Below are 288,358 nucleotides of genomic sequence, written 5' to 3'. Positions count from 1 at the left end.
GCAGGCAGAGAGAGGAGGAAGCAGGCTCCCCACTGAGCAGAGAGCCCGATGCAGGGCTCAATCCCAGGACCCTGGGATCACGACCTGAACCGAAGGCAGAGTCTTTAACCCACTGAGCCACCCAGGTGCTCCTGTATTTTTTTTTTTTTAAATCCAATCTGCCAATCTCTGCCTTTTGATTGGAATGTATTGTTAATAACTCATGATTTATGTCAGCCATTTTATTATTTGTTTTCTATGTCTCATGTAGTTTTTATTTCTCCATTCCTCCATTATTGCCTTTTTTGTGTTAAATGTTTTCAGGTATGTAATTTAAATACTTTTCTCATTTATTTTATTGTATTTTTAATTTTCTTAATGGTTACCTTGGACATTATTGTTAAAATTTTAATTTATGACAATCTAGCTCAGATTAAAACTAATTTAATTTTAATAATATATAAAAAAAACTTGCTCCTATATAGCTCTTTTCCCTCTTCTGTCTTTTTTTCTTTTATTGTCATACAACTTCTATCTTTATTCATTATAAGCTTGTTGATGCAGTTTTGTAATTATTGCTTTATGCAGTTGTCTTTCAAGTCAGATAGGAGAAGAAAAGTGTTAAAGTTTAAAAACACATTTTCATACTGATGTAAATAATTAACCTTACTGGTTCTCTTTATTTTTCCATGTGGATTTGAGTTAGTGTCTAGTATTCTTTTACTTTAACCCAAAGCTCTCCCTTTAGTATTTCTTATAAGGCAGATCTGTTAGTGATACATTCTCTGAGATTTTGTTTATCTGGGAATGTCTTAATTTCTGTTTTTAAGAAAACTGGATATGGAATTCTTTTGACTGGTTTTCTTTTAGCACTTTGAAGATGTCATCTCACTGTTTTCTGTCCTCCATGGTTTCTGATAAGAAATCAGTTGTTAGTCTTATTGTGGCCTTCATGTACATAAGGAGTTGCTTGTCTTACAGATTTCAAGATTCTTTGTCTTTGGTTTCCACCAGTTTGATTATGCTGTGTTTTAGTGTGGAATTCTTTGTTTCTCCTACTTGTTTTTGTTGTTGTTGTTGTTGTTGTTGTTTAGTTTCTTAGATGAGTTCATCAATGTTTTTCACCAAATTTGGGAAATTTCAGCCATTATTTCTTCAAATATTCTTTCTGCCCTTTTGTCTATCTTCCTTGTCCTGGGACTCCAGTTATGCATATGTTATGTCTGATGATATCCCACAGGTTTCTGATACTCTGTTCATTTATTTCATGCTGTTTTCTTCCTGTTCTGTAAACTGGATGATATTAATTGACCTACCTTCAAGTTTATTGATTTATTTCTTCTGCTATATCAAATATGCTGTTGAGCCACAGTAGTACATTATCCATTTTAGTTATTGTACTTTTAAACTCTATAATCTTTATTTGTTTTTAAAAATTATAATTTCTATCACTTGATATTTCCTATTTGGTAAGACAGTATTCTTATATTTTCCTTTAGTTTTTTAGGCAAAATTTCCTTTAGATATTTGAACATATTTGTAATGGTTGGTACTCAGTCTTTGTTTAGAAAGTCCAATATCTGGGCTTCTTGTCTCTTTGTTTTTTCTTGTGCCTTTGCATGTATCTTACTTTTTTGTTGATAACTAGGTGTTTTAAATAATCTAATGGGCAACTCTGGCCACTAGATTTCCCCCGCCCTTTTAAGCTTTGATGTTTTTGCCCTTACTGCTATTGTTGTTATTTGTGAACTAATTCTGTAAATTCTGTGTTCTTTGTCATGTATCAATCACTGAAGTCTCTCCTTGGATATCTTAGTGATCAGCTAATGACTGCTCGATGATTTTCTTAAATGCTTTGAACCAATATGTCTCCTAGCCATTGCTGATAGGCTCTGTATGCATATTGGGGCACACCTTCAACTTTCTGGCAATTTGCAGTCCTGCCTTATCCTTCACTTCCTGCTCATGTAGAGTCTCAATGTGAGCCAGAGTCAAGAGATTAGGGCCTTCTCACATGTTTCATGGGCATGTATACAGAGTTACACATGTATGTAGCTGTTTAGATTTCTAGGAATATGTTGGAACTTTTTCACAGTACCTTATAGGTATTTCATTCTCCAGCTATTTTTTTAAGTTTTTTTTTTTTTTCCCTTTGGTCCCAACAGTTATCTCCCTTTCAAACAGTTGTGACATTAAGCAATTATCACTAATTATTTTTGACAAATGTTTCTGGGGAATGGCTGTATACACCAAATTAGTTTAAGATAGATCAAATAAAAGACTGTGAGTTGAAATTCCCAGGGAGCTGTGGAACAAGTCAAACAATGATAACTTTGATTTGGGGTGTCTAAAGCCAATTCTGTCTCCTACCAATGGCTGTTAGGCTGCTGATTTTAACAGCTAACATATTTGCAAGGTTGTTAATTTTCAAGACTATTGAGAAACAGAAAAAGGAGATAGGAATAAGGCAAGTTAGAACACCACTAAACTCACTATTCTTAACAAGATTTGACCATTTTTCTTGAATAGATGCCTCTCAGATTGTTGCAAGTCTTTAGTTAATTTCCAAAGTTCTAAAAAACTTGATTTTGACTATTTTTTTTTTTGCTAGTGTTCTCTTTGATTTTATGGAGGAATGGATTTTTGTTCCACCATTCCAGAAGTGCTTCTCATGAATATATTAAATTTATTATTTATTTGCAAAATTAACAATATATAATCTGAAACCAGATTTCTAAGTTCTTTGAGAATATTGCTTCAGTTTCCTCTTCTATTAAGTGAGTCTATTAACCTATCTCATAGGGTTGTTGAAAGTATTATATGAGTAAAGCATGTAGAACAGTGGTCAGCAAACAATTGTAAGCAGAATTGGCTTGTAGGCCAATTCAGCTTACAATTTTTTTCAGAGCACATAAGTGAAGAATGATTTTTACATTTTTTTAAAAGATTTTATTTATTTATTTTTCAGAGAAAGAGAGAGAGCACAGGCAGGCAGAGTGGCAGCAGAGGCAGAGGGAGAAGCGGGCTCCCTGCCGAGCAAGAAGCCCAACACGGGACTCAATCCCAGGATGCTGGGATCATGACCTGAGCTGAAGGTGGCCGCTTAACCAACCGAGCCACCCAGGTGTCCCGATTTTTACATTTAAAAACATTTTTTTAATAGATTTTATTTATCCATTTGATAGAGAGAGAGTGAGAGAGAGCATGAGAGGGGAGAAGGGCAGAGTGAGAAGCAGACTTCCTGTGGAGCTGGGAGCCCAATGCGGAACTTGATCCTGGGACTCTGGGTTCATGACCTGAGCGAAAGGCAGTCACTTAACCAACTGAACCACCCACGTGCCCTGATTTTTACATTTTTAAATACTTTTAAAATCAAAAGGATATTTCCTGACACATAAAAATTGTATGAAAATCAAATTTCAGTGTCAATAAATAACTTTTATTGATACATAGTTATGCTAATTCATTTACATATTATCTATGGCTGCTTTTGCACTAAAACAGCAGAGTTGAGCAGTGTGGTCAAGTCTTTATGGCCTGGAAAGTTTCAAATACTTACTATCTAGTTATTTTTAGGAAGTTTGTGGATTTCTAATATAATACATTGTCAGGGATGAAAGAACTCAATAATCATTAGCTGTAATTTTTACGAGGTAGCTCAAAGTTACTGTTAAGTGTCTGCTGTTTTTTAAAAGTACATTTCACATAGTTCTTGGTGTAGGAAATGGTTGGGGTTTGAGCTGATGGCCAAGAAAGAATTCCTGAGATGTCTTCAGTATAAACAGGTGGTTTTATTAAAGCACAGGAATAGAACCTGTGGGTTGAAAGACCTGCACTGGGGTCATGAGGAGTGGCCCACTTTCAAGATGGAAGGGTGTTAGGGATAGCATAAGTCTCTAAGAAATTTTGGAAACAAGGTTTCCAACCTGCAGGGGGCTAGATATTAGGAAAAGGTCATTTACTATTGTCTAATAAAACCTTAGTCACGAGACCCTTTCAGACGTATAATGATGGATATGTATATGCTTGGGGGATAATTGCCAACATACATCTTGGAAGTAGAGATAAAGGAAGTTTTCAAAGGAATTTTTACATATTAAAGTAGACTTACAGGACCATGGGGGATAGGGATAATGTTAAGATAAGATTGCCTTTTGCTCTTAGCAAAGTATTAATATCCAGGTAGCTGAGTTCTTAGACGAGTCACTCTGCCTATCTCAAAGACTTGTCAATAGTTTATAGGCAGTAAGAAAATTCAATTTTTTTTTCTTTTGCTTTTGTTTCCCATATCAGTCCACACTGGTCTCAACTCTGTCTCATCAGGTCACATTGACTCATCATAGCCTCCCAACCTCAGCATAATCTGAGCCCGATCTTCTGCTCTGAGCTCTTCTTTCCCTATTGCTCACTCTGATCTGGTTGCCTTGGTTGTTCGTCTGTCCTGGAAATGTGCTAAGCAATTTTCTTCCTCAGGGTCTTTGTATTTGCTTTTCTCTGTTTGGAACACTTTCCCTGACTCTTCACAAATCTGGATCTGTATTATTTTTCAGCTCTTAGTTCAGATAACACACCCAGCAAGGCCTTCTCAAACCACCTTATCTAGGGACCTACTCTAGATCTCACTCCCTTGTTATTCCTTTTTCAAATATCCTATTTACTTTCTTTGTGGCAAAATAATCTGTAATTGTCTAATTTTTTAAACTGCTTTTTTTCTGCTTCTCCACTAGACTATTAGGTCCTTCAGAACAAGGACTTTATGTTTCTTATTCTTTATTATAACATAGTATTTAGTGCCCTTATTAAATATATGTTGAAAGAATGAATGTTATTTTAGCTTCAACTTGCATGATTAAGTATATCATACTATTTTTTTTCTTATATTTCCATGCAAGGAAACTATTTTTCATGACTTATCTTTTTGCTCAAAGGCATGTCACAGGTTTTTGGCTATTTTTTGGCCCAGTTTGATCAGATAGATATCCTTCCCTGGTGTAATTAATCATGGCCAGGAGTTGGGAGTGAAATGGAGTCACAAGGGGCAAAACATGACTCTCTAGGGCCTGTCCTTTCAGTAGGAGCTGTGGACATATAGAAAAAATTTGGGTGAAATCAGAAAACAACTTTGTACTTTTCCTTCACTGCCTACCCTCTGTGCAGTTATACCTTCCTCTGTTCTCAAATGAAATCTTAGGCAGATCTTATAGTTTTTACACTCACAATTAGATAATAAAGTCTTGTTTCCTCTGGTTATTTGAATTTTTAAAACCATCTTCATTTAGTAGTTAGTATGTCTAGGCCACTGTAACAGTAAAAATTCTAAACTTCATTCAGTTACAACTTCTTTCCCCTAACTTGGATCTGCTTCAACTGGAAGCTTGCTATGAAGGTGGGTGTGGATTGTTTCCTTTTCTTCTGCCCCACTCACTAGGCTTGCTCTGGTTCCTTTACTACTGAAGTGTGGGGAAGCAGGAGACATGTGGAACAGCAAAAGTCTTACTAGCACCACTAGAGTGGTCTTAATTTCTTACAGCTGGGGCAGAGATGCAAGCACACTCTTTACTAGTGTTTTGTTGCCTCTTCAGAGATCCCTCCTAGTAGATAGTGAGCTGTAGCCAATTCTCCTGGCTGCTGACAATCTCTCCCTGCACCTTCCCAGAATTTCTATACCCACTGATATTTCTGAACTTCCTTCTGCTGAAAGTTGTCTTGTCCCTCATAGAAAACCCTTCTGGGCACTATTCTAAGCAGTTACAGGCTACCACAATTCTACAACTAACTCTAGAAGAAATCCTTTTCTCAGTCTCCCAGAAACTGTCTCAGCATCTTCAAACTTATTTTTCTGGGCAGAAAATGGGTGATCAACTAATGGTTACAAAACAGCAAGTCCCACTTATGGGATCTAGCACTTCACTTTGGAATATAGAAGTAGTTGGCATTTATTACCCTAGTGGCTTTAGCCAAAGGCAGACAGAGTCTCAGTTTAAAATCTCATTACACATGTCTGGAACCCTCTGAAACATTACATGTCTCATGCATGAAATACTCACTTAACTTGTGTGTGTGTGACAGTTTTTATTCTAAAGATTGCATCATACACTTTTCAATCTGTTCTGCAGAGGTTGCAAAGGCCCATGGCCAAAAAGTTTTATCCTCATTTGTGAACTAACTTAGACTATTGGGCCCATAAAAAATATTATGAACAAAAATTAAATATTTTTAGAATAGTTTCAGGTGTGCTAGGTGGGGTGGTGCAGTTCTATCACATGGCAGATTCTACTTGTATCCCTTGAGGCATCATTTTTGTAACACAGCTTATAAAGGCAGCAGAAGGTAGTTCTGCGTTTATTACTTATGTGTTGGTGGAGTGAGAAAGAACAATTTCTAATTTCTGCCAGTAAAATTCTTTTCTGTTCCTGTCTGTTGAGCTGGTTCTGGCAATAATCATATTCTCCCTCACTTTATCCCTCCAGCCTTAACAGAGATACATTTGTGCTCATTCTGGATTGATTTAAGAAAAGTAGAAAAACTTCTTTTTCGGGAAACATTAATTTATTCTTGAATTCAGAAATTAGGATTGAGTAGCCTACTCATCTAATTGTCTTCTATGCTATAAAGTGGAGAGAGTTTATGAAGATTGGTGAAGAGTCAAATGCTTTGTGGCATTTTATTAACAGCCCATATCTCTTTAGCCCTCACTTTTCATTTTTCGACCACTCCCCTATCTGTTCGTTGACTTACTCTTTTTTAGAACCTCCTTTTTTGAATATAAGTGACATTGTGCGTGGATCAGAGTCAACAAATCGGTGATTTTCTAGGAATATCTGCCATGCGTGCTATGGTATTCAAGAGGCCTCACATTAGAGCTGCTTGATTAGAGAGCTGTCCAGGTGTACAGAGCAGAAGTCAAGTGACCGTGAAGTTTGAGAGATACTACAAAGTGGAAGTCCCTGTTTCAGGTGATGCTAAGTGCCCATGGATTCAACCCAAACAAAAATAGTTTGGTCTATACTTAACTGATTGGGAGAAGAGTAGTGGGAGACTCTTAGAAACTCTTGCTTAAAAAACAAACAAACAAACAAAAAACAAAAAAAGAATAGATCTGAAGGTCATATTTTATATCACTTCAGGCTAATGCCTGAATGATCAAGTAATATACTTCTCCAGAATTCAACCCACTAACAAAACTATTAATATTCAATTCTCTTTTATAGTTGGTAAAGAGTTTTGTGGAAGATGATCCTTGGGAGCCTTGGAGTACACTTGCAGTGAGCCCTGGCTCCCTTACCATGAAGACTACTTTCAATCATAAATCCAGACTAGTATGGTTCACCATGCAAGCTTCCCTCCTTTAAAAGTGCCTTGCTTGCCCTATCTTTCAAATCTGTGGGTTCTGAAGTATAGTAAAACCTGCCATTTATTGATCTCTTACTATACGCCATCAACTGTGCTAAGTATTTTACATATTTTTTCACATTTAATTCTCTAAGTTTCCATTCTAAATCCTGAGTTATGCTTCTCTTCTCTATTTACCAGGGGAGCTCATCTGTTTCAATGGCTTCAACTTTTGCCATCACACTTAATTTGGATATGTCCACAGCACCAGGTTCACATTCCAAAAGCTCAATCAATATTTCCTCATGGATGACTTGTCATCACCACTTTCTAATTCAATATCTTGGAAACCCTTTCTTTTCTCCTCTCCCATCTTCTTTCTCTGTGCATTACATCATTGTCTTTGCCACCACCCCGATTTAAAACTTGCAGTCATCTTTGACTCATCCATCTCTTCCTTTCATATATAAATATGAAGAAGATTCACCAAGTCCTACTGATTTTCTTCCCTTTATTGCCTCCACCATAATGCTATTTCAGATCTCCTCATCTCACATACAAATTAATGCACCTCACTTCTGGGGAGGCATCCCAATTCCAAGCATTTTTCTCTCTGATACATTCTGCTACCACCCTTGGCCAATCTTTTACACACCCTTTTCTCATGTTATTCTGACTGCCAATGGCCCACTGAATTAAGTCCACATCTTTATTTGGGCTCTACTTATCTAACTTTATCCATACTACTCACCTTTTCCTATATGTTGTCTTTGCCCTAGTCAAGCCCAGGATCTTCTGTCACTTTACCCCTACATCTCTGTTCATAAGGTTCTCTTCATCTAGAATTTTCTCCACCCCCTTATTTTTTTTTTTTTTAATGAAAAAGCCAAGGCTCAGAGAAGTTTGATGATTTTCCTGAGGTACTGCAAGTGATCGAGTGGATTTAAACCTATTCTTCTGATCCTCAGGATAGTCTTTTCTTTCCTTAACCTCAACTCCTGGCTTCAGAATCAGATTAATACAGGATAAAATCCATAGATGGAAATCCAAAATACATTTGTAGTATCTGCCTGATAATAAAACACTACCAGCTCAGGACATTAGCCTCTGAAGACTGTCTCCCTTATACTGGACCCTAGCCATGGCAAATGAAGACATTTTGACATACCCAGCCAAATTATTCTGAAAAATTAATTTTAATAGCTTTTCATCCCTTAAAGAAAACTTAAAACTTAACATTAAAAAAATTGATTGTGGGTTGCTTACGATGTTTTTCAAAGTTACTGAAATTCTCCAAATTTATATTAAATCATTAGGGGCATTGCTCCTAGTTGTCCTAGGTTTGTACTTTAAGCTGCACCCAAAGTTCCAGCACTATTTTTTTTTATGAGTCTAAAAAAGGATCAGATAGCATATGTTCAAGCTGAGCAAGCTACTAGGATGCCAATAGTATGTTTCTGTAAACTTTCAATTGTAGATTTCCTATGCAAATAGGATTTCTCAGAGTTCTGGTTAGTGTTGCTTTTAGATCGAGACATGACCTCTTAGTTTAAACAGATATCAAAGATTACTAGACTCTTATCCGAGGTCTTTCTTAGGTGTCCCTAAAATGCAGAGATCTGTATTTGTGATCTGACTGCAAGCTGCAAGCTTGCTGAATAACCAACATATGTCTTCCTCCATCTTCATTTCCTTTTCTAATGAAGGAAACTAACACTTGTCTCTTTCCATTCTCCCAGGGGTATCAAAGGACTAGGGATATTGTGGACATCATTAAAAGAGAGGTTACGTTTTATTACATAAAAATCTTATGAATATAATCACATTATGGCAATAGATGAATTTTATTACATTGTGTATACAATGAGCAGTTTTTGTTACTCATTTAGTCAGCTGCATTTTGTCATCACCACGTTGATATCAGTTTGAAAAGTCAGATGCTCAGAAATGTAAATATCAAGTTGATTCAATTTCTCAGAAACATATATATCAAAGTTGGTTCAAACTAGCAATACTGATGGCCCTGACAGAACTTTGAGGAGAATTAGAAACTAGGCAGTTGTGAAAATCTACCTCTAGAATATTCTTCTCTTTTCTTGGATTTTAGTGTTTGAGTATCAGAGGCTAGTTGCTAATAGTAGCAGAAGATGTTAACCTCCTCTTCAAGCCATGATCAAAAGCTAATAATCTTGTGAATACAGTAACTCCTTTCCACTGTCTTCCCAGTAAAAGAAAAACCACACATTATATCGCAAGCCATATATCAGATCATTCTTTTATTAATTTAACACCTACAGAGTATAAAACTTTTTTTGTAATTATGGGGGTGGGAAAGAAAGTTCAAAACTGAATAAGACAGTCTCTGTTATCTAGGAACTCATAATCCAACAAAAACTTCTTACACTATCGATACCATAGTTTGTATTTCATATCTAATAACCGATTTTTTTTTTTTGCTTTGCTTTTTTTTTCTAAACCTCAAGGTTTAGACAAGTGGTTCAAAAACTTGGGTCTTGGGACTGGCTCTGCCACTGATCAGTCTCTTGGACCTTGACAAGTAGTTTATTTCTCTAGGCTCCAGTGTTCTCATTTGTAACATTCCAAGCATTAGAGTTCTACTCATTCCTCCAACACTCATCAGCTATTCTTGAAAGACCTACTATATGTGAGGCACTGTTCCAGTTACTTAGGTTACCTTAGTGACATCAACAGACACATGTTTCTGCCTTCTTTTTCTCTGACATTCTATATGGGAGAAAGACAGACAATGAACATGATAAATGAATAATATAGTATATTAGGAGGTTGTAATGCTTTGGTATAATCAGGAATGTAGGATGGGGAGAAGTTGTAATTCTACACAGAATGATCAGGTGGGACTGAGAAAATGCCATTTAAGCAAAGACTTGACAATGCCCTGTCCAATGCTCTCTCAAAGTATTCTTTCCTATGGGGTAAGAAGGGAAAGAATTAGAGAAGTGCTAGCAAACACCACAGAGATGGTTCAACCTTTCTTTCCTTTGTTTCTTTTCCTGCCTTCCTAGCCGAAGTTAGATATATGACTTAGAACTTCGCTGTCCAGTATATAGGAGTAGCCAGTAGTTCCATGTGGCTGTTGAACTCTTGCAATGCAGTTAGCCCAAATTGAGATATTCTGTCAGTACAAAATACAAAACAGATTTTGAGGAGTGTAAAATAGCTCATTAATGTTTTGCATTGATTGCAAGTTGAAATAATAATATTGTGTATGTTGGGTTAAATAAAATATATTTTAAAATTACATTTTGCTTTTTTTAGTGTAGCTATCAGCAATTTAAAAAATAATACATATTGTTCACATTATATTTATATTGGGAAACTCATATCTGGAACATGGGGATTTTGCTGTTAGAGTAAATGTCAATCTTGCTTTGCTAGGTAAGTCATCTCTCATTTTGCTGAATGTCTTTCCTTTGGCATTCCTCAAAAGTTTTCCCTTTGTGGCTTCTGGGTCAAGGAATGCAATTAGAGGGTTCACATTTCTAGAATTCAGAATACTTCAGGACCATAATCAAGATTCAATGTGGTAGAAGCAGGAGAGAAAAAGGATTTAGATTCTGGGATAGAACATTGGTATACAAAGGCAAGTCTGAGCAACTATAAGACAGGCTATTTTGATTTGGTTGTTATACTAATTAGAAAGAATTATTTCTATCTTTAATCTTCATTCTGAGCTTAATGATAGAAAAAGATGGCTGTCATGAGTGTTGAATGAGAGGAGTGCTGGTATAAAATAGAAACCATTTCTTCAAATCACAACTAGCCTCAGAGGTCAATAAGCCACTGAGAATCAAACTTGAAATTAGAAGAAAGGCCTATATAAAATACAGGTACCTCTTGTTTTGTGTTCTTTTGTTTTTTATTTTGTTTGTTTGTTTAGAAAGCAAGTTTATAGATGGGAGTCAAATCAATATACAGCTCTGAACGATTTATTTCTAAAGTGCTGAGCTTCCCTTAATCATGTTTTTGGAAGTATTCTAGACCCAGGGAGAATGCTGAAATTTTGTTTAGTTATCTTTAAGGAGGCAAAGAACTAAATTCTCCAACATAGGAAATCTTCTGTTCTCTTTAGGACGATTCCCTAGTGATAGCAATAGTTATTGCATGACTAGAGAATCCCCAGTCTCCCTTAGGAACCCATCTTAGTATTTAATCTGATAGAGCTTTGCTGGTATATAACCAAATATAATATTCTTTAATCTGAGCCCTTTCTTTCTTTCTTTTTTTCTTTTTCTTCCTTCCTTCCTTCCTTCTTTCCTTCCTTCCTTCCTTCCTCCCTCCCTCCCTTCCTCCCTCTTTCTTTCTCTCTCTCTCTTTCTTTCTTTCTCTCTCTTTCTTTCTTTATTTCCTTCCTTCCTCTCTCTCTCTCTTTCTTCCTTTCTTTCTTTCTTCTGTCAGTGGAGAACAACTAGTCTCTTAAAATTTTTCAAGTATATAAATAGTTTGAATGCAATTAATTCCTCTTTTCTTCTTCCCTTCAGAATCATTATATTAGTTGCAAAGTTCTACACAGTTGCAAAATATTTATTGTTCCCTACCTTACATTTATATTTTTGTGGCTCTGTCTTATAAACCAACTTGAATTTTTAAAATTGGATTTCATCCTGTTGTTCTATTTTCTCATTTATCAAGTTCACTATGAATTTTTTTTCTTCACCTCATCTTACCGAATAGATGTATACCTGAATCTACAGTATGAGAAGGTCATAAACCCTGGCACTACTAAAATATATGTTCCAAAAGGGAACCAAGAGAAACTAAGTTCTACTGAAAAACATAGATGAGAAAGAACAAAGAAGGTGATATGAGAATTTCAGTAATTGAAAAACATATAGGAGCCACTTAACACAGAGCACCAGGGAAGAGGAAAAGATGAATTTACTGAAAATAAAATGATTCTTCAGTAGCCAGCGTTAAATTATATAATCTGGATTATCTCAATTAATAGGCTATTTAGAAATCCCCTGCTCATCCAATTTAAAACAATTCAGTTTAAGTGATTTTATTTAGAGCACTGTTCTTTGAGATCAATGGAGAATAAACCTTGTTCAGGTTCTAAATTCTAGTAATTCTTTGTAGACCAATATCACTACTAGTGAGTTACTCATTCTAACTGCTGTTGTTTTGCTGGGCACCAAATAAAACTCTAACTTAGGGGCATCTGGGTGGCTCAATCAGTTAAAGATCTGACTCTTAGTTTTGGCTCAGGTCATGATGTCAGGGTCGTTGAGATTGAGCTCCACCTCAAGTTCTGCCCTGAGCATGGAGCCTGCCTAAGATTCTCTCTCCCTCTCTAAACATAAATAAAATAAAATAAAATAAAATAAAATAAAAGTTCTAACTGAGAGAAATATAACCTTTTTCCATTAATCTAAAGAATCATTGCCTCAATAAAAATGTAAAATGCTCCTGAGTTAATTGCTTACTGATGGATCAGTTATCCTGGGAGTAGAGGGTAGATAATACTGTCTTTTTTGACTGTGTGGGTGGGAAAGGGGAGAATTGCTACAAAGGTGGATGACAATTTCAGGTGTTTGATAAAATTGCAATTATCTAGTTTTTTCACTGTCTTCATCACAAGTGTATAAACTCCTTGATGGTAGTGATAATGTCTTTTTCATTTTGGGATCTCTTGGTCTAACTTCAGGGCTCAGAACAAAAGGTATTCAATAAGTAACTGTTGAGTGAATGAATAATCCACAGATGAATGAATAAAGCCATCTATTTATTCACAAAGAAAAGTAAGTAGCAATACCAATATTTCAAAGCAAAATTATTCACTTAGTTCTTCCAAATATGTGAATAATAACATAGTTTATGTATTATTCCAGTCTATACTGATGAAACATTAAAGTAGTAAAGTCCCCTAATTTTATGTAAGTTAGTTTGAAAGATAAATAATATTAATATGTAAAAAGAAATATATATAATATATTTTATATATATATTCATTTAGATATAGAGGTATGTATATATATATATATGTATATAGGTGATCATACATGAAAATGAAAATCACAGTTATCATTAGTGTGACTTAGGTTTAACTGTAGCAAGTAAATCTTGAATCTGATTTTAACTGAATGATGGCTGTGAATTGATGGAGAGATATTGAGAGCCACCCAGGCAAAGGGAAAATTATTAAAAAGTGAACAAAAATAAGAATTAACTAGAGTGGGAAGGAAAATGGTTAGACTATCAATTTGACTTACACCAAGCAGAGAATACTAAGAAATGATGAAATATTAACACATACCCTATCTACATATCCGTTTATATTTGAGTCAATAGGCAATTAGAAGAAATTGGTTCTTGAGCAAGAGAATTACAAGATGAAAAGGTTTTTTTTGTTTGTTTGTTTTTTTAAACATTGTGCCAGGAAGAATTGAGGACCAGAGGAGAAAGTCCAGCTGGGAGGATACTGTAATGATATAAAGGTGCAGTGATTAGGGCCTGTACAGGGATGACTATAGGCTCAAATAGGAAAAGAAAAATGAAAGATATTTAGTAAAACAAACCACAGAACTTTGTACCAGGATGTATATATGGAACAAAGCAAGGAAAAAAAAATAGTAAATTTGAGCTGAGTAAGGGGAGATTGAGAATACATGTGTCATTAATGATAAAGGAGAACTTAGGAAAGTATAATATTTTGAAGTGACCTGTTAAGTTTTAGTGTCATTAAAATAAATACAACTAGAAGTAGCTGACTGCTGAGGCTTCCTTCCTCTCAGCTTGATTGCTTCCCTACTCTCGGAATGATTTTCTGTTTATTTGTTTGTTTGTTTTATGTTTTGGCTTTGGACTAAATTGTAGACTGACCTCTACCTTTATAGGAAACCTGTATGAGCCTCTGAGCCAAGGCTATTCTTTCATTTATTCATTTATCCAAATGATATGAACTGTGTACCTTCTCTGTGTTAGAAATAATGCTGAGTGCTATTAACACAAAGACAAAAAGATGGCCTCTTAGTAGTTATCCAAACAAATAGTTATAAAAAATATAATTACCAGTGAAACCTAATGAAACCTTACTTTTATCCTTGTTTGAGGGTAAAATTCAGGGTACAAAATTCATCATGAAACCGTCTCTAACTCTGTCTTCTATCTACTTAGCAGAAAACCCAGCCTTTTCAAAATCCTCCAAAATTGTTTAGGATCCCTTAGAAGGGCCACATGTTTTCTCTCAGCTATCACATGGCATCGCTTTTACATACTAGGGTATGTGGAAAATTCTGGATCTAAATCTACTTCAGTATTGCTAGAATATAAAGTATGGAGTGAAGCCTAGTAGGATATAAAGCTGAACAAACAAGAAGTCAAATATTCATAGTGGATCTCTCTGGCCTCTGTAAGATTTCTTCATAATTTGCTTTTATGAAATGGGACCTAGTCTTCATAGGAATATTCCACAGAACTTTGTTCAGAGGAACAATGAAAAGCAAACAGATCTCTTTGTTCTGCATACTTGGAAATCTTTTGGTTTGAACTGGCGGTTTTTTTCTTTTTTGTGAAATGCTGCCATTTGCCCATTTGCCTTTTTTGGATTCTCCATCTTTCTGTTTCTCATCTTTTTTGTCTGGTAACAGAGTCTGTCACCAGTTTTTCTCACGTTCTTCATAGCCATGTAATTTCCTAGTCCTCTACCTTTAGGCTTGATCACTGCTTTGGAACTTTCTCCTAAGAGGATCCTTAGAGCTGCCTGATCTTTAACTTTTGCCTGCTTTTCTGGCAGAGGAAAGGAATCTGTTCTCTCCCCAAGAGGTGCCATCCTGCCCCCTGCAGTAGTGTTGGCTCTCTATTTTCAGGTTTTCCCAAGTCTATCTTTGTTTCAAACTGCAACTCATTATCTGCCTCCAGTTCCTTAGATTAGCCCCTTTCAAATCTTGTTTTCTTTTTATGTAGTTGATAATGCTCTTTTCAATTCTACAGAGATATCCTAGATCAGTGCTTTTTGTACTTTAAATTACATAGGAATCATCTGGGGGTCATGTTAAAACACAGATTTTAATTTAGTAGGTCTGGGGGCTGAGATTCTGAATTGCTAACAGTATCCTAGGTGAAGCCACTGGTCCATGGATCACACTCTAAATAGCAGGGTTCTGAAGACTTACTTCTTGGGGTCTACCCTAGCTCTGGTCTAAATAAGCTACCTCATTTGAAAATGAAATGGTGGTCACCACTGCATCTGCCTGCCCTAGTTATAGTTCCTTTCACTGCATTCCTGGATCCCTGATCTTCCAGCTACACCTCTTGAGGGACTTAACATGAGTTCAAGTGCAGTTAACCTCATGTCTGGTCACCAAATGTCAGGGAACTTCACATAAGTGCTTCTACCACTCACCTCCAAGGTTTCCAAAGCAGCTCTCTGAGTCTTCCTGTTTTTCTTTCTATAGCTATTGCCATCTTTGGATATCTGTTTCACTCCTAGCTTGGCTACAGATTGGGACACAGACTTCTTAGCTCCTTAGTCTCACAGTCTCTTAAGGTCCACAGGCACTATTGGTTTTAGAATGTTCTTTCTGTTTTGGCAAAACAGTTTTTTTTTTCTACTATGTTTGTAGAAAGAAATTATAAACATAAGGAAGTTACAGAGATTTAAACTCTTAAAATCCTGGTCCCTGTTTTGGAACTGTAGCTCTCTTCCTCTGAGATGGTAAAATGAGTGCCTAAAATCTCTTCCCTCTGTTATCAATGTCTTACTTTATTCTGGATACTTCCTACCAATCACCTCTCCCTGTTTGGTTTTGTGATCTCCCTCCTTGTTTGCTCTCCAATATCTGACCCACCTTCTCATGACACTGGTCCTTTTCCTGCTCCAAAGTATCCAACTCACCATTTTGCTTCCAAGGAGGGAAAGAACTAGGAAAACCCTGTTGGTTTGACAGCAATCTTCTAGGTGTTTTAGAATGCTGACTTTGCCAGTCTTACTTGACTTTGTTCCCCTGGACTGCAGATCTGGCTCCTGACAAGTACTTTGGACCTCAGTTTTGTTAGCACTATGACTGTCAACTGCCTGGGCATGCCATTGAACTGATTATTTTCTGCCATTGAATTTGGAGTCCTTGTTTCTATCCTCATATTCTGGTTCTAGTTCACAGACCTGTTGCCAAACAACAAGTATTTAGCATAGAGTAGTTAGGGCCAACTCTCACATTTGTACATGACTGACTATTAACAAACTATCTTTGTTACCTTTCAAGAATGTTGGAAAATCCAAATTTCATATTATAGATTCAAAGTAAATTGAGAGGGAATATGCATTTCTTCAAAAGTTGACCCACTAATCCTCAACTGGCCCCTTTGCATATGCTGTTCTCTTTTAACACTCTCCCCCACCCCAGCTCTTTATATGGCTCATTCCTTCTTCTCATTTATGTCTTAGCTTAAACATAAACTTTTAGGGACCCTGAAGTCCTATCTAAGAAGTTTACAACTTCTTGCTTCATCTTTTATTCTTCTTATCTTTTTCATTGCCTAATCACAAGTTGAACTTGTATATTTACTCATCTCGTTAATTTTTTTTAAATCTATTTGGTAGGCTATAAATTCTACGGGACACAGGAACTGAGTCTTGTTAGCCAAAATTACCAGCAGACTGATTTAAATAAATATATAAACCAGCATGTTATATTGTAGGTATTCAATAAATACTTGATAAATAGATACTTAAATTGGATCTAACCTTGGTATAAGACAAATATGCCTGAATTAACTCAACCAAAAGAGTGCTTTAAGAGCCTCTCAGTGATGATGGAGGCCCAAAACTCTGAGTTGAAACAGGTTGAATGGGAAGGCTGTAGAGTCAGGTGGAGTTCTATAATTCTAGAAATTCCAGACAGATTTCAAGACTAAGCAATCAAGTACATCTGGTCTCTTGACCTAGTTTTTACTGAAATCCCCCCGAGACCATCAAACATGATCAATTACTGGATTAACAGACAAAGGATTAATGGTGCCTCCTTGTTCAAATGGTTTGAAAGCTGATATAAGACATTTATATTTTTAGTCTGTCCCTTGAAAGAGTCTTTCTTTTTCTCTGCCCTTAAGTTATTTGTTATAGCTCCTGTATATGACTGAAAAGGTTATCCCCTATTGATTTTTAGAGTTGGTTTTTTTTTTTTTTCAGTACATTTAAAGAAACAGATTTGAAGTCTCTAGGTGAATCAAGAAGTGAATGGAGAGAAGTACAACATGGTATGATTAAGGAATGGAACTCCGCATAATTTTAGAAAAGTTAAGTATATGGTTAGAGTTCCCTGAAAATAGCACTGAAAAAAATTAAACCACTTTTCAGTCATGGTTGTGAAAAAGGAAAACAGGAACATAGTGAAGGCTTATAGGTAGCATTCTCAATCTCTGTTCTCAGAAGACAGCTCCATTAGGATTAGACTGTTCAACTTTATTAAACCCAGGAAAGGCAAATAAGCTCCATGTAAAAGAATGACACATATATGAATGTGGGTAAATGTGACTATAAGAGGGGAAGAAGAAGAATGTCATTTTTTCTATCATAGAAAAAAAAGTTCTTTTCCTGAACTGTGAAACCATTACAACTTCAAAAGAGATTCTTGAACTAAAGCCAAGTATATACATGCCATATGACTCAGCGATTCCATTTATAGAATATACCCAATAGAAAGGCATATGTATATCCACCAAAAAACATGTATTGAAATGTATATAGAAGCACTACTTATAGTAGTCTCAAACTGGAAACTACCCAAATATCTTAACAAAAAAATAGAATGGAAAAATAAACAAATACTATCCTGTGCTGGAGAATTAAGATCTAAAACTGTACACGACAATATAAGACTTCACAAATGTAATAATGAGCAAAAGAAAACAGACTCCAAGAGTAGATATGATATGATTCAATGATATAAAATATGAATACAGGCAAATCTATGCTGTTAGAAATCAGGATAGCAGTCATGCTTGAAGAGAAAAGTAAGGACTGGAAAGGAGCACTGGGGTTTAGGGTTTCTAGAATGCTGCTAATACTCTGTTTCTTGATCTGGTTATTGTTTAAATGGTGTATTCAATTTGTGAAAAGTATATGTACTTTTCTATATATTATATATAAGTTTGTAAAAGGTAGTTCTCTTTGCAGACTAAGGGTGCTCTATTTTCCCAACTACCAAATTATTACCCTCTTTTCCTTCTGCTTTCAACCATTTTGGTTATCTTGAAAATTTAAAAGAGGAAAGAGGAACAAGAAACAGTGATTTAAATGGCCAAATGCAAATGAAAAGGGTGAGAATCAAAGAAAGTTTTTTGTGTGTGTGCTGTGTGTGTGTGCGTGTGTGTGTGTGTGTTTTGTTTTTTGTTTTGTTTTGTTTTGTTTTGTTTTTTTAAGGAAAGAAAGGAAGAAAGATAAAGAGAAGGAAAGAAAAGAGAAAAGAAATCCCATCACCTAGTGTCATCTCTTAACACTCCCTTCTGGTGCCTGAGTTACTAGACCTTTTTGCTTAGACAGCCTACCTTTTTCCCTTAGCTTATCCAACACAGTACCACAGAGGAGCCAAATTCTGGGAACTTTGTCAGGAAGCCATGGCTGAATGGATAAAAGAAAAAGAAAAGAAGGGTAGGAAAGAGTAAAAAAGAAGAAAAGGAAATCACCATCTTCAGTGAGGCTCATTACCTGCATACTGCTTTGAAAATTTTACCTATTTTCTCATCATTTAACTGTTCAATAGCCACTTTGGGGAATACACTCAATAAAAAGCATTAATTATAGTTTTTAACTCAAATACATTTAAACTAGATACAAGTTCTCCATTTATTCCTTAACATAAGCAATAACACTAAAGTTACTTATTCTTCCAATGCCACTACCAGATTTTATCTTATCTCTCTTTCACACAGTATTTATGTAAGTGAATTGCTTTCATTCTCAAAAATTTCATTGGCCTACAGGAGATAAAACTAAAAATGACTCTCTGATAAGACTTCTGAGTGCCTGAAAAAACTGACTTGAGTTGGGTTGGTGAGTTAAGCCACAGATAAAAAACAGAGTTCAATAGTTTGAGCCCAGATATCACTGATGTATAGGATGAGATGTATAGGTTGATTTGTAATGGCTCTTATCTATTTCTGGGATGTCAGCCTATAACTTCTAAATGAAAATCCCAACTGGCTCTTTTGTCTACAGAATACCAAACTTTCAGAAACATCTGGATGATTTTCCACCTAGAAATGAAGCATTAACATAAATGCTGTTACTATTTTCCAATTAGCTGATAAACTCTGAGAAGTCAAAAGAAACACTGGCGGTAGTCCTAGGTAGAAAAACTCCAACAATCACTGAGGGCCAATTCCTCATTATATAGATGAGGAGACAGAGGTGAAATAACTCACTCAAGTTTATGCAGTGAGTTGGTAACTAGAGCCCTGGATAGTCCAGCTGGGCATCCATGGGCAATATGTGATGCATATTGTCATACGTTATTTTTAAGTCTCTAGTTTCAGCTCAGTTCAGGGCACAGAATAGAATAGAATAGAAAACTATTTTCAGTTTTACAATTCAAGGTATAATTATCATAGAACTGTGAGTATACATTGCAGAATAAATGGTCCCCAAAAGGTGCTTCTTTAAAAAAATGTGTTCTTACAAGGATATTTTCTTTGTCTTTCATCTTCTCTCCTATAATATTTTCCCTGCTATTTCCCAATTTCACTTAGTTTTTCATTACCTATTTTTCTTCCCTCAATCTTTTCATTTCTATGTTCAGCTGAAAGATGATTTTAAAATAATTACATTGGTGAAAATGTTTACCTATAGACCTTTCACTAATTTAAAGGGCCTAGTTATAAGAATATTGAAGTAAGGGGGAGCCTGGGTGGCTCAGGCAGTTAGGCATCTGCCTTCAGCTCAGGTCATAATCCTGCGGTCCCGGGATTGAACCCCACGATGGGCTCTCTGCTCAGTAGGAAACCTTTTTTCCCTTTCCTTCTGCCTGCTGCTCCCCCCTGCTGTGCTCTCTCTCTCTGCCAAATACATAAACAAGACCTTAAAAAATTTAAAAAAAGAATATTGAAATAGGAATAAAACTCTGTCTTATACAAAATTTTATCCAGTTCTATTTCCTTTTGAAAATTATTCAGAGCATCATCCTAAATTCTTAAAAATAAATTATTTTTCTCTTTAATCTTGAACAATTGTGGAAATGTAAAGACTATTTGGTAGTAAATAAATGTTTTGTTACATAAGTAAATTTTTTACCAAGTTTTTAAAATAAGAAAGCATTAATATTTTTCCTTTGGGAAAAAAAGATGTTTAAAAGAGTTGTCTTAGATACTAGGATATCATAACATGAGGATATCATCTTTTGCAGTTTACAAAGTATTTTAACACAAGTTAAACTTGCTTAATCTTTATGAAGTATGAGAATTAAATGAAGAAACTTTATTATTCCTGTTTCACAGATGAGAAAACTGAGACTAAAAAAAGTTTTGCATATTCATAGCAATTTGGTGGCAAGAAATGACTTAAAACTAGAATTTTCTTCCCTTAAATTCTGGTGTTTTTTTTTTAAGTGCTATGAAATGGTTGCTACACTTCTCCCTTGCTGCCTACCCTTCCTTACACTCAGGGCCCTCCTCATTCCACACCATACTTCTAAGGTAGACTCTTCAGAGAATATACTCAGGAAGACATATTGAATTAAGAATTCTGGCTGTACAAGCCTCCACCCTCCTACCCAAGTAAAAATTCTGGCAAGGCCATCTGTTTAGTCAAGCATGTGCCTGATGGCTGTGGGAGGATCGACAACTGTACCACCATGGATTCAGGCCCTAGAGAGTAAATATTGAAACATGTGTTTGTTTCTGTACATGTGCCTCAGGGCTCAGTGATGGGCACATTTTAAAAATCTAAATAATAATAGTGATGGTGTTTCTGCCAGCACTATTCCTATTGCAGTACCTGAGCTTCACTTGAAGGAGAGACATGGTCATTTTGCTGATTACACATTCCCTTTCCCATTCATGCAGTATCTCTAACCAAACCCCTGCTGTCCCCGTACCTGCCTTGGTTCTTTCCTTCCTACTCTCCCAGACATATTTTCTATTTTAAAGTGCCCACTGTATATTCTCCACGGATGTTTGACAATCTATTTCTTCTAAGAAGATGTCTAAGTTCCCTTTCCACTCCTCTATATGATGGGTTACCTCACTCCACATATCTAAGAAGCAAGAAACACAGTCATGAAGTATTTCTTGAGTAGAGTATGTATCAGGTGTCATGGGACTATACAAAACAAATAGAAATCTGTACCAACTCTCAAATACCATCACAACTAATTTGGGAAGCAAAGGATGTGATCATCTAAGAAAGGCAATCTTCAAATAGGCATCAAATATTATACATGATGGTACATATAGGATGATCAAGGAATTTCGGAGTAAAGGAATCAGGTGGGGTTGCATGGGATAGCTTTTAGAAAGAAGAGAAACATTGTCAAATGATGATTTAGGTGGGTTAGACCAAATAAACCCCATTAGCATTCCTTCCCCAAAACCCCAAACATACCATCCAAGTTTTTTTTTTTTTTTAATTAGTTTTCCAGGAGGACAAAGACGGCAGAGGAGTAGGAGATCTAAGTTTCATCTGGTCCCAGGAATTCAGTTAGATAGTTGTCAAACCACTCTGAACACCTACAAACTCAATAGGAGATTGAAGAAAAGAATAGCGGCAATTCTATGAACAGAAAAGCAACCACTTTCTGGAAGTTCTCTTCTGATTTATTTAATGTATATTTTCCTGGGGTCATTGTTGCCCTTTTAACATTTTGTTCTCTCATTCATCTATTCTTCTCTGGACAAAATGACAAAGCATAAAATCTCACCGTGGGGAAAAAAAAAAGAAGAAGAAAGAAAGAAAAAGAAAAGAAAAAGAAAAGGATGTACTACCGACTTCTAGGAACCTAATCAATATGGACATTAGTAAGATGTCAGAAGTAGAGTTCAGAATCATAATTATAAAGATACTAGCTAAGCTTGAAAAAAGCATAGAAGATACTAGAGAATCCCTTTCTGGAGAAATAAAAGAACTAAAATCTAACCTAGTTGAAATTAAGAAAAAGCTATTAATGAGGTGCAATAAAAAATGGAGGCTCTTACTGCTAGGATAAATGATATAGAAGAGAGAATTAGTGATATAGAAGATCAAGTGATGGAGAATACATAGGCTGAGAAAAAGAGAGATAAACAACTACTGGATCATGAGGGGATAATTTGAGAGATAAGTGATACCATAAGATGAAACAATATTAAAAAAATTGGGATCCCTTAAAAAGCAGAAATAGAAAGAGGGCAGAAGGTATATAGGAGCAAGCTATAGCAGAGAACTTCCCTAATTTGGAGAAGGAAACAGGCATCAAAATTCAGGAGGCACAGAGAACCCTCCCCAAAATCAATAAAAATAGGTCCACACTCCATCATCTAATGGTAAAACTTATAAGTCTCAGAGACAAAGAGAAAATCCTGAAAGCAGCTCAGGACAAGAGGTCTGTAACCTACAATGGTAGAAATATTAGATTGGCAACAGACCTACCCACAGATACCTGGCAGGCCAGAAAGGATTGGCATGATACATTCTGAACACTAAATGAGAAAAATATGCAGCCAAGAATACTATATCCTGTCACTGAAAATAGAAGGGATAAAAAGCTCCCAGGAAAAACAAAAACTAAAAGAATTTGCAACCACCAAACCAGCCCTACAGGAAATACTGAAAGGGGTCCTCTAAGCAAAGAGAGAGCCTAAAAGTAAGAGACCAGAAAGGAACAGAGACAATGTACTGTAACAGTCACCTCATATGCAATACAATGGCATTAAATTCATATCTTTCAATAGTTATCCTGTACGTAAAAAGAATAAATGTCCCAATCAAAAGACACAGGGTACGAGAATGGATTAAAAACAAAAACAAAAACAAAACAAGACCACTGATACAAACTGTTGAGACCTGATTTGTGACCCAGAATGCTCTTTAGCCTCCATGTATTTGAGTTCTTTCCAACTTTCCTTTTGTGATTGAGTTCTAGTTTCAGAGAACTGTGGTCTGAAAATATGTAGGGAATGATCCCAATCTTTTGGTACCAGTTGAGACCTCTTTCCACAGTTTGGCAATTGTGACCATTGCTGCTATGAACATTGGGGTACAGATGGCCCTTCTTCTCACTACATCTGTATCTTTGGGGTAAATACTCAGTCGTGCAATTGCAGGGTCATAGAGTATCCCTAATTTTAATTTTTCGAGGAATCTCCACACTGTTTTCCAAAGTGGTTGCACCAACTTGCATTCCCACCAACAGTGTAAGAGGGTTCGCCTTTCTCCACAACCTCTCTAACACTTGTTGTTTCTTGTCCTGTTAATTTTGGCCATTCTAACTGATGTAAGATGGTATCTCAATGTGGTTTTGATTTGAATCTCCCTGATGACTAGTGATGATGAACATTTTTGTCATGTGTCTGTTAATCATTTGTATGTCTTCACTGGAGAAGTGTCTGTTCATGTCTTCTGCCCATTTTTTGACGTGATTATCTGGTTTTTGGGTGTTGAGTTTGAGGAGTTCTTTATAGATCTTGGATATCAACCTTTTGTCTGTGGTGTCATTTGCAAATATCTTCTCCCATTCTGTGGGATGCCTCTCTGTTTTGTTGACTGTTTCCTTTGCTGCGCAGAAGCTTTTGATCTTGATGAAGTCCCACAAGTTCATGTTCGCTTTTGCTTCCTTTGCCTTTGGAGACATGTCTTGAAAGAATTTGCTGTGAACGATGTCAAAGAGGTTACTGCCTATGTTGTCTTTCAGGATTTTGATAGATTCCTGCCTCACGTTGAGGTCTTTCATCCATTTCAAGTTTATCTTTGTGTATGATGTAAGAGAATGGTAGAGTTTCATTCTTCTACATATAGCTGTCCAGTTTTCCAGTGGGGTTCAATATCATGACACATGAGATCATGACCTGAGCCAAAATTGAGTCAGATGCTTAACTGACTGAGCCACCCAGGTGCCCCTATTTTTAACTTTTTGAGGAACATCCATACTGTTTACCAGTGTGGCTGCTCCAGTTTTCATTCTCACCAACAGTGTAAGAGGGTTCCCCTTTCTCCACATCCTTGCCAACATCTGTTGTTTCTTGTGTTCTTAATTTTAGCCATTCTGACAGGTGTGATGTGGTATCTCATCATGGTTTTTTTTTTTTTTTTAGATTTTTTTATTTATTTATTTGACACACAGAGAAAGAAATCACAAGTAGTCAGAGAGGCAGGCAGAGAGAGAGGGGGAAGCAGGCTCTCCGCAGAGCAGAGAGCCCGATGCGGGACTCGATCTCAGGACCCTGAGTTCATGACCTGAGTTGAAGGCAGAGGCTTAACCCACTGAGCCACCCAGGCGCCCTCATCATGGTTTTGATTTGCATTTCCCTAATGATGTGTGGTGTTAAGCATTTTTTCATGTGTCTGATAGCCATCTATATGTCTTTGAGAAAATGTCTATTTATGTCTTCTGCACAGTTTTTAACTGGGTTATTTTTTTGGGGGGGTATTGAGTTTGAAAAGTTCTTTGCAGGTTTTGGATACTAAATGCCCTTTAACAGATATCTCATTTGCAAATATCTTCTCCCATTCCATAGGCTGACTTTTAGTTTTGTTGATTATTTCCTTTGCTATGCAGAAGCTTTTTATCTTGATGAAGTCCCATAGTTCATTCTTGCTTTTGTTTCCCTTGCCTCTGGAGACATGTCTAATAAGAAGTTGCTATAGCCAAGCTCAAAGAGGTTGCTGCTTGTGTTCTCCCCTAGGATTTTGATGGCTTCCTGTCTCACATTTATGTCTTTCATCCCTTTTAAATTTATTTTTGTGTATGGTGTAAAGAATGGTCCAGTTTCATTCTTCTGCATGTTTTTGTCCAGTTTTCCCAACACCATTTGTTGAAGAGACTGTATTTTTCCACCAAGTATTCTTTCCTGCTTTGTCAAAGATTAGTTGATCACATAGTTGTGGGTTAATTTTTAGGTTTTCTATTCTGTTCAATTGATAAAGGTGCAGAAATTAAATAGCATGCTCATAAATACCTTGTAAATCAAAGGAGAAATCCCAAAGTATATTATTGGTACTTTGAGATAAACAAAATTAAAACAAATATACTAAAATTTATGGGATGCAGCTAAAGTAGTATTTAAAGCAAAATTTATAGCTGTATATGTTAAAAAAGATAGGGGTGACATCACCCAGATGGTAACATAGGAGGTTCTTGAATTTTCTTCCTCCCATGGATGCACCAAATAGACAGTTATATAAGGATCAATCCTAAGAAAAATTGAGAAGCTAGATGAACAACTCCTACACATTTGATGACTGAGAAAATACACACATCAAAATAGGTAGGAAATGCTGAGACATAATTTTGTCATAAATTGGTATAATACCTTATAACCATAAGGGAATGTCTAACTCTCAGTATCTCCCTGAGGAGTGAAGGGGTTGGACCACACATATTATTCCCTAACTTTTAAGTCACCCTCCCCAAGGGATGGGGCCCAAATCACCTATCTCTGGGACCCAATGACGTTTGCATTCATAAGTCTAACAAGACAATAGCAAACAAAGAAGGAGTTATCAAAAAGGTGCATGAACTATCCTCTCAGGCTCAGCACAGAAGGAGCAGACAAAAACACCCATTTCCCAGTTTTCCCCTGGAAGAGATTTGACTGCATAATTTACTGCTGCTACCTGAGAGTCTAGCCTCTACTAAGCCCACATCGGGATGCTGACTGGAATCTTCTCCAGAGCCTGAAAGAGCCAGTTGGCATTCCCTCACCTTCTCTCTCTGGCTCATCCCAACAGCAAAAACCAGCATCAGCTGGAAAGGAGCTAGTCCACACATCTAGCATCCCAACTTTTATGGCTGCCAAGTGAAGGACAGACCTCCCCCCAACAAATTACCTTGCTCTGATAACCAATAGGGTTTACATTTAGAGTCCCACAGGATAGATAATAGCAAATAAAGAAGAAGCTTTTAAAAAGGCATATGATCTCTGCCTGTGGCTTAATACTCAGGCTCAGCATAGAGAGAACAGGCAAAAATGCCATCTCTGTTTCTCCTTAGAAAAGGTTTACTGCATACTTAACTAGCTGTTGCCTGAGAGTCTGGCTTCCAATCAGCTTTGCATAAGTGATGACTTGGATTGTCCTGGGAGCCCAAAAGAGCTGGTAATTATCCTACATTCTACCTCTGGCTCACTCCAACAATGGAACAAGTCTCCAGCTTCTCCCTGGAAGAAGTTTGTCCACATACTTAGCATTCCAACTTTTGAATATGCCCACCGTCCTCCAAAGGGATGGGCCGTCAAACCACCTAGCTCTTTCTGATAGCCAATGGAGTGTAGTATTCACAAGACCCATGGGACCAAATTAAACAAACAAACAAACAAAAGTAGTTTTCAAATGGATGTACAGGCACTATACCTTCACACACCCCCAGCCTCAGCCCAGAGAGAACAGGCAAAAATGCCTATCTCCCAGTTTATCCCTGGAAGGCTTCTGACTTCATATTTTACCAGATGCTGTCTGAAATTCTGACTTCTAATCAGCCTGCATGTGGAAACTAATTGGAATCCTTCCAGAAGCCTAAGTAGACATGTTTCCCATTGCCTCCCCTGTCTCACTCCAACTAACTGCCACCCAAAGGACTGACTTCCAAATTACCTAGCTGTAGGAGCTAACAGGGTTTAGTATTCATGAGTCCCCCATAATCACACAAAACAAAGATGTGGTTCTACTTGGGCTCATAGACACTCCCAGCAACTATTCCTTCTGATTCAGTACAGAATAAATATCAAAAACAAAAACATGCTCCTGATTTCTCCCTGATAGGGGCTAGATTACATATCAAATATCCTGGTTTTCCAAGCCTCTGCATGAATGAAGGTCAAGCTTCCAATTAGCCTGCATCATGTAGCTGGGTTGGGGGTGGAGGGGAGAAAGGAATAAGTAGTCTTCCGGGAATCAGAACAGGCATGCATATGGGCATTTCCCATGCCATCAGACCACCAACAGGCCTCAGTGCAACCTCACCAACTGGGAACAAAATAGCAATGGACAAAGCCTTGACAGGCAATCAGGAATTTGGGCTGGGCTGATTGACGAGGTTCATCTCTTACATTAGAGCAATCTATCAAGGCTAAGAAAGGTGGCTTTTTTATTTAATGGGCAAAAACCAACACAGAGTTTCAAATAAAATGAAGAAATAGAGGTAAATGTCCAAATAAAAGAATAAGATAAATCTCTAAAAACCAACCTTAATGAAATGGAGATAAGTGATTTACATGATCAAGAGCTAAAAATATTGATGAAGATGTTTACTGAGGTCAGGAAAAGAAATGAGAATTTCAGCAAACAGAATATATTTAAAAGTACCAAACAGAAATCATAGAACTGAAGAATATAATAATTGAACTGAAAACTTAAGTAGAGGGGTTCAACAAAAGACCAGATCAAGTAGAAGAAAGAATTAGTGAATTTGAAGACAGGACAGCGGAGTTTATTCAATCAGAAGACCAAAAGAAAAAAGAATGAAGAAGAGTGAAGATAGCTTAAGGGACTTATGGGACATCAAGGAGACCAATATATACATTTTAGGTGTCCCAGAGGGCATAATACTATAGAGAGAAAACCCTAAAGACTCCACCAAAAAACTACTAGAACTGATAAATGAATTCAGTAAATGAATACAAAATTAAAACATACAGAAGTCAATTATCTTTCTATACAGTAATAATGAAGTAACAACAAGAGAAATTAAAAACACAATCCCATTTACAATTGCAGCAAAAATAATGAAATACCTAGGAATAAATTTAACCAAAGAGGTGAAAGACTTGTACTCCAAAAACTATAAAACACTGATGAAATTGAAAATTATATAAACAAATGGAAAGATATTCTGTGTTCATGGATTGGAAGAATAAATATTGTTAAATATCCATTCTACACAAAGTGATCTCCAGATTTAATACAATCTTACCAAAATAGCAATGATGTTTTTCACAGTACTAGTACAAATAATGCTAAAATTTGTATGGAACCATAGAAGACCCCCAAATAGGGAAAGCAATCTTGAAAAAGAACAGCAAAACTAGAGATATCACAATCCACAATTTTAAGATATACTACAAAGAGGTAGTAATCAAAATAGTATAGTACTGGCACAAAAATAGACACAAAGATCAATGGAACAGAATAAAGAGAGTCCAGAAATAAACCCATGATTATATGGTCATGTAATCTATGACAAAGGAGGCAAGATCCCACAATGGGAAAAAGATTAGTCTCTTCAACAAGTGGTGTTGGGAAAACTGGACAGCTACATGCAAAAGAATGAAACCACTTTCTTTCACAATACACAAAAGTAAACTCAAAATGGATTAAAGACTTAAATGTGAGAGCTGAAACCAGAAAATCCCTAGAAGAAAACAAAGACAGTAATTTCTTTGACATCATATAGAAACATTTTTTTTCTGACAAGGAAAACAAAATCAAATTAAACCATTAGTAGACTATCCCCAAATAAAAATCTTTTGCATAGTAAAGAAAGCCATCAAAAAGATGTAAAGGCAACCTACTGAATGGGACAAGATATTTGCAAATGATATATCCAACAAAGGGTTAATATCCAAAATATGTAAAGAATGTATACAATTCAGCACCAAAAAAAAACAACCAAATAATCCAATTAAAAAATGAGCAGAAGACCTGAATCATATTTTTCCAAAAAAGACATACAGATGGCCAACAGACACATGAAAAGGATGTTCAACATCACTAATCATCAGGGAAATGCAAATAAAAACCACAATGAGGTATCACTTTACACTTAACCAGAATGGCTCAAATTAAAACACACACACACATACACACACACACACACACACACACACACACACACGAAACTAGTGTTGGCAAGGATGCAGAGAAGAGTGAACCCTTATGTGCTGGGTTGGTGGGAATGCAAACTGGTGAAGCCATTCTAGGAAACAGTATGGAGTTTCCTAAAAAACTAAAAATAGAATTACCATACAATCCAGTAATTCCAATACTGGGTATTTACTCAAAGAAAATGAAAACACTAATTCAAAAAAATACATACACCCCTATGTTTATGGCAGTGTTATTAACAAAAACCAAGTTATGGAAGCAAACCAAGAGTCCATCAATAGGTGAATAGATAAAAAAAAGGTATGGTATATATACACAATGGAATATTACACAGCTATAAAAAATAAAATATTATCATTTGCGACAACATGAATGGACCTAGAGGGTATAACGTTAAGTGAAATAAGTCAGTCACAGAAAGAAAAATACCAAATGATTTCATTAATATGTGAAACTCAAGAAATAAAACAAAAAAGTAAAAAGACACAAGCAAAAAAACAGACTCTTAAATACAGATAACAAATTGGTTGTTGCTAGAAGGGAGGTGGTGGAGGGGTGGGGAGAGTAAAATAGGTGAGGGGAATTAAGAGTATATTTATTGGGATAAGCACTGAAGAATGCATAGAATTGTTAAATCGTTATATTGTATTCCTGAAACTAATATAACATTGTATGTTAATTATACTTGAATCTGAATTAAAAAAAAAAATAAAAAGACCAAATAAACAAATAAATAAACTGATGGATGTATTAATTAACTTGATTATAGGAATTTTTCACAATGTGTACATATATCCGACCATCATGTTGTGTACATTAAATATAATATAATTCTACTTCCCAATTATATATCAATAAACCTGGGGGGGAAAGTTTTAAAAATCATAAGTCAGTAGTCTAATCTTCTACCTGATGAAATGAGAAAAAGTCTACTTAAATCAAACAGAAAGAAGAATATAATAAATATAATAGAAGAAATAAATGAAATAGAAAATAGAAAAATATCAAGAAAATAAAAATTGATTCTTAAAAAAATTCACCAATTAATATATCTGTTAGACTGACCAAGAAAAGAAAAAGAGAGAATATCCAAATTACTAAAGTCAAGAATAAAAGAGGGCATTATTAATGACCTCACAGAAATAAAAAGGTTACACAGAAATACTATGAACAAGTGTATGCAAGGAAAATTCATAATGTAGATGAAAATGGACAAATTCCTAGAAGGACACAAACTACCAAAATGACTTGAGAAGAAATATAAGATCTGACTACACCTATAACAAGAGTTGAATTATTTATTGACACACTTTCTCCCCAAAAAGCCCAGCTTTTCAATATTTCACAAATTCTTCCAAAAAGGAAAAGGGGAGAAACAATTCCTAACTGATTCTATGAGGCTATTAGTATCCTAAGACAAAAATGAAACAAACAAATTCCAAGGGCGGGGGGGACTACAGACTAATATCACTTCTCGGTACAGACACAAAATTCCACAGCAGAACACCAGAAAATAGGATTATACAACCCAACCAACTGGGATTCATGCCAGGAATGCATTGGTAGTATGACATACAAAAATAAATGAATGTGATACATCATATTAATAAACTAAAGGACAAGACCACATGAGGTAGTAGAGCATAATGTTAGTCACATGAGCTGGGACCAACTATCCAGTTTTCTCTAGTAACCCTAGCCATTTGCTATGTGACCCTGGGCAAGTCAAAAACATAATTATGCCTTTTTCTTTGATTATTTTGAGGATTAATTTAATAGAATGTAAATGACTTAGAAGAGTGCTTAGGAGCTAGGAGCTAACAGGGTTTAGTATTCATGAGTCTTCTGCTCACTATTAGTACATAGTGCTAGTAAGTTCTGGTCAAATATTTTCTGTTGTAATTATATGGCTACTTTAAATTTTTCTTTTCTTTTTTTTTTTTTACTAAACTTGCTAAGGATCATAAAATTTTTTACTTATTTAACTCCAAATTGTATTTGTGGCTGTGCCACAAGTCTCGATTGACATGTTCAATTTACTATCGTTAAAGGCTATAGAAATAGTTCTCAAGGAACTAGAAAAAGATGAGCAAAGCTCAGAGGTAGTAGAAGTAAGGAAATAACAAAGATTAGAGCAGAAATAAATGAAATAGGTGCACCTAGGTGGCACAGTCAGCTAAGCTTTGAATACTGGTTTTGGTTGGTTTTGTAATCTCAGAGGGAGTCTGCTTGGGATTCTCTCTCTGTCCTTCTGCCCCTCCTGCTTGTGCTCCCTCACTCTCTAAAATAAATAATTAGATCTTGAAAAAGAAATAAACAAAATAAAGACTAAAGACAAAGAAAAGATCAATGAAGCCAAGAGCTGACTCTTTAAAAAAAAAAAAGAAAAACTGACAAAGCTTTAGCTGGGCTCATCAAAAGGAAAAAAGGGAAAGGACCTAAATAAATAAAGTCAGAAATGTTACAACAGATAACAAAGGATCATAAGAAACTATATAAATAATTTTATGCCAATAATTTGGACAACTTAGAAGAAGTTGATAAATTCCTAGAAACATACAGCCTACCAAGACTTTCATCTTTCTCATGATGAAAGAGAAAATATGAACAGACTGATTACTAGTAAAGGGATCAAATCAGTGATAATAATAATAAAAATTAACAAACAAAATTCTAGGACCAGATGACTTCACTGGTGAATTATACTGAACATTCAAAGAAGAATTAATACCAATCCTTCTCAAACTCTTCCCAAAAAGAAGAGGAGGGAAAGTTTACAAACTCATTTTACAACACCAGCATTAACCCTGATTGATACCAAAAACAGACAAGGATTTCACAAGAAAAGAAAATTACAGGCCAATAGCCCTGAAGAACATAGATCTAAAAATCCTCAACAGAATAGTAGCAAATCAAATTTAACAATATATTAAAAAGATCACACACCATTATAAAGTGGGACTTAGTCCAGTGATGCAAGGATGGTTCAATGTCCACAAAATCAGTTAATGTGATATATCATATTAACAAAATGAAAGAAAAAAGTCATATGATCATCTTAATAGATATACAAAAGCATTTAACAAAACTCAACATACATTCATGATAAAAACTCTTAATAGAGTGGGTGTAGAGGGAGTATACCTCAACATAATAAAGGCTAGTATATAACAAGCCCACAGCTAACATTATACTTAGTGGTGAAAAGCTGAAAGCCTTTACTCTAAGATCAGGAATAAGATAAGGATGCCACACTTGCCAATTTTATTCAAAATAATATTTGAAATCTACCCAGAGCAATTAGGCAAGATAAATAATACATACATACATGCATACATACTATTCAGAAGGGAGAAGTAAAATCATTACTATTTGCAATAACTTGATATTATATATAGAAAACTATGAAGGTGGAATCAGAAGAAAACTGTTAGAACTAATAAAGGAATTCAGTAAAGTTGTAGGATACAAATTCATACATAAAAAACTGTTGTATTTATATATCCTAATAAAGGACTATCAGAAAGAGAAACTAAGAAAACAATCTCACTTACAATTACATCAAAAAGAGTAAAAAACACCTAGGAATAAATTTAACCAAAGAGATGAAAGACCTGTATATTCAAAACTACAGTACATTAGTGAAAGAAGTTGAAGAAGACACAAATAAATGGAAAACTATTCTACACTCATGAATTAAAAGAAGTAATAATTTTAAAATATCTATATTACCAAAAGCAATATACAGATTCAGTGCAATCTCCATAAAAATTCTAATGGTAGGGGCACCTGGGTGACCCATTTAGCTTAGCAACCAACTCTTGGTTTCAGCTTAGGTCATGATCTCAGGGTTGTGAGATGGAGCCCTGCCCTGAGCTCCACACCCAGTGTGGAGTCTTCTCAAAATTCTTTCTTCCCCCTTCCCCCTCCCCTTTGCTCCTCCCCCTGCTTGCACTCTCTCTCACTCTCTCTCTCAAATAAATAAATAAAATCTCTTGAAAAATAAAAGATTTCTAATTTTAAAAAATTCTAATGATATTTTCCAAAAAACTAGAACAAATGATTCTATAATTTGTATGGACCATAAGAGACTCCAATTGCCAAAGTAATCCTGAGAAAAAAGAACAAAGTTGGAGGCATCATGCTTTCTGATTTCAAACTATAATTTAAAGCTACAGTACTTAAGCAGTGTGGTATTGGCATAAAAACAGACATATAAATCAATGGAACAGAATAGAGAGCCCAGAAATAAAACCACACATATATGGCCAGTTAATCTTCAACAAAAATGACAAGAACATATAATGGAGAAACATTAATAAATGTTGCTGAGAAAATTAGCTATATGCAAAAGAATGAAGCTGGGCAACTATCTTACACCATACACAAAAATTAACTCAAAATGGATTAAAGACTTGAACAAAAGACCTTGTCACGGCTGGCGCAACAAATTGACCAGGAACGTGAGGGTAAGAGGATGAAGAAAAGAACTCGAGAAGCAGAGAGATGGGGGCAGGAGGAGCACTGAGGAGGATGTCCAACAGTGCTAAGTTTATTCAAAGCATTAAGGCCATATATATAGTGATATTACAATAGGAGAAACAATACATCTGTGTCTAGTTAAACAACCATGAGTTCCCATAATAAGTTTCACAAGTAACTATAAGCAGACCTCGTGACACCAAATGGCTGATGCCAGTACAATTGTTCTGTATTGATACAGCAAGCCTGAAAGTAATTTATGGGCTGTACTAGGGCAGCAAGGACCAGCTACAAACTTATGACCCCAACCGAATTGTTCTCATTTATTTAGCAAGCGTGTGGAAAGTCATGTAGGTGAGCGCACAACACATAGCACAGACCCTTTCTCAGTGCTACTCAACTTTTCCCGTCCTAAACCTTTTGTTAGGTTATTCGGACTTTAAAGGAGACACAAGTCAGGGCCTGGTTTGGTCCTCGTCTCAAGCCTTATTGCGGCCTCCCACAAGACCTGAAAGCATAAAACTCCTAGAAGAAAACAGAGGCAGTAAGCACTTTGACAAGCATCTTAGCAATGATTTTTTTAATCTGACATCAAAAGTAAAAGCAACAAAAGCAAAAGAAACAAGTGGGGCTACCTCAAACTAAAAAGCATCTCCACAGCAAAGGAAACCATTAACAGAATAAAAAGAATAGGAGAAAATATTTGGAAATGATATACATAATAAGAGGCTAATATCCAAAATATATAAAGGATTCCTACAACTCAATAGCAAAACAGCAACAACAAAATCCAATTAAAAATGGAAAGAATGTCTGAATAGACATTTTTCCAAAGAAGACATACAGATGGCCAACAGGTACATAAAAAGATGCTCTACATCATAAATCATCAGAGAAATGCAAATCAAAACCACAACGAGATACCATCTCATACCTGTTAGAATGGCTATTATCAAAAAGACTAGAAAAAACAAGTATTAGTGAGGATGTGGAAAAAAGAGAACACTTGTGTGCTGTTGGTGAGAATGCAGAGTGGTACAGCCATTATGGAAAACAGAATGGAAGTTCCTCAAAAGTTAAAAAATGGAACTATCATATGTTCCAGAAATTCCACTTCTGGGTATTTATTCAAAGAAAACAAAACCACTAGTTTGAAAATATGTATGGGTCCCCATGTTTGTTGCAGCATTACAATAGCCAAGAGTTGGAAACAACTTATGTCCATCAATGGATGAATGGATAAAGAAATTGTGGCTATCCACTTACACACATACACAAAGGAATATTATTCAGCCATCAGAAAGAATGAACTCTTGTTATTTGTGACAAAATGGCAGGTCCTTAATGGCATTATACTAAGAGAATACATCACAGAGAGAAAGACATACACCAAAAGACCTTTCTTATAAGTGGGATCCGGATAAAGGTGTGTCTTTCCAAGCTCATAGATACAGAGAACTGATTGGTGGTTGTCAGAGGCAGAGGGTAGAGGTAGGATAAATGGGTGAATTGTTTTTTTTTTTTAGTTTAAATTATTTTTTAAAAAAGGAATGTTATCGAGAATTAACAAATGCTTCCAGAAATTAAAATAAACTTATCAATATAAAAAAATTACTATAATCAAAACCTTGATATCCCCCTGCTTAAACCTACTCTTCCTCAAATATTTTCCTTCTTAGAAAATGACACCATAGAGTTTCTGAGGCCAAAAAGAATTTTAAGTTCTCTTTGGTTTCTTTTTATTCTCCCTCATATTCAATATTCAATGCACAAACTTTTCAAAAATCATCGCAATCCATCCACTTTCTGCCTCCTCAGCAGTAACATGCTAGTCCAAGCTGTTCTCATCTTTGTTATTACCGTACTAGCCTCCTGACTGGTTTCTCTGCTTTCACTCCAGCTCCCATACATGCTAGACTCTACATGACAGCCAGAATCACACTTTTAAGCTGTAAACCAGATCACGACTGTTTTTACTATGCCTTACCTCCATAATCTGGTCCCTGGATACTTTCCTGACTTCTAATATTAACTTTTCCTACTTTCAAAGCCAAAGCTGTGTTGATCTTTTAACATGATCTTTGTGTTGATCTTTTAACATGACATCATATTCTTGTTCTAGGGTCTTCGCATTTGCTGTTTCCTCTGCAGGAACACCTTTCCCTCATGGCTCCCTCTCTCAATTCACTCAGATCTGTACTCAAATGTTACTACCTCAGAGAGGATTTCTCTGGCCAGTCTATCTAAAATAGAACACTTCTTCTCAATCTTTTTACCCTGTTTATATTTCTTCTTAACATTTACTGCTACTTGACTTCACACATTTATCACTTGTTTATTGTCTGTTTCTTCCCATTCAAGTTTAAGCTCCATGATTTTGTTGTTTTGTTCATTGCTGCATTCTTGGTGCTGAGAGAATTAACCAGCACGTGGTAAGTTATCAACAAATGCTTGGCAAATTAAAGAAGAAACAGCCAATCAGGAGATCAAAAAGAAAGTAGCAAAGACAATATTATTTAGAGAAGCCATATGTTTCTCAGAGAATTTGAGAAAGCAGCCAGTCTCCAGGACAGCTTTGGCTCCTGCCAGATTTCCAGACTCAATTATAGTCCAAGTATATCCTCAGGACAGCCACCCCTCTTCCTCATTTGTCTCTGTTCCTTACAATCAAAAGAACTTAACCTGAAATTGTTGCTAGGATTGGGGTGTCAAATATTAGGCATGAAGAAGTGTTACTCTGGATTACTGGCTCTGGACTACTACCAGGGTGAGGAACAGGGGCATCTCCCCACCTTAGTATGAGAAAGTAGAAGTATGAAATTTGGGGAGGTAAGGCTGGAAAGATAAGCCATGGGCTGGGATATCTTGGGCCCCTGAAAGACAAATTTTTCAGGAACTTTGTGGACACTTCCTTAGAGCATTTCTGGGGAACGAAAGTAAAGAATAGTAGTTTATTACTTTTCACTTTCTTGAGTAAAGTACAGCAGGAAAGGAGTAATCTTTGTTTCCAGGTTGCCCAGCTAGTTGCATATGGAGAAAAACAGGAGCAGTGTATAATCTTTTTGCCTCTGTCCTATGTCTTACAAATCAACATGGTAAGGATCATCCACACCAATGCAAAGAAGAGAAAAATTATTTTGCCCCATATGGGAGTATCAGGCAGAACAGGTCTACACTGCAGGATGTTCCCTTACAGGTAACTCCTGCAATAGTGTGAGAATTCAGGCAGTATGACTGGTGTCCAAAAGACAAACTCCTCTCCAGATAATCGAGAATATAAGCTGATACTTATGGGGACCCCCTGGTCCTTGTCACGTATTCTGTCATCTGTATAAAGATGGCCTTAGAGGGCAAGCTTGTGAGGAGGGAGCAGGCATTGCTGTAGATTGACAGTCTGGAGTGCAAGTAGGCAATGGATGAACTGTATATATACCCACAGGGTTTTTCCTAGAGGTACTGCTCTCTTCAAGCACCCTGATGTTGTAAATTTAACCTGGTTATAAAGCATAACATTTGCCCTGTTGCTTTAACAATTGTTGCTGAGCAAACCAGGCAGGCTTCAGATCCCAGGATTGTTTAATTTGTTAGTAAATGTTTCCCAGTTGCCTCTCTTTGTTATCTCAATTCATAAGAAGAAATGAAAGTTTACAAGCTATAGTATAAACTTCAATAAATTCAAATAGACACCTGCGTTCTCTTCTGCCACATTTAACAACTGTGAATATTCAGCTATTTAAATATTAAAATGATCATTTTTAAAATAGTCATTTTAAAAATTACAATGAAACTCATCTTAGTCTTTGTTTCAGAAACTTTTTTCTTATTCAAAATTTGAAACTCTGGATCTATTCATTAGGATTAGGTATGCCAGTTGGTAACAGTGACTTAAACAAGGTAGGACTTTATTTCTCTATCTGGTAAAAGTAAGGTGACCCAGGCTACTATAAAAATTGACAATCCTCAGGTATTAATTTTCTTTCCAGCTCACTGTTTTGACATTCTTCTGACAAAGTCTTTGTCTTCAAGGTCCAAGAGACTAGCTAGAGTTCAGTCGTCACTTTATTTTTTTCAGATGGAATGATGGAGAAAGGGATGAAGATAAATGGGAGAAAACACTGACCAGATGCCTTTTAAGATGGTTTCCTAGAGGATACTGCACAATATTTCTTTTTATTTCACATTAGCTAGGATTTAATCATTTGGCCATCTCAGCTGCAAGGAGACCTGGAAATATCTATACTCTGACTGGCTATATACATTGATAAATATTGGGAGTTATATTATTAACAAGAGAAAAGAATAAATATTGAGGTTAATAACCCACAGTTTATGCCACTCTTCAGGCTAGAGCTCTGGAAATTCTGTTTTCAGAACACGTTAGCCACAGTTGTTGCTAAGGATGAGAAGATTAATCCATGTAATTATGAAGATATGCCTAGCTAGAGGTAGAATATAAGTGGAGGTGAACAAATAGGTTAGAAAGCAGGGATAGAATGTTTTGAGTTTAAAATATAAAAAGGAAATTACTAATAAAAAGTACAAATGGGGTTTGAAAAGGAGGGCTATGCTCTTAATGACTATTTCAACTGCTCTTTATGCTATAGAAGGGGGAGGGTAGCAGGGTTGAGAGAGGATCATGTTAAAATGATGACTAAAAGCAGGGGTTGACAAATTGTCCATGGACCAATTCCAGCTGACTGTTTTTGTAAATAAAGTTATTAGAACATAGCTACACTTGTCACTTACATCTTTTTTATTATTTTTGTATTTTTTTATTTAAGTATAATTAACACACAGTGTTATATTAGTTTCAGGTATACAGTATAATGATTCAACAATTCTACACATTATTAAGTTCATCACTTAATCACTTAATCATCCTTACCTATTTTACCCATCCCTCCATCAACCTCCCTCTGGCAACCACCAGTTTGTTATCTGTATTTAGGAGTCTGGTTTTCTGTCTCTTTTTTCTGTTGTTCATTTGTTTTGTTTCTTAAATTCCACATGAGTGAAATCATATAGTATTCATCTTTTTCTGACATATTTCACTTAGTATTATATCCTCTAGATCCATCCATATTGTTGTAAATGGTAAGATTTCGCTTTTTTACAGCTTAATATTCCTGTGTGTATGTGTGTGTGTATTACATCTTTATCCATTCATCTATAGGTGGACACTTGGGTTGCTTCTATAGGTTGGTTATTGTAAATAATGCTTCAATAAACATAGGTGTGCATATATCTTTCTGAATTAATGTTTTTATTTTCTTTGCATAAATAAGCAGTAGAGGAATTACTAGATAATATGGTAATTCTATTTTTAATTTTTTGAGGAAACCCCATACTGTTATCCATAGTGACTGTACCAATTTATGTTCTATCAATGGTGCATGCAGGTTCCTTTTTCTCCACATCCTTGCCAACACTTGTTATTTCTTGTCTTTTTTATTCTAGCCATTCTGACAAGTGTAAGGTGATATCTCATTGTGGTTTTGACTTGCATTTCCCTGATGAGTAATGAGCATTTGAGTAATGAGTAGTTGAGCACCTTTTATGTGTCTGTTGCTCATTTGTATGTCTATTACAAAATTTTGGATATATATCTTTTTTGATATTTTGGATATATATCTTCTCAGATGTCATTTGCAAACATCTTCTGCCATTTAGTAGGTTGCCTTTTTGTTTTCTTGATGGTTTCCTTGACTATACAAAAGCTTTTTTATTTTGGTGTCTAGGCCAAATAGTTTATTCTTGTTTTTGTTTCCTTTGTCTGAGAATATATATCTAGAAAAAGGTTCTATGGTTGATGTCAAAGAAATTATTACCTATGTTTTCTGCCAGGAGTGTTAAGGTTTCAGGTCTCACACTGAGGTCTTTTAAGTCATTGTAAGGGGATTGTTTTTAAATTTCTCTTTCTGCTACTTCATTATTAGTGTATAGAAAGGTAACTGATTTCTGTATATTAATTTTATATCTACCAATTCTGGTAGCTTTTTTGGTAGTCTTTGGGGTTTTCTGTGTACACTATCATGTCATCCATAACTACAGAAAATTTTATTTCTTTCTTACCAATTTAGATGCCTTTTATTTCTTTTTCTTTTTATTTCTTTTTCTTGTATGGTTGCTACAGTTAGTAATTCCAGTACTATGTTGAATAAAAGTGGTGAGAAAGTACATCTTTGTCTCATTCCTGATCTTAGGGGAAAAGCTCTCAATTTTTCACAATTGAGTATGATGTTGGTTGTGTGTTTTTCATATATAGCCTTCATTATGTTAAGGTGAGTTTCCTCTAAGCCCACTTTGTTGAGAGTTTTTATCATGAATTAATGGACCAATATAATGGTCAAATGTTTTTTCTGTATTTATTGAGATGATCATATGATTTTTATCCTTTCTCTTGTTAATGTGATATATCACTTGATTGATTTGCAAAGATTAACCACACTTTTATTCCTAGAGTAAATCCCACTTGTTTCTGGTAAATAACTTTTTAATGTATCATTTGATTTGCTTTGCTAATATTTTGCTAAGGATTTTTGCTTCTGTGTTCATCAGAGATATTGGCCTGTAGTTTCTTAGTTTGGAGAGATTGGGGGTTGTTTCTGATAGTGTCTTTATTTGGTTTTGGTATCAGGGTAATGCTGGCCTCAAAGACTGAATTTGGAAGCTTTTCTTCCTCTTTTATTTTCTGGAATAGTTTGAGAAAAATAGGTTTTAACTCTAAAAATGTTTGGTAGAATTCACCTGTGAGGCCATCTGGTCCTGGACTTTTGTTTGTTGGGAGGTTTGGTTTTTTTGGTTTTTATTTTTTATTGTTACTGATTGAATTTCATTGCTAGTAATCAGTCTTTTCAAATTTTCTATTTCTTTCTGATTGAATTTTGGAAGATTTTATGTTCCTAGAAGTTTATCTATTTCTTCTTATATAATTTTTCATAATATTCTCTTATATTGCCTCATATTTCTGTCATGCTGGTTGTTATTTCTCCTTGCCTATGGCTGCTATATAAAGGCTGAGTTGGGTAGCTGCAGCAGAAACCATGTGGTCTGCAAAGCTGAAATGAAAGTATTTGTTATCAGGACTCTTACAGAAAAAGTTTGTTCACCACTGGTTGAAATACCTGAATGAGGCAGCTCAATCTCGGACCTTAATACTTGGTGTGTTTTTAAAGCAGTTTCAGTGGATTAGAAATAAGATCTGAGCTATGATCATAAGGAGGCAATAGTTGTATATTATTGAAGAATGAGCAATATTTCTTTTCTTAAATAATATGTTGTCATTTGCTCTGGAGAAGTTCCTATTTTGTGTTATAGCTTGTGTTCTCTCTGGACTGCACATTTTCTCATTTCCATTAAATTCTTTGAATGACTATTGGAACAACTGAATATGGACCAAGGCTCTTATATAATAATATCTCTATATATTATATAGATATATAATAATAATATCCCCAAGGAGTCATCACACATATTGTTGCTGCTGTTGCTTTAATATAAAATGGAGATATTTAATTTTCTGAAGTTAATAAATTTAGCTAATAAGCAAAATATTAAATAAATAAATTTACCCAAATAAGCAAAAAATCAATGTGCAAAACAAAATTAAAGAAAAGGAAATTATCTTTCAAATTCCAGATTAAATGTCACCTCCTCCATGAGGGTTTCATGATCTACTAGATGGAACTAATCTTAGCCTCCTCCATCTTCACTAGTATGCAGCTTGTACTTCTATTGAATCTGTCACATTATGCTTTGTTTTGATATTGTCAATCTATCTCCTTCTCTAGATGTGAGAAGTTTAACTTTCATCTTGTTAGCTTGAATGCCCAATGCCTGGTACAATGCCTGGCACCTAATAAGTGCTCAATAAATGTTGGTTGAGTTAAAATGTGAAAAGAGCCAATGATTAGCCTCTACCACATCTCTTCTCTTTCTTCCATATTGTAGAGCCTCTACCACATCTCTTCTCTTTCTTCCATATTGTAGAAGTTGTCAGATTTGCCTCCAGCCCATATTGTTTGGTCCATTATATTCTTTTTCCCTTCTCATTTTATTGGCTCATTAATGGATCTACATAAACTATATATTGTGCAAAAATGTGGTTTTCACACAGAAATTTTGAAAATATGGCTTTTCTTCTATCCCTAGAACTTTTCACTCTTTGATACTTTTCTTTTCTGGACAATATTTTACCTCCCCTCTTTCCATGTCCTGAAATTATATTTACCTTCGTGCACTCTGCCAAGCAGTGAAAACAGAAGAAAGAGAAGGGGCTTTATTTTCCTATATTCCCCACCTCCATTCCTCTTTCTCTATCAATCCAAAATATTTGGACCTGTCTTGGCAAAAACTGACTGGTAAGAAGTACAGCATCTTCCCTGCCCTGAATTTTAAGCTTCATAATAGAGAAAGCTTCTCTTCTTACCTCCACTTCATCAAAACACTGCTTTTGTTACAAAGGCATATTATTCCTAAGTTTTAAAAACAAACTTATGAAAAACTAATCATGATGAAAATGGGAATCTACAAGAATAGCTACTGCCTTGATGCCTTCTGCAGGCCATGGAATGGCTCTGTCTTTATTAGCAAAGAGCCCATGACAAAGGCCAAAGAATGGGTTCCTTTCTGGCTCTAGTCTACTGTCTGTGGGCCCTTTTGCCTTTTACTGGTGCTGCTGCCAGGGCTGTCTCTTAGTGTTACAGCTTCCTAGGCACCCACCAGATGAGCTGCCAGGCTGAAAGGAAAGAAGAATTGATTTCTGTTTCCAACTTGAGGATGTCCTCACTGCTCTGACCTTGAACAGACTATTTCACTTTCTTGCCAGTCCTCGGTACATAGCCAGAATTTTGCCCTCAGCACTGTTTTGATGCATTTCCCCAGGACTTTTTTCTTTGCTTCTTCTTTGTGGCCTCTCATCTTGGCTGGCCCTGTGCCCTGACCCTCTCCAAACCCAGCAGGTCCTCCTCGCCAACCAGGATAATAATGGGCACTAAGAGAGCTGCAGTACTGGCTCTTGGCAGGCTGACAGGCACCAGGGAGGACCAGTGGCTGGGAGAGAACCAGAGTTACCTGGTCCATCTCTCCTAGTCTGAGAATCTCCTTGACCTTTGTAAACAAAGAGAAACTGGTCCTAATATCAAGGTGTTGTGACCTTTGATAGGACCTATTTTTGCCTCCTTTCTTCATTTATGTATAAGATTAAAATAAGACCAGAAAAGCACAAATATTCACATAGATACAATCAATGTCAGAGTAGTAGCAAGATCTCCTTGGAAAAAAAGCAGGGATTGTTTGGGGCTAGAACTATTAAAGATTTGAGGATGTAGTGCAGAAGCACTCAAATCCTATCAGACTTTCCTGTAGTAAGGTCCAAACTGGATTAGGTAACTTTGTAGTCAAGTAATTATGCTTTTCTTTCCAGTGAGGGTATCTTATTTTCAGAAGTCAGGCTTATCTAGGAAATACTGATTCTTTCATAGTACTGCTATTCTAGAACCTTTTATGCATACCCACAGTCCATTCCTCTGCCCCCAGACCACATTCCATCAAAAGGTGGCAGGGTGACTCTCTGAAGCAAACTTTAGCCTTACTGCTAGGAAACAAAATGGAGATTCTTAGTTTCCTCTCCAAGCTGGAAGTCAGAAATAAAGAGACACACGATCTGGTACCAGTTCTATCTCAGCTACTTGGGCAAGATGCTTTACTCTCTCAGTCTCAGTTTCTTTTCCCTACAAAGTAAAAAGACTAAATCTTTCTCTAAGTTGCCTTTTGGACTCTGCTGCAATAATTCATTCTTAACTGCATCAAGTGTATCACAGCTCTGAGGGCAAGAGGAAAATGACTCTCAGATGCACTGATTTCTCTTCACAACCCAAACAGAACCTTTACAGAGGATATTCCCAGGTAACCTTAGACATGGGGGGAAGAGAGATATGATTAAAGAAAGATATACTCCAGAGTCATTGGACATAGATTCCTCTTGAGAATCTGTAGCATTAACTCACTTTCTTCTACTGGTGTCTACAGAGGCAGCAAGAATCATCATCATCATCATCATCTTCTTTTTTTTTTTTTTTAAAGAATCATCTTCCTTAAACATCATCCCTGCCCTCCACTGTCCCTCCAGTTTAGTACACATGGAATGAGCACTTTATGTGCTGGGCACTATGAGAAATGCAAAAATTAATTAGGTAAGATGGCTTTTCAAATCAAGCTCATGATATACAGTAGGAACAAGGACCCAGCAAGGCATAAACCCAAGGGTCCTGGTTGAAGAGTCATTCTGATCCTCTTTTTCACATTCTCAGGAAGGGAATTAAGTAGAGGTACAAAAGGTCTTTGACATCACACACACCTGGATTCAAATTTGAACAAATTAATCTCTGTCATTCAGTTTTCTCAATCTTCAAAATGACATAATAATAAAACCTCTCTCAAAGGATTAGTGAGATAATCCATGTAAAAGTTCTTACTGTCTCACCACAAATGATTTTTGAAGGCTTTTATGTACTTTGGAAGATAACTAAGGATATAATTTTGAGTGGACAAGTGGTTTCCTCCCTCATGAATTTTGTGTGTGGGGTAAACACTAATTAGATATTATACAAATATATATGTTTAAATAGTGATAAGTGGTATGTATCATTTGAGTCCTCCAGGGAGCAGATGAGAAGACAGAATTAGAAGCATAAGAGATTTATTGGGGTTAATGCCTGAGAACCATTGAGAGCAGAAGAAGCAGAACTGGGCAGGAAGAGCTTCAGACTGCAATGCAGATCTGTCAAAGGCTTGGCTAGTTTGAGAGGGACTTAGAAGCACAATTGCCTATTTGAGGAATCCTACATTGGACAGAAATGACCAGGACCACCCACTAGGACCACCCACTGTGTCCAGTGGTTAGATTCGGGCTGCCCAGGAAGAATGTGGCCTTGGCTAGAAACCTGAGGCATGGCCAGAAGGCACTAAAAGAAGGCACTCAGTCAACTGCACACTTTGCAGCTGAATAGCAAATTCTTGAAGGGAGATCCACTTGGTATACCTCCATGGATGCCCATGCTATGAAGGAAAGCTATAAGAAAGGTTAATGTAGAACCTAACCTAGGCTTCCTTGACAGTGTTATCCAAATGGAGATGTTTAGGACAGGCCGTATTAGCCAGACCAAGAAAGGCAGGCAGCAGTCGTCCAGGGTAAGAAAGAACCCCTGTGAACCACGAAGCCAGGAGAAGAGACCAAAATAAGGGCACCTGGGCGGCCCAGTTGGTTAAGCAGCCAACACTTGATTTTGGCTCAGACAAGGATCTTGGTCCTGGAATTGAGCCCCGTATTGAGCACCCCATTGAGTCCCACATTGAGCTCCTCATTCATCAGGGAGTCTGTTTGAGGCTTCTCTCCCTCCCCCTCCCCCAACTCATGTGTGTGCACATGTTCTCTCTCTCAAATAAATAAATCTTTTTTTTTTTTTTTTTTTTTTTTTTTTTAAAGAGTGACCAAAGAGAATAAGACTTGAAGCTTAAGAGGTTTGAGCAAGATCTGGCAGGACCTAGAAGGTCAAGTTAAGGATTTGGTCTTTATCATAAGAGCAAAGAAAAGCTGGTGAATGGGTGCCTGGGTGGCTCAGTGGGTTAAAGCCTCTGCCTTTGGCTCAGGTCATGGTCCCAGGGTCCTGGGATCGAGCCCCACATTGGGCTCTCTGCTCAGCAGGGAGCCTGCTTCCTCCTCTCTCTCTGCCTGCCTCTCTGCCTACTTGTGATCTTTGTCTATTAAATAAATAAATACAACCTTTAAAAAAAAAAAAAAGAAAAGCTGGTGAAGGATTTTAAGAAGGGTAAGGGAGGAGCCAATAACATGATCAGATTTGCATTTTAAAAAACTACTGTGCCTGCTATGTTGAGGGAAGAATTGGCAGAACAAGAGGAAATAGAGGGAGACCATTTAAGAGGTTCTTGCACAAACCTTGTATATAGTAAGCCCTCAAAAAATAAGACTGATCATCATTGTTAATAATTATAAGTCTCAACGGCATAATATTACTTTTGCTCCCTGCATTAAATCTAGACATTTTTGCATTTCCTTTAAGCTCTCTACCAATTACCTTTGGCCTAGTCTTCATTCATCACAAATCATACGATTTAATAACCTCACGTTTTATTGCTTCGTTTTAAACATTCTGCTTCATTATAATGACCTTACTCTTGCCTTAAACAACTTATACATTTTTACTCCAAATCAGAGTTCATGCCCATCTGAATGCCCTTCCCCATTCTCTGCCAAAAATTATTATTTTTTTCTCTTCCCAATTCTGATAAAGTCTTCCCAGTGCACTCTGCCTAGCTTGATATTCATCCCATTGCACCATCCTTCTGGCACTAACAGAGCTCTCTGTGAGGCTATGGTACATGTATTACAATGCATTCTTTTCATACTATTTTCACTTCTTTTGAACTCCTAGGAACCAAAGACTTTAGGAGATTTTATGTACTTAGAATAAGAAAAGGTAGAATATCTTATCTTTCCAGAAGTTTATCATTTAAAAATTTTTTTAAAAAGGAAAGAATAGTTATAAATTGTTGATATAGATTGTTTGTGATAGAGAATAGGAGCAAATGGGAAATTAAAAACTGCCAGAAAAGGAAAAATAAATGTGACATGCCAGGAAAAAGTAGCTAATAATAATAGAAACAAATTGTATTTAGCACTTACCTTGTACCAGTCACTATTCTAAGAACTTATATATATCATCTCATTTAATTTCTCACAAAAACTATATGAAGCATGACTCTTGTTCCTATTTATAAGGTCAAATGATGAAGATCACCCAGTATCCTGAGCTCTGAAGAGAAAGAACATTTTCTTCAGCAAATTGTTATTGAGCTTTAGTTGTACTATGTGGTATGGAGGGGAGAGGGTCACTGGAAAAGCTGATGGAATCCAAATTACTTCAGAGATGAAGTTGAAGAGGGAAATAAGGATTGTAGGAAGCACAAGGAGAAGATGCAGATAAGAAGGAAGTAGGATTTGGAAAGGAGAAGAGTTCACAAGATATTTTAAAGATGCTTTGCCTATCTCTTCTTCAACTTCTTAGGAAACTTTAGGAAGATCTACATTGCCCTTTAGAATTTTCTGCCTCAGGTTTTCTTAAGTCTCTATGAATGTGCTGAGTCTGGCCTTGTTGAGAGCCTGATAGCCCAGCTCCTTCAGATATTGGGAGGTAAGGTCTCAAAGAATTTTGAGAAGGTGTGAATCAAAGAAATTAACTTTAGAGAGAGAAGCATCTCTTTCCCTGGATCTGTAGGGTTAGATGAGGAACTAAGGATGGGGAGCATTTTCTCTATGTCAGTAAAGGAAGATTTTGAAAGAGCAGTTCCATGGAATGACTTCAATGCCATGTGCTAAAAATGAAAGTGGAATCTTGGAGCAGAAATGTTAGAATCTCCAAGTTTATCAAAGCAGTCTGAAGGCTTAGGGAGACCAAAGAATAGAGGCGACATTGAGGCCACAGTGAAGATGAAGAGCCTAAACTACCACTGAATGTGGGCTAAGTCTGCACTGTTCTGCTTCCTCTTGCTTAACATTCTGCTCATTGACTTTCCCCCCAACCCAGGAAACAGACTTCACCTCTTATCTTCAAGTTGCTGGCAGGAAGAATGAGCAAAGCTTTGCTCAAAGAAGAGCTACCGTAACTAAATAATCATAATTAATGTGATAGTGCAGGGAGAGAAACTCCATCTCTTTTGTAGAATTCAGGACCTTATTTGCATTTGAAAAAAATCTCATTAGAGCAATATATTAGATTATATTTTCCAGGAAGATATTTTGGAACAGCCACAGTAGTCTCTTGCATGTATGCGTGTGCGCGCTTGCACGCACAACCACACACACATACACGCAGAGGCACACTCTTCATTTTCCAATTAAAAGTACATACATACTTTCTCAGTTAAAAAGCATTCAGAAAGTAAGATAAACTGATCACTAGATGTTCCTAAATTTAAAGAGAGAAAGACTTGTGAGGGTTTAAAGAGAAATAGACTGGGAGTTTAGAGGAAAAGACATTAGGGAAAGCTATATGGCAAGGTTAAGAAACTTATAGAAATTAATGCTATTTAAAAATCATCCTGTTAAACATATTTCTAAGGGAATTAATTAGTCCATCTCATTGAGTAGGTGGTTGTAAAAGTAATTTCTTGTTTCAGACATTTTAATTGGGTGACCATTATTCATGGGGATCCTCTCCTGATGCTAGAGTTGAAATCAGCATGTTCAATTCTTCGACAGGGTATGGTAAATCCCCCAATCCAAAGGGGTTTCATATAGCTACCATGCACCAAAAATTACCCCCAAAGAGTTTTTACTCTAGGCTAAACCTCTTTCTATGTTAGGCTATTTACTTTGTTTTCATTCTCCCTTACCCTTACCTTGAAATATACTTCATAGTTTTCTCTTTGTTCAAAATCACAGAAAATCAAATTAGGATTGCCAAGAACAGTAATGGTCATCTTGTCCTATTCTCTCATTTTATAGGTAAGAAAATGAGAACGAAATAGGTTAATTTCCCTGGGATCATGCAGCTGGTTGAAGGGAGGGGTGGTGAAAGCCCTAGAACCAGGGTCCCCTCCCACAGGCCTCCTGCTATGCTAGCTGCTCTTCAGTAGCTTTCCTGGGGGCAGTTCTCTCATCTTCTAATTTTGCCTCCTGGGGGCCTTTGCCAGCTCATTACGGTTCCCCTATGACACGGAACTCACCATGACTCATACACACAATATGTTTATGCAAGGGCAATCTCAAATGCCCTGATTTGTTTCCTAAACACATTTTGTGGCCTTTCGGCCTACTTTGCACATCAGGCATATGTCTCATTTTAAGTAGGCTGGGCCAAATGGCTTCCTTCTACAGGGAGTCTTAAAATAGGAAAAAGGAACTTAACAGAAAATCCTCTGTCTTTTGAAAGAAAATTTAAAATAAAACAAATTTTTTATTTGTGTAAGTTTTTATACAGAATAGTAGAACACTAGAAAACAGAACAGAACACTAGAAAAGTCATGATACTATTATTTTACTGTCCACTGTAAAGATCACTATGATGTACTTCCTCCAGGCTGTCCTCCTAGGCATCACAGTTTAATATCCTTATACCTGATCTTCAACTTGATTTAGCTCACACAAGTATTGAGAAAAACAGAATATAAACTATCTTTCTCTTCCTCAGGTTAGTGAAAGGACATCCAGAGAACACCCATACATCTTGAGCCTCACACAACACATAATTGGGAGTTAAAATAATTTTTTTCTCTCATTTTATGGTTGGGGGGTTGTGGCAGAGAATGCTACTTCTTACTTAATATCCATATTTACCTGTTACCTTACACCAATTTTGTTTAAGGCAACTGTCAAGCTTAAAAACTATATTTCTACAGACTATCTTTCAATTAGGATAGGTCATATGAAACAGATTTGATGAAAAGATGTCAGCAGAAATAACAGGGTATAATACTGCAGAGAATCCTCTTTAAAGGGGACATTGATAAATGCGTGTGCTCTCCCTTCTTCATCCTACCTGCATTGTAGATACAATGGCTGGAGCTGCAGAAATCGGCTGTGAACATGAGGCAATCTTGAAGATGCAAGCTACAGGCTAAGGATGTTGGCATCTGAAAGAATCAGACTGGGACATCCATGGCATTGTGGTGTTACTATACCAGCTCTGGACTACCAACTTCCCAACTTTATGTTATTTAAGAGAAAGTATATGTCCATCTGGCTTAAGTCACACTTTCATCAGATTTCTTTTTTCTTTCTTACCTTCTTTCTTTTTTTAACTTAAAGCTAAACATTACTAGCTGATACAGTGGGCGGGTGGAGGGAGGCGGTCAGCAGACAACCCCGGAATGTTTCCGGGGAGAGTTTCCCCTTAAATGCCTTTTTTGGATGCCCTTAATGGTTCTTCAAAGTCTGGATCTTTTGGTTACTTGGGATCCCCCAGTCCTCCCTTTGCATCCTTACCACCCACACTGGTGCCTTGGCAAGGCCATACCCTCACACCTTGGACTCTTTGGACTTGACTCTCTGGACTCGCATGGCTGGATTCTTTCCCTCTTAACTTCACTATTTTAAGTTGCATTCCCGGAAAGGGTCTGGCTTTACCTGGGAAGCTGCTGTTCCCTCTAAACCCCACCTCCCCCTCACTCCTACCTTTTTCTCAATTTAGTTTGTGCACCTGCTTACTGGTCATTCTGACCAGCTTTCCACTAAATGCTTAACAGAAGATTTACATGTAGCATTTCTTTGTAGGACATCCTATAAGGTCTTCTTAAATTTTATCTAGAATTTCCAGATTTTTCTTTTCCCTTCCTTACAGTCTCTATCAAACCAACTAGTACCCAAATAATTCCAACAAGGGGTAGTCATGGCTGATTAGACCCATCTGAAAATCTATCCATAGGTGGTTAATGAGGAAGCTTCTGGCTCTATGAAATTTCCCTCCGAAGGTTAGCCATAGAAATAAGGAGGTCCTTATTTCATTATTTTACCCCTTAATCTTTTTCATTGAGTTATGGTTCTGATACCCCAGGATCTCTTGGGGTCCAGGTTTACTTAATGGATAGTGAGAACTTTCTTTAAAACCTGTGGCTATAAATAAACAATGTAAAGCAATAAAGTAAACAGTAACATAGTTGCCTAGATTTTAGTGGTAAGTAAAATTCTTCCCTGGGCTATCACTCAGTAACATTAGCTTGTGATTATAAATTAGTCTGGTCAAGTATTTTCTCCTTGGATTTTCCACCCATAACCCAAGCCCGCAGGGAAGTGATCTTTCTGGTCCAAGTTTTCTACTAATAAAGCACTCACAGGAGTTAACTGTTAAATCACATTAACTAATGTGATTTAAATTGGCTCATGTGTGTTCCCATTTCTACAAGAGCATGACTTGAGATAAGGAAATAAAGAGACCTTGTTGGCTGCCCCTGGGGGGAATGAGTCAGAGAAGACTGAGTTGGAGGAGATGGAGGGCTAGAGCAGTGGCTCTCAGCACAGCTGTTTCAGGCTTGGCTCTCAAAAACTTATCATTGCATCATTGATCTCAATGAATTGAGAACTGGTGTAAAAGACATCAAAAAGGTAGCACAAGGGCAGTTGTAAAACTTAGGGCCCTCCATGGTTTCCTTCTCTGTCTATAACAGGGACTGCTCAGAAGATCTAATCCAGAAATTAAATAATTTCTTCCCTAGGGAATGTCATTTACCTCCCTGTATTATGCAGAGCAATTCTACACACACACACACACACACACACACAACTTTTAAACCTGCTACCCATCATGACTTGACAAGCAGAGAGCATTCTAGCTACCAGGACACTTTCTCAGAATTATAAATAGTGGAACATTATTTTCTCTTACACACAGATTAAAAACATGATGAAAATGGCTCCAAATCAATTCAGGTGGTGGAATTATCAGTAGTTTCTTTTTTCTTTCATCTTTCTACTTTCAGTTCTCCCATACTTTCTTTGATTATATTACATATTAATGAGCCCTAACATCTCCTGAGTACTGAGTACTGAGTACTCTCCAGAGCCAGGCACTCTGCTAAGCACATTATATATTTTACTTTATTTATTCTTCTTTACAAATCTATGGGTTTAACATGTAAAGAAACTAAAGAAATTAAGTAACTTATCAATGGGGAGCCTACACCTGAATTTGGATTTATCTGATATTAAAGTCAAGTCTCTTAGCTCCTACACTATTACTTTTATAATGGAAAAAGTACACATTTTTAAAAAATAAGATTTTATTTATTTATTCATTTGAGAGAGAGGAAGAGTAAGAGAACACAAGCAGGGAGAGCTGCAGAGGGAGAAGGAGAAGCAGGTTCCTGGATGAGCAGGCAGCCCAATGCGGGGCTCCATCCCAGGACACTGGGTTCATGACCTGAGCCAAAAGCAGATGCTTAACCAATTGAGACACCCAGGCACCCCAAAAGTACACATTTTTAGAATAATTACAAGATGTTGAAACTAGAAACTTAAGTCATGGATTTATCTTCAGGTTTGATAGTATGTGTAGTACGGTGGTTAAGAGCATGAATTCTGGAGCCAGAACTTGTGAACTCCCGGCTTCCCATCTTGCTAGCTCTGTGACCCTGAGCAAGTGACATAACTTCTCCATGCCGTATTTTCTCCATCTATTAAATGGGGATAAAATAACACCTACCACAGTGTTATTGTGAAAGTTAAATGAATCATATTTGTAAAATGCTTAAATAGTTCCTGGCACATAGTAAGTGTTATGGAAATCATTTGTTATTGTTGTTATTCTTGTTGTTGTTTATTATTATTGGTATTTTATTCCAAAAGATTTTGAAGCCAGGCTTGTATTCTTTTGAAAAGAAATTTGGGCTATAATTCTCCTAAGCTCCTAGATCAAGGCTTTTAAGAATGAGACTGCCTGCCTTTCCCTATGGGATAACTATAAGGTAAGGAATAATGGAGGATGGTGATCAATCTCTTTTGGGGCTGAACAGAAGCACTTTGCAGGAAGAAGACTCCTGGTGTCATTTTAACCGATATAATTTAACTGAAACTTCCTGTTCATCTTTTTTTTTTTCCTTTGTGTAATACATTTAACTAGTATTAGAATGATCATATTACCAAAGGTTTATTCATCATTTTTAAAAGCAGGAAAGAAAGTTTCTAGGATTTACCAAATAAAACTCAAAGAAATTAAGACCCAATTTGTGGAATAGTAAAAATATTTCTGCAACAAGAACGATAATTGCCTAATATAGGCTCAAAAATTAAAGTGAGTCTTTCAATTTTAAAGTAAATGTATGAGTACAAAAGCTTGAGTGTCACTATGGGGAGAATGGCTAAGGGGCTCATGCTTTCCAAGGGGGAGGTCCTTACTCAGAAAGTCACAGGCCTTGAATCCTCAGGCCTGGTCCTCCAGCCGATGTCAGGAGCTTCTGTATTGATGCCCAAGAAAAAATAGGAACTATCAGGTGAAATCAGGGAAATGAATCCAACTGGGGAAAAGACAGAAACAATGGTGGTTCCTTTGGTATAGGGAATATAAATTAAACAAATAATGCTTCCTCACCACTCACCTGGCCTCCATGCAGTAAAAGTAAGGTCTCCTCCCAGGTACCCTTAGCCAGAGTACTTCTAGAATCTGGGAGGTCCCTCTCTTTGGGACAATATCGCAACTGTTGAAAAGCCCCTATGCTAACCTGACACTGTCTCTTTAAGTTTTACTCCTTGGTCTAGCTCTTCATCTTGACAGAGGAGAACAAATTTATTTTGCCTGTCACAGAAAAACCTTTGAAATATTTGCAGACAATGATACGGTGTTTTGTAAGTTTTGGGTTTTTTTTTTTAATTTGTTTTTTGTTGTCTTTTTGGTTAACTTTTTTTTTCTGTCCACACTAACAGTGACCATTTCTATGAACTATCTCTGATTTCCTGACTCTCCTTATCCTATCTGCCTTACTCTGGATGGTCAATATCCCCCAAGAGTTGTGGTCCCTACCACAGAACCCAGTACTTGAGTGTGGTCTGACCACAGCCCACTGCAATAGGACCAGGGCTACCTGTTATCTCTACTTCAATTCCATTCATGCAATCAAATACTGGGTTGTTTTTTTTTCCCAAGAGACACATCATGGTTTTGGCAAATATTCAACTTGTGGTTAAAATTCCCAGTTCTTTCATATAAATACTGTCCAGGTAATCTCCTCCATCCTAATCCTAAATAGCTGGTTTTCTTTCTTTCATTTTTTTTTTACTCTAAATATAAAATTCTGCAGTATTTCTGATACACTTCATCTTATTGAGATAGACAAAACACTCCAGACCGTCTAGACAATTTTGAATTCTGATTTAGTTCTGTTATTCTGCTCTCTAGCTTTGTCTCACTTGTAGGCTTAGTAAAAATGCTATAACCTATTGATGCATTGCAAAAGTAAAGCAAACTTTTCTGACATTATTGAAAGTGTAGGCTTGGATACACTGTGCAGAAAGACTTCTAAATTAGCTTGAGCAATTTATAGACAGTCTTTTTCAATTCTCTCCAGCCCACCTGCATGACATATAATACAAGGCATACAAAGAAGAAAAAGAGGTCTTTTTAGTGTGGGTAGTGAGCAAGGAGAATAGGAAAGTAGTAGTAACACTACCTGTACTTTCCTCCCTATTCTCCTATTTTTGGTCTCAGGATTGGACACCCTTGTGGTCTGATCCAGGAGTACTCCCCTGGAGGTAGATGGGGCCAACGATGAGTTCGTAATTCCTCCTAGACCGTGGCTCATCCTAGCCACCCTATTTCCCTGTACAGGAAGATCAGAGGCAAAAGGTTGGTATCAAGGCATCATTTGAAGAGAATGGACGTAAATGTCCTAGCCCCAGTCTGTACAAGATTCAGCCCTCTCATTGGTCTCATCTTCCTGACAGCAATCATCACTTCCTCCCTCTTCCCTTTACTTCCACAAGATTGGTACCAGACAGAAAAGGAATTTTTCCCTCATTGATTTATTTCTTCTTAACTAGACCCACTCAGAGGAACTGGAGCCTCGCTTTTATTAGCTTAGTGCTAGGAAAACAAAGTGTACTAATAAAGTTAATGAACAGAGCAATTTTATGGCCAGAGACTGCTGACCAGTATGTTTTCTTTGATACTGTTGAAATGAGAACATACTCTGAACCTAAACATACTCAGTCTGACATTTACTCCCCTCCCAAAGAGAAATAATCATAACAATCATTTCTAGGAAGTTTCCTTACCTGAGCTGCTATGGGCTCCTTTTTCCTCATATTCCAAAGTCAGATAATCCAAATGTCCTCCACATCAGAGTGGGAGCCATAAAACAATAGTGTACAGGGAACAGGATAATATTAGGGAGCTGGCCCCAGAATCAGGTCTGGATTTCAGTACCAGCTTCTCTATCGACTAGCTATGGGATACTGGGTAGATAAAAATACAGTTGATATGTTAAGACTTATTTGAAAGTTTGTAAATTAGTACAGTCCTGGAATCTATGAAGTGCTTAATAAATATTAGTTATTTTCTTTTTTTTTAAGATTTTATTTTATTTATTTGACAGACAGAGATCACAAGTAGGCAGAGAGGCAAGCAGGGAGGGGGGTAAGCAGGCTCCCTGCTGAGCAGAGAGCCTGATGCAGGGCTCGATCCCAGGACCCTGGGATCATGATCTGAGCTGAAGGCAGAGGCTTTAACCCACTGAGCCACAGAGGCACCCCAATATTAGTTATTTTCAAATAGTTTTCTAATATATATGTTCATTTCTTCTTTTTTTTAAAGATTTATTTATTTGAGAGAGAGAGAGAGAGAGCAAGACCATGAGCAAGAGGGGCAGAGGGAGAGGGAGAGAGAATCTTAAGTAGACTCTGTGCTGAGCATGAAGCCCATTGTGGGGCTCGATCTCACAACACCAGGATTATGACCTGAGCTGAAACCAAGAGTCAGAGGCTTAACTGACTGTGCTACCCAGGCCCCCCCAGCTTGCTCTTTTCTAGTATTCAGTTGCTATGCTTTCATCTAAAATAGTTAAGAAACACTGTAATAGTTGTCACCAGGTCCTTAGAATCCTAGCATATTATTAGAGACCTAGTATGACCCTCCTTTTGCAGATGAAGAAATTGAGGCCCAGGTAGGAAAAAGGACTTTTTCAAAGCACACAGTCAATGAATGGTAGAGCCAGGCCTCTAAAGCAAGTATTCTTGTCCCTAACCCCCAGTCCTATCCCCAGTTATATACTCCTTTTTTTTTTTTTTCTTTTCAGGAAGGAGTAAGAATTAGCTGTTTAACCAAATGCAGATTTAGATACTAGTATATATGATATATAATTATATATATAATTCTGTATAGAGAAATTTAAAGTATTATCTACAATGCTTTAGCAAATGCATAGCACAGTGAAGTTTATGCTGAAAACTCTCACTTCAAAACCCTGTTCACTAAGCAATATGGAATCATGGAAAGAACATAGAACTTGGAACTGAGTAGGCTTAGATTCAAATCCCAATTCTACTACTTACTGCCTGCATGACCTTTAGTGATTTGTTCAACACCTTTGAATTTAATTTCTTCATCTAGAAAATGGGGATATTAACCCCTATCAATGTTTTTTTGTGAATGTCAAGTACAGGGGCACAATCCCCACCATACATTGGCACCCCTCTTGATTCCCCTGATTTTGGTGCTCTGCAGGAAGCAAGACACTCTCAGAAGCCTGTGAGATGGGAACTATGTTTGAAAGGAAAGACAGTGATCTGTTTTCTTTGCCACTAGTGGAGCGGGAACATGGTACTTGGAGTTTCCCCTCAAGTTTGCTTGTGAGCATAAAGTTGTTTTGTAGAAGACATCAGCTCAGGAAGTATGACAAGACCTGGGATTACTTACCATAGGTATATTGTATCTAGATTGTTCAATGCTGGGCCTTGGTTTTATTGGCTGGACATAGAGCCACCTATGAACCAGGATTATATATATCCTAATCCTCACAACCTTCCCTTGGTAAACCTTCTTATGCATTAGGTATTTGTAAATATTTATGGCAGGAAAAAGGAGGAAGGGAAGAAGGAGGGAGGGAAGGAAAAGAAGAGATGAAGGAAAGAAGAAAGGAAGGTTGTTTCAAGGATGCAAGTGACTGGCTCTTGAGAAGTAGGAAATAATATTTTGTTTTGAAGTTAATCTATACAATCAATCCATAATGGATCAGATCAGTATATGCAAAGTCATCTTAAAGAAATAGTATAGATTCTTAGACAAATAAAACTTTTATAAAATCAGTTATTCCCCAACCTGGCTAATGATACCTGTGAACATTCAGATTCCTAAACCCTTCCACAGACCCAATAAATTAGAATTTCTAGTAGATCCAAAAAGGTCTTTATTTCGTTATAAGTCTACAAGATGCTTTTGGGGCAATCAGCCCCACCCTGGCCAGCAGACTGGCTTTGGGAACTATAGTCCCACTGTAAGAAGTATGAAAATGAGAGGCACCTGGGTGGCTCAGTGGGTTAAGCCTCTGCCTTCGGCTCAGGTCACGATCTCAGGGTCCTGGGATTGAGCCCCGCATTTGGCTCTCTGCTCAGCAAGGAGCCTGCTTCCCCCCTTCTCTCTCTCTCTGCCTGCCTCTCTGCCTACTTTTGCAATCTGTCAAATAAATAAAAATCTTAAAAAAAAAAGAAGTACCAAAATGATTAACACATATAAAGAGCAATGTGTAGGTAAGAAAAGGGTTGTTCAGCAAAGGAAATGAGGGGAAAGGGCACACTTGGCACACTCTAAGGCAAGCAAGATCCTGGAATTTGATCCCCTGCCAGAAACATCTAGAATATCTGGAGGGTAGATTCCTGTTAAGAAGATGCAGAGATGAGCAGAGCCTGACATTATTGAACATGTGAATCATCTAAATCCTCTTGTCAAAGTTCCTTGCTCACTGAGCAACCTTCTGATGATCTCTCTTCCCTTGCAACTGGCCTATAGGGAGAAAAGGAGATCAGGTCAAATGTTTTTCCAACTGTAAATTAATAAACTTGTATTCTGGTTATATATCAGTCTCTTGTGAGTTGGTATGAGTCAGCATCCCTGAGTCTGATCAACTCAGGAGCTCTGCCAAGATTGAGTTTCTGATGCTGCAAAGCTGAGAGCCTAAACTGGGACCCCAGTGGATTCACGAGTAAAAGTATCCCATTCAGGCTCCACGAAGCCAGCTGGTTAGCCTCTCCTGGGGAGAGGAGGTGAAAAGGAGCCCACTTCCCAGGGAAACACAAGATGAAGGACTTTCTTGATACTGCGTGTGCTTTACTGGGTACATGAATTTGAAAGAAAGGGTTAGGTTCTTATAATAAGAACCCGTTTCTCGGAGATGAGGAATCTGAACACAGTCACTTACCTCAGACCAAAAGTAAATGACACAGCTAGGACCAGAATCTGGATCTTTTGACTCATATTTTCCTCACTTCCTCTCTCATTTAATAAAGAGAATACCCTAAACAGAGCCCTAAAGGCGCACTAGAAACACCTGAGTAAGAGCAGGGCTGCACTTACATGCGTGTTTGGGGGCTGGGTTAAAGACACAGATATGCAGGGGCAAGTTGAGAGAAGAGTAGTAGAGAAATCAGATCAGTGGTGATAAGAAAGTGCATCAGAACTTTTTCTTATCCAAGAGGACTGAGAAATGATTTAATTTAATTGAACATATTATTTGTTGAGCACCTATTGTGTACAGGCCTTTTGTGTTAGGTGCTACCAAGAGGAGCAGAACTCCGGAAAGAACACTTTTTAACATGTATTTTGGTGTGATGAAGATTGAAACCCAAATCTTTTTTTCCTTCTTTATGATAGCATCAAAGAGTGCAATCCACCCTGAGGGTGTTTAAAGGGAGGTGGGAGAGGGGAGATTGTGGTAGTTGAGAGGCTGACTGTAATTGGGACTCTGGCAGCCAAGATCATTTGGAAACCCGGGCTTGATAACATCTCATCAGGGTTGGATGCTTGTGTAAAATCCTTGGGCCAGAGCGGGTGGGGAAGATGCAGCTTCCTCAACACTTTCTCATCATTGTATTTTATCTTAGGTCTTTAAGTCCTTGGTAACTTCACCAGTGACAGTTCCCAAAATAAGTCCCGTTTTTTGTTTTTGTTTTTTTTAAATGCTTTTTGTAATCACATGAAAACAAAATCTAGATTTTGGAGACCCAGGAATTATGCAAGGGGCAAGTCTCTGGGCTCCTCTTTCTCCTGTAGTGACACATGGTTCCGCATGACCCACGGTTGGGATAAGGGGCTGCAGCCAGACCTCTTTTAATGAGCCCACAAACACTGCCCTGTGGCTTGCCTCAGTTCTCATATTTTGCAAACTGGTTGATCCATTTTTCTCTGTATAAGTCTGTACATTCTGGTGTGAGCAAACATTCTGGGGTGGCAAAGGGAGAGAAAGCTGCCTGTTCCCCACCTGATCGGTTCCTGTCTGGCTGGATCAGCCTCCCACCTCTCTGGCTGATTCATCAGGCTCAGTCTATTCAAACAGATGGGACTTCTATTTAGGTATTTTAATAGCATGTATTTAAGATACCCTACTGAGAATTTGATCTTACAGAGGTTTGATGAAGTGTCGATGTGTTAGGCTTACTAGGCAAACAACTTCTCAAACCAGATAATTTAAATCAATTCAATCGAGTATGTAACAAAGGGCCTACTGTGTGTCAGTGTGTGCGCAGCGTTGAGTTAATAGAGCCAGAAAAGAAATAGAATGCTTAGCAGACAGGCCCTTGGGAGCTTCTTTCTCTGGGGAGAAATAGTGCATGCATGGATGTCTTGGTAATTTTATGAACATTTTTGACTGCCTACAATGTGCAAGAGGTTTACACAAGTAAGCAGCTAAATAGGGTAGTGCCCACACCTCTTTTACATCAAGGTTACATCAAACATTTCAAGGGGGAAATGGCTCTTTTGTGTCATGACGAGAAAAGCACCTAAATTGAATGTTCTTCAGTGCATCATGTTCCTTCTTGACACCATGCTGTTGCTTTTACTGCGCTAACTTTAAGTGATATCCACTCTTTCACTCTGTTGTGCTTATCCAAATGTCATCTTTTTTTTTCTTTAGATCAGATCTGACCTTTTCCAAAAACTTCTTACTCCTAAATTTCAGGCAATAATGGTATCTGTTCTTCACAACCTTTATTGCTAGTAACATGTGTTTTAGGACTTCAATTTAGTACCTAATAGCTTATACTGTCTTATATTTGTCTCTAATCTTTCGGGTTTGTGAGACTTGGATAATCAATACTATAAGCTCTTTGAGGGTAAAACTCAATTTGTACTTATTTAATCAATATTTGTTGAGCAACTACTTTGCCCCAAACACCATTGTAGGAGAAACAAATATAAATAAGAAAAGATTCTTGCTTTCAAGGAGCTCATATATGTTGGCTACTGTGAAATGGAATCCGAATCTCCTTCTGTAAAGAACTTAGCCCTGTGTCAGATACATAGTAAGTCTACTAAAAATGGACACCATTGTTAATTATTATTTCACTGAGACTGGATGGGAGACTGGAAAGTAGAGATAAGAATGGAGATAGGAAGCTACAACTGTTAGGTTTGGAGGTATGTAACAGAAAACCCAAATCAAATGGCTTAGGCAGCAAAGGGAATTTATTGGCTTTTCTAACTGAGAAAGACCAGAGTTACAGTAATGATTGCTTATGATTCAGTCAGGGCTTTGGCTTCATTTCTTTATGACTCCTTTGGTACTATCCATGTGTTGGCTTTATCCTCAGTCTGGTTGTAAGATGACTGTAGTAATTCCAGGCTTCATATTTACACATAACATCCAGAGGAAGGGAGTATTCATCTCTTCTGGTGGCTCTCTTAAAAGTGAGGAAACTTCTTTCCTCAAGACCCCAGCAAATCTCCTTTCTTATCTCAGTGTACCAAGTGAGTCACAAGCCCCAACCAATTCCTTGACCAAGGAGTGTCATGGACTGCTTGGCTTAGGTTAGTTAGGTTCCTTGTGCAGACAGGGTGAGATTACTGTGAGTTAGAATGGCCTGCTTATACTGCAGTTAACAGCCAACTCCCAAATCTCAGTGGCTTAATACAGCAAAAATTTATTTCTTGCTCTCTACAGGCCAATGTAGGTCGGCAGGGGGAGCTCTACCATTATGGTCACTCTGGGACCCAGGCTGATGGAGGCTTCATCTTGACAAATGATTTAGCATCACTGTAGCAGGGGGAAAGTGACCTGGTGAATCCTACACTGGCTCTTAAAAATCTTCCACCTGGAAATTATGTAGATCACTTCTATTCACATTTTATTGGCCAAAGCAAGTCACATGGCCACATTCCTAACTAGGAAATGCAATCTTACTATGTGTCTAGGAGAACTAGAATATTTACAAATAGCCTGAATCATGACTACAAATACTCCTGGCTCAATCAGGACCAACTGTATGTATGACTGTAGAGTTAGCTTCTCCTTAAGTACATGTACTTCTTTGGAAAGGAGATCCCTTAGCAAAAATCAGGTACTACTAGGAAGGGAGCAATGGATGTTGAATAGGCAACCAGTAATGTTTATCATAGAGGTTATATGCAGGCAAACTGATCTCAGACATCAAAGAAATGGAGAAAACAAGATAACATATAGTTTGGCAAAGGTCAAGAAGGAGAGAAGCAACCACTGTAGGAATGTAGCCATCTAGAGATCTGCACAGCTGGAAGGGCCCAGATGAAAATAAGCAGCATAGCCAGTAGGACATGAGTTAGCTCTTTGCTGCGGCACTCCCCAGCCCAGGTATAGGAGCATAAAAATCAGATCAGGAAGATATGCAGGGATGATGGATGATTTGAAGGGCTTTGTGGGAGATCTTCAGTTGTTAAAGAAGTGGAAGAACTGAGGAAGTCAATGGGTTCTCAAATGGCCAATGGGGCCAAAGTTATAATATAACCCAGAGGCAGTCACATTCTGAAACTAGTTTGTCTTTGAGAAGTAACCTCTAACAGTAACAAAGATTTATGGTACAGACAGATGAAATGGAATCCAAATCATAGAAAATGGAGAACAACTGAGAGAGATACTGAAATAAAGATGAGGACTTCTGTCCCACTGGGCCTACCCATAAAAAGAGGGTCTCCATGGGAGAGGAGAGTGTGATTTTACATTAGACCCATGTTTCTACCCAGGGGAGGCAACAACAGAATATAAGAGAGAATTCTTCTAGATCCACAGTCAGGAACCTTGAGTTTGAGGTCCAACGGTGAATATAAATACAATGTGGTCAAATCATTATAAATTTTTTCAACTTGTTTCCTTAACTGAAGAAAGAAGGTAATAATCTCTCTTCTACCTTCCTGAGAGCTTTATGTGAAGATCAAATGAGATAGGAAAGTGACTTGGTAGGCTATAAAGCCCTGGATGGATTGTGTGTATGGGACTATAACACTGATGCGGATCAGTGGGAATAGTTAAGGAGGTTTAGGATTTAGGTGAAATGCTATCCAAGTGAATAAGACCTAAAGGGAAGTACAGAGTGAAGGTAGAGATTATCAGTGGGCTGCCAGGCATTGTCTCAGACTTTTTTCTCTTTCAAGATCTTATTTAAATGCAAGATAGTTCACATATAGTGTAGTATTAGTTTTGGGGATAGAATTTAGTGATTCAGCATTTGCATATAACACCCAGTGCTCATTACATTAAGTGTCCTCCTTAATGCCCATAACCCAGATACCCCATCCCCCCACACAACTCCCCTCCAGCAACCCTGTTTTTTCCCTATATTTGAGTCTCTTATGATTTGCTTCCTTCTGTCTTTATCTTATTTTCCCTTCCCTTCCCCATGTTCATTTTGTTTCTTAAATACCACATGAGCGAAATCATATGGTTTTTGTCTTTCTCTGACTTATTTCACCTAGCATTATACACTTTAGTTCCATCCACATCATTCAAATGGCAAGATCTCATTCTTTCTGAAATTATATATATTTATATGAAATCTTTTTTTAAAAGATTTTATTTGTTTATTTGACAGAGAGAGCACAAGCAGGGAGAGCAGGAGAGGGAGAAGTGTGGGGCTCAATCCCAGGACCCTGTGATCACACCTGAGACGAAGGCAGCCACTTAACCAACTGAGCCAACCAGGCTCCCCTCATATCTTTTTCCATTGATCAGTTGATGGACATTTGGGCTCTCCATGTTTTGGTTATTGTGGATAGTGATGCTATAAACATTTGTGGTGCCTGTGCCCCTTCGAATCAGTATTTTTGTATCCTTTGGATAAATACCTAGCAGTGTAATTGCAGGGTAGTTCTATTTTTAACTTTTTGAGGAACCTCCATACTCTTTTCTAGAGTGGCTGCACCAGTTTGCATTCTTACCATATCCTTTCTCTGCATTCCTGCCAACATCTGTTATTTCCTGACTTATTAATTTTAGCCATTCTGACTGGTGTGAGGTGGCATCTCATTGGGGTTTTGATTTGTATTTCCCTGATGATGTGACTGAGCCAACAAATTAGGAAATCTGGAAGAAATGGATAAATTCCTAGAAACATATAAACTACCAAAACTGAAGCAGGAAGAAATAGAAAATCTAAACAGACCCATAGCCAACAAAGAAACTGAATCAGTAATCAAAAAAATCTAAGGCCAGCTAACTTTCCAGGGGAATTCTACCAAACATTTAAAGAGTTAATACCTATTCTTCTCAAACTGTTCCAAAAGACAGAAATGGAAGGTAAACTTCCAAACTCATTCTATGAGGCCAGCATTACCTTGATTCTAAAATCACAAACAAATACCCCTGATGAACGTGGATGCAAAAATTCTCAACAAGATATTAGCTAATCAGAGCCAACAGTATATTAAAAAAGATTATTCACCACAACCAAGTAGAATTTATTCCTGGGCTGCAGGGATGGTTCAATATCTGCAAATCAATCAACATGATATACCACATTAATAAAAGAAAGGATAAGAACCATATGATCCTCTCAATTGATGCAGAAAAAGCATTTGATAAAATACAGCATCCACTCTTGAAAAAAAACCTCAAGGAAGTAGGAACAGAGGAAACATACACATCAATGTCATAAAGGCCATATACAAAAGGCCCACAACTAATATCATTCTCAATGGGGAAAAACTGAGAGCTTTCCCCCTAAGGTCAGGAACAAGACAAGATGGCCACTCTCACCACTGTTGTTCAACATAGTACTAAAAGTCCTAGCCGCAGCAGTCATACAACAAAAAGAAATAAAATGCATCCAAATAGGCAAGGAAGAAGTCCAACTTTCACTCTTCATAGGCATGATACTTTATGTAGAAAACTCAAAAAGACCCCACTCAAAAATTGCCAAAACTGATAGACAAATTCAGCAGTCACAGGATTTCTATACGCCAATAATGAAGCAGCAGAAAGAAATCAAGGAATCGATCCCATTTAAAATTGCACCAAAAACCATAAGATGCTAGGAATAAGCCTAATTAAAGAGGCAAAAGGTCTGCACTCTGAAAAGTACAGAACACTTCTGAAAGAAACTAAGGAAAACACAAAGAAATGGAAAAACATTCCATGCTCCTGGATTCGAAGAATGAATATTGTTAACATGTCCATACTTCCCAAAGCAATCTACACATTCAATGAAATCCCTATCAAAATAACATTAGTTTTTTCAGAGTTGAAGCAAACAATTCTAAAATTTGTATGGAACTAGAAAACACCCCGAATAGCCAAAGTAATGTTGAATAAGCCAAGACTTTTAATTGCAAGGGATAGAACGCCAACTAAAATTGACCTGAGTATAAAATGTATCAACCCACATAACAATTACAAGAGTAAAATGGCTTTGAGCGTGGCAGGACTCAAGTGTTATGGTTAGAAGTCTTTCTCCATTTCTAGTGTCTGCCTTCATTTTCAGACAGGTTGTCCTCAATTGGTGACAAAGATTGTTGCCATCAACTACCAGTTAAGTAACTCTAGTAGAAAAAGAGAGTGCCTTTTTCTCATTTCAACAAAAATCCTGAGGTAACTCTGTCTGGCCTGATCATATGCTCCTCTCTGAATCAATCACTATGACTGGCATCAATCCCAGCTGAATCACATGGAAGGAGCATGGGGGAGTAAATGAAAACCACCCACTCCTATCATAGGAAATAGGCTAAAAGGCTTGTTCCAGAAGGGATGATTATGGAGACATAGGACAGAGGAAGGAAGAAAAACAAGGGAGAATTCAAGGCAAAGGGGAAAAGGCAAGTTTAATAACAGACTCACCAAGGGCACTTGGGGATGGGTACATGGTTTAATAAGATAGCTGCTGAAAAAGAGATCTGTCCACCAAAAGGACATATTTAAGAATTCCCAAAGTGGCCCATTGCACTCTTTGAAAAAAAGTACGTGAGGAGACAAAAGTAGGCACTGTTATAGACTTACAGTCAGTTCTTTGCTTAGTAGGTGCTTTTGTCCCTGTTAGGGGTGAGGGAGGCAGGGAGGGAAAAGATAGTGTCTGTCTTATAGGAGGTAAACTAATGCATGAGGCATGGCCATAGATGCCCATAACACTGCCATAACTTTGTAGCTCAGTAGGAGAAACAGCAAAGAAATTATCACTAAATTTACTAGAAGTTACAGCCTGTCAAAGAGATGTGAAATATGACTGACACACAAAGCACAGTAGGTCCTCTCCACCCACCCACAAAACATAAAGGCCCACCCTGTTGTGCCTTTTTTCCACCCTCCTACATACACATTACACCTGCGCACAGTCACGTAACAGCAGGGAAGTATTCTCTTGAAACACTATCAGAATCACTCTTTAGATCTCCCAGGTAGATCACTACCCTGAAATGAAAAGCTGCCAGCCTCCCATTTTTGAAGCCAGTGGAAGAGGGCTGATTAAAGCTGACTTCATACTGAGTAAATATTTGTGAAAGGCAATTTAGTTCTGGATCCCTCATCTGGATCTTAACAGTTGTCCTCACCACCACCCTGACTGGTACACTTCCAAGCATGTTCAACAGAAGGACCTCACTTCATATTTAACCAAATGAAGACATTAACCCACTTCTGACCCTGGACTTAAGGCTTAACTATGTGACAGAGAATAGGAGCAAAGAGATCACAGTTCCAAGTGAGGGTACTGGGAGGCCAGGATAAGTGTCTCTTATGACTTAGAGTCTGAATACCAGAAATGGAGGAACTCAGAAGCTAATTTCTCCAGGAAAGAAAATCCACAACTCTTGAATTCTTACCTCATATGTAGCCCTTCTATTACTCTGTCCTCTGTAGCTGCTGCCAGGAAAGGCTGTCTGGTTAGAAACCCTAGAATTCTGGTATTCTCTGCTGACCCTCACATCCAAAACAGACATCTGGGTTATAAGCCTTTCTATAATCCCCAATGAATGACATTAATTATCACACACAGTTCTGACAAATGTATCACTTTAAAAACAAATGGCACAGAAACACAGAACTATTATATGACCCAGCAATTTCACCCTAGGTATATAACCCCCAAATTGAAAACAGGTACTCAAATGCTTGTACACAAATATTCACAGCAGCATTATTCACCACAGACAAAATGTGGAAACAATCTAAATGTCCATCAACAGCTGAATGGATAAACAAATTGTGATATATATATACAATGGAATATATTCAGCCATAGAAAGGAGTGAAGTACTGATACAGGCATGCCACACGGATAAACCCTGAAAACACAATGCCCTAGAAGTGAAAGAAGACAGACATAAAGATCACAAACTATACAATTCCATTTATACAAAGTATCCAGAATAGGTAAATCCACAGACAGAAGATTGGCGATTGCCAAGGACTGCGAGGAGGGGAGAATGTTGACCAACTGCTTAATGGGTACTGAGTTTTCTTCTGGGATGATGAGAATGTTTGGAAACTAGGTTGATGAGAATGTTTGGAAACTAGGTTGATATATTGTGAAGGAACTAAATGCCAATGAGTTGTACACTTTAAAATGGTTTATTTTATGTCATGTGTATTTTACCACAATAAAGACATCCCATAATAAGCAGTGAGGGATACTGATCAGTTGGCATATACCTTTATCCCCTTACTCCTTCCCTTCTTTCTACCTGAAGGTGTAGGTGGATCAGCCATTAGGTGCCCATGAAGCAACAAACATTTGCCAAGAATGGGTCTTTGATATCACGAAGAAAACCACAGTAACATCAATTTTGTTATGAGACAAATAAAGCTCCCCATTGAAGAAATAGCATGTTCTTTGTTCTTACAAACTTCCTCTTCAAAAAATGACCTTAACACAGACTAAGTGAACAAATTCACACGTAAGCCTTAGGTTAGATTTAATTGTTATATGTACTTTTGGTTGGATGGTTTCACCAGTTGCTGGGAAAATGCCCTTTGCTAACGCAGATCAGCACTCACCATCTGTAAGCATTCCAAAAGGGAGACAATAAATACAAAACAGCATCACAAACATTAGGTATACAAGTAACAACAGAAACTGAAAATAACTATCTTTTATATAAAGGCCACAGTTTACTCCTGGCCTGAACAAACATAATTGTGTAGTCATTCAGTATGTATTGATGACTACTTACTATGTGCCAGGCACCGAGTCAGAGATGGGAGCCAGAACACTACCATGAGCAAGAAAGATAAATTCTCTGCCCTCACGGAGCTTACATTCTAGCGAGAAGGCGATGCAAACGATAAACACATAAGCAATTTCGCATACAACATATATTAATACAATGCATAGGAAGAAACATGGTGGGCTTCCAAACCTGATTGAGGACCAGCTCTTAGCTCCTCCATCTCTGGCACAGCTCTGCAGGGTCCTCAGTCCCCTCAGTCCCCTAGGAGTCAACAGCACTTTCAACACCGCAGCCTTAGTCTCAAGTAGTCAAAAACATCTCAGTTCCCCACTACCATTGCTGACATTATCCCCACATTTTATCTAACTTCAGGAAAAAAAATAAATAAAAAACCATGCTTCACCCCAACCAACCCCAAACCTAAAAGGTGAAAAATTAAACCCAAAGCAAAATCCATTCTTGTTCCCAAGGACAAAGAGCCTACAAACAAAACAAAGCCTATCTTTCTGGTAGAGAGCCAGGGAGGAAAAGAGGGTGGATACAGCATTCAGGTTAAAAACTTGTATATGAGGAAAAATGCAAATAATAACTAAGTACGAAAGATGTAACTCTAGCACCTGAAGAAAATGCCCTTGACCAGTGCTGTCCAATAGAAATATAATGCAAGGTACAAATGAGAGTCATTTTTGCAATTTTAAATCTTCTAACAGCAACACAAAAGTAAAGAGAGGTAAATTAATTTCAATAGTATATTTCCTCTAACCCAAATACCTACAGTATTATATTTTCAACATATTATATTTTCAACAATATAAACATTATTAATACGGTATTTTACATTCTGTATTCATTCCCATACTGAGCCTTCAAAATTTGGTATGTATTTTATATTTTATAAAATTTATATATAATACATCTCAATCTGGACTAGATACATTTCAAGTACTCAGTAGCCACATGTGGCTAGGGGCCACCTTATTGAACAGTGTAGCCCTAGAAAAAAAATTACCTTTTCATGAACATTAAAGCTAACGGTTCCCCAGAATTGAAGCTTTTAGCTGTCTTTTTGGCTGTTCCTAAGAAACTATATACTGGCACCCTCCATTCTTAGGCCTGGGGACATAGCCTTGGTACTGTGAATCACAAGTTAACATAATTAACTGATTAAGAGACTATACATATATTTACAATTCAAGTGGGGAACAAATTGATCAGCCTTGGTGGGAAAAAAGATGTGTTCACCTTGCCCATTCATCTGTCGATCCATCCATTCAACATTTATTGGGCCTACAATATGCCAGAATTAATTCTATATGCTAGTATCCTGCCTGCAGGGAGTTTAGCCTTTTAGAGGAAAAGTTGAGAGACATAAATAATTAAATAATAAACAAGTTCATTTCAAATAGTAATTTTTCTAGGAGAAAATAAAACTGGAAAATACCATCATGAATGGAAGAGGAGATTACTTTAACTAATAGGGCAGAGGCTTCTCTGAGAAGGTGGCATTTAACCTGAAAATAAATTAACAGGGACATGAGTGGAGAAGAGTATTTTACACAAAGAAAATCAGGCAAAGACTTAAGGCAGAAAGAAGCTTGGTATATTTGCAAAACAGAGAGAACGTCAATGTGGTTATAGAGTAGTTAACAAGGAGAAATAGCAGAAGGTCATAAAAGTAGCCAAAATCCAGATCACTTAAGGCCTAAAGAAAAGGGTATGGGCTTTAGACATTATTCTAAGAAAAAAATCAATGAGGGGTTCTGGGTGGGTGAGGGGGGGAATCATCTGACTTACATTTAAAACAAGACTGTGTGGGGGGAATAACCAAATCCCTGCATGTTTGGGGGATGGTTTAAGAGTGAAAGTGGGGAGACCAGTTGGCAGGCTGCTGCAGGAGCCAAGGAGAGGTGACGTGGCATGGAGTAGGCTGGTAGTGGTAGAAGTTGTGAGAAGTCAGATTTAGAATATCCTTCCAATTTACCAGCAGTTCCTGTCAGCTCTACCTTCAAAATTAGATTTTATAGATTGTATTTTGAATCTACAGGACATGCTAATGAATTACATGGTGAGATGAAAAAAGGAAAGGCTGGCTAACTATTAGAATTTTGCCTGGAGTATATAGTTGGAATGATGATGCCACTTATGGAGATGGGGAGCTGAAACAGGAGCAAAACATGCCCCTCCTTCTGAATTTCCAATCTTAGTAAATGGAACCACCATCCAGACACCTGAGCTTCATCCAAGGTACTGCCCTATCCAGTCATCATTATCCACTAATTCTGTCTTCCCAGTTTCTCAAATCTGTCCCCTCCTTCCCATCCCTGACTTGGTTCATTAGACCAAATTACCTACCAACACTACTGAAACTGCCTTAATAATCCACAGTTTTAAACTCCCAACTTAATTTCAATGCTACAAATTATTCCCCTGCTATCAATTCTCCAACAATCTTTATGAAGAGTAATTTGGCATTACCTATCAAAGTTTGAAACGGACAAGCCCTCTGATTGGCTCTCCTTTATGATTCCATCCTATAGAAATACTCAAAGAACAAAAATATGAGGGCACTTTAATAGTGGAAAACTAGATACTACCTAAAGGCCATTCAATAAGGAAACTGTTACAGAAACATCACACAACTATATTATAAAATTCTATTTAGTCCTTTATTTATGTATTTATTTAAGTAGACTCCACACTGGGTGGAGCTTGCACTCACCACCAACCCTGAGATCAAGACCTGAGCTAAGATCAAGAGTCTCATGCCCAACTGACTGAACCATCCAGGCGCCCCTAGTCCTTATTTTTTAAAATGAAGCAGATCTAAATATATTGATATGAGAAGATATCCAAGATACTTGAAAAGCAAACGGCAATGTATATGTGGTTGCATTTATTGAAAAAGCACCACAGTGTATCTAGAAGTTCGGTGTGTATGTTGTTTCTAAAGGCCTAGAGAAGGTCTGGGATGACACACATCAAATTATCAATAATGGTTTACCTCGGGGTAATGAGATGGGGATGGGTTGAGGTGGGGGTTCTTTTTTTAAAACTATATATATTTATCATTGGATGGATTTTTAAATAAAGTATTTCTATAACAGCAACAAAACTGTACAACCATCCTGTATGCCCTAACGTGATTCAAGGCACTTTAGGACCTCGCACTAGCCTTCTCTTCAGACTAGTTTCTCAGACTTATTTACATTAGGTAGGTGAGAGTATGCTTTTGTGTGATGGGAAATGTGGGTTGATTGTTGAAACTGGGTCGTGTACTAGGTCTATCTGCTTTGCAACTGGAAGAAGAAAGGCATCCTCTAGTACTCAGGATGGAAAGCTCTTTCTAAAGAGAAGTTAAGGGGCGCCTGGGTGGCTCAGTGGGTTAAAGCCTCTGCCTTCAGCTCAGGTCATGATCCCAGGGTCTTGGGATGAAGCCCCACATCGGGCTCTCTGCTCAGCGGGGAGCCTACTCTCCCCCTCCATCACCCCCCCCCACCTGCCTCTCTGCATACTTGTGATCTCTGTCAAATAAATGAATAAAATCTTTTAAAAAAATAAAATAAAATAAATAGAAGTTAAGGTACTCATTTCTCTCCTTGAGGGCACAGCATAATCAGTTTATTCATTTAGTTCTTCAAAGGAAGAAATAAAACTTCATGACTCTTTTCTCAACCCATTTGCCTTTACATGGTTTAAGAGTACCTGTACTTATCTTGTTCAGTTTGCTTCTTTCATAATATAAAAGGCCAACAGAATAGACAGTAAATTGACCATAACACCAGTTCCTTTCTGAAAATATTCATTTCCCCAAGAGATTTTTAGGTAATTAAAGAAAAACAAACTGATAGCATTCCAGCTAGTGATCTGCTAGAGATAACACATGTGAAATAGCTTTGGTGGAAACAAAAAATGCTAAACAAATAGAAGGTAGAATTAGACCTATTTCTAAATTCTAAAGAGTTTCATATTTGTTTTTTGATTTCCACTTCTTACTTTTTTAGACTTAGGAATAAAGAGAACAGGAAAATATATATTTAAGTCTTTCTATTGTTGTCCTGGCTGGGAATCTAGCCATAGAACCAACTGGTAGAAAGAAAAGGAACTGCTCTTCCCAATCTTGTTCCCATTCAGTGTCCAATTCTCTCAAAAGAGGAGCAAAAAGAGTTATGAAATATTCAATTATTTCGTCCTCAGTCATTCAGATAGAAATGAAGCACCTTGGCGAGATAGGAAAAGAGAAACCTAATTAGCAATTGTTTAGGATGAAGTTTGCTGCCTTATAATCCTAAACCTAAACCTATAAATAATCCTAAACCTAAACCTATAAACGTAATCCACCTACAGCAGTCCCTCAAATGAAATATCCTTCACCTGGATATTGCACAGCAGAAAACTTGTTGGCTGTGTTGTTATTATTAGGCTGCATTTACCTCCATAAGACATCAGAGCAGAAAGGAATCACTGTGATTCTAGCATAATCCTCTCCTTATTGACAGCTGAGAAACTGGCCCAGAAAGACTGCATCAGGTGTCATCCTGCAAGTGTCTATTTAACCTGGAACTGGGACCAGAACCTAGTCTTCTGAGCTGGAGGCATGCCAAACTGGATAATTTCTTTTTTTAATCATCTAAACTTAACACTCCTTAAGTAGTAGAAATACTAAGTATTATTTTGGAGAAAAGGGGCAACTAAATGAGAAAAAGGCTTCCACTTCAAGGACAGATAGAATGAAAGCAGTTCTTCACCAAATATAAGGTTATGTGGATCACCTAAAGGCCTAGACTATTTATCCATCACCTTACTTTTGGCGAAGGATAATGAATAATATTATTTAGTGGCATGGGAAGAGAAAAAATTTCCTTTTAAAGTCAGTTAACCTCTCATGCTGATCCTTTAGAGTGGGAAAATGGCTCTTTGGGTAGGGAAACATCTCGGATAGGCCACTTTGGACATAAGAGCTTTCAAGGTACTACTTGAAATAGAAATAAAATAAAGAAATGTTCTTTCCTCTAGTACATTTATAACTTTCCAAGGTCTTTGGGGAAAAAAAGGGTGATGAAGAGAAGGAAACAGGAAGCTGAAGCTGAAATTTTAGCAAGATTTGAAAGCAGGACTCTATTTGAGATGAAACGTGAGGATGGTAGAATAGAAACTCTTTTAAGAACAAGGATCTATATGATCTACTCTTGTATTTCTTGACTCTGTGATGCCTAAGTAAGATGGCCCATCGCTGCCCACCTCCTCCCCACTACTATAAAAACTTCAGTGAATATCTGCTACATAGGCCATGGGAGTTGGAATAGGTGGTGTGGAAGAGGAAGAGAAGCCAGGGAAGCAAATAGGCAGAGTAGGAGGAGCCTTTTCCACAACTCGCCCCACCAAAGGAAAGAGAAATGAAACTGAAGAAGTATCCCATGATATGAAAAGTGTTCTATTTAAATCTTACAGGGGAATGAAAGGTTGGGACACCTGGGCAGCTGATACTTGAATAATAATAATACAGCCAAATTCGGAGATGAGTTCCAGGCCATCCCTTATTACAGGCTGAAAGTAGTAACAATTCCAGCCACCCTGAGATCCACAGACACTGTGATTACATCTACTGACCAACCTCCTGTGTGAACTTGCCCTTACTAGAGCTTCAGAGGCTGACAATTGGCAGGGTTCCCATTTTTAGTCACTTTTGTCACTGACTGGCTTTTCTCACCAGATTATAGTGCCATTCAGTAGACATAAATCTGTCTGATGAAGTAATTTCAAACTCTATTGAGTCCTTAGGTATGTTGTTGAAGTCCAAAATTTTACATACTGAATTATATTTTTCTATTAATTTTGAAAATCAGAGACCTTTCTCTAAGGAAATGATGAACCCAGGATTTTTAAAAAGTACCTAAGTCACATCTACAAGCCCTAGTATTAATATAAAAAGTTGGCTTTTATTACCCTATTTCTTTAATGCTACTGCACATTTTCTACATGCACTTCTTTAAATATCTATTGGATCCTTTTTCTAAAATGGGAGTATATTTTCCATTATAACACATTAAGACTGTAATTGTCATCTCTAATTATATATATCTTTAAATACAAATACTACCTCACAGGTTTGCTTATACAGGATTAAATGAGTCAATATATGTAAAGACACATAGTAAGTACTATTAGAAACTTTCTTCTTTACACACACACATGGAAAAACAATCCTTCTATACTTAACACATAATGGATATCTTTTCCCATCAATATATTCTTTTTAATAGCTACAGGACTACATGGGAACATAGTTTAATTCCTGATCAATACATATTTAGAACATCCATGTATCTATATCCCATTTCAAACAGTGTTGCAATAAATACTTATCCATACTTGTATCTTCACTCACGACATTCTTCTGTAGCACAAATTCCATACACATACACACACACACACAGAGAACAAACCATGCCTTGAGGTATGCTCATACGTACAGCAGAGGAAGAAATAAAGCCTGAAGACTGAGAAGGAATAGCCAATGAAGTAAGGAGAACCAAGACAGCATAACGGCTAGGATACCAAATGAAAACGTTTCAAGGAGAAAGCATGGATTGATAGCATCAAAAACTGAAAAACAGCCAAAAAGACTGAGGAGTAAAGCTTTGTTACATAGGACACTTATGACTGGAGAAAGCCATTTCAGTGTAGTAATCGGGCAAGACACAAACCGCAGAGAGGAAAGAAATATGTAACTAGTTTATATGATTCTCTGAGAAGCCGGTAGATAACAGAAAAAGAAAAACTAGAACAGTTGCTCTAGGAAGTAGAACATGCAAGTTGTCAGACTCCAGAAAAAATATCCAGAAACATTTATTGACTAAAATAAAGAGCTTGGAGTTCTCTTACAACTACATTTTTTTTTCTTTTTTAGGATTACTTATTTGAGAGAGTGAGCAAGCAAGCGGGGGGAGGGGCAGAGGGAGAGAGGGAATCCTGAGCAGACTCCCCACTGAGTGCAGAGCCCAATGTAGGGCTCAATCCCATGACCCTGAGATCATGACCCAAGGTGAAATCAAGAGTCAGAAGCTTAACTGACCTAGCCATCCAGGTGCCCCTGAAACTATGTTTTTAAACACCTGATTCATGTTTTATTTAAATGAAGTTCTTTCTAGAACTATGAAAGTTTAAAAACAATGTTTAAAAGTTGAATAGGCCCATACAAACAAGATACATACATAAAGTCTTAAGGCAGCTTATTGCCAGAGAAAATTTACACCATGTAACAACTGCATCTGTTATTTGAAACATGACTATTAGGAGAAAGAAGTCTGAAACATTGCTTTAATGGGAAGAGTATTCATTTTAATTATGCTCCAAGATGTTACAGACCTAGAAATTAACAAATTTCAGTCAGTATAAAATAGATTTATTGTCAATATTCAGTCATGAATACAGCCTAGGTAAATGAAACAATCACTTCATACAAGGCTCAGATACTCTAAAATCTATCTTCACACATGTACTATAAAATGATAAATACTTAAAAATGACAATGCAAGGAAAAAATATTACAAAAAATACAATTGCTATAGCCCCTTGCATGAAAGTTCTTTATTTTTAAAGTTCTGCTTTAGGGGATAATACCATGCTACAGATCAGAACCAAAAATAAACTATGTTCCTTGAGGTTACAATGTTCAACAACGTACTGGATGCACTCTAAAACACCATGTCTGACAATAATCAAAAAGAGAGACAAAGAAGGACTTCAATGATGTTGAGAGAAAAGAGAGAAGTCATCAATTGTTATACGCTGATTTCTGCTGGAATGGCCTCATTAGACAATTTATAGCACTGTAGAAGACAGGAGAAGGAAAGGGACCAGTCTTAGCTTTCCATAAAGGATTTACGAATCAGCACAAACTCAGGCAATTCTAAAAGGCACTGTTCCCAATGCTCTCCACTCTTCAACCCTGTAGGAACTCCTTGTTCCTATATCCATGTTTTTTTCCTAATTTTTTCATAAGGTTTACCAAGTATACTTTGTTTTCTACCACCCAACATCCAAACCAAAGGGCATTAAGCAAAACAACAGATTGTCTGTCAAGTCAGTTCGAAAGACATAAATTTTGGTTTAGATATTAATCAAGAGATTTAGGCACACCTATCCCTCTTCCTCCCCTCACATATTGACTCCAATCCTCAACCATGTGGCAATATGCAGTTTTAAGATTTTTTTTGTCTCTCATCAATAATTTGTCTGTTGCCAAGCTGCTTGGCAGCAATACTGGGACTTGTTTAGAATGCTTGGTCAGAACAAATTTTTAAAAGGATGTGATCAGTGAATTAGTGATCATAGTGGGCTTCTACAGGCAGATGGGAAGAATTTACCTCACAGATCTCCTGCACTCATTTCAGAAGGGAGAAAAATGGGTCTCAAAAAGTTAAAAGATTAGGGTAAACATGAAATACAGTAAGATCTTAATACTGTAATAACAGCAGGGAAGGAAATGCTTATATAGCCAACCTACCTGTGGAGAAGCTTCTGGCATAAAAAAATCAAACCTTCTCTCCCATTACTGTTTAGCTGCTTTACTTTGAGAAGGACAGAATGCCACTTAAACACTTTCCTTCAACGGTAATGAATTTCTTTTTGAAATGAGCATTAGAGAAAGGAAGAAAAGGTAGGGAAAGCTCACTCAAAAAGGTCCTCAAACATGCGTTGTCCCATTGCTATGTATGCTTCCTTCTCCTCTGGTGTCATCTGGGCCACCAGCTCTGGCCGCTGGCTCACTTCACTGTAGGAGAACGGACGGCCAGCCACCATAACAATGGGATCATCTGCTACTTCCTCAAACTCATCGTCCTCCTCCTCATCCTCGTCCCGATGATGCGCTGCCACAGCTGCTGGTCGAGGTGGAGAGTCATCATCTGACTCACTGGTCTCACTTTCTGAGTCACTGCCATTGGCAGTGGTCACGGGAGCAGCTGCCCCCACTGAGCCTGCTGTGGCTGAGGGGGTCTTCTTCTCATGAATGAGTAGTGCTCGCATGACCTCTTCATTATCATCTGGCCCTGCACGGCCCTCCTCACGCTCCTGAAATGCATCTATATCTATACCACCTGGAAAGAAAAAACCAGAATGTCAATTTCCTTATGTAGAAAAGGCATTTTTTATAACTAATAAGACTTCACTAGTTCCAGTTTTTAAGGAACTGTCCATAACATATCAAAAATATTTCTCACAAACTGGAACTTAAGTAGCATGGTTTAAATACATGTGTTTTAAGAATAAAAAAGCCTGAATTTGAATCCGGGTCCTTTCAGATGTAAGCTGTACTGCTTTGGGCAAGTTTTTAGTCTGTGAATTTCAGTACCTTTTCCTGTAAAAAGGAGTGATAAGAACATCTACCTTACAGAGCTCTGGATAAGAACATACGTAATTATGTCTAAGAAGGACCAAGTACTGTAGCTGGTAAAACGGGAAATCAAAACGTGGCTCCTCATCTTGCTTCAAGTAAAAGCCAAAAGCTTTACAATGGCTTAGAGAGTCCTATAATATTTGGGACCCCTCCTGCTCACATGCTCTTACCTACCTCTGCTCTTTCCCTTTGCTTATTCTTCTCTAGTGACAGTAGCCCCATGGTATTCCCTATATATATAACATTCACTCCGACCTTAAGGCCTTTGTACTCCCTGTTTCCTCTACCTGGGATATTTTTCCTCTATGTTGCATAGCTAACTCCCTCACATCCTTTATGTTTTTATTCAAATGTCACCTTCTTATAATTCACCCCACCCTATACTCCCAATGCTCTATTTTTTTTCCCCATAGCACTTACTTTCTAACATAATAATTCTTGTCTATAGTCTCTGTTACCTCCTTTCCCAAGAGGTACATTCTCCACAAGCAGATATTTCTCTTTTTTATTCAATGATATATCCCAAGTACCCAAAATAGTGCCTGCCACTTATTAGGCACCAAATGAATACATGAGTGAATAAATGCAATTTTATTTTCCTGAAACAAACTACGCATACTTTGAACTCTTTATAAAAAGGAATCTAGTATCAGGAATGAAGGTTCTCTCACCACACACCTCCTATCATTTTGCGTATATATCACACCTGAAAAATTACAGATGAAAATTTAAGAAAAACACTTATATTCTGTATTCTGAGTACCAAGTATACTGCTACTTAAAACATATAAAAGGATTAAAAATGTTGTTTGGAACCTAACTCCTTGATTCAAATCCTGATTCTTTTCACCTATTAACTATGATTTTGGCTAGGTTACTTCATTTTTCTACTTCAATTTTCTCAAGTACAAAAAGGGGGAAAAATGAGTACATACGTCACTGGATAATTGTGGGATTAAGTGAATATCTGTGAAGTGTTTAGAATGAGCCTGGCACTTAGCTTAGTGTTATCTATCATCAACATCGTCACCAAGAAAAGGCTCAGAAATTACCAATTCCAGCCATGAATGAAGTGAGAGCATCTTCTCATTCACATATTAGAATGGATTAGTGTAACCCTGCACAATTTAGAAAGTGTAGAACTCCTGAGATATGAGATTGGGCAGTTTAAGAGACAGAAAGGAAATAGGAATTAAGAAGTTAAAAGTTCTAGTCAGGGAATATAGGCTTTTGATAACACAGATATAAAAATGAGAATTAAAATCAAACTTTACTACTTTAAAACACTGCTAAAGGCTGAGGCTCCTTCCAAGAGTCCTTACTGCCAATGCAGTATTGCAACAGGGAGAAAAAAAAAGGAATTGTCTCTAAGGCAATCATCACTCCTATAAGAATTTTCCAATAAGCTTAATATTATCAACATAGTAGTTTGATTAATGTTTAAAGTAAACATAAAATTAGGGGAAACGCAATTTAGTTCTGTAAACTAAATCATCATATCTAAAAGATTTATGACAAAGGTCTTGAGAGGTTTGGGGAAAAAAGGAACTGCTCTGTTACAGATGAAGACAGACAACAAAAAATGAGGATAAATGAGCAAATATCTGGATGGTAAAGTAGAAACACTAGCTCTAGGAACAGTCTTATTTAAGTTATAAGTTACAAAAAAGACATACATAATGGGAAACTGTCAAGTTCACTGGTGATGCTAAGCAATTCTGGATGCTTAAATAAGGCCAAGCTGATGGCAAAAAAAAAAAAAAAAAACAACCCACACAGGAAGAGCTGAGAGTGGGCAGAAAACTGGCGGATTTATTTCTATACTGGCAAGGGTAAGAAAATCTGCCTATAGAAAAACAATCTAAAACATATTGAAAGACCTGGTCCAAGTTATCTGATACAGGGCAAGGAAGGATCTTTAAAAATCCCCGTACATGGTTCCAAAGTTGTTGGTCTTAAAATATTGCTTCTTGACCCAAAGTAACAAAGTATCAGATAAAAAACCAGAAGGACATTTTAAGTAAAACTCAAATCATTTATGATGGATCCATGCATAAACATATATTGTTCTGGTTACTAGATCTAAAGTAAAGTATATTATGGTTGGAGAAGGTCCAGACAAAGACAATTGAAATAAAACCAAAAAAATGTAGATGTAGGTGACTTCAGGAAAGAGGACTATTTGTAAGAAAAGTAGAAGGAAAGAGAATTAGAATAGATCACTATGCTTTCAGTATAGTAATGAGCACATACATGATTAAGGTCTGTAAAATTCTAAAAATATTAAAATAACTTGAAGTCTGAGGAAAATTAAGTGTAGGACAAACAAGACTCTCTTCACACATTCACTAGAGCCAATTCTATCATAAAACTTGATTAATACAAATTTAGACATGAGAGTATACTATCCTATTTTATACAGAAAGAAAATATTCACAAATCAGAATTGGGTAGACTTGATAACTTTTTAAGGGCCCTTATGATTCAAATTCTATCATCTAGGAATTGTAAACATTGAATGTTAAGCTTATAAGCATAACTACATATGACATGGGCTAACAATGGTTTCATTTAATTCAATTCTGTTTCTAAGTTCAAAGAAAAGGTTTGGTAGCTTTAAGAATAGGCAAGAAGCCAAGTTGGGGAAAACAAGCCTACTAAATAGTTGACACTATCACTCCTATATAAAGTAAAACAATTTGAATCAAATATAACTAAACATCATAGCCAAGCTTCTCAGTGCTAAGGAGGGTGGGTAAAGTATGACTGCCAAAGAAAATTTTTTTTCTGATTGTAATTGAAATCAAAACACCAAAATGAATCCTACTAGAGGTATTACCTGATTTTATTATCACTACCCAACTCCATACTACTACTTAATTCTTAGGATACATAGTTAAAGAAATGCTAACATAAAGGGGGAAGAGGTTAGGAGAAATACCAAAAAACAGGTAGCTTTCAGTTTCAGGGATTAAAGAACCATACTCAGGTGATGTCTTAGAAATGATACCTAACCTGGGTGTAGGGCCATGTAGATTCTACCGCCAACGAAACCTAACCAGAAGTACTAACTCCCTTTCATCTCTGCCTCCCAGTTTCCAAGCAATCTCTGTCCAGTCTGAGCCTCACATTTTCTACTTTTTTAGTCCCATACATCACCACCCAAAAGTCTTTGAATCCAGTAACTTTACAGGTTTAAAAAGTAAATTGCTGCAGTGCTCAAACTGCTGGTTATTATGTAATTCTTAAGTCTTTGGGGATCACTGAGAGTTCTAAAATCTTCTAATATGGAGTTCTGTCAATCTTCTTAGATGATAAGAATACTTCATCCTTTAACCAGGTGGCTCCTTTTTATATATTTCAGGTAGCACAAACACAACTGGTATTTATGAGGAGACAATATAAACAAGTTTGGACTGTATATAGTTTTGGTTCCCAATTCAGAGAAATAAAAAGGAATATAGTTACCCATTTAGGGTAACAGAAGAACAAAAATGAGGTGAATTTGGCCACTTTGAACATAATAGGACTTTTCCACGAAATTAAGACAAAGAAATGGTAATTTCTTAATTCTAAAAATGGAGATTTAAAATTTACTTATTATTTCAACGAAGTTGAAAGATAATACAAGTATATATTGGTTAGTTTTAATGCTTATTAATTTCTTACTTCCTGGCATAACACAACTGTTTTGTAAAACAGATATAATGAATTACCAATAAAACTAAGAATTGCCCACTAAGTCCATTTTCCACTGAACCCAAAATATATTCATTTTAATGACTTCTACTCTTACCTTCCTTCATCTCTTCTGAACTATATGCTCCTTGGACAGTGCTCTCTCTCAACCAAATGGGTCTCTCTTTGGCAGATTTCCCCTCCAGTGAGGCTCGATGATCTTCTTGGTCATCCATGTTAATGACAACATTCTGAGTGTATAGGTCCTCATAGGAGGGACCTTTGGTGGCCCATGCTTCCCGGTGGTGCCCACCTGGCAGGCCAGCAGCTCCTGCAGTAGTTGCTGCCCGGTCCTTGCTATAAAAAAGATGAGAAGAGGGCAAGAAAAAGAAAAAGTAAAGTCTTGGTGTTGGAAAAGAAGCACAACTGGGGAGGTGGTTACTGAAGAAATAAATGCTATCTAGCAATCATATACACACGCTTTAGCAATTCTGAGAAATCGCTTATAACACAGGGTATCATATTTGTATTTAAGTTCCTCAAACACTGGGTCCACTGGCACGTATATAAATGAATGAGGTTTCATAATTTAAGATGTCTCAATAAATCTACTTAAGAGGGGAGAATAATAAAGGTGACATAATTCACTTAAAGACAATAGCTGGCAAAAATCTCTCAGTCACACCTTTCATGAGTATTCTGTTTAAAAACAAAAAAAACCCCAAACAAACAAAACACGTTACCTTTTTAAAAACCTCTCTCATCTCAACCAAAGGATTCAGAGTGGTTCTGTGTGGTTTTTTCTCTTTGTGTGCTGAGAAACTAAAAAAGTATTCTACAAAACCAGGCCTCAACTTAGAATTAATGTTTCCCTCCTGCTATTCACCAAATAAGGTACATCGTTATGCATAATTAATCTCTTTTTTACTGACTTGTATCGTCCCATTTCTGTACCTACACTGACCCTGGTATCTATCCCCAACCATTATTTCCACCCTGCAGTAACCATGATCTATTTTTCAGTCTATTTTGCTTTGCTTTTTATCTCTACCACCCATGATCTACTTGCCTGTTCCAGGCCTGATCACTCCTTATCTTTCCCTAGTTTCTTATGTTTCCTCATCTCTGTTAGTTAAGTCAGGTTTTCAGTCTTCTGGCATTTCTGTGTCTTATCTGCTTGTTTCACTTTCAATCTGTTCTTCATTCTTTTCTTTTTTTTTAAGATTTTATTATTTATTTAAGAGAGAAGACAGTGCACTAGAAAGAGAGAGAGAGAGAGAGCAAGCACAAGTGGGGGAAGGGGGCAGGAAGCAGTCTCTGGCTGAGCAGGAAGCCCACCATGCAGCTCCATCCCAGGACTGGAATCATACCCTGAGCTGAAGGCCTTGTCTTTCTGTGCCTGTTTCTGATGTGTTCTCTACATGAACTTCTACGTATAACTCTCCCTTGATCTCTATGTTTTATCCCATAAACTATCTCCATGTTTCATGAACTATCTGCTTACTTAGTGTCCGCTCTGTGTCTTTCTTGATACCTTTTGTTATATTCCTTTAAGTGTCTACTAACTCTCTTGGCCCACTTCTCCTTTACTTCTCTTCCATTTTTCTCTGAATCTCTTCCATGGATCCTAGACTATCTTCTGCGTGGAGACCTGTCTCATTGTGCCTAATGAATAAATACTCATTTGGCTTTATGCCCTGTCCAACTCCACTCTCTCAGAAACCATTCACTATTTTCCCTTTTCTTTGGTCCTACTTCATCTCTGCTTACTCCATTGCTCTTCATTTCTTCCTGGGCCCACTGTATCTACTTGAGTTTTTGGTCTCATGCTTGGTTGAGGTTTCTCTGAGGTACATCTCTGCCCATGTATCTGACGGGCCCATTACATCTCTTCCTGAGAATACTGTGTCTGGTCATCCTCTGGCAGTAATCATGGGCTTATCCTATCTCTCCTGTTCTTCCTCTGGATATTTACAAGCCCACTCCCACTTCTATTATTGGGGAAAAAAAAAAAAAAAGTGCTCTTTCCAGTCATCCAAACCACAATGATCCATGCCTCTAGTGGTACCTAGATCTGCTCTGTAAACCATTCTTTCCCATAGCTTTTGTATCATGTCAACTCCTGCCTCTAGCGGTACCCAGGGCTGCTTTGTAAACCATTCTGTCACATAGCTTTTGTACCAGTTATTTATTCTCCCATTCTGAGTCTAGGCCTACTAAGCATCTCTCCATATCCCATCTATTTGCACATTATATTTTAAAAGTCTTATGTTACAGATGCAAATAACTGGCTTATCTCTACCTCTTCTTTCTTTCTACAATCATCTGTTACTTTTTGCCCTATTACTGTGTCTGTCTCAATTTAATCCCTATCTGTTCCTAGTCACTTTCTATGTCTATCCTGTTCCATGTTATCTTCTAAAAGGCTGTGTCACTGCCTTCACTAGAATCTTACTGTTTGCTTTGGTATAAGTTAGCTTTTTGAATTCAGATCTCCCCTGAGCATTCACTTTTCTTTCTCTTCCTTTCTCTCTCAACCTGATCTGTGTGTGTTTCTGTGCTCACTCAACATTCTGATCCTCTCCTTTCTTACCCAGTTTCCCTGACTCCTTTTCATGTCTCTTCCATCCTCAGTCAGCATCCTTATCTTGCTGCATTGAGCCTGTCTGTCCCAAATGTGTCTCCCTGAGCTAGCCTTATGCCTTTTCTGTCTCTCTACACCCACTCAATGTTTCTCTAGCTCTAACCTGGCCAACTACATCTGTCCTTATCTTTCTCTCCTTCAACCAGACTCTTAAATGATTTCCTCACTCTTTCTGAAGCTACTGTTTTTCTCTCTATATAACTTAGAACACACAGTTTTCACCTATGCTCTATCTTTAGCATTAAATCTGAAAACTATCTTCTGAAGGTCAACAAGTATTCAGTACTTGAGTAGAGAACAAGAAGAGTAAAGAAAAAGAACAGGACATTTAAAATAAATGTTAACATGGGATTACTTTGAAAAGTCTTTGTTTTCAGTACTCCATTATGGAAACCCAAGATCAGTTTTACTCCAGTTTGAAGCAGGAGGGATTTCACTCCAAGTCAAACAAAAAAAAGTTTTTTTAAGATTTGTTTACTTATTTTAGATGGGGGAGGGGAGAAGGAGAAGGAAACAGAGAATCCCAAGCAGACTCCCCGCTGAGCACAGAGGTGGACACAAGGGCTCGATCCCATTACCCCGAGATCACCACCTGAGCTGAAATCAAGAGTTAGATGCTCAACTGACTGACCCACCCAGATGCCCCCCCAAAATCTTTAAATTTGGAAGAACATTTTTAAAAGATAATCTAGATATCAACCCTCAACTCTATGGTCAAATAATCTTTGACAAAGCAGGAAAAAATATCCAGTGGGGGAAAAAAAAACCAGTCTCTTCAATAAATGGTATTGGGAAAATTGGATAGCTATGTATAGAAGAATGAAATTCAACCATTCCCTTACAACATACACAAAGATAAACTCGAAATGGATGAAAACTCAACGTGAGCCAGGAATCTATCAAAATCCTAGAAGAGAACATAGGCAGTAACTTCTTCGATATCGGCCCCAGCAACCTTCTTTCAAGACAGGTCTCCAAAGGAAAAGGAAACAAAAGCAAAAATGAACTTGTGGGACTTCATCAAGATCAAAAGCTTCTGCACAGCAAAGGAAACAGTCAACAAAACAAAGAGGCAACCCACAGGATGGGAGAAGATATTCGCAAATGACACTACAGACAAACAGCTAATATCCAAGATCCATAAAGAACTCCTCAAACTCAACACCCAAAAAACATATAATCATGTCAAAAAATGGGCAGAAGACACAAACAGACATTTCACCAAAGAAGATATACAAATGGCTAACAACACATGAAAAGATGTTCATCGTCATTAGCTACCAGGGAAAGTCAAATCAAAACCACACTGAGATACCACCTTACACAATGGCAAAAATTAACAGGAGAGGAAACAACAAGTGTTGGAGAGGTTGTGGAGAAAGGGAAACCCTCTTACACTGTTGGTGGGAATGCAAGTTGGTGTAGCCCCTTTGGAAAACACTGTGGAGATTCCTCAAAAAATGAAAAATAGAGCTACCCTATGTCCCTGCAATTGCACTACCGGGTATTTACCCCAACGATACAGATGTAGTGAAAAGAAGGGCCATCTGTACCCCAATGTTCATAGCAGCAATGGCCACAATCACCAAACTGTGGAAAGAGCCAAGGTGCCCTTCAACAGACGAATAAAGAAGATATGGTCCATATATACAATGGACTATTACACAGCCATCAGAAAGGATGAATACCCAACTTTGTATCAACATGGACGGGACTGGAGGAGATTATGCTGAGTGAAATAAGTTAAGCAGAGAAAGTCAATTATCATATGGTTTCACTTACTTGTGGAGCATAAGGAATAACATGGAGGACATTAGGAGAAGGAAAGGAAAAGTGAACCGGGGGAAATTAGAGGGGGAGACAAAGCATGAGAGACTGTGGACTCTCAGAAATAAACTGAGGGTTTGGGAGGGAAGTGGGGTGGGAGATGGGTGAGCCTGGTTGTGGCTATGAAGGAGGGCACGTTTTGCATGGAGCACTGGGTGTGGTGCATAAACAATGAATCTTGGAACTGAAAAAATAAAAAAATAAAATTAAAAATAAATAAGTAAAAATAAATAAAAGGTACTTTTAACTATGGACAGTTGAGTATACAGATTTTATTTCTACCTTTACAACAGTTACAGACAAATCTAATAGCAAATGTGACACTAAAGATAATCAAGATGAGAGACAGGTAGGTTCACTCCTTCTGCATATTTAAATTTCTTCTATGGAAAGAATGTACACATTCTACTTAAAGATGACAAAAGTGACAATTCAGTTTTGAACTTTTTTACATTATTTAAGAAATTTTAGAAATTTTAAGACCTATAACTCACTCAGGGGTGAGGGAGGAATATTTCAAAACTAAAATTTTAAAGATCTTTAAGGTGAGTGTTAGGTAAGAGATGACAAAAAAGGAGAGATTGATGACAAAAAAAACTCTATTTAAGAGAGAGAGAGTTTTTAAATATCACCAATGGGTTGACTTGCTGAAAAGCTGGAACTGTCCATCAGCTCTTGAGTTAAGACTACAGAGTTCTGCAGAGGCAGCCTCTGGTTTCTAATCTAGGGATAAACTAGAATTTAATTGGTTACAGATCAGTAACCCAAGTAACAATGAAGCCGCTTGTTTCTTTTTTTAATCAATTAATTACTATCATCTCTGAGCTCTGAGCTCATGCCATCCTATTTGATGTTTCTCTTCTTATACCGGGAGTAAGACAGCTATTATACAACTGTTATGCTCCAAAGCAGATCCTACAGTGTAGAAAGGCTAAATCAATACCATTTCCAGGATGTCATATCCAAGCAGTGGAGCTTGTCAAATGCTTGCTTGGTGAGGCCATCTCAGCCAAGGTAACACCTTCTAACCCAGTTCCAATAGTCCTTCTCCTGACCACGTGAAAGCAACTGGGCTTACTTCTGGCTGGCAGCTCCAGCTACTCCATTCTAGCTCTCTTGCCTGCCTCCATTTCTGCCTTTCTTCCCTAGTGACCAACCTGTCAACCTTTCCTGATCAGTCTGTTTCCTGTTTCCTGATTCTTCTTAATCCCTGGAGTAACCATCATTCCTAATGAGAAACCAGGTGACTAGATACAGAGCTACAATCATGCCTCCAGCATTGCTGTACCACCAAGACTTGTCTCTGGCATGGAGTGAGGGATATTTTTATAAATACAGATCCTTGAATGGGAGATGAACTATGTAAGGAGGAGAATATTAGAGATGGGATGTCAGTGGTGTGCTGAATGAATGCTACTGTAATGGGAAAGCATCTTTATAAACAGAAAAATCACTATATTTAGAGGAAGAAACACAAGAATAATTCACAGATACTATTACATTGTGTAGAAAACAATCAGAGAATGTTGAAGCATATTTCAACATGAAATAACCCACAGGCTTGGAAAATTATATGTTTTTGTAAAATCAATTTCCTCATAGGCTTCTATGTCAGGGTTATGGTATTACTTAAGCCAACAGAAAGAGATATAAAAAATACTTCTTGATAAGAAACCAAATGACCAGTACAAAAATTAGAAGTTATCTGTGATGTGGATGATATTAGTTGCCTACCAATTGAGGTTTCTTTCTTTCTTTGCTTATTGATCTTATTCAAATACCAATGGCTATTTGCTCCAAAGGACTCAGGGATCTCCTCCAGCCGTAAGAGGTAAACCCTCACTAGTCTAAGCAGCAGAGGTAAACCCTCACTAGTCTAAGCAGCGACCATGTGATCTCACTTCCTTTGACAGATGCTGGTTTAGAAATAAACATATGCAGCAATTCTGGCTGGTGAGACAAGAGGGGATAGAGTAGGATGAAGGTTGTCCTCTGGGAAAGCCTTCTTCAATCTTAAAAGAGGACAACAGGAAGAAGCAGTTCCCTTTTCTACATTTGGACATTTTCTTCTACTTGCAGAAAAAAAGACATAGCCATCAGAGGCTAGCCCCTCTTGTGGTCCCAAGAGGAAAACCAATAGCTGAGTTCATCAGAACATAAACATGGAACAAATTTAGATCCTTGAGTATGTAACTGAGCTGTGAAATTACTTCTGAACTATACTACCTCAGCATTTCTGGTGATAGCAGGCAGGTTTTTCTTACTGTTTAAACCACCTCTGGTTTGGTTTTCTGTTATCAGAGATAAAGGCATCCTAACTAGTCCATGACACTAGGCTAGAAAATTCTTAACAACTTATATAGACATAAAACTTTCTATATAATTGGATGGGTTTTAACCATCCAAAAGAAACTCAAGTTGCTCAGGACTGACCAGAATTGGCTTTTCTATAACATCAGTACCACAGCATATACAGTACTGAGAGTGCTCCTGAAAACCATACAGTTACAACAATGGGTTCTATGGAAAGGTATAAACTATAAGCCTCCATGTGGCACCAGAAAAGGGGCAGAGTAGAACACTCCCTGACCCAGTTCACATTTATGTTTTCCAAAAAAGAATATAAACAACTTTCTATGGCACACCAAAAGCAAGGTTACCTTTGTAATTCAAACTTTAAGGCACACTAATAAAAACAGGGAGCCACAGTAAAAAGTATTAACCCATATGTAATACCTACTATACTTTACTTTCAAAGAAGTTGCACTGAAAACTAAGACAAGAAATGTACAGTTAAAGCTTCAAAGTAAAGACAAAAAAGAGAGAGAGAGAGAGAGAGCACACAAATGCTTTATTCCTCAAAGAACTTCGTCCTTCAGGACTTGGCTAGGAAAATTCAAATATCCCCAAGAGGCACTTCCAGTTTAGGATTAGCTAACAATTGGCTGACTTGCAGTAGGTCCAAGCAGACTGAGTTCTTAAAGTCAAACTTGACTATTTAAAGATTTTTGCCCAAGGCCCATACCATTCTGCTTTCAGTACAAACAAATTTCATCACAGGCATAAGTTAATAAGACAAATGTGGTAAAACTGAGAAACTCTCTAACATCCTCTTTTAATGTCGTGGGTATCTTATTTACTCACTATTGCTCTCAAAAGTACTGGGAGTTAAAACAAGGGCCAGCTTAAAAGTGTTCTTGGTGAGAGCACAGGTCAACACTAACCTTTGTTTCAAAGCTGGTATTTCTGTGGGTTCTGGCTCAAGTATCTCATAGGCCAAGTTCACATCCTCTGTTTCCCGAAGCAAAGCATAAATGGGCTCAATTTGTTCATTAAATCTTGCCAAAAGTGTGCGTGCATCTTTTTTGGGCATTGCTGATTCATCTTCTTCTACCTCTGTATGGCAAAAAGTACAGCGGAAAGTTCCTACAGAGGAAACAAAAGTCTCAGGTCAGGCAAGAGAAATTCTCAAGACTAGTTTTTAACCTAAGAGTTGTATCTCTATCCTCCTCTAACATGTTATTATTGAAACTTTCAAATGCAGAAAAGTTCAAAGAATTTTACAGTGAACATCAATGTGCCCGCCAATGAGATTCTACAATCAATATTTATCACATACCTGTCCACCTATCATTTTTAATGCATTTCAAGGTAATTTCACTTCTACCTGCAGCACAGCAAAGTTTTTCATCATATTTCTAACATATTTATACTTAAATATACTTAAAACCAAACTTTTTAAAACTTGCCACTGAAACCTGTACCCTTCTCCAACTGCCTTGCTTTTTGCACATTACAAATTGGGGCCTGCATTATAAGGAAAGCCAAACAATACCTAAAGCCAAGTCCCTAGGCATCCTGTACATTGTCACAAGGCTGTTTTTTCAAACTTATTAACCATTTATACCTAAACATACTTAACCAATCCATTTCCAAAGTTAAAGTTCAAGAAGTCTTTATTGTTCTTACCTTTTATATCCCTCACACTCAACTCGTAACTAAATTGTAGTAATTCCTTAGAAACATCTGAGATTTTTCACATCTACTGTTCTTTCACTAATCCAGGTCACCATTACTTAGCCTGAAACAGCTGCCTAAATCTGATCTTTGAACCCCTAGGTTCTCCCTCTCCAATTCCAGTTTCCTATGCCACCACTTTTGTCCTCTCATCCCCCCACTCCTAAGTCTGTCTGGTAGCTGAATTTATTTTTTTCTTTAAGATTTTATTTATTCATTTGACAGAGAGAGAGAGCAAGAGAGCACACACATCAGGGAGAGTAGCAGGCAGAGGGAGAAGTAAGCTTCCTGCTGAACAGGGAGCTCAACATGGGGCTCGATCCCAGGACCCTGTGATCACGACCTGAGCCAAAGGCAGATGCTTAACCAACTGAGCCACCCAGGCACCTCTGGGGGCTGAATTTCTTAAGTCAACAACATTAAATCTAAATTTCTCATCCTAATTCTCTATAATTTGGCCCAAAAACATCATAACCCAAACACAGTCCTTTACCTGTCAAGTAAATTCAAATACTTGAAAGATAATATCCTAGATATTATATTTATTTTATTTGTATAGTGCTTTCTGTTTATAAAATACTTCCATGTATACTTTTTGATCCTTATACCAAACCTATAAAGCGACATCAGAACTGAGGCTCTAAGGAGTTTTGTGACTGGTCCAAAGTCACAGAGCAATAAAAGCAGTTATAGCAGCTATTGTGTATCTTGTACTTACTAAGTTATCACCAACCCTCAGAGGTTGGTATAAATACAGAGGTCCTAAGGGGATAAGTAAATTGCTTAAGATCATATAACTACTAATTGTTGGTAGGGAGGAGTCAAACCCAAACTCACACTCTTAAACATTACTTAATAGTCCATACCAGTAGCCCCACTTGGATTTCCAGTCTGGTTCCTAATGCCAGAGATATGCACCTTTCATTTCTAACCCAATCTACCTGAAGGATTAAAAAAAAAATAATCTACGTACTTAGTGCCTGGCCCACATTAAGCATGCAAACATTTAGCTTTAAAAAGCTCTATATGTGATTGATACATATGGATTGAGACATGCTCTAAACCCCTCTTTTCCTGGTAAGGAGCAAACAGACTAGGCATCTCTAACTCAAAGTAACACTAGATCCTATTGATACATTTCAAATAGAGTAAGTTTCACTGCCACTTCTCACATAAATAGCCAATATCGTGCAAATTCTTTGCTCATATACCCTGTCTAAAATACTCTTCATTCATCTTCCTGCTGCCAAAATGGTACCTGACCTTTTATATCTATTCCAAATAAGTGAGAAAGAGAGAAAAGCAGCCCCTTACAGCAAGGAGGTGGCCCAGCACTCATAGCTAGGCTGTAGTGTTTTCCTGTCAGACAGAATCTCACATGTTACCAACATCAGCTGAAGTCTTCTGTGTCCATGATGGAAGTGAGGCAAAACCAAGCCTGTAAGAGTCTGAGTCTGACAGAGTACAAGCAAAAGCAAGGTCTCTGTGTAATCACACAAAATAATCCCACTGCCAGAGTGACTGTCGCTTCTTTACCAATTATAGTCCTAGTCTCACCCTATCCTCATCCCCTAGATAAGATTTATTAAGACACCCAAATCCTAGAATTATCCCCATTCCTGACAGTACCCAATACAAAGCAAACCACCACCATTTCCCTGAATTCTCTCCAAATTACCTATCAAAGCCCAAATTCTCTAAGTCTGTAAAGCATGGTCTTCCCAAGAAACTCCATGGTACTCCATGTGGCTTCCATTGCTGCAGAAAGCATCAATAAACCCAACTTTGTTTACCTGTGGGTACAAAGTACCTAATGGTCTTTAACTACTGGACATCAACATAAAGACTCTAGCTTAGCCAACTAGACAAGGATATTATTTACCAAAATAGAGAAAGAACAAGTTCTTTTTGCTTTGCAGAGAAAAGATGAAAAGTTGCTTTAGATATCTGAATCCATATTGCCCACTGGCCATCAAAATGGCTATGTTAGAAGCCAATTCTTATAACCACTTAGAGTTCAAGAATGGGATTTAGACAGAAATTCTGATGGAGAATCAACAACATAGAGGTAACTAAAGCTAAAAAGTAAGTCAGAGTATCTAAAAAGGTAGGAAGAGTGAACAGCATAAGCAATCAAGATATAAACCCAAAAAAGAGGAAGCCTTGAGATAAAAGGTACAACCAGAAGGATAGGATGTCTCAAGGAGGAAATGGGATGGTGTTAATTTTTAAGGTCAACAAGAACTGAAAACCAGCTTTTACATTTAGTAACAAAGGATAATTAGAAAACTTGGCTAGAGAGGTTTTAGTTGGTATGCTCTCTTATTCTCTAACTATTCCAGGCTGCCTCAGCCTCTTCTCTTCAACAAAAACATAAAGAATATAATCCAGACAAAAGTGAAAAAATAAATCATATGAAGTCTAAATCAGAGTTCAAATACCTGCTGAATTAAAAAAAAAAAAAAAAACACTGATGTGGGATTAGGTTCACTATTGAAAGATGGATGGGCACTTTCAGAGACCATCAATGAAAACTAGAGAATAATGCAGAAAAGTTATCTAATTCAGTAGTTTTCAAAATTATTTTTAAAGGAAAAAAAATCCCCTTCCTCAAATGAAATACCTAACAGATAAACATAAAAAGCAAATGTGCTCTTGAGGCACACAGAAAGACAGCTAAGACAAACGGTAACACTATAATCCTCTGAACATAGCGTCTTCAAAGCATTACAGCCCAGCCTCCTCAATGTCTTACACCACAGAGACTTTGCTGCAGAGCCTTTGTACTTACTATTCACTCTGCTCAGAATGTTTTTCCCTTCAGACAGTCAAATGGCTAGTCTCCTAACTTACTTCAGTTCCTCACTCAAACGTCACCTCAGTTAGGCTTCCTTAGCCAACAATATCTAAAATTTCAGCATTGTTGTCTTCCCTTTATCCCCCTTAACATTTGTCACCATCCAACATATTTCATTTATCTAATTTATCAGGTTACCTATCATTAAAATTGTCATGTTACAACCAAATAAAAAAAAATCTTCTCAAATATCCCATTTCTCTTTTGAAGACCGCATACATTCCAAACTTCAGCTAAGTAAACAAATCAACATGCTTGTCAGTGTAGTTTCTCCATATAAAATAGCAATGCTTTTATTTTGGAAAAAGAGAGAGAAAAAAGGAGATTACAGTTAACATCATCATTTGACAGAAGGAAATCTCAGAATAACAGTCCTTTAACTTGACTCAATCTGATTTTGCGGAAAATAAAAGAAGGGGAAAAGAGAAGATAGTATGTAGTCATAAGGAATTCTAGCCTAATCCCAGTAAGCTTCCAGAGACCTAGGCTTACTTTAGATTTAAGATTTAACAAGTTATTTACAGCAAGGCCTATTTTGCCGTTCTGAGAAGAGTAGCTTTTATATTACTGTCAAGAACTGTGCAAGATCTGAGATTTTTATCCTACTTGTAAGTTAACAAATTATCCTTGCAGTTTCATGGATGCTAGAGAAAGACATAAGACTCCTAGGTCAAAAATAAAGAACTTTATTACTCATGGCAATAGCAGTAGCCAGTGTCAGCTTTTGTGCCAGTTCTCTGAGCCCCAGTTCCCACTGAGTGATGCAAAGAGGGATGGGTGACAACTGTACATGCAGTGAGTTACGTTACAGGGGACCCTGAAGTTAAGGAACCCAACTTTCTTATAAAGAGCACAAACATGCCTATCTTTGCTCTAGAAGGTAATGTTGTCTTTGTGATACTAGACACTAAGAAAACGTGCTCTGGAGGGAAACTCTATTTTTATTATACTGAACAATAAGCAAACTTGCCCTTTGCTCTAGAGAGAATATATCTTCTGAGGCTCCTCACTAAATAAACATCCATGAAAAAGAATAGTCCAGAAAAAAGGCAGTCACTACCTCTGCTTGCAAGACATTCATAACATGTGACAAATCATGAAGTACTGTCTCCCAACAATCATCACGTCTGGGTAACATTATAAAAGGAAAAGACAGCCTGACATCTTAAGTTCTATGTTTATCACAAAAACACAAATTATAAATAAGAACCATCCTGTCAAAAGACAGGTCTGATATCCAAGAAGAAAAAGAAGAAATTCTACATTTTACAGAAAAAGACTTAAGATGACCTTAATAAACCAGAGCATTTTTTTTTAAGTTTCAGTGAACATTAAAAAATGAAAATCAGTTTGGGGTGCCTGGGTGGCTCAGTTAGGCATCTGACTCTTGATTTTGGCTCAGGTTATGATCTCAGGGTTGTGAGATCAAGTCCAGTATTGGGCTCTGTGCTGGGTGTGGCGCCTGCTTAGGATTTTCCCTTCCTCTCTGGGAAAAAAAAAAAAAAAAGTTTAAAAAATGCAAATAACCTTTCTCAAAATAAGAGGTGGCACTGGAGGGGATGGGTGGGGGGGCTTGGCACACACTATGTACTAAGTTCCCTTCTACTGAGTAGGTGGTGGTAGAACACACAAAGACACAAAATCTATCAGCAAGAAGCTTAAAGCTTAGTAGAGATGAAAGGTATCTAGAGACTAATGTGAGATGAGTCCAAAAATAAAGTACATTAAGTGTTCGGGAGTTCAAAGAAGGAATACGACTTCTAGCTGAAAGCAATTGTTGTAGAGCTCAAGGAAAGGGAGAGGAGAATAGGCCATTCTAGACCATCATAAGAAAAGTAGTTGAAAATAATGCTTAACTGCAGTTTTGGTGTAGTAGGAACAGAGTTATCAAAAAGAATCATAGTTAACAGGATAAATTAGGGTGGTCACGGTGAGTCTTCAATGCCAAGCCTCATTTTGATTTTGATTTTTGAGTAAAAGAAAAGTGATTGAAGGATTCTGGGAAAGAACATGAGGCCATCAAAACTACCATTTGTAAATATTGATCTACCTCAGTGGATTGAGATAGTCTTCCAACAAGCCAGTTCTTCACTGACTGTAAACATAAAAATTACTAGTGGAATTTTTAAATAATACGCAGGCTCCCCTCCAGAGATGCTAATTCAATAGGTCTAGAGTGGGGCTCAGGAATGTAAATTTTGAAAATTCCGCAAGGAATTTTAACAAATACTTCTGGTGGAGAGCTGCTGTTAAATAATCGATATGATAAATATCCCAACTTTTCTTGTAACTGGACCACTCTGTACTATGTAGTGTGCATTGATTATACTACTTAAGTATGACAGAAGAAACAAGTTGAAACTCAGAGGTCTATGACATCTTTCATTTCAAGATTAAGAAGGCAAAAACCGGAAACTGAACAGTGACCGAGCCACTGAGAGGGGAACATGCAAATTAGATGTAAGAATGTGGCAGCAGGGAGAAAATGAGTCTACAAAGACAGACAAAGCAGGACAAATGATGGGATTAGGAGAAAAAAAGAGTCCAAAGATAACACATTTGTTTGATCATCTACACTCAGAAACCACAAAAGAACTAAGAAAGCTATTCACAAATATTCCCATGTGTTCTTCACAGCCAAGTCTGTACCAACTGTATTATCCAAATCTAACATACGAGGGAATAAAACTCAGAGTTTTAGGTTTACCAGGTCATAACTTAAAAACAAAAATCAATAAGCTTGGATGCAAATATGAATCTGACTCAAAAACTAAATGCACTTCACTACCCTGAGTTACACATTCTTTCCCCAACCTACATCCCTGCCAGCTACAATTTAGCAAACTTACCCCATATATATACATAGGTTCTAATGTCTTAAAATATAAAACAGGAGAGAGGATTTGTAACAAGCATTAAGTGCCTATTACATGCCCAGCATTTATTCAGCTGAGTCTTAATGCATCAGGTTCACCAGAAGATCAAAATACATCCAGTTGTAGATAACTAATAGGTATTGAAAGTAGGGAGAAAAAAGATCTTTTACAAAGAGATATTTCAAACTATATTTTAGGGTTGTCCTTTCAATAGTATATGAATGCCCCAACTCTACGACTTGGTTATCACTCCAAATGTTATCACTCCAAAAGTTATCACTCCAAAATGAGAAAAGAAATGGAGACCTAATTGTTGGCATGAGAGTGGGGAGGAGGAAAGAAGAGGGGAAAGAAGTGGTTTATACAATTTTAACTTTCTCCCAAAATTAAAAAAAAATGTAAAAACAAAAATGAAACTGAGGGCAGGGGGATGGAGTGGGGAGGGGAGAGAAGGGCTAGGAACAAAAGAATAAAAAAATAAGAAAAGTTCAACAAAATTCAAACGTTTTTCTTTTGCTTAACACAGAAGGAGAAAATTTATTATGCTGGCCAAAGTATTCCACTTCACTCTTTCTAACATGCTATTCATTTTAGCAAACATCACACTTATTTTAATTATCTGCATATTCAGTCAAGGAACAATAAATATAAATAAAACTAAAGTGAAAAAATGTTTATCTTCCTTACTTTGAAAAAAGGAAAATGTTTTGGAAGTTTATCATAATTGAGGAAAAGGACGGAAGATATGAGTCAACTCCCTAAACAATTAGACATTATTTAAAATTATATTTTTTCGCTTTCCACTACAGTACATGCAATGAATAGGTCATCAGCTAATGGCCAGAATTCACTGTCAAAGATTTGCAAAGAGTATTAATTGCAACTGATTACTCAGCCATTTTCCTACCCCCCCCCCCCAAAAAATCAAAACGGGCCCAATTGCGTTGATATGGCACAGGTGCTATAGTACTGAAGCTAGAGCCATGCTGCAGCCCAAATCCTCAAGGCTAGCCCAGGAAACAGCGAAAGGCAAATGTCTGCTACCACACAGCCCTCACCCTAGTGTAAGGGCCTATTTAGCCAGAGTGATTTCACCTCGGTTGAACAGCCATTTTGTTGTTTATGCAGTAAAACTTAAACTGACCCTGCCCCCCCCCCCCGAGAAACTTCCTTAGAAACAAGTCTGGGAAACCAGTAAAATATGGCCCACCAGCCCCTGATGAAAGAGCCCATATACCAGGACATGTCAGGTCAGGGAGAGATAACAGAGCCCAGATGCAAGGACAAGTCAGGCCAGGTGAAGACATCCAATCAGTAAAGCGCACATACTATCTCCCTGACTAACAAAGAATGCGGGCTGCCTTTTGGGCACCAATTCTGACCAAGGTGATAGGCTAGTTCAAATAGCTACTATGGGGTGAATTGTAATTCAATTGGCCACCCGTGTGTGACCTAGCCTGACTGTGCAGCTTTCTCTGTATGTTGCAATCTCACTGGCCACCTGTGTGTGGCCAGGCCCAACCACATGGCCTTTGCTCTATAAAAGTTAGTCTGCGAGGCTGGGAAGGGTCGCCCTCTCTGTAAGAGGTGGCACCGGCTGGTTGGTTTGGTTCTCGATGCTTGGCGCGAAATAAAGCTCTACTTTGTATCAGTCTCGTCCTTTTGTCCATGGACCCTTCGCTAGGTGCGATTGATGTCCTAAAATTTCCCACCTTCTATGTCTAACCCATCATCTTCTGAGCTGTTTTTGTAGAGCTCACATTCTAGTGGCAATTAGTCAAGACAAAAAAATAACACCAGGTGTTGATAAGTATAATAAAGAAAAAGAGGATAAAGGAAAAGAAGCACAGTGGAAAGGGGTATGCTCTATGGCGCAAGAAAGTTGGGGAAGGCCCCTCTGATAAAGCGAGAAGAGACTTAAAAGCTATAATGGAGTCAGATATTTGGCAAGAACACAAGGCATGTAAATAAGCAAGTAAGTGAAGATATGCTTGGTGCAGGCAAGGGAAAAATAAATAGCCAGTACAATGCTTGTGGAGAGAACACGAGAGAGAGAGAGAGAGAGAGAGAAAGAGAGAAAGAGAGAGTCTCCAAAATTGGGGGGGGGGGGGGGCAGATAAAAGACCTTATAGGTTCTGTTAAAGACTTTGACTTTTTTGAATGATGGAAGAGGCCTCTGGAGGGTTTTGAACAGAAGAGTGAAAGAGTCTAATGTGCTTTTTAAGAAGGGTCACTGGCTACTGTGACAAACAGTCCATATGGACAGCAAGAGTGAAAGCATGGAGGCTAGTTAAGAAAACAGTGCAAAATCTAAGCAAGAGATAATGGCTAAAATAACTTATCTAGACAATCCTGTGAAAAAACTGAACAAACTCTCCTCACTCAAAAACTTCCAGGAAAAACAAAATAAAACAAAAGGCAATTGATAGTTCCATGTTAAAACCAAGTAACTAGGACTAGAACTCTGAGGATTTTAATGAGATAAAGAGGAAACTATAAAACTTTAAGACATATCACTAACATATGGGATTAATTTAACATACTGTATAAATCCAACCACCATATATACCTTAGGAAGCATATTTGGACATTGTTTCCCTTCTCAATGAATATTTCATGCGTTACATATACATGGGGAAAGGGAGTGAACTGGAATCTTGGGAAAATAAAACTGACAAAAAATTGTAAATATTATTCTCCATTATGCCACAAAGTGTTTCTGAAGATGGCCTAATTAAATAGAGCATACTTCCTACATAAATACTACTACAACCAAGAGTTTCAATTCCTAACCAAGGCTTTCAAATTAACCCCAAATGACTAACATCATCTTCTAAAAGCAGTGATAAAACCCTAGCCTAAAATATCTACTATTTCCCAAAACAAAGGGTGCTCTGAAATTAGAGTTGAGAGAAACCATATATGGTATAGAACAGACTGAACTTATCATTTTACACATGCTAAAAAAAGACCTAGAATGATTACAGGATTCACCGAACGTGATAATTACTAACATAACCCAAGACTAAAAGTTAAGGCTCTGGAATCCTAATACACCGTCACTTTACTGTCATAGCTACTGCTTAAAGAAACAAAACAAAACAAAACTTCTGAAAATGACATGTCCACTGAATACAATGATTATGCAAAAGGACTCAATTTTAGTTAAGTACCCTAAAAAATCCCTGACAATACTACCAGAATTAATCAAAATTTAATATTTAAAGCTGATATAGCAACAACATATTTAATGACAAATCACTTTGCTTTCTTAGACTTCAAAAAGGGCTTGGGGGCAGTGAGGTGGGGTTGGAGAGGTAAGATAGAAGAACTGGAAGAATAACCACAAAACAATAGTTGTTAATACAATGAAAGGCGGTGAGAACGGGAACTAGGTTGAGTGGGAGAGCACAGAGCGGAAAAACTAGGTTTGCCATTTGAGTCCTTAATACATCTACCTTAATATATTAGTTATGTATTTTTAACAGAAAGAAAACAAATGTTAATTTGAATCCTCCAAAATCACTCAACTCTCTCTTAACTAATATTCAGAAGTCACACAGTCATTCTTAGGCTATTCTTTGAAAGCATCATCATGTTCTTTGTTATAACTTTTATAACTCAAAATATTCAGGGGCTTATATATTAAAATGCTAGTCTCAAAAGTCACTTTTTATTCTAATTTCCAAACTATTTCATAAAGCAAATTTCTTCAGTTTAATTGGGCAAGGGGAAACGTATGGGAAAAGGAATTGTTATTATAAAATATCAACAGACACGACAAGAACATAGTAATATATTTCCTATAATTATTTCACTATAATAAAAAGTTATTTGAAAAACTATCTTATAACAATTCACTATAGAACACGTAAGACTGTAAAATATTCATCTGTTTGCATGGAAAAAAAAAGCAGCTTTTACGAATTTTTCAACTCAGAAGAGCTCAAATGTATTTGTGAATGACACACTCTAAAACTCAACTTAAATGAAATTGGCTTCTGTCTTCCCTTAACTGGATACATCTGTATTTGGTATAATTATACAACATTCCCAGATTCTGGAACTCACTATAAAGAGGAAGAAATGTACTATGACTGGGAAGCAAAACAACAAACTGAAGTACAGTACTAATGTAAAAATTAAAGCCTGTAATAAGTTCTCTAAATTAGGCCTAAATCGAATCCATTTCAACATGCACTGAGCAGGCAAAAAAAAGAAAAAACAAAAAAACCTGTGGCTTTGATATGACTATTTGAAAGACAATAATCAAAAGAATACTGTATGCCAGCATCAAACTAAAAAGCAACCTTTCACAAATTAGCTTCTATGTAATCAGCATCAAAATACAAAAAGGATTAAACACACACAAAAAAATTTATTTAAAAAAAAGTCCTCAAATCCTCAAGATTAAATCAACAATATTTTTTAAAACATCAGGCCTAAAGATTTTAGACAGGTAAAAGAGGGAAGGCACTTGTCCCTTACAATCTTTCCCTAACTTCTTTTTATTTTTATATTCTAATTTATTCTAATAAGCACCTTCCCCCACCCCCAAAAAAAACATATCCACACCTCTGAGCTTTCTAGTATGATGTTCTCATGAATCCATCCTGGGCAAGATTCCAAATCAGCAAAATGAGCAAAATAATCCTAGAAAGATGTTTGTGTGTGTGGTTGTGTTGTTAGCATTTCAGGAATTGAAAATACTGCTTATGAGACATCTCCTAAGTAGAAAGAGATGAAGACATGAAAAAGGAGCGTGATATATGAATGTAAATATTATTAACAAGTCTTTAAGAGTATCACAAACACAGGACTCTAACAGTTTAAAAATATTAGGTTAAGGAAATTGAGGAATTTTCATGATATGGGGATCAAGAAACTGACCTTATAAACCAAAAAGCTTCACCTGCAGTCATAAGGCAAGAAAGGACTCCTACGATTTAACCCCAAATTTATATATGATATCCCAAGGAGATATGGAGTTCACATGAAATTTCCAAGTGACTCAGAACTAAGCAGTGGAAGAGTTAGAACATTGTGGCTCTTTTTAAGAGTTATTTATGGGGGCACCTGGGTGGCTCAGTTGATTTGGCATCTGCCTTCAGCTTGGGTCATGATGCCAGGGTTCTGGGATCAAGCCCCACATCAGGTTGCCTGCTCAGCGGGGAGCCTGCTTCTCCCTCTCCCCCCGCTCATGCTCACACTCGCTCTCTCTCTCAAATAAATAAATAATTATATCTTAAAAAAAGAGAAGAGTTATTTATGAGACACTTATTTTCTTTTGCAGTAAGTTATTAAAGACTTCTTTTATACTAATCCTAAAATCTGTCTCTAAGTCTTTTCCATGGAGCCAAATAAAACAAGCTGAATATTCTTTCTTAATATGCAATCCTAAACATCCTAGAAATCTATATAGCCCTAGCTTCATTACTTTGTAGGATCCTCCAAACCCTAGAGCAAAACACAGGTATGTTTAAGTGTACCCACCCAGACATCAGTTGATGAGTTAAACTAGATAAAATAATCTCTAAATTCCTAAGATCTTATTAAATACTTAGTTAAAAGACTTTTTTTTTAATTTAACTTTGGTATATTAAGGAATAATTTAAGTTTGGTAATTAAGGAACCAAGAGATCACAAACTATCTTTGGCTATGATTGTAATTACAAGTAATATGTAAAAGGACAATGGTTCTGTGGGTAATTTTTTTCTCTCTTCCAAATTTTCTCTGGCATTATGGCTGCATAATTTTTAAATGAAAAATGAAAAATATAAAGCTATTTCTATATCATCTAACCTTGACATCTAAAAAAGAATATGAACTTCCCTTCCTTTTGGGGAAGCATGTTGCTGAATTTAACTTGCCATTAACTAAATCACCCACAGTTAAGACTACCAAAGTAGAAGAAATACTAAGTCTACCTACATGGTCACAAAGCTTGCTAAATCTAAAACATGGATTTATGAACCACAAGATGCTATTTTGCTGATCTGAGACATTTCATGTCATGTGGCCTTTGTTTTGTTTACATAAAACTCCCATATTTCATTAAAACAGGTTTTGCTGACCACCAAATGTATGGCGATTTTACCTCCCTCAATTCCCTGTGACACCAGCTGGGTGTCCTAACATCCGACTTAGTTATGACTACTTGGAGATAGTATCAGACTCCACAAGTTGAGGGCTTGGTTCCACAAGACTGCCCCACACCGCCCCTGCAACCAGTCACAAGCCCAGGTTATCATGGGTGCTTCTGACCAACAAGCTGTAGATGGGAGGTTCCAAAGACCTTCTCCTTGGATTCAGCTGATTTGCTAAAGCAGCTTACAGAACTCAGGGATATACTCACTTATGTTTACCAGTTTAATAAAGGATATGATAAAGGATACAGATGAATATCCAAATGGAAGAGATGTGTAGGGCCAACTATTTAGGAAGGGGTGCAGAGCTTCCATGTCCTCTCCAAGTGTACGGCTTCCCCTGAACCTCCACATGTTCACCAACCTGGAAGCTCCCTGAATCCCACACTATTGGGATTTTTATGGAAGCTTTCTCAAATAGGCATGATCACTCAACTCCACTTTCAGCCCTTCTCCCTTCTCAAGAGAATAGGAGGTGGGCTGAAAATTCTAAGCTTGGTCTTGGCGTAGTCTTTCGGGTGACGAGCCTTCATCTAGGAGCCATCCAGGAACCCACCCAGAGTGACCTCATTAAAACAGAAGACACTCTTCTCACAAGGGTTTCAGAAGCCAGGGTCAAAGACCAAATATTAGAATAAAAGAGGTTATGAGTGCTCTTATCACTTAGGAAACTATAAGAGTTTTAGGGGCTCTGTGCAAGGAACTGGGGGCAGAGACCAATATGTTTTTCTATTATCTCACACATACCAACCATCAAACATTTGGAGAGAGTTCAAACCAAGAACAGCAATGGCAAAATCTAAATGGGAAGTATGGAAAGAATCCACAATCTTTAGGAAAAAAAAGAGATGGGGTAGGGAAAAGCTATAAACTGAAGTAGAAAAATCACTGGCTTCTGTCAATTAAATGCTGATAAAACAATTCTTGCTGAACTCAGAATTTCCTGACCCTAGAATTTCTGGACACTCATCTAAGACTCAATACCGTTTGTCCAGTGGCAGAAAGCTGCCCATATGCTTGAGTTAAAAACTTTTATCAGGCCTGGGTGACTCAGTGGTTGGGCGGCTGCCTTCAGCTCAGGTCATGATCCCAGGGTCTGGGATTGAGCCCCACATCGGGCTCCTTGCTCAGCTGGGACCCTGCTTCTCTCTTTGCCTGCCACTCCCCCTGCTTGTGATTTCTCTCTCTCTCTCTCTCTCTCTCTCTGACAAAGAAACAAAATCTTAAAAAAAAAAAAAAACCTTTTTATCAGGTTAAAAGTAAAGTCTAGAAAGCTTTAAATCTAATTCCTGAATGCCCACTAATTACTAAGATAAACCACAGTTCAACCCAGTAATTGCTGGAAATGGAAATGGAGATAGATGCCCATCAAATGCCCCCATCATGTCGTCAGAAATATCATCAATCTCCAATAACAACCAGGAAGGAGAATAGCTTTGTACAAGACTGGGCTTAGAATGAAAACTATAATTCTATCGATTTAAAGACAGCATAAAGATTATAGCAGAAAAAGTTCCCTCCTTCTCCTCTGATACACATACCAAATGCGTTTTTCCCATCTTCTTTAAAATAGCAGGGGAGGGCACAGTAAGGGAACAGAGAGAAAAAGACCAAGATTTCTAAAGGGAATGTAAAACCGAGGAATGGTGTCAAGGCATTAATAATGAAAACACAAAAACACCAGAAAGGACACATAGACTGGGACCGAATATCACTGAATCAGCACATTCTCTCCTTAAAGGCAAAGTCCAAATGAAAAGCCAAATTATAATCAAAAGGCAGGTATATTCTCAGAACAAAGTTTCCCAATGACTAAGAATATTCAATCATGATACCATAGGCTTCACTGTATGGATAGAAATTACAATTAAGTTGACTATTAGTATTGGCTGATCAGTGATTCAAAAACCTTGATTCAAATAATCTCGACTATATTTCAGCATTAGGCCACTTCCTACACAGGCCAACTGTTGATGTCAACTAGTTTCATTCAGACAATAACCCTATGTAAAACACAAAGAGCTTTATGGATCCATCTCCTAAATACTGATATATTAGTGGAAATATCTCCCTTTAGAAAGTCTCATGAAATTAAGTAAGAATCAAATGAATAAATGTAGTAGAAGCACATTACTATAGGTTACGCTCTCTGAAGGACTGAATTACACCTTCCACTGTAGTCAAGAGTGATGAAGACGACCACTGTAATCTAACATCTGCAGAGCATCAGAAAACCAAAACCCAGAGCTCCTTTAAGAAATCTGTTAGAGTGAATGACAAAATGACGATACATTTCTAGTCTCTTCTCCAGATATATTCTACAACATTCCACTATATCAAACTCAAGCAATTCTTCTACTCAGGATGGTTAAAATTTTCTTACAACCAAGATCTCTTCCTAGTTAATCTTTAACTTTTTTTGCAATAAAACATTTCCTGTGTGAAAAGTTTAAATTACATTTTTCAGATAGTTTTTTAAAAGGCAGATCTATGAACTACAAAGTTCACTCAAATTCTGCCATAACAAGGGGCCAATCTAACTTTATAATATTGGCTCTCTCTAAAGATTTTTGCCTCTAGAAAATATTACAAAATTGATACACTGAGTCATTAGCAAAATTATAGTCTCTTTTACAGTTTACAAATAACAAAACAACTAAACAGCCTAGCACTTTAAAAAGTTTGTTAATACTAGACATACTGTACTTTTAGAAAATGCATGTTTTACAAGCCTGTGTTGATAAGAAAAAAAATCCTTAATACTGAAGCATTGAATTAAATGAAGCAATTATAGATGATATTGACAATTATCTTCCACTAATGAATGGCTAAGAGACTAAATATCTACTTGTTAACTTGGAAAAGTTGTCCATCTTATTTCATGTGGCTAACTCCTATCTTTTAGCTCTGTCTTACTTAACTTCTTCCAGAGGCTTTCTCCAAAGGCAGATTAGATGCCCTAGTTACACATTACCAGTAACACTTTGTACTTCCACTAACAAAGCGTTTAAATACACTGTATTGTACCTTTCTGGCAGTGACTGGCACAAACAGGCACTCAAATAACTGTTGAATGAAGTTAAAAGTAAACATGTCAGAATGACTTCAAAGTGGTAGAGAAGTCAACCCTTCAGATCAGGCTGTAGCTGCAAATAAGGGGTGGAAATGGGAGCAGAGGTAGGAGGGTCATGGGTGGAAGGGTACACTCCTTTGTGAATGAGAAAGGCTGTGAAAAAGCTTCTAAAAGTAATATGGTGGTCAAACATTACAGTAAGACTAAGAATGACCATAGGTGGACTTATACTAATCCATTCACTTTTATAATTATTAACACGATTGGTTTAAAAATTAGATGAATCAATTTAAGAAAAACAATACATATTTTATTTTTAAGTTACTTGAAAGACTCATAAATTGGAAAAAAATCTCACCTGTCATGGGATCAAAGAGCTGATTAGCTTCTAAGTCTGTAAAAGTACTACTACAGACAGGACATTTGAAGGAAGCCCGGTTGGTGGAATCTCTCTCATCAGTTTCAATCCTCCGTCTCATGTGGTCCAATTTATATTTTACCACATTAACAAGAGTGCGATAATTAATAAAGTAGTAGTTATGGCGAGTGGTTTTCCCATCTGCAGCAGTCTCTACCCTCATTCTGCATTTGATGAACTTGTCTCCCTTTAAATTATTCAAAACTGATCGAAGTTGCTTCCGATCAAACTTGAGCAGCTCCAGCATATCCTCCTCTTTGACACAGGGATTCCGGATCAAGATGTCCAAGGCCAAAGCATGCTCAATGCCATAAAACCCCCGGATCACATACTTGGCTAACCTCTTCAGTGCTGCAGGAACCTCGGTGAGGACATCAGGATCTGCCATCTTTAGCAGCGAACTTCAACTTTAAATAAACAAAATTCAGAAAAAAAGAGATTAGTTAGGCATAAGGACATAGTAATCATTTTAAATCTAGAATAATCAACCCATTAGGTAGCTGGCAGCTACCACCCTTGAAATGCCACAAAGGTAATCAAAACATTGTTTTAAAAGACTCACAATGTCTAAGCGTTACAACAGAGAATAAGACTTTTCTCTAGAGTACAAGGATTACACTTAAAAAGCTTGACATATTTCTTAAATGTTAATTTTTATGATCTACAGTGCTTGATTCTAAAAAGTAACTTACTACTTATAGCAATGATATATTGTATCAAGCCCACTTTATTTCAGAAAGAGGGAAAAAAAAGATAAATGAGGTCTCACTACCGTTAATGCTATAGATCTTAGGGAATGAGGTAAACCCCTGAGAAACTTAGCAGACAGCATATCCTTAAAGTGTTTTTATTTCTTGAGTAAAATTTTTCTAACAAAATCTATTCAGGGTCTTTTACATAATCACGCTCTCACAATAAAATCACAAAAAGCCAATAAACACATAAGTAATCCCTGGATGAGTGTTTGGCAAAATTACTGTTATAAATCTGAAAGAAATTAACACTTAGATCCAGATAGCTTTACCAACCTTGCAAAGTTGGTAAACCTAATGACCAATTAAGTAAACAGTCCTTAAATTAAAAAAAAAAAAAAAAAAAAAAGCCCAAGATACCCTTAAGTACTGGATCCCTTCGTGCAGGACAAAGCAGAGGCTAACGGTACCCAATCCTCATGTCATGACCCAGAAGACTGTCTTCTACAAGTCCAAACTGGCATGGGCTAGACTCACGTGGCTGTTTAAAAAAAAGCCTATGCTTTGGAATTCAATTAGCCTGCATTTTAGCAGCTATATGATCCTGAACAAATCCCTTAAACAACTTTACATTTTACTCTGAGATATAAGGATAATATCAATTACCTAAATGAGGCTACTGTGGTGAATAAATGAGAATATTAACCAATATGCTTATTAGAAATACTTGTTGATAAGGATAGCTTCCATATTGATTTAGTATGTCTCATACTAGAAATGACTAGGCTACCTACACACGCTACATCTAGTGAAATTTCCCTACACTATAGAGAAATTCTTAACAGAGACATCCCACTGAACTGTTTCAGTGGAGAATTATATTCTGTTATTACCACTAGGTTCTATCAAAACTTTTATTTATAATCAGTGGTTATCAATGAAATCAGACTTAAAAGCTTTTTTAGAATATTTTTAGATCCACCGTACTATACTATCAAGATATTCCTAAACAACCAATCTATTTTGGGGGAGAAATACAATGTCCTATGTGTAATAAAGAAAAAGGAAAGTCAATTATAATATTTCAGATTGTAAATAATCAAGCGTGGCTATATACAGGAGATAAAGCAGCACCTAGATCCTGAGGTCCTAGAACCTTCCTGTCATCCCAACACTTAAGGATGCTGAGCAACTACCTGGGTTCAGCACCGGAATAGCATCATAGCAACTGGGTACATTTTGTTCTTCTTTCCAATTTGACCTATACATTGTACTTGATCCCAGTTTTTTGTTTGCTTGTTTTACATGTCAACAATTGGCAGAACACAACACATAACCTCTGAAATATCCAAAAGACAAAATATGGCACACAAATGTCAAAATAAATTACTTTTTCAGTATTATTTCCTACAGTTATATTGGCCTCCCTGGCCTCCCACCCCATACATTCCATTTTCTAGACCAGTGATTTTCAACCCCGGCTGTAAAGCAGAATCATCTGGGGAGCATTTTAAAATACCCATCCTGGGCCCCACTCCCAGAGATTCTGTTTCAGCTGGTCTGGGAGAGCCAGACTAGGCATCATGTTATTATTTTTTTTAAGATTTTATTTATTTATTTGACAGACAAGATCACAAGTAGGAGAGAGGCAGGCAGAGAGAGAGGAAGGGAAGCAGGCTCCCCACCAAGCAGAACGCCCAAGGCGGGGCTCGATCCCAGGGCCCTGGGATCATGACCTGAGCCAAAGGCTGAGGCTTTAACTCACCGAGCCACCCAGGTGCCCCGGCATCATGTTATTTTAAAAGCTCTTTAGGTGACTCCAGTACACAGAAAAGTCTGACTACTGTTTCAGACAAATTTGGTGGGTCGCTATTACGTGTCCTGCCAATGCACATTATCATTTCGCCTGTTTCCTTTGCCTGAAACACCTGAGGAGCCCTAAAGATTTGAGCAAGGGAGTGTTATGAGGCACCCTGCAGGACAATAGTTCTGGGTTTTGAATCCCAGTTCCACCATTTCCTAGACTGTGACCCTGGAAAATTCTGTTTCCTCATATATAAAAGTGACTGACAGCACCTTCCTCATAGATTTGAAGTATGGATTAAATGAGATAATTCAGGTAAAGTGTTCTGCTTTCAGGGCTGGAATCATAAGAGTACCATTAAATACTGGCATTTTATAATAAGACCCTCTATTAGGAAAGTGACTCTTAGAACAATAAGAGAAATGAACTGAAGTATTGAAGATGGAGGCACTGAAAGAAATATTAGGAGCCAAAGTAACCAAACCTAAACTAAGGAAGATAGGGCAGGATGAATGAAATTTATTATAGAAACAAAATTAAAAGAATCTGATAATATGTTGAAAATGGAGTAACAGAGTAGGAAAATTTTAAGTAGTAATTCGGGTTTTTTCTTTTTTTACAATATTTTTTATTGGTAAAATACAAATAATGTATAATTTATCAATTAACCATTTTTAAGTACACAGTTCAGTAGTATTAAATATAATCATAATGCTGTACAATCACCACCACCCATCTCCATAACTCTTTTCATCCTATAAAAGTGAAACACTACACCCATTAAACAATGACATACTTAATATTATTAAATAATAACATATAGCTATTTGCTTTGAGCCAGTGTAGCTAGGAAGAGAATACTGCTACTGTGAAAAATGGGCTAACACCCGAAAAAGGAAGAGGTTCGTAAGAAATGAGGCATTCACTTTTAGATGCTTGTGTCTCTGAGGAAATAGAAGGGAATAGTCCATAAGGATGTCCAGCAGGTAGCTGAACAAAAGAAAGTGAAGCTCAAAGAAGGCAGCTGTTCAGCTTATCTCTAAATTCTAAAATCATCCTTCCTGACCATTTTGTTCTCTCCTCTGCAGACCTCTACTTCCCCACTTACGATGAATCTCCTACTCAGTCTTTGGATTTGTTATGTTACTTAAATCAGAGGTCTCAAACTGACAGCCTCTGTCACATTGATTGACCCAAAGAAGATTTTGAAAATTTTCTGAATTAGTTGTCAACACTGAAAAATTGTTAAATTTCATATAAATTTCCATTTTAAGCTTGAAAACTGGAAATATCTAAGAAAAAAAGTGAGACCGTGTTCCCACACGAAACAATAACCTGAAGCTGAAGAGAGCAGTTGACAGTTTTAAACATGGAAGGAGACTGGATGGTGTCTGCAGACTTTTGGAAGTATGACCTTATAGCACCAACTTCTGCTTCTTCTTTTTAGACTCAGAGTCCATCAGTCAACTCTTAGCCTCACCCACCTCCCTACCCATCCAGACCCCCAAAGGCAAGTTGGTTTTGTTTTTGAACCATGTTTTCTCATCATACAAAAATTTAGACAGGCACAGGCACAGGCATAGAGTTGGAGAAACAAAGTTGAAATGAATGCTTTCTCTGCACTGTTTATCCTTGTCAGCCTCATCTCCAGGCACACTGTTCTTCTCTCAATTCCATGAGCCACACATGGTTTCTCCATCACCAGGCCTGGAAGAAACAGCACATGCTGTTCTTTATGCCCACAAAGCTAAGCTCAAACTCCTTCACATATAAAATGACATTTCTCAGAGAGACCTTCCCAGATTCCCCTTAGTAGCTTAAAATGTTCCCCTTTCACACAGAGCTCTTCCCCTTTCTTCCTTGAAGTGAGCAGATTTGTACTTTCTTCATGTCTCTCTCTTGGTCACCACTTTGCAACATCCAGCCAAGCTAATCAAGCACTTTCATAAAACTTTCCCTAAGTCTCCTAAACACGTGTTCATCCAATATGCCCACCCCGCCAGCTTCCGCCCTCCCCCCATACCCAGTTCACTTCCTCCCCTGCTGCTTCCAGAGTAGAAAAAGACAGGCTACTGAAAACCCTCACCTTAAACTTCAAATGGCTTTAAGCAGGAGGGGACAGGCTCAAATTCGCTATTTTAAAAAGATTATGCTGACTACAGGATGTAAAATAAAGGAAAAAGGAGTAGATGGGGGAGTCCAGTTAGATTATTTCAGTATACCACTATTCCAGTTCTAGAAGAACTTGGATCCTATACGACTAACTGTGATTTTTTTTCAGTTACCATGTTTCATGGTATTTTCCACACCTTCACACACAAAGCGGCATATCACCGCAAAACCTGTGGACCAGGTGCCCTCCAAGAACTCGGTTCAGTAATGTTCTCTCCTTCCCACTGACAGACCCCGAGCCCGTAAATTCCCCCGGAATGTGCCAGGTGAGTCCTGGGGCCACACTCGGCACATCCAAGCCCGTCCTACCCGAGGTCGCACACTGGCCGCTCCTGGGTGAATGGTTCTTTGGAGGACCAAATCAAGAGAGTAGTTAAGGGGAGGCGGGTAGCTAAGGGGAAAGAGAGGAAAATCCTGAAATGCGACGCGGACTAGGGAATCGAGAACAAGGAACAGGTAACAAGGTTTACCAAAACGAATCCTCGAACACTCCCACTAGAGCTTCCCTCAGCGCCTCAACTACCGGCTTAAAGGAGCCACGCCACTTGTGCGACAAAGAAAACGCCTGATTCCTGCGACCGGCTTTGGAACCCACCCACCACTTTTTTAACCAGGCCAGCCAATCAGCACAGTGAGGCCTTCAATCAAGACAGGCACGCCCTGACTAGCCAATGAAATTGAAGGTTTTCCCTTCCATACCCAGCTCTGGTTGGCCTACCATCCCGGAACAGGCGTTAACTCCAGGCTATAGCAAGATGGCGTCCCTGGATCGGGTGAAAGTACTGGTATTGGGAGACTCAGGTGAGCGATTTAATCCACCTTTAGGGCTCCCGATACTTTTTGAGTTATCCGATAACCCTCTTCCTTCACTATTTTTTCCGCTCCCGCAACAATCTGGCTCCGGCCGCGGCTGAAAGCCCTCTCAAGGTCTAAAAACTACACTTCCCAGAGGACTTCTCTGTACTTGAGGAAGGTGGCGTTGCGCGGGTGGGGCGGGATGCGGGGGCGCAGAGGCCCGGCCTTTCCCCGCCTTCGCAGCTTTCCAAGTCGGTCTCCCTGGCGACCACAGCCTAGCTTGTATTGTCAGTTCCTTTGTTTTAAAAGATATGCGGACATTGAGTATTGTATCAGGCGCTGTGAAGTCGGGGCCCTGCCTTCAAGAGATTTTGATCACTAAGGAATTCAAACATGCACTAAGAAGAATGATACTGTTCCAAATGCTTTACATATATCAATTCTTTTAACCTGATAGCAGCCCTATTAACCCCATTTTACAGATGAAAAAAGTGAAGAGGAGAGAGGTAAATGACAGAACCTCCCACGCACTTAAAACACTAAGCCATATTATGAAATGAAATATTGGGTGGTAGTCCTATTTTACTCTCAACTGGGTTTCTTGATTTCTTTGTTCTCTGTAATCCTAATTGAAAACCTATTATGTGCTAGGTTGTAAGAGCAATTAAGATAAAGCCATATTATGAAACAGGTGGGATTTAATGCTGAGCTCAGTTTAATCCTAGTGTTAAAATTCTTCTTTTGACGCCTTGGACTTTTGAGAACTAAAATTGAAGTCTGCATTTCCTCCTCCTGCCTGTCTACCCCCCCCCCTTTTTTTTTTAACCATAACTTTCACTTCTGTGCTCTTTAAGAACTTGGAATAAATGCTAACCTTGCATTTCATAGATGTGATTTTCTGGAGTTGACCTGTGAATATGTTCTGTGAGCAGAGACATTGTACCAGATGCTTGAAGGTGGAGAGAATATACCCCAAACAGCTTGAAAACTAGCCTTACAGACTGTGTACAGTTGTGGAGAGGAGGAGGTTAAGAACATTTCCACATTGCCTGAAGATTATTTGCATTGCAAAATATTTTATAGATAGCATTATTTAATATTCCGTTAAGAAAGTTGCATTATGAAATTCTATGAATATAATCCATTTTGTCAACTCCAGTTCTTTAGCTTGAAGTGGTACTGAAATTGTTTTAATGAAGTCACTCAGTTTTATATAAATGAATAAAGTAATGATGATCTAAAGGGACTTGGCACCAAGTAAAATTGGAGACTGGAATCCAGAGCTAACATGGTTCATGATACCTGAAGTGGTGTTCTTTTTCACTTTTAATTCGCTTTTCTATTGCATCTAACAAGCCCTTGATGTTACAGATTGTTGGAACTAGTCGACTTTTTCTTTTTCACAAAAATACTTAAGTACCTGCTACACAGCAGGCACTATAGTAAGTGCTGAGGCTGTGGAATCAATGCATTACATAACAGGGTTGAATTGGCTGCTGCATTAAATGTGGAAAAGTGATCAGGCAGTTAGTAAGCTTTTCTTTTTCCTTATAGTTTAGCTGTAAAATAGAACACATAGTCATGCCCACTTGATTGATCTTATCACACATTCATGGATGTTAGGTATGTGTGCTGTCAGTTATTACCTTTTTATCAGTTCCCTTTTAACATTAATTTACTGACAGGTAAGGATATACTTTTTACACTTCATCTGCCTTGGTATTTAAACTTCAAAGTTGACTTTTGAGTAAAGGCTTATTTCCCCTGTGAAATTTTGAGGAGTTATAAATATATAAAAGAATGACTTGAGGGGCGCCTGGGTGGCTCAGTGGGTTAAGCCTCTGCCTTCAGCTCAGGTCACGGTCTCAGGGTCCTGGGATTGAGCCCTGCATCCGCCTCTCTGCTCAGCAGGGAGTCTGCTTCCCCCTCTCGGTCTGCCCCTATGCCTACTTGTGATCTCTCTCTCTGTGTCATAAATAAATAAAATATTTAAAAAAAAAAAAAAAAGAATGACTTGAAATTTAGAGACGTGTTTTGTAGCCCCTAGAAATATTTGATAATTTAGTAAGGAATCCTCAAAGTCTAACTAATACACACATATTTTTTTCCTCTTTGTTCTTTCAGAGATAAAGGATGAGCTTAGCACATTACCAACAATTATATTTGAAGCTGGTATTTATTTAATTATTTTGGACCTTTTCCCCCCATGCAAATCAAGTGCATTCTTTTGATCTGATTTGGTTGTTTGGTGAAGACAGAATTAGTACCTCCCAAAATTCTTAAAGAAATGAATAGTTAGCCAATTTTCCTGGCACTTCCATTGTTCTTACTCTTGACACTCTATCCAGTGTCAGTCAATTCTTAACCATTCAGAGCAGTTAATTCGTGGAGAACCATACAGTATTACTGCATAGATCCATTTACTGACACGGTTATGCTTAACTGGAAGTTCAAGGCTTTCATCAGACTGATAACTAAGTTCTTAGATAAATGCCTCCATCATAAACAACCTATATACAAACACGGAAATCAACAGTATGTCCTAAGGTCACAGATATTAGATGCAGTGCAGTAGATACAAAGAGCCAAATTTGAATACTCAAAAATCTTAAATGTCGGTATTGAAAAATATAAAAAGAATTAAAGGGAAACCTGGGAAAATATTGGATTCAATTACATGAGACAGCTAATATAGAAAGAAGTTATGTAAATTGATAACACCAAAAGCCATTAGGTAAATGGGCAGAGAACATCAACAGATAATTCGTAAGAGAAGAAATATAACTGATTAACAAAAGTAGGTGTAACGTAGATCTTTACCAGAAGGTAAAGAAATGCAGACTAAAGCAAGATGTCACTTTTTTCTTTTGTCAAATTAACACAGTTGAAAAAGCAACTACATACATACTGTTGAGGTGCAACAGGACCTGCAGGCTTTTATGTATGGCTGGTAACAGAGTAACCAGATGAAAGTTGTCAACATATATCAAGAAATTGAAGTGTTCATTGCCTTTTACATACTAATTTTGCTTCTGGGAAGGTATACTAAGGAAATAATTTGAATTTGAAACGAAAATTGAAACAGTCCTCTCAGCATAACAAAAAATGTAAAACACCCTAAATATCTAATAATGAGAGGGAATGGTTATATAAATTGTTGTCTAGTCTCTGAACTACTGTGGAGACATTAAAAATGTTTGTGAAGATTCTGTAATAACATGGAAAATTTTAGCTACTAAATAAATACTAATTAAGGCCCTGTTCTGAATACTGGAAATAAAAACGATGAGTAAAACCCAGTCCCAACCCTCAAAGAACTTAAAGAGAGTGGATAAAACCTTAAACAAAGAAGTGTAATAATGTGTTTTCTGTGCTTTGTAGAAAAATGTACAGGGTACAGTGGAGACCCAGAGGATGGTGGATGGTGTCCTTAGTTCTATCTCTGTGGAATTCAAAAGGACTTTATAACTAGAAAGATGCTGAGTCTTGAAAGATTAATTCACCAGGCCAATGAGGAAGGGGAAGTGAAGGGGAAGGATGGGAGGATATTCCAGATAGATCCGGCTGTTCAAGCAAAGGCGTAAATTGTATTGTTTTTAAGTACACCATGTGTATATTCATAGTAACAATGTGCTTTTGGCGAAACCCTGCTTGTGGTATTAAATAAACTTACATGTTCCTCATGGCGCTCTTCAGGCAATTTTTTCTTTTTTAAAAAAAGTTCTTTCCAGATTGTCTCTGAATACAACTTTTTATAATAAACAGAACTTGTAGGTTCATACACGGTAATGCATACAAAGAGATGGTCTAAATTTTTGATACAACTAGTATTGCTTAAAGAATCACCAACTATGCTTGTTATCATGGCACCCCAAGATGCTGTTAATTGATTGAGTGACTCTACATACAGGTATACAGAAGAACTCATTCTCTTCCCTATTCACACAGATGTCCTAGTGCTATATCTGGCATTAATAACTATACTACCATGAGCCCAAGGGATCTACAAGAAAATAGGGTGCTGCCTTAGAGGAGGGACTGGAGTGTCTCTCTTTTTCCAAACGGTTAAGTCTGAGCCAAGTTGTTGGCTGCCTTTTAAAAATCAGTATATGAGAAAACTAGAGTGTCTATAGAATTGTGAAATGGTGAATACCTGTCACTGACTGTATTCAAGCACAATTTGGGAGAACCACTGTCTTTAATCATCTTCCTTTTATCATTAAAGCTTATTAAATGGTTGGTACAGTGTAACCATCCTTTAAACAACCATACTTTATATATCATTATTACTGACATATGTTCAGACTTACTTTTGTCATAATAAATATTTCAGCGTATCTCTTTATGACTAGAGTTCTTTTATCTTTTACAGGTGTTGGGAAATCTTCACTGGTTCATCTTCTGTGTCAAAATCAAGTACTGGGAAATCCGTCATGGACTGTGGGCTGCTCAGTAGATGTCAGAGTATGTGTTTCTGATATTTTAGTTTTTCTGTAGTCGTATTAAAGATACGTCCTTCAAACTACATGATTGAATTATAGTACTTTAGTCAAAATTAATAATAATAGCTGGGCTTTATTAACTACTTTCTCTGTTCTAGATACTATGCCAAATGCCTTACATGTCTTTTCTAACTTAATCTTTTTAAACTGTTAGGTATAGCTGCAGAAACTAAGGCATAGAGAAATAAAGTATCTCAATCAAGTTGACTCAGTGCAAAAAAAGCAAAATCAAGATTTGATCTTAAGTAGTCTTAATCCAGTCTACAGCCGGTATGGACCCAGGTATACACCCTGAATGGACCCGATCTTGTCTAAATAGTGTTAATCCAAAGAGTTCAGTTTTCGCTGCTGTGCTATATATCTAGAGTTCACATAACACACTCCCTAAATAATTCTATCTAATTCTTTGGCACTAAGACAGACAACTTTTGGCTAGAAATATATGTAAAGGCAAAAGCTTCTGGAGCCTTAGGTCTAGGTCTTCTGTTCCACTTCACATTTGGGAAACTCAGTTGCAGTGTCCACCAAATTAACCATCTTTGCAGATACTGTTGGTCTTTGCTAATCCCAGCTAGTCCTTTTCGAATGTCTCTTCTGCTAGCATACATCTCTCCATTGAGTTAAGAAATAAATAGGGAAGGAGTGGTAATTAGCTCGATTGACAATTAGTTTCTTTTAGTTCTTTGAAGCTTTTCCACAGATTGTGACTTACATTGCTGCTGATTGGAAATCTTTTGTCAGCCTAGTTACTCCTTTTGAAGGTAATTTCTTCTATTTGCTTTTAAAAGATTTTTTTTTTTTGGAGGTTCTGTGGTTTTACTAATATATGTCTAGATATGGGTTTGTTTTTAGTCATCCTATCAGAAGGTTGTGCCTCTCAACAACTGTCTTCATTTTTCAGAATTTTTAGCCATTATCTATTGTCTTCCCTCATTCCCTCTAGCCCCTCCTTTTGCACTTCTATTAGATTTTTGTCCTGTATGTCTTAATTGTACTTCCATGTTTTCTGGTCTTTATTTATCCTTTGTGTATTCTGGATCATGTGCTCATATCTGCCTTCCAGTTAATTAAGAATCTCTTCAACTATGTCTAATCTTTTTAATATATGCACTAAGTTTTTCATCTTTTTAACTGTAATTTTTTATCTCTAGATACTCCTTTTGGTTCTTTTTCAAATGTCAAGATTTTTCACAATATCCTGATGTTTCATTATGGCTTTACTTTTTATTTTAATCACTTTCAACATACTATTATATGGTTTCTTTTGGATTTTTTTTTTTTTTCTGAGTGAGTCTAGATATTCTAACGTGCTGTGTATGCCAACCATGTTTCTTGAAAAATGTGTCTCTTTGTATGGTTTATAATTCTTTGAAGATGATCCCTTCTTCAGCAGAATTTTTTTTTCCCTCTTCTCTCCCTAAATAATTAGGGAGTAGAAGTTCTGTGTGCTGTGTTGTGGAAGTATGGTACTTTTTCATTTCTGTTGGTTCCAGAGCCCTAGGGATCTCAGTGGTACTTGAAATTTCTAAGCCAAGAGTTTCCATTCCATCTAGATAATGTATATTCTCCAAATATTTGATTAGAGTACAGGCCTGTGGTTTCCATTTTTTTGTGGACCTTTTATTCTGTACCAACCCTACCTAGGGTCCCTGACAGAAAGTTTTTCCTGCTTTCCTGAGCCAGTGAATGGTTTTTCCTACTCTCTTTTACTGCCTGGGCCAGATTTCTTGATGGTTACTATCATCTGGTCTTTCTCACTCACCTATGTATATTCTTGCCTTAAAAGCCAGAAAACAGATCTCTATTCCTGGATGGGCACTAAAACTCCAGGGACTGGCCCCTGAAGCTATCTCTGAATCTAGGTCAGTTCCTACTTCTCAACTCTGTTTTTAAGTTCTTTTCTAGCATCTGAGTATTTTCCTTTCTTTTTCTTGAGCTTGTCCTCTTTATTTTTAAAAAACATTTTTATGGCATTTCTATGAATTTGAAGTCAGAATGTCTGTGAATGTCTATGTCATTTCAGCCTGCCATATCCCCAAATTCTTAGCTGTAGAAGAAAACAAATACTAGATAATAAATTCAGTTGGCAACTTGTCAATAGCAAGTTCTGGACAAAATTTCCTTATGGACTTTTCCTAAATCCCTTTCTGTGAGAGAGCACAACATTGAAAAGAAGAGAGACATGAAAAGACATTTCTCCAAAGATATATACAAATGGCCAACAGACATTTGAAAAATGCTCAACATCACTCAGCCTCAGAGAAATTGAAATCAGCACCACTATGAGATACCACCTCACACCAGTCAGAATGGCTAAAATTAACAACTCGGGAAACAACAGATGTTGGTGAGACCTTGCATAAAGGGGAACCTTTGTACAGTGTTGGTAGGAATGCAAACTGGTGCAACCACTCTGGAAATCAGTATGGAGGCTCCTCAAAGAGTTAAAAATAGGGGTACCTAATGCAACATGGGGGGTTAAGGGAGTAGGAGAAGAATAAATGAAACAAGATGGGATTGGGAGGGAGACAAACCATAAGTGACCCTTAATCTCACAAAACAAACTGAGGGTTGCTGGGGGGAGGGGGGTTGAGAGAAGAGGGGTGGGGTTATGGATATTGGGGAGGGTACGTGCTATGGTGAGTGCTGTGAAGTGTGTAAACCTGGCGATTCACAGACCTGTACCCCTGGAGATAAAAATATATTATATGTTTATAAAAAATTTTAAAAATTAAAAATTAAAAAATAGGGGCACCTGGGTGGCTCACTGGGTTAAGCCTCTGCCTTCAGCTCAGGTGATGGTCTCAGGGTCCTGGGATCGAGTTCCTCATCGGGCTCTCTGCTCAGCGGGGTGTCTGCTTCCCCCTCTCTCTCTGCCTTTCTCTCTGCCTACTTGTGATCGATCTCTCTCTCTCTCTCTCTCTCTCTGTTAAATAGATAAATAAAATATTAAAAAAAAAAAAATAGAGCAACCCTACAACCCAGCAATTGCACTACTAGGTATTTATCCAAAGGATACTAACATAGTGATTTGAAGGGGCACATGCACTCCAATGTTTATAGCAACGATGTCCACAATACCCAAAATATGGAAAGAGCCCAGATGTCCATCAACACATGAACAGATAAAGAAGATGTGTTTTATATATATATACATGTGTGTGTATATGTGTGTGTATTTATGTGTATATGTATATATGTGTGTGTATATATATATGTGTATGTGTGTGTGTGTGTATACACGTGCACACCACACACACAATGGAATATACTCAGTCATCCATTTGCAATGACATAAAAGGAACTAGAGAGTATCTGTCATGTTAAGTGAAAAAAGTTGAAGAAAGACATATGATTTCACTCATACATGGAATTTAAGAAACAAAATAGATAAACATAGGGGAAAGGAAGGAAAAATAAAATAACATGAAGAGAGAGGGAGGCAATCCATAAGAGACTCTTAACTTTAGAAACAAACTGATGGTTGCTGGAAGGGAGGTGAGTGAAAAGAAGGGGTAATTGGGTTATAGGCATTAGGGAGGGCACTTGATATTATGAACACTGGGTGTTATATGCAATTGATGAGTCACTAAATTCTACTCTGGTAACTGATAAAACAATGTATGTTAACTAAATTGAATGTAAGTAAAGAATTTTAAAAAAAGAAATTCAGAGTTAAACTCCCACTTCCTGGGGCAGTTCCCATATGCCTTTTGCTTCCTCAAGAGTGACCTTAGACTAATCAGTTTACTTCTCTGAGCCTCAGTATATCTTCTGCAAAATAGGGGTAAATTATATCTGCTTTAGCTAGCCTACAGGTTTGTAGGTGATGTTATACTGTGACTGATTTTACCAGAATGAGTATGGCACTCACTGACTCCTGTAAAGCCAGCTGGCCTGAATTGCGTTATTGTCAAAGAATGGGGCATATGGAGGTGAAAGTTACCTTGCTTTTGTTAACTTTTCACTATATCTTGGGCTTGTTGGTCTCTGTCCTCCATCTTTGAGAAGAATGCATTTCTTGAATGACGACATGAATAAAAGGCATTTTTAAATGATAATCTTAAGGAAAGTTGCCATAGACATGTGAATTGTTTTAACTATTGCTATAATAAAGTGAACAGTTCTTTCCTCTAGCAAGAATGATTAAATCTGATAAAACCATTACGTAAATAGCTTGGAAGAACACTTTCTTCTGTAGCAGCTTTAAATTGCAGTTACAGCTTCTGTGTTATTGAAACCTGAGGGAGGTTATCCCCAGAATCCTTGTAGATCCATGAATACACTCTCTTCAAAACTCTTAGGAACAATTGCCCCATTTAGCTCATTTCACATCTAAGAGCCAACTAAAAATAGAGCTGATAAAGGTGATAATGTAATTGTTTAATTTGAAGTACTGGGTGAACTAATGAGCTTAATGTATATACTCAGTAATTACTAACATTTTGGATTTAGTATGTAGTGGAGAGGTATTCATACTGAATTGAAGGGAAAAGAGAAAAGTTTTATTTTGCAGTATTCCTTATTCATTACTCTTCTAATTTTGTTGCCCCAAGTCTAATGGGACTAATATAAATGCATGGCTACTCTTAATTATAAAAATAAGACTTACATAAACTAATCTTTTCACAAATTATAAATAAGGAAATTGACTTGTCATTTCTAGTTCACTTTAATGGGATTTTAACTTTCTAATTTACACATTGCATACAATCAATATTTATTGACTTTCTCTTTGGGCAGCATAATAATGTGCAAGCACTGAGGAGAAATTAAAAAAGAAAAGATAATCTCTATCCTCGCTAAGAATGTGAAGTAATGTCTAGTAGGTGGGATAAGGTTTATATATATGAATGATTTTAGAAATAATAATACAAATGATATCTAATATTTCTTAGTGCTTACTTTGGCTAGGCACCCATTTTACATACTAGTTCATGTAATTCCCACAACAACCCTTCATGGGAGGTACTGATATTGCCCCTATTTGATACATGAAGCAGTGGTGGTACAGACAGAGTTGTTAAATGTCTTGCTCAAGGTCACATCGCTAGTAAGTGATAGGGTTGGGATTCAAACTCAGTCAGTCTGGTTAAAGAGCCTGTGCTCTTGGGCACTGCTCTGTACTGCCTCTTGTTCCAGAATGGTATTAAGAAAAAAGTATTCCACTGCTATTACATACAATAACCACTAGAGTAATGTGGCAATTTAAATTTAAATTAACTGAAATGAAAAATTTAGCTCCTCAGTTGAACTAACCACATTTGAACTGCCCAACAGACACATGTTGCCAGTGGTTACTATACTGGACATTTCTATCATTACAGAAGGTCCTGAGATACCACTGAGAGAGAATATAAGTGTTACAGCAGCTCAAGAGAAAAAGTGATATGCTTATAAAGAATGGAAAATTATAGGGACACCGAGATGGCTCAGTGGGTTAAGCTTCTGCCTTTGGCTCAGGTCATGGTATCGGGGTCCTGGTATCGAGCCCCACATCGGGCTGTTTGCTCAGCGGGGAGCCTGCTTCCTTCTCTCACTCTGTCTGCTTGCTTGTGATTTCTCTCTCTCTGTCAAATAAATATATAAAATCTTTTTAAAAAAAAAAAGAATGGAAAACTATATTGGGTGTTAATGACTGAATGGACTATTCCTCAAGAAGAGGGATTATATATATATATATATATATATATATATATATTAGGTAAAGAAGAAGGAAATGATAATAAATTTAGTTCTGGACATGATGAAGGGAAAGATCTATGAGCTATCCAACTGAAACTGTCCAGAAGGCATTCAGAGATGAGGTAGGGAAGCTCAAGAGAGAATTATGAGTTGGAATCATCTGCATGGTAATAATCCCAGACCTTGAGAGTTGATGTGTTTTTCCAGAAAGCAAATTTAGAAGGAGAAGAGCTGAAGGAAAACCTTGGGGTATATTGGAGAGTTGTAGATGGGAAGAGGGGTCAGAGAAAGATTGGTCAAAGAGGTAAGAGGTGATGAAATACCAGAAGAGCAAAGGGAGATGAGAATTTTATGAAGGAAGGATTGAGTTTTGTTAATGAAATGCTATAGACATATGAGGAGTTAGAGAGAAAAAAGAATTGGTAGTAATGAAGTCATTGCTGACCTTTGAAAATGTGATGGAATATAAGTAGCAGAAACCAAATGATGTGAATAGGCAGTGAGGAAATAGGTTTAAATCAATTTTGCACAAAGTAGAGGTTAAATAAAGGAGGGAATGGGTACAGAATACAAGAGAAAAGTAACTTTTAAAAAAAATAGGGGATATGAGTTTGGCTAAAAGCAAAATAAACTTACTGGAAAGGAAGAGGCAATCAGCAGTAACCGTTATATTATTCATTCATTCGTTCGTTCGTTTAGTATGTATATTGCCTACCTGCTAGGTATCAGACACAGCAAGGAATTGGAGGTATAGCAGCAAATTAGACAAGTTCAATTCCTACTCCTCTAGTACACTCTCCTAGTTGCTCTTTTTTATTCTTGTTTCTTTTCTACCAACTCTCTCCTAAGACCTCCTGCTTTCCTGCAGGCATACATACTAAAATCATACTATTAGAGAGCATCTACAGCATCCAGTGTTCTTTCTGGATGTGTATCATTTTCTTTACTAAATTTCTTTCTGCTTTTTATTTACTTATTTTGGGAAGGGGTACAATATACTTTATTGATGTTACATGACCCTTCTTTAAGGGGTCTGGGATGGAAACTGTAAAGAGGTCAGGAGATTCTCCATGTGTTGGGGGGTGAGGTAGGGCAAGAACTCCTCATCAGCTGAGGGCCTCTCTCTTCCTGTTGCTGTCACTGGGTCTGGTGGTCCAGGGAGCTCTTATTCCTTAGAGGCCATATGGACCATAAGGTCCACCACCCCACTGCTATAGCCAAATTCATTGTCATACCAGGAAATGAGCTTGCCAAAGTGGTCATAGAGGGCAATGCCAGCTCCAACTGTGATACATAGTATGAAAGGTGTTAAGGATCACTCCTAAGGTGTTGGCCCTTTAAGTAATTAGAAGGATGAAATTGCCTTTTACTAGGAGAAAAACAGGCTTAAGGGGAAGATCGGGAAATTATTTCCAGGTATGTTAACTTTGAGATGCCTATTAGACATCCAAATTCTTGTCTGGTGGATATGGTAGCCTGAAGTTCAAGGGACTAGTCCCGTCAGGATATAAATTTGGAATTCATCAACGTAATGATCACATTTAAAATCATAAGATTAGATGACATTGTCAAGAGAGTCAGTAATAAAAGAGAAGAAAAGAGATCCAAGAACTCAACCTTGGATTACAATTAGAGGTCAGAGAGATAAAGACAACCCAATGGAGACTGAAAAGGATTTAGCCTGTGAAATGGGAAGAAAACCAGGAGAGTGTGATAACGTGGAAGCTAAGTGAAAAAAGTACTGCAAGGCATAGGAGTGGTTAGTTGTATCAGATGGGAGAGTAAGATGAAAACTGCTCATTGATCACTGGATTTAATAACATGCAAGCCATTGGTGACCTCGATAAGGAATGTTTCAGTGGATAATTGGGGCACAAGTGTGGTAAGAATGAGTTCAAAAAATGTAAGGGAAAGAATTTGAGACTGTTGAGAATAGACAACTCTCTAGAGGGCTTTTGCTATAAAAAGAAATAGAGAAGTGCTATAATAGCTGGAAGAGGACATGAGGTCAAGAGAAGGTTATTTTAAGATGGGAAAAAATATGTTCGTATATTGGTGGAAGTCCTTCAACAGAGTGGGAAACTTTGATGATAAAAAGGAGAATTGATAGAACTATACCTTTGATAAGAAAAAGGTGATGGGATCTCATGCATAAGAAGAGGGTTTGCCCATGGGGACATAGTTTATCTGTAATGGCTGAAGGAAAAGCAGATTATATGGGCACAGATGCAGGGAGGTGGATAGATATATGAAGAGCAGGTTGTAGAAATTCTCTTCTGATTGCTTCTGTCTCAGAAAGCAAGGTTCTTAGTCATTCTTAAGGTTGAGGAACAGATATGGGAAATTTGAAAAAAAAAAAGAAAATATGAAATCATTATGTAGGAGAGGAAAAGAGGAAATGGACTATGAAACTGATTAAAGGGCAGTTCCAAAGGGAGACTTGAATTTAAAATGAATCTAGTTAGCTTAAATACATATTTTTCTGAGTTTCTCATCCAGCTAGCTGTTTACAGACCTGGAATTGGGGAAAAGGTAGATACAGTCAAGGTTGGAATTTTGTCAGTTGAATACAGCGTGACAGAAGGGCAAAGGAGTGACTAAAATGATGAATCATAGCATTTATACTTAGGAAGGAAGTGAGGATTTGGAAGTGGAAGGGGAGCTGTAAATAGTGGTAGGATTAGTATAGAGAGTTGGAGTATTAGAGGGAGGAAGCTTGAAAGACAGGAGACGATCAGAGTCAGAGATAGTATGGAAATGATATGAAAGAGTCACGCAGATATGGCATGTCCAGTGCTCTAAACTAGAATGAGGATGCTACCAGTGTTCTTAGAGGCCAAAATAATTATTTTGATGGATTGATTTGTTAGGTTCATGACTACAAAGAAGGAACCCCAGAAGAGAAGACCTACTATATAGAATTATGGGATGTTGGTGGCTCTGTGGGCAGTGCCAGCAGTGTGAAAAGCACCAGAGCAGTGTTCTACAACTCTGTAAATGGTAAAGCATTTTTTATTTCTACAATATATTAATGGCCTAGGAGTATAGATAACCTTATATAGAATGCTGTGGGACACTAGCCACATCTTATTTTAAGAAGGCTCTAATATATACACAACTCTTAATTTAAATCTGCATATCACGTTTGAATTTGTGTTTCTAGATTCTAACCATGTTATTCAGAACATTAAATATTTTCTTTATCTAGGTGTTTGTATTGATATTATTGTCATAAACTAAATAAAATTTTGTTTTGGGTACTTGACATAAAACCTGGAACTTTCAAAACACTGTCTGCCGGGAGTGCCATTTCTCCAGTCAGTGGAGTACATCCAGTAGAAGGAACCATTAGGAGTCCCATCGTCTAAGCCAGATGTCACAGAGATAGAGGGATTTCTTTCATCTGCCCCTTACAAAGAATCCTATGTAATTATAAAGAGCTGCCTAAGAGTGTTATTAGGGGTGCAGATAATCAGATACCTGGAGCAGACTTCCAGATGGAGGTGTGTAATAGAGGACATAATTGGGATTCATAGAGTTCCAGGGACTACACCACTGATACCTGTAATTTGCCTATAAAGGGTTTTTTGTCTTCTGCCCCTTTTTGAGTTCATTTTTTAAATGCCTTTTTTTTTTAACTGTATAATGTAATTTCAACTTGTCTCTGATTGATATCCAAGATTTGGCACCTCACCCTTTTCCTTCTGGTAGATGCTTAGCTCTTAATTGCACCTCATTTACACTATGTTTAGATCACACTCAGTGTCAGATAAACATTGCGGTTACTCAGTGCCTTCTTCATTCCTTGTATTCCTCTTTCAGTATCCTATCTTCCCATATCATAAGGTGTTGTGGATACTACAAAATGAAGCAGAGAAGGTACTTGGCATTGGATACATACTATAAAATACAGTATGAGTTATAGTAGTTCAGACCTGTGCCCCATTTAGCTCAGAATTCTACCTGAATGTGTCACAATCTGCTTGAAGAAATAAAACATTCGTAAGTGAAACAAAACACAGTTATAAGACGGTGACACTAATATATGACATTGTCATGCAAGAAAGTACATGATAAATGGCATATATTAATAGAATGTATATAAATGAGAAAAACAGTAAGACTGGTATAGTGTTAGGTGACTTCTTAGAGAATAGGAAAGAAAGAAATGAAGCCTGGTTTAGATCTAGAATCAAGTGATAAACTTGGATTATATCAGTCAAATAACTTGTCAAAGCTGTTATCAATCCAATCTGACAGAGAAGTTTGTACGTATAACACTTTTGCTATTTAGATCTTTTTGAGAAAGAGTTCAGATAAAAATTATAAATAAATAATAAACTTAGCACTGAAGGTTCTTTACTCCATCTACCATCTTTAGTTTCCTAAGAAATGGAGCATAAGGCTCACACCATTCAAATGTGCAGACTTTATTCTTAGCAGTAACTTTCTTCTCTTAATACCCTACCTTCCTTCCTCCCACTGTGATGAGAAAGGCTGGCAATCCCTAAAGGAAACCTGTGAAGTGTCTCTACCTCTTTCTAAGGTCAGAACATACTCTGATCAACCGTCACACTGACTTCTTTCCTTGGGGCCCCACTATGGCTCTTCTAGCCCATAGTCTACAAAGCAAAAATTCTCAGCCCAAATAGTGGGAAAATAAGGGAAAAGGGTGCTCAGATGCCCTTAAAAGCGCAAAAGCCTTAAATAGAGATCCTCAAAAAATAAACTCCTCCCTATCCAGCCACTAGCTCATCTAGGCCTTTGTAATCCTTTAATCTCCCACCCAAAATTCTCACCCATAGTTTTTTTATATTTATGTCTGGGAAGTAAAGGAGAGGAGAAAATATCTACCACTCTTTGGCCTTAAAGTGACTTATTCTGCTTTCCCCCAATCTTTTACTGTCAGATTACATGAATTCAAATTCTGGCTACCTCACTTACCATGTGACTTCAGGCAGGTGACTCAATCTCATTGAGCCTTTGTTTCCACATACGTAAAAATGAAGATGCTAATTCTTTCTCATAAAACTGTTCTGAAAAGCAAATTAGATAACACATGTAAGGCATAATGTATAGCACCTAAGTGCTGAATAGATGTTAGCTGTATTCTTGAATGGTAACTCTTTATTCCTTTTCTAAATCTGTCCTGTATCTTGTATCCTTATTGCTTAATAGAAGCCCTTACTATGGAAGGTAAAGGGAGTACAGTTGACTGTGGGGCAAGTAGCAGATCTCTATTTCTCTGTCCCAGATGCCAGGGGGGATACAGATTTATCTGAGCTAGCTAGACAAAACAGCTGTAACTTGCACAAGCACCTTATTTGCACAGATGTCTCTAAAAACCAGAGGAGCCAAGTAATTTTAACTCTTACGCCCTTCTTTTTCGAATTGACATATCTCACATCTCTTTTTTTTTTTAAGATTTTATTTATTTATTTGACAGAAAGAGACACAGTGAGAGAGGGAACACAAGCAGGGGGAGTGGGAGAGGGAGATGTGGGCTTCCCGCTGAGCAGGGCGCCCCATGCAGGCCTGATCGCAGGACTCTGGGATCATGACCTAAGCCAAAGGCAGATACTTAACAACTGAGCTACCCAGGCCTCCCACATATCTTACAACTTGAAGGTAGAAGAATCCTCAGTTTCACATCCTCTCATCATAGTAGAATCTAGATAATATAGGGAAAGGTTGGGGGTTTGAAAATCTGTAGTCTTTTGACCACAAGCTAATAGTCTAAATTCTACTAGGCATTAAAGCTTTTCCTCTTTTGTCTATAATATAATAGTTATATGCTTTGTTTGTCTGCTATCTTATTTGATTCTATTAATTGTATTTCTGAGCCTCATTATATTTTGTTATTTTTCTCAATCTCTCAAAAGTCCATATATTTTCTACCATTCGTACTTTTTGACTATCTTTTCCTACCCTCTTCTAGTGACATATTTCTTTTGCTTTATTGACTAAGGTGTTGAGCTTTTTATAGCTAGCCATTAATTCAAAGAACTAAAAAATTTAGATTTTTGAGTTGATTAGGCTCAGGTGATTTGTCAGCTGAACAGTAAGCAATTATATCAAATTAAATCAGTATCTTTTTAATAAATTTTTATGATTTAGTATTTTATTGTGTATAAGTAATAATGTATGTGTGATATCTATGACAGTACTATGCACAGTGGAGAAACAATTAACTTTGGTAGGAATATAATTTCTTATATACTTGATTCCTTTTGTTGATGAGGTAGTTCAGTTAGGACAAGGCAGAGCAGGCACTCATTAAGTGTTGAATGAAGGAAAAAAAGACAGTCTAAAATGACATTTTGTCAGCCCTTGTAGAATTAAAAAGAGTTATATAACTGACAAAGAAAATTCTGTTACTAATTGTTTGTAGAAATTTGTAGAGGAAATTTTAAATTCATTGTGTGAGTTTGTTACTAGTACTTAAATGCTAGGTTTATTCAGCATCCTAACACTTGTATTCATTAAGCTTCCCTTTGCCAGTGTGAAGTGAAGAGGAATTGTTCCAGTACTGACATTATTTTCTTTGATTGTTTTAGGTATTATTTTAGTACATGACTTAACAAATAAGAAGTCATCCCAAAACTTGTATCGTTGGTCATTGGAAGCTCTCAACAGGGACTTGGTGCCTACTGGAGTATTGGTAACAAATGGGTAAGCCCAGATTTCTTCACTTGCAGTGTGAAATGGTACCGCAGTCTTGGGAATGTACCCTCCAGAATAACACTTTGTAACACTTTGTAAGAATAACACTTTGTTTGATTTACAGATTTTTTCTCCCAGTCTGTAGATCATCTTTTCATTCTCTTAACCGTCATCTCACAAGCATTAGTTTTTCATTGTGATGCAGTGTTATTGTGCTTTTGGTATCAACTCTGCTTAATCTCAGATCATGTAGGTTTTCTCCTGTGTTTCTTTTAGACAGTTTATTGTTGAAGGTTTACTTTTAGATCTGTGATCTGTTTTGAGTTAATTATAATGTGTGAGGTTTTGATTGAGGTTGACTTTCGTGTATGAATGTCCAGTTGTTCTAATACCATTTTTTAAAAAGATGATCCTTTCTCCATTGAATTGCTTTTACTCCTTTGCCAAAAATCAGTTGACCATATTTATATGTTTCTGTTTTGAGTCTATAATTCTGTACAGTTGATCTGTGTGTCTATACCTTGACCAATATAACACTGTCTTTATTATTGCAGCATTATTGTTAAGTCTTGAAATGAGGCATTGTGCTTCCTTCCTTTTCAAAATTGTTTAGCAATTCTAGTTCATTTGCTTTTCCATATAAATTTGAAATCAACTTGTCTATATTGACAAAAAGTCAGCTTGGATTTTGATTGAATTGCATTAAGTCTGTAGATCAAATTAGGGAGAATTTTTGTTGCATCTTCCAATCCATGAACACAGTTTGCCTCTCCATTTATTTTTTAAAGCAAATCCTAGATAATTTTATCATTTCATCTATATTTCTGTGTATTTTTATTAAAGGTAATTGTATCTTTGTACCTGTGTAATATTTGTTACACATATTTTATCTGTAATTTAATTAAAGATAACTGTATCATTTCATTTATATGTATTTCTGTGCTTAACTTTATATGATAAGGACTTTTTAATACAACCAAAATATAATTGTCACACTTAAAATTTGCGAATAATTCTTCAGTATCAAATATTATTTTAATTTCCCAAATGTCTTATAAATGTTGGTTTGCTCAAAATAGTATATAGATGTGGTCTACTCATTGTATTTAGTTTATTAAGTTTCTTTTTAATCTTTACTTTCCCCTCCCTTTTTTTGTTTTTTTTCTTTTACTCTCTGGCAGTTTGTGAAAGATGACTTGCTTGTCCTACTAGTTTCTTATATTCTGGATTTTGCTGACTGTATCCTTGTAATGAGTGCTTAACTTGTTTCTCTGAATCCTAAGTTTTCCCTAAAATGGTAGTTAAATATAAAAAGAAGGTCTAAAAAATGCAGGGTTTTGGGTTTTGTTCTTGCCAAGGCAGTATTGTACTTATAATTACAATACCTGGTTGTCTGTCTCTTTGTGATGTTATCATGTCAACCAGCCTTGTTATCCGTGATAAAATTCACCATCAGTTTTTCACCTGTTGGTTTTAAAAAAAAAAAAAAAAAGGATTTTGAGATCAGAATTCAAATTGGATATAAGATTAATGAAAAAGTGAATAAAAAGGAAAGCTAAAAAGATAAGTGAACAAATTAAATATATATGGCAACATAGATATTACATGTGTAATACATATATATGTTGATGTGCAACATATATATTATGTGCCATGTCTGTACATATATTATATATACAGTATATCAGTATGTATATTTATTAACATATGAGAAATTATACAGGACTACAAGTGACAGAGATAAATGTCTATCAAAGATGATGGTTGATAAAATATATACAAAAACTTCCATGTGTGCCAGAGTTAGTGAGTATATAGGAAAAGGAAATATTCCCGAAGGGGGACACTCTCAAAACTTTATTCTCTAATAAGGCAAATTTTAATTTTAGACAATGTCTCCTAAATTATTGTTGATATTGATAAACAGAATCAAAGGCCTTGAACTCATGCTGTCATTGACTTTAATGCAATAAATAGAATGATAATATTTTTAAGAAATGGGGGTTAAAAAAAAAGAAATGGGGGTTACAGAGTTCAAAACACCTGTGTTCCAAGGCTGAACAATAACTGAGGCTCTGTAAGATAATTGTGAAGGGCAAAAAGATTTGATAATTTTGCACACACCCACTTACATACCCCAAGTTTAGATTATTCAAAGAGAAAGAAAAATAATGTCAAAGGAAGAAGAAAAGCTAGCTCAACTGGGTTTTATTGACTGTATTGTGCAATATTGATTTCCTGTCATAAGGTGTTTGCAGCCGGATTTTGCTGACTATTGTAAATTGAGCTTGTAACATGCCAGAAATCCAAATGTGTTTTATTTCTCATATGTGAATAGAATTTAAATTAATTGATCAATATTGGGCTCTATATTTCTTTCAGTAATAGAAGGAACACCACTGTGTCCTTTAGTTAAAAATAGGGAGAGAAAAAAAAAAAAGATTGTAATAGCCAGTGACCCAAGGCCCCTAACTGTAAGTGATTCTTATCGCCTGTCCTCTGTCTCCCATGGCTCTTATGTCAGGACAAACAATTATTTGGCACTTAATTCTTTCCTTTTACTATTCATTTTGCATTTCAGCCACTTATTTTCCTTTCCATTTATTGAATCCACCTTTCCCTAGGTTATAGCATCATCTATGGTTGATTTTTCTGGCCTTCAGCCCTCTTGTTTCTTAATTTCTTAAAATGATCTATTTTTCTTTATTATTCATAGGCAGAAATGTAGGTATAGAACTTATGCATACCCCAGAAACTTTCCATTTTTCCCTCTGGCAAAAGGTGTGAGTGCCATGCCAGGTTCTTATGTTTTTGCTCTACCGAGGTTTGAATCCAGTCTCTCTATCTACCTAAAAAAAATTCCTGAGCTGTTAGCCTCTGAAGACAGAGCTTTAGGAGAAGTCGAGTCAACCTACTTTCAGATACCTATTGGGCATTCATTTATTCAAGTAGTCTATAGACTCAGGAAAATAAAATTTGAGTAGTTAGATGAGTAGTTGGAACTCCGTAGATGGCGAGGATGGGTTGATATATGAAAGTAAATGGAAGAAATTGGGACAAAAGTAAGTTTATAGGTGGTGGATGAGCAAGAGTCAGTAAAGTATCAGTAAAATAGTACAAGCTACCTGCATTTAAACATTATGCATCTATATCAAAGTAAATTCTATTCAGCTGTTTTGTTTTTAAAGAATTTATTTATTTATTTGTCAAGAGAGAAAGAGAGAGAGAGCACAAGCAGGGGGAGCAGCAGGCAGAAGGAGAAGCAGGCTCCCCACTGAGCAAGGAGCCCAATGTGGGACTCGATCCCAAGATCCTGCTATCATGACGCTTAACCAACTGAGCCACCAGGCGTCCCTTATTCACCTCTTCATTATTATTTATCACAGGGATTATGACCGGGAACAGTTTGCTGATAACCAGATCCCACTGTTGGTAATAGGGACTAAACTGGATCAGATTCATGAAACCAAGCGCCACGAAGTTTTAACTAGAACTGCTTTCCTGGCTGAGGATTTCAATGCAGAAGAAATTAATTTGGTATGTGTTCTCACTAATGTATACTTGTGTTATCACTAGATAAAGGCAAAACCAAAGACTTAACGAGTCACAAATTCTTTTTTTTTTTTTTAAGATTTTTTTTTTAATTTATTTATCTGACAGAGATCACAAGTAGGCAGAGAGACAGGCAGAGATGGGGGTGGAGGGGGAAGCAGGCTTCCTACTGAGCAGAGAACCTGATGCGGGGCTCCATCCCAGGACCCCAGGATCATGACCTGAGCCAAAGGCAGAGGCTTTAACCCACTGAGCCACCCAGGTGCTTTATACTAAAATCAGGCATTTGGGTTCTGGTCCAAAATGTAATGAAGATTAGAATCAACATAGACTGTCAGATGGGGACAGTCGGTTCAACTTCCTTGAATGCTGATCTGTTGGAATGTTCAAACTTTGTCCTATGAATAATATAAATCTTGGGCTTTTTCTTAAAAAGATTTTTTAAGATCACACCAAAATAATTAGGGTAACAAAGAAAGGTCACTGACACCTTAATTATTCTTGCTTTAGAAAAGCCTCTTAGTTCCTTAAGCTACTGAATTTAACTTAAAGGGCAAACAAATAGATAAATGAGAAAACTACAAATTGTAAACTAGGAGTGCTTCAAAAGCATAGAGTTTCTTCCTGAGATATGTAGCTCAGTTTGAACCGAACACTAAAAAGGCTAAGAAAAGTTCTCACATAAGCCAGATAGTGTGGCTCAGAGAAGGATCTTGGCCAACAGCCTCGGTCACCGTTTAAATGTCATTGTTCACAAGTTGGATTTCTGCGACATATTCAGTGCCCTGGCAATTCCAGACATACGGTGGTAGTGGCTGTTTCATGATACTAGTGACTGTCATACACTGAACACTTAATTTGTGCCACACACTGTTCTAGTGCTTTATGTACATTATCTCATACTTGTCTTCACATCAACACTATAAGGTAGGTGCTGTATTTCCATTTTAAAGATGAAGATTAGAACCAGAAAGAGGTAAGTAGGCCATGGTTATACGGCTCAAACCAGGCACTCTGACTCCCAAGCCAGTGCTCTACAATTAAGCCTATTTTCCACTTAATTATTGTCCAGCTAACATTTAAAATCTCAGAGTTGAAAGAACTCTTAGAAATCATCTAGATCACTAATTACCCAAACCTGACTGCATACTCATATTATCAATGTAGCTGTGAAAAAATTTGAATAAGTGCCCCACAGCTGGAGCTTTTCATTCATAAGGTCTGACAAGAGGACCAGGACTGTAATTTAACTAATGACTCAGGTAATTTTGATGCCCTTAACCCTGTACATCAACATTTGTGAACACTGCTTGCTTCAGACCAACCTCTCCCCAATAACAGCATCAACTTCTGCCTGCCATTCCATTGTTTTTTACATTCTGCATTGCCATGGGGGGTACCTTATTTTTCTCACCTGCCACCATGGAATATTCAGTGTAAATGCCCTAGCTGGTTGCACTGGACCATAGTATTCCAGAGGACTCCTGTTAACGTAGAGTATATCATATCTTTGTTGAAGCAGTGCTGAAGTTACTTTGTTTGAACATTATTTGCAGTGGGAAATTACCATTGAATACACTTAATTTGTTCCAGAAATTACTTTCAGTGTATTTTGGAATATATCTATTTGTAGTACTCCTGGGTTTTTGTGACCATCACCTGGGTATGTATTTTTCCTATTTTCCTTGCAAAGGGAGGGCCATCTTTTAATTGTTAACAAGATATAAAGGTACTCAGGTAGTGGTACTTTGGCACACATGGTTTCCACAGAGTTCACATACAACATACTTTTGGCCTGTTATCAGTGTACAGATTCAAGAACACAGCAGAAACAACAGGAGGGTTTTGAGGATGCAGGGGAAGAAAAAATGAGGAGGAAAATTTGATACGAGTTTCAAAAAGAAATAGCAGTCAGAAAGACTCAGCAAGTAAGTATAAAGCCTCCAGTAAAAATGTAACGTGACAATATTTGTGCTAGCATCTTTGGTTACTATATGAATTTACTTAAAACTATTTAAAAAAAAACATAAGAATCAACATAAATGTCTATATCAAAGATGGAATCAATGTTACCATCTTATGCCTAAAAAACAAGTTGGTTTAAATTATAAATAGGGAGATGATTATTTGTTTTTTAAAATCCTGTTAGGCTTATTGTGTCTAGGACAGATTTTTCTCTGTTTACTTCAAAGTGATTATATTGAAGCATCTTCCCTAGTTAATATTCCTTTCACAAGCTTAGATAAGCTATTTAAAGCTATTAATCTTCAGTCTTTGCCCTCAGCCATGATCAGTGGCAGATGGCTCTTTAAACTCTAAAATTCTCATCCTAAGATCATAGGGTTTCTCTGGCCTGGTCAACCTGTAACTGGAAGCCCTAGAATTAAGTTTTGGGAGGTTCTGCTTGTTTGCTGTTTGATTTGGTTTTTATATTTAGCACTGTAGCTCTATTTGGAGTCATCTCTCAAGTGTTGACATTGTGATGACTAATGAATATCCATTTTGTAAAACATGTCTAACACAAATCTACCTCAGGTTTGTCTCTTATGTGCCCCAATTGCCATGTAAATGTGTTCAGACGTTATTTCTACAACAGTTTACACGATGATGTTTCAGTCTATTTGATCCATTCATGGAATTAACTTTTATTATATTAGGTGCTTTTGTGCCTGAAAATTCAATCTGATAGCATTTTCTTAGCATGAAAAGAGAAGGGAACTAATATTTCAGTATCTGCTATGTATGTGCCAGACATGCATTATCTTACTTAATTTTCACAAAAATCCTGTGGGATAAGTATTACATTATCCTCATAACACAAATGAGTAAGCCCAAATCTAAAGGCATAGTAATCTAACCAGTGTCACATAATGTAGAGATACTATGACAGATACTCAGATTCAAAACTTGCTGGCTTCAAAGACCTAATTTTTCTAGTACTCTAATGATTTTTGTAAAGTTTGTTGTAGTCTCTTTTTTTTGTGTGGTTTTGGAAAATGTATTCCAGCTTCCAGCCAAAATTAAAAATGTGAGCCTCAAAATATTATATGTGGATATAATAGGTGATTATTAGAAAATTTACCGGAAAGGAATCGTGTGGGCTTAAGAGATTACAAAACAGAATAAATGCAATAGCAGTGATTTCAGGAATTGCCCAAGGGACACAGACCATCTGCAACTGAAAGACAAATACAATCTTTGTAAAGGAGCCTACACGGTATCTTTAGAGTTTGGTCTTAGGTGGCATTTGAAGTAAAATCCAAAGTGCTCTATCTCTTAAGGTGGCGAGTTAATTATTACAAGCAAAAGCAACTTAACATTGAAATTCCAGGAAAGGATAATAAACCCTTTGAGATCTTTACTGATCATTGTAATTTACTAGTTATCTCATTTTAATGTTCCAGATTGTTTGGTCTCTTCTGGGCACCATTTTTTCCTTATTTTTCAAAATTCTATTTAATAGTAATATATCTATCATTCATTATTATTTAATTATCATTAAAAATAATACTTAATGATATTTAATAATAAACTTACTCTTTATTGTTTATTACTATCAAAAAATATATCATTCATTATTATCTTTATGGCCTACCGAATGGTGTAGTACTTTGCATTCAATGAGTGAGAAATCCCTGGCAACTGTTCTGTATGTTCTTTGCTCCTCTAACTCCTTATTTTCATGACTCCTGCTATTCATATGAACTGCATAGTACTTAATTAGATGATGCTAGTGGGTAACTAGTACTAAAACATTAAGTGTTAACAGTTTTTAATGGCTCTGTTTCTGCTCTTAGGATAAATGTAGGTGAGTCACATGATTAGTGTCTTGGTTTTGTTATTAGATTAGCAATCCTGTCTTCCTTTATGAATTATTTGATGATGAATACATTGGTTCAGTGTCTTTTAAAATTCAATAAATAGCAAAAAGTGGCCTTTACCTTCCTTTAGCACTTTGCTTTGTGCGTCATAACTTGAAAATTACTTGAATATTTTATGAGAGTATTATGCCTAACATTTTATTATAGAAATACGCAACAGGAACAGTAATGACTAACAAAGAGCTTATGTTTCTTAACTTTTAATGGTGCATCTTGTTTTTATCTTCTAGGATTGCACGAATCCACGGTACTTAGCTGCAGGTTCTTCCAATGCTGTCAAGCTCAGTAGGTTTTTTGATAAGGTAATAGCTTCAATTAAGTTATTTTTAAACTTAATTTATATATTATGAGAGTTTAAATTCTTTGTAGAATGCTTTGTCCTTTTATTCCTTCATCCTGAACTTCATAGCCTGAATACTTGTTTTGCTCTCTCTTATCTCTTGGTATAATTGCTCAAGTCCTGCTGACGTATTTATTTTATCACCAGTGTTCTCTAAGCAAAGGATGAAAGCTACTAGATTTAAATGAGTTATTTTAAAAGTTACCTGATTTCCCTCCTTAAAACAGATTATATTTTCCTATTTTCCAGCTCTTTTTGTACTTACTCACATCCCCTCAACCCGCATGAACCCAGGAGATTCTGCTTAGTTAAAGCCCAGAGTTCTTTTTCCTCTCTCAGCTAATATTCTCCACATAAATGTTACCTTTATTTTTAAGGTTATGTCATCTCCTAGATTCCCTAATTTTTCTTATCAGAAAGCTTGTGTTCCAAATATTGACTCTTGCTAGCATCATCTTATGGCCTGAACTGGAATGAAAATGTTGAATGACTCAGCATACCGGAGATTTTGAGCACTGTTTGTCTTTCCTTCACAAGGCCATGTAGCTGCATCACACATAGTATTGACGAAGTTTAAGGTGTTTGCCTAATGTTGACATGACAAAGTAAAGTGAAAGAGAACATATTTCTGTATGTAGTATTGAAAAAGATTAATTTCTGTATTACATTTCCTTTTAAGGATACAAGAAAAACACAGCCCTTCTCATAACTCTTCTTTATGAATCATTTTTCTTTTACCATTTAGGGATCTCCTATTTCGCCCTTTTGTCCATTATGTCATGATAAGATAAGCCTCACACCCCTTAGACCACTGGGAAATTTTGCTTCATTGCACAACTTCCCAACTGGAGTGTGGCAGAGACGGTACAGGTGTGCCAACATAGTCCCTCAGTTCAAGCAGCCAGAGTCCGTTGGGCTGAGTGATCGGCAACCCCCTTCATTTAACCCAGTGTGCGGTACAAATATTAGTATTTTCTAAACGTGCCGTGACATGAAAAATGTTGGGAAGCACTGCAAGGGACCAGATTTTCTTTCCACGTTTTTTTCAAACTTCAAACATAAGAACTTCTGTTTCATTTAGACCCGTGTCCCCATCTGATACAATCTTCTGTGCCCTGAGAACAACAGCTTACAGATCTTTGTCTGACTCAGAAAGATTCCACAACATATTGGTTAAATTTGTTAATAATTTGTTAATTTGGAAGTTGGTGAAGGGAATAAAAAGGAAAAAACTTTCAGTTATAAAATGTATAAGTCACAGGAATGAAAAGTACAGCATAGAGAATATACTCAATAATATAGTAACTTTGGTGACAGATGGTAACTGCATTTACTGCATTTTGTAATGTATATAATTGTCAAATTACTATGGTGTAATAACTGGAAACTAATATAATATTGTATGCCAACTATACTTCAATAAAAAACAAATTCTTTAAAATATGTAGTGGTGGAGCGCCTGGGTGGCTCAGTCAGTTAAGCAACTGCCTTCAGCTCAGATCATGATCCTGGAGTCCTGGGATTGAGTCCCGCATTGGGCTGCCTGCTTAGCGGGGAGTTTGCTTCTCCCTCTGACTCTCCCCCACTCTCATTGTCTCTCAAATAAATAAATAAAATCTTTTTTAAAAAAATACATAGTAAGTTAGATCCTAGAAAAACAATGTGTTATAGACTCGGGTTGTGACCCGAGTTGTTCGGCAAGACTTGATTTAAAAAAAATCAGAGGGAGCTTGGTTAGTTTTAAGTTTTAAGAAGAGAGCAAGATTTGGTAAGAGAAAGACACTGCAAGTTGAAAGTAGGAAATTATGAGCAGCAACAAAAAGGTACCTTCTCTCTTCATCACCTAAATCTCAGTGAAAGGTATGTGGATTCGGAAGTTGGCCAGACCTCCAGACTAAGGTGGTTGCCTGAAACCACAGGACCCAGCAACTAAATTTTGTCCAGTTTTCTATTTTAGTATAAAGATTTATTTTCCAAGAGGGAACCTAGGTCCTCCTCCAGATTCCTGTTAGGAGTGATTCCTCCCTCCTTTAGAATGTTAGGATTTTCCTGGCATATTTGGAGGGAAAGAAAATCAGCCTCTTCTTGGTTTTTGTGGGATCGAGCATTTTGAGATCTAGGCATCATAAACCAGCTTTTCTACCTTTGGGACCAGCAAATGCAACCTTACCCTCGGTCTCCTGGGGCTAAAAGTAACCCAGCCATAGTTTCAAAGAAAGAAAGAATCCAGATGATTTGGCCATCAAGCCAGTGAAAGCAAGGTAGCACAGCCCTGGAAGAAGATGCCATGCTCTTATTTAGGGGAATTCTTAGTTTCATAATTCTGGATTCCAGTGTCTTAGATTTAATCTGCAGCTAATGGCTTTTCTTAGCCACAACAATTCTGTGTAAAGAAAATCATACTGCGTCTGCAAACATGACAGTTTGTCCAGTGTTAGAACAGAATTCGTCATTTTTTAAAAAGATTTATTTATTTGAGGGAGAGAGCAGGCATGCGAAGCAAGGGGGATGGGTAGAGGAAGAGGGAAAGAAGCAGACCCCCCATTGAGCAGGCTCCTATCACCACCCTAAGATCGTGACCTGAGCCAAGACCAAGACTTAGATGCTTAACTGACTGAGCCACCCAAGTACCCCTCATTATTTTTTTAAAATTATTTTCTGTCATCTGAATTTTAATCTCTAAACACATTTTAAACTCATTATATTAGGGCATATATTCTGAGAGCATTTTTTCAGTAGTAGTGATGGATTTGTGCAGATACATCCACTGCTTTACCTCATTTCTCTTGCTGACCAAATACAGACGGTTCTGAAACTACTGAATCAAGGGTGTGGATTCGGACCATGGAAAGGAGCTCACTGAATGCTTCTGATCTCCATTGAGGACCTACTGAATTTATCAGTGTTCACCCTGGGGATATGGCAGTTCACATAGTTTACAAACTCCTCTGTAAGGAATAGCTGGACTATTGTAGTAGTAAAAGTGCTCTGCTTTTATCTTGTGGATTCTGTTTTGTATATCTGGGCTGACTGCTGGAAATTTGAGCCAGATTTGCTTCCATGCACTGAGAACTGCATGAGTTATTATTATGTCATTCACTGATTATTTAGTCATTTTTGTGTGTTCATTTATTTTTCGATCTATTATTAATGCTTTGGGGAAAGAGGCAAGCTTTTATGGAAATACGCCTACATCTTATTAGCTCTAGATGTAACTCGTTGTACTAAATGTCCATAACTATTGAAAAGACTCTTAATTTAGATATATGCCTTTGAGTCCCATTAGTGGCAACTGCAGTGAACCACTTCTCCAGGGACAGTTGTTAAGCCCTAAAGTCTTTATTTGTTTCTCACAGGTCATAGAGAAGAGATACTTTCTGAGAGAAGGTAATCAGGTCTGTATCTGTTCTTAATAAAGTGGGTTATTAAACTGAGGGAGAGGTGATTTCCAAATTTAGTTTCAGAAGTGGTTGAAAAAGGAGGGGGGAATCTTTTGTAGGCACAAGCGTTTTCTTCTGTCCTCAGCACAAAAGAAAAAAAAAATCAGATCAAGGGAAAATAAGGTTCCAAGAAACAAAAAGAACGCTGGGATAAGGTTATATTATAATATAATAGAAGGAAATCATTTGCTTAAGACTCCAGAAGTATATACGCAGAACCCATCACAATGCAGGCAATTCCGATAAAAGTGCAACTGGTGGGTGTTATGAGATTGACCTTCATCTCCCCTGATTTAGATGACACTACCACCAATTTGTTGGCAAATGTTTTCCATTTCGGTAGAATTTATTTTACTATTTGATCAGAGTAAAACCTCAGAGAGACAGTTCTTTAAGGAACAACAACAGACCAACATACAGACACAGAAAATAAGGGAGAAAATGGTAAAAGCTATTAGCATTTGAACTCCGCATGCTGACTTAACGTGATTCTCTTTCTTGCCGACAGATTCCCGGCTTTCCTGATCGGAAAAGGTTTGGGGGAGGAACATTAAAGAGCCTTCATTACGACTGAATCGCACTCATCATCTCGAAGAGTGAGCAAGCCGTGGCAGTCATGCACAGCCTCCTTCTTGCCGTGTTGATGATTAATGTTGCAGCCTTTTCACAGAATCATCTTAAAAGGCCACCCTTCAGCCGCACCTTTCAATGGAAAGCTGAAAGGAAGTGACCGTGTGGGAGGTCCAAACTTTGTCCCCGTCCTCTCTGTTCCTCACCTTTCTGTCCCTGTTTCTAGATTATGTAAAAGCCCTGTGGAAATAGGAGATGTTGTCAAAGTGATGCAGTAAATGAGCAGTGACAGAGTGCTGCAGAGAAAATTTACTCTTCCCAGAACTGGAAGGTTTTTATAGGTCTGTAATTTTCCCCACACTCCCTGCTGGAGGCTTAATTAAGTACTTCAGAAATGTATCTCTGTTGTTTGACCCTCTTGAGGGGAAAGGTTATGTTAACCAGCCCTGGGTCATGCAACCCAAACAGTCTCTGTCATTTTCAAAGAAGCAAAATGGTGTTATTTAATTGTGGCCCCTCTCATTGCACACAGGGATGCCTAAGAATAGCAGCCCTCGTCTCCCACTCCTATGCTTTGCAAGTGGTTTGGTGGCTAGAAGAGGCAGGCTCAGAACTGGAGTTAAATATAAATAGATTAATAATACATAGAGAATGGCAGTACCAGAAAAGAATTCTCCAAGAGATGGACAGCTCACTCACTAAATCCTTCACTCTAGGTTCCAGATGTCTGCACTGTCTTATTGTGTTCTATTTGGAAATAGGTGGGGTGAGATCTCAGACCTGTATGACGGCACCAAGAGAGAATTACGGCCTCTTTGTTTCTGGGTTTGTTTTTTTTTTTAAGGAAAGTCAGCTCCTGAAATGCCTCTTAACTGTAGTCAGTAAACTAAGAATTTTATTCTGTCAACAATGTATTTATGGAGAGAAGTAAAAATAAGTTCCACAGCAACACATTTACATGAATTATGGACTAGGATTCTTAGATTTCATAATCCAACGTTTTTTGAGGGTGGTGGTGTATATGTGCGTATGCATAATTGTTCATCGTTACTTTTTTTACCTATCTTTTCTGCTTGTTTAATTCTCTCTGCCCTGGTTCTTTAATATATAGACCTCGTTTCCAAAAACTGCAATTTGCTGCCTTATTCAACACCCATTTTCCTGCTTTGGCTCTGCAGCAGGTCAAAAATCACTCCTGATTTTGTTCCATATTAACAATAATAAGCATACAATTTCAGCTTTGCATTTTAAAACTAGGCAAAAAACACTAAATTCACTTTCTCTTGCATTTTGATTAAATTTCAGAAGTCCTTTGGAAACCCAGGTATGCTAAAAAGAGGCACTTAGAATAAGAACATTAGGCAGTGCTTTTAGAAAAGCAGTTGTAGCAATTTGGAAAAGGATTTTTAAAGCACTTTTCGTCAGCTAGAATATTCTCCAGTCTTTCTTCGCATCCTCGGCCACAAGACTTAGCCCTGATTTTTTTTCCCACAAAAGGGAGCTATGCAAATCAGGCTCTGTATGTGGAGTTTGGCACAAGCCTGTTGTGACAGACTTGCAGGTAGGAAGCAGGAAGTCAATGCATAGACAAAGACCTGAGCCAACTAAAGCTCTTTGTATTCCTCTTTTAAGAAATAAATTTTTAAAATTAGGATATAAAAAAATAAAATACAACAACACAAAAACAAAAATTACCATATAACCTTTTCCTCCTCTCCCTCTTCCTCTTTCTTCCCCTTCATTAAAAAAAAAAAAAAATCTCAGTCTCTTTATTTTCTCCCTTATTAAAAAATAAAAGTCACCCATCACTGATGGCTTCAGGGTCAGCCTTGAAAACAGATCAGTACTCCTCAACTCTATTTCTTCTTGCTGTCAGGCTTGACTCCCTAGATTGTAGTTTTCTGGGAAAAAAATGATTTTTAATCTATAGTAAATTTGCTGCAAATATTAGTAACAGCAAAACAAGGCTGTTTGCCAAAATAAATGTTGTTATGTTATTAGCCAAAGTTCTTCAAAAAGAAACATAATTTTTCCTAAGATTTCCTGAGACCTGTTCATCAGAATTGCTTTTGGATAATCAACCAATGTAAATACTGAAATACTTCCTGAAAAGTGCTAATTAAATCTTTAATTTTCTTGATGAAACAAGTGACTGGCAATAGAGAAAGGTTCTTTTGGGTTTTTTTTTCCTGTTGTGATTTAGATGTCTAACAAATATTACTTATGGTGGAGGCAATCAGAAGTGAAGGCATATGGTCACTCCTCTGTCCCTGAGGTGGCAGGGCCCTCTGTTGGAGTCCAACTAAAGATTGGATTGGCCTCTCCACATCCAAGCTCTGAAAAGAATTGCTGCTCCCAAAGGGGTCAGTCCATAGCAGCTATATCTCCGGTTCTCAGAACTCCCTAGAAACTGAGGCATCCATGGTGGATTCCGAGTGCCTTGACACTGCTGTTTATCTGTCCATTCTGAAAACGGACTGCGTGGGACTGACGTGCTGGGCCTTCAGACTGAGATGAAGAGCTCTAATTGCTGCCATGACCAGAGCTTTTGCACGTCCATTTCAACGGTGTACGCCGGAGCACCCAGCCTAGAGAGGACCTTCTATGGGTTTTTAATAAATGTTGGTTTAATTGAAATTTTTAAAGCATGAGTAGCATCTATTTTAAGTTTGAAGATCTAAAAGGATGTCTGCATTGACTTAATATCTGTTAAAATTCCAAGGAGGATACTGTTTGGGGGAAAGAGGAGAAGGAAATAAAAAATTCATTCCTCTGTAGTCCCCAGACTGAGTTAAATCACTGTGGTAGGAGAGGAAAGTTTCTGGGAGATCTAGTCCTGAGAGAACCCCGAGCCCTTCAAATATTCTCTGGTATGTTTTCCTGAGGCAAAATTTGAGCTTGAGCCTTAGAGTACTAGAAAGGGGTCCGACTTTCAGTAACTATTAGCATCTCCATTAAAGGGCTCAGAGCAATGGCTTTTTTAAACTCAAATGTGCATTGAATTCCTCTGAAGTTTTTAAAATGCAAATCTTGGGATTTCATCTCTCCCACTCGCCAAATTCTGTGTACATAGGACAGAGCCAAGGTTTTATATTTTTCACAGACAAACCAGGTGATTCTGATGCAGATAGTCCAGGAGCCACACTTTGGGAAAGATGATAAACTCCTATCACAAAGCAGAGAATACATCAATGTAGGCTCTCTCTTAATGGCACCTTTACAGTTCGTCAGAATTCACCTTGGGCTTCCTTTCCGTGATCTCACCTTAATGAACTGAGCTGCTTGTCCCTCAGGGTTATACATGCCACAGCAATCATGAAATGACAGTCACATCCTCTATTGGCAAAACAGGAAATGATTGTTTCTGATGTACTGCTACCATTTTTATTATTACCATGTTCTATGTTCTAGGTGTATCTATTTCTAATAAGATGCCCTGCCATCTTATCTGCAGTCCCTTTCTTGTACCACATTTGTTTTCTCAGCGAGCTAATCACTAAACTTTACCAAGGTCACTGGTCAAAGACGAAACCCCTGAACTCCCAACAAATATGTAAAATCTTGCTCAGTTACACCTACCAGTGCCGTCTGTTTCTTGGAGATCCTCTAACTATAACTCCTCTAAGTCCATCCTGGAGTGATTACTCTGCAGGCTTGTCACACTCCTTCACATTGCCCTATAATAATCCCCAGCTCCCAGGATGTAATGTTTTCTATTTTCTTGGTGTGGATCAGTGGTCATCCAACTGGGATGGGTATAAATATCCCCCCCCAAGACTTTCAGTATCCCCAAGAGGTACTTGGGCCTAGATAAGTTTAGGGTAATCATTTTCCAAGCCATCTATCTGCACGTGTATGCTAAAGTTGATCAGCTTGTGAACACAGCTCAATGCCAGTTACTTCCCACTTGTGCGTGCTTTCACAATTGTCCTTTTCCCACAACAAATAGATACCTCTTACATTGGAATATGATATATTGCCCCAGGGAGTATATGTCTTAGGATGCCAACAAAAGGACAATTCTAAATATTTTATTTAAGGACTTTATTCCACTCACACAATTACTATTAAAGAAAAGTACAGACCTCTCAAGGAAGTGTTCCTGAGAGCAAAGTAAAGAATTTTGGTAAGAAACATCCAAGGCTGGGGCGCCTGGGTGGCTCAGTGGGTTAAGCCTCTGCCTTCGGCTCAGGTCATGATCTCAGGGTCCTGGGATCAAGCCCCAAATCGGGCTCTCTGCTCAGCAGGGAGCCTGCTTCCCCCTCTCTCTCTGCCTGTCTGTCTGCCTACTTATGATCTCTCTCTATCTCTCTGTGTCAAATAAATAAAATCCTAAAAAAAAAAAATCCAAGGCTACGGCACATTCTTTCATGGCAAGGCTTCTTGCTTGATCTATCAAAATATCAAAATAACATTTTTGTGAAAAATAATTATACAGCCAAAGGAGTATAAAATTAATGTATTTTCCCTACTCTGTCTGAGTAAATGAGTTAGAAGAGGCCCATCCAAGTGAAAGGGTAACATTTAAAGTCAGTGATTCCAATAGGTGAGTAACCAAGCCTCTTCCAAGCAGGTTTCCAATTATGTCCTTGCAACAAAATTAAAGGAGAACCTAACTCAGTTGTTGTAGGTCATTAAAAATTATGTTTAATGATAGATCACTATTTGATTTTTGATATTTAATTCAGAAGGAGCAGTGATATTGTAATAAAATTCCTTATTTCTGACGAATTTTTTTAACTCATCTGTAAAACCAAAAAATAAGATTAAATGATGCTGAATCCTGTCTTATTCCAGAAATAAGAATTACAAGTGAGAATTATTAATTCCATGGATATATGAACTAATGGGGGAGGCATCCACCTTATTAAGAGAAATATTTCCAGAAAAAATTTACCTTTTATTTTTATCATTTATCAAAATATATAATATGTCTGGATTACTGTCCTAGAGAAGAATCTTCCAGTTTCCTGACTGGAGGTTAAAATACTTCCTGATAGCATTCTCTTAAAGTACAATGAAAGAAGGGGTCTGGAGTTTTAGTCAATCACTTCTTATACTTGGTGTGGGACCTACTCTCCACTCCCTGTTACTTGTGAGCCTGGAAGTCCTCTGACTTTTCTTCTGGAGCTTTTGTAGAGCATAAACAATTTGTACTAGAATCTGGGAGAAGCAGATATCTGGTTTCTCCGATTCCTGGTCCTTTTCAAATTCTCCACCTCACACGTTCCCTGTATCAGTTCACTGACTCTATCCTCCTCGCCTGGTTTTAGCATCTTTGTTCTTGTTTCTCACAACTTTGATACTCTGACTCTGTCTGGTTCAGGATTTGTTTGCCTTGTCCTACACAACGTGCTCTCTCCACTGCGTGTCTTTTGAATGCTAAAAACTACACCCTGCCCAGAAGGCAGGCCTCTTCCCCAGCTCCAGTTGTCTCCCAAAACTCTCCCCTTCCAGATCTTTCCCTCACTAGACACCTCCATTCTGCCCTAAACACGGTTCTTTAAAGACACTGCTCTTCCTTTTCTCCATGTTTGCACACACTCTTTCCTCTGCTCGTGCCTTATCCAATTCATTCTATGCGACTTGGCTCAGATATCGTCTACTTTGGGAAGCCTTCCCTGCCCTCCTATTGAGGACTATGTGCCCCTCAATCCCTCTAATTGCACCCGGGCTCTTCCCTGTTACAGCTAGTCTGGTTCTGTTATAAAAGCCTGTTTATTTTAGTCTTCTTCAGCATGTGCTCTAGTGAGAACAGGACTACGTTAGTCATCCTTGTATCCTCTACCTCTCAAAGGATCTAGCACATAGCAGGTCCTCAAAAATTGTAAAATAAAGCAATGAGTGTGTGATTGCATTAATTAAGATGGAAAATCATCAGACATAAAATCAGATAATTCCTGAGTTTTATTTATTCTCATATCCCCTGTGTATATAGCACAGTGCGTGGCACATAGTAGTTACATAAAGACATGATTTATTGTGTCACAATCATAAAAACAGAAAAAGGAAACACAGTTAAGGCAGTTGGGAGAAATCCATAAAGTTCAGGGATAGGTTATTCAATTTTCAAATATCTTCAAGCCTCTCAAAGTAATTTTCTTCCGGTCAGGGATCTGTGACCACTTTTCTTATGCTTTTGGAAATCTGCACCTTGGGAAAGAACTTAGACACTTCTTAAATCTGCTTTCACAACTGATTCAGTGGAAAGAACATAAGAATTTATGGAAAAATAAAGCAGTAATGCTTTTCCCTTGTCTTTTATTGACTCTCATTTTTTTTTCCCTAACCATCAAAGACGAACTTCCAGGATCAATAGATTTAAGATCCAAAGTACTCATAAACTCAGGTGTAAGAAATATGTTTTCTTGAATTCATTTTTGATTTTGAGTTTGCATACTGCAGTCGTAACAAAAACAGACTCAGTAAAACTGGGGCCTCCCTCAACACACACCACTTCCTCCCAGGTGTGTATATAAATTCCGGGGAAGCTTGCATAATAACAGAGAGTCATCTGTCTATGCTGACATATGCTGAGATGTCCTATAACTGCCTGGAACTTAGGCTTCAAGCCACACAGTGTGCTACCAACCTGTCATTTATTGCTTTAGTCTGGCCCCTCCCTGCTATTACCTCATACACAGGCAAATCATTCTGCTGCAACCGCAGTATGCTGGAGCCTGGGGACCTCAGGAGGGAACTTAGACCAATTTATGTGGGGCAGAGGGTCTAAACTGGCAGCCCATAGTTTCAAACCTACATGCATGTTCTTTACATCATTGTATCTGTTATCTCCCACTGCTTAACAAACCACCCCAAAACTTAATAGCATAAAACACACCATTCTGTTTGCTTACAATTCTATGAGTCAGCAGTTTGGACAAGGCTTTGCTGGTGGTCCTGCTGTTCTCACCTGGGATCATTCCTACGTCTGTCATTATCTGGCAGACCGATTGCCTCATTCACCTGTCCGTCAGTTAGTGCTGATTAACCTGCCCGAACCTTTCTCTTTGTGTGGTTTCTCATTCTCAAGGAGACTAACACAGCTTCTTGGCATGGTAATCTCAAGAAGTGGACAAATCCCGAGGCACAAGTACTTTTCAAGCCCGTGTGTGTGTTGTGTTTGCTCTTAACCAAAATTTAAGATTTAAGGAGTTAAGAAAAAGATTACTCTCACTGGGGAGAGCAGCAAAGTCAACATTACAAAAGAGCATGCATACCAGGATGGAAGAAAATTGTGGACATTTTTGCAATCTATCACAATGGTTTTATTCATTCATTCATTCATTCATTCATTCGTTTCTGGTTGCCAGTGTTTAAAAATGGGAGCTTCATAAAGAAGTCTTAACTTGACAAACCACCTAGCCTACATTTCCTGCCTGGTCTGTTGCATTAAAGTTTGTGATAATAAAACTTAGTTTAGGGGTGCCTGGGTGGCTCAGTGGGTTAAGCCTCTGCCTTCGGCTCAGGTCATGACCCCAGGGTCCTGGGATCGAGCCCCGCATCGGGCTCTCTGCTCAGCAGGGAGCCTGCTTCCCTCTCTCTCTCTGCCTGCCTCTCTGTCTACCTGTGATCTCTGTCTGTCAAATACATAAATAAAATCTTAAAAAAAAAAAAAAGAAAAAAGTTTAAAAAAAAACTTAGTTTACAAAATTGTTTTTGTGAAATTAAATGAGATAATGTCTGTGGAAAAATCTGGCACAAACAGGTACTTGATATATGGTTTCTTTCTTCCTGAATACAATTAGCCAAGAAGTGAATGTCTGACCATGGCTAAGGAGAACAGCCAAGATGAAGGCTAAAGCAGTCATAGAAAAGGTAGCTGGAAAGTAATCTCTCAATCTGTTTTTAGAAGGATAAACATATTAGGAAACAAGAGTCTTAATGAATTTATAAAAAACACTTCATGTATTTAAGAAATGAAGAGGAAGGGTAGTAAACATCTCGGTTTGCTTTAAGTGAAGCACTTCAGGCTCTGGAAAGTTCACCCAGCTCATCCCTTGGAGGCACATGCAGACACTGTCTAGTCCCCATCCCTGTTTCAAGCTGTTGTGTGTAAACACCTGTGTCCAAGCACAGTTCATTCTGTCACACTCTGCAGAGAGTGAACACCCTGCCCTTTCCCTTCCGGGCCTGAGTCCGGACTGAGTGGGGAAGCCTCTGCCACACACAGCAGGTACTAACTACCAGGGCTCCCTTCCTGGAGAGCTTTACATTCTCTGACTTTAGTAAGAAGCCCTCTTCTTTTCACTGGATACGTAATTGGCTAATCTTTACCTCAGATGCAGAGAAGATAGGCCTCTGCAAACTCTTCCAGAAACAGCTGGGGGTTAACAAAAACCAAAGGCAATTGTGTAAGCAGTTTGAAAATAAGCATGCTGGACTTTCTCCCTAGTTATCAGTTAGCCAATTCTTGTCTCTAGTTTGAGCTGCCTGCTAACCAGGGAGCACAGTGAAGTGGTAGGAGTAACATCCAGAGAGTGGGTTGAAGGAGGAACAGAAGCATTTTGGCTTCATACCCTCTCTGGGCCTGCATTTCCTGAAGTCATCCCTCCTGCAGCAGAAGGAAAATGGCCGAGTTGAAGGTAAGAGACTCTCTGCCAAGTTTGCTGCAGCTTCTTCAGCCAGAACCTGTGGAAGCGTCCGAGAATTCCAGAGTGCCAGGGTCAGAAAGGACTTAACAAGGTCCCGTTCCAAAACCCTGTGTTCAGAGGCTTCGCCATTGTGCTTGCAGGCATGGCTGGGGCTGAGGCTGGGGGGTTGAGGGAGAGGTGATAAAGAGAAGAGATGAAGCCTTCGTTGTCTATCTCATGCCTTTGTTCATTTGAAATGTTGTCCTGGAAACCTGTAGACACCATAAGTGCTCCCCTTCACCATGGGCAGACACATTTCTCACTGTCTGCTTCCCAGCCCCAAAGCCCCGACATCTTCCCACTGCTGCAGCTTCCTGGACTGCCTCCAGCCGGCCCATTAGATTTGCTTTATTCAGTCAATTATTTTGAGGATCCACAATCGGCCCTTGGCCAGTAGAGGCCCTAGCACTTCCTCTAGGAAACAAGTACTTTTTATTATTTAATGTGCAATTGAAAAGTACATGTGGGTTATGTGCTATTAATGAATTAACTTATATTGTAATCCTGAAAATAAATCCAAGATATAGGCCCTCTTGTTTCTATTTAACCTATAAGGGAAGGAAAGTTAGGAGAGATTAAGTGACTTGCCCAAGGTCACTGCTTCCAAGTGATGGAGACTGGATCAGAACCTGGTTTGTCTGAATCCAGATCCCAGGCTCCGAAAGGAGTTTTAGTGGCATCTAATGAACTGAATGCCTTCAGTCCAGGTAAAGGGATTTTTTCCCCCAGTGTCTAAAACCATACCTAATACAGGGCCCGACACATGCATGTGGAACTGAATAGAACTGCCCAGAACTTTTACTCAAGCCAAGGGGCCACACTGCAGGCTTCTTTCAGGATACAGTTTGAGCACTTCTCTAATGTCCTTCAGCTGATACTGAGATTGAAGAATCAAACATCTCCCTAGTTGATAGGGTTCCTGAAATCACTCCACACTGAGGAAAATGAGTTATTCATGCCTAACCAAGAGTTAGAAAGGCTGCAAAAGAACACTCATTCTTTCATTCAGCAAATATTATGTGTTAGTACTGGTGCCACAGATTAAAATCAGAAAGGAACTGAGTCTGGACTAGGTAAGGTCAAGAGAAACTTCTTGAAGGAGGCTGTTTCTGAGCTGAGTCTCAAGGGAGAAGTAGAAATTGGCTAAATGAAAAGAGGTGGAGACTAGAGGAAACGCTGAGTACAAAGGCATGGCACCTGCAGACAGCCCAAAATGTTCTGGGAGCCAAGAGAGTTGCAGCTGAAGGGACAGCCAAGTTGAGATACCCAGGGTGTGGTAGGATGTATGGATCTGGATCTCAGGGAGTGGGTAGGGCGGGGAGAATAGATATGACAGGTCATCATATCAATGGTGGTAGCTGAAGTCTCAGAAGAAAGAGAGTGCCTAAAAAACTGTTCCCTGATGAAAATCCTATGGGGGAGTTCAGCAGGGGTTGGAAACATCCTTACCATTTATAAATAAATTATATCTAAAGTCCTATCCTGCTGAAATTTTTAGCAACTTATTATGCACAGCACCAGCAGACCAATGTAAATTGCATGCTGGTCTTTGTTCTCAATTTCAAAGGCTTTCTTCCCTGCCTGCTGTCTAATCTCCACAAGCAAAGGTTACCTCTAGAGATCAGGAATCCAAATACGGAGAGCCAGCTTGCATCATTTTAATCAATAAACATTATATAAGTAAAAAAAAAAAAAAAATGCTTCTCCACTTTTATTTCTTCATTTTAATAGATATATCAACACAAAGCCTCAAATGAAATCACATTTACATAAAAGCAGCTTAACTGGGGAAGAAAATTCAAAAGATAAAATAATAAAATTAAATTTCAAAAAGATCACCCCATGTTCTTACATTGCTTCACTTCGACAAATCTTGATTTCCTCATTTCTAAAATGAAGAGCTGTTTAATATCCAAGCTTTGCCCTCCACCTCCCACCCCACCAAATATTTTGATTCATTAGGTCTGGGTCTGTGTTTAACCAATTTCTGGGGGTGATTCTATTCTCCCCCAGAGGTGGGAACCCCTAATACTGTCATTTTATTTGTTTCCTATTTCTGCTATAACAAATGACCATAAATTTAGTGGCTTAAAACAACACATGTTATTCTCTTAAAATTCTCGGGATCAAAACTGTAAATCATTTTCCGGGGGCCAAAATCCAGCTTCCCCAGACTGCCCTCATTCTGTGTCGGAGGCCCCTTCTCCATCTTGGATATGCACCACCCCAGCCTCTGCTCCCCTCATGGCACTGCATTTTCCTCTCCTGTAATCAGATTTCTCTCTCCCTCCCTCTATGGAGGACACGTGATTATAATTATGGTGCACCCAGATAATCCAGGTAACTCATCTCAAGATTCTTACTTCACCCACATCTGCAAAGTCTCTTTGAGTATATGAAGTAACACTCACAGGTCCCAGGGATTCCGACAGAGATAACTTTGAGAGTCATGACTCAGCCTACCACAATCACCTACAAGTCCCCAGCAACCTCTGTTCTCTGTTCCCAGCACAGTTCATCAGAAATACTGGACCCTTTCCACAGGAACAAGGTAGCTCAAATTGCTTCTCCACCCTGACTTCTCTCTCTTTCCTCTATGTTCAGTGGAAGGCAGTGAGGTGCACCATCTGCCCATCCCGCAGGGGTGTTACCCAGAATCAGAGTCCAGAGAGAGCACCTCATAAACTTACTCTGACACATAGAGCACATCTTGGGGACCAGATAAGGATTAAAAAGCGGTATACTAGGCAGCTGCCAGACCACCAGCAGCACTGAAGTCACATGGAGCCCCGTGATCTGCCCTTTCATTTAGAAAAGATTCAGATCATTCTCTCAGAAAAAAAGTGAAATCATATTTTTATGTTGGGTCCAGTTATTCAGGAACCTGGACTGAAGGAAACATACAAACTCACTTGCTTAATGTTAGATTTTCTTTTCTTCTTGCATAAGGTGTATTTGTATACAGTCACTGAACCAGCTGCGGTTGAACGCTTGGATTTTCACAGCTGATATAAGCAGAGTCCAGATTCTGCCCTTGATCTCGGCGCCTTGGGAAAGCAGCTGCAGAATACTGCTTCCTCAAGTCAGCTGCCTTTGGCTGTAAGGGACATGGCATTTGAAAGCTCTAATAAACTCATCTGTAATTCTTCTCTCCGAGGATTAGGAAAGCCGACTGACTGGAGAGTGAGTCAGCATTTTCCGCCTCCTCTTCTGCCAATGCACCACAGCTTAGATGCAGAAACCGGCTCAGAACTCACACCTCTCTCGGAGCTGGGTGGCTCCCTTCCAAACTACCAGCTGTTCTTTCTCCTTTCTTTTCTATTTTTTAAAGCAGTCAGAAGCAAATGCTTCAGCACTACATATACTAAGTGTCTTTTCCCTTGTTCCAAAAATATGTATAACTCTGGACTCTTTTCTGAGACCAGCAGTTGGGAAGAATGGGGAAGGTATTAATAAGTAAACCCACCCATGCCTGGAGAAGGTTCTGCCGTATTCCTCAGCACTCAAACCTCCCTGCCTCTCTTGCAGAGAGAAACAATACGGCAGTTGAGCAAAGTGAAGGCGCTGTAATGCTCAGGGACTTCAGTCACAGACTGGTCTAAAATTCCATTCTACGAAATTGAAGATAATTTGGGATCATAACCATTTCTCAGTAGCTCAAACTCAATCCCACTGACGGTGAGCATGAGGTCCATTCTGAAAGAAGAAAATTGTATTCAGTGGAGAGCCGGAATGCTGGATGCTCGGCCATTTCCCAAAGAAATAAGCCCAAACTGCATGCTGCTGCTGTTAACCTATCTGTGTATAACTCGGTGTTTTTAGTGCTGACAGATTTTCACATATACAAAAAAAAAAAAAAAGTGTCTGGAGGCAAAAAGAATAATTTCGCTTCCATTGCTTTCTGGGTCATAACTTTTCATATTTGATATTCCTCCCCAATATAGCAGTTATCGGCCTGATCATTGCTTACACGTCTGGGCATATTGCATTTAGCTCATCCTTCTCCATGCTGCTGAGAACTCTGGAGGGCTTACCCTCCACCCACTTACATCCTTCTTATATCTCTTAAAGACATGTGCTCAGATGGTGGCATTTCACTCACTGAGCAAGGCTGCACTTTCATTATCCTAGGCTAAAATTAAGTACATTTATTAGGAACAACTCTGGGAAGAAAATGGCCATTTTTTTTTAAATATTTAAGTTAGAAGAGAGTGGGTTCTAACCCCACTTGAAGCATAACACATACACTCAGAATAGACTCTAAGGGAAAGGCTAAATCAGACAATAGATATCTGTTGAGTACCTTCTGGTAAACCAGGCACAGAGCACATACAGGTAAACAGGACTGTTCTAGTCACAGATTCCATGGGTCTTATCAACTGACAGAGAAGCCAGACAGTGAACAAGAGCTCACAGGTGTGTTAAGTGTTGTAAGAGTAATTGCAGGGGCTCCCATACTTTGCTTTGTTAAGAAAGTCCCTAACTTTTTTCCCCTCTGGGTACAGAGTAAAAAGCTGGCACTCAAGTAGATGCCATGGTACCATGGTGGACATGCTTGGTCTGACACTCCTCCTGAAAGCCTCTCATACCTTCAAATGTGTTTTCATGTATCACAAAAATAGAAATATATACACAAGTGTTCCATAGGTGAACCAGATAATAAGGGTTTGCTGTAGATTGGATCCATATTGCCTCTTCATGGCTGCTTATTTCAGAGTTTGGAGGGGAATGGGGCTCTCCACTCAGGGAGGTTGCCATTCAGGCCCAGCAAGATCCCAAGAATCTGGAGATGAGGGGTTCCTGAATTATCTCCCTTCTCCAGAACTCCCTGCTGGAAAAAAGAATTAAAGAAGCTGTTCTTGGAGTGGGATGGTTAAGAACAAGCCCATAAATCAACTAAGTACAGCTAAGGGTGGAGAGTCTATGCAATATACTTCAGTCTTCTCCCAATAGATTGGTGGTCTTTAAAATTCACATAGAGCTTATTTCCTTTCCTGAATGGCCCACATGCTGAGAAAAAGAAAACATATTCTATTTGAACATCATACACAAACACATGTCCATATGGAAATTTTTACTTTCGTTTATACTATCAATGTTGTGACATGCTCTTTTAATCCTGTTAATGATAGCCTTTGTGTCTTTGTCATATGTAGTACATTCCTGGATTTGGGAACGAGTGTGCCTCGGAAGACCCTCGCTGCCCAGGTGCCCTGCCAGAAGGACAGGTATGAATGAATAGAATATTAGCTCAGAGAGAATTGTAGGAATGAATAAATAGCCCTCAGGCCAAAGCACCTCCACCCACCATTGTTCCTGAGATTGTCTAGGAGTTCACAAATCTTTAAGACAGGATACAGAACAATGACAATACAAAGATTAAAGCAGGGTGGTGACTATCTATGGGAAAGCACCCAATCTGAAATAGTAAGCCTAACTCTAGGACTTTCAGGAGGATCTCCTAGGCTCAAGGTTAAGAGGACTTCTTACAGTCCCTTTGAACAGCCGGAGATATGACAGTGATAAGAAAATAACCAGTCCTAAAAATGTATTCACAAAGATGTTTATCCTAGTGTTGGTTACAAGAGCAAAAATATGGCAAACAAAAATTTTTTTTTCAAAAATTTTGAAGAATATTTTACAGCATGAAAAAATGCTCATGATATAAATATTTGCTCTAAAAAAAAAAGCTGTGATCATTATAGGACTACACGCATCATTCATCACGGGATCCCCATCTTGGAGGATAAGAATGGAAGGAAATATACCAGTGTGTTAACATTGGGTTATTTCTGGATGGTGAGATAACAGGTTATATTTTATAAATGTTCTACATTATGCAGGTTTCACTTTTCTAATCAAGGAGAAAGTCACCTAAACATTTGCTACAAAAAGTATGTATGGGTTAGGGATGGTCATGTGCAGTGCTCCAGAGCGTCCCCATCCAGGACAGAATGCCCCCACTGAATTGCTTGGTGGAAGGTTGGGATGGTTTTCTGATTGAAGTGATGTTGTTTACTGCCTCCTTTGTTTTAGAACAATCCTCAAGTCTGCCCTTACAATCTGTATGCTGAGCAGCTCTCAGGATCTGCTTTCACTTGTCCACGGAGCACAAATAAAAGAAGGTACAGTATTAGGATAATTCTGACCTGCAGACTGTGGGATTTATGACTAGTACTTAGTGCTGGCTCCTACGCTGGGCCATAGCCTTCCACGGCTGCCCAAAATTCTGCTCTTCACAGGCTGTGCTCTGTGTGAGATCAGGGGATGGGCCCCATATCCAGCTAGTATCAAGTGACTGGTGGAAGAAAGTGAGAGACTGGTTGCATGGAGTGTGGAAAACACACACGTCCAGCTCCATTTATAAATTCTCACTTATATTTAGAAGAAAATGTCCCTAATAAACTGGCCTTCCCCTAAGAAAATGTCCTCAATAAACTGTCCGGTTGAGTTTCCAATTTTGGTTTACTTGATTTTTTTTTTTTTAAATAATGGTTAACTCAGAATTATAGATGATTCAGTATACCTTCTCTAGAAGATGAAGTATTATGAAGTATTATGTTCTTTGCATAAAAATATTGGATAACTAAGCTTGGGCAGTTGAAAGGTCAAGTATTATGGCCCCTTGTGGTTTGAATTAATAAGGTTTTACTCTTTGGAATTTGCCTTTATTGGAAACCAAGCACATTCATTAGCACAATGTGTCATTTTCCATGTTTGCTCTAATCCCACAAGCCAGGTCAATGAACTCATTCCCTTGATTGACTCCCATGGGGCAGGTTGAATGCAATAGATGTGTGGTTTAGGGAGGTAGTAAGTGCTATGGCTTAATCGAGTAGTGTCAAATTATAGGAATATCAGGCTAGGGCCTCTGTGAAGAGGGCTGCTCCTGATATTGGAGATCTGGGATGAGGGCAGTTGGTCTGGTACTGCTTAGTGGGAAGGACTGGGTATACCTCCATGGACTCCTCCTGAGAAGCAAAAGAGATAACCAGTACAACAGCACAATGGACTACACAAATAAAAAAGGTGGTTCTCTTCGGTGGTTGATTATGCCCACTCTGGGGTAAGGTTCCCTGAGTTTAAATCCTTCCTCCTTCTTTTTTCAGCTGTGACCTTGGGCAAGTCATCTACCCTCCCAGAGCCTCTAGTTCCTCATTTGTAAAAGAGATAATGATAGTAACTATTTCATAGTTGTGGTGAGGATTAAAGGAAAGAATGCCTATAAAATACTTAGCACATTGCCTGGCACACAGTGAGTGCTCAATGAACATTAATTTTTCTGATCATCATTACTGTTGCCATGGCCAAGTTTTTCACGCAGTACAGGGTATCTCTAGGTTGTGTCAGAGAACTCAGTGTGAACTATGGCAAGTGCTATGCTATCATGTCCATATCAATATTGCTTCTCTCTTGATAGCTATGGGCATGGAGAGAAGAAGAGAGAGTTTCTCATACTTCCCAAAATTGGGGGTTAATTCTATTGCCATTTAATCATCTCTCTCTTTCTCTACAATCCCAAACAGTCAAGGTAAGGTAAGCACACTAACAATTTCTGTCCATTCTAATTTATGACAACCTAGCCTCCATGACTATGTTCTTGATTTTATGGCCCATTCGCTAATGGGACACCTGGACTCCAGATTCTGCTGCCTACCCCCATTATTCAGCGATATCTTCAGCCAGCAGGAGCTTAGCTCTGTTCCAGGAGGCTGAAAAGGAGCTGTTGGCATTTCATTAAGAAGCTGGCACCATTCCTTGAATCAGAATTAAATCTCTGTCCAGGGCAATGTAGTGCTGCCTGGGGAGTTTTGTAAACAGCTAAAAAATAAGGGACACTAGGCCTGGCTCACCCATCTGTTTAGAACTGTGAAAAGGTATCCACAATAATTTTGTGAAAATGCTCAAAATCCCAAGTGGAAAGAAAGAACCAGCTCCCTCCATAGGTGAGCAAGCCTGGGATTCTTAGAGTGAGTCACTACTACTTTAAACCACAGAGTGGTGGGTTCTCACAAAACTATCAGAGATTATAACTGCCAAGGGTTAATTTTTGTCTGATTAGTTAGCTGAGCCCTTAGGTATTGAGAGGGGAGAGTCAAGACAGAGAATGTGGAAAATCTGGACTATGATAAAAACCCGGATGATTAGGGATAGGCAGACAATTCAACTTATATCGAGTAAGTGAGCACCTACTGTGTGTGAGTCATTCTAGATACATAAGCTGAATCCTTGCAATCCTAGGAGATAAGGATAAGAAACAGGGAATTTTTGTAACTTGCCCAGGATCACACAGTTGCTTTTAAGATATACATACGTTCCCTTAACTCTAGACAGTACTGGAAGCTGCAGAAACTCAGTTTATTCATAGCCTGAAGTCCAAGGTCTAAGGTCATATCATTTAAAAGTGGAGCAATCAAATGGACATTAGACAAATCTATCCCTTTTATCTCCCAAACGGTTCACTGTGGGGGCTAGGCAGACTCCAGCCCTTGAAGTAGATTGACATAGGGCTTAAGCGGCCACAGCCTGTTCAAGCAGGTCTGGTCTTCCATTGTCAGAGGTAGTGCTCCTTATCATTCTGTACACTGCCAGCGTTATGGCCTCTGAAAAGACATGGGTCCCACTTAGCGAGTTTCAGAGTCCCTCTCGACTTCTGGACAGTTCTCCTGGTTTCCTTCAGGACTTCTGCATCAGAGTCCTCTTCTCTTCCTGAAGCCTGAGGTCTGGGTCCTGGCAGGGGGATCTTTGTCTCAGGCCTTGATGTATACAGATAAGAAAACTTGAAAAGGAAGGAAGGGAGGGAGGGAGGAAGAGAGGAAAGAAAAAAGAAAACAAAATTACAAATATACTTACTATAAGAATATATGCACGGATCTTACGATGTTGGAGTACAGAGTGTTAATTTCCTAAACTTCTTACAAATTAATATAAAAAAATAAAAAACCCAATAAAAAATGGTAAAGGACACAAGTAACTCATAGTAAAATTACAAAGGACCAATAAGCATACAGATTCTCGACCTTACTCATAATAAAGGAAATACAAAATAAAAATGAGATACTATTTGTTACCTATAAGGCCAAAATTATTTTTAATAATACCCAGGGGCGCCTGGGTGGCTCAGTGGGTTAAAGCCTCTGCCTTCCGCTCTGGTCATGATCCCAGGGTCCTGGGACTGAGCCCCGCATCGGGCTCTCTGCTCAGCAGGGAGCCTGCTTCTCCCCCTCTCTCCGCCTGCCTCTCTGCCTACTTGTCTGTCAAATAAATAAATAAAATCTTTAAAAAAAAATAATACCCCATATTTCTGAAGACTTGAGTCATCAGTCACTCTCATTATCGTTGTGAGAATAAAGTGGTACAATGATTTGGCAATTTTGTTTATATATGCACTGGTGATATCTGAGAATACACAGGAACATTGGTAAGCTCTGATGCTGCTGGTAATTGGACCTGAAGAAATTGAAAGAGAAATTGAAGGACACAGTTACCTTAGGGAATTTGAATTACTTTAAATTATCTCTACCAATAGCATGTATTATTTTTTATCTCTACCAAGAGCATGTTATAATTTTTTTTAATTTAAAAAAAAATTTTTTTTAAATTTCTCAAAAATAGCAAAGAAACTACCCAGATTCTCTCAATCTTTGTAGGATTCATTGTCCTCACTTTCCAGAGTAAGAATTAGTATCCAATGACATATACACACTGATGTTTTTCTATGGATTTTCCTGTACACTTATCCCTCAAGGTACTTTTCCCCTTCCTTTATAATTGTCATTGGGAAAGACAATTCTTCATTTTTTGTTAGTATAGGAACCACAAGAGCCAGGAGCCTCAGTTTGAAGAGTGATGGGTAGAGTGGAAAGGTGGGAAAAGGCCAGGGCTATGAGCAGCAGTGGCTGTTAAGAAGTGATGCTGTGTCATTGTTTCTCACATTAAAGCCCACAGATCGTTGTTGACTTGAGCACCTTCCGGATGGTACTTCCTGAGCCAGTCTGCCTATCCCTCATAACACCACCCTAAGGCTTGTGTGTCCTTGTTTTCCCCCAGTTGGCTGTATAGGATTCTACCTTCAGTGTCTCACAAGCCCTTTGAATCCATCGACCAAGGCCATATCACTCACAACTGGGATGAAGTTGACCCCGACCCTAACCAGGTAAACTGGTCCTGTGCTTTGGCGCATGCCATGTATCCAAAACCTTGATTATAAATATTTAAGTCAAACCTGGATCTTTGAGAAATTAGACATTGAAAAAATATAAATGCTAAAGTGTATCTGTTCTTTTGCTCATACTTGGGTGGGAATTTTGGAATTGACTATTCACGTGCATGAGTGTGTGTGTGTGTGTGTGTGTGTGTGTGTTTATTTACTCTGCTTTTGGTAATGAGAGAGATACAATACTATAGTGGACTGAGATCTGTTTTTGTTTTTTTACCTTTGAGAACTCCAGTATACCCCCTTTGTCTCTTAGCTTAGGGACACGCCACGGATAACAGGTATATAATGCAGGAAGCAAAACAGACCTGGGTTTGCATCCCCGCTCCCCCACTTACCTGCTGGGTCTTTGAACAACCGTGTTTCACCTCTACACCGAGGTGATTACATCTGCCATGCAGTGCTGTTGGGATGAAAGAACAGGTGTGAACGTACTTCACACTGTGCCTGGCACATGGGAGGCAAGACCCAGGGCTCTGACACAGCCATGTTGATATAATTACTTAAAGGAAGCAATATAATATCGAGTATAAAACCTTGAATTTTATATTCAGGTCAATGTGTTTATTCATTTTATAATATTTTTTTATTCTGAAGTCCCTCTCTGCCAAATTGACAGAAAACAACTTCATGTCAGTCTTCCCTAGGAATCACTGGTTTTAAACAATACCAAAGTAGGAGTAGGGGTTGGGCCTTGCTGGTTGGTCCTCCCCCCCTGGGGAATGTTGAGATGCCCACTATTCTGCTACCATCAGGCAGAGGCTTGGGCATGGAGTCATCTGCCAGTCCAATTCTGGTTCTGTTGTCCCAGGTAAGACACACAACTCTTCCCTCCTACTTGGAGCTTCTGGGTACAGGTTCAAGACTCTTCTTGGTATTCAAATTCCACACAGACCCATCAGCCCCCATTCATTTCACACACACTCTCTCTCTCTCTCATTCTCTCCTTCCCACAGCCCACGGAAATCTGATGCCTCCCCTTTGTTTACCAAGATGTTATGTCTATACCTACAAATCCTTTTCCCCTAAATGCTTAACAAAAGCCAGCATAATCATAGTCACTTTTGATTTCATGCTCTGCTCCACCTCTCCTAATTATGGAAATCTCAGAGAACTGTGTACCTGAGTGCTACCTACTTCTCTCCAACAGGGACAGAAGGAAGGCCTTCAGAGTGAAAGCCAAATGTGAGTTAACAACTTAAAATGTTAGCCGTCTCATAGCCATTTTGAAAATAAGATATGTTGTCTAAATGACTGCCCCTTAAACTTGTATGAAGTTTAATGCATGAAGCCAACATCCTCCCTGTTCACCACTGGCCTATTTTTGCCTCTCAGCATATGAGAAAAGGTCCATCCCTGCTCCAGCCCCCAACCCTGCAGGCACCATGCCCTACCAAGTCCCCAAATCCGGCTTTCAGCTCCTGTCCCTTTCTGCTTCCTCCAGTCAGGGCTCTTGTGCAGATCACAGTTTGCACACTAAAGTGGGGACCCTGTCTTCACCTCGTCCTTGAGTCTCACCTGGCCTCCTATTCCAGGCCAATTTGACCACTTTCCCTCCCACTCTCAGGTTAAGAATGCCCCTGGCAGACCATCTTCATTTAACCATCTAGTTCCCCACTCACCTTGTAAAGGGCCATAAATCATTCTATCCAAAGTCACTGCTCATTCTCTGGAAATCTCCCGGATTCCTCAATGGCTTACATCTCAGATTTGCTAATTCCTCTTTTAAAGTTACAATGGTCATGCTTGTTTGTTTTTGACCAATAGATAGACCTGATTGCTTAATAATGGAACTCTATCTTCTATTAGAAAATATAAAGGAGGGATACCTGTACTTTGATAGGATTCCTGGTTAAACTAAATAAATTAAGCATTTAATATATACTAATTTTGGATGGTTGAGAGGGTGTATGAGTCACAAGGATTTTCTCTATTCTTTTCTTCAGGCAGCATAAGGGAATACCCAATTAAATTTCTGCTAGCCCTCTCCAGTGGAGCCAAATCTCATACTATACAAAGGAATAGGGTGGTTGTAGAATCAGCAAGTAAGACAAAAATTAAGCACAAACAACATTATCTCTGAAAAATCCCTTGAATTGCCCACAAATTATAGGATACGTGGTTTTGCGTATGCCATTCTGTATGGTAATTCTTATGTACACTGAATTTGAGAACTAACTACACAAGTTGAACTAGACTATAAGAAGGATTTCAGGGAAAGGTCATAGGCAAATATTCAGGAATTCAAATTGTGGAGACTTTATTTTTTTTAAGAATTTATTTATTCATTTGACAGAGAGAGAGAGCACAAGCAGTGGGAAAGACTGCCGGAAGGAAAGGGAGAAGAAGGCTCCCCACTGAGCAAGGACCCAGATACAGGGCTCAATGAGGGGCTCAGTGAGAGGCTCGATCCCAGGACCCTGGGATCATGACCTGAGCCAAAGGCAGATGCTTAAGCAACTGAGCCACCCAGACATCCCCCATTGGGCTCTTATGATAACTCCCAAATAATTAGTGGTAAATAAGGCAGAGTGGGAAATTTCAGTGCCCCTGACTACTCATATCATCCACACCAGTCATCAAAGCCTCTCTAACCTTAATACAACTTCATAGATTTTTTTATGGTGTGTAGCCAACAGTGGAGCCAAACTTGTGTTCATATAATTTATTTGGGGTAGGAGTCAGGTTTTAAGCCGGACCTTTAAGGAAAATGTGAGTGTGATGTGTTTCCTGTGAGTGTGAGAAGTAACATGCTCATGTTTTTAACATATTATTATTTCTATGACTATTATTGATACATTTTATTTAACATGAATACACCCCTTTACAGTAATTATTTTGTAGTACGGGTGGGTGATCCATGGAAGCTAACCTCACCCTGATAGAATTTTTCTGGTTTTGTCTTGTTATAAAAGCAATGCATACTTAATAAAAACTCAAATTATGTAGATTAACAAAGGAGAAAATGGAAGTCTCTCATAGGCAAGAGTCAAGTATGCCAATTTTGCATGTTATTTTATTGTTTCATAACTAGTTAACACACACTTTGAGAGGGAAGTTTGAGATAACTGTGTTTCAACTGCGTTGAAAAAGCCTGAGTTACTGTAGAGGAATCAAAAGAGCTGCACCAACAGTTTCTGCTTGCTTTCTAGTAGATACTCAATATACACTTGTTTCCTCTCCTTCCCTGTTTCCCATTCCAGCCTCCCTTTGCACTTCTCCTCCAACTTGTTACCTTTCTCCAGTTTTGAATTTCTTCGAACACACTCTCTATGATGGCCACCAAATGAATTTCTTCTCCATTATTTCCCTTTTTTCCATTTATGACCTTGTGCTCACACGCTTTGGGACAGCTATGCCCCAGAACTCAACACTGTCTCTGTGAGCAACCACTCTGCCAAGGTAGGGGTTTATTATCCTCTTGTTCTTTGACTTACCTCCCCTGCTGTCCAGCTTCCTTTGCCCTGATGCACACATCCTGGCTGTTCATGCTCTGTCGATCCTTTTGTCTTTTCATTTACACCTTCTTGACAAGTTAATATCTCTTTCCAATTTTATGCTTCATTAATAACCACAACAATCTGCATTCATCACTTCACCCCTCTCATAACCTCTTCCAAATATGGACGCTAGACTCTCATCGAGAAAGTCTCAGAAAATTATATTTGGGTACTCATCTGACAGTCCTTCTCTGATGAAGCCTGTATCATAGGTATGTCTTCACCTGTCACAGACCAAATAAATAATTCACCAGTTTCACCAACTCCCCCCATTAGTCATCTCTGGGAATTTGAAGACTTGAAAATCACCTAATATTTCCTCCAGGAGAGCATCATGGGGTATGCTATCATCAATGTCACCTTTGATACATTGCCAGGAAGACTGAGGATGATGTTCCCAAAACCTTTATTTTCTCTTAGCATATATTTAATCAATTGTCTAAGAATTAATGAAAACTCTTTTTGAAAAAAACAAACAAGCAAACATCTTTCTGAGTGTATTTAGATTCAGCCTATGGACATAACAAGTTCAATCCATTAATATCTCACATAAGAAATATACCTAATTTTGTTCATCACGTACTTTCCTCTAACTTCTGGAATCTCAGAATCTAACAAACAAATCTACATCGAGTTTAATTGTGATTTTGCAGATTTCAATTAGCATTTCTGAATCAGCATTCCTCTTTAAAGATCAGAGTCCTTTAAAGTTTATCTTTCTTATTACTAAATCCCTAACTTTTTGACTTTCAAAAAGTCAGACTGAAGCCAGTTAAGACTCAGCTAAAGGAATTATCTCTTAGTTCTCAACCAGTATAATTTGGACCAAGTGATAAACACCTCATAGCTAATTAAAGACCAAGCCATAAAATTCCCTTTTCCTCTAGGACATACAAATTACCAAAAATGCTTCCCAAAAATACACCCTTCCAGGGTATTTGCTGTTTAATTTGTCAAACTATTCAGCTCCACTACCCCTAAAAGCCCCCTCTCTCCAAAAATGTCCTGGATTTCCCACTTCTTTAAAGCTTTTGACCAAGTCTCTCCTATTCACACCAGATTTCTGAGAAAGAAATCTAAATCCATTTTATCACCCCCACTCTTCTCTCAACCCTTCATAGTTCAGCCTGCCCAGACTACCCTATTGAAACTGTATCTTCTTTAAACAACAATAATGCACTCCCCACAATTAATACGTTTCTATTCAAAACTTACATAAGAATGTCAATGCCTGGGGGCGCCTGGGTGGCTCAGTGGGATAAGCCTCTGCCTTCAGCTCAAGTCATGGTCTCAGGATCCTGGGATCGAGGATGTTCACATTGGGCTCCCTGCTCAGCGGGAAGCCTGCTTCCCCCTTTCTCTCTGCCTGCCTCTCTGCCTACTTGTGATTTCTCTCTGTCAAATAAATAAATAAAATCTTAAAAAAAAAAGAGTGTCAATACCTAATAATCCCATCAATGCAGAACCGCAGAACTAACCACTTGAAATGTTTCCATTTCCTTCTTTCCAGTCTTTTTTTTTTTTTTTTACACTGTAAATAAGATCTAGGGTCCCATGCAGCCAGAAACCAAAAGTAATTGAGAATAATTCCAATCTTCATTTGTTTCTCCTGAGAACACTAAAGAATACCCAATACATGACCTCTTGTCATGTACCAATACATGACAAGAACACTTGGTAAACTCCCCTTTCCCCAGTTCCCCCAGACTCCAGCCATCTCACACCCAAGTCCTCTCTCATTTCACCGCGCATCTTCCCAAGCTCCTCAGCCCCTCATCTGATTCACAGCCTGCTCCTCCTCCTCCTCCTCCTCCTCCTCCTCCTCCTCCTCCTCTTCCTCTTTTCTGCCCCTGGAGAATGAACTTACGGTGTAGGTTCCAATCCCGTTTCCTAGGAGATTCACACGTGAAACATGGATCTGCATGGTGAGGCTGGAGTTCACAAGATTGAGAGGAAGTCGTGAGGATGGGCAAATTAGAGTTTTCCAAAGAAGCAGGGAAGGGCAGAGGAAGGGCTGTGAATAATCGTATATTAATGTTGTTTTAGAAATCATTTATACAAACAAATCAAAAGTAGAAACAGACCCATAAATACAGAGAACAAACCGATGGTTGCCAGAGGGGAGGGGGTGGGGTGCGGAGATGAGCAAAATGGGAAAGGGAGGGGGAGAGACAGTCTCCCAGTTATGGACTGAATAGGTCATGGGGATAAAAGTCTCACCATGGGGAATACAGTCAATAATATTATAATAGCACTGTATGGTGACAGACGGTAGCTACACTTGTGGTGGGCATAGCATCATGTATAGACTTGTCAAATCACTAAGTTGTACACCTGAAACTAATGTCACATTGTGTGTCAACTATACTTCAATTTTAAAAAATCAGTTATGTATATATTTACTCTAATGAAAGTCATGCTGTAATACAGTTTTACCTTGTGGGTTTTTGTTTTTTTTTAATTTAAACATCATATTTTGTGCCTTTTCCCATGTCTTTTTTAAACTCCTTGAGTACAGGCAATTTTTAACTTGGCTTTATAATCCAATATATGTTTATAAGACAATTATTCTATTGTCAGATACTTAGAGTGTTTCCATTTTTACTATCATAAATCATCTATGGCTACAAACAATCCTTTCTCCTCAACATCCCAAAGCCTACAACAGTTGACTTCTCTCTCTTCTTCCTGTGCAGGTGCCCAAGATAAGCAATCAAGAGCACTAATTTACCATCATATCTTTCAAACCCTCCACTCTCTTCCATGTGCCCTACCCACCAGCCATACTGGAACTTTTGCCATTTCAGGGCAATACCCTAAGTTTTCCTGCCTCGGTACATTGTGCTCTTTCACCTATCTGGCATTTTCTCTTTTTTCCTCATAAATATTCACCCATCCAAATCCCACCCATAATTTATGACTCATCTTAAATACCACTTTCTTCCTTGAGCCCTATATATATATTTCTCAGGGTATTTGAGAATATGTCTCATCATCTTCATATGACCTGCTGTGTTCAGCACATGTCTTCTTCCAAATAGTAGAACCACAAATATTTGTTGAATTAACTCCCTGAGAGCTCAAATCCCATCATCCTATAAACAGACTAGATTGCATTTTCCCAAAGGCATTCACTGGTGTTTGCCAAAAGTATTAGAGAACAGGTTGCTCTCTGTTCAGCCCTTTTGGATAGCTTGCTGGCTCTTTTAACAGTAAATCTCCATCAACTTGCGTTTCACTCCTTGGAAAGATGTTGGTACTTTCTGAAAACTAGATTATTTCATTGTGTGTATCTCCTATTTTCCATGTATAAGAATGTTAATAGGCTGTATGCCAAGACTTATTCCTGAGGGAACATTTCTCTTCCAAAGTCATTTCACCTGTTTTTCTATCAGAAAGTGCCCACACTTCCACCTTCCAAGGTCTTCTGTAACAGTTTCGCTGAGGGCAGAGGCTGTCAGTGTTTACTGCCAGCGTGGGACATTAAACCTTGCACACAGAGAGGTCCCCAATAAATCATTTGAATGAATTAATACAAGGAGATTGAATAAGAATGTTGACACTGAAGAACCTTAGCAAGGTTCTGGTCCCAGGAATCAGACTGGGCGAGGGCAACTTAGCACTGGAGGAGTAGTAAATAAGGGTGAGATTGGAAGACCAATATAAGACCGTTTAAGGGAGGCAAAGCCTCCATTTAGAAGCTATGCAGATCATGAATAGTTTGGGAAGCAGAACAAGATAGGCAGGGATATAAAGGGCTCAGGGTGTAGGTTACTAAGAGAAACTGGGAGAATCTTGGTATCTGTACTTAGTAGAGAAAACTTCTCTAAACCATCAGTCCTTTCACTTCTAAAATTGAGATGATAATCCTAGGTATCTCAGAAGGTTGTCGTGAGAATTAAATGTCATCCAACAAATATTTACTGATTGACTACTATGTTACATGCTCTATGCTAGGAGCTTGAGTAATGGATGTAATGCTCTTAGTTTTATATTCGAATGGGAATCCAGGTTTCTATTTGTGAAAAAAGGTCATTCAAATCCCATGAAGAGTTACCTTTTTTGTAGCTTCACGAAAGACTTTTTTAATTTAAATTTTAGTTTGTTAACACACAGTGCGGTACTGGTTTCTGGAATAGAGTTCTGTGATTCCCCATTTACGTACTACACCCAGTGCTCATCACAACGCAAACCCTCTTGAATACCCGGCACCCTTCTAGCCCATCCCCAACCACCTCCCTCCATCTACCCTCAGTCTGTTCTCTATTGTTAAGAGTCACTTATGGTTTGTTTCCATCTCTCCTTTTCTTCCCCCTTCCCATATGTTCATCTGTTTTCTTTTCATGAAAGACTTTTGAAAATCTGAATAAAGTATAGTGACTTGCATCCTCCTTAACTGTGCTCTTGCCTATTACTTTGAAGAATTCCAATGGGTCACTCAAAGCCTGATTTCTCTCCACACAAATCATGCTGGCTTTCCTCTTAAATTACTAGATTTGCTGAAGAATGCAGTGAGCCACTGTTTTTATTTTATTCATCCCACACACATACACACAGCTTTTTGAGTCTGTACTTAAACTCACCGTAGTGGGATTACCCTGGGCCTCTCCTAACCATAGTTACTGCTAATAATTGCTTACACATTGTGGTCCCTCCAAATTCTTAGTTACTTCCAAATTCTTAGGTGATATCGGCTTCTAATGATATGTCTACTTTAGTCAGCCATTATTGTTCAGAGTATCTAACTCATCTAATCTAGTTGAGTCCAAGGCCATTTGGGAGGGAATTTCAGTAAATCACAGAATCTTAGTGTTGAAAGTGATACTCAGATCATCCAGTGCAACTCCCGATCTTCTGACTCTGTGAATACTGAGACCAATTCTCTAATTTCTTTTTCATTCCTGAGCATGCATTTTAAATCCTGATCATTAAATGTTGCCACTGATTCTGTTTTTCTCCTTCAGTAACCTTAAAAAAAATTTTTTAAGATTTTATTTATTTGACAGATAGAGATCACAAGTAGGCAGAGAGGCAGGCAGAGAGAGAGAGAGAGAGGAGGAAGCAGGCTCCCCACAGAGCAGACAGCCCAATGTGGGGCTCGATACCAGGACCCTGAGAACATGACTTGAGCCGAAGGCAGAGGCTTTAACCCACTGAGCCGCCGAGGTGCCCCACCTTAAAATTTTTTTAATTCTAACTTGGTATTCCCTTGAAGATGCTTTCCAAATTATTTCTAACCCCCTCATTTCTGGTAAGTAAAAGTTTATTTTCCAATGGAATTTGTAGGATACAGCCACAAAATGTGTGAAGCAATGATAGAACTGAAAGAAATAGATAAATCCATAATTATAGTTAGAAACTTCAACATCTGTCTCTCAACAGTTGATAGAAAAACTACACAGAAAATCAGGATATGGAAGAAGTGAGGGTTTTTCACATACATAAGACTTACATTCTAGAGTTACATTCTAGAAAAATTCTTTGGACTTTTAGAAACATTTCCCAATTTACTATTGCCTAAACATCACTTGACCACAAATAATCCCACAAATTTGTTTTAGTCTTATTCTTTGAGATGTTAGCAAGTTTCTTGGTGCCTTATATTTATTCATTCATTCAATCATTCAACAGAAATTTATAAATATCCTCTATTGCCAAGATATTACATTGAGTACTACAATTGATTTCATTATTTTTGAAAAGTTTAATAATTAAATTCCTTGTGAAGGGTTATTTAGCAATAATATATAGTATGAATTTAAAAAATTATTGAAAAACGTATAGGACTAAATCAACTAACAAGCATCCTTTATCACTTTTAGAAGCTCTTCTCTGAAGAGAATTCTGGAATTATAGTTTCCTCCAATACCCCATTGTTACCATGTAAGAAAAAATACAATCAAGAGAGAGAAAATGACTTGACTTGTCTGAGGTCACAGAATAAATGGAAACAGAGGCAGTAGCAGGACCCAGATCTCGTTCCTGGCTCAGCCCAATGCACAGCCCCACTTGGGCTGGCTGTGGATCAGAGGGTTACTGCTCCACAGCATGCAATTAAACTGAACATCTGGCTTTAGCAGGAGATGTTTCTCTTCTCCGCTTCATGGGTTCTTTCTGTTTGTCATCTCCCCAAATCTCCCTCCTCACATTCCACAACATATCACACCAAAGTTCCTGACAAAAATCTCTTGCCCAAAGATCAAAAGCTGGCTTCTTGTGAGTAAAGGATTTATCAGAACCAGCTTGGGTTTTTATTACTCTTCATAATGTACTGAATATAGAACTCGTACAATCTGCTGCTGTCAGACCCAGCTGATAAATTACTTCTTTCTCTATACCATCTCCATCATTTGAAGGGTATCATTTTTGCATTAGAGAAGCTTCTTCAGGACCACTGCCTCATCTAGTGTGTGGGTCCTGTTGAAGGCATGCTCTCTACATCATCATGTAGGGCCTGTCCACCCGACAACCCTGGCTCTTTCCTCATGACTTGAGGGTTGATATGCTATAGAAAACTAAAAAACTAACCAGCAAAAATTAGCCAAACCAACCTCTCAGCCTCTCTGGCTTAGTTTTTCCCACTCACAGAAGACAAATCTCTTCTTTGGGATTTAGGACTTTTTTCTACCCTCAACAGATATTTCAGTGTCAGGAAGATATACAAAGGCATTGTCTCAGTACAACAAATCAGGCAGTGCTTCTCCTATTACTGGAATTTCTTTTCTTTCTTTCTTTCTTTCTTTCTTTCTTTCTTTCTTTCTTTCTCTATTTTCTTTCTTTCTCTCTCTTTTATAAAAGATTTATTTGAGAGAGAGTGAGTGTGTGTGTGCATGATAGCGGGAAGGGCAGAGGAAAAGGGAGAGGGGAAGTAGACACCCTGCTGAGCATGGAGCCCTACAGAGGGCTGGACTCTAAGATCATGACCTGAGGGAAACCCGAAGTTGGACACTTAACTAAGCCACCCAGGCTCCCCTTCTCTTTTCTTGTCCTCCTTTTTTCCTTAGGTTTGTAAATCTTTATGCTGGTGCTATTTAAACAAATCCTTGCTACTTAGTAGCTAGCATGTCGCTGCCATATCTGGCCAAAGATACCACAATTTAGTTGACTGATTAATTTGTTGATTGGTTGACTGGGTGGACTTTTCTGTATATGATGCTTATTTTAGCAATAAAAGAATCACAGAATCTCTGGCTGGGCCTGCTGATTCTTAAAATGTAGCTGTCCCATTAGTAGACCGTTTACAAAATAAAGCTTTATAAAATACAGAACAGATTCTGATTTAATTTAGTCTTGGGTCTCAAAGTCCTTCTGGGTAATTCTCATGAGTAACCAGCTTCAGAACCTCTGGAAAGGTCTGAGATGTTGCCCAGGCAACCATTGATCTGATGCTTAAATCCCTTCCATTGGAAAACTAGACCAATGACTCTTCTTGGACCAAGACTCTAGGTAGTCTAGTCTTCCAGACAATCTTCCTGGCTGTACAAACTGCACACTGCTAACATAGAGGGAAGCAGCATGTGGTGATTAGTACTAGACTAGAACTTCCTCTCAAAAAAGATAGTAGTGCTTAGCTGTGGCCCTTCCTGATGTCAGCGGACCACCCTCCTAAGTCAGTGGTTTTCAACCAGGGAAAAATTGTCCCTCAGATGACATGTGACAATGTCTGGAGACATTTTTGGTTCTTACAGCTTGGGGGAGTGCTAGTGGCATCTAGTGCGTAGTGGTCAGGGCATGCTGCTAGATATCCTACAACACAGGACAGCCCTACAACAAGGAGTTATGCAGTGCAAGTGTCAAAAGTGCCGAGGCTGAGAAACCCTTTCCCAGATTCTTGTTCTCAGGGTCGCCCCCCTCCCAGGAAATATCACCTTTAATGGAATTAGCCCTAAACCTTTTCCTTTTTTTTTTTCCTCTTGGGGCTTGAACTCATGACCCTGAGATCAAGACCTGAGCTGAGATCAAGACTCAGATGCTTAACCAACTGAGCCATCCAGATGCCTCTAAACCTTTTCCTTCTTTCTGAGGCACAATTTCAACAACGTTTTTCAAACCGACATTTTATGTCCTTTTTAAGTAGTCCCAGGATGAGATCATCCTGCTTGGCTTTTAAAAAATAAAGACCGCCACCTGACTATGTATGTCAGAGAGGCAGAATAATCCCAGTGCCACTTTTCCCACTTGCCACTTCCTCTCCCACTCAGCTGCCTTTCCGGGATACAAAATGAGCCAAGCCCCATGACCTAGGGAAGGCCTGACTTGCCTGCACTGACTGGGCGCCACAGCCAGTGGAGTCGGCCATGGGGGCGCAGGCCAGGGCATGAGATGTCCTGAGGTTTATCTGTTGCCAGGCTTGCTGGGGCATGCCAGCTTCCAGGTTGATTAATAAGTCCTGGGCTGACACGCTTCTGGTAGGTCCTAGACTGCTGATTTTTCTCCCTACTTCCTTAGATCATTTCATTATTAAATTAAAGATTGTTGTGATTTAAACTGAACTGCCAGGCAGCCTGGGGACAAATGTGGGGTTTGGTGAAGAAATGGAACCCGGTACAGCATTTACTAAATCCAACCTCAGTTGGGTGCTTTTTCTTTCTCTTAAAGAAATAATTCAAAACTCCCAAGGCTGGAAGTAGATGTAGAACCTTCCCCTGCAGTGTCAGGAGCCCACACAGAGAGGCTGGCATGCCAGGAAAGGGAGCCGATTATAAATAGCATAAAAAGCAGCATCAGTCAAAACTCACTGATGTGCCTGAGCAAAATGTTAAAGAAAACAAACAGCTTCTGAAATAAGAAGCAATGATCTTTTTTTTATTTTTTAATTTAAAGTGCTAAAGAATGAAAAATACACACACACACACACACACACACGGATTAAACACACACACATACACACACCCAGAGACCCATTAGGAAATAATAATTATTAATTTCAGAACAACAAAATTACAAGCAGTCGGAGTCACACAGGAGGAATTGCCATCCTTTCTCTGTGTAATTGATGTTATTTATTTAGAAAGCCTATGGCTTCCCCTTCTAAAATAATTTTCTTGTTACATGTATTTTTTTCCCCAGCTTCGATGGAAACCATTTGAGATTCCAAGAGCATCCCAGAAGAAGGTGGATTTCGTGAGTGTAAGTCAATACCATCCACGCCTTCCCTCTGCTCTCCTTTCTTCCCCGGTGAGTGATCCAGCCATTTGCAGGCTGAATGCCAAGTGGCAGCCAACTCAGAGGCAGGCAGCAGAGACAGCACCACCTGCCCCTGCTTCCAGGGCCGGCCAGGGAGGTCTTATTTACAGGCACCAAATGGCTGCTGACACCAAAGGCACTGGTGAGCGATTTACAACCTCTGAATGACCAATGGAAATTGAGCATTTACTTGTCTCTGGTCTCTTTGTTTTGGGCTAGAACAGGGATTCTGAGCCTTTTTCCCACCATGGACTCCCTTTTTTTTTTTTTTTTTAATTTTGTTAGTTACCATACAATGCACTATTGGTTTCTGGAGTAGAGTTCAATGATTCATTCCTTGCATACAGCACCCAGTGCTCATCACAACAAATGCCCTCCTTAATCCCCATCACGCATCCAGTCCATCCTCTACCTACCTCCCTCCATCAACCCTCAGTTTGTTCTCTATAGTGAGGAGTCACTTAGGGCTTGTTTCCCTTTCCATGAACTCCTTTAGTAGCCTGGTAAAGCTTGTATTTTTAAATGAATAAAATAAATTACATAAAATTACAAAGAAGTTGATCATATTGAAATACAGTGATAAAAATATAAAAAAAACAAATTTGGTTTTATAGTAAGTAACATATATGCTTCCCTATCAATGCACTGAATCACAAAATCTATGGAAAGATCTAAAAGCTTTGGTTGTTAGAAGTGTGAACATAAACAATATTCTGGAATATCTTGTAACAACTATAATGTGATCTAAAAATATCTGTGATTTCTATCAGTGACCAGGTTACAGGTACTTCTAACATTTCTGTGGTTTGTTGCTTACATTCATATTAATTGAAGGAAATGATACATTTCAGAGATTAGTGAAAATAAATATATAATTTTGTCCCCATCCAAGTTCATGAACTTTCTGAAATGGACCTAGAATTGCAACAACTCAGGATGACAACTCTAGTTAATGCAATGCTGATCAGAAGTTCTACTTGGTAGTTAAACAGGTGTTGGGAGTATTAGAACACTTATGCTCAGATCAAACCATATGTAGGGGAAAGGGAAGGGAGCTACAAGGCAGAGGGGCTCAAGGAAGCCAGTAGAAGCTTTTGCAGACCAACCTTATCCCATGGCTCACTTAGGGAGAGTCCAGGTGCCCAGCCATGGGTCAAATTGTTTGGCTCATGCAGAATTCCTTATGTATATTAAGTGCTCCAAACTCTATGTAGATTGATCTAAATAGACCCCAAACGGGCAAACTGAATTAAAATATGAAAAGAAGTCCCCCCACTCTGGGTGAACTATGGATAACTGCAGGAGCAGAGCTCCCACCTTTCCATCTGCAGGTTTGGGACTGAGAGTTTTGAGAAGACCGATGTCTTAAGGTTTCTTGGACTATAGATGATGAGCAGGGAGGATACAGTTGGTCAGAATGCTTCCACTTCCCTATTATGGAAAAATTAGGGCTGATCCTATGTATAAGCACCGGATTGCCTAGCTGGTGCAGTGTATTTGAGGGGCATTAATTGGTTCCTAATGTGGCAAGCTTCCTCCCTAAGCATCCTAGGTGCTTGGTTTTACCTCTGAAAGAAACTCTCCTCCAGGCTGATCTTAAGCACCAAACAGATAAAATGCCAGGTAACGTCATCTTAACCACTGAGACAATTCAGATCTAGGGCCATGGCTGGCAACTAGGGTGAGCCACCACCTTCCAAACATAAAACTCATAAATCTTGAGCTCCTCAGAGGCAGGTTAGACCCCAAATGGCCCCCTTGTCACACAGAGCAGACCCTAGTAGAACCTTGTCTCCAGGCTCTCAGGCACCAGGAGGAGGGATAGCCTCTTGGACAAGACTTGCATACACCCTTCCTTCTCCTGTGGTTCCTTCTAGGGCCTGCATACCTTGTGTGGAGCTGGAGACATAAAGTCTAACAACGGACTTGCCATCCATATTTTCCTCTGTAACACCTCCATGGAGAACAGGTAAGTGGCTCAATGCTTGGGCAGAATATTCCTATTCCCCAGAGCTGTTGGCCAGAGAGTGAAAGCCAGGTTGTTGTTTTATTGTTATCGATTCCCCCCCTCCCAGAGCAACATTGATATACATTTATTAATAAGTGAGCATTTCAGTTTTGACTGATTCTTGCAACATGAACAAGAATTTCACATAACAATGCAAATAGAAAACAGACAGTGGGCATTGGGAAGCTAGACGGCATTTTGACTTTAACCAGGTTTGGGTCAGAATATCTCTAATTTCTTAAAGTTCCCTGGGGCTGTTCCTGAGTCCAAAGTCATACTGCATGAGCAGCCATTAAGGGCCACCCGTTGGTGGCTGGTCAAGATGACAGACTTTGGCTTCAGTTATTAAATGTGTAAGTTTAACATTCCTCAGTAGAGGAGCTTACATATTGGATTTTTTTTTGAATCAGAAAAAAATATGTAAATGACATTCTGCCTCTTCTTGGAAAAGCAGAATCTTATAGCAGCTTTGCACACACCTCTGGAACCAGACTGTTACATCCAAAGCCCCATTCCACTCCTCCTGGCTGAATAATCTTAAATAAATCATTTAACTTCTCTGAGCCATGACAAGGCACTGAAGATGTCTCTTTGGATCCAAAATCATATCATACCACCTCCTCTCTTTTCACCTGAGCCACACTAACCTTCACTCAGTTCTTTCAACCTGCCTCAGGGCATTTGCATGTGCTATTCTTTCTGCCAGAAATGTTCTCCCTACTCCCCAAACTCTTGCCTAGATAATTCCTTCAGATCTCAGGTCAAATGTCCCTTCTTCAGGGAAGCCTTTGCTAACCCCTCACATTAAATCGGGTTCATTATTCCTTCATTCCCTTGAACTTGACTTTCATAGTGTTGTTACAGTCTACGATGATACAGTTCTGTAATTATTTGATTTCTATCTGACTTCCTACTAGACTCTAAGTTGCATGATAGCAGAGACTGGGTCATTTTGCTCACCAGTTTATATCCAGCACTGAGCCTGGCACATGGTGGGTGGTAAACAATAATATGTGGAGTGAATTAATTTGTCTGGACAGTGTTAAAACCGAAATCACAGGAATTATTCCTTATGTTTCAGATGTTTTTACAATTCAGATGGGGACTTCTTGATTGGTAAGTTCTGAAGATTTCACTGCGAAGTAATCCCTAGTCACAAGCTACTTTTCAATTTATACATATTATTTTCCTTTATTCTTCAGTTTGTCTTATGTAGTGCAATCTACAGATTGAGGTCTAGAGGCCATTGGTGGTCTGGAAAAGATTTCTGCTGTACCTCAAAGCCCCTGGTTTATTTCCTGGTCTCTCTGTCTTTGTCCATCTCTGCAGGGTCTTTCTAATATGGGAGATCTGGGAAGCTGAAAGAAATAAAGAGTAATACCAATATTTGATTAAATTATTAAGATAACTCTACTTGTCTTCAAACCCGCCCAAGAAAAGACCATCTGTCACTGATCTCTGCCATTTAGATAAAAATTTTCATGATGCCATCTAAAACAGAATGTCTACTAGAGATTTCTCTAGCCTACCCATTCTTTTTGATGGTTTCAGTATTGATATTTTGCAGTGAACACTTTGGTGTAGACATTAGATATGCAAATGCCAGACTCACTGGAACTATTAGAAATGAATGGTTTTCCATCCAATTTCTGCTGCCCTTTTTGGTCAATCCACAGAACTAGGCATACACAAGCTCCTTACCTGACAGCCAAAAGTAAGCAGAGACGATTTTTTCATTCACTTTCTTCCAGTTAGTAAAATTGCTAACCTAGGTTGTCAGAATATACATTTCCCCCCATGAACTCAATAAAGCTTTTCTTTTGGAGTGAAAAATCAGATGCAGCCCTTGAGCCTTTTACTCTTCATGAAGTGGTAAGAATTGTTCACTGCTGCCCTGTCTTTTTTGTTAGTTCCCCAGAAAGGGAAACTTCACATTTACACGGAGTTTGGCAAGATGCTTGTACAGCCCAATGAGATCTGCGTCATTCAGGTTGGTGATGTGTCCCCTTCTCCCCTGCCTCTCCCTAATTTGGGAACAATCAGATGTTGCAGCTGCTGTCATTTCCAACTCTAAAATTTCTTGGTGGATCGTGTCTGAGCAAAGGGAGGGAGTTTTAGTCATGCGGGAGGCTCCTTATGCAGAAGGGGAAGCAGGCTTGGATGCCTGGTTTGTTTTAAAATAGGACACAATCACAAAGCAAAGAACATTGTCAATTGTCATGTGTGTGTCAATACTCATACACACTTTGGATAAGGCTCTGTTCCCATGGACTGGTGTGGAGGGTGGGGTGGGGTGCAGTGAAGATTAATTTCTTAAAAATTTGGCTGTATCAGAGCACTGGTTTCTCTGAACCCAATGGGAGATTAAAGTAAAATTGGTTTGGGTCACAGATGTGATTAGGAGTTAAATATTTCATTTTAACTCATCTTTGAGCTGGTCACCTCTCAAATATAACTCAGCAGACTATAGCTTTATTTTTGCGTCTGGGGCTAGATGTGGCTCTGGGTCAGCTTCTTAATAGTTATACGTATGATTTGGGAGTGCACACAACTGTCTGCTTCCCATTCCAGAGAGGAATGCGGTTCAGCATTGATGTCTTCGAAGAGACCAGGGGCTATATCCTGGAGGTCTACGGTGTCCACTTTGAGTTGCCTGACCTGGGACCAATTGGTAAATCTTCATTACAAGCTTTTAAGTTCCCTTGAGATACAGGACAGATAATCACATGGGAGTTAAACATCCTTCTCCCCTCAGTATCCTTCTCCCCTCATGATTTCACTCAAATTTCAACTTTCTTCTCTAGACAACTTCTCTAGATCAAGTGTAGTTTGGAATTTCAGAAACCTATTAGAACTCTCTAAGCAACCCTAGACATTTTTTTTTTCAGACCTCTAAGTTTAGGGGTTCTGTGCAATGGTTGACCTAGTTGATGAAATGAAATCATTAATTAGCTTGTTAGTAGATCAATCCATCAGCTAGTCTTGGCCCGATGTTGTGCTGAGAGTAATGATGGGAATCTCATCAAGGGTAACACAAGCCTCTTCCCATAAAATATGTACATAAAAGTAAACAACCAAAGCCAACCTATTATAAATCTCTCTCTAGAGTAATATATAGACCATTGGAGAGCAAACAGTATGTAATAGATTTCTGGTTATACAGCGTACACCCTAAAGGATTTAGCAGTTTGGGTTACTGGGGGCCAAGTCACCAGGAATAGCATTATAGAAGAGATGAGATTTGACTAATTCTTGATGAAAAGGGGAGGACAAATAAAAAGGAAAGGGAACAGCTTAAGCAAAACCATACATGTAGGAATGACCTTTGTGAATAAGAGGGAGATCATTTTCTTAAGTCAATAAGTTGTGTGTAGACAATAAAGTGGGCGAAAGCCATAAAAACAGCAAGGGCTGTACTCCTCTGGAAAGGGGACATGGGCTGAGAGATGCATAGTTTACAAACTTCACATTCCAAATTAGCACATTCCACAAAATCCACACAGGTAACTCAGGGCCATGAAGGAACTAGAATCCTCTTCCACGAGGCAGCCTCCATGAGGCAAGATGAAAACTTTCAAAAGTGAATCAAGGTCCCCCCACCCCCGATTCTTCTGGCAAACTGGAGGCAGGAGAAGCAGGAGAGAAGTGAAGGTGGTAGGAGGAATTGCTCTCAAAACATCTCTTGGAGTGAAAGAAGTGGCTGGGAAAATTGGCCCTTGGTTTCATCTTTGACATGCTTGCTAAAGGTGGTGGCCACACCTCCCAGTTCTTCCTTTCTTTGTCAACAGCCTTTTTAGAGCAAAACAGGACAGGCCATCATGTGCCTTCTGGTCACTCCCCTGGGGAGATCCAAATAGTCAGAGGAAGGTGGGAGGCAGGAGAAAGGCAGCTGGAGCCATGGTGGGCCGTCTGTCATCCTGTTCGCCACCCGCTCTTCCCACTTCAGTCTGGCTTCCTGCTGCTCTACAGTCAGCATAGCCTCCAGGTTCTGTGGAACACGTACCCTCTGGAAAATATATATAATTTACTAACCAGCTGGGGGCTTATATTTTTTAACCCCAGGAGCTGGAAATGATAAAACACTCCCCAGGTCTCTTCTCTCAGAGTTAAATTATGTTTTTGCACTTATACTTTTTATTTTTGGTCTTTTGATTTATTTTCTTTCTCTGGAGGGAACACTCGCTCCTAAACAAAGGTAAGGAGGTAAGTCCTGAGTACTCTTTTCCTGAGGGGCAGACAGATTTGTCAGGCTGGAGAGCAGTTTTGCAGACTTGGATGGATTCTGACTTCTGTCTGAGGAGCAGAGGCATGCCTGGGGCAACAGTATGTAACCCTTCCTTTCTGAGATCGAGGACTGTAGATGAGTTCTAGAATCATCATGGTTTTCTTGAGGAAAAGTTCTAGGATTCTACCAGACCTTCCCTGAGCCTCTTTTCTAGTCTCATCCTCTCCCCTCACCTGCAGTGAGGCAATGATGCACATAACATGGTCGATAAACCACATTTACTCTACAACTTTAGAAGGTGATACTGGTGAGGATGATGATGATTTTCATGATTCTTTTTCCTAATCAAATTCCTTGAGTCTTCCTAAAAGGGTACCAGATTGGGATTCCAATGAGCCTTTGGACAATGAAAACAAATTGTGCAATGGCTCCTGACATGGCCCTTTCTCTTTGTGCAACTGTGGTTTCAGAATGTGATTTCCAATGTGATTTCAGAAGTGTCTAAAAGACTTTTGGGTCGCTGTGTTCTAGGAGCCAATGGCTTGGCCAATCCTCGTGATTTTTTGATACCCGTTGCCTGGTATGAAGATCGCCAAGTGCCAGGTGGCTATACTGTGATTAATAAATACCAGGGCAAGCTATTTGCTGCCAAACAGGTAAAGTAAGAGGGTCGGTGGACAAGAAAGGAATAAATAATTATTAAGCACCTACTGATTGCTAAGGCCAGTGTTAAGTACTTTACATATATTATATCCTTTCATCTTTACTATACCACTGAGATATTACAAATAAGGTACTATTTGCCTCATTTGTAGTCACAAAAATATAGTGACAAATAACTTACCAAATGTCATAGTAAGTGGCAGAACTAGCATCAGAACCTATACCTGTTTGACTCCAAAGGTCGTGCTTCTTCCCACTCACTAAGCAGTAAAAATCCTGGCAATATGTAGGTCTCAAAAATGGTGTATAAAATATACTATACAGGCAGGGTAATATGTTACGAAAAGGGAAATGAATAAACAAGCAGATCATCCAAGATTTATATTACCAATGGCCACCATATTTCAAATACAAGCTATGACTTATACAGAAGAAGTAGAAATCAGTTAATTAGCTTGGCTTAGTTTATACCACCAGCCTTGTAAACTCGGGAGATAAGCAAAGGCATAGATATTAATGTGATAATAAATAATAACATAATATGTAATCTATACTATATTAGCATACATTATATTATTATTCAATGTACTGAATATATGTTAGCAGAAAGTAATTATATAACCAAAATAATCCAAAGATTTCTTCTGTTTGCCATTATTTATTACCATTATTTTTGCCCATTTGACATACATCTTATATTTTTCAAGGCATTTTATTTTCCTTGGACAGCATCCAAAGTAGATGGTATGCTAACCAGCAGAGGCCAACTAGTTTGGCACTTAAAATTAACCCCTGAGAGATAATTGTCAGCCTCATTGACACATTGTCACTTTCATATTGTCTGGGTCAGGATTTCTCAAAATGTGCTTTAGAGGCCATAAGCATCAGAAATCCCAAGGGAGGCTTGTTTGAAATAAATGCAAATCCTTCAATGTTACTCCAGCCCAGCAAAAATAATAACTTCTGGGCATGGAGTGTGGAAACCTACATTCATTTTAAGCACACTTCCCATATTATTTTTGACATACAGTTGCTAGAGAACCACCATTCTAAAGGTAACCAGCAGCTCCATGGGTTTCCACTTTCTAAGTGGACTCTGTGCTGGTTATTCCCCGTGTGACCTCCCACACTGATCCATTATCCCTTCTTGGCCATGATCTGTGCCCTGGCAGCTTAACCTATCTGGGCTCCCCAGCCAGCCGGTTTGGGGTTGGATTCAACTAGTGGGAGGTACTCACAGGAAGTTGCAGGGCAGGAGGAAAGGCAAGTTGGGGGTTTTCTTCTCCTGTTTCTCCCCTATTTGGGACTGTGTCCCTACATGGTCTCAGTTCCTATTGGGTGGCCCCAGTGGCATGCTGGAGCCAGGCATGAGAGAGCTGACAGACTCTTTCTTCCCAGCTTTCTGTTCAGCAGCATTTTATTAGTAGCCCAAAGGTGATTGGGGTGGAATATTTATACCCCCCCAAATTAGCAAATGCTATAAAACAAAGCATTTTCCCCCCCAGAGAGCTAGCTGCTAGTTGTTAAATATTTACCAGCACACCATTGAGCGGCCCCTTCTTCATGGTTCTAGCTCTTGTTGGAATCCTATAACAACATTTTCCTCCCATATCCTACAGGCCAAGGGATAGCAATGTCTTCCCACTGTTGTAGGCTCAGAAACCTCAGCATCTCTAGTCAGTTCACCTAACCCTAATCACAACTCTGTGAGCAGTCCCTTCAGTAAAGTCTCTAGAATATTTTGAGTTAGATGCTGTTTCTAGAACAGATGCATAGCTGCCGTGAGGACTACCTTCCTGTCTCAGAGCACCGATCCCCTCCTAACCCAGAGCAGGCCCAAGGAGCATCACCTCAGTATGGCTCTGAAAACTCAAGTCCTTGGGACTGGAATTTTAGATACTGTCTCACCGTCCTGCACTCAGCAGCCCAGGCACTGTGTGTACCAGAAGCTCCTCTGGGCAGTAATTACCTGGAAAGCAGTCAGAGCAAGTGCCTGCCCTCTGCACCAGGAAACCCAGACAGTGGCTCAGATTGGCTAAGAATTGCTGACCTCCACAGATTCTCACAACTCTGTTGAAAATTGTTGAAAAGGCACTACTTGGAGAATGTGCTGTGCTTCTGCTGCATATGTGATCAGAGGCAGCTGCTGCTTATGAACTGGAAAAATAGGGTTACTGGCTGAGCAAGGGACAGTTTGAAGGCAGGTGAAGCAACCACAAAATGATTCAGGGTCGTAATTCTCCCAAAGAATGCCATGACTACATTATGAGAACAAAATCAAATCAAAAAGAGAAACAATGATGCCACGTACAAACTGTGGCAACTACGGAAGCATTAAGCACTAAGATTATCTTTTCCTGCTTTTTTTGTGTATCTGTATGTGTGATCAGGACGTCTCCCCATTCAATGTTGTGGCCTGGCACGGGAACTACACCCCATACAAGTACAACTTGGAGAACTTCATGGTCATTAACTCAGTGGCCTTTGACCATGCAGTAAGTCTGGACCATGGAGGGGCCCTGGGGATATGACAGCCCTTAGGTGGGAGGGTCCAGAATAGGTCCCGATATTCAGGTTTAACTTTTCCAAGATCACCCTTGGAAGCCCAAGATATTGTCATTCCTCATTGTGCGGACAGGAATTTGAATCACTTGCGGCCAGGTTTGGGGGAAGGAGTAAATAACCAGCTACTGGGAGAGCTAAGCCTGGCATGCCACACTCACCCTTGAACTCGGCTTAGTTCTTACACCAAGTTCCACAGTAACTCCCATAGATGGCTAAAAACTTAGTTTCTTCTTGGCAAATGTATCCCCAAAAGCAACCAACTGCTAATGTTAGTGATAAAGTCATGAGAAAGAAACAGCTCTGGATTTGGAGAGTTCTCGATCCTGCTTACAAGTGCTGAGTCTGCTCTGTCCGGCTGCCTACCCCAGTGCCTCCACTCCGGGCTGTTTCTAGCAGTGATGGAGCAGACAGCCCTCTTCTAAAGTTCCTCAGGATGTTCAGTGCCTGAATTTAAAAACAGAGAAGTTCTAAAGCATGAACTCAGGGATATTTTTCACTCAATTAGAGGGCCACAAATAGGTCCCTGGTCTACAGGGCAAGCCCCCGAGGCCCCACATTCGTGATAAAGTGCTAGTTCTGCGATCCTGGGGGAAAGTTTATTTTGCAGCCTAGTTCATAATAGATTAACTTTAAAAAGCTGGAGGGATAATTAGAGCAGAAGCCAGAGAACCAGAGACAGAAAGATTAATCTGAGCCAGCTCAGCTTATCTCTAGGGGAACAAAACTACCTTTCTGAAGAGCAACAACTCGTAACAAAAGCAAAAGGGAAAAGAAAATGAGGCATCTAGCCCCAAGCAGCATTAAAAAAGATCCAGAGACATGGATAGAGCTTTATTTGAGTCTCACTACCCTTTCTTTAACAGTTTCAGATCATTTCTTAAGGCAGATGAAGAAGTGTAAAGTCTCACAGCAATAGGGTTGGGATTTTGGCTTGCCTTTGCACAGGTTCAATCTTGGTACTGCTGCTACCGCTATTCTCCCAAAATCCAGGTCTGATCATTCTACCACTGCTTTAGAAAACCTTTGCAGCCTCCCCATGTGTTTAGGATTGTCTGAGCTCTCAAGCATACTATCTGATGCTCTCTACCATCTGGCCCTAGACTAGTTTTTTCACTACCAACTCTTAGCCCTTGTGCCTTCTGACAATGCATTCTGGGCTTTAGCTTTCATGCCTCTTAAAAAAAATCTCTGTGCATTTTGATGTCCTTCCTGTTTTCTGTGCTTAAAATGCCTTTTCCTTTCCTTTCCCTCCCTCCCTCCCTTCCTTCCTTCCTTCCTTCTTTTTCCTTCCTCCCTCCCTCCTTTTTTTTTCTCCTTTATTTTCCAAGACCTTCCTCAAATATCACCACCTCTTTGAAGCCTTCCCTGATGCTCTTAGGTAGGTAGGCACTCTCTGTAATCCCTTGGAGTTCTACTTATAAAGCGAGATCTCCCTTGGCACCTTGCTGTGGTCAGTTGTTCACACACCTGCAACCCACCACCATGACTAACAATGCTAAAGGGGCAAGGAATAGGTCTCTTTGAATCCCAGACCCTAACATGGCATGTGAGAGCAAACATGATCATTGATTTCAATGAAATTGAATCTCAATCTTTCCAATTTTAGAAGCGTTCTAAAGTTCTTTTAAAATTTCAGTATTGTCCCCCAGCCTATGCCCTCTACATTACCACCACCTAAACTAATGATGTAAGTGATGTATTTTAGATATGAGAGTCCAACAGGGGTAAGGAAAGCAATGAGGATACCATCTGGAATCTCTGTGATGCCCTAAAGAGAAGCATATCCTACCTACATCTGTACCAAAAGTTGGATACTATTTTATTTCTATTTTCACCTCACTCTGAGCATCCATTCTGCAGAGAACTCCCTGCAGCACATCCCAGCTCTGGTCACTCTGACCTGAGGTTGGGAGGCAGGCATGAACAGGGTCTCAGAAATGGGGGCTCAGCAGGGTGAGAAAGCAGCTCCAAATCCTCTTAGTTGGTGTTAATTCATTTTGCTTCAAACACAGCAAGAGCTGAAAGTCAGATGAGTGATTTCTTCACCTCAGCGACAAGCCCAGTCTTCTTAGCTTGGCTTGTGTGACTTCATCAGAAATTACAGTGTCGGGGTGCCTGGGTGGCTCAGTTGGTTAAGCCTGAGACTCTTGATCACAGCTTAGGTCTTGATCTTGCTGTTGTGAAGTTAAGCCCCAGGTTGGGCCCCAGGTTGCGCTCCCTGATGGGCTCTGCGATAGGCCCCAAAATGGGTATGGAGCCTACTCAAAAATCAAAAACAAAACCTAGAGTTAATTTGGAAACCCCTTCCAGTGTGGGTGACATGTGTACCATTGTCCAGTCACCTCCCTTCCATCATGGGCTCAGTGTCTCCTTGTGCTTTCACAGGACCCATCCATCTTCACAGTATTGACCGCCAAGTCTGTCCGCCCGGGAGTGGCTATTGCTGATTTTGTCATCTTCCCACCTCGATGGGGGGTTGCTGACAAGACCTTCAGGCCTCCTTATTACCACAGTAAGTCTCTATTTTACCAAGCCACATTGGAAACCAAAGAGACCACGAAGCGTGGAACATTAGCCATTGAGAATACCACTTAGGGGTCTCTGGACACCATACTGTGCTGGCTTTCAGGATCCTGTCTCTGGAGGCCCTAATGCTGCTCCTTAGCCGTGTAGTTGCTGAAACCCCATGACTTCCATGGAGATGGTAGTGATGTGTTAACTCTGAGAAGGAAGTAATGCCTACAGCCCAGTTCCTCTGGCCCTAAAGAGAGCAGATAGGCCAATAAAGTTTGAAGCAAGATGTTTCTTTACATTTCAGATGCTTCTTTGTGGGGAGAGGGAATGGTGGGATGTTGTTGGTTAGTTTGTTGTTTTTGGAAAGTTCTTTTCCTAAGCCTGGTTCAAGAGCCAGTAAAATGGCCTTCTCCAATTATTTTGGTGGGATAAAAGACACTGTAGTCTGCACTAGGGAATGGACCCCATTCTGGAAGCAGTTTCTGTGGAGCATGTGTTGCCTAGAACAGATCTTACTAAATCTATTATTTTTATTTTATTATTACTAGCTGCTAATAATTACTGACGATTTTCTGTGGTTCTTTTATAAGCTCTATAAAACTATTAATCCACTTAATCTTCAAAGCAGTTATAAGAGGGAGGTAGTATCATTACCCCTTTTTTTCAGAAGGTAAAACAGGCATGAAGGATTAAGTAATTTGGAAAGATGGAGTAACTTGCTCAAGGCCTCACAACTAGTTAAATGGTGGAGTCAGGATTTAATTGAAGGCAATCTGATGCCAGAGCTCACACGCACTCATGACCACTAACTGATGTGCCTAGCACAGTGCCTGATACACAATATGCATCTAATAAATATTTATTTTATTAGTAAAAAATCACCACAAACGAATAAGGTATTTCACGACTGCAGTTAATGAAGTTGGCATTTTTAATAGTCCAATAGCTAGCCATAAATCCAACCTAAAGGTCAGTGTACAATTCTACTTCCTGAAGATTTCATTTTTGTACATAGAGTTCTGGAAAGACTCTGAGGTGAATTTCAGCAGGAATATTCATAAAAACAAATCCCTTTCCTTAGTCAACCTCAGGGCCTTCTATCCGTATACGGCTCCCCTTTATCTGTACCAGCTCCCAAATACCCTAGCTTAACAAGACACAACAGTGCACCAAATAGGCAATTTAGGCATTTATAGGAGGTACAGAAGTACGGCCCTGAGGATGGAAGAAAACCACTGTATGGTCAAATTCCAGCACCACATTTTTCCTGTGACATCGTTATAGTGGAGGAAAGGATACAATTACCATTACAAAGACACCAGAGACTTCGTAAATAGAATCAAAACAAACTACCATCTTCTCTGAGGAGTGTTCTCCTGGAAGTTAGTCCCCTAGAAGACGTGATATCCAGGAGAGAGAATTGCTTTAGCTTTAACTTAGCCTGTACCTCACATGCTAGTTATTGATAATTCATTATCTCACCTAGTGAAGTTCTTGTGTTGAAGTTGCTTTATGTTCCTGAGGTAGCGGTTTTCAAATTTTCATGTGTCACTATCACGGGCAGGCTTATTAAAACACAGATTCTTGGGCTCCACCCCCTGAATTTCTGCTCCAGTAGGTCTAGGATGGGGCCTGAGAATCTGCCTTCATAATAAGCTCCCTTGGGCTGCTGCTGTTGTTGTTCCAGGAACCACACTTTGAGAACATTAGTAATATAAAAACCACTTAGAATGCCTACTAAAATAAATTCTTCCCAGCGCCCACTCTCAGAGAGTATAATTAGTTGGTTCTGTGGTGGAACCTCAGAATCTGCATTTTGAATTAGCAAGTCAGAGAAGTCTACAGGCCACACATGGAGAGATGCTGCCCTGCGGCTTGTCTCCCTGCCTAGGGAGAAGCCTACTAGAGCTATCTGAGACAAGTTTGTATTGCGCTACAGCTCTCAAGCCACTTTAGTTTGTAGTTCAGTCTCCTAAAACAAATGACCTTGTGAAATGGCTCATAATATTTTTTTTAAAAGACTCTCAAGTACATTTGGCCCAGGATAGATAGATATCAGAAAGGTATGGTTGCCTGAGTTAGTTGGAAAAACCACAGAACCCCAAGTTAAAATTATTTTTTCCAGAGATATTAAAACTATTGCTTTAGCAATAATCAAAATCTTTGCTACCTTGATGTGACTTTATAGGAGAAGTGGAGAATTATTTCTGTAGAAACATTGCCTCCAGTCATCTTAATGTACTTGAGCCAACTGGATTCAGTATTAATCAGAGAGGCAAGGCCTACCCTCCCCCGTCCTTTGAAATATAGAAAATGATATAGAAATGTCATCATCAAAGTCCTTGCTACCTAAATTCATATTCAGATCAAAGCTGAATTCTGGTATTGCTCTCTTCTTAAAATTAAGCCATGAAGGTGACCCTGAGGACACATCCTAGATTGAGGAGGATGACAACATATTTCAGTCATGAGCAGAACTGCTTTGAAAATATAGACACCTTATTCTTACAGTTGCTTCTTTTCCTCTATTTCTGTTTCATGGAGAAATGAGTAGAGCTATGACCTGGGTCTTACTTTTTCTACAAGGGCCTGCAGTAGCATTTTGTTTCCTAGGCAGGATGACTATGGCTGCCTGGTCAATGACAGAAATATTCTGACACTTGGTTTTACTTCCCATGTAAGGAAGAGGGTTGGGGCTTCTATTGTGCCAAATGTCCAGCTTTGCAGGGGTTGCCAATGCCGTAGCTTTCTGCTCCGTTCATGTTCTGTGTTCTCAGCCCTTTCATGAGACAGACTATGAGAATAACTTTAGATGAGCTATTTCTTACTCATCTATTTCTTGCTCATAGCATTTAGCACAGTATCCAATGACACATGTGGGTGGATGGATAGGCAGATGGATGGGGTGGGGAATGGACAGATGGGTAGATGGGTGAATGAATGGAAAGGTACCTCAATTTTCTCAGGTATTGTATTTCTTTAATTCTTGCCCTAAGTATGTGGCTGTTCTAATAAAGAGCTTTATTTCAAAAGAAACATATGATTGAAAGAGTGCAGACGTGGTGATTTTTTCAAATTTTGCTGACTCCAGAAAGCACAACTAGGACCAATGGACTTCACGTATATTAAAGCAAATTTCCATTTAATATGAAAGACCTTTCTAAAACCCAGAGCTTTCTAAGAGTATGGTAAGTTGCTTTGTTGAGTAGAGAGCTCCATTCATAGGAAGCATGTAAGCAAACCCCAGGAAGTAATCTGTCAGGAATAATATAGAAATTCTTCTGTATTGAGTAGAAGTAGTGATCCTTTCCAATTTTAAAATTTTAGGATTTTATGAAGAGAATATCAATGGAAATAGAAAGAAAAGAATGAATCTAAGAGGCATTTTGGAGGGTGGAAAATAAGATGACAGATTCAGATACAGAAGATAATGTTTGTTATGCTCTATAGCATTTATGGACTGGTTTTTATAGCCCTAAAATCCTTTCACACAGATTATCGTTTGATAATATTCTCCAAGTCTGGGGTTCTTTCCATTACATGACTCTTCCATCAACACTTTCCCATACATACATTCCATCTTGGTTTCCTGGATTGGGAACCAGAAATATGGTGATACCATGTACTATTGTGGGGCTATCAGATCTGGGAAAGAAGATGATTTTAATATAGGATGTATAAGCCTAGATGATAGGGCACATCTACTCCTTATTATAACTTTCATTTTAGTTATTATTAAAATTCTTGTCTGGGCAATGATTTTCTTTAGATCCAACATTATTTCTTTCAGGCAGTGGAGCTCAAGACTTCTAATAATCCACATGTCCATCAAGTAGAGTTTTGCCTACCTAGAGTTTCACACTAATGAATGTTTGGGGGGAGTGGGTTCCCATCTATCTGTATTTGTTGGTAATCCTTAAAAATTTAGCAGATTCTCCTACCTTCTTGGCATTCCACAGAAATAATGCTTGAGAGGTCTTGGTACTTTACAGGTCTTGCCTCGAATAATAAAAATAATACTCTTTCAACCTTCCCAGGGAACTGCATGAGTGAATTCATGGGACTTATCAAAGGTCATTATGAGGCAAAGCAAGGTGGGTTCCTGCCAGGGGGAGGCAGCCTGCACAGCTCAATGACCCCCCACGGGCCTGATGCTGACTGCTTTGAGAAGGCCAGCAAAGCCAAGCTGGCACCCGAGAGGATTGCTGATGGTACCATGGTAAGCAAATCAACTGCCAAGCTCTGGCAGCTTCTGGGCTTCCCAAATTTCTCAAGAGGAGTGGCTTTTTTTTTTTTTTTTTAATTTCTCCAAAGACACAGAGATGGAGTCAGGAGAGGAGAGTGTGTCTGTGTGTGTGTTTATTCCCATGTGTGCATGCACACACCCCTATATGTATACTAGACACCTGATGTGGTCAGGTAGAAAGAGCTTTGGACTTGAGTCAGACCTGAGATAAAATCCTAGCTCTTAGTTCCTGCATGACCTTGACCAAGTCACTTAACTTCTCTGTGCTTTCATTTTCCCCATCTGTAGAATGGGTGTGGTAGCCATCCTAGCAGGTGGCTATATTCAACCTTATACACTGTCCAGCACTCTTCAAATACAAGGGAATATTATTAATATTATCTGTATCCAGCCCAGAGTACATATGCAATTGAGGTAATCCTCTAGGGCCCAACCCATCCCATCCCAGGGATGCAGGATGTCACCTTCCGTGGAGTTCAAAGCCAAGGAGGATCAGGAAGCCAGGGCTTGTGAGCAGTTCTCAGCTGTTTTCTCATTTTCTTTTGCTCTCCTTTGGCATGGGATGAAATTGATGGGACTGAAAACTTGTTTTGTATTCTTCCTGTATCAGGCTATAAACATTAAGCCTGAACACAATCACAGTTGGTGGCGGTACTTGATTTTTATTTTATTTTTGCATTCTTGGAGGTGGAGTTTATGGACCACAAGGAGTAATTTTATGCTCAATCATATGCAAATTTTTTTTACATTTTTAAACAAATGTCTTCAATGCTACCTGACTTTAAAATCAATAGCACAGACCTGCTTGACTGCATGCCTAGATTGCAAACAGAAAACATTATCTGTCCCTCTATCCAACGCAGTTTGTTTTCAGTCCCAACTCTAGGACCAGAGTTGATGGAGCTGATCTGCACTGGGAGGGTGCAGAGTCCCATCTGCTTGGCCTTGGCTCTCTTTCTCTTTCCAAGGGTCTTTGCAGAATTATATCTCTGTGAGATGTGGTTTGACAGTCTCAATCAAGCTATTGCCTCCAAAGGCTCTTTGAGGTCTATGGGCTATCTAGACTTGTCACTCAGTAATCTTTGGTGCCCAACTTGGCTTTGGACAGTCAGTGTCATCAGGAAGCAGTGTTCTGCGTCAGAGGCAATGACAAGACTGTTTATTTGAGGAACAAGACTTTGGGAAATGCCTGGGGCACTAGGCAGAAAGAGCTCTCCTATGGAAGAGATTAAGGGCAGGGGAGACCCTGGGTAGCCTGAGAGCCCAGACTACTTGGCAGGGGAGGTTCTGGCACACTACCTAGACCTAACTTGGGGTCTCCATCATCATTTCCCATTATATAATTTGGACCCAGGCCCATTGATACACCTTACCCTTATTCCAGTTTGGAATAAACAAACTTTATACAATACTTTCTTCACAGCTCAGCTGGAATGGGGTTTTGTCACTCCAGTTAGAGAGCAAGGCTCTTAAGAAGCAGTCCTCAAAGAATCAACAACAAGACTAGCCATAATAATAACACTTATATCTGAATAGGGCATTATAATGTGCACAACACTTCCATATGTTCTCGTCTAGACCTCACATCAAGCCTGTCATGGGAAGTCAGGCAAGGACAATTATCTCTATTGTTCTCAGCATGAAGAAGCCAACGTATATTAGATACCAAACATTAATGTGGGTTCTCAGGGTTGTGACACAGTAGAACTTTAACTTCTTTTTGTCCATCTATATTTTTAAATTTTCTAATAATGTGAACATGTAAGAACTGTAGGGTTTTATTCCTTTTTTTGTTTTATTTTATTTTTAAAAGCCACACTGGGTAGGAAAATCAGCAATTGGTGAAGCTGGAACGTCTAAGCTGCACCAAGTACTTGCATATTCTTTCTGTCAGAGACAAAATCCTCCTGAACACAGTGGGACATCCACCATGCAAAATCTTCTAGGATAGGGTTTTTAAAAGTGCTACAGCCCTTTCTGCTTCCTCCTTCCTACTTCCTCCTCCTCTTTATGCTGTTTTCCTCCCTCTCTTTTCCCCAGCCCATCTCTTGATCAGAGTTCTAAAAAAGAAAGTTCAAATCCTAGCTCTTCCGCTACTTAGTACCATCACCAGCCACTTCCCAGCTTTGAGCCATAGTTTCCTCCACTACAAAATGGGGAGCATGGCCTCCCCACAAGGACATAGCCATAGTGAGTGATGGCCCCTAAGAAAAAGAATATTCCTAGGACGTTTTTGCTTCTACCCTTGGATGTAGTAAATTTAGCTCCATAATGCTATAGGACAATGTGAAGCTTACATGCCCAATTCCATTTTAATTGAATTAAATGAAACATGGAACTCAGAGAAGAGTCTTGCACAGAGTCTCACTGGCTTCTAAGTGGTGGCACCAGAGCCAGAACCCCAGGTGTGAGCCTGCTATCCTCACTATGTTAGCACACAACTTATTATTCAAAGATTCTGCCTACCTACATCTTTTTTCTTGACATCAAATTGAATATGTTTTATTATCCAACTCACTTATTTCTTGCCCCCCTCTTCATTTCCTACAGGCATTTATGTTTGAGTCTTCTCTAAGTATGGCTGTCACAAAGTGGGGGCTCAAGACCTCTAATTGTTTGGATGAGAACTACTATAAGTGCTGGGAACCTCTCAAGAGTCACTTCACCCCCAATTCCAGGAAACCAGCAGGACTTAACGGAGCATTGCTGCCATAATTGAAAATGGATTTGTGTGGTTTTTGTTTAGAATCATGCCCTCTGGCAGTATGGTGGAGGGGATTGGTTAAAATGAGAACTCATTTTTTTCACAGGCAAGTAACTCAGACATTTGGAGAAATGTATTTGAAAAGTTCTATGTCAGCTTAATTACTCAATAAATACTTGGCTGGTGTTCTGTGGAAGTAGCAATTCGTCATAATCAAGTCTTGATGAGGCTTACCTATATTGGCCAGGACTGGGGGTCCATGAGATTGACTCAAGATCAAGAGCCCTTCACATGAGTTTAGCCTGAATGCCTTTATTCCAAGAGTGTAAATCCATAGTGTCTATCATAGACCACAAGACCAAGCCACAAGGAAGGACCATGATCAAGGGTCCACAAGGAAGGACCAAGGCCAAGGTCCCAGGCATAGGCAAGCATAGGTGTTCAGCAGAGCTCTATACATCCAGCACCATCCTAAAACAGATGGACAGCCACGCCAGCAGGCTGTCTGATCATGTAGTCATGTAGCAGCCAATATGGATGATTATGGAAAAGAGGCCCAGCCACTAAGAGTGAGCATCATTCACTGAGGGGACCAACTGCCTTATTTCCCCATTGAAAGCCCCCTATCTCAAGAAACCCTGGGCCTGATCAAACCAGAGTACTTGGGCCCCCTATTATTCACTTATATATCAGTCTATTTGGCAACCATTCATTGAGTCCTTCCTATGTGTCATCTACAACATGAGACACTGGGGGTGAATGATTGAGAAGGAAGAAGTCATCTCCTCCCTCCCTTAGTGAGCTCACAGTCTGGGGAGATCAGGGCCGAAGAAGATTAAGGCCCCAGCACAGCAGAAAGCCAAGCAAAACTGAGGCAGCATATGGTGTATAAATGCTGCTCCTAACAGCTCCCCTCCAGTGGCTGTCATCCCTTCCAGGGGACTGGGATGTCCAAGATTTTGGGGGTGAGCTGATTTGGTTCTCTTGGAGAGAATAGACAGGCAAATCAGAACAGAAATGAATGGCAAGTGTGTTTTTTACTCTTCTAGTTCTATAGGTTTAGCATATCACTTTGTTATCCTAGTAGTAATTTTGATATGCTGCTATCAAGTTTTTATTTAACAACATGTAGTGAGAGTCAGCTATGTAGCAGGGCCTAGAAACTAGGGTTGCCAAATAAAACACAAAATGCCCAGGTAAATTTGAATTTTGGATAAACCCTGAATAATTTTTGGTACAAATACAGACATATAAACCTGTATTTTTATTTGCTAAATCTGGCATCCCTATGTGGGATATGGTGCTCCAGGAGACAGATATGGTTCTCACCCTTACGGAGGTTACATTCTGAAGAGGGAGACTGATGAAATAAACAAAATAATTACAAATTGTGAAACATGCCAAAACAAAACAAACAGGAACTGAGATGGGAATAGCATATGGGAAGGGGAAATCATTCTTTAGAGAAGAAGATCTTCAATGAAGAAGTGACCTACAAGATAAGAAGAAGCAAGTCATTGGAAGGGTAAGGTTGGGTTGGGGATATAGCACAGAGGAGGAGTCTTCTAAAACAAAACAAAACAAAAAGCCTTGTAGTTTCAAGGAACTAGAAGAAAAGCAATTGTGCAGAGCGACAAGACACAGCATTGTCCTAGACTAATGAGGTGACAGCAGAGACAGAAGTGGGTAAACTCCTGAGAGCCCTTGTTCATGATCTGTATGCAAGGGCTGAAGGGAGGAGCAGTTGAGGACAGAGCCAAGATGACTGGTAGGCTTCTGGCATTGGTTTCATTTCATTTCATGGTCTCCAACAGTAAGGTGGTGACAGAGGCTGGTGTGCCTTTCTAATGTTCCTTAATATAAAGAACTCTTCATTAAAAATGGAACATTGTTAACTAGTAAACCAGTCAATACCTTTAAACAAGCGTTGAAATTGGCCACTATGGCCACTATAGCCCGCCCATCTCCCACCAGCAAGCACCATCCAGTGCTGACCAGCCAAATTCACTTGCCTGCACCACACTCGCAACTCTGCCCAAGGCCCAAACCAGAAGCCACCAGAAGTGCTGGGATTGAATGGCCCTGGACACAGCCCTCAACCCGTGACAAATAGGAATTCGTGGATAAACACTCTAGCCCTCTTGCCCCACACCTCTGAGGCTTGTGTTTGGCCCTGGCCCCTTGAACTTCCAGAGCCGGATGAAGCTCTGCTGCCCACGGAGGCCATGTCCAACAATGCTCTTGGGATTAGCTTCCCTTGCCTCCCTTTCCCACACTCTGGGTGCTTCCTAGGCTCTCCTCTCAGATGACCCAAACTAAGAGGACCACTCAAATAGTTTATTCCCAAACTCCAACTTTTTCAGAATAACCTCCTCTAACTCTGCTCATACCCACGTACCTAGACTCTCATCCATTTCTGTTCACTCCATCATCACTTTGGTGGCCGAGCCTTCCCAGAGCTGAGGAAACATTCAGCGTTTACATCCATGCGGTCCCAGCCCTTGTGCTTTTATCTCCTCCACTTTATCTTGTTGGCAGCAACTCCTCAGCAAGAGACAATATTTCACCCAGCCAGGCTGTTCACGCTAATTAAAAAAAGATTTAGTTTCCTTCTGTTGTGCTTCAGATCAGCAAGAAAGATCTGTGCCCTTTCCTTAATGCCCTATTCTCGAAGATACTTTCCTCTACCAAGCTCCTGAAGAGATATACTATCTCTTTCCCGAGAAATAAAAATTCTTAAAAAATTAAGTTTCCTCCTAATTAAGTTTCCTCCAATGACAAGAGAGTTTTCTGACAGAACCCCTTGGCATCATTACATATTTTCCTGTCTGAGATGCAATAGAAGCCACTCTTCCCCTTTTTCTCTTTGAGATACTTCTCTCACAGCTTGGACAGTAGCAATGGCTCTAGAGCAATGGTTCTCCATAGGGGCGATTTTGTGCGTCCCCCAAGACATCTGACAAACTCTAGGACATTTTTAGTTGTCGCAACTGAGGAAGTTGCTACTGGCATCTAGCAGATAAAAGTCAGGGACCCTGGTAAACAGTCTAAAGCGCACAGGATAGTCCCCTACAGCAAAGAATTAGGCAGTACTGAATGTCAATGGTGCCAAGGTCGAGAAATGCTGCAGCCACCACAGTGGTTCTTAACTTCAGCTGGACCTTCCATCTCCTGGCAGCTTCTAAAACTGCCTGAGGTATGTCTCAGATCAATTAAATTAGAAATGCTGGGGATAGAGCCCAAATGAATTTTTTTTAAGTTCTTTTAAGATTTTTATTTTAATTCCAATATAGTTAACATATAGTATTGTCTTAGTTTCAGGTGTACAATAAGGTGATTCAACAATTCTATGCCTTACTCCGGTGCTCATCATGACAAGTGTCCTCCTTCATCCCCATCACCTGTTTCACCCATCCCCCCACCCACCTTCCCTCTGATAACCATGAGTTTGTTCATTATACTTAAGAGTCTGTGTTTCAGTTTGTGCCTTTTTTTCATTTGTTCACTCATTCTGTTCCTTAAATTCCACTAAGGTGTGAGATCATAATGGTGTTTGTCTCTCTCTGACTTATTTCACTTAGCATTATACTCTGTAGCTCTGTCCACATTGTCACAAATGGCAAGACTGCATTCTTTTTTATGGCTGAATAATATTCCATTTTATTTTTAAACTGCATCTTCTTTATCCTTTCATCTATCAATGGGCACTTGTGCTGCTTCCATATCATGGCTATTATAAATAATGCTGCTATAGGGGTGCATGTATCCTTTCAAATTAGTGTTTTCATAATCTTTAGGTAAATACCTGTAGTGCAATTACTAGATCATAGGGTAGTTCTATTTTTTTTAAAGATTTTATTTGTTTATTTGACAGAGAGAGAGAGAGAGATCACAAGTAGGCAGAGAGGCAGGCAGAGAGAGGGGGAAGCAGGCTCACTGCTGAGCAGAGAGCCCAATGTGGGGCTTGATCCCAGGACCCTGAGATCATGACCTGAGCTGAAGGCAGAGGCTTAACCCACTGAGCCACCCAGGCGCCCCGGGTAGTTCTATTTTTAACTTTTTGAGGAAAAGCCATACTCTTTTATACAGTTGTTGCACCAGTTTGCAGTTTTGCAGTTTGCATTCCCACCAACTGTGCATGAAGGTCCTTTTTTTTTTTTTAACTGCTCAGGTTCTCAACTTTATTAAATATAACAACATCAGTGAGAAAATTGTCACTTCATCTTTTTTTTTTTAAAGATTTTATTTATTTATTTGACAGAGAGATAGATCACAAATAAGGCAGAGAGGCAGGCAGAGGGAGAGGGGGAAGAAGGCTCCCTGCTGAGCCCTATGGGGTGGCGGGGGCTCCATCCCAGGACCCTGGGATCATAACCTGAGTCGAAGGCAGAGGCTTAACCCACTGAGCCACCTAGGCACCCCTGTCACTTCATCTTTGACACAAATATAAGTTTGTGTCCATATTTGTGAAGTAGCCTTGCAGATACAGATTTCTAACATTTTACCCTGAAAGCAGATAGATGATTGGGTTCCTTTTTTCCTACATCCTAACTAACACTTGTTCCTTGTGTTTTTGATTTTCTGCATCCTGACAGGTGTGAGGTGATACCTCGTTATAGTTTTGATTTGCATTTCCCTGATGATGAATGATGTTGAGCACCTTTTCATGTGCTCAACCATCTGGATATCTTTGGAAAAATGTCTATTTCATGTCTTCTGCCCATTTCTTAACTGGATTATTTAATTTTTAGGTGTTGAGTTTGGTAAGTTCTTTATAGATTTTGGAAACTAACCCTTTATCTGATATGTTATTTACAAATATCTTCTCCCATTCTGTAGGTTGCTTTTAGTTTTGTTGATTGTTTCCTTTGCTGTGCAGAAGCTTTTTATCTTGATGAAATCCCAACAGTTCATTTTTGTTTTCATTTCTCTTGCCTCTGGAGTCATGTCTAGCAAGAAGTTATTATGGTTGAGGTCAAAGAGGTTGCTGCTTGTGTTCTTTCCTAGGATTTTGATGGTTTCCTATCTCACATTTAGATCCTTCATCCCTTCTGAATTTATTTTTGGTATATGGTGTAAGAAATTGATCCAGTTTCATTCTTCTGCATGTAGCTATCCAGTTTTCCCAACACCATTTGTTGAAGTGACTGTTTTTTTCTAATTGCATATTCTTGCCCTAAATGAGAGGGGTTTGTTTTTGTTTTTGTTTTTGTTTTTTTGAAACTCCTCAAGTTATTCCAATGCACAGGCAAGGCTGAGGACCACTGTTTTGGAAAACTACCTTAGAAACAGTAGAGCGAGCTTTGGTGCCCAGGTGGGGCACCCAGAGAATGTGGGAAAGAGGAGAGGAGTTAGAAAAGCTAAGGCCTAGGTATAAATTCTTTGTAAGTTAGAAGTTAGTGTGCAGTTTCTGTGTTATGATTTTCCAGAGTGATGAAAAAATTCATCACTATGGATTTGAAGTAAGTTCTGTCTCAGAAAGTTATCTTATTACTAAAATTAAAAAAAAAGGCTTGAAAGTTGACATTTAAGCTTCATTACATTTAGTAATCAACTAACCTTCATTTTCATATTATCAACTTTATGTATAACTGCATCACAAATCTGAGGTATGCCCAAAGTTTATCCTTTTGTGAGTTAGTATAGTTCATAGTTAAGAGAACAGATGCTAGAGCCAGACTGCCTGGGTTCAAATCCAGATTCTACCACTTATTAGCTGTGTGACCCTGAGAAAGTTACTTAACTTCCCTGAGCCTCTGTTTCCTCAGCTGTAAAACGCAGTCTTGGATTACCAAATCCAAGACTCGGAATTGAGACTGTGCTTTCAAGGCTGAATAAGTTTAAGCAAGTGGCTTAACCTCTCTGAGGCTCACCTTCCACATGTGAAAGAGGGAAATTATTTGTTTCACAGAGATTTGGTGGGGGTGAAATAAAACCAGGCATTGAAAGCACCCAAGCTGGGTTTGGCACATAGTGAGCATAGGGAAATATTAGCCATTACTTTTGTTACTGTTTATTGCTGTTGTTGCGACTCAGTGAATATGTATCCATTCCTCCCTCAGTGAGGCTACTGTGCCACTTACTGTAGGTGACACCGGAATGAATAAGTCAAGATCCTTGTTGCTAAATAAACAAGCATTTATGGGACACTTGGGTGGCTCAGTCAGTTAAGCATCTGCCTTCAGCTCGGGTCGTGATCCCAGGTTCCTGGGACTGAGTTCCACATGGGGATCCCTGCTAAGCAGGGAGCCTGCTTCTTTCTCTGCCTGCTGCTCCCCCTGCTTGTGCGTGCTGTCTCTGTCTGACAAATAAATAAAATCTTAAAACAAACAAACAAGCATTTAGATGATGATTCTCATGCAATAAGTAACAGAAGCCCAAAGTGTAGAAAATTTAGAAGGATTTCTTTCATCATCTTTTAGGTCTTAGAGCAAGAAAACGATATTAAAGTTCAATTTAAGATCTCAAGAGTGGATATTAATAGCTCAGTTAATGTGAAAATTAAGACAGACTCTACACTTTGATGTAAGTAGTTTGCATATGACTAGCTACAGAACTTTTCCTGGAGGAATCTTGCCTCATCATGTGTGCCTTTGGGACTCTAATTAGCCTACTCTTGGTTTTTTAAATCTAAAATTATGGGGTGCCTGGGTGGCTCGGTTGGAAAAGCATGTGACTCTTGATCTCCCGTAGGGAGATGGAGCCCTGGAATCCAGGTTAAGACTCTGTGCTCAGCAGGGAGTCTGCATCTCTCTCTCTTCCTCTGTTTCTTTCTGCCCCTCCCCCTGTTCACACTCCTCTCTCTCTCTCTCTCTCTAAAATAAATAAATACATCGCCTAAAATAAATAAATAAATAAATAATCAATATTACATCAGAAGCTTCCACACAACTCACCACAGCACTATCAGCAGCAGATACCTTGTAGCACCACGCTCTAACCAACTGAGCTAACCGGCCACCAGCAGATACCTTGTAAAAACCAAGTGTATGCAATGCTATACGTTACCTGGAAGAGAAATTTAACAAATAGAGCAGTTTTGCTCACCCGTGAGCATTTATTGCCTTTATTTTGGATCCTATGAATAAAATTAAAATCTGAAGGACAGGTATATTTTATGACATGATTTCTCTGAATAAAACGACATGGTATTTAAGTATGCATTCAACTGTAAAAAATTGTAAAACTGAAAATCTAACATTAGCTTAAGAACTAGGACTTTATCTCATAAAAAAGGAGTCTGAGGTTGGCAGGTTGGGCACTGAGTGACCCTGGACTCAAGTTCATTCTGGTTTTCCACTCGCAATTTTTGGCAAGTTGTTTTACCTTCATTTCGTTTCTAGGCTTTATATCCACACTCTTAGAAGAAGAGAAGAAAGAAAAAGCAGGAAGGGAAAGGAAGGATTTCTCCTTGGGAAATGTCTTTTTTTTTTTTTTTTTTTCCAGAAAGGAAGCCCTTCCCACCAGACTCTCCTGAGGTCTTATGCTCAGAGCTGGATTCTTTGCCCACTCTTAGCCCAATCCCAGATTCATTCCCTGGGGCTAGGGTCATGTCTACCCTGCCTGGGATAAAGGGACTTCCACCAACCTCCTGAAGAAATCAGGGGTTCTATCAGAAGGAAAGGAGGGGTAATGGCTGCTGCTGGGCAAGCTGGTGCCCACCAGGGATACGTTCCTGTGGGAATCCAGCAAGAACAACATGGGAGGTGTTGGGTTTGGATCTAACATCTTCACTCTCACAGTCCCAAGAGACAAATCTGTGAATACTTGTTTTACACAGGAAATGCTCCAAACATCTGCCTGATTTCTCCAAATACATCTTTATTAAAATGGCTTTTTGAGTTTCCTGTATATATGAGATAAGGAGGTTGTTAAGCAATTGTCTCAATTATCCCAAGTCTCATTTTCAATCTCAAACAGGTGACATGGACAATCAGAGCCATCGTTCTTAATTGAAACCTAGACTCCTAATCCTCAAATTAGCAAGGTTTCTTGAAGAATAGGACAAGTCATTTCTCCTCCCTAATCCTTTCCTATAGAATTGGGCCATGAGACTGGCAGATCTTCAAAGATTTTTCTGACTCTAACGTCCTGTATACCTGTGAATGTGCTAGAAAATCTGAAAGTGCAAGTGGCAGGCCCTAACTCTAGAAAGTTCCACCTCTTAAGTCCTCCAGAGCCCCCATTCTTTCTCAGTACCCAATTCCACAGAGCATCAGTCTTCATCCCATTTAAAGAATGGTTAAAGATCTGCTCTCTGGAGTCAGCCTGCCCAGATTTAAGTTCTGACTCAGCTGTTATTAGCTGAGGACTCAAGCAAATTATTTAACCTCTCTAAATCTCTTTTGCATAATGGGGATTTTTAAGGTATGTTGTGAGATGTGTAAAGCCCTTTCTTTAGTTTAGTGCCTAGAATACAAGTAAAAGTTTAATTAAGTGCTAGCTGCTATGTTTTTCTCCAATGTACTTGCCTCCAAGAAGGAGCTCTATCTTCTTCATAGAAGTATCCTCAGTGCTTAGTACATGGCCAGGGTTCAGTAAGTGATCAATGCAGGAGATCTGACAGCCAGTGTCCTAGAAGTCAATAGGACACAGGCTCCTCCACCCAAAAGGCTCCAGGAAACAGAGCATCTCCAGTACCAGCAGACTAACAGCAACTCACTCCCCTTGCAGCTTGCATTGGTGCTTCCTTGCTTCCTCCCAAATACCCTGATAGGACCAAACACTTCTGTGCCCCGCCTTCTGCAGAGCATGATTTTGGAGGAGAAGCTGTCTATCCAGACTGTAATAGATGGCTTCAGGGTAATTGACCTCCCTTATTTCCATCTACCCTCACCCAAGCCACTTCATATAAAAAGTAGTAACTCTTTGACGCTGTCTCCATCCTATATGAAGCATAAATAAAACACTCTCTAGCAAATTTCATATTTTTAATTATGAAACATAATGTAAGTAAAAAAAAAATATGCTTAACCATGCAAATGCAGTTTCAAGAGTTTACACCTTCTCCTCCTACTCACAACAATTTCATATTGCAACCACTGAGTCCTTCCTATATTGATTTCTGGAGCAGCCTCAGCCAGTTGCCTCCTTTCCCCACTCCCACCCCCAATATTTTTAGAACCTAATTATTAAATAAGAGAGGAATGATTTAAATGCAACTGGTGATAGAAGTAAAGAATTAACTCAAAACTGATCAGGTTTTTTTTTTTAATCCTTGTGATTATGGAGGAAAATAACTTGAATTCTTCTTTTTTTTAAAAAAAGATTTTATTTATTTATTTAACAGAGACAGAGACAGCGAGAGAGGGAATATAAGCAGGGGGAGAGGGAGAGGGAGAAAAAGGCTTCCCGCCAAGCAGGGAGCCCAGTGCGGAGCTTGATCCCAAGACCCTGGGATCATGACCTGAGCCGAAGGCAGACGCTTAATGACTAAGCCACCCAAGAGCCCCAGAACTTGAATTCTAAGGGTAAGTTTGCTGCAGAAATCTCAGATGTTTCACCAGCAACATTCAGAGATCCGATGTCAGACTTTCAGCTTGACTTTAATTTTTCAAATCCTGAAGCTTGGCAATGAGACTTTTGCACACTGAACTTTCTTGAGATGTTGAAGGGTGTACAGGTGGATGACTTAGTTCAATGTCCCTCCGGGTCACAGAAAGGATCTCTATCTCTGCTAGGGAAATGGCAGTAAACAAGGAGGCCAGCAGGGAAACAAGTGCAAGCATTACAATCAGAGGTACACACAGATCCTCTATTAGAAACATGATAAAATTCTATGTGTTCACCAAAAGGTAGAAAGTAGCAGCAGAAACTTTGAAATTCAGTCTTTGAATATACTTAGAGCTAATTTTAAGGTACTGTCCATATTTTTAAATCATGCATATTTGATCAAGATAGTTTCACATACAGATCTCTAATCTTTTCAAATACTCCATTAATGAACCTGAAGAATGGAGAAATAACTAGGACTCTGTATCTTCCCCAAAGTTATGAGACTGTGTCAAGTGCTACCAAGAATGAGGAAAAAATAAAATGGAAAATAAATCAGGGAATGAACCCAATGGGATTTTGTCTGAGCATGAATGTAATCTTTTCCTCTAGGCAGGATCCATAATAAAGGGTAAAAAGACACAGTATTTAATAAACCAGCCTGTTACAGAAGCAATATTATCCTGGAGAGGGGAAGGGATGTCATATACAGATAAAGGAATATTAAGAAGACTGGCTCCTCATGCATGTGCATAAAGGGGAACTAATAGAGATAATATATTTAGACTTTCATAAAGCTTTCGACAAGTTCACATCCAAATGAGTCATCCTGGGATTAGCAGGGACTGCTTTGTTCTTCATACAGGGCTGTCTCAAAATTGAAAATCATTCCTAGCCTGAAGTCTTACAACAGCCTGATTACTGGTCATCCTCTAGCCTTTCTTGCCCTGAGATCCTTGTCCAGATCCAGAATGATCTTCCAAGAATGCAAATCTTATCAGGTTATTCCTGCTTAATACCTTCAGTGACTCCCATTGCCATCAGGATGAAGCCTAAGGGTCTTAATTATGGTAAGAGCCTTATGATCTGGTTCTAGTTCCTTGTCATTTTTGGATGCTCAGCATTTGAACCACTTTCTTGTTTGGGAATTCCTTATCTGCCTTATACTTTAGAGCTGAACATGCCATACCCTTGCTTTTTCAGCCTTCCCTGCAGATAGAAGTCAGGCACAGCCAATCACATTCTCCCAAACTCAAGAGCAAGTGATGGGAAGATATGGGAACCTTGAGAAACTCTCTCTGGTGGTTTGCTTTTAATACGCTTGAGCTTTTGGGCCAACAGAGGCAGCAATACCAGTGTAGGCTCCTGTGCCCAGTGCTCAGGGCCAGCAATAATGGTCAGACACATGGTAACATTAAGCACTCAGATGAGTTGGTAATTGGTATTCTCACCAGACCACTTCTGGGTGTGATTTGGGGCATTGTTTGTGGTAAGAAAAAAAATTCTTTAGGAATTGATTAAACTCTTAGGAATATATTGCTCAATAAATTCTTGATGTTAACAAAAATATTTTATTACAATCAACAAAACGAAAAGGCAACCTATGGAATGGGAGAAGGTATTCATAAATCCAGTGATAGTGTTGGTGAGAATGTAGAGAAAAAGGAACTCTTGTGCACTGTTGGTAGGAAAACAAACTGGTATAACCACTTGTGGAGAACAACGTGAAGGTTCCTCAAAATTTAAGAATAGAACTATCCTAAATATCCTAAACAGTTCCAACGTCTCATCACTGTTGGTTCCCTTGGCAACCAGACCCAGGCTTAAATATGGTCAAAACTTAGCTCAGTAACCTAACAAGATACCTCTATCTTATCATTAGAAAATCCTGAGGGTTTTAGGAGCTCTGGGCCAGAAACAAGGACAAAGACTAAATATATATTTATTATAAATCACAGTATCAGAGGATTTCACTTTAATCTGAAGCTGTGATTACCTCCTGGTCATTTTGGACTTCTTGTGCCTGGGAAATAGACCAAAAATATATATATATTTATATTTTTTTTCGTATTAGCAGCACTAAGTGACCTTCATGATAAGGAGCTAGGGTTGCTACTACAGAATGGGGACCCAGGAGATATATCTGGAATCCAAGGGAGTCACCGGTGCTTCTCAGTGCTTCCACGTCCAGTGATGAATGTGAACAGGTAATTGTGCAGCAAAGGCCTGATGATACAAGAGTAACTAAGGTTCTGGCCTCGCAGATAAAGATTCTCTGGCTCGCATCAGGCAAGCATTCTAGACCTTCTAAAGTGATGGCCAAGAAAGGAAAATCTAGAGCATTGTGGGGGGAAATGATGAATCTGTTACAGCTTCAGACCAGTTTCAACAGTGTGGGACTGAGTCTTGTTCCACTAAACCTCCTATATTGAGATGGTACCTAACCACCTCCCTGAATGGTACTGCAGATAAACGTGTGCACAGATCTAAGCAGAACATGGAGTGGATAAGGAAATCGTCTACCTTTTGTGCCTATCTCACTTCCTCTTGGCCCATCATTTTACTCCAGTTGCTGCTGCAGTTCTGAGCTCCTGTAGGTGTGACCTGACAATATGCCACCTCAGCCGTATAGCACATCTCTTTCTGCCCCAAGCTTCCTTCCGCCTCCATGTAAGAAACCTGTAAGAACCTTCAGCTATTCTGAGGCTCGCCCATACCTAGAAGTGAAAGACAATTAGCATGAGACAACCTGTGACCAACTAGGGGAGTAGCTAGTGGATACCTGTTTTCTCCTTGTCTGCAGGGAATATTCTATGTACATTCCACAGGGCTCTTCAGAAGGTCCCTAGTGGGAATGAGCCCACTACTCCGAGGCAACAGGCCAATAGCACGTAACTTGATGGGCTGTCCCTCTAGCTATTCTCTTTCCAGTCTGACACTTGTTCTTCAATGACTCCCTAATATAAACTACCTGCACAAAAGCTTGTCTCTCAAGCTCTGCATTTCAGAGTATCTCAGACTCATAAAAGAACCAGATGAAAATACTTGTATGCTCTGAAAGTTAAAACCAATGTACTAATGTAAATCAGCCCCAAAGAGCATGTTCTCCCCGTAACACTTTATTCCACCTTCATAGGTAAAACTATTACCCTTCTGTTTCAAGACTGAACTATAAAGCATGTAGCTTTACTTTATTGAGCAGTACTATTATCTCATTTTCATCTTCACGACCTTATGAGAAAGTAGGCATTACTATCTCCATGCCAGAGATGGGGAAACAGGAGGCCTTGTATTCCAACTATTAAGCCTGAGATGGGATTCTGACCCCAATTTAACCTCCAAAGCATGTGTTAAACCATTTTACTTCCATTTAATGTGGCCTGCTCTTGTCTTATCACCTGACAGTGGCCCCTCACCTTGCCATACTCAACACATCTTTCCTTTTCATGCTTCCGTTTTGCCCTTTCAGTCTTGTGACAGTTGTCCGAGTGTGTAGTCTTTAAGTACAGAGCCTCAGTCTGTTTTATTGACCGCTGTTATTCTGGGCACACAGCACAGTACCTGGCTCACAGCAGATGCTCTTTTGCTGAATGACTAAATGAATGAACATGAATCTGTTTCTCTATGCAACTGTGAACTCTTATATATCCAGCAAATGTTTGTTGACTCAAGGAAATAATAAGAAAGTTTTTAATGATTAATAGAAGATTTATTTAAACAATAATACAGAGTGTCATCACTGCCAGACTTAATATGAAATGTTCCATGTTCGATCCAATTTTCCTTCCTGGATAAGTTTTTCTTTCCTATCCTGTAGAGACAGAAAAAGCATAACAAAACAAAAAAAAGCTTCATTAGAAACAACACATTCTGACCTGTGTTCATTGCAACATTATTTATAATAGCCAAGATACAGAAATAACCCAAGTGTCCATCAATGGATATGTATATGTACACATGGAACACTATTGAGCCATTTAAAAAAAAAAAAGGAATGAAATCTTGCCATTTCATAGGTACAAGCTTATAGATACAGAGAACAGACTGGTAGCTGACAGAGGCAGGGGGTGGGTGGTGCACAAAATGGCTGGAAGGGGTCAAAAGGTACAAAGTTCCAATTATAAAATAAGTAAGTCATGGGGATGTCATGTACAACAATGGTGACTATAGTTAATAATACTGTATGGAATATTTGAAAGTTGCTAAGAGAATTAATCTTAAGTCCTCATCATAAGAAAAAAGATTGTCTTTTGTAACTATATATGGTAACAGATGTTGCCTAACGTTTACTGTGGTGACCATTTTGCAAAATATACAAACAAAAAAGGTACTGGAAAATACAAAAATAAACAAAGAACCAATGTAATCTGGCATAACCCATGGTACAACTCTAAAAAACCGGACTAAAACACTCCAAACCTAATTCCAATCCCCCACTGTCTAAAGCCTATAGGGTATGTGTGAGGAAGTAGCAGTCTGAAGAAATAAAGGGACAATGAGAAAACACTCCTATTGAAAAACAATTTATGCACATGCTGGAAGAATTATATTACCCCACTAAAAAGCGTATGTCAAAAGCAAAATACAAACACCTTCTGGATAAGTGTGGCCTATCTTTTTGTTAAGCGGGTACTTTATCAGACAATCAAAATATAGAAGCTCTTACAGGAGAATGGACTGGCCAGTTTAAGACAGACCTAGATGAATGGGCTCCATTCTAGATGGTGACACAAGGCCTTCTGGGGGCTAGTACCAGGATGGCCTGGTGTCAAAGACAAAATTGGCTTTCTCTGCAATCATATGGCCTCTGATGGCAGATTCCCACCACAGGTTGCTTTTGCTTTCCTACTGTTAGCATATTACAAAGTTTTAACATTAATCAACAAAATGTGACCAACACTGACTGGAATTCATACAAACTGGTAACACACTAAATGATTTATGTATTCTACTAATACTTAACCAAATAACCATCTTTTTAAAATAATGAACTAAGAAAACTCAAGATAAAGGTTTGTAAAGATAATATCTAAAGGTAAGTCAAAATAGGAAAGTAACTTCTGTATTAACTTACATTTAATTTTTGAGACAGAGAGAATGCACATGCAAGCAGGGGAAGGGCAGAAGAAGAGAGAGGGAGACAACCTTAAGCAGGCTCCATGCCCAGTGTGGAAGCGAGATGCAGGGCTTGATCTCAACAATCCTGACTTCATGCCCGGAGCCGACATCCAGAGTCCGACACCTAACCTACTGAGCCACCCAGGAGCCCTTAGTGTTAACTTTCTAAAGTTACTTCTGTATTCTCTTGCTTAATAGTCATGGCACAATTCCTTTACATCACCTAAAACACACCAGGAAAATGCTTTCATTTCAGTCTAAGTTCAAGCCTTAGAAATTTAAACTGCCCAACTTATTATTTTAAGTTGAAATTAAATTTGAAAGAAATTTGAAAGACTATTGTGATTTTTAGCAAAGTATTATTTCAATGAGTTGAAACGATAAAGCAATGCAACCAAACACATACTTAAAACTTTCTGTTTTAACTCCTGCTGGAAACAAATAGAGATAAAAGAAGAGAGAAACTGAAGGAAGAGGAGAGGACTGAGGTGGGAGGAGCACTGGTGGCAAATGCCGAGAGAAAGAGCTGCAGCCAGAACAGGGGAACCTGTCACACAGAAACTAAACGTCAGGTCCCAATACTTACTCTGTCAGATTTGAAAACATAAAACCAGAAGAAAAGGGGCCCCATTCCAAACAGAGCTCCTAAGAGTGAGGTCTTGGGAGTGGGTCTGAAATTGGGATAGATGTTTGCTGATCTTGCATAGGTCCAACGAATCAACGCAGGATCTTCCTAAAATTCAGGAAAACAAAAAGTTACGGAACTTAAGTAGGGCCACACTGAAACAATCTCATCAAAACTTCTGTGCGGGGGCAGAGGGCACCTTTTGTGCCCCACCACAGTTAAGGGTATACCCTGAGTATTCCTGAATAGCTTCAGGGAAGATCTTTCATTTCTAGTATTTGCTGACTAACTCTCTGATGATCCTATCCTGTTCAAGTCCTTCAGAATTTAAAAGGTTCCTCTATCAACCTTCAGCTTTCTATTTATTTAAGATTTAAGAAACTGGGGCACCTGGGTGGCTCAGTGGATTAAGCCTCTGCCTTCAGCTCAGGTCATGATCCCAGGGTGCTGGGATCAAGCCCCGCATTGGGCTCTCTGCTCAGCGGGGAGCCTGCTTCCTCCTCTCTCTCTGCCTGCCTCTCTGCCTACTTGTGATCTCTCTGTCCAATAAATAAATAAAATCTTTAAAAAAAAAAAAGATTTAAGAAACCTAATCTTTTTAATCCAGCAGAGAAACCACTTTTTCTCTTTGATAATTTTTTTTTTCCTGGATTGTTTTGTAGCTTCATTGTCCTTCTTGAAGTGACCAACTGAATCACAGTATTCCCAATGAGGACAGATTTCATATGCTCTATCATGCTTTATACTTTGTTTCTAGGACCTTTTTTTTTTTTTTTTAAAGATTTTATTTTATTTATTTGTCAGGGACAGAGGGAGAAGCAGGCTCCCCGCCGAGCAAGGAGCCCGATGCGGGACTCGATCCCAGGACGCTGGGATCATGACCTGAGCCGAAGGCAGCTGCCCAACCAACTGAGCCACCCAGGCGTCCCATCTAGGACCCTTTCTAATGCTACCCTTGACGCTGCACTGTCTTTCCAGGCTTCAAATAAATTGCAGGAAGGTGAAGACTGTGGTAGGCCAACTCTGAACTTTAAGATTTTTAAGCTGACTTGTTTGATATTTTATAAGCAAAATTATTACATCTTATGCTATTAAAATAATTTGTAGTGAGGACAAGATTGTTGTTAAAGAAAAATAATCAGACTGTCTTGGTTAAGGAAAAAAACTGTCCATTTTAATATATGTGTACTAGAACAACTATGTAAGACAGCAAATCTGCCCCAAACACATAATTAAATTTAATTAGCTATATCCCCAAATACTTTATAGAATTATTTGCTCCAATTAACTGATAGGCAGATTAAAAATAACCAGATGAAATCAGCTTTAAAACTTTAATACCAAAGGAGAACATTCAAGGTCCTATACACCACCAAGAAGTCATGATTGGTAGGATTGAAATAATTAAACTGGATCTTCCACAGATACATTTTAAACCAAACTGTTTGCAGAAAATAGTAAAGGTGAAGACCCAGGTTATAGACAGGTTCAAGGGAATATTTGAGTTTAATACATCTATTCTTTATTTATCCCTTCTGCTATTAAAGTATTTGAATGACTCTCACATGACAGAGCTCTCAATCCACCAGTCACCTTTCTACATATTTATCTGCCAAACTGGTCTTCCAGAATCAGACATTTCATTCCATAAAAATATCAACAGCCTCAAGACCACAGTTCATGGAACCTGTACTGTTGTTAAGAGAGGTTCCAAAACATACTCCATGGGAAATAGTTCTCCTTTTTGGACACTACTCCATGTCCCAAGAACTATCAGCAGCATGTGACATGGTGAAAACTCCTTGAAACTGTTCCTTTTGCCTTTCGGGGCACACACCTGCCTGGTTTCCCCCTAACTCTACGGCCATTTCCTCTTGGTCTCTTTTGCTCTCTTCTTCCTTAGATCTCCAATCTCTTAATATTGGATCTTAGACCTTGCTGGTCTTCTCTATCTACATTCATTCTCTTGATGATCTACCTCCTCCAGTCACATGGTTTTAAATATCCAACTATAGGCCAATGTCTCCCAAAATTATACCTTCCCAGACCTCTACCCCAAACTCCAGACATAATGTCCAACTGCCTGCTTAACAATGCCATGTTGTTTAACAAGCATGTCAAATGTGATGTATCTCAAACTGATTTACCAATATTCCACTCCATCTCCATCCCTGCTCCTCTCACATTCTTTTCCACATTGGTAAAAAGCAACTTCATTCTTCTGATCACTTAGGTCAAAAAACCTTAGAATCATCACTGACCCTTCTCACTCTTACACCTCGTCAATCTGCTAGCAAATCTGGTTGGCTTTACTTTCAATACATACTCAGAACTCAATACTTACCACCTCCATCGCCAAAACCCTAATTACCTCAAAAGCCTCCTAGGCTCCTTGCTCTCCTCCATAACCTATTTTCAACTAAGCAACCAGAGAGATGTTAAAAATGTAAGGGCAGACTACCTACACAGTAAAATGCCTTACAACAATCTGCAAAGCTTGGTGTGATCTAGTTCCACTTTGCTCTCACCTTTCTCCACTTTAGTCACAATGGTCTCTTCAGTATTTTTGGAACTAACCAGGCACACTTCTGTCTAAGGACCCCTACACCTGCTATCCCCTCTGCCTAAAATGCTACTTTCCCAGAGGGCTGTGTGTGGCTAGCTCCCTCATCTCACTTCCTTCTTGTCATCTTCTAAGGAAGGCCTTCCCTAGGGGTATCTAAAATTTCAGCAGCTATCCCTTCCTACTACACAACACACATTCCTAATCCCTTCCTTGCTTTATTTTTCTTATCACTTGCCACTAACACGCTAAACAATCTAGTTTTTTAACTTGTTTATTACTTGTCTGATTCACTGGAGAAAGCAAGCTCTGCAAGGACAGGAATCTACACTGAGACCTCAGCATCTAAAATAGGGCTTGGCCTATAACAGCAATTACTTAATCACTGAATCAATCACTGGTAAAGATTAGGCAAGGAATTCCCATGTATTGATCATTAAATGATTAAGTGCCAAGCACTCATTTAACAGAACCACCAATGAAGCAGGTATTACTGTCTCTTATATGACAAAACTGAAACTGTCCTAGGGCACAGAACTAGGGAAGAGAAAATCTGGGGTTTAAGCTTTGGCTATCTGGCACATCAAACCTGTGTGAGTATGTCAATAACAAATGTCTCCCTCCACACCTTCTCAAGTAAACATGGTTCTGACTGGAGATGGTACAACCAACTGTTAAGCAAATGTTTTGGGTTACACAGTTCAAAGTTTAAATTCTGCTCTATCACTTGCTAAGGGAACATCACTCTATATCCTACTTGTCCTTCCCATGTTGTCTTCTCATCCATAAAATGGGGATAATAACAGGGCCTAACTCTTTGAATACTTTCACATTTGAATAATATTCAGAAAGGGTTTAGATAGTGCCTGCAAGATGTAAATTTCCTTCAATTCTACTAGCTTCCAAAAAGTCCTACAGAACACCAATGCAACTTTTGAGGGAAGTTCTGGTTGTTTCTTGTTTCTTTAATATCATATTTGACATCGTATTTAAATAGCTCCTGTACAGAAAATTACTGAAAAGCCTACTCACTAAATATAATAGCTATCAGTTTACTGGTAACACATAAAGTGCCTGCAATGTTATACAAATATCTCATTTACCTGACAATGATTCTATAAAGAATGTACTATTCTATTCTTCCCCACATAAGAAGAACAGAAAACTAACCTCTGGAAGGGTTTGGCAAACTAAAGTCATCTAGTTCGCCACTATGTTCTGCTTTGGCATCTAATTCCAAAACCCAGAGTTTCAACTTGCTGCATAGTTTTGGGGCCTTCAAAAGATATAAACTGAAAAAAATCACTATATTCCCATCAGGAGAGAGCAGTATTGCTAGGAACTGTGAACTGAAAGGTAGAAAACCGGCTTTTTTTTTTTTTTTTTTAATTACACACACATTTTCTGAACAACTCATTACAGCTCAGGCACTGTGTTGGCCAGTCGTATGCCTTATCTCATTTAGTCCTAACAGCCTCCTGATGGGAAGTACTGTATTATCCCCATTTTTCAGACAGGAAAACCGGGGCTGAACAGCAGAGGTGAGTCTCTTAAGACTACCCAGGCGGGAAGTGATCAAGTCAGGACTCAAATCCAACCGGGTGTGAATCTAGAACCGTCCTCTTGACCACCGAATTCTCCGCCCAAGGTCAAAGGGCTAGAAGATGGCCCTGCTCTCTCAGCCTGGAAGTGGGCCAAGTCTAAGATACTGATCGGGAACGGTGGCCGCCCCGCTGCGTGGCCTCCCTTGGCGGGTTTGGGCTGCCCGGTCGGGGAAGGGGGACCGCCCGGACTCTGGCCCTCGATTCCCGCCCGGCTGGCCCACGACTCACGATGAGCCCTTGGCGTTTGGGGTCGTTGTACTGAAGCAGATACTCCCGTTTAAGTCGGGATCTTATGGCCAACCGCTCGGCTTGCGCCTTCCGGGCTTCCGGAGATACGTTGTATTCGGCCGGGTCGAGGGTAGAGGGTAGGGTAGCCAGAGGCGACGGCTCGTACTTGGGGAACGACATCTTGGCAATCCGGCACACAACTGCGCCTGCGCGAGTCCGAGACCCTCCCCCTTTAGTCTGACAGCCGTCCTGAGGGAATGCGCCTGCGCATTAGCGGAAGGTAGGCATTAAGTTTCCTCCGGAGCTCGGCTTCTTTCGTTAACCTTCCTCAAGGTCCTGTACCCGGAATAGCGTTCTGCGCCTGCACAGTGCGCTTTCCTTACCCTTTCTTCTCCCCACCCCCGCTTCCTACTTTTACCTACCACAATCTGTTGCTTGTTGCTTCTTTCTAGCAGCTTTACATATCTCTAGGGACATAGCAGAGCTTTATTTTGTGAAGTTGAGCTGTGTGAGACTGGCAGACAGAAAATGGGACTGGACGTAGCTAGAATCCTGTTTCAGTGTGGGTCCCTCCAAGGTGTGTGACTTTGAACAAGTCACTTAGCGTTTCCGAGTTTCCTCTTGCTCATTCTGGATAATGACCCCTATTGTATCCACCTAGCAAACCTTTTATGAAGATTAAATAAGATAACAAATACGTGCCAAAGTGCTTTGCAAAACACAGTGTTCTAACCAAGAAAAAGAATACGCTTTTCTGTACGTTACCACATTAGATCGGTACAACATAAGTAGCGGTGTGTTTTTCATTGGCACGAAATAATGTTTAATAGGAGAATGATGTTATAAGAGAGATGTTGCCTGCCTGGCCATAGTAAGTCGTTAACAAATGAAGTACTGAATAAAGGTCGTTAAGAAACAGTATTTAGTTAAAATACTAAAACCTCTTACCTAAAATCTTTAGCACTCTTAGGGTGCTAAGAAGAAAAATCATCTTTAGATGATGCCTTTATGCATAAAGGCATTATATCTTAATGTGAAAGATGACTTGGGAAGAAAAAAAAAAGGTAGGTAACCGGAAAGGAAACCTTCTTCATTGCTACTGTCCTCCTCCCACTATCACCAGGGGAAAAAAGCAACTTCAAGTTGCACAAGCAGGGTCTGTGGGTACGAGTCAGACATTCCACAGGGGAAAACATGTGAACAATATTTCCATAACTCAGGCAAGGAAAGCTGGATCAAAAGAGAGCTTCAGCTTGGATGAAATGTCTGGGGACTATAGGTATGTTGGGAAATGGTTGCTAGGCAGAGAAGGGACCTAGAAAGTGTCGGCATTTGCAGCGAGAAGCACTGCTGTCAAATTATACAACATTTTAATACTGTTTTAAAATATTTATTAAGCACCCACTAGGTGAAGCATTCTGCACACTAGTCAATCTTAGTCAATCTTCTAGGCTCAGTGGGGGAAATGCAGAAGAAATGAAGGACATGGTGTTGGTCTTCGAGGAGCTGACAGTACAGGCAGTACAGAAAGAACAGACAGGCTATGATAATATTTGCAAAGCAGTTTAATGTCCAAATGAATATAGAGCAAAATGGACTCATGAGAATACAGGCTGAGGGAATGTAGAAAAAAGAAATTTGAAGCAAATCACAGACACTCAATTTTAAAGGAATGAGAAAAAAAGGAGTTCTGTTTTTTTTTTTTTTTCAAAGGTGTTTTAAAATACCATAAAACAAAACGAAATGCAGGAGCAGTTTGTAAATTCTAAAGACAATCTTGATAAAGTTTCAAAAACTTTTGATTTATAGATTAGACACTGATCTGGGAAGAAGGGCATGCAAAAAGGATAAAAGAGAGAAGAAAGGAGTACAACGACTACAGATGACAAAGTTTTAAAGACTTTGTAAAGTTAAGAGAGAGGGAAAGAAAGAGAATGACAGAATAAATTACATCATTTCCCTGTGGAATAGTTAAGGTGTTTATTCCTACATTTGCTTGATTATCATAAGGATCCCTTAAGATGATTGTCAAAAAAGATGGAGTCCTAAATTCTATTCTGCTCTTGAAGATTCAGCAATGATCTGGCAGGGGAACCCAGGAGCCTGTAATTTTTACAGTTTCCTGAGAGGATTCTTCTACAGTTGTGTTTGGGAAACATGGAGATGAGTACAAAAGGTCTTCCTTTCCCTCTTCCTTTTTCCAGGAAAGGTCCTCCCTTTGCTTGAGACTTTATCTTGAAGTAATGTAATCAAAAAATTATGAAAATGAATTTATCTTATATTTAACATTTAAGACTACAATTACAGTTACAATGGTGTGCTAATTCTGATAAATCAAGTGTTAATTTGTGGGCATGGTTCTTTTTATATAAATCATTATCCTTCACTTTGTATTTGATTTTTGCAGCAGGGTTATATTTGCAGAATATTGGAGGGTTTTATTCAGTTTTTCCAAGGTCCTCTCTTAATCCTTTGAAACTAAACTATTTCCTTTTGAAGCTTTGATTGTCATCATCATTCTTATCGATTGTCTTTTTTTTCCTTTGTTATCTGGTCCAACTCTGAGATCCTCCTTTATTAGTCACTTTGCATGTGGATCCAGCAGTTCACCAACATCACTTTAATTAATTTTGGAAGTCCACATCTTTTGCAAGATTTGCAATAAATTTCTATTCTTTTTAAGGACTAGATATTTCTAAATGGATGACTAAGACTTTGGTAGGAGTGGTTGTAGGCGCTAGGGTTAGCAGATGGAACAATTCAAGCGGGAAACAATTTCATAAGTGGTCATTTCACCAAAGAATATTTCATGTTTTGAAAACTTTTACTTCTCCTAATAGAATTTATCAGAATTTATTGGGACATGGTTTACAAGGACTAAGTATATGTACCTATGTTTGATGGGAAGTGGGAGGATGAAGTGGTAAAGTGGAGAAGGAGAGAAATGCAAATATGTGGGGGTGGTCAGTTTACAAGACTGAAACAGGATTTCAGGGAACAGAGGATGGACAGGTGAATACAAAAACTGTAAGAGGCAGAAAAGTTCCTGCTTATGAAAAGCATTCCTTCTCTTATTGGGTAGGATCATAGGTAAATTTGTGAATAAACCCAATGCCCAGAGAGTTAACTTATCAGTGATTAACAGCAGCTGATGTTTAGTGAGCATTTTCCTTTATTCTTGTTTTAAAAAATCTTGTTCTAACATTGAATATCAGCAACGAGTGTACTGCCAAACTAATGCAGGGCCCCTCCTTACATGAACCCTCTCCAGAAATGTGTTCACATGGCCATTCTGTTTTTGTAAAATTAGAAAAAGTAAGATATTTAAATCACGATTGCCTGATAAGACTGTTGTGTTTCTCCTCTCTGACTTTCTTACCCTTTATCACATTTTCTCTCCTGTTGGGTGGATCACAGTGGCCTGAGGCATTTGGGCATCTGGGAAAAGAGATTTGAATTTAGTGGGATATACTTATTTGATTCACATCAATTTCAAGTGGAATTAAATTACTGCTAGCCATCCAGGTGCAGGAATGTCTTCCAGGGGTATTGTCGACTCCCAGTGTGCCATGAAGGTACAGGATGGGAATTTGTGTTGTGATGTGAACTTGTCCTGTGAATCCTGGCCCTGGAAATACATGGGTAGAGAAAGAGAAATAAGGTTAAAAATATACAGAACCAGAAGCTAATCTGTGGGAAATTCTTCTAGTCATCATTGGCATTTTTCCTTAAAGAAGCACCTCCATCCCACCCCCATCTCCACCCTGCCCCATCCCCCAAATTATGTAAGTTTCAAGTCCCATCAAACCCTCATCTTCCTGTTTATCAGTCTTATTAAGACTGCAAGGAAGAGAGACACAAAGTGCTATGTGACTTAATTTAATTAATTTAATTGCAAGGAGACTCAACTAAACCACTTTCTCTTTGTTTACCTAGCATTAACTCTTCCTTCAAAAGAGGATATTATTGAGTCAGTTTGACAGTATTCAATCTAGATTGCCTTAAAGCACCACTTGGGAGGCTGGCTTTCTCTGTATCCAACTTACCTGTGGCTTTGTTGATTTGGACACTGTCCAAATCAGTTATGAAGAAGGTTACATGACTGTTTTTACACAGTAGATACACTTAAGTCACAGAAACTTACCGTATTTGGAGAAGACTCACATGGAACTACTTGCTTCAGAAATGGTATATTCAGCAGGCACGTTAAGACTACACAGCCTATTACAAGCATACATCACTTTCTATCTGTTTCTACTATAGCTTTATAATAAGTCTTGGTATTTCAAGGGGACAAATCTCTCCATTTTCTTTTTCAAATTAATTTAGTATTAAGTGGTTAAGTTCCATGAGAAGAAAAATCTATTGGAATTTTGATTGGAACTGCACTAAATATATAGCTTGATTTGAGGTGAACAAATATTTTTATATTTCATCTTCCCATCTGTCATCTATTAGTCAGGTCCTTTATGGCCTTCGATCATGTTTTATAAATTTCTCCACAAGGAATTCTCACCTCCTATATTAAATTAATTCTGCTACATTATAGATTCCCTTGTTATTGTTAATTATTTCTTTTCCTGTTACATTTTCTAAATGGTTATTGCTGTTGTATAGTAATATTACTGATTTTTATACACTGAACTTGGAACCAGTACCCTTGTTGAACTTTTCATTAGTTCTGTTGGCTTTTCCATTCATTCTTTTGGATTCATCGATGGAGTTGGTCAGAGCTTGTGAAAATAGCAATTTTGCCTTTTCTTTTCCAAATCTCATACTTGTTTATTTCTCTTATGCTTAGCTAGGACCTACAGTACAATGTTTTGTAATAGTAGAAATAGATAGTCTTCTATCTTGTTCCTAGCTTTAACAGGAATTCTGTTCACCTTTGAATATTTGCTGTAGGATTTGATAGAAGCCCTTTATCAGGTTAAGAAAATTCTCTTATATTCCTTGCCAAAAGTGGTTTTTTAATCATGGATGAGCGGTAATTGATCAAATACTAATTCTACATTTTTGTTATATAGTCATATGGTTGTTTTGTTAATCCGTTAAAAACACAGAGAACCTTAGTAGGTTGTTCTGAAGTGGAATATTTTGCATTCTAAAATTGACTCTATTTCATGGCATGGTATGTTTTTTAATATACTGATCAAATAATTAAGTTGAATTAAATTTATTAGCATTTTATTTAGAATTTTACCATTTAAGTTCATAGATGAATTGGCTCTATAATTGTCTTTTTAAATTTTGTTCTTGTGTTGTTTTGGTAGTATATTTACATGAATTGAATTGGATACATTACTTTTTTTTTTTTTTTTAATTCTCCAAAATGGTTTATTCAAGACAGGAGCTATATTCCCTGAAGACTCCGTAAATTATCTTTTAAAACTGTCTGGGTCTTCCTTTTTATTTTCAGAGGAGACTTTTGACTATCAATTCAATTTCTGTAATGGCTTTGGGTTTTGTCAGGTTTTCTTCTCTGGAATGAATTTTGGTTATTTAAATTTTCTTAAATATCTTGTTTGAAGCTTACTGCTATAAACTTTCTAATCTCATCTTATGATTTTTTTTTTCACTCTCCACTGTCTTTGTAATTATGATCCTCTTTTTGTTTCTAATATTGTTTTCATGCCCTCCTTAATCCCCATCCCCTATTTCTCCTATCCCTCACCCGCTTCCCCTTTGGTAACCATCAGTTTGTTCTCTATAGTGAAGAATCTGCTTCTTGGTTTGTCTCTCTCTCTCTCTTTTATTTTTTTCCTTTGCTCGTTTTGTTTCTTAAATTCCACATATGAGTGAGATCACATGGACTTCGTCTTCCTCTGGCTGACTTTTTTCACTCAGCATAATACTCTTTAGCTCTGTCCCTGTTGTTGCAAATGGCAAGATTTCATTCTTTCTTATGGCTGAGTAATTTCCATCTTCTTTATCCATTCATCTATCAATGCATACTTGGGCTGCTTCCATGGTTTGGTTATTGCAGATAATGTAGATAATGTTACTATAAACATGGGGGTACATGTATCCCATTGAATTAGATTTTTTGTATTTTGGGGGTAAATACCCAGTACTGCTATTCCTGGATTATAGGTAGTTTTATTTTTAATATTTTGAGGAAACCTTGTACAGTTTTCTACAATGGCTGCACCAATTGTTTATTTATTGTTTCTTTTTTTCTTCATCCATCCTGCTAGAGGTTTGTCTACCTTGTCTTTTCAGAAAGCCCACTTTTTATTTTGTTTATCATCTCTAATCAATTTTCCTCTTATACTTATTTCTTTTCTTTTTCTTGAGAGCACTCTAATGTTCTTTTTCCAATTTCTTAAGCAGAATGTTTACCTCATTCATTTTCATTTTTATGTTTTATAATTTTTTATGCATATAATTCTGTACATGTCATTCTAGCTGTATCCCCATCGATTTTTGTTAATATTTTCTTTTTTTCATTTTTTAAAAGATTTTATTTATTTGTTACAGAGAGAGAGAGTGTGAGAGGGGGTAGGCTCAGGGGAAGAAGCAGACTCCCTGCTGAGCAGGAAGCCTGATGTGAGACTTTAATCCCAGGACCCTGGGATTATGGCTTTAGCTAAAGGCAGCCTCTTTTTTTTTTTTTTTTTTTTTAAGAATTTTATTTATTTGACAGACAGAGATCACAAGTAGGCAGAAAGGCAGGCAGAGAGAGAAAGGAAGGGAAGCAGGCTCCGTGCTGAGCAGAGAGCCCAATGCGGGGCTCCATCTCAGGACCCTGGGATCATGACCTGAGCTGAAGGCAGAGGCTTTAACCCACTGAGCCACTCAGGCGCCCCAGAACTTAAACGACTGTGCCACCCAGGTGCCCTTTAGTAGTATTTTCATTGTCATGTAGTTCTTAATATTTCATAATTTCTGTTGTGTTTTTTTCTTAACATAAGTTATTTAGAAATAAGTTATTTAGAAATGCATTTTCCACTTTCCAAAGATTGTTTTGCCTGTTTTTATTGTTAATTTCTAATGTAATTGCATTATTGTGTAGTATTAATCCCTTGAAATTTGCTGAGAATTTTTCTTAAGATTTTATTTATTTATTTGACAGAGAGAGAGAGAGAGCACAAGCAGGGGTAGCGGTAGGCAGAGGGGGAGGGAAAAGCAGGCTCTCCCCTTCCTGCTGAGCAAGAAGCCCAATGCAGGGCTTGGTCCCTGGGATCATGACCTGAGCCAAAGGCAGACCTGAAGCTTATCAGACTGAGTCCCTCAGGTACCCCTTGCTGCGACTTTCTTTGGGACTTCATATATGGGCAGTTTTTGTTTGTTTTTGTTTTTTAACAAACCACTTTTTTGAAATTTAACATACATATAGAAAGAAAAATGCACAAATCATACCTATGCTCTTCAGTGAGTTATTACAAAGTGAACAAAGCCTTGTAATCATACATAGTCATTTTTACAACAGTTCCATGTGATCTTAAAAAAAATTGGATACTCTGTAGTTGTTGAATGCAAGGTTTAGATCAAGTTTGTTAATTATGTGGTTTAGGTCTCTTATACCTTTATTCACCTGTGTGCCCTTGATCTATTTCCAATATAGAAGTACATATAATTTTCCAGTGCCATTGTGGTTTGTTCATTTCTCCTTCTGCAAAATTAGAATACACAAGGTGAATTGAAGGTGATATGGAAACAACTTAATGTGCATGCATCTGTGAATTGTTTTTACCAAAAGACAAAGCAACTCATACATAATGGTTTGCTCATTCTATCCATTTAGTGTGCTGTATACAAACCAACCAGGAAAAAAAGATTCCTGCTTAAAATATACAGTACACTTAGAAACACATCTGTCATGTAGACATATCCAAAAGCTTATGAATATTACATTTTGCATTTCTCTCCTTCAGAGACAGTCTTTTCTTCCTAGTCTTAGCATATATCTGTTCTTATTACTAAAGTCACTTACATAAGGACATATTTGTACTTGAAAGGAACAATAAGTTTCCTACAGAGTGTAAGGTGACATTTTCTTGCAGGGTGTCAATTTAACATAAAAGAGGGTTGATCCTCTTAGCTGAGCTTATGTCATGCTTTTTTCTGTGGTATAAAGTGCTGCTTTATCATCATCTTTTGCTTGGGGAGAGTGATACCCTCCTGGTTGATTTTCTTACCTACGTCCACCCTTACCATACTCCCATTTCTTTACCATACAGCACCTAGAGTGACCTTTTATTATTTTTTAAGACTTATTTATTTATTTTAGAGAAAGAGTGAGAGCATGTGCACATGTACAGGAGTAGGGGGAGGAGCAGAGGAAGAGAATCTTAATGCAGACTCCCCACTGAGCCCTGAGTCCTGACATGGGCCTCTAGACGGGGCTTTATCTCATGACCCATGAAATCACAACCTGAGTTGAAACCAAGAGTCCAACCCTTAACCAACTGAGCCAACCAGGAGTTCCTAGAATGACCTTTTAAAATATACATTATCCTAGCACCCCCATTTAAACCCTTACATGACTTCAAGACCCATTAAGGTCCACTTCCTGTCTTTTCAGCTGAGTTTGGTTCCATGCTCCCCATCACTGTCCATTCTCCAGCCACACTGGCCTCTTTTCACTTCCTTCCTTCCACAGGGCCTTTGCATTTATTCTTTCTTCTGCCTTAAATAGTACACACTATATTCCTATTCATCCTTCAGAACTAACACAATTCTGTAGGCCCTTAACTAATCCCTAAGGTCAAATCCCTCTACAGCTTTTGTAGCATTGTAGACCTCTACTTTATAACACTAATTACAATCCTTTATGTAGTTAATCTCTGTCCCACCTCCACCCCCCACTAGACAGTGGTCTCTTTGAAGGCCAGGCCACAGCAAGCTGGACTCACCCTGCATCCCAACACTGGCACAGTGCCTGGTGAAAGGCTCACTGATAAGTTGCCTTTCTTCACTTTAAAGTAAGTATATTAACCAAATATACCTGCATCCTTCTTGCTGCCCCTACTTTCATCCCCTGCTCACTTTCAGCCATTCTCCACACTCACTACTTTTTCACTCCCCTTCACCTGTGAATTAAAAGCTCAAGTCCAATGTAGCTCTTTAATGAAGATTTTGTGTGGTTAAAGAGGAGAGAGTACATTACGAAGAAAAAGCCCTAACAGTGCCCTCTTAACATCAATGCTTTCCCCCAGGCTTGTCGCTACAGCAGCTGGACTGTCTTATAGCTCTTCTTTTGCTCTGGAAACCCCTCTAGCCAAGCAGCCTCCTCCTCCACCTGCTTCCAAGTCTGTATTCAGCAAAACAAAGTGCAGCCATAGGCCAAGCCATGACCCTGGGCTCCTTAGTTCATAGGGCCACTTCCATTTATAAAAATTTGGAACAGAAGTGTTGACTTTTTATTCATCTTTGTGTTTGCTTGCTGATAGTTTTCCTTTCATCAATGCCATCCATGCCCTGCCTCCGTGCTGTCTGTGGCTGACTGAAATTTTATGTCTATCAAGGTCCATTTGAAACACACTACCTTCTGGAATCCTTTCCATAAGACCCTTAAGTGGAGGAGATTTTTCTCTTCCCTAAATATGCATACTACTTCTTTTATTCTTCTTGGTATTACAGGCAAATTTAGGATTATTTTTTTTCTCCCTCTCCTTTAAGAGCAAGTTCTATTTCTTACTCTGCATGTCTCCTGAAGAGTCTGGCTCAGGACTCACATTGTAGGCTCCGGCACTGGTTGAATTATAACAAAACATTTTGTATTTCTTTTCTTAGGTTCTGGTAAAAGCCTCTTTGAGAAAGCTACTGATATCCAATATTTCAATTTCAGAGTCAGTGGTCAGAAACTACTCTCACTGCCCCCCTCCATGAAGAAACTCTGTACAAATTGTAGGTGGGAGTAGTATAGCTTTTAATTTAAAAGGTTTGGAGAAAAGGTCTCTATTCGAATAAAAGATACTATTGACATTTTTGGATGCACTGACTCTGGATTTCTAAAATGCAGCAACATTCTGGCCCCTGAAAGATTATCAGGGCCCCTGAGAGAGAGAGTCTAACTCATATGACTTTTTAAAAATGCCGAGGAGATGACTAAGTGAAAATGTTGGCATATGGGGTGCCTGGGTGGCTCAGTCGGTTAAGCGTCTGCTTTCGGCTCAGGTCATGATCTCAGGGTCCTGGGATCCAGTCCTACATGGGCCTCCCTGCTCAGCGGGGAGCCTGCTTCTCCCTTGACCTGCCACTCTCCCTGCTTGTGTTCTCTTTCTCTCTCTCAAACAAATAAATAAAATCTTTTGTTTAAAGGTTGGCATATGAATTTAAGCTCCTGAGGTCTAGAGAGACCTGGCTAACAGTCTGTGTTCTCTTATCATCAATGTGATCTTCAGGTGAGCAGATCTCTTAGTGATTCACGGTCATCTTGATCAAACAGAGGGTAGAGGCCCAGTGAGAAGGTTGGTGCACTTGCAGATGGCTGACTGAGGGCAGCTAAGATGCAAGTCACGATCACTTGCTCAGATTTTCTACCAAATTCTATTTCTCTTCTCAACAGGAAGCCATAAATATCACTCAGTTCTTTCATTTGTATAAGCATCTTCACTACCCTGGATTAAACAGGATAAAAAGTAAAATGTATTTCTTTGATTTACTTAACCATTTTTTTACATTCCCAAAATAATACATTTCATTATAAGAAAATAAAACATATAAATTATAGAATAAAAAATTAAAATACAAAAATTCCATATTTCTATAATGAAATCCACAAGTTTTTTCAATTTTTTTCTTCCAATATTTCCATCCACATCAAGGATGTTTTCAGAAAATTGTAATCATGCTATAGATATATTGTATTCTGCTTTTTCACTTAAGTTTTTAAATAAGCATTTTTCTGTAGTCTTTATTATGGATAATAATATCTGTACTATTATGGATACATAATACTCCAAAAAGAAGAAATTATTATAATCTAATTATCTCTTTTGGGGCATCTGGGTGGCTCAGTCATTAAGCGTCTGCCTTCGGCTCAGGTCATGATCACAGGGTCCTGGGATCACCCTGCATCGGGCTCCCTGCTCAGTGGGGAGCCGACTTTTTCCTCTCCCACTCCCCCTGCTTGTATTCCCTCTCTTGCTCTCTCTGTCAAATAAATAAAATATTTTTAAAAATTATCTTTTACTTAACCTTAAAGTTGGTTAAAAAAAAGTATAAATAACTGCTTAAACACCAATTTTTCTGAATGTTTTACATTTACTCATGGAGTTATTTGCTGTGTTACAGTTTAGTTTATTTTTGCTTCTTGCCCCTATTGGCTCCTCTGGCTACTGTGCCCACCTCAGGCTTTTCTGGCAACCCATGCTTCCTTGACACTCCTTACTTCATCTGTGAGCTTTAATCATCCTGTTGTCTCTGCCCAGGAGGACATGCTCTTAATTTCTCTTGGTTTCAGCTCCATCTAAACAGAAGCAGGCCAAGCCCAGAAAATCAGTTCAGTGGGAGTCAGTTTGTGAGTGACCACGTCTCCGAATGGTGAGTGGACCTAGGACTGACCACAGTGGGTCTGAAGGCTGTGGAACAATAGCAAACTTTGAACCCAGATGCGATGGAGCTTCAGATCCAGGACCCTCTCCCAGTGCCTCTGAGATTTATTATCTTACGGGTCTTTAGGCCGAAGAGTTGATCTCTTTAGCCTCAGTTTCTTAAAATGAGATCATTCATTCCAAGTACCTGACGATAGAACCATTATGGCAGGGCGTGAGAGGAAATTGTTAGATGCCTTCTTCTTCTCAAGAGAGTGGTGGTAAGGACCAAACAGTTGGCAAAATGATATTCTACATCCAAGTCCTTGTTTCTTTTCTCTTTAAACTCCTGCTCCTAACAAGTCTATTTTTTAAAAGGACCGGCCTCCTTTTATTCTTAATATTCCAAAAATATAAAATCCAACCAAAGTTTTAATACACACTTTTGCAGTTGTTTTTCACAAGTGATAAAAGCAGTTGGATGTGATATCTTCCCATTTTTAAGATATTGAAGTAATATATTTCTTTTATCATGGAAATTTTTATAAATGTACACAAAAGTACAGGAAATGATACAATGAACACCTTATACTCATCCTGAACCTTTTACAGTTTTAAATATTTTACCAATGTCATTTTATCTATCCTCCTATATATACATTTCACTTTTCTTTTTGCTGGATTATTTTAAAGCAATCCCTGACTGTTTCATTCAACCCATAAATACTTTAGCCTGTATTTCTAACAGTTGAGGAGGTATTTTTCCTACATAACCACAATGCTATTATCACACATAACAAAATTATCAATAATCTCAGGAGCATTTTAAAAATAGGATTCTGGAAAAAGCAAGCCAAAGGAATGAGTAATTTAGAATTTCAAGCACTATGGTAAGCAGTTTGGGAAGATGCTTTTAGCAAAGGGGGTACTTTCACTCTTGCAAATGACATCACAGAGCCAGATGCCACTTTTCTCCTACATATCCATAATTGGATTTACTTTCTTACCCCCAAATATATTCCTTAGTTCAGTTCAAGGCATCAGCAACCACCCAGAAGCTCAAGCCCCAGATCCACAGTCCTTGTAGCATCATCCCTCTTCTCCCCTCTTCGGCACTCCATTTAACCAGTTTTGCAGTCCTAAATCTCAGGGTGAATATTGCTCATCTCCTTCTCCTTCTCTTACACCCCCACTTCTACTCCTTTTGTCTGGGCCCCTGTTTTCTATCTCTAACTGAGGTTATTGAAACATTTTCATTTGGGTTCCCCCCAGAAACAGAGCCTGAGACAAGGATTTGAGTATAAATCGTTTATTCAAGAGTGATCCCAGGAGAACTGGAAGCTGAGCTGGGGAACGAGACAGAAGTAAAAGAAGCCACTACAGGATGTGTTATCAAGCACTGGACACTGGAGCTCCATCCCACTAGAAAAGTCTGGGAGACAGTACAGAATAGGGCTCAGCATTATCCCAACCAACAAGCAAGGGAGTTGGGCTACTATGTATCTATCAGTTCTCCACCTATCATTGCTTTATGGCTGCTCCCAGGGGCAAGAAGTCCCTAGCACTTCTGGCCTGCACTGTGCATGGGCTGAGCATGCTGCTAGCCAGGACCCAGAGGGTCATGGGCCTTCAGTGTATAAGGGTGAATGCCCAGGGAACATGGGCAGGGCACCAACATTATATTACCTACCATCTCGCTCTCTCCCGCCCAGAGATGAGGGACAGCTTTCTAAAGTGCATATCTGCTTCTGATACTTCTTTATTCAATCGAAAGGCTATGTGGGTAATGCTAAAGACCACTCTTGCTTATTTCCCCCCACGGGAGTGACTGCCTTGAGTGGTACTGAGCTCTATGGTCCTGGGCACCTTTGGTATAGCTACTGTAGGTGCCCAAAGTTTGGGCTGGACTCCCGAGTTCAATGGATAGGTAGCTTTATAGCTTTATTCATAGGTTTATAATTAAAACCTTGCCTATTTACAGAACAGGTTAAATGATGGCCTCTGGTTTGGATTCCACTGGTGCAGACCTTTACCTCCCAATACTTTTGTATAACCTTTCCCAGACAGCAGTGTGCCTCTGTCCCCACTGGTGCACCGAAGCTGTTGTGGCAATACTTTTTTCTTCTTTATGTATTCGCATTATCTGGGAATCTCAATGTGATTTACAAGCTTACATAACTTCCCAAATGAGTCAGCGTGCTCGTCAAGAAGGCAGCATGGTGCAGTGGAAAGAACATGGCATTTGGTGCCAGAGAGAAAGTTCAGTACCTGCATCTGTCACTTCCTAACTGTGTGCTAGACAAGTCATTCTATCTCCCCAAGCCTCAGTTTCTTCCTATGACAAACGGGGATCGGAATACCTACCTTGGAGGGTTATTATAAGGATTAAATGAGGTGAAGAACACCGTGTGATACGTAACAGGCTCTGAGTCACTCCCTGTTCGCCTTCCCCACCCCATATCCTGATTTTACTCCACTGGCAGCAAGTTGTTCAACCTTTCTGACCTGCCATGAGCAGAAAATGCTGATTTATCTTTATCTCCTCTTAGCACTAGTGGATTTTCGATGAAAACCCAAATCAGTTCTTTGTAAAGGAAAAGTGCTCTTGCTCCATTCTGGGCAGAGCAGCCACCTCGTGTGTGAACTAAATCCACACCCAGAAAGGGCTAGGGTGCTCAAGGAAGGGCTGGGCGGGCACAGCCTGGCTCGCACCCACCGCGACGGCAGCCAGAGACCGCTGGCGTGCAGAGGGGACTTGGTGAGCCCACAACGAGACAGACAGCCCAGAAAACGAAATGTGCCAGAGAGGATGTAAGAGCCCATCTGCATAGCCACTCAGCACGGTGGGGAGCAGTGAGGAATGGCGATGCAGAATGTCCTTCGGGAGACAAAGCCGCAGCATACAAATGAGGGCGCTGCTGTGCTGGCCAGGGCTGGGGATGATTCTGGAACTGTTTTTCCAAGATGGATGGAACAAATGCCTGCAAGTTAAAATAATAATAATAAATAAAATCCCCGGTCAGCAAATGAATACTGCTGCAAATGTTCTTCCCTGCCAGTTGAAACGCTATTAAGGCAGGATTACCAGACAAGCTGATTTCCAGGATCTTTACGGCTGGCATAATGTAATGCATAGTTAGCCGTCAGCTAGGGGCAGCAGAGGAAGTGTTTATAATTAAAGGGTGATTGGTGAGTGTGTCCATAGCAGCAAAGAAACCTCTAAAAAGAAAAAAATTGGGAGCAAATCTTTGAGCTTAGAAACTAGAGAATGTTAGAACAAGAAAGATTCTTACAGAGCATTGAGCTGTGCTGGTGACTTTTAAATGCTAAAGAAATAGCAGAACCTTTCCTTCAAATAAAATCTCATGTAGACTCTCCCCCTGGAAGGCAAACAAAACAGATGCTGCTCTGAGTAGGGGAGGGGAGAAAACAGTATGACTGTGGGGCCCCTGCCTCCCACATCCCCAGCCTCCACGTTAGATCGGCCAGTGAGGCCCAGAACATGTCCTGCCAATACTTAGGCCCCACTGACCACAGTGTGAAAACCCCCAGGCCAGTCCACCCCATGCATTGTACAAACATGGAGTTTAGGCTCAAAGAGGGCAAGTGATTAAGCTAAGGTCACCCAGCAGAACTGGGACTAGAGTCCAAATCTCTTTTGAGTTTAAGTTCCTTGCTCTCCTAAAGAACTTCTCCCCTTAAAAAAGAAAAGAAAATATCTTTAAAAATAAGGTTACCTGTGAAATAGCTTGTTAAAGTAGATGAGAAAGCAAGAGGCATCCAAGTGTAAACACTGGCTTTGGAAAGAATCCAATTCTATCTTCTTGACTGCTGGACCCAAGTGCAGCTTCTTATTACATTTATTTTTAGGACTTTTAGCGTGGCAGTCACAAAATCCAAGTACATTTGCTAAATGAATGGTCTCTTAAACCAGGATAAATCTAATCAGTTTGTGCCTTCTAGAAAACACCAACCTAAAACAACTACAATAGCTTAGTACCTGAAAAAAAAAAAATTTCTTTAAAGATTTTATTTATTTGGGAGACAGAGAGAGGGACAGTGAGCACAGTGGGGCAAGGGGTAGAGGAAGAAGGAGAAGCAGGCTCCCCATAGAGCAGGAAGCCTGATGTGGGGCTCCATCCCAGGACCCTGGGACCATGGCCTGAGCTAAAGGCAGAGGCTCAACTGACTGAGCCCTGAACAAAATTATTTTTACTATATTGGCACAGTAAGAAAGGACTTTGAAATGCACGACAGATGGAGATGGCCAGCCCCAAGCTCTCAGAAGAGCACAAGCAGCTTCAGATTCCCAACTCTATGTAGATGCTGGGACCCTGCGCAAGTCACAACCTCTCCCCACCTCAATCTTCTTTCAGAAATCCATGAAATGATTAAATCATTTGAGTCATTAAAAGTCAATATTTAGCAGAACTCTGAACTCAGCCAGCACGGTGCCTGTTTTACGCACAGGTGAGGCCTCTGTGTCTAAGTCAGGGGGCCCTGTGCACAGTTAGTGGCTGGGAGTGAGAAGGAACAGCAGGGAGGGAGGAGACTACTGTGCGGTGAAAGGAAAGAGGGAGGAGGGAAGCCGAGGCAGAGAAAAGCAAAGGTTCTCCTTTTACGCGTCAGAAGACCGAGGACTTGATTTTAGTCAGCGTCTGTCCTATACTGTTTATTTGACGCCTATTACCCTGAAGTCCTCGGAATGTTTCCTAATGGACTCGCTCTGGAGTTTCCATTCAAAGCCTTGACTCACCTTAAACTAGGAATGTTCAGTTAAAGACGGTAGCATGTGGTAGCAACTGATGAAATGATACCAAGTGTTTATAAGGGGAAGAAAAGCAGCAGTTTTTAAAATGCAATATCCTATCCTGTGCGTTTTATTTATGTGATTCAGTTTAATTCTTACTGTAAGTTTCAAATTAGGTATCATTTCTCCCCCTGCATGTACAGCTCTAGATGCAGAAAGGTTTAGCAACTGCTTTAAGAAAACAGGTGTTTTATGAAGCTGCGGGGACTATGAGCTCCCTCAGGATGGAGACTGTCTTGTTCTTGCTGCTATCCTCAGTGCTGAACACAGTGCCTGATACACAGAAGGTGATCGATGTACATTTACTAAAGGGATAGCTGAAGGAAAAGGCCAAGCTTTAAATCCAGATCTGCTCAATTCCCGAGTCTCATTCTTACTACCACTGAACTCATATAATTTATTAAAAATTATTGGCATTGGGCCAGTTGTTCTTAACCCCTATTTACCATGTAATTGGAGTGTTGTGAGCTCTGGTTTCTATGCCTGTTGGAAGCTCTAGCTACATAATTAGTTACCGAGTTCCCATCTCTTGGCTGAATCTGTAATTAAGCAGATTTTTTTAGGACATAGTTAGACATGGTCCCAGGTTCCCTAAAATGCGTAGCATTCACCCAGAGGACCAGACTTGAAGAAAAACATAGGACTGGAAAATATTTTATCATACTCCAGTATCCCTGCTCTCCCTGGTCACCTTAAGCAATTACAGAACAAAAAGTTGCTTTTTTTTTTTTTTAATCAGTAAACACATTTTAAAACACGTACTTTCATAGTATTTCCTCACAGGGTATCTTAGAAATGAAGCAAATTCTGACTCCCTAGTACACAATAATATTAATGAATAACAGTTCGTGTCCAGGAACTGGATGAAGGTAAGAAAGGAAAGACTTGTCAAGCATGTTGTACTAGAAGGACGTGCTCAGGTGTGCCTGGGATCTTGCTCTGCTTCACGCCTCAGGACTCAACAAGGCAGGCCCAGTGACATGTGAGTGGGTGGTTCCGATAGAAAGAATGAGCAAAGTCATGTCTATTTGTCCTTCCCTCTAAGGGACACTTCCTTTGTGGTGTGTTGGCCAAGGCTATACCTGGCATGGCTCCAACTTTTTGGTTGTATGCTCTCTATTTCTTCCTTCTTCCACTTTTCCCAAGTATTTACCAAGGGCTCGCATGGGCTCAGCCTCTGCAAGGTGCTGTGGGAGCTACAGAAAGAACAGGGAATTAGCTTCTAGATTCTTGTGGGCATTACACATTGTATACCTGGAACTCGGGTGTGACCACACCTTCCTTCCTCATCAGGCCCTGAGATCTCGGAAAATCTATGTTGTTATTGTAGCCTGAGGAGTGTGACTCTCCCTTCTTTCCCTCTGCCTGGGGGGCACCATGACATGGGCGCAGAGATGACACTCTCGCCTTGAGGGGAATAGTACCCATATTGCCATGCCTGTACCCTCACAGAGGTGTCAGCCCTTCACAAGTCAGTTAGTCGGAGAAGATACAGGGTCAGTTCAGCTTTGTGGAAAATTCTCCTTGCCTTCTATACTGGCTTTGGGTACCTCTATTTCCAGCCTGCACTGAACTACCAAATATATATATAAATATAAAAACATATATATATATATACACACTCGTATCTTTGCTTGGTGATAGGACTGGGTTTGGGTCTCTCAGAAGCCTAATATTCTCTTTATATTCTCCTTATTTCCTGCTCTGAGTTTCCCTTTAGAACACCTGCGCTAGTCAAAACCTTTTTTCTTTAAATTACAGTTTTGTAGTGTACAATTCAGTGCTTTTTAGTATATTTGCATAGTTGTACATCACCACTATCTAATTTCAGAACATTTTCACCACCCCCAAAAGAAATTCCGTACTCATTAACTGTCACTTCCCATCTCCCCCTTCCCCCGGCAACCACTAATCTATTTCTTGTTTCTATGAATTTGTCTCTTCTGGACATTTCACATAAATGGAATCATACAATATGTGGTCCCCTGTGACTGGCTTCTCCCAGTTAGCATGCAGGGTTCAAGGTTAATCCATGTTGTAACATGTATTAGTACTTCATCCCTTTTTATGACTAAATAATATCCAGTTGTATTTATCCATTCATCAGTCCATGGACATTTGGGTTGTTTCCATTTTTTGGCTATGATCAATAATGCTGTTATGAACACCCATATACCGGTTTTTGTGTGGACATATGTTTTCACTTTTCTTGGGTACTTATCTAGAAATGGAATTGCTAGGCAAAAATCTTAAGGAAGCATTTCTAATGGTCTTCATTCCTATCTGTTTCCCAGGGAATACAGTTTCTCTATATCCAGCAAACAAAGGGGAATGACCAACAGCAGGAACTTCTTCACCATGTCCGGGATACAGCACCTGCTTTTCCAAGTCAGTTACAAAGCCCAAATGTCTCCACTCTAAACAATATGCAGCTCTGAGTGACCATGGCAGGCCTGGGACACGGGGACAAGTCATTGCAGTGACTGACACTGAAGAGGAGCTTGCAGCACCGGGAGAGGGTATGCAGAACCAGCCTTGACTCTTATAAAAAGAGGGACATTTACAGTCATGTCAGTCCCTGCTTAGAACTGATTCCTTGAAACCTAGTTTCTCGTATCCTGTCCATAATCTTGGACTCTCATCTCCAGGGTTATGCAGAGCATAGAATAAGCAATTTGCAACCTTGGAATCCTAAATTGCCCTTTCCCCGCCATCTGCTCTGCATGTTTCTGTTTCTAACTGAAGTCTGCCCTCTGCTGGTCCTAGGCAGCCCAGACCCGCAACATGGAGCTTCGGCTAAGCAGGTTTCTTCTCAAATCATTTCTTCTCCAGGAGCGGTTAGGAAATTGCTGCAGTTTATTCAGCTTATAGCAATATGGAGAAATGATATCTTCTGCAGAGCGTTCCTCTTTTATTTTTTACTTTTTGATGTTTGTGAATTTTTTTCCCTTTTATTCAACAGAAGCAGACAGAACTGGGCCAATTTCAGTTACTTATGAGCCGCTTTCATTTGTGATAAATAAACATATTTGTATTTATGCACTGCCTGCCAAGGCCTTCTGCTCCTATTGACTCATGAGTCACTACAATACTCTTTTATGGTGATAATGGGCAAAGGCTATTCGAGAAGGGGAACGATATGAGTGGTGGGCTGTCAACTGTCTGTCTAGTAGTTTTTCAGAGGTGGTTGGTAGACTGCCTTGAGTAAAGGAAGACCCAGAGGCTGATTCTCCTTGAGTTCTGTGGGATATCTGCTTGCCCTGTTGGAAAGCTGCACAACACCAGACATTTGGGGATCCCAAACAGACATGGCAACCCTTTCTCTCCCTTCCTTCCAAATGGGCACTATGGCCAGGGACGCAGATCCAGGAGGGACATGAAAGGTTACTGGGGAAGGAACTCAGAGCCTGGGGAGACCAGGAGACAGTGTGAGCAAAAGGCTGAACCAGTGGCAGGAGGAAAGGAGGGAGCTAGAGGAGGAGAGGTGCGTCCACAAGGACAGAACAGGGGACTAAAGGAGTAACTGCTTTCCTGAGGGCCATTACTGCTTTCTGCAATGCAGTTAACTGTAAAAATCTCTTTTGTTTTTAGTTAACAAAGGAAAGGGAGTCCTTTCTGATATTTTCATCCAGAGTCCTTGAGAATAACCCCCTGACCATTTTAGGAGCATTTATACCTTCTGCCCTGAAAGAAATGCAGCACTTCCATGAAAGAAAATGTAATTTTTGAAAAGACTGCTTGGGTTTTTAACCTCTGAGTAGCTGGGAGGCAGAAGACTCACAAGGATTCCTTACGGTGAGTATACATCCCAGCCAGAGGTCTAGAAATCTGTCCCCCTTTCCCAAAGTACAGCCAAACTGGGGCACTCCTTTGCCTAGATTCTCACAGGTTTCCTCTGCTCACCCCAGGGCCAACCCCCACAGTCCCATTATCCCTGTCAATCTCCTGGGGACTGCAGAAGCCTGGGCTCAGGGTGTAACAGAGATTTCTGTGTCCTTTCTCTTCCTCTCCATTTCCCTCTTGCCTCCTTCTTCATCTCCTTTCTTTGTCATCGGGGATTCAATTTTCTCCTCCCGCATTGTCAGCCTCTGTGACTCCAAACTAAATCATTTTGGGAAAGACAGGGCTTACTGCATTCCCATGGTTGAGCACTGCCCCTTTAAAATCAACCTTCAGTTGGAGGGGGAGTTGAAGGGAAGAGGAGAGAACCAGGTCTTCTGCCTTTCCTCCCAGAGATAAAAGCTATTCTTAGCAGTAAAATCGGCTTGGCATTTGGGGAGACTTGTGTTTCTCTCCTTTCCGCCCCAGGGGTTTTGCCATTGTGCTTCTTCTTCTTCATGCAGAGAAGATGAAGGGAGAAAGAGAAGGGGGGGAAAACGGGGGTCAGCATCACTCCTACCCTGATAGGCTTCCTTATTTTGAAAGACTGGTCCAGTTAGAATGCCCTCACCCCAACCCCAGAAGACCAGTTTAATTCTTGCAGTCATTTTTCAGGCAAGAAGACTAAAAGCCAGATGAGCTCCCTTCAGGTCCTTCCTTTGTATGTGGCGTGTGTTCATTAACTATACTTGCTCAGCCAGCCTCCTGCCTGCACCCTCATTAGGGTGGGTCTCTCAGGACTGCCCTCACTGGGCATTTAGGGCCCTGGTAATCAGTCAGGGCATTTAAGACCCAGTGTTAGAGAGCAGCCTTCGGAGAAACCAGGAACTTGTTACATTAAAAATAGAGAAGAAGAAGAAGAAGAAGAAAGCAACCAAGGGAAAAAGTGGGTGGGCAAAGCTCAAGAAGACTTACGTAATCCGATTCCACTTTGGACACAGATGATGAAATTCTGCAAAGCGGCCAGCAGGGGGAGCTCAGGCAGTGTGTCAGAACGCCAGCGCCCAGGTTGACAGGAGCCAAAACTGCGGACAAACAAAACAATGAACCTTTGTGGTTTCTCTTGGCTTTTTAAACCAGGGAGGCTCAACGCAGGATGGCCTGATCCTCATTCTGGGGGACTCAGTTAGCATCTCACAGAACCACGACTTAATAGGTCTCTTGTCGTTGTCTCCCTCCCCCTCTCTCCCCCAAATTTTTTCTCTGTGTTAGAGTCTCCCTCTAATCTCTTTTCTCAAGCTCTCTGGGTACCTCTTTGTATCTTTTCTTGTAATCCGGTTTTCTCTGAATCTGTGTTTCTGTCTGTGCTTCTTTCTTGCTATTTCTCTGTATCATCCTAGGCCGGCTTCATCTAAATGAAAAATAACTGGAAATGAACCCATCCATAGACTGAGCTCAGAAATCTTTCAATACTTTGCCAAAGCTAATACTTTCAACAAAATATATGCTGTGCAGCAGAAGTGGCTAATTCTGCCACCACTTAGCTGTGCAGTCATGTCTTTCATGTCTATTCTCTCGTCTCTGTCCTCCAGGCCTGCTGCCCATGCCTCCCTACAGTCTCTCCACTGCCATTTGGTCGCTGCCAAGCCGTTGTCCTCCTCCCCCAAACCACTGACCTCCAGTAGTTGTCTCTCTACCTGACCAGCAGGACAAGGTCTTCCAGGTCTTTTAGAGAAGAAGCCCACACCTCTCGTGACATAGTATTTTGCTTTTTAAGTAAAGCTCAGTCCCCTCATTTCCAGAAGGCACTGCAGCTCTCGTGGGATCAGGGGTTGAGGGGCTCCAGGGAAGAAATGGAGGGACTCAGCTTTGCATTCCACCTGGAACCTCTTCTTATCCAACATTCAGGTTCCTGGCTGGATCTGGCCCACTTGCCCAGAGTATCTTCCTTCCTGGTGACTTTCTCTCAGGGATCTTCCTCATGTCCTTCCTCCCCAGATTGACCCTTGGGGACCTCTAGTTTATTACACAATCTGTATATGTCTGACCCTGTGGGGGAACAGAAATTAAATTCTCTTTTCTGGGCCTTTGAGCCCCCGGAAAATTAAGAAATGTAACTGAGGATGTGTTTTAAGGTTCCAGAACATCCCATGAGGGTCAAGAAGCACCCCCAGCGTTTGATGGAAGGCAGCTTTGCCTGGGGCCCACAGAGGCTGAGTGAGGGCCCTGAGCAGGTACAGCATACAGATGGCTCCTGGGCAGTGATGCTCAGCAGAAGCTGGTTCAGTTCCAGCCCCAAATACTGTGACTATGGTGACGGTCATGCTGGATCCCTCTGATTCCTATGTTTTTTATTTTTTTTAAGATTTTCATTCATTTATTTGACAGACAGAGATCACCAGTAGGCAGAGGGGCAGGCAGAGAGAGAGGGGCGGGAAGCAGGCTCCCTGCTGAGCAGAGAGCCCGATGCAGGGCTGGATCCCAGGACCCTGGGACCACGACCCGAGCTGATGGCAGAGGCTTCAACCCACTGAGCCACCCAGGCGCCCCCTGATTCCTACGTTTTATGGTCCCTCCCTCCAAATCTGTTCTATCCAGATTCTCATTATTTTTCAGATGCTAATCATATGTGTCCCTTGGAGGCAGGTTCTAATATCAGATCTGCTAGGACATGATACTCCAGTCTCGGCACTTTAACTTTCTTTAAGTCTCCTGGATTCAAGGAAGGTAGCATTACTATGATCTGATCACAGTTGTCCCTGCCCTTCTCAATACTCGGTAACCATCATCCTTTCCTAGTTCCAGAACCTGTTTGGACCAAGTTGAATATCAAAGTAAGGAGTAAGGGAGCAGACAGCAATGCAACGCAATCCGTCATTTAAAGACATTGGCCACTTGCTCGGCTTTGCTCGGCCCTGGCCATACAAAATGTCTGAACAAGACACAGGGTCTGTCCTCAGGGAGCAAATGCTTCTATTGGAGGAACCCGCTGTGTCTCTGAACCAGAATGAAAATGGAGCTGCTGCAGAAAAGCCCAGCACTGCAAAGTGCTAACATCATCAGGCAGGTTGCCTCTGCAGTGCAATCTATGATCTCTGCGACTCTCAGAACGAAAAGAATTGCTATATGACTTTCTAAATTAAGCTTTGCATTACTTTGGAAATTAACAAAGCATTCCTTCCCACAGACACTGTTCCCAAATTAAACATTTTGTGCTTGTACAGCTGTTCAAATGTCGGTGAATTGAAGATGAAAAGGTTCTTAGGAAGGGAAGAGAGGTGGGTGCCTAAAAGGAGAGAGGAGCACTGCGGGGGAGTTCTTAGAGGGCGAGCTGGGGGTCAGGGAGCAGAGATTATAGAACAGTGGGAGAAGTTTATGATCCAGTTAGTGAGTACATAAAATGTTTTTTTAAATTATTAGGTTTAGATAACTGTAGGTTAAGGGGGCCCATTATGATCAAATATTTAAAGGCATACTCTTAAGTGGAAAACTTGGGGAGTGGCTATTCCCCACCTCTAATCAGTAGGAGCCAAAGGAAACAGAGGAAATAAACATAAACAGCCAAGATGGTATTTTAAGGTCCCTGTGAGGCCCACTTTTCAAGATCTGACAACAGTCAAACACTAGAATGGGTCACAGAGGATGGCTGGGCACTCTCCTCTGGGGCTATTTATTGAAAGAACAGAGCCTTTGGGTTTGCAATGTTGCAAGTGACATCCAGTGTAGAGACAGAGGCATGTCCTGGATGAGCTAGCTCCCCGGGTTCTCTTCTAGATTGTGAGAGAAGAGAAATCATCTAGGATTAGAGGCCTTTTGCAGCAGCTAGAGAGAAATGGACTGATGGGAAGGCCCACAGTCCCCACCTGTCCACCTCCCTGCACCATACCAGAGCCCCTTCCATTAAGCTGCCTTTGTGTCATTTGTTTCATGAACTTGTCCCTAGATCTTCGCTTGCAAAGATGTGAGCCATCTTGCCAAATGGTTTTTTAGAAAGCCCTTGCTCACAAAAATTCTGTCTGCAATATTTGAATTGGCCTGCAATATTTGGATTGGCTACTGGGCCTCTCATTTTCCACATAAGTTGCTCCTAACTTATCTCTGGGTCTCTTCCAGAGGGGCAGGAATTATTTGCTGGTGATGTAACTTGAAACCCAGATTCCTTTTGGAAACCATTTTTCATAAAGGTTTTGATATGGGGGCTGGAGCAGAAGAGAGTGACGAGGTTAAAAAATATATATATAAATAAATAAATAAAATGCAGGTTTAGTCAGATAAGATTTTTCCATGCAGCTAAGGGAGCAAGAGGTCCTGACTTCAGCAAACAAGGCCCAAGGGCTCACAGAGGCAGAGAGCTGTGCTGGGTACTGGCAGCCAGTTCCCCTGCAGCTCCAGGAAAGAGCCCTGGCGAGGCATCCTCTCGTCTTGGCTATGCCTTAGAACCAGCCACTTATCCTGTCTGGCTCCCAATCTCATTGACTGCAAGAGGAGAATATCCATGTAAACATCTCCCAAGTTTCCATAAATTCTATATTCTGTCATTTTGTATGGCCTTTTGGGTTGGTTTTAAAGATTAATGACACCTTTCACCTGTATGGTGCTTTATGGTTTAGAAGGCACTTTCACACCCTCGTCTTATTTGATCCTCACAATTATGGTCTGAGGGAGATAGGACAGAAAATATTTCCCCCATTTTAGAGATGAGGAAATGGAGTATCAGGGCAGTTAGGCAGTGTGTAGACAACAGGTAGACATCCAGGACTCCAGTTTAGGTCTTTGAACTTGAGCTCAGTTATTCATCCTTGTAAGGTATGCCTTTAAAATCAGATAACTATGGATCATCTCTCCAGAGAGATGAACTTAGGATTTTTAGATGTTTAAGCTCAACCTAGATATCAGGTAAAATTCCCCTACTTCAGGCTTTTATGAATTCTTGCAAATGTATGAATGCCTTGCTTCTCTGGCCAGATTGCAGGCCCCTTGGAGGTTCAAGTCATATGTTTTGTCTTCCTTCCCACTCCCTCCAGCAACCGTCAGAGAGCTAAGCACCTAGCCGGGGTTGTCGCACTGCTAAGAAGAGGTAAGGCAAAGTAGAGAATGCAAAATAAGCCCCAAGTGTGGGACAGATGTCCATTTCCACATCTAACCACTTTTCCTACAAGAACTGATATCCTTGTACATGTTCTGCCCTAGACAGCCTTCTGCCTGCCACGCTATTGCCCAAATCCTAGAACACAGCATAGTTTCCCATGGTGGCATCAGTAATATCCTCCTCTTTGACATGATTTTCCAGGCACAAGATGGGTTCAGAAGCATTAAGAGCCATGACCTCAGGGATCTCAAACGCTAGAGCCTAATGTAAGTAAAGAAGGCAGACTGGCTTCCTTAGCTGAGGAAGTAGAAGTGACTCCATGGAAGGCACTATCATGACCTTAAGCTAAGAGGGAGGGCTGGTACTGAAGCAGGAATAGCCAGGAGCATCTGAGGAAAGCTACTGAGGACATCTGTGTGACTGGAAGGAGAGAGTGCCTTCTGCAGTGGGAGGGGTGGGTGGGCCTGGGAAATACATCAATAAGCCAGTGTAGGTTCTCTGACCACTTGTGCACACTTGGCCTCAGTGCAGTCTTGCTTCATCTCCCTAGACCTTTACCCTCATCGGGAACCATGACTCCACTCATTTCACCAGAACTATAAGGAGGAAATAGTGATAAAGCAAAGGCAAGGACAACTGACCAGATAAACAGAGATGGCTCTAATTTAAGACATTTGCCCCATTATTATCCTGCCATCTCTTTGTTTTCTGTATCTCAAGTCCCTATTTTCCCAGATTTGGTGGAGAAGGAAAAGGATTCCAAGACTGTTGTAAGCAGGGCCACTCCCAATAAATGAGACCATCCCATGCCCTAGGGACTGACTCAGTTGAGCATCACTGGTCAGAAGACTCTGAATTTCTGACAAAGGAGGTCTCTGTCAATAATAAGAACTTGTAGATAATAATGGCTCTACTATGAGAAGAATTCTAGGGTGATAGATTATTAGAAAGAACTGGGACTTTAGGGCTTACATATTGATTCAACACTTTCATTGACAGATGAGGGGACTTAAGAATGTGGCAATGACATCAGTGTCCAGGCCACCCAGGGAGTTAGTGAAAAAATCTGTACTAGAACCCAGAAATCTTGATCTAATACCACACTAGCCCTTCTCCTATCTTACCTACCCTGGACCTTTTAAATGACAAAGGTTTTCACCCAGGGGCAACTCTGAGCAATGAAGGAAAGAAGGTCTGAATTGGCAAAACTTCTTTGTGGGAACTACTGTTCTTTAGGAGAACTTTTGATGTAGCCAGCCCTGGAGACTCTGTCCCTGCCTCCCTCCATCCTGCAGGGAGAGAAAGAACAGACATTTCTGTTGTAAAAGCCCTTCTGGCTGCCAAGCCTGCCCGTTCTGGCCAAACACAGTATCTGATCTCATCCTAGTGGATCTCCACCCACCTCCGGGAGCAGAGGGGGTGATGCCCTGTCAGGTACAAGGTACACATGGAGCATCTTGCACAGACACTTCATAAATGCTTTACAAGTGAAAAACTGGTTCTAGCTCTTCTATCCTGCCTCCAGTTCCCCACTTCCAAAAGCATCCAACAAACTTGCCTTCAACCTGTGGATCAAATCAAGTCAAACCAACAGACATTAATTAAGGTATTATTGGAAAAACAATGTGCAGGTACTGAGTTCTATACAAAGACACGTCCGAGTCCGCACCTTCAAAGTACTCACAGGCCAACTGGGGTAGACCAGGTGATATTACACTTTAAGTTAATATCACAGGGCAGCAATACAAGAAGTGCCATGAAGCAATGAATGACCATTTGCCAAATTGCTGGAGTAGATAGTCTGTGCATCGGGACACAGAAAAAAGATCACTGGGAACTGAAGAGTCCAGGGAAGTTTGTGGAAAAGGAAAGATTTTGTCAGGACTTTGAAGGATGGGTAGAATCTAGAGGAGGGAAAAAAGGAAAGAGCATTCTAGAAATTGGTACCCAAGAAAAGATACAAAAAAATAGAAAAATGCAAGTGTGCTGAGGGCAGTGAGTAACGCTAATTGCAATAGTGGGTGCTGCTTATCATGTATCAGACACTATTCTCAGCAGCTAACATTTAATAATTCTCTTGATTCTCATAAAATTCAAATTATTACTATTATTATCACATTTTTACAGGCCAGGAGACTGAGGCTTAGAGAGGTTTTAAGTAACTTACCCAAGGGCACAGCTGGTAAAGGATTGAGCAGGAACTTGAGCCCAGAGACTACACATTCAGCCACTGCCTCTCTCACTGTGGCTAGAAGAGTTGATTTCTTGGAGCGGTGTATTGGGAGCAGAGCACAGAGGATCTGAAATACTATAATACAAACTTGGACTTGCTTTTGTGGGCATGGGAAATCATTAAACGTCTCTGAGCAGGGAAGTAGATCTGCATTTAGGGTTTTGAACTGAAACACACACAGGAAGGAAATCCTAAGGATGCCTTAATATTTTTTTAAAAACACATAGAAGTGTATTAGCATGTAGATAAACATATCCTTCCTTTTTATAGAGAGCCTTGTCCAGAGTTACTTCCAGTGGCCTCTTAATATCTTAAACTACTAGGGGATCAAATCCTTGATTGGTGGTACTAAGGAAACAACCAAAATGTAAACAGCCCCAAAGCTACCCAAGCACATGCTCACCAGGGCCGAGACAGGCTTGAAGGATAGTGTTTGCAGGGAGATAGGAGACATCAGATCAGGAGAGAGTGGGAAAGAGTGGAGGGAAGATGTCAGACAGCAAGTGAGAGGTCAGCAAAATGAGTTGGGACCTTGGGTGAGCAATTCAGCAATATCTTAAGCATGGTAGAATCAAAGCTTCTGGAAGAGGAAAAAAATATTGTCAGCTATCTCCTTGATTATTGTGTAATAGCAGATAATTTCTTTAGTCCCTTCCCTCTTTACAGGTTAAAATGGAAAATCTTTTCCATTTCCATGCACAGAATGCTTTTATTTCTCTTTCTTTCAGGACTCAATTTTGCTAATTCATTCTATCAAGCACTATAATGTTCTCATGACTATCCACTCTAATGAACGTGGGACAGATCAAGTAATAAGAACTTTGAAAGGGTGATGATTGAAATAAAAGCATCTTTTTATATTCTCTAGGAACTCTATATACAAAGAAGCCTGCTCAAACCAATAGAGCAAAAACATTAGATAATTTGATTTCTGAGCACAGATTAGATAATTGTCTTGGATGGGATTTTGGGAATGGTCATAGGGGATGAAGCATCATCCTGTTGAGAGGGTCTTCAGGGAATATTGGGTTTATGTGAGTGTTGTTTAGCTCCTGAGTCACAAAGCATGGGTTGTAGGGCTGGCCTTAGTCCAGGCTCCAGGCAAAATTATGTACTTATCCTTGTGAATTGTGGTATTCAGTGTAACCATCACCTTGATTCATGGCCACACCTTCATGACCCCACTTTTGGAAATGGTTTCCAAATCTGAGTCCCAGGCAGCTGTTTTATGTCCACCCACAGGAAGCCAAAAGATAAATGATGTGGGGGTGGGTGAAATGGTTTGTGAATGCCCAAATCTTGTTCTCTTGAACAGGTATTTTTGTTTGAAGAATGAACTGATTAGTTTAAGTGAGGCAAAAATCACTCCAATATAAGAAAATCAAATGCTGTATAGACATCCCCTCTCTAGTCACATGTGTGGTGTTGATAAACTGTGACTGCTGGTCTTTCCTTCCTTTGCTATCTTCTCAGCTGCCATTATTTGAGAAGACTTAAGCCTGATGCTGAGTCACTTCTGGTTGGTACTATGTGTAAGGGGTTTGGAAATAAATCACATTCCCAGATCCAAGTCCTAGGAACCAAGTTACTACTTTCAGGCTCCTGTGTTGACCTGAAATCCTTCCCTTCCAGCCAGGTCTGGGAAAACTGTTCCCCAGAACTAACCTGGGTACCTGTGTGGCCCCAGAGCCAAAGTTTTTTCTCTGTTGGTCCTTCCCTCTATGTTGGGCCAAATCCCAGAGATGAACTATTACCCTGGTTTCCTCTTCTAAATTCTTAATTCTTGCCTTGCCTAGAATTCTGTTTCTCCTTCTAGAACTAGATACTCTACCCACCTCTCATCCATCCTTGTCCCTTCTGGGGTTTTCTATGATGCCAGGTCATGGAATCGTTGTGCTTTGGTACAGGGTACATTTGTCTTATTGGACCCTTATGATTGATTTCTTTTGACTTAAATCAGTGTCTCTCAACACGAGTGGAACCACCCCTGGGGCATGTATTAGAAACTCAGGAGGGCATTTTTGTGATTGCCACAGGTTTTGGGAGGGGCACTAGTGGCATTTAGTGAGAGGGAAGTCAGGATACCATTCTCCAATCATGTGCACCACAGGCCCCTTAACCAAGAAATGTGTGTCCTGGATAACCTTCAAAACTCACACTGGATGTTTATGTGGGAAGACCTGTTTGTAATTACCTGGGTGTGGAACTCAATCCCATTTTACTTGGAAATACAATTACTTTTGCATAGTTTTAATGTACATGGAATTTTCCATAAATGTCCTCTAAGCATTTTTTAAAGATTTTATTTATTTATTCATTTATTTATTTATTGGACAGCTGGAGATCACAAGTAGGCAGAGAGGCAGGCAGAGAGTGAGGGGGAAGCAGGCTCCCCGCGGAGCAGAGAGCCCAATGCGGGGCTTGATCCCAGGACCCTGAGATCATGACCTGAGCCGAAAGCAGAGGCTTTAATCCACTGAGCCACCCAGGCGCCCCTCCTCTAAACATTTTTAAAGGAAGTGATTATTGTACTGTGTTTGGTTCAGAACTTTACCAGCAGTAGTCACAATCTCAGAAAAGCACCTCAGTGTCAGTGTTATCATTCTTGCTATTTGAGTTGCCAGCATACCTGTGTCTACATATGTCTCTGTCACATTCACTCTGATCTCAAAGCAATGGACTATTGCATTCTGTCTTCTAGTTAGTCATCCCCAACATTCATATACTCCAATACATATTATTTTATTCTAAATTATTCCCCTTCCACCCATATTTTTTCTTTATTTTTATAGTTAGGACATCATAATAAAATATGTATATGGGTGGTTTATTATCTATGAATTTCTTTTTAGAACAGTAAATGGAACTTAACAAAACATTCATTTAAAATTAGGTCATTGAAAAAAATAAATAAATAAAATTAGGTCATTGGCTTTCCATGCTACCCAGGGAGGGGTCCATACAACATTGTTCTGTGTTCCCGTGGCAACTTAAAGGGGAACTTTCACAATATCTGCAGACCTGATGTCCTGCAAATGAAAGAGGAGGATGTCATTAAATTCCTTGCAGCAGGAACCAACTTATATGGCACCAGCTTTGACATCCAAATGGAACAGTACATCTACAGGAGGAAAAGTGATGGCATCTACATCATAAATCTGAAGAGGACCTCAGAGAAGCTTCTGCTGGCAGCTCTTGCCGTTGTTGCTATGGAAAACTGAGCTGATGTCAATGTCTTATCATGCGTGAATACTGACCAGGGAGCTATAATGAAGTTTGCTGCTGTTATAGGAGCCACTCCTATTGCTGGCTGCTTCACTTCTGGAAGCTTTGCTAACCAGATCCAGGCAGTCTTCCGGGAGACTTCTGGTGGTTACTGATCACCAGCTTCTCACAGGGGTTCTTATGTTAACTTGCCTGCCATCACTCTGTGTAACACAGACCCTCCACTGCACTATGTGCACATTGCCATCCCTTGCAACAACAAGGGAGCTCACTAGTGGGTCTGATGTGAATGTGGACCCAGGAAGTTCACACGAGTGGCACCATTTTCCTGTGAACACATGCCTGATCTCTACTTCTCCAGAGACCTTGAAGAGATTGAAAAGGAAGAATAGCTATTGCTGAAAAGGTTGTGATCAAGGAGGAATTTCAGTTTGAATGGGCTGCTCCAGCTCCTGAGTTCACTGCTCCTCAGCCTGAGGTCGCAGACTGGTCTGAAGGCACGTAGGTGCCCTATGTGCCTGTTCAGCAGTTCCCTGCAGAAAACTGGAGTGCTCAGCCTGCCACTGAAGACTCCCACTGCTCAGACCACTGAATGGGTAAGAACAACTACTGATGGTCTTAAGCTGCTCTTCCAGAAAGGCAAACAAAATGGAAATAAAATTGAAGGAAAATAAACAGACAGTTTCTTTAAAAAAAAAAAAAATCAGGTCATTGAGTCTAATCAGATTAAGAATCCTTGACCTAACCTGATACTATAGTACTATCTGTTGAAGGCAAGAAAGGATTGAAGATAAGGTCAGGGCTTTCCTAGGAGAAGGCTGTGGCTGCCTATCAAGAGGTCTCATGGGTCATAACCTTCTGAGAAATTTGTCACTTTCCAAATTTTATTGTTTATCCTCATCAGGAACTCAGCAGTTTTTAAGATTCAAGATCACTTGAATCAGGTGAATCTGTAAGGTTACTCATAGTCAACTTACAAATTCACATTGGGAGATATTTCTTCCCAGGGACTCAAAAACTTATGTCCACTGTGTAGGGCCACCAGTCCTAGGAACAAAATGAGCACAAATGCCGAGCAAAGAGCATACAGGGTACAGAAGAGAGATCAGAAGAGGCACTCCAAGCCCACAGCTGAGCATACTTCTCCAGCAGCCACGAAGGGCAGGGTCTCTCTTCTGCGCAGTGCTTGGGTTTTCACTTTCTGTAGCCCAGCTTATTACTTGCCCTTCTGTCCACACCTCCACCCATCTTCACAGGCTTCCTCCAGGCAGTGTACAATACAAATGATTAAATATCTTCTACTAAATGACATTCACATTCTAGACCTGGTTTCCTCTGATTACACTAGATCGCCCACCTTGATTGGAGTTTTTTGAGGTCTATGCATTTCCCAGTCTGTTTTATCCCCACAGATGACTAATCATATCCATTGTCTGTGAATTTCACTAGTTCAACTCAGAAGGTGACCTTATGTCCATGATCTCCAAATGCATGGAGAGGCAGACTTTCTACTGTTGCATCCATATCCTAATGTCAGAAATGAAGGCTAAGTCCCTGTCAGACTCTTCTCCTGCTCTGCACTAGTCCCTATAGCTGGGACAGTTTTCTGATTCTTATTTCAACTTGATAAAGAATAGTCCCACCTCCCTTCAGCCCCTTTCTGCCACTTTCTGCCCCCAGCCAACCTGGGTGGAAAACTTCTAGCATAGATTAAGCTGGAGGCCATCCAAATTATGACAGTAACTTATTATGGGTCAGAAGAAATAATTCAAGTATTTGTTTTGAGGGAAGAGGTTGTTTTTCAGTTTGTTGCTTATGAATAGAGTGATTTCTACTTATGCAAACTGGTCAGATGAACTGAGGAGCTGATTAAATGAACAGTTTAGTTAATTAAGAGATAGTATATATAAAATAGATGAATAATGATTTTCATAGAATTATTAATAAGATAGAGTTAATTTAAAACCTACATGAACTACAGTTTAGTTATTTTCTCATGGTTCAGAAAAGAAGAGTTCAGGGGAGTGTTCTCATCCTGCTGCACCATATTATATTATGGACTGAAATAATGTTTCCTCAAGCTTTTCATTTCAATCATCCAGACCTTCTCTGTCCTAATTAGTGTTTTCTGTGTTCTTTGACTTTGCTGAGCTGAAATTTTCACTATTAAATGTGCATCAGTAAGAACCTTACTTTAACTTTAAAAGGTTTCATCCCATTCTTTCATTAAGTTTGTTGAGTATGAAGAAGCTTCCCTCACCAAATCAAAAATTTATGTTAGTATATTTCTGTAAGGCTTTAATTTAATGCCTTCCATCCTTCTCCATTAGAAGAAGATGACAGTAAATATGGCACAAGTTCGTCATTTTCTCTAAGAGTTTTTAAATATTGAATGAACATTAGCTGGAATTTAAGTGTAAGAAATATCTGAAATTGTATTGCATTTATTCATTCATTTAATTATTCATTACATGAACATTTATTAAACATCCATCCTGTGGCAGATACTGTAGTAGGCATTGGAGATAGTAAGATAGTAAGTCATATTTCCAATTCTCATGGAGCTCATAGTTTAAAAAAGGAGAGAGAGATAATGTAAAAATAAAATTTCCACTCGGTATAATGGGTACAACTAAGGAAGTTTGATGGAAGTTCAGTGGTAGCACAGAAAAACTAAATGATCAACTCTACCTAAGGAGGTAGGTAAGGCTACGGAAAGTTCACAGAGGAAGATGCTTATACTGAGTTTTGAAGGAGAGGTAGAAATTTTCCCACTAGACACAGGAAAGAGGGATATTTCAGAAATATGGAAGAGCATGTACACAGGCAAGTAGCAATAATGTAGCTTCTGGGAACTGGAAGCAGTTTGATGGGTCTGGTGCCTAAGACAAGACCTCATTAAGATAAGGCTGGAAGAGCTAGATCTTAAATGGCCTTGAGTGCACTGACAAAGGGTTTGTATGTCATTCATTTGGCAGCGGGGAGTAATTGATGAGTGCTAAAACGGAAGTGACACAATCATATCTGTATAAGGTAGGATCACAATTGATTCCATGTGGATGGATATGTGTTAAGACCAGAGGTAAGAAGTATAAATAGCTGAAATAGCTGGCTGTCTACTGAAGATAGATGATCCCCTTGGACAGTACAGATCGGATGTTGGGAAACATTTCCTTCACAAGGGTCGATATTTCCCAATTTTCTCCAAATGGAACCATGTGACTAGATTTGGTTAAGGGAATGTGAGTTAAGGTGTGTAGGATATTCTGAGCCAAGGTGGTTAAGTGAATCTATGCTATGCAGTTTTCACTTCCACAGCAAACCTGTGTTTGAAATAGTTGTCTCACAAGATGGAAAAAACCTGGATCCCTGAGTTAGAAAAGAGGTGTCCAGAAGAGCCACTCAGCCAATTACACTTATGTTGAACTTCATGTGAGTAAACAAATTTTTTGTGTACTAAGCCTCAGAGATCTAAATATTATTTTTAAAAAACTGTTGGGTTGTTCTAACACAGAAGGAGTGTTAGGAAATGTCTGCAATGCTTGAAATAAAAATAGTGACTTCCCGTGTTATATGCTGAAGTATAGGAGCCCTTAAAGAATATAAGTGAAGCGGGGCACCTGGGTGGTTCGGTGGGTTAAAAGCCTCTCTCTGCCTTCGGCTCAGGTCATGATCTCAGGTTCCTGGGATCGAGCCCCGCATTGGGCTCTCTGTCGAGCAGGGAGCCTGCTTCCCCTCCTCTCTCTCTGCCTGCCTCTCTGCCTACTTGTGATCACTGTCTGTCAAATAAATAAAATCTATTAAAAACAAAAACAAAAAAAAGAAGATAAGTGGAAAATGGAAGAAAGAGGGATAATAATTTATAGATAATATTAAGAATATAGAAGAAGATGGGATCCAGAGCATAGGAAGCAAAAGCTCCTTCAGTAGGAGAAGGGAAGGAGTAAGGTCTCTTTATTAAAACAGGAGAAAAAACACAGCTATAGGTAAGCAGTAAGAAGCTGCCTGGTAGCTACATTTTCTCTGAGAAGTAGCAGGTAAACACATCTGCTGAGAAAGTGAGAGTAAAGGTTTTGAGGACAAGAAAAATTTTAATAGTAATTTCTGTGAAGAACAGGAGAGAGCTGTACAGAGATATTTGACAAGTGAAAGACCACCAGCCCACACAATTGAATGAATTTTCTCCACCTCAGTTCATCATTCTGGCTGGAGGGGTCAGAAAGGTGGGTTTTAAGATTAATCCAAGATTGAAAGATTCCAGAATAGGTGCAGGTACAAAACAAAGGAATGGCAGAAATGATCTCATAAGTTAGGGTAGATTTCAATGCTGTAATCAAGAACCCAACAATAATTCAGTGGTTCAAACAAGACAGAATCTTCATATTCTGGGTACAATGGTAGTAAACATATTCCACACTGGATGTAAGTAAAAATCTGGACAGAAGGCATATAGCAGCTTTTCAAGGACTCTGAAAATTAAATAATAACTGGTGATTGGGGGAAAGGACTAGAATTTGAAGTACCATCAAACTGATGGTGCATTTATGATCTTTTTCCTTCCATATACCAGGTTCGACTGGAAGCAACACAAAACCTGAATGTGGGCATCTGCACAGACAGAGGGAGCTCCAGGAGAGGTTGTCTAGTTCTGGCTCAAAGAGCAGTGAAGAGTCTCCTAATGCTCAAAGTGGGGTGAGGAACTCCCCCGGCTCCCCACCTTGTCTTTTCTTCATTCTTTAATACCCCAGCCTCTAAGAAATCTCATGATGGCAGTGGCAGTGACAGCAAATGTGGTGACAGTTGGCCTACAGGATTCTGAGAGAGGGGAAACTTCCTCCCTGATCAGATGAGCTATGATTCTCAGAGGATGAGACAAACCCTCGTTGCTTTTTGTCTACTCTGTGTCCTCCTACTGGTTAGCCCTGGACATCATTGTAGTGGTAAAAAGTGTGCAACAGGGTGGATAAATATTGCCCCAATTCTGGTTGGAGAACTCCAGGTAACCAGAAAGTACTGAAGAGATTACTATAGTGAAGAGATTGGGTAAGCATCCCCATAAAGTTGGTTATGAACTCCTAGGCTCATTTCCAAGTGTACAGTCATGGATTTGACCCTAAACAGCATACCATAGACTCTAAGAACTGATATATAGAATAGAATACTGCCAGGGTCACAAACTAGCCACTGGGTAGTTCACATACAAGACAGATCTGAATAGCACTGAGAAAGCTTCACAATTAGACATTACACAGGAACCACAGAAACCTGGCTGGAACTCATAACTGAACCAAGCTGGGCTGGTTGTCTGTTAAAACAAAAGAAATACTCAGGATCCCATAACATAATATTCTAAATGTCCAAGATACAATTCAAAAGTAATCAACATATAAGGAACCAGGAAAATCTCAACCCTGTGTGGTAAAAGGTAATCAATATATGCCAATGCCAAGATGGCACACATGTAGGAATTATCTGATAAAAACTTTCAAGCAACAATTATAAAAATACTCCAGAAAGTAAAGGCAAACACTCTTAAATGTAAGAAGCTAAAGTCTCAGCAAAGAAATTAAAGATATAAAGAAGAACCAAAGAACAATTTTAGAACTAAAAAAAATACAAAACTGAAAAGAAAAAAACCTTACTAAAGGGACCCAATAAGCAGAATAAAGATGGAAGAGAAAAGTGTAAATTAACTTGAAGACAAATCAATGGGATTTACCCAAAGTAAATAAAAGAGTTTTGGGTTTTTTGTTGTTGTTGTTGTTGTTGTTGTTGTTGTTGTTTGTTTTTTAAGAATAGAGATTCAGACACCTGTGGAATATCAAAAGATCTAGCATTGATGTCATCATAGTCCCACAGGAAAGGATAAAAATAGTGTAGAAAAAGCATCTGAGGAAATGATGGTTGGAAATTTCCCAAATTTTGTCAAAGACATAAATCTACAGACTCAAGGAGCTCAGCAAACTTCAGCAGAATAAATCCAAAGAAATCTGTGCCAGACACATTGTTAGCAAACTTATAAACTAATCACAAAGAAAAACACTTGAAGGTGACCGGAAGAAATGGACATATTATTTGTAGGCAAACAACAATTCAAATGACTGTGGAATTCTTAAAAGAAACTGTGGAGTACAGAAGGAAGTGGAACAATATTCATAAAGTGCTAAGAGAAAAAAAAAAAACACTGTGCAAATCAGAATTCTAAATCCAGTAAAATATCCTTTAGGAAGGAAGGTGAAATAAAGACATTCATACTGAAAGAAAACTAAGAGCCAGTAGACCTGCCCCAAAATAACTGCTGATGAAATTCTTTCAGATAGAAGGAAGATGTTACAAAGGAAACTTGGGATATCAGAAATGAAGAGATCAACAAAAACAGCAAATATATAGGTGAAGATAAGACAGTATCCTCCTCTTGAGTTCTTTAAAATACTTTGCTAAAGCAAAAATTAGAAAATACCTAAAACTGAACAAAAATGAAAATATAACATATCATAATATGCAGACAGAATTAAAGCATGGCCTAGAGAGATATTTATAGCATTAAATGTTTATACTGGCAAAGATGAAGGTTCTCAAATCAATATTCTAAACTCCACCTAGAGAAACTTAAAAAAGATGAGTAAAATAAAGCTGAAATAAGCAGGATGGAAAAAATAAATATAAGAGCAATAAAAAAAAATCAATGAAATTAAAAACAAAACCAGTAGGAAAAAATCAATGAGATCAAATCTCAGTAAAACTGATAAATCTTAAGCGAGAGAGAGAAATTGCCACTATCATAGCTATTAAGGAGATTGAATCCATAGTTTAAATCTTTAAAAAAAGAAAGCTCCACACCCAGATGGTTTCACTGGTAAATTTGCAAAATGTTTAAAGAAGAAATAATATTATTTCTGCATAATTTCTTCCAGAAAACAGAAGTGGAATGAACACTTCCCAACTTACTTTATAAGATCAGCATTATCCGGATACAAAAAACAAAGTACAAAGAAAACTAGATAATACAAAGAAAACTAGAGATGAACATATTCCATAATCGAAAACACAAAAATCCCAAAGATACTAACAAATCAAATCCAGTAATATGTAGAAAGAATAATATACCACAATCAAGGGAATTTGTCCTGGTAATGTGATATTGGTTCAATATCTCAAAGTCATTCAATGTAATCCATCATATTAATATCAAAGAAGATGAAAAGGCAAATCACAGACTGAAAATATTTGCAAAACAAAACATGTATCTGACAAAGGACTTAGATTCAGAATATTAAAAAAACACAAAACTCTCAAACCATGACAGGGACAAAAATTAGACAAAAGATTTGAGGAAATATTTTATCAAAATATGTATATTGATGGCCACAAGCTCATAAATGATGTCCCAAATCATTGACCACTAGGAAACTATAAATTAAAACTAGAGTTTACTCAGAAGGGTGGTTGAAATTAAAAATATTGACATTATTAAGCCTTGGTGACTACAGAGCAACTGGGGTCCTCATTCATTATAAGCAGGAATGCAAAATGGTAGAGCCACTTTGAAAATCAGTTTAACAGTTTTTTATAAAAGTTAAACACATATACCTACCATATGACTCAGCAATTTCACTCCTGGGTATCTACTCAAGAAAAATGAAAACATATCCTCACACAATTGTATATGAATATTTACAACATAAGCATTCATAATAGCCACAAACGTAACAATACAAATGTCCAAGTTCTAGTGAATGGATGATCAAATTATAGCATATCCATGCAATGGGCTATTACCCAGTAATTAAGAAGAATGAACTACTGATACACATAACAACATGAATGAAACTCAAAACACCATACTAAATGGAAGAAACCAGTCACAAAAAGCAACATACTATATGGTTCCATTTTTATGATATTCTAGGAAAGGCAGAACTACCATGACCTGAAGCAGATCAGTAGTTCCCTGGGGGCAAGGACCAACTGCAAAAGGGCAGTAGGGAAAGTAGAGAACCTTTTGTGGATGATAGAAGTTTTCTAAAACTGGATTGGGGGGGGGGCAGATGCATGACTGTATACACACATACATGTGACTTACCAAAGTTCACCAAACTATACACCTAAAATGGGTGAATTTTATTATACATAAATCATGCCACAGTACAAATGGACAATAAAAATGAAGGTTAAGTAAAGAAGTTTTCACAAATAAAACCTAAGAGAATTCAGTGCCAGCAGCTGTGAACCAGAAGAAACACTAGAAAGTTCTTCAGGCTGAAGGAAAATGATCTCCGATGGTAGCATGAAAGGGCACTGAGAAGGGTGGTGAATGCATGGTTAAATATAAAAGAATATCAACTATTTACATTAAAACCATAATAAATGCATCCATAGAAGTAAGAGAGATGACAACAATAAGCACACAGTGGAGGGCACTCCATGCAGTTAAACTGTTGCCAAGGTCCTTGCCTTGTTTAGGAACTGGTAAAAATCAAAGTGGCAAAAATCAAAAGCACTGATTAAACTAGGCTGTATTACATCAAGGATGCCTATTGCAGTCTCTAGTGTAACAACTGAAAGAACTACGGAAGACATAACTAAAAAATGAAGAAAGAGAAATAGAATAATAAAAAACTTTCCCCATGCAAGAGAAGGCAGGAAATGAGAAATAAAGGAACAAAGTACAAGAGGACAAAGAACAAGATGTTAGACTCAAACTCTATCATTAATTATTAATTATTTTAAATGTCAATGGCCTACAATCCAATTAAAAGGCAGTTTGTCAGACCAAATTTTTTAAAAGGCAAAACCAAGCTCTATGCTATTTATTTACTGGAGTCCCACATTAAGTAAAAAGATAGGGAAAATGCGAAAATAAAAGGATGAAAAAAGGTATCCTACACAAACACTAACCAAAGTAAACCTGATGTAGTTAAATTAATATCAGCAAAGCAGACATTGAGATAAGAAGTATTGCTAGAGACTAAAAGGGATATTTCATAATTATCGAAAGATATTTTAAAATACTGTATCTTCCTTGTGTTAAGTGCCACAATTATCTAATAATAGAATAACTAACTACCTTCAGGTAAGATGATGATTTCCAAAATGCCTTGTCATTTCAAGCACAAAAATATGACAAAACCAATTTTTAAAAAAGTATTGCCCATCCATGCATGACATTAGACTTTTAAGAGTGACACCTTTGAAAATGTTAGGACTATTACATTTGCTGATCACCAAGGGTTTTATTTGTGCCTATGGCATTAACATTTGTAAAAATATTCCCTGCGTCTGTCATGTTTAATAGTCTATTTCTATTTCCTCTTTATTCTTCTGAAGTCATGAGTAATAAATTCACTCAGAAAACAGGAGTTAGTTAGCACTGCCAGCACAGACCAGTTTCATTAGCTTAATGAAAATAGTTTGGGGCAAGACCTTCAACAGCTGTTATATGTCTTGATCAGAGTTCAGTCATTACCTGTTTTTAAAAAAATAACTTTACTGTAACTTCATATTCAGCTCTTTTTTATTCTGGGTCCACATGTAGCTTCTAATATACCCTTAAATAGAAAGTAATGAATGCAAAAGCTATAGAACTTTGTATAAATGTCAGGTTCTGTTTCTGTTTTTCACCAAACTCTGAATGTCATCATTCAGAAACCACATATGGCTCAGTGAGGTGCCTTTGTTCATAAAAACCCTTTCATTTTTCTCAGTGAGCTGTAGCCAGAGGTAGAGACATTCTCTAAATGTTGAACTGGGAGCTATTCAGATAGAACGCTGTGTAGGATAAGAGAACATGTCCATCATTCAACGAACGACTTCATTTGAATGAGGACAAACAACAGAAAAACAAAACAAAACAAAACAAAATGAAGGGGCAGTCATTTCTCAGCCTTGATGTATTATAAGCTGGTCAAACTAAAATTAACTGCATGGCACACTGAGACTGGGAAGTCTGGGAAGCTGTGGCCTGGGTGCAGGGTCCTCAGGAGCGGGGGAGGAGCCTGGAGTGAGAGGGAGTTGGGGATGGGAGCATAAAAACCTTGGCCTTACTCTCCTCCCTCTTTTCACCTCTGGCCAACACCTCCCAATGGTGAAACACAGCTGGAAACCAGAAGGCACGTTGGGACAGCCTCTCCGGAGAAGAGTGGAGAGGGCATCTGGATGGGCATAGGGAAGCTATCTAACACAGGAAGCTGCTGCAACGGTCTAGATAAAAACCACCTGCTGAATTTCAATCTTTGTTCTGCCGTAAACCATGTGCCATGGGATTTTGTGGACGCCACTTAACTGCTCTGAGCCACTTTGTCCTATTCTGTTCAGATGAGGGGACTATGCCTACCTCTCAGAGTTATTGTGAGGATCAGGTTAAGACTTGTAACATTTAGTGCAGTGCCCCACGCACAGTACAAGCTAGACAAATGACGTCACCTTCCCTTCTCCATTAAATATATTCTCTGCTTGCCTAGAGATCTACTTTCCTTTCAATATTAGCATGCTTTAGAAAAATCCTCTTATTCCTAAAGACCCTAGGGAAATGTCAGGATCATTCCTATGTCAAATATGTTATAGTAGTAATTGCCTTGGTCAGGGCAATTTAGGCAGAGAAACATTTTTTTATTCTTAAGAAAAGTGGCATATACTATAAGGGGACTAATTTGGCCCTTAGCAAATAACTCAATATAGATTCCCACTTATTTACCAGAAGCAGCAGTTTATTTCCTAGTACTGCCAGACACTGACATCAGCTGTCCCCTATTTGTTTGTGTCAGGTAATGAGAAGCTCTGCATGCAGAACACTTTCATTTGGGGAGGCTCAGAAGATTTGCTGCAAGCCAATTGTTCGTTCCAAGGATTAGAAGAGCATTTTTTTTGTTGTTGTAAATTGCATACCAATTTGCACCGCTATTTCCAAGTTCTGATGGAAAGTCTATAATGTATTTCTATAATCATCTGATGTTTTTATCTATGATCTCTCAAGCTGGCATATTTTCTGCTATTCCATCCACCCAGATTAATTCCCAAACAATGATGGTTGTCCTGCTGGCAAGGCCTCCAGAGGAGTCTGGACCATGACCAGGGTACAGGCTTCTCTTGTGAGGTGCTCTGATGACAAGGGAAAAACGGAGAGTATTGAGTGCAATATTGAGAAAGGCTTACAAAATGATAAGTCTTACTTACATCTATACCCACTTTCCACTTTCCACTTTCCAACTTCTCATGTTGATTGATGCTTACCTCCTTGTTTTTTATAGATGAGAAAACTGACACTCTGAGACATTAAGTAGCTTGCCCAAGACGTTCCACAATTTTCGATGGCGTGAGGATTAGAATGTAGGTCTTCTGATTCTAATGTACTTGTCCAGAATGAAAAGGTAACCTTACCTTCTAGAGTAACATGCTGACTGCCTGCTGTCTGTAAAGGATTAAGACAAGACCACCCGAGTTTCACCCAGGAAAAAGAAAGCAGACTTTAGGATTTCTTTATTTACCTGACAAGAAGACACTCATCAGTAAAAAGAAATTCATTGACTAGATTGCTGAGGGGGAACAGTCAAAATTTTGTAAGTGCTTTAGAAAAGTAGAAGAGATTCAAGGTATTTATGCTAATCAAGCATTGAAAAATGAATGTTCTAGATAGAATCTAGAATGGAGCCAGTCCAAAGGTCTTACATGATTGGTTAAAACATCATTGGTCTGGAGAGCCTTCAGCTGGGCCCAGTAAGGGTCTGGATGGGAGGCGGGGTCACTAGAAGCTGATATTTCTTTTTCACTCCATAATAGTTAAGCATAGCATTAAGGTTGACATCTCAAACTTCCACACCTCTCAGGCATTCATCAGAATCACACCAATGGCTTGCTGAAACAGATTGCTGGACCCAACCACAGTTTCTGATTCAGTAGGTTTAGTATACAGTCTTAGAATCTGCATTTCTAACAAGCTCCCAAATGAAGCTTTGCAGCTGGTCCAGGGTCCATGTTTTGAGAATGACTACCCTACATATATAATGCTGAAAGGGGACAGTTTTAATTTTAAACTTCCTTGACAGCAACCTCCTCTTTAAGATCTGACTACCAGATGACTCCCTCACACCCAAGACAGACAGAGATCTTTCCTGATAATAACCTTCATATTCTACTTATGGAAAAGTTCTTAGAGGAAGGAACTATTTTTATGGGGCAGGAGGAATGAAGAAATTGCTCATGGAATCCCAAGTCAACACAACTTACACCACAACCTCATACCCGTATCTTTTCATTTCCCTTCCTTGGGAGGAATCAATACTGAATTATTTGACTTGCCTTTTTAAAAAACAGCATTACGTGCATTGATTGAGTCTCATGATATTTACGGTTTGCTTTTTATTACCTTACCCTTCCTGATCAATAATCACTTTTTCCATGCTCATAACTTTATCCTATAGAATTTTTGGTCAGTGTACAGTCTGATTTATTTCTACTGTGACTCAGCCAGACAGTTTTCCAAACTTACAGTTCTCCTTGTAAAAATGCAACGTTCTCCAGTTATACCTTCTTTGTTGGGCACATATTCCACCCCTGCCCCATGGTAGTTATTTGTGTATTGGTTTATGCCGTCCAGTGGATTGGTGTCTATGGAGAGAAGGATCTCATTATAAAGATTTGTTTTCCTTATACCACCAGCCCAGGCCCTGCTCATAATACATGCTCGATAAGTATAGATTTGGATTCATTGGCAGTTTTAAATAAGATACTCCTTAGCTGATTCTTTTTTAATCATATGAGTGAAATTCATACTTTTTGGCATATTTCTGAATCATAGATGCATGTAACCACTACCACAATTAAAATACAGAAGAGTTCTATTACCCTAAGTAAACTTCTTTATACATGCTGCCTCTTTATAGTAAAAAATTCCCCTTCCCCTTAGTCTCTGGCAACCACCGGTCAGTTCTTTGTCCCTGTAGCTTTGTTCTTTCCTGAATGTCGTGTAAAGGTGATCATATGTAGCCTTCGGATTTGTCTTGTTCGTCTTAGAAAAATGCATATGAAAGTCATCCATTTTGGTGCATGTATCAGTAGTTTATTCTTTATTGCTGAGAAATATTCCATTGTATGGCTGTCCAACTGTTTTTTTATTCATTCACCAGTTGAAAGATATTTAAGTTTTTTCCAATCTTTGGCAATTATGAACAAAGCTGTTGTAAATATTTGCATATGGGGTTTTATGTGAACATAAATTTTCATTTCTTTTGAATACCTAAGAGTGGGATTGTTGCATGTTATGATAAATGTATATATAATTTTATAAGAAACTTTTAAATTTTCTTATAGAGGAGCTATACCCTTTCATAGTATTCTTATCAGCAATATATGAGTTCAGTTACTCTGCATTCCTCATCAGCTCTTAGAATTGTCAGTTTATTTTGTTTTAGACATTCTGGTAGGAATTTAATGTTACTTCATCACAGCATTAATTGGCATTTCCCTAATAAATAATGATATACTGATTATCTTTTCATGTATTTATTTGCCACCTATGTATTATCTTCTTTGACAAAATATGTGTTCAAATCTTTTACCTATTCTTTAAAATTTTTTAAAGATTTTATGTGTTTATTTACTCAAGAATGAGAGAGAGCAGGCGGGGGGAGAAGCAGAGGGAGAGGGATGAGCCAACTCCATATTGAGCATGGAGCCCATCACAGGGCTTGATGCCATGACCCCAGACTGAGCCACCCAGCTGCCCCTACCTATTTTTTTTAATTGAGTTATTTCCTTACTGTTGAGTAATGAGAGTTTTATATGTTTTGGATAATAGTCCTTTGTCAGCTATGTGATGTGCAAATATCTTATTCCAGTCTGTAACTTATCTTTCATTCTCTTAACAATGTCTGTACAAAGCAAAATTTTAAATTTTGGTCAAGTCCCATTTCTTAATTTCTCTTTTAGGGATCATGCTACCACTATTTAAAGAACCCTGCCTAACTCAAGCTCACAAAGATTTCCACCTATTGTTTCTTCTAAAAGTTTTATAGTTTTACATTTTATAGTCAGTTCTGTGGTCCATCTTAAGCTAATTTTTGTGTAAGGTTTGGAGTATAGTTTGAGGTTCACTTTTATGTTTACTGGCATCCAATTGTTCCCATAGATTTGTTGAACTGCACTTGCACTTTTGTTAAAACCCAATTGACTATATTTGTGTGAGTCTGGGTTCTCTATTCTGTTCTACCAATCTATGTTATCTATCTTTTCACAATACCATACAGGTTTGATTATTATACTTTTTAGTAAGCCTTGAAGCCAAGTAGTATGACTCTTCCAAACTTGTTCTTTTCCAGAACTGCTTTGACCATTCTAATTCCTTTGCTTTTCCAGGTAAATTTTAGAATCAGATTGTGAATATCCACAAAAAGTTCTACCCTCGGTTGATTCTTTTTTTTTTTTTTTAAGATTTTATTTATTTCTTTGGCAGAGACAGATCACAAGTAGGCAGAGAGGCAGGCAGAGAGAGAGGAGGAAGCAGGCTCCCTGCCGAGCAGAGAGCCTGATGCAGGGCTCATCCCAGGACCCTGAGATCATGACCTGAGCCAAAGGCGGAGGCTTTAACCCACTGAGCCACCCAGGCGCCCCCCTCAGTTGATTCTTAACCTAAATTGTTTACTTGGGCTGACCTGTAGTTCTCAAACTTCAATGTGCTTCAGAATTATAAAAATGCATGTGCTGGGGCTTGATTTTGAATATTCTCATTCGGTATTTCTGCCAAGGGCCTGGGCATTTGCATTTTTGACACTGTCCTCGAGATGATCCAATATACATGGTCATGGATCATGATTTGAGAAACATGATACTGGATTCCCAGAACCTAGGAAATTGTCCACAGCCTTTGAATAATCTTAAAAGTATTACATCCACAAATTTGGTGAAAGGATATGGCATTGGGTTCACAGTTAAATCTAACAACTGATAATATACATCATACAATATTATGGCTGATTGGTATTGTCAAGCCTGTGTCAAAACACAAACCAGAACCTCAAATGTGTCTTACTGTCATTTAGGTGATGAGAAAAATGATGTGGTTTTCCATGTCCCATAAGTAGCTCTTCTGTGATATTTATCCCATGGAGTAATTCCATGAACATTTTCTTAAATTCTTAAACCATTTTCAAACAAGGAGAAACTAGATTGGAGAGATGTACAAGCTAAGGAAGAGAGTTACAAGGAAGAACATCAATCAAATGAATAGACTCTTGAGAAAAATTAGATTAATGACCATAAATATTAACTTTGTTTTACATTGAAATATGGATTGGCCAGCTTGCTCTGGGAATTGGACATTCTTGTTAATTTAATTTTCTATGTAATAAGAGATGGAAGGTTAACTGGAAAAACCTTCCAGTAGAAAATCATTCTAAAATGAATTAGTGTATGTTTCGTGTTAATTTATTATTAAGCATTCACTGCCTTGCTTGTTTCCTAAGGGTAGGAAATAACAATATAGAGAAGACCAAAGTGAATTTGAGAGGCTTCTCACAGGCCTTTAGACCAAGAGGCTCCCTGAATGAATGGTCCTGGCAAACAGATGGGAAGAAATTAATAAATTATTCTAGAATGCCACCAGGGAAATAGGCTCCTTTACAGATGTTAATTGCTTTGCCGATAGGCCATGGCTACATATAACAGGGAGTGGAGAGTAACAATTTAGAGGGAAACCAACCTTCAGACTGAAAAGACCTGTCTCCACAGTACTAGAATCAGCAGTCTTCATGAAGTAGGCTGGCATATGGAAATATTGCCCTCCATTGGGAGAAACAGGAGAGTGATTCCCCCTGGAGAAGGACCGTTCTTTGGCTAAAATTTTATCAAGTAGCCACCTATTCTTGAAACTTCCTGTAGGATTTCTTGAGGCACCACAGGGAGGCTTGTTGAATGTTTTGATGGGCAATGTAGTCTAGGAGTTCCTAGGTGGACTCAGAGCCAGGCTGCTTTGATCTACACCCTGTCTTCACTGCCTGCTCACAATATGACCTTGGAAAAGTCACTGCACTTCTCTATTCCTCAGCTTCACTATCTGCAAAATGGGGGGAACAATAGTAAATGGACTGAACTCACTAATCAAAAGTCAGAAAGCAGCTGGATGTATAAAAAAGAAGACCCAACTGTATGCTGCCTGTAGGAGACTCATTTCAGATCTATAGACACATAGAAGCTTAAAGTAAAAGGATGGAAGATGACATTCCAAACAAACAGAAACAAAAAGAAGGTATCTATAGCCATACTCGTATCGGACAAAATAGACTGCAAGCCAGAAAGGGTAACAAAAGACAAAGGTAATTATAGAGTGATAAAGAGGTCCATACATCAAAAAGATATAACAGTTGTAAATAGATACACTCCAACACCTGAGCACTGAAATATATTAAGCAATTAATAACAGATATCAAGAAAGCAACAGACAACAGTGCAAAATCATAGAGGACCTCAGGACTCTACTATCAGCAATAGATAGGTCATCCAGGCAGGAAATCAACAAAGAATTGATAGAGAATTGAATCAGACTTTAGAGTAAATGGACTTAATAGACATATACAGAACCTCACATCTAATAGCACCAAATATACATTCCTGTGTGTGTGTGTGTGTGTGTGTGTGTATGTATATATGTATATATGTATGTATATATATACCACATCTTTATCCATTCCTCTGATTCTTCTGTTGATGGACATCTAGGCTCTTTCCATAGTTTGGCTATTGCGGACATTGTTGCTATAAACATATATACAATGGAATATTATGCAGCCATCAAAAAACCCCAAACTCTTGCCATTTGCAATGATGTGAATGGAACTAGAGGGTATAATGCTAATAGTAAGTCAAGCAAAGAAAGACAATTATCATATGATCTCACTGATATGAGGAATTTGAGAAACAAGACAAAAGACCATAGGGGAAGGGAGGGAAAAATGAAACAAGACAAAACCAGAGAGGGAGATAAACCATAAGAAACTCTTAATCTCAGGAAACAAACTGAGGGTAGCTGGGGGGGAGGGGTAGGAGGCATGGGGTGCCTTGGTGATGGACATTGGAGAGGGTATGTGTGATGGTAAGTGCTGTGAATTGTGTAAGACTGATGAATCACACACCTGTACCCCTGAAACAAATAATACTTTATATGTTAATTTTAAAAAGATAGAAAACAAAACAAAAACTACAAAACATTGCAAAAACAAATTAATAAAGACTTAAAAATGGTGATTAAAAAGAAAGAATACACATTCTTTTCGAGTGCACATGGAACATTCTCCAGAATAGATCATATGATAGGCCACAAAATAAATCTTAGCAAATTTAAGATTGCAATCATACCAACCATCTTTTCTGACCACAATGGTATGAAACAAGAAATCAACAAGAGTCATTGAGGAAAGTGAGCTCTACAAATACATGAAAACTAAACAACGTACTTTTAAACAACCATTGGGCCAAAACAAAAATCAAAAAGGAAATAATTATCTCAAAACAAATGAAAATGAAAACACAACCTATCAAATATTGTGGGATGCAGCAAAAGCAGTTCTGAAAAGAAAGTTTATAGAGATAAATGCATATGTTAAGAAACCAGAAAGATCTCAGATAAACACCTAACTTTGCACCTTAAGGAACTTGAAAAAAAAAGGAAAGAACAAAATAAACCCAAAGCTAGCAGAAGGAAGAAAATAATAGGATCAGAGTAGTAATAATTTAATAGATCAGAAAAAGAATAGAAAGTGTCAACAGAACTAAGAGTTAGATCTTTGAAAAGATAAATGAAATTGACAAACCTTTAGCTAGACTTAACTAAGAAAAAAAAAAGAGGAGACTCAAATAAACAAAATTAGAAACGAAAGAGGAGAGCTTACAACTGATACTACAGAAATATATAGAATCATAAGAGACTTCTATAAACAACTATAGGCAAAAAAATTACATAACCTAGATGAAATGGATGCATTTCTAGAAACACAACTTACCAAGACTAAATCAGGAGTAGAAAATCTGAACAGATTGATAACAAGTAGAGAGATTGACTCAGTAATCAAAAAACTCCCAACACAGAAAACTCCAGGACCAGATGGCTTCACTGGAGAATTCTATCAACATTTAAAAATTAACATCACTCCTCCTCAAACTCTTCTAAAATATCGAGGAGAGAGGAATATGTTCAAACTCATTCTACGAGGCCAGCATTACTTTGAAACCAAAACCAGATAAGAATACCACAAGAAAGGGGCACCTGGGTCACTCAGTGGGTTAAAAAGCCTCTGTCTTCGGCTCAGGTCATGATCCCAGGTCCTGGGATCGAGACCCGCATCCGACTCTCTGCTCAACAAGGAGCCTTCTTCCCTTCCTCTCCCTCTGCCTCCCTCTCTGCCTACTTGTGATCTTTGTCTGTCAAATAAATAAATAAAATTTAAAAAAAAAGAATACCACAAGAAAAAATTACACAGACCAACATTCCTGATAAATACAGATGCAGAAATTCTCAAAAAAAAATTAGTAAACCGAATACAAGAGTATTTTAAAAGGATTATATACTATCAAAACCAAGAGGGATTTATCCATGGGCTGTAAGGATGATCTGACATATGCAAATCAATAAATGTAATGCATCATGCCAATAAAATGAAAGATAAAAATCACATGATTATCTCAATATATGCAGAAAAATTATTTTTTTAATAAATTTTTTTAAACATATAATATATTTTTATCCCCAGGGGTACAGGTCTGTGAATTGCCAGGTTTACACATTTCACAGCACTCACCATAGCACATACCCTCCCCAATGTCCATAACCCCACCCCCCCTCCCAACCCCCCTCCCCCCATCAACCCTCAGTTTGTTTTGTGAGATTAAGAGTCACTTATGGTTTGTCTCCCTCCCAATCCCAACTTGTTTCATTTACTCTTCTCCTACCCCATTAACCCCCCATGTTGCATCTCCTCTCCCTCATATGAGGGAGATCATATGATAATTGTCTTTCTCTGATTGACTTACTTCGCTAAGCATGATACCCTCTAGTTCCATCCACGTCGTCGCAAATGGCAAGATTTCATTTCTTTTGATGGCATATGCAGAAAAATTATTAACAAAACAATATCTTTTCGTGATAAAAACCTTAATGGACATGTATAGAAAGAACATACCTCAACATAGCAAAGACCATGTAAGACAAACCCACTGCTAACATACTCAATGGAGAGAAATTGAAAGCATAAGATCAGGAACAAGGCAAGGAAGCCCACCCTCACGGCTCCTATTCATTATAGTCCTGGAAGCCCAAGCTAGAGCAATTAGGAGAGAGAGGGAAATAAAAGGCATCCAAATTGGAAAGGATGAAGTAAAACTGTCATTATTTGCTAATGGTAAGATCCTGCATGTAGAGAATCCCAAAGAACCAGTTGAAAAACTGTTAGAAATAATCAATGACTTCAGTAATTCAGAAATCAATTGCATTCCTTTATATTAGTAATGAAGCATCAGAAAAAGAAATAAAGCCATCCCATTCACAATAGCATCAGAACAATAAAATATTTAGGAATAAACTTAACCAGGGATGTGAAACATCTCTACAGTGAAAACTACAAAACTTTGCTGACAGAAATTGAAGAAGGGATAAATAGAAAGACATCCTGTGTTCATAGATCAGTAGAATTAATGTTGTTAAAATGGCCATACTACCCAAAGCCATCTATAGATTTAGCACAATCCCCATTGAAATACCAAAGGCACTCTTCATAGTAAATAAGTCATAGAGATCTAACGCACGGTATTGTGAATATAGACAGAAATATTGTACTATAATTATGTAACATGATAAATATTGCTACATTAGCAATCATATTATAATATATAAATATACCAAAAGTAACATGCCATACACCTTAAACTTATATAATGTTAAATGTCTAATTTATCAATTTTTTAGAGATCATTTATTTATTTATTTATTTGAGAGAGAGAATGAGCAGGGGGAGAGGCAGAGGGAGAGAGAGAGAAGCAGACTTAGTGCTGAGTGCAGAGCCCAACTCGGAGCTCTGTCCTAGGACCCTAGGATTATGACCTGAGCCAAAGTCAGATGCTGAATCCACTAAGCCACCCAGGTGCTCCTCAACTTTTTTAAAAGAAAAGAAAAAAAAAAAAAAAGCAGCAGCAGTACATCCTCCCACACTGAATACTGAGTAGCACATGTTCTCTTCACATCCTAGAAAGATAGCTTCCTTATAAGATTAAATTCTTTATTTTACAGACAAGAGTTTCCTCCCTCCACCTCAAACTAGATTTTTAGGCCCCCTGATGATACATTACCTTGTAAAGCCATGGTCAAGCCAGGATGTGTGACTGTGCCATCAGAAGGGGTGAGAGCTGGCTCCCTAATGCCACGGAGCCGGAGTTAGCATTCTCCAGCAACGTGGGGGGCATAGAGACCTTCTGATCAGACTCTTCCTTCCACAAAGAACTTACCACTGCCTGCAGCTACAGTGCCACGGCCATGTTTGTGCCAGGCAAGGTTGTGCCAGGCCATGTTTGTGCCAGCCCGGTCAAGGGCTGAACATGGCAAGGCCAGGGCCTGGTCACTCCGACCGTGCAGTCCATGCAGGACTCCTCCAACAGACTGTCTTTGATGTAGAGCTCCGGAGGGCTGGCTGAGATAGTCAGACCCACACTGCAGTCCGATGCTCTTGCTTCCTAATTCTACTTCCTTCCATATTTCATTTCACAAATGTCAGATCTGCATCATGGTCTAAGGGCTTCCCCTATCCTTTTCTTTCCTCGTTCCTTTTACCTTTCTCAGGCATTGTCCCCTCACTCCCATCAATGCCTTACACTTCCAGTCCTGTCTCAGTAGCTGCTTCCTGCAGGACCCAACTGTCCTAGGCAACGTAGACAATGGTTCAAGAAAGCAGATGATAAGATGAAGTGCTGTGCCTGGATCCTCATTGTCTCCCCAGAAATGAGAACCCCATTCTGAACGGTATTGTGCGCCATGGGGACTGTGGCTCTTCCACTGGCCTCCCTCTTCTACATTTGCCCTCAGGCAGAGAGGGGCGCTGGAATCCTGGAGAGACTGCTCGCTGAACACGTATAGAGAATAAGACCCTAATGACACAGAGAAAACTATGGCAGCCATGTGGGTGCCCCACTTGGATCTCTCTTCAAGAAAGAAGGTGCCACTCAGCTGCAAGGAGTGTGGTCCCTGAGGGTCTCCAGCTGCAGCGCCTTTGGCATGTGCCTCAAGTTGGAAGCCGGGGGCCCTATGCTTCACCAGCAGCCCCCAGTCAATGGTGGAGCATCCGGAGCGCTTCTGCCCATAGCAAGCTAACCCTAATAATAAGCAAGCTTTGCTCCAAATCTCCCCCAGCGGACAGACTGAGACTCTGCTAGATTTACAGCACAGCCTGAAGCTCTGCCTGCTCAATTCTGCATCTTTCCTACTTCCCTTTCACAAGTGCAGACCACTTCACCACCTGGAACTTTCCCCACACCCTAGCCGCTTCCTCCCTCTTTAGCTTGACTCCAGACCCCGCCCCATCCTTCTCCCCAGGGGACCCAAACTGACACACAGAGTGCTTTGGCGCTCAAGGACTCCGCCAAGGATGTGAACACAGTGGGCCCTCCCTTGTGAGGCAGTGCCTCACGCTAAGTCCTCTCGGTGGAAGACCCTCGGACAGAGGCTTCGGAGCTGCTGGTGAGTGGGCGGGTCGGGGGCGCTGACAGGCAGAGGAACCGACTGCACCACACCATCCTGGCTTTTCTGGCTGAAAGCTCTGCCTTTGGACAATTAAGAAGATTACTGGAACTAAAAAGGTGTTTCAGAAGATGGTGTCAATGTTTTTCTTCTCGGCTCTGATTCATAATACCAATAGACTCTTGGCAAAGTAAGAAATGTATGTTAAGAAGATTAGAAAAAAAGTGTTTTAGGGACAAAGGTTCCTAGTCAAAGGGCTTCATGTAAAGTTTGAAGGGAAGAGAGAAAAAGGCTCAGAAAAAAACTTCTAAATCACATAAATGGAAGTTAATCTGAATGGCACAGAAAGAAGATTCACAGTGAAAGAAAGAGAAGGCCAGTAATTCTAAGGAGATAACGGAGAACCAGACAAGGAATAATATTTAAGGCTCAAATACTCATGTTTCAACATACAAGATAATACAATGTAACTGAGATCTTAAAACAAGCGGATTGTCCAAGGTTGGGTTTCTCAGGAAGCCAATCCTAAAATGGAGATTAGCTTGCAGGAAGTTTATCTGCGAGCACTCTTGGTATGAACACCTGTGACGGGAAGGAAGAAGTGGAACCAAACAGAGGAAGAAGTGGCATTCTGAGGGTTGGTGAGGCGTTCTGAGGATGTGATAACCCTTCAGAGCCAGCCTAAACTGGGACAAGAGGGCCCAACCTTTTATACCCACGTCAATCAGTCACTGGATGCAGGCCGGGTACCCTGGAAGGGACATGACCTTGGGAGATGAAACAGTGCTCTTCAGCTGAGACAGTCCTGGCAGAGATGGGCAGGCAAAGACCAGCTTTGGTGGTGCTCTCAGGAGCTGGAGTAAAAATTCCTTTATTATTTTTAGATAAACACTTTTATTTTAGAATAGAGATTTACAGAAAAAGTCGCAAAGTTAATACCGAGTTCCTGTATATCCCACATCCAGTTGTCCCCCGGTCAACATCTATAACACTATCCCACCTTGGTCACAACAAATGAAGCAACAGAATACATTATTACTAAGCGCCACACCTTATTTGTATTTCATTAGTTTCCTTTTTGCTGTTCCAGGACCCTATCTAAGATATCACATTAAGTCCCAATCATATGTCCTTAAGACCCATCTGACTGTGACAATTTCTCAGAATTTCCTTGTTTTTGATGACCTTGAGATTTTTGAGGACTACTTGGGCATACTATAGAATGTCTCTCAATTTGAGTTTGGTTGACTGGGAGATAATTCCTTTATTTCTGAAGGGAAATGGGCAACACATAATGTGTGGGTGCACCACACTTACAACTATGATTTCCTAGATGTCCCTGAAACGTGGGGAAATAGAACCAGTTTAAGCAATGAAATGGTATATGTTTTTCAATATAAACAGATCTGATAAAAATGGATATATAGTACCACCATGTGTCAAAACTGCAAATCTATGGATTCCACAAGTACAGCATACAGCATATGGAGAAGACTAAACATGAGTGAGAGATTACTGCTATTTGTGGGAGCGTGCTAGGAATGCCAGGCTAAATGGAAGAGCTGGAGGAGCTTTCCTAAATCAAATGATAAAAATGTCACAGAGACAAGTTGTAATATTGATGTGCTCTTTCAAGTACTTAGACATCTGTTCAAAATCTCTACAACAGTCTCAGAATTTAATACATTCTTGACTTGCCTTCCTGATAATTTTATCTTTCAAAAAGTACAAGGAAGAAGTGCTACATTAGCCTCAGTTCTGACCAGAGAGGAAGGATTTGGTGGTGATGTTCATATGATAAAAATATTTCAGTGAACATATGAAGTAAAATGCTGTCTGTGCCTCCCTGAAGATGAAAGAAAGCAGTCACGCCATCCTAGATTCTGTAGTAGAAAAAAAATGAAGAACCTTTGATTATAGTAGACATGTAATTGAGGCTTTAGAAAAATAAACTTCCCAAAGCTCATGGAAATATAAATAAAACCCCAAAACCAGAGGCAATAAAAAACAATACATTGTTTTTTTTTTAAATAATGAAACTCTGAAAAATTAAACTGTGTTGTAATCATTACCTGCAGAAACCAATATGACCCAATTTGAAGTTTTCAAATGAGTCTATATTTTGAAATGACATACACAAAAGATGAAAGAAAAGACATCAATCAAGGTGAATAAGAAAATTATACAAACCCTGTAAGAAGGTGACAGAAGGTCATGCAGAATGCTAGATGATAGGAGCCACAGAGAGGGCTTTGAAAACACACACACAGTGTAAAGCAAGAAGATGAAGGCAAGTATAAGCTAACTGCTTAGAGAAGATCCTGTTAAATGATAACAGGGAAAAGGCAGAGCTACTCAATTGCTTCTTTCTTCTCCAGCAAGGAACACGATCTTCAAACTGAGGAGGGTATAACAGATGCCACAGAGAATAAATTGGGGCCCAACCTAAATGAGGAGAAGCAGAGAGAACCCAGGATACAGGTTTTGCAAAATAAATAAAGATTATAAGTCTCAAAAACACTGTTCCTTGTCTCAGGGAAATAGAAAATAGGACAGGTGCCAGAAATCTAAGCCAGACAAAAATACAGATTTTCTCAAAGGAGAAAAAAATGGATTATGGAGTCTACAGAGTGAGTTTAGCATTACGTTCTGCAATACTCTGGAATGCTTATTACATAAACATTAGTGAGCTAACAATGAAGACAAGTTAAATTAACTTCATATTGTTATAAAAGATAAAGTACAAGAGTACCAGGCACAATCTTTCTCTCAACACAGTGTTTTGCAAAGATGCTCATAATATTTATTTGAGCAAGATGGAAGGGTGTTGCCCAGTTTGTAAGCTGGTTAGAGAGGTCCACTGCCTGCCAGACAATTGCATTCAAATATCTGTTAGTGGATCAATGTTCAATCATAGAGAAAGACCTCTAAGGCTCTTTATAGCTCTGTACATGTCCTTATCTTACTCAATACTTTTTTTTTTGAGGTGTACATGAAGACAATATAAGGGATAGTTGAGAGATAATAATAATATTATAATAATGATAATAACATTCATAATAATGAAAAGAATAAGAATAAATAATTCATAGAAAAAAATATAAGATGTTCAATTCAGTAATTAGAGCAATTCAGATTAGTATAACCTAAAGTAATTAGTACCAATCGATATTACTGAAATGTGAAGAAATACTACCCTTGTACACACTGGCAGGAATACACATGGTAGACCTTTTTGGAAGACAAGTTTGGCATTTGCTATCAAGATTTTACATGCATATCCTTTCAAGCAGCAATTCCACTTTTAGATATCTAGCCTAGAAAAGTTCCTACACATTTACCCTAAGAATCATGTCCAAGATATTTAATACAATAAAATAATCTTAATGTCTATCAACAAAGGGAAAGTTAAATAAGTTGTACACATCTCTACAGTGGAGCATGGTGCATCAGGTAAAGAGGTGAGAATATTTGTAAATGCTGACATGGAAAGGGCTGTAAAACGTGTTATGAAGTGGAAAGGACAAATTTCAAAAAACAAGTATAATATGATGCCCCACAAAATGAACTATTTCCAAGAGTGAAGAAGTGCATGGGAAACTTCCTGAAGAATACATTCCAAGCTGAGTTGGCTTACTCTGTAGGGGAACAAGGGGTTGCAGGAAGGACCAAGAGGGTGTTCACTTCATCTATTGTGTTCGGTTTTATGCAATGTTAATGTACAAACATATTACCTGTAATAATAGAAATAAATGAAAGACCTCTTTTTAAAAATGTATTTTAAAGAAAGAAAGGGCACCCAGGCACTAGTCTGAGGACATGCATCCTTGTCCCAGCTCTGCACTTGCTGCTTCAGAGCATCCACACCTGTAAGAAAGAGAATAAGTACTGCCTGGAGACATTGATGATAAAATGAGATAATGTAAACAACAAGGTTTTCAAGCTCCATAGTACACTAAAATTCCTTAGATATAAGATACATCTAATATGAAACTTCATGTGACCAGTGTTTGGAGAGGAAACTTTTTACAAGCTGAATGATCAGAACATAATCCAAATTAGTCTAATGAATTGGAACAATGGGCCTCAAAGAACTAGCATAATGGAATAGGGATGAGTATGAAGTTTTATTTACAGCTTCAGAAAACTGGCTGCATCAATACAAGATTTAAGAAACCTAGTGTTGGAATCATCATTGTAGAACTTTTTAGAGCAGTCATCTAATGTGAATGTGAAAAATGGAACACAATTTCAAGCCATACAAAGAGATCGCTTGGGAAGAGCGATGTGGTCACTGTTATTAACTGGGTCATCAACCAGGATTGACTGGTCTAAGCTGGTTGACCAATTAGGAACAATGAAATATGTTATGCAGGAACATACCAGACTTCTCTGAACTTCTCTCCATTGAACAGCACATAATTAAGCATTTAATATGGTTTCAATAATTTTCACTGTCGTTCCCATTACATTGAATGCTCTTGTGAGTAAGTGTCACATATTGTATTTCTTCATCGCTCATAAAATTTGGAGAAGAGCTAGGATTATAAAAGGCACCCAGTAAATATTAAATATCATCAAACAATATTTTGAGATGAGAGATAATGGAGTTCCCTCATCCATCATTCTGAAGATCTATGATCACATACATAACTCTACGAGTAGATGGGGAAGGGGTTGAACCTATAGTAACAGTTGATTTTTTTTATTTGTCACCTTTATATGACCTTCTTTTCTTGAATTTTTTTAAAGCAAAGTAGAGTAATTTTTAATTGATTCATTACTGTATCAAATTAGTAAAGGTTTTATGGGCAGAGGATTTCATGTTACAGGTGTCAGAAATAGCTAAGACATCTGTTAGACCGTGAGAGGAAATTATACATCAATCAGAAGCTATTTCAGCAAGGAAGTCCTTTGTAGAGCTTTATGAGAATTCAGACACATAAATTTTCAGACACATAAATTTTTCTCTCTGTAAAAGAAAATCTACTCTGGGTATTCATTTTAGCCTCCTCATAGTTGTGATACTTGTGAAGGAAGTAATATGTCCATGGGGATCTGTGGAAAGGTAAGAGCAGTATTTATCATTTTGTATTGTTTCTGTGAATCCTTCTTCCTTAGCATCTATCTGTTTGCCTCAGCACCAGCTAATATGCTTTTTAAAAAAGATATGTACGACTCAGTCTCCCTCGTGGTCTGAAATGGAGTCCCAAATTCATGACTTTGGGTGTGGAGGGGCACTTTTTATGATGCATGGCCAAGCTATAGCTCTAGAAAATATATTTTGAAAACTTAATGACAGATTTCTCCCGCTGTCATATTTCAAAATATTGTTTTCATGGAACTCAATTAATCTGTAATTTGGGTTTGAGATGGAAACAAAAGAAAATATATTCTAGCACTTTGATCCACAAGATGAGAAAATAAGGTCCCATCATATGTCATGGTGGGGATGTAGGTATTATTCAGGATCCTGGAGGGGAAATAGAACAAGCTAATGGGATAATCGAGAAGAGTTTATTTATTTTTTATTTGTTATTCTTTTTAAATCGAGGAGAGTTTAAATGAAGCTATCTATAAGGTGTGGAGAGGGGTAAGGGAAGACAGAGTGTTAGGTAAGCCTCCAGGGCTAGCAGTAGTGGGAAGCTGATGGGGTAGGAAAAGGGAGTGGTAGCCAGAATCCCAGCTGTAAAAGAAGGTCACCCAACAGAGACCTTTCAGGAGAGAAACAACCTGCAGTCCAGCCAGGAGGGAAATGGTGGACTAAATACCCAAACCTCACCCTTCTGCTACCTTCCCATCTCCTGCCAGCCCCTCCCACTGGCCCAACCCAACAGGAAGCAGAGGGCAAGGAAGCTGGTTGATGCAGTCTATGAAAATCAGCCTCCAGGGAGCACAGCGCAGGGTGGAGAAAGATGGAGAGTGGATTCAGAGGAGTAAATGGAAAATATTTAGCACAATGGATGTTCTTGCCCCAAATGCAACCTCATGGGCACTTCAACTGCTTTATTTTTTGGAAACTGTATTTTATTAAATGTAGTAAGTGTTGGCAAATTTCTGGTTGCCTTGTACCTGAACATTATTGCTAAATTTGGAGAAACGTCCATATTCAGAACCCTGGCTCTGTGAGACAGCAGAAAGGAAACTTGCTTCCGCAGCCCCTCATTTACAGCTAGCTTATTAGCATATGAGCTAGAGTACATCAATTAGACATATCCAAGCACAGCAGATTCCTGCATTGCTGTTCTCCCCTAAACATATGGCAAAGATAAACCATAAAAAAGGACACAAAAATGACATTGCAGAGTTAAAGGGGGAAAAGACTGCTATCTCCATCATGCTCATCTCCATCGATGAGTAAAAGCAACAGAATGCCAAAGAGTGAACTGGGCTAAAGCCATGGACCTGCTAGTCTCCAGGCCCAGAATTAGGTGTGGTGGCCACATAGCAGGGAACCTATGCCACTTGCAACAAGGGCCCTAAATTGGGGTGACCAACTTAGGCTGCCTGCGCTATGAGTTAGAAGAGTCTGTGTACCTGGAGAGATAAAAAGAGATCCAGCCGTGAAACCAGGAAAAGAACCAAGCCATGTGATTGGCCAGTGACTGGACCCAAGTTATCTCTGACATCACCTTGGCCAAGAGCCTTGAACTGCCTTTATAGAATCTGGCTCTGAAATGGAATTCCAAGGGGCCAAGTAAAGAGACAACCACAAAACCAGTGGATTTAGACAAATAGGAGAGAGAGAGAGAGAGAGAGAGAAGATTAAAAACAAGCAATAAAAAAAATCCAATTCAAAATAAGCTTGCAAATCAAACTTCTAAGATCTGTGAAATCCTATCCTTAAAAAATGCACATAAAGCACCAAATCAAAACATGAATTCACTGCAGAAAAAAATTTAATTTTAAAACAAGGAAGCCCGAAAGGATAAGGGAATAACAGTGATAAATAGAACTAGCCATATAGAACAAAATCAGGCATAAATGCAGCAAGAATAGATGGGTGTGCAAAATAACCAAGAGAATTCTTGGAAATAAAAAGGTACTCCTCAGAATTAAAAAAAAAAAAAAACCTTAATAGTTGTAATGAGCTTTGGACTCATTGAAGGAAGTGCTGAGTGCTGGTGTCTGGTAAGATCAAACCAAGATGCTCACCCCAAATTCAACACAGAGACAAAGCACTTAAATACATAAAAGAATGATTATGTGCATATAACATGAGACCCCAAAAAAGAGAATGAAAAGAACAATGGAGAAGCAGTATAAGTTGCTTAGCATAAAAGTAATGGCTAAGGGGATGCCTGGGTGGCTCAGTGGGTTAAAGCCTCTGCCTTTGGCTCAGGTCATGATCCCAGGGTCCTGGGATTGAGCCCCGCATCGGGCTCTCTGCTCAGCAGGGAGCTTGCTTCCCTCTCTGCCTCTCTGCCTACTTTGATCTCTCTCTCTCTGTCAAATAAATAAAATCTTAAAAAAAAAAAAAAAAAAGTAATGGCTAAGAATTCCCCAGAGCAGAAGAAAACCATAGGTCATCAGATTGAAAGTTGGCTCTAGGTGACAAAAGGATAAATAAAAATAAATTCCCACCTTGGAACATTGTAATGACACTTAGAACATAAAGAATAAAATGAAATCTTTAATGTGTCAGAACGAAAATACAGATTATCGCACAACAAACAGAATACTACCAGACTTCTCAGCGCAACATTAAATGCCACAGAAGGATGAAAAAGCAATGTTTAAGGTGAACAAAACTCGATGAACAAAACTCTCAACTTAGACTGCTATATCCAGCCAAAGCATAATTGAGAGATGGAGAAAAGTAAAGATATTTTCCAACACACAAAGTTAAACTATAATCCACAGAGTCCCTTTGAAAGAACCTCTGTTTAACCAACCATGCCTCCCTCCTTCCCCACTCCCCTCCCACACTCCCCACACCCCTAACCCCTCTGAAGGCATGTGTGGTGCCCTGACCTTGCCCACGTTATTCACCCCTTCTCTCCTGTCTCGCTCTGCTCTTCCTCAATTTACTCTTCCTCTCCTCCAAACTGGGTTTCCTTAACCCCATGGTACAGGCACAATGCAAGTGTGTCCTCCTGCATCCCACCACACTGAGCCAGCCTGCCTGGCCTCTGAGGTCTGGAGTTTCTGCTCTCCTCTCCCCTAGAGCATGCAGCCACCCTAGGCTGGAAGCATAGAGAAATGCTGCTCGTCATCCTTCATGCAGCGACTTTGTACAATGGGTGGAGTGGAGGTAAGAAACATGAGTGCCAGGGGAAAAGGAGGACCTCCAAGTCATGGGTAGAGAGCTGTGGTAGAACACTGAGAACTCCAACCATTGCTCTAAGGAGTCATGATCTTAGGATGTTCCTCTTTGTGCTGCTTTGGGAGAAGGCAGGTATTTTGTAGTTTTGTAAAAATATGTGTCTCAAATCAAGAGCTGCTAATATAATAACACTGTAGTTTCCCGACAATCTTGGATAATAGAGTTTCATAGAATTTGCCATCTAGCCAAGAGTTATTCTCATATGTGCGGTGAAATTGTAGCAGACAGGGATTCTCCCGCACAGGAGTGTTTTGACCTAAGTCCTGATCTTTCCCCAGCTCATGGTCTTACTGGCAGAAGCCTCAGTTCTCCATCTTCAGATAAGTAGTTTGATCTGTGCTCTGCATGCTGGGGCACCCTGGCTTAGCGTGAGTCTTCTTTTCAGATTTTGGGGTTTCCATGTAGCTTTGAGGGGGGAGTTTATCCATGGAGGTTTTTGCAGTGATAAAGAACCACTTTATTTCAGTGCTGGTGGCCTCTCGACCAATTTAACAAGCTATTAACACCACCAAACAACTTTTAAAGAGCCTTCACAGAAACAAAATTAAAGGTTTTCTGATGACTTTGTCACAATCAAATTTAATTTCCCCAAAGCATTACATAAATGGAGAGCAGAAAACCTCCAAATATGATAGGAAGTGACAGATATTTTTAAAAATTGATGAGAAATATAAAAAGTAGATGAATCTCTAAAAAGCCAAGTAATTTGGGAGTTCTAGTTTAAAAATAAGAGATTAAAATATGTACCATCTCTCAGCAGATTTTGCAAACAAAATATCTTTTTATGGCACTTATTTCTCTTTTCTTTGAATACAAAAGACTTATAGAAAAGGACAGAGAAAAAAATTCAGTTTTTTTGGCATTGTCTGAGAGATAGCTACAATTAACTTTTGGAGTCTATTATTTTTTAGCCTGCCTTTTTTCTCTTAACATATATAAAAATTAGTTTAATAAACTGTAGTTTTCTTATGAATTTTAATATTACTATAACATAACATTTTTTATGATTTTGTTATATTCCATTGTGTGAATGTATCATAATTTGTTTAACCAATCCTCTTTCTGGCTATTTGGCTGTTCCCAATATCTCACTATGACAAATAATGTTGCAATGAACACCATCCTACAAAAATTGTTTCTGCCATCTTGGATTATCTTTTAAGGTGACTGCTGAAAATTTTCTTCCTCCAGAAGGCTGGAGTAACTGACTTGGGAGAGAACTTTCAGTATATGTGCTGCCAAAGCAGGCACGAGAGAGAGAACTTTTAAGTGACAATTTTTTCTAGCTCAGGCTCTCCCAGGAGTGTTGACCTTCTGGTTCACAGTGGTATCAAATACTGGATGGCTTGATGTTGCTGGCTAAGATGGCTGCATCATTCCTAGTAAGTGCGCTCATGAACAGTAAACTCTTCATTTCCATCTTGAAACCCTAGAATTATTTTGCCATTCTATTCAAACCAATTAAAAAAAAATCCTGGACTGACTCACACGCCAACTTTTTGATGCAGCTGAAATTAATTTTAATGTGTTTAATATGAGGTTGAGAACTATTCTCTGAGAACTGCTTATTTTTAGAGTTCTAGTTGCTGTTCCTGTGCCTTCCCAATGCCTATTTATTGTTAAGTTTATCAGATCTATAATGTACGTTCTAATTAACTCCATAGTTGGGCCAAGTAGAAGTCTGTCATACTTAACTGAAATTTTGGAGAAACTTGGTAGCATCTTAACACACAGTTCAGTTTTACTTAACATGAGTCAGAAAAAAAAAGACATCTTTGGCTCACAAATCTGCCGCCCTTACATTAGCAGTCTCTCTGGAATCCCAACAGGAGGAAAATGAAGTCACTTTGGACCAAAGCCTAAGAATACAATGACTTCAGAACACAAATCTTCACTTAGGGAAGAGTTCATAATATTCATCCTAACAAGAAGAATTTAAACTCCCCTGAACATTAATAAAACTGTTTATGTTCAAATAGCCTAAAAGGGGTGTGGGGAGGAAGAAGGGGATAGAGTTTTCTCCTGTTTCATTCCATTGTTTCTCTTTTGTTGGTGTCTTTTGATAGCACAATATCTAAATGTATAATCATAGGATACAATAGTTCTCATAATTTCATCACCACTATAAAAAGAGGGGGGAAAATGCAGGTTTATCCCAGCTGACCTAATTACTGGCAAAGTAAATCTGATTGATTAAAAAAAATTTTTTTTCTGAAAATAAATAACAACGGTCTAGGTGTCTTGGATTTCTGAGGTGCTGCGGCTGAAAATTAAGTTTACGGTCTATGGCAAAGGCAAGCAACATATCTTAAGATATGTCAGATTTTCTGGCTGTGAACAAATAACTGGGGGAAATGGCCATAATGAAAGCGGAGAATTTCCAAGTCAATTTTTAGCAGTCCTTACCCCAGAAGAATTATAATCGGTTTCTAATAAGGGCCAATTCTGAAGCAGCCGTATGAGAACTTGATGTGCATGGCAACTTTCACAACTCTGGCTTGTTTTCTTACAAACCTCTATCATACAGTTTATAAAAATCAGATAATGCTGTCTGGCTCATTAATAGTTTACATAAGTTCAAATTGAAAGGGTGCCAGAGAAAGAAAGAGAAGCCTTCAGAAGGGCTGGGGGAGGGGACTCAGGAGAAACAGAGGCTGTGCTGAGAGCTGGTGGTGCCTTGGGGCCTGATTCCAACCACATCCACCTCTCCAACACCTGAGCCGGCGCAGGTGGGGAGCACAGAGGGACTGCAATAATATATGCTCCCTTGTGTTCTCTCTTCATAATCAAACAGAAGAAAACTATGTGCTCACCCATCATCCGTGTGTAACTCAAGGTGAATCCAGGTTGGGAAATGAGGGAAAGTGCCTGGGGTCAATGTGCATGGGCTCTGCTAAGACTACGAGAAGGAAAAGCACAATCAGGACCTAATGAGCCTGGGCTTCCTGCCAAGGCTGGCCCGGCTGCAAGGATCAGATTGGGCTTCTCCGCAGGGAATTTGAGCATATAAGTTGCCAGCTGACAGGGCCCTGCTTCCTGACTCAGCACACAGCATATAGGAACCACGGGGGGCAGGGCCACGGGGTTTTCTAGGGCAAAAACAATAATACACAAAGAACTTTCATCTTCTTTTGTTTTCATTTTTATTCCATGGATTCTTCACATTTCTAACTGTGGGTAAACTCTTAAGAGAAATGATGCCTGAAATAGAGTTTAATTTCTAAGTTGCAAGGGCAAGGTTCAGTAAGGGGTTCTACATATAATCACGTGAGACCCAGGTTCTGAGGAGGTAGTTAGCACACACTGTTGCAGACTTGCTGCACTGGTGGCCTCACTCAGTAGGCTCAGTGCAGTTCTGCTCCCTTGGGGGTGTTCAGAGAGCTAGAATGTTCCACCATTTATGGAGAAGAGCACTAGTCTAGCACTAGGCTAGTCCTACCCAGAATATGGTAAAGAGCTGCCAAATGGAACTTGGAAAACTTTGATGTCTCAAGCCCTCATTCCTCTCCCAGGTGGACATGTAACATTTCCAGAAGAAAATACTATTCATCCATTTTCCAATCTAGTAATGCTGATATTCCCAAGTAGGTGAGTCAATGACCAAGACTAAACTCTCTCCCAGTCCACAGTTAGTCCCTAGGAAAGGAGTTTCCACACTGGTACAGTCCCCCTCATGAAGATTTACAAGCAGACTACAACTTACAATATCTAGTCTTGCCTTCAATATCATAGCTCTGTGTGTGGCTAACACAATCTACACCTATGAGAGGCATGAATTCCTGGAGAACTATCTCATCCAAAGCCAACAGCTCTTCAATGTTACTACCTGCAGCAAGGCTATAGCATTTGTCAGAGCCAGCTGTTTTCTTTCCCCCTTTATGAAACCCTGTGACACTAAACTGTCCTGGACCATGGATGCAGCAGCACCAACTATGGGTCCAGCAATCTGAGCTATTTCAAGTGTTAACTCATTTGTGGAGACTAGAGTGGTCCTTAGCTTCAGGGGATGGGGAAGGCATTCAGTGGAGGTGCCTCACATCTTTCTCTAAGCTCAAACTTAAGTCCACATTCAGTCTCACAGCCCTGAGGGTAAGTAAGGAAGGAAGTTCCTGGATCTGTGGGAGATGGGTCAGGAGTTACCCAGGACTTGGGGTTAAGCCCCCGCTCTGGTCCTCAGTGTCTGATACACACTATTTTCATCCCACCTTTTGACTAAACCTCTTAACAAAAACGTTTGCATTAACATGTTGGTGTCCTTATTTGCATTTCATAGATGGAGACATGAAGGTGAGGACTGAAGTGTCCTTGTTCAAGAACACCCAGTGAAACAGTCAGAGATCTTCCCAGCCCTTCATTTTTCCTTTGGTCTTTGAAGAGTAAAATGCCTATTGATAAAGCCTTATCCATTTTATGTGCTTTGAAATCTCTCTCTTAGTGTGTTCCCAGGTTCAACTTGTCATTGCTTTTCTGCACCCTTCTTAATCAGAAACCATCATAATATTGTTTTTTTCAGAATTATACTGAAACATCAGAACAAAGAAAACAATTACAGAACCTGAAAGATAGAAGCAACTTTTGCAATCATTGAGTTCAATCACCTCATTTTCTAGATTAGGAGCCTGAGTGCAGTCCAGTGAGATGAAGAGGTTTGCCAAAGTCACGGGCTATGCAAGGAAAGCTGGGACTAAAGTCTAGATATCTTGATTCCTAGGAAGCTGTCTGCCCAAGAGTCTTAACAGACATAAATTTGTTTCCTTTTTTATACTGAATCCAAAGTATTTAGCATTCCAAGAGCATTCCAAATGAGTGAACAATAGCAGAGAACTCAGTGTGATCCAAAGCAAGAATCTTCAAGAGTGTTTTTGGCTTTTAATCTGTTAACCATAAGGAATATTGAATTTAGCAAAGCACATCGACGTTTTCTAGGCAACACGTTAAGAACAGCTGAAACCAATTAAATGCTAATCAGTTTTACCCTGTCTGATGCAGAGTGGAAAAAATGTTCCAGAGGTCTCTCCACCCTGAGATGTTCTTGGCAATGGGTCTCTGTGCTGTGGGCCCCCTCCCATCTCCCTTAGTCATATACACACAGGAAGAGAAGACCTGGCCAACTCACTCAAATCTGAGAGGAGAGGAGAGCAGAACCAGCCCAAACTTTCCCCTTGAAATAAAAGTGCATCCTGGGAAAAGAAGGCTGGATACTCTAAGACAATGCACAGCTCAGTCGTGAGAATATAAGAGGCTGAAAAATGCAGTGAAGTCCAGCCACATCAATAGATCCTCTGTGGCCACCTCATGGACTGATCAACCATCACTACTACCCAACATGGCTTTCCCCAAAACCCCACCTTCTTTCATGGGAGATAAGGAGCAAAGCATATTTTCAAATCCAACAAATTCGTGTTCGAATTTGGGCTTTGCAATTATTAGATGTGGTCTTAAGCAAGTTATTTAACTTCTCTAAGTCTCGGTTTACTTATTTGTTAAAAGGGAGTAATAATATCAACCTTTAAGAATTAAATGAGATAATACAGAGTATCCAATTCATAGTATAAGACCAACAAGTGTTGGTGTTGTTCCACACCATGCTTCCTAATTAATTGTTCACATACTCTTTTCTTATATTAAAACCATTTTAGTCACTTTTCTATTAGTCTAGTTCAAGTGTGTCACAGGAAGTATGTGTATCTGTCTGTCTGACTATACTGCTATGTCTGTCCTGGAAGACAGTTGGGTAAGAATATGTGAATTAGGAAACAAAAAGCCAAGGTGCCCTGATCTACTGTCTGTGTGCAGAATAGGGAACATATTACTCTTGATTCCTCCCAGAGTTTTTGGTCCAGTTTAACTATCATCTTCTATCCCTAAGGCCTGACAGGCTCTAGAAGATACCCAGGGTTCACCAGTTTGCAGCATCAGTGTGCATACATTTTTTAATCTGTTAACTTTCATATAACTACATGCATAAAAATATCTACATAGGTAGATAGACATATGTCTTAAATTATATCTTTATTTTACTTACTTTTTTCTTTAAATCACCTTTTGGTTAAATAAAATATTTATATTATTAATTAAAGATATACTACTAATTTGGTGTTTTTATTCTTTTGTATTTGTGTCAAGGGTAGGAGTAGGGAGGGAGGAAATGATATACCCAAGTCAAATCACCAAGTGTTTATTAACATTAAAAAGATATTCTGTGACCTTTGTTTCTAGGAAGACTGAGGAGATAGATGTACTTTTCCCTATTGCTCCCAGTAAGCACAACTGAAAACCCTGAACATAAAATATAAAACAAACATAAGAAGATTCTGAAAGGTGGGCAGAAGAAAGGACTTTGAGATCTAAGGAATGGCATGGTGGTGAACTCCCTGGGTTTTCTTTTTGCCTCATACAGCTCAGACATGGAGTTGAAGAAGCATGCAACTCAGAAATGCCAAAGAGCTGCAGACAAAGCAAATAAATAAACCCTTAACAAAAGCCTGCTCTCTTAGCCAAAGGGCCAGAAAATGGGCATTGTAGCAAGACAGTTTTTAGGCAAAATACCCTCTACTCCAAGGAAACACCAAAGGAAAAATCATGCCTCAAACTCTCTCATACCAGCAAAGTCCTGGTCGGGATCTTAAACTTATACCCTTAGGAAGCTGTAATGAGTCATCCCAACCCCTTTGCTGGGGTAGTACAACAGTCAGTGGAGATCATGTGGGGAGTCTGCTTTCTATTCCCACTCAGCAGTAATGAGACATGTCTCAACCTCCCTGCTTGGGTGATAATCATAGAAGGCCTAGTGTGAATCAGGCCTGTCACCATCACCCTGTCCTATGGTAACCAAGACACCTCCACCACAGTGATGGGGGAAACATGTGGAGAATCAGAGCTCCCGACTCTGTCCCATAGTAGCAAGAAGGTCAACTACCTTGGGTATCCATGGAAACTGAGGGAGGAACCTGGATGTCTACCTCTGCCTGGTAGTAACAAGGTGGCAATCCCCTTCTCTTACCAGAGCAGTGTCCTTAAAAGCCAGACAAAATAGGTTTGAGTAAGATCAAGAGACTCATAACATAATATGAAAAGGTCCAGATATCAATAAAAAAAAAACCACTCATCATACGAATAACCTGGAATATCTCAATCTGAATGAAAAAAAGACAATAAATGCCAACACTGGGATAACAGAGATGTTAGAATTATCTGACAAAGACTTCTAAGTAGCCATGATAAAAATGCTTCAGTGAGCAACTAGAAATATACTTGAAACAAATGAAAACTAGAAAATTTCAGGCAAACAATAGACAATCTCAGCAAAGAAACAGATGACATTAAGAAGAACCAAATGGAAACTTTTGAACTGAAAATACAAAAACCAAAATAGAAATCTCATTGATGGGCTTAACAGCAGAATGGGGGGTGGGGGGTATATAGGAGAGAAGCAATAACATAAAAGATAGAAAAATAGAAATTACCCAACCTTCACAACAGAGGGAAAAAAATAGACTAGAAAAATTGAACAGAATCTTAGACTTCTGGAATCAGAAGAAAAGATGTAACATTTGTATCATCAGAGTCTCAGAAGAGAAGAAAAGGATGGGGCTGAAAAATTACCCAAAGACATAAGAATCAGAAACATCCCAAATTTGGCAAGATACATATACCTCCAGATTCAAGAAGCTTAGGAAGCTCCAAATAGAATGAACCCAAAGGAAGCCATACCAAAACATATCACAATTAACCTTTGCAAAACTAAAAGCAAAGAAAAATTCTTGAAAGCAGCCAGAGAAAAAATGACATGATACTTATAGTAGAAAAGCAATTTGTATAGCAGCAGATTTCTCATCAGAAATCATAAAGGCCAAAAGAGGTGGAACAGTATTTTTAAGGGCTGAAAGAAAAGAATTTTCAATTCCAGAGTCAACAAAAATATCTTTCAGGAATTAAGGGGAGATCAAGACATTCTTAAGTGATGGTGAAGGGAAACTAAGAGAATTTGTCACCAGAAGAACCACACTAAAAGAATGGCTAAACAGAGTTCTCCAACCAGAAAGGAAACAATAAAAGAAGAAAGCTTGGGACATCAGCAAAGAGGAAAAATGGGTAAATACAATAGAGTTTTCTTGACTTTTCAAAATTATGTTTGACAAGTGCAGCAAAAGTTGTAACACTGATATAGTTCTGGAAGTAAAATATTTAAGGTGTTCCTGGGTGGCTCAGTCAGTTAAATTTTGGCCTTCAGCTTAGGTCATGATCTCAGGGTCCTGGGATAGAGCCTTGCATTAGGCTCCCTGCTTGAGAGAGCCTGCTTGTTCCTTTCCCTCTACCATGCACCCTGTTCATGTTCTCTCTCCCCTCTTTCTTGTAAATAAATAAAATCTTTTTAAAAATGTAAAATATTAAAAAAAATGTAAAATATTTAAGATAATTATAAATGGGGAAGTATAAAGGGATATCAAGGGAGATACATCTTCTCTAACATTTTTCAAACTGGTAAACTGATGACACCAACAGACTGACACGTAGATATCTATAATGTAATAGAGCAACTGCTAAAACAGCTATGCAAAGAGATATCTCAAAATTATTAAATTTTGAGTATAGAATAGTATATCTAGAATTCTAAAAAATATTAAAGTGGTCCATATGGAGGCAAGAAAAAAAACCAGAGAAATGAAAATCAGAGAGAGAAAGTAGAATATAGGAAACAAAATGGTAACAATAAAAAGTGCTCAGGGCTTGGTAGGTGCACACATGATCATACAAACCAGCACACAAATGCCAGGGCCACTAAGCTGCCACTTCTGTCTGCCTGCTGGCCCAGCCTCACCGCTGCTACACATATAGGTCGGCCCTCAGCTTCACCTAGGTGCTATCTGCCACTGGTGAGGGAGGGGAGGCATGTCACACAAACTAAATTTGACTGCACAAATGACCATGACCACCTTCAACAAGGCTAAAAGATCTACTCAACTTTTACCTTCATGGCAGTGTCCTTATGGTACTGGTGGCTATTGAGTGACTATAGACCACCCTCCCTAGGCTACACCCAGGAAACTGGCAATGACCAGGTGCCTTAAGGCAAATATGTGGAGCTGCTGGCCATCATTGAAGAGTTGGGGAAAGTAATCAGAAAGCACCTCTGCTGAGGCATTCTTCAGGCTAAAGGACTCCTTTTCGCCTGGGCATTTCACAGAGATTGCTATCACTTCCTGTTGAGGGGCACTTAACTCAAGGATCTCTAGTCTAAGTGGTCACTGATGACTCTTTCATAGACCCTCAGAAGCCAGCATTTCCCCTAGTTCTTCTTGCTGGAGTTCCTCCTGGCCATTCAATCAGAAATTCCCAAGATGATCTGACTATACTCCAACTGTCTTTCTCCCAAGCGGCCTACATCTGGTCCACAAGAAACGGTCACACCTTCCTTGTCCCCTAAACTCTACCAGTACAGCCCAATCCTAACTTCCTTTTTTTTTTTTTTAAGGTTTTATTTATTTATTTGACAGAGAGAGATCACAAGTAGACAGAAAGGCAAGCAGAGAGAGGGAGGGAAGCAGGCTCCCTGCTGAGCAGAGAGCCCAAAGCGAGACTCAATCCCAGGACCCTGAGATCATGACCTGAGCCGAAGGCAGCGGCTTAACCCACTGAGCCACCCAGGTGCCCCCCAATCCTAACTTCCTAACGCAGCCACTTCTACCCTTTCTTAAGTAGAGTCAGTTGTTTTTACTCTATGCCCCCTAACTGCAGGAAATACCTTCTATAGCTCTCTGTGTGGTCCTTAGAAGTTTGCCACATTAGCCTGGAAGAGAAGGCAGTCCTCCCCTTGGGTCTCTGGCACCAGATGCCTCCTAGGAAATCCTTCACAGATCTTCCTCTCTCTCTCCTCTCCCACTCATTTTAAATACCATAGATCTGACTAAGGGAAGCAAAAACCAAGGAACCAGTTCTCCACATTTCCCTTGGTAAACTTGCATGGGAGGAGCCCACCTATACTAACTCTGGTAATGTAACTATTATATATTGTGTATTGCACTGGGGCTTCAGTCAAAACAGTGGTGGGAAGCCACATTCTAACAACCTGCGACATTTATTTGTATGATTACCTTCTATTAAGGAAAGTGATATGAGTTTCTCATTAATGCTGGAGAGTTTATGCTTTTAATTAATGTATTTAATTATAGAGTGGGCTGATTTTTTTCAAAATATTAAGCAATGATATACAGGCAATACATAGATAAAACTAAAACACAGAGATTGTGTGTGAGTAATAGTCATTGCAGATTATAAATCAAAGGCATTTCATAGAGATTGATTAGGAAAAAGTAAGAATACATGGGAGGAAGGAGAAACTGTAGTTTTACCATGAATCCTGAGAATATACACAAATACATAATCATGAAGAAGACTTAGTAGATGGTACAGGAAGCATTTGGAAATAGAATGCCCTCCAAGAATTTAAGTATGACACAGACTGCAGGGGACAATTATGTCCTTTGTTTGCCATATTCTCCAACTTTTAACCTATCCCTCCCTAAAGGACACAAAATAAAAGCAGTATATTCAAAGGAGCCTCCTTCCCTAGCCACAGTTGATTGTTCCAGGGTAGGAAATTGACTTTTTTTTAAAAAAACTAACTCCTTAGGAATTTGGAATTAGGACCAATCTATTAGAACTCAGTTTGCCCCTTCAGGGACAGATTTACTATTAGTATACTGGCAAATGATATTATTTCTGAGCTTATAAACTAGACAGTTTGCATCTCAGAGACTGATACATGTTACCCAAACTCATAGGAATTAGTGAACAGAAAATAAAACAACAGAATTCTGATTTTTACATTTATAATAAGAAATATAATGATCCCACAAACTAGACACTTTGGCGTAGAGATCAGCCCATTCTGTCACTGTTGGTTAATCTACATAAGCAGACAAATTTTTAGAAAGTTCCTTGAAATCAGAACAAACGATGCTAGCTGAGGGTTTGTGATGGCTGATGCCTGGACCAGGATCTAATATGAGGCATCCAGCTCCTCCAGGGGCCTCTGCCAACCTGGAGGGTCAGATCCTGTGTTCTTTGGGTCTGGGTGTCTTTATATGACCTGGTGCTTTCATTTACTCTACCTTTCTTTACCATTCCACTATAAGCTATCACCCTTTTAAACTGGAATTTTGTTTTTTAAATATCCCAAATGTGGTAGGTTGAATAATGTTCCCCTGAAAGATATCCACATCGTCATTTGTAGAATCTGTGAATGGTACCTTATATGGCAAAAGAGGTCTTTGCTATTGGGATTACATTAAATACCTTGAGATGAAGGATTGTTCTGGATTATCTGGCTATACCTTAAATGCAATCACAAGTGTCCTTATAAGAGTGGGGGGATTCAATGCACAGACGGAAGACAAAAGGCAGAAACCACAAGTCAAGGAATGGTTACAACCACTAGAGGCTGAAGAGACAAGAAATCAATTACCTCCTAGAGCCTCTGGAAGGAGGATGGTCCTGGAGTAAGCATTATGATTTCAGCCCAGTGATACTGATTTTGGACCTTTGGCTCCAGAACTGTGAGATAATACATTTTTCTAGTTTTAAGCCACAAAGACTCTGGTCATTTTTTATAGCAGCCACAAGAAACTAACACCAATACTTAATTTCAGCTGGAAAGTCGTATTTTTCTCTTACAGGTGACTTTACGTGCCTGAATCCTGACTCATTATATATGTGAAGTAACAGCCATATGTGTAACAGAAACTGTCTTTAGTTACCATAAGGGAAAAGGGAATTTGTCATTAGGGTCCAAGGGACCTCAAGGAGCTCAAAGGCAGGAAAGCAGCTGGACATCAAAGCCAGGAACCAGGCAGCCTGAGCATCAATCTTTCACCATCTCTCATCTCTGCGCCTTTCTGAGCATCTCTCTGCTTCATGGCCTATCTTGCTGCAGGCTGGCTTTCTCTGTCACTCTGCCTGCATAGCAGGTAATGGTCTCCTCCAATAGCTCTCAGCTCTCAGCTGTAAATTGTGTCTCCTCAGCTGTTAAATGAAGAAGCTGGATACCTTGCTTTGCAAACTCCCTCTGGCTCTGAATTCTTTTTATTGAGGCATAACTGACATACAGGATCCTATTGGTTCCAGGTGTACATCATAGTGATTCAATATTTTTATACATTACAAAATGATCCCCATGATAAGTGTCTCTACCATCTGTCACCATACGAAGTTATTACAATATTATTGATTATTCTCTATGCCCTGCATTACATCTCCATGACTTTATAAAATAAGTATTCCTCTTAAATTGAATGGAATTCGAATAGGAGTCCCATGTGGCAGGTGTGGGGAGGGATCCTAAGGAGTGGAAGTGCTATAGGCAAGGCTGCTGCAGTGGGGAGGCTCAGAGTACTGACCTGGGATCTCTTAAGGGGTCGGGTGAGATCACGGACCCAACTGGAGAGGAAATTTTGACAGGTGGCATGGAGAAGGGCTCACCCTGACATTCCACCTGTAAGCTGGCACTATCCCCTTATCCCTGATGACTGACAGAAACTCCTGCTAAGTTATCACTTACCTCTAATTAGCATCAATTATTTATGAATTCCTTCCTCTTTTGAAATGAATCATGTTGCTCTGTTCGTTCTACATACGTATTCCTTCAGAGCACTTCCTACCAGCCCTGGAGCAAAGTTGGGTCTGGCCCTGGAACTACAGTGTGACTAGACGTATCTGTGCCCATGCAGAGCCCAAAAAATCCAACTCTACCACCTGCCAAGACCAAAACCCTACTCTGGAGGCCTGCTAGCTACTTACTGAGCCTGATCTCTAGGTTGACATCAGCACAAAGCCCAAGGGGCTTTCTTGCTATGGCCATATTGGCTCCAATGCTGGAGACCTATATCTCTAAACCTGCCTCCCAGCTGTTCCTGCTCCTAACCAAAGAATTTCTTACATGGATTCTTCCAGTCACACCTCTCTAACCTCTTCTGCTACATTTCGCACCCACACGCTTGACACTATCTACTCCAACCAGACTAAAATGCTTCCAGACTGTGGTCTCTTTCCTCCCTGGGCCTCTGAATTGCCTTTGGCTTGGAATCCCCACTCCCTGCCCATCCCACCAACCGTATCATTCACCTAGATAGCTCCCACCTGCATACATGATATCTCCTCTGGGACTCTTTCCCTGACTCCATCTCATCTAGAGTACCTCTCATGTGTACCCACAGCCCCCCTTATTTATCATTAGGATTATTATACTGGCTGGAAGTCAGCTATTTGCCAACCTGTTCCAAGCTATATCTTTTCCACCTGCATCTCCTGTGCCTAGCATAAGCATTGACCATATTAGAAGCTCCATAAATATTGAATGATAAGAGGGTCAAGTGCCCTGTTTACCCATCCTCATTATACTGCTCTTTTAACAGAGACCACTGGCTCCTTCTATGTTTCTTACTTTCAAACTGTGATTCCTTTCATGTTATAATGAATATTTCATCAGGAGGCATAGTAAAAAATGAGATGCTTAGTACCATAAACAGCAAAGAGGCAGTATTTTCTTTGAAAAGCTTCATTTTTTTTTGGTCCAAAAATACCAAAATGAGGTTTTTCCAAACATGGCAAATGTTCTGGGAGGTACAGGAAAGGCTATAGGGAGGAAAGCCAGCCCCTTCCTGTCCTGCTCCCAGTAGACTCTAAAGGGAAGCTCTCTAAACATCCTACCAATTTTGCTGTAGAATAAAATACATCCACCCTCTCTGAGTTGCCATGTGACTTTATTTCTCTTCGTCCTATCATTTGAGAAGCAGAGTGAATTCATTTTGAGACTTGAACTTACACGCAGTATTCCAGTGATTAAATCCATCTTGGGAAACATCACTCCCTGGCCTCACTGAGGCTATTGTGTGTGTAGCTCAGCATATATTTCTAAGCATGAAAGGAAAGGGTTGATCTATGGAGACTCCGAAGAAATATCTTATTTGGCACCTGCTCCACCTCCTTCCTCAGAACCACTCCTGCCCCAGGTAGACTTACATTCTCTCAGAAGTCTCAGCTCCTATCCAGAGACCCAAGGGTTCAAAGGAGCTGTGAAGCATCTGGGGAAGGGAATCCCACTCAGTGAGGAGGCATTCTTCTTTCATGAAATGAGGATAGGGAAGAGAGCCTCAGTTTTACAGGACTGAAAGCATGACTTTCTCTCTTTTTTTAATACTATGCAGAATAGTCATAATTTCTGCTTCTGTTGATGTCACATTGCTACTTCCTGTATCAAAGTGAATGTCTGGGTTGGAGTAAGGGGATGGAAGCAGAGGTGAGATCATGAGGCAAAGAGGAAGAGCCTCTCATCTGACTCTCCACAGCTAAGTGTTTGGGGAAGTGCATACAAATAAGTGAGGCCCTTCCAATGTTTTTGTCTCCCTGGGCCAGGAGCAGTTTTGCCCTCCAAGCAGCATCTGACAAAATCTGGGGAAATTTTTGGTGGTCACAAGTTGGGAGGTGTTACGGGCATCTAGTAAGTAGAGTTTAGCCAAGCTGCTAAACATCCTACAGGGCATAGGACAGCCTCCCATAAGGAAGAATTCCCAGCCCAAAATGTCAATAATGCCCTGTTCTAGGCATTTTGACTAAGTGACCTCATTCCTGTTCATGGATTAACCATCTTCCCTAACTCCAGCTCAGAACAACCTCCTGAGCTTCCGCCTTACACAACCCACTGCTTAGCAGGTGTCTTTATCTTGAGGTTGGGTCTCAAAAGCTCCTCAAACTCAACAGGCCAAAAACTCATTTTCATTCTCAATCATTCAATAAACATGAATAAGCTCTTACTGTATGATAGGCTATACTCATGATGAAAATATAGGAGTAAAGAAGATAGGGTTCTAGTCACCTTAAAAATTCTAGTTTGGTGGAAGGTTTAAGCCATTAAACAGACAAGTATAACATTGAGTAAAAAGTGGTCACTAGTCCAACAGAAGACAGTTTTAGAATAGCTAAGAACTAACACTCAAATAGATTATATGCAAATTTTACTTGGCTGTTGCAGGCTTAAAGGCTAGAGTTGTTGGAAAAGGATACTCGCTATCAACTGGAGATGCTTGGGAGGCACAAATTTTAGGATCTCATCTAGACATTCCTGACACACACTCTCTGGTGGTGGTAATGGCAAGCCTGGGGTGGAAGTTGGGAAGTGAGGTCCTATCAGCATAAAGAAAGGCCCTTGAGCACATTACCCTGAAACTTTAGCTTAATTACCTACACTGGTTGTAATTCCCTTTTTCCTTTTCCTTAACATCAAGGTTCAAGATATTCTTTCTTACTCTGCCATAAATGGTACGTTTTTGCATTATCCACAGGCTATAAAATAATAAAGAGACTCTACACAGGAGACCTAGCATTGCTTTTACATAAACCACTTTTAGCCTGGGGGCATGCAGAATCACTTAACCATCATACCACAGGACAAAGGATTAAACATGGCAAGCTAGTAAGTGCTTTAAAAGGGAAGCTCTAACTCGGGCTTGGAGGTTGAGAGAGGATTCTGAAAGTATCTCCCCGAGATATGCCCTGAATACCAGGGAAAGTTACACCCATGAAGGCTCTGGGAGTTCACGGGTTCCTGGAAACTTTCCCTTGTTTTATGGATATTGACCTTAAGTCCAGCACAAGTATAAATTCACCCATTTCTCTGGATGCCATGATTTTGGATATCTATCCTCACTCTCACTCTCAGCCTTGGCCCTCGATATTCCTAACTTTCTTCTCTTCCCAATGCCTTGCCCTACTGGTGAGGTCCCCACCACCCTGTGGTTGGCTCACCTACATACACTCTGCCCTAATCTGTTAGGTGTATACCTTGTCCATCTGTTCTCACTGGTCCTGCCTTGGCCCATATGGAATTGTCCATTCATTACTCTTAACTTGGAACAATGTTATTAATTTCCTCCTAGTTCAGAGTCTGTTTAGCTTCCTCAGATGCCTTCCCATCTAGTCCACTCCACTGAAGTGCAACCTTATAAAAGAGGATCCCCCACAACAAAGGACTGTTTGCCTGTTTACCATGTTCCCCTGTGTATTAGTTTCTTGCTGCTGTAGCAATCTACCACAAATTTATTTGCCTAAAACAACACATATTTATTCTCTTACGATTCTGATGTTTCAATTTCTGAAATGGGTTTCACTGGGCCATCATCAAGGTGTAGGCAGGGATGCACTCCTTCTAGAGTCTCTAGGGAAGAATCTGTTCTCTGTGACTATCCACCTTCAAGAAGCTGTCTGCATTGTTGTCCCTTCTTCCATCTTCAAAGCCAAAAGCATAGCATCTTCTAATCTCTCTCTGTCTGAACTTGCTTTCATTGTTGCTTCTCTTACTCCCCAGTGATTACACTGGGTCAACCTGGATAATCCAGAAGTATCTCCTTGTTTCCAGGTCTTAAACGTAATCATACCTGTACAGCCTCTTCTGCCAGTAAAGTGACATATTCACAAGTTTCAGGAATAGGACATGGACATCCTGGAATGGGGCTATTATTCTACCTACCACACTCCATTTGAGGCAGCTATCATCTTTGTGATCTGTCAGCTTTCAGATGTTTAGAGATATTGAGATCCTTGGAACATGGGGACATTATAACAGGACTTCAATATCCACTAAAACAAGGAAGTTGATTTAGAGCAACATGGTAGGGGATATTGGTAGTAGTGGTGATTTTGCCCCTCAGGGAATACTTGACAAAGTCCAGAGACATTTTTAAATGTCACAACTGGTCCACAGTGAAGGAGTATGCTACTGACATCTGAAAGAGGCCAGGGATGCTACTGAATACCTTACAATGCACAAGATAGCCCCCTAATTATCTGATCCAAAATGTCAATAACACCATGGTTGAGAAACACTGTATTAGACCAGTCCTATTCAAAATGTAGTTGGTGGACCAGCAGCCCTGAAGTTACCTAGAAGCTTTTAGAAATGCAGAATCTCAGGCTCCAGACTCAGAACCTGCATTTTCACAAGATTCCCAGGTGATTCCTATACATATAGAAGTTTTGAGGAATCCTGGTCGAGAGTACTGATTCTCAACCTTGGTTGAACAATGGAATCACCTAGGATGCTTTTAAAAAAGACACTGCTGCTTGAGCCCAAACACAGACCAGTTAAAACAGTTAAACTTCTTGGGGTTGGGAACCAGGCACGAATATTTGTTAAAAGCACTCCAGATAATTCCAATGTGCAGCCAAGTTGAGAATCTCTGCTCTATGATCCGTTAAGCTTTGGTATTCAGTGTGGTCAGTGGACAAAAGGTATCAGCATCACCTAGGAACTTTTTAGAAGTGTGGAATCTTAGTCCCCACCCCAGATGTCCTGAATCAGAATGTGCATTTTTAACAAAATGCCATGTGATTTGTATTCACATTAGAGTTTGAGAAGCACTGCTAAATTCTTCCCAGCCTGAAACAGTGTTCTCCAGAAAAACAGACTCAGTAGGATATATATATAGAGAGAGAGAAAGAGAGAGAGAGAGAGAGAGATTGATTTAATATCGAGCTTGGTTCACATGGTTATGGAGACTGACAAGTCCCAAGATCTGCAGAGTAAGTAAGCAAACTAGAGATCCAGGAGAACCAAAGGTGTCGTTCTAGTAGGAGTCTGAAGGCCTGAGAATCAGGAAAGCCAATGGTGCAGTTCCAGTCTGAGGGTCAGAAGTCTCAAGACCCAGAAAGGACTGATGTTTCATTTTGAGTCCAAAGTCAGGAAAAAGTTGCTATCCCAGTTCAAAGGCAGTCCCAGACATCAGAATTCTATTACTTGAGAATGTCAGCGTTTTTGTTCTATGCAGACCTTCAAATAATTGGGTGAGGCCCACCACCATTAAGAAGGGCCATCTACTGGGGGAAGGAGTCAAGATGGCGGAGAAGTAGCAGGCTGAGACTACTTCAGGTAGCAGGAGATCAGCTAGATAGCTTATCTAAAGATTGCAAACACCTACAAATCCAATGGGAGATCAAAGAGAAGAAGAACAGCAATTCTAGAAACAGAAAATCAACCACTTTCTGAAAGGTAGGACTGGCGGAGAAGTGAATCCAAAGCGACCGGAAGATAGACTGTGGGGGGAGGGGCTGGCTCCCGGCAAGCGGCGGAGCAACGGAGCACAAAATCAGAACTTTTAAAAGTCTGTTCTGCTGAGGGAACATCGCTCCAGAGGCTAAACCAGGGTGAAGCCCACGCGGGGTCAGCGTGGCCTCAGGTCCCACAGGGTCACAGAAGGATCGGGGGTGTCTGAGTGTCGCAGAGCTTGCAGGTATTAGAACGGGGAAGCCGGCTACAGAGACAGAGCCGAGGAGTGAGCTCTCAGCTCGGGGTTACCTTGAACTGGTTGCAGCCTCGGTCAGCTTGGAGCGCGGCCGGAGGCCAGGGAGACAGGAGTAATTGGGCGCTATTCTCTGAGGGCACACTGAGGAGTGGGGCCCCGAACTCTTGGCCCCTCCGGGCCAGAGACTGGGAGGCCGCCATTTTCATTCCCGTCCTCCGGAACTCTATGGAAAGCACTCAGGGAACAAAAGCTCCTGAAAGCAAACCTGAGCAAACCCAAGCAGATTACTCAGCCCGGCCCCTGGTAAGGACAGTGCAATTCTGCCTGGGGCAAAGACACTTGAGAATCACTATAACAGGACCCTCCCCCAGAAGATCAACAAGAAATCCAACCAGGACCAAGTTCACCTACCAAGGAGTGAAGTTTCAATACCAAGGAGAGCAGCGGAATTCCAGAGGAGGGGAAAGCAAAGCACGGAACTCATGGCTTTCTGCCCATGATTCTTTAGTCTTGCACTTAATTTAATTTTTTTTCTTTTTCATTTTTTTTCTGCTTCTGCTAATTTTTTTTTAACTCTTACCCTTTTCTTTTTAAACGTTTTTTAATTAGTTTATCTAATATATATATATTTTTTCTTTTTTATATTTTTTCTTTATTCGTTTTCTTTTTTTTAATCATTTTTTAATTTATTTTCAGCATAACAGTATTCGTTGTTTTTTGTACCACACCCAGTGCTCCATGCAGTCCATGCCTTCTCTAATACCCACCACCTGGTTCCCCCAACCTCCCATCTCCCCACCTCTTCAAACCGTTCAGATTGTTTTTCAGAGTCCATAGTCTCTCATTATTCACCTCCCCTTCCAATTTCCCCCAACTGCCTTCTCCTAACTCCCCATGTCCTCCATGCTATTCGTTTTCTTTTTTTAATTGTTTCTTTTTTTTTTTCTGAACCTTTTTTAATCCCTCCCCCCCGCCCCCCCCACGATTTGGGATCTCTTCTGATTTGGTTAAAGCATATTTTCCTGGGGTCTTTGCCGCCCTTTTAGTATTTTACTTGCTCCTTCATATACTCTTATCTGGACAAAATGACAAGGCGGAAAAATTCACCACAAAAAAAAAGAACAAGAGGCAGTACCGAAGGCTAGGGACCTAATCAATACAGACATTGGTAATATGTCAGATCTAGAGTTCAGAATGACGATTCTCAAGGTTCTAGCCGGGCTCAAAAAAAGCATGGAAGATATTAGAGAAACCCTCTCGGGAGATATAAAAGCCCTTTCTGGAGAAATAAAAGAACTAAAATCTAACCAAGTTGAAATCAAAAAAGCTATTAATGAAGTGCAATAAAAAATGGGGGCTC

General features: G+C 39.1%; 4 protein-coding genes and 1 pseudogene across 12 annotated transcripts; 3 read left to right on the top strand and 2 right to left on the bottom strand.

Annotated features, from left to right (window-relative positions):
* Window positions 1–66,484: 66,484 nt before the first annotated feature.
* On the bottom strand, window positions 66,485–109,470 carry GTF2E1 (general transcription factor IIE subunit 1). Of its 7 annotated transcripts, XM_032852335.1 has the most exons (7): window positions 108,970–109,088; window positions 105,720–105,862; window positions 103,772–104,238; window positions 87,668–87,869; window positions 80,091–80,329; window positions 75,572–75,995; window positions 74,051–74,262 (listed from the first exon to the last, which is right to left on the bottom strand). In XM_032852335.1, the coding sequence occupies exons 3-7, from the start codon at window positions 104,217–104,219 to the stop codon at window positions 74,187–74,189; spliced, it is 1,389 nt and encodes a 462-aa protein (XP_032708226.1). In that variant the 5' UTR covers window positions 104,220–104,238; window positions 105,720–105,862; window positions 108,970–109,088; the 3' UTR covers window positions 74,051–74,186. The 7 variants fall into 7 exon arrangements, with proteins under 7 accessions (XP_032708230.1, XP_032708232.1, XP_032708226.1 ...); XM_032852339.1 differs by lacking the exons at window positions 74,051–74,262; window positions 105,720–105,862 and adding an exon at window positions 66,485–66,727; XM_032852341.1 differs by lacking the exons at window positions 74,051–74,262; window positions 105,720–105,862 and adding an exon at window positions 66,734–67,263.
* RABL3 (RAB, member of RAS oncogene family like 3) lies at window positions 109,199–139,054 on the top strand. 3 transcript variants are annotated; one of them, XM_032852342.1, is made up of 8 exons: window positions 109,199–109,300; window positions 113,667–113,758; window positions 122,352–122,481; window positions 126,039–126,153; window positions 129,531–129,681; window positions 133,808–133,879; window positions 137,274–137,312; window positions 137,866–139,054. In XM_032852342.1, the coding sequence occupies exons 1-8, from the start codon at window positions 109,255–109,257 to the stop codon at window positions 137,929–137,931; spliced, it is 711 nt and encodes a 236-aa protein (XP_032708233.1). In that variant the 5' UTR covers window positions 109,199–109,254; the 3' UTR covers window positions 137,932–139,054. The 3 variants fall into 3 exon arrangements, with proteins under 3 accessions (XP_032708233.1, XP_032708234.1, XP_032708235.1); XM_032852343.1 differs by lacking the exon at window positions 133,808–133,879; XM_032852344.1 differs by lacking the exons at window positions 137,274–137,312; window positions 137,866–139,054 and adding an exon at window positions 131,502–131,624.
* Window positions 139,055–146,227: 7,173 nt separating this feature from the next.
* Window positions 146,228–188,586, top strand: HGD (homogentisate 1,2-dioxygenase). Its single transcript, XM_032852333.1, has 14 exons — window positions 146,228–146,512; window positions 151,717–151,788; window positions 152,597–152,685; window positions 156,611–156,716; window positions 169,346–169,405; window positions 171,340–171,431; window positions 172,552–172,586; window positions 173,381–173,460; window positions 174,042–174,141; window positions 176,227–176,351; window positions 178,749–178,853; window positions 181,309–181,435; window positions 185,475–185,656; window positions 188,234–188,586. Exons 1-14 carry the CDS (start codon window positions 146,498–146,500, stop codon window positions 188,396–188,398), a joined length of 1,353 nt encoding a protein of 450 aa, XP_032708224.1. The 5' UTR covers window positions 146,228–146,497; the 3' UTR covers window positions 188,399–188,586.
* A 12,980-nt stretch (window positions 188,587–201,566) lies between these two features.
* NDUFB4 (NADH:ubiquinone oxidoreductase subunit B4) lies at window positions 201,567–208,248 on the bottom strand. The gene is made up of 3 exons (XM_032852332.1): window positions 208,018–208,248; window positions 203,584–203,730; window positions 201,567–201,690 (listed from the first exon to the last, which is right to left on the bottom strand). The coding sequence occupies exons 1-3, from the start codon at window positions 208,195–208,197 to the stop codon at window positions 201,628–201,630; spliced, it is 390 nt and encodes a 129-aa protein (XP_032708223.1). The 5' UTR covers window positions 208,198–208,248; the 3' UTR covers window positions 201,567–201,627.
* A 22,737-nt stretch (window positions 208,249–230,985) lies between these two features.
* LOC116864767 overlaps window positions 230,986–288,358 on the top strand; it is an 87,222-nt pseudogene continuing 29,849 nt past the window's right edge.

Source organism: Lontra canadensis, unplaced genomic scaffold, assembly GCF_010015895.1.
Source record: "Lontra canadensis isolate GAN:19392208 unplaced genomic scaffold, GSC_riverotter_1.0 scaffold6, whole genome shotgun sequence".
Lineage (NCBI taxonomy): Eukaryota > Metazoa > Chordata > Mammalia > Carnivora > Mustelidae > Lontra > Lontra canadensis.
Note: the sequence above shows the minus strand (reverse complement) of the source record. Positions and strands in the feature narration are given on the sequence as shown.

Excerpts from the sequence above, each read along its gene's own strand:
- GTF2E1 (XM_032852336.1), bottom strand. The coding sequence starts at position 104,219 with ATGGCAGATCCTGATGTCCTCACCGAGGTTCCTGCAGCACTGAAGAGG. Across the intron at positions 87,870-103,771 it reads GCTCTTTGATCCCATGACAG|GAACTTTCCGCTGTACTTTT; the intron begins GTGAGATTTTTT and ends TTTCCTCTGTAG. Across the intron at positions 80,330-87,667 it reads ATACCAGCTTTGAAACAAAG|CAAGGACCGGGCAGCAACTA; the intron begins GTTAGTGTTGAC and ends TCTTTTTTATAG.
- RABL3 (XM_032852342.1), top strand. The coding sequence starts at position 109,255 with ATGGCGTCCCTGGATCGGGTGAAAGTACTGGTATTGGGAGACTCAG. Across the intron at positions 126,154-129,530 it reads GGAGTATTGGTAACAAATGG|GGATTATGACCGGGAACAGT; the intron begins GTAAGCCCAGAT and ends TATTTATCACAG. Across the intron at positions 129,682-133,807 it reads ATGCAGAAGAAATTAATTTG|GATTGCACGAATCCACGGTA; the intron begins GTATGTGTTCTC and ends TTTATCTTCTAG.
- HGD (XM_032852333.1), top strand. Across the intron at positions 152,686-156,610 it reads CGGAGCACAAATAAAAGAAG|TTGGCTGTATAGGATTCTAC; the intron begins GTACAGTATTAG and ends GTTTTCCCCCAG. Across the intron at positions 174,142-176,226 it reads GCCTGACCTGGGACCAATTG|GAGCCAATGGCTTGGCCAAT; the intron begins GTAAATCTTCAT and ends GCTGTGTTCTAG.
- NDUFB4 (XM_032852332.1), bottom strand. The coding sequence starts at position 208,197 with ATGTCGTTCCCCAAGTACGAGCCGTCGCCTCTGGCTACCCTACCCTCT. Across the intron at positions 203,731-208,017 it reads CCAAACGCCAAGGGCTCATC|GAAGATCCTGCGTTGATTCG; the intron begins GTGAGTCGTGGG and ends CCTGAATTTTAG. Across the intron at positions 201,691-203,583 it reads ATGTTTTCAAATCTGACAGA|GATAGGAAAGAAAAACTTAT; the intron begins GTAAGTATTGGG and ends CTGTCTCTACAG.